General features: G+C 39.9%; 5 protein-coding genes across 10 annotated transcripts; 2 read left to right on the top strand and 3 right to left on the bottom strand.

The window, feature by feature from the left end:
• Window positions 1-11,550: 11,550 nt before the first annotated feature.
• Window positions 11,551-121,758, bottom strand: gpc5c (glypican 5c). Of its 3 annotated transcripts, XM_086271417.1 has the most exons (11): window positions 121,724-121,758; window positions 119,773-119,912; window positions 118,457-118,684; window positions 109,485-109,646; window positions 92,898-93,601; window positions 80,634-80,797; window positions 79,514-79,570; window positions 77,698-77,814; window positions 44,467-44,587; window positions 33,960-34,101; window positions 11,551-14,647 (listed from the first exon to the last, which is right to left on the bottom strand). In XM_086271417.1, exons 3-11 carry the CDS (start codon window positions 118,626-118,628, stop codon window positions 14,463-14,465), a joined length of 1,824 nt encoding a protein of 607 aa, XP_086127543.1. In that variant the 5' UTR covers window positions 118,629-118,684; window positions 119,773-119,912; window positions 121,724-121,758; the 3' UTR covers window positions 11,551-14,462. The 3 variants fall into 3 exon arrangements, with proteins under 3 accessions (XP_086127543.1, XP_086127542.1, XP_086127544.1); XM_086271416.1 differs by lacking the exons at window positions 119,773-119,912; window positions 121,724-121,758 and having other exon boundaries at window positions 118,457-118,886; XM_086271418.1 differs by lacking the exons at window positions 79,514-79,570; window positions 119,773-119,912; window positions 121,724-121,758 and having other exon boundaries at window positions 118,457-118,886.
• A 5,411-nt stretch (window positions 121,759-127,169) lies between these two features.
• nyap2b (neuronal tyrosine-phosphorylated phosphoinositide-3-kinase adaptor 2b) lies at window positions 127,170-148,176 on the top strand. The gene is made up of 8 exons (XM_086271447.1): window positions 127,170-128,052; window positions 130,274-130,475; window positions 134,009-134,325; window positions 137,166-138,239; window positions 143,333-144,622; window positions 144,719-144,822; window positions 145,653-145,922; window positions 146,015-148,176. The coding sequence occupies exons 2-8, from the start codon at window positions 130,297-130,299 to the stop codon at window positions 146,048-146,050; spliced, it is 3,270 nt and encodes a 1,089-aa protein (XP_086127573.1). The 5' UTR covers window positions 127,170-128,052; window positions 130,274-130,296; the 3' UTR covers window positions 146,051-148,176.
• On the bottom strand, window positions 148,006-177,282 carry LOC147308469 (uncharacterized). Its single transcript, XM_086271466.1, has 47 exons — window positions 177,146-177,282; window positions 176,869-176,955; window positions 176,301-176,343; window positions 171,000-171,071; window positions 170,503-170,637; window positions 170,224-170,268; window positions 166,544-166,660; window positions 166,114-166,179; window positions 165,957-165,992; window positions 165,728-165,790; window positions 165,598-165,633; window positions 165,451-165,492; window positions 162,941-163,024; window positions 162,685-162,729; window positions 162,530-162,601; window positions 162,393-162,437; window positions 162,260-162,313; window positions 161,876-161,939; window positions 160,762-160,860; window positions 160,341-160,503; window positions 159,967-160,055; window positions 159,605-159,756; window positions 159,446-159,518; window positions 159,168-159,274; window positions 158,844-159,027; window positions 158,683-158,754; window positions 158,348-158,455; window positions 157,975-158,193; window positions 157,654-157,818; window positions 156,761-156,928; window positions 156,416-156,559; window positions 155,375-155,485; window positions 155,061-155,239; window positions 153,780-153,843; window positions 153,477-153,551; window positions 153,210-153,317; window positions 152,651-152,758; window positions 152,307-152,378; window positions 151,958-152,086; window positions 151,649-151,756; window positions 151,217-151,372; window positions 151,016-151,123; window positions 150,751-150,888; window positions 149,548-149,664; window positions 149,175-149,363; window positions 148,741-149,024; window positions 148,006-148,651 (listed from the first exon to the last, which is right to left on the bottom strand). The coding sequence occupies exons 2-47, from the start codon at window positions 176,907-176,909 to the stop codon at window positions 148,391-148,393; spliced, it is 5,010 nt and encodes a 1,669-aa protein (XP_086127592.1). The 5' UTR covers window positions 176,910-176,955; window positions 177,146-177,282; the 3' UTR covers window positions 148,006-148,390.
• A 140-nt stretch (window positions 177,283-177,422) lies between these two features.
• On the top strand, window positions 177,423-199,875 carry LOC147308468 (uncharacterized). Its single transcript, XM_086271467.1, has 52 exons — window positions 177,423-177,659; window positions 179,048-179,101; window positions 179,750-179,839; window positions 180,531-180,575; window positions 180,666-180,710; window positions 180,806-180,868; window positions 181,030-181,083; window positions 181,230-181,256; window positions 181,891-181,959; window positions 182,076-182,138; window positions 182,225-182,260; window positions 182,464-182,508; window positions 182,623-182,700; window positions 183,355-183,408; window positions 183,502-183,567; window positions 184,882-184,926; window positions 185,180-185,233; window positions 185,406-185,447; window positions 185,603-185,681; window positions 185,848-185,883; window positions 185,990-186,160; window positions 186,587-186,676; window positions 186,881-186,964; window positions 187,092-187,162; window positions 187,252-187,440; window positions 187,605-187,776; window positions 187,861-187,950; window positions 188,072-188,179; window positions 188,333-188,427; window positions 188,800-188,950; window positions 189,077-189,187; window positions 189,933-190,097; window positions 190,260-190,349; window positions 190,526-190,660; window positions 190,847-190,945; window positions 191,041-191,139; window positions 192,842-192,981; window positions 193,114-193,240; window positions 193,324-193,404; window positions 193,577-193,675; window positions 193,874-193,921; window positions 194,305-194,487; window positions 194,643-194,773; window positions 195,015-195,087; window positions 195,217-195,291; window positions 195,371-195,496; window positions 195,599-195,694; window positions 196,679-196,888; window positions 197,008-197,185; window positions 197,291-197,405; window positions 197,504-197,676; window positions 197,893-199,875. The coding sequence occupies exons 1-52, from the start codon at window positions 177,588-177,590 to the stop codon at window positions 197,993-197,995; spliced, it is 4,995 nt and encodes a 1,664-aa protein (XP_086127593.1). The 5' UTR covers window positions 177,423-177,587; the 3' UTR covers window positions 197,996-199,875.
• Window positions 199,876-212,679: 12,804 nt separating this feature from the next.
• Window positions 212,680-237,049, bottom strand: fgf12a (fibroblast growth factor 12a). Of its 4 annotated transcripts, none has more exons than XM_086271462.1 (6): window positions 229,947-231,107; window positions 228,468-228,515; window positions 225,517-225,627; window positions 221,225-221,328; window positions 213,980-214,178; window positions 212,680-213,179 (listed from the first exon to the last, which is right to left on the bottom strand). In XM_086271462.1, the coding sequence occupies exons 1-6, from the start codon at window positions 230,140-230,142 to the stop codon at window positions 212,992-212,994; spliced, it is 846 nt and encodes a 281-aa protein (XP_086127588.1). In that variant the 5' UTR covers window positions 230,143-231,107; the 3' UTR covers window positions 212,680-212,991. The 4 variants fall into 4 exon arrangements, with proteins under 4 accessions (XP_086127588.1, XP_086127589.1, XP_086127591.1 ...); XM_086271463.1 differs by having other exon boundaries at window positions 212,680-213,022; window positions 229,947-231,104; XM_086271465.1 differs by lacking the exons at window positions 228,468-228,515; window positions 229,947-231,107 and adding an exon at window positions 236,630-237,049 and having other exon boundaries at window positions 212,680-213,022.
• Window positions 237,050-247,551: the final 10,502 nt, after the last annotated feature.

Below are 247,551 nucleotides of genomic sequence, written 5' to 3'. Positions count from 1 at the left end.
TAAATTGCTTTTAGGCCTCATGTGACCTTTTGGGCATCAAACACGCTTTTATTATATGTCAAGTAATGACCCTTCACGTCCTATTGGTTTATTGTAGCATAGATGTCAAAATAACAAAAAGTTGAAAAGATAATCTACATTTTTAGTTTATTCATTAGATTTAATAGGATCAGTGACTTCAAACACTGCAGGCAGTGTTTCTTTTTTCCTTCCTTCCTTCCTTCCTTCCTTCCTTCCTTCCTTCCTTCCTTCCTTCCTTCCTTCCTTCGGATAGCCAGGAATAGAAAGGGCTGTTAGAAGAGTGCAAGCCTCATACCACACCTACCACATAACCACGCACGTGGGCATAAGATTAAAAAAAAAAAAAAAAAAAAGATTATGGGGTTGTTTTAATGCAATACACAACTTTTTCAAAAAGCCTTCAACTGAGTCAAGGATATGGATGTCTGGGTTTACATTGTGTCACATAAATTAAGAGACATATGCAGTTACTTTACTTAAAATAATATCCCATTAGTCATTTCAGTGCGTGAAACTGAATCAGACAGTATTTAATGGTGTCACTCCCGTGGGAGATGCTTTTTAAAGGCTTGTTTGCACAAGAAGATGCCTCTGCAAATCATCTCACCGACACATGGAAAAAAAAAACTCCCGTGCAGTCCGTGCAGTAAGTGGGCATCGTCTGACAGATAGAAAAACCGAACTGAAAGGCAGAGAGAGAGAGAGAATAGGAGAGATCCACATGGCATGCACAGTCATTTCCTGCCTCTAAATCATTCTATTTATGTAGACTGACTATGTTTATGAATCCATTAGGAAATGTGACTCTATAATTAGTCTGTTCCTCATCACTGGATGAGTCCAAACAAAAAGGACAGAATCTCGGATATCACCAAATGACAAATGGCTGCGCTCACTGCCCATTATTGCAGCTCTAAAGTGAGTGGGCATGAATTACACCTTCGCTCTGCAATGTCAAGTGTCTTCCTCATATTTGCTCATGTGTGGAGTTTTTTTTTTTTTTTTGGAAAATCACCATTGCAGTTAGTCTGCTAGAAGTTCAGGAATGTGCAGCTCTGTGCCACACAGCAGACCGAACCCACTCGCTAATTACGTGTAATAATGTTGCTTCACTTTTCTTGTTGCGCCAAGGGGAAAAGCAGGCAGCGCTAAGCACATGTGGCCAGAGGTTAAGTCTGGTGGGCTCAAAGTGTGTCAGCAATAATATGTCAGCCAGTATTATATATGGGTTTGTGTATGCCTGACCTTTATGTGTATATGTGTCTGTGTCAAAGGCGGTTGGTGTGTGTAATGTGAGTTTATGTGTCTGACTGGGACCCACATGTGGCCATAGGTCGGCAGAGCTGTCGGAGAACTGATTGGCCCTCTACTGTCTGGCATCAAGATTATGTAATTAATGCTCAGTAAAGCCACAGAACAGCCATGTTTTCTTCAGGCTGCCTCTCATTGAAGTTTTATTGGCTCTGACCATGAAAGGCCCCCTAATGAAGGGCAGGATGCTGGGGGAAGTTGAGGAGACAGGGGAGAGCAGATGAGGGGAGGCAGAATGGTAGCAAAGAAAGAAGAGAGCATGGGGTGAGAGGCCACTCATTTTAGCCTACTTGTGCAGTAATTATGTGGTGAGCATCTCTACAGAAATACTATAGATGTTAGACTAAATCTTCCTAGAAAAAAACCCTCGCGCTTGGTTCGAAACTGGATAGTTGTAAAGGGAAATTCTTACGCTTTCCTTCAGAAAAAAATTGCAGCAAATTAAACGTCTTTTCGTGTAAAAGACACAGCATAGTATAAATAAACTATGAAGAGAAAAGTATTGGGCCAAATATCTTAATCTTTGAATTCAGGTGTTTTTGGTCTTGTTGTCACATGATTATAAAGTCAAGCACCTAGCCGTGCAGTCTGTCTTTGCAAGCACATGTGCAAGAATGAGTCACCCTAAGAAAGCTTACCGAATTCAAGCACGGTGTGTTAATAGGATTGTGGCATCCATTGTGGCAACAAGACAGTTTGGGAAGTTTCTTCCTTTCTAGACATTCCACCATCAGCTGTAAGTGCAACGGGAAGGATTTAGGAACCACAGCCACAAAACTTTAGACCACATAAAGTTACAAAGGGGGGGTTGCCAGCTGCTGAAACGCGTAGTGCATAAACGTTGCCAATGCTCTTCTGGTTCAGTAACTGCATAGTTCCAAGCCTCATTTCACTTTAACATCAGCATGAACACTGAGTACCAGGAGCTGCATGGTGTGGATTTCCACAGCAAGCAGCTCCTGTAGTACTTTTGTTCATATACTGTGTAATAAACTGTTAATAGTTATCAGTAAATTGCCCATTTAAAAGGTTACTGCAGGTTACAAGAGTATGAAGAAATCACAGTAGTTTGTATTTTTAAGACAGTTGATCCATAACAGAGTTCATTGGGACCCCACTATTCCATTTTTTGTCCACCCAGTTGCAGCAACAGTAACCCTGAACCACAACTCAAGGGTTATCTTATCAGAGCTGTTGCTGTCTGTTGTCAGTACTTCCTCTCCTCCTTTGTCATTGCAACAGATTTACAGTTGGACCATTTTGTTTTTCGTTAGGGATAGCCATGTTGAAATGTGATACTAAGCATTATTAGGCTCACCTCTGGGGCTTTAACAAGTCATTCTCCCACTGCATTGCCTAATAAAAGATCAATAAACAGAACTGTAATTTGAAGGGAAACACTGGGTAATAAATCACTTTGAAACTGACTCATTTATAGTAATTAAAGAAAATGGCTTTGCCTTGTATAAATATTCATATTTAGGAAAGGAATTTTATATAAAATGGTTTGGAATAAACTTAAATTGTAATTTTATTTCCCCACAGCAGCCTTTAGATTACTGTACAAGGTTCTACTTTCTGCCTCTTAATAACTGGACTGAAATGCGCGTGCTAGAATTCATTGCTGTCAAATGCAAGACCTCTGTGTTTTCCAATTTAGTTTCATTGTTTGTATAAGAAAAGTAATTGTGAAACCTGCACATGTTAATGTCAGCTTTTCTGGGAAATTCCCCATTGACTGTAATGCCTCCATTGCGTGGCACCTTCTGAAAATGAAAACTAAAGGAGTGGAAAGTTGTTCTTGAAACCACATCTAGATTTCAACAGTGTGAGTGCACTCGGGTCTCAAAGGGGTTAAAACATTGCTTGAGAGTTTTTATGTAAATATAAGTGTGCTGTTTCAACAGATGTAATCGGCCTTTAGAGCGAGATCATTGTGTCCTCTCCCTAAAACCAGTCTCATCCTGGGCTCTTGCAGATAGCATCGATTCTGCATCCTCTCTGGGTTTTTATGTCAACCATTAGCCAGAGTTCAGCACATTCACTGGAGTGCTCAAGTGTGTATGCATCACTCACTTGATCTGTCTCCCTCCTTTCTTGTTTCTCAGTCAATGCCTCTTTGCATCAGTCAGTTTCATTTACATTTTCTCTCTGTTTTGCCATTTTGTTCCTTCCTTGTACGAGCGTGGCGAGTCCAAACGATCATACCTACATCCTTACACGTTTAAACACTTTAAAAAACAAAAGTTTGAGTTGTTTTAAAGCTTGTTTTTTTCTTCTTGCTAGCCATTTTGCATTGCCATTTTTGATCTACTTTATTGTCCCCTTGATCACATTTACCCAGCATCTGTCTGTGCACACGCAGCTTCCAGAAAAACCTAGATTTGCCCATCTCCAAACACGGAGCCCTCCACAGTTGCCAAAGACAGATGATGACAGAAAAAGGAGAAATGTTGATGGTTAGTGCAAAGGGTAGACAGATTATATTGTAGAGAAAAATGAGAAATAGCGAAGGAAACTGTGGAGGGGGGTGGGTGAGCTTATGAGGCAAGATAAGGAGGGGAGAGAATATGATGATGGATGACTTAGGGAAAATGACAGAGAAGTGAGCTGAGGGGAGAAAGCGGCAGGGAGGGATTTGCATTCAGAATGGTGAGGATAAAGTGCAGGAAATAGAAGAAATAGAGAACTTTCAGTGAACAGGAGCGGGGAAAAAATAATTGGAATTAAGTGAAAATGGCAAATGGTCCTTTGATTCTTTGGGTTAATCTCGCAAACAGGCACTGTCGTGGATGAGAAATGTCCCCTGTGGTGTGTTGCGTTGTGCTTTTGTATGTCTCTGTGGGCATCCTGGCACTGTTGCTGCTCAGTAATCTGAGCACATTCCAGTCTTTTCCATGCATGGAGAAAATCTTAGGTACACCCACAAAATGCTTTCCCAGAAATTACCACCAGACAGAGCGGTGTCCATGAAGTCTAATTGAAACACCACTTTCAATACCTTTCAATAATGATCACTGAACACATTTTTGATTTTGTTTTTTGTTGACAGTATATTTTGCAGTGATATGTGACTTTATTCAAAAAAGGCAAAAAAATCTCTAATGCATACACAATGACAGACTCTACGAATGTGGCAGTGGTGTAACCTCATTCTTCCAACTTCATTCAATTACCTGCACACTATTTTTAGACGATCAGTTCTCCTTTTCTATTTCTCATATGTCTTTTCGAATGAATGAACTGCTCCTCTCATCTGTCTCTTGCTGTGAAAACTCATAAGCTTATGTGAAGAGATAACAAAATCTAAAATTTATGATAACCTCTTATGAATAACTCTCACACAAGTAATGATATATACTTTTAACCGGTGTGTTGGTAAAAGTCCATCTGGTCCTTTTTGGTTCCGATCCCTTTCATGTATCTAATTTAGGCTATTCTATGTTGTGTAAAGCTAAAAAGCATGACGCAGATTTTCCAATCTTATGTTGCTTCTGTCCTAAACTAACATAGTGGCTAACATAGTAACATTTTTCTTTGTGTGTTGATTTCAACCAAATGCAGTATTAGGAAACAAAATAGCAAGTTTGGTGGTTAATATTTTCCTGGGAATATTTTTTTTTTTTACAGTGACCTTGATATCATAACAGAAGTTGAAACAGTGATTCTGGCTGCAAAACTTCAATTTTGATACATGCAAAAGGCTCAGAGTCAGCTAAGCACGCATATCTTTTAGTCTGCTTCAGATCTTTGTTCAGATTGGCAGCATCTCCCTCTGTGGCCTCGGAAACTGTGGGAGGCCACATCTCTGTGGTTCTCAGCCCCCCTATGAGAAGTCCTACATTAATTTCCCACTAGAACAACTTCTATCCTGACATTCCTTCAACATTCCTCAGGCCTCCCCTGTAATGAAAGCATTTTATCACATGGCTTTGCCTTCATTTCTCCAATTTGTTTATAAAAAGATAGATTGCATGAAAAGTGGGATGCATAAAGCGTTGCCTGGGTTTGATGAACAGACACATGTACACTAATAGACATTAAGTGCTTTTTCTTACCACAAATATAAATTGTCAGTATTCTCTCTGTTTAAAACAAAACGCTTTTGAGAGTGCCCGAGCTTTGGTCGTGGTTTGTCTTAAGCCTTTTCTCTCGCCCACACTGATCAGAGTGAAGCTGCTAATGGGGAATTGCCATTTAGATGGATTGTTCACTTAGCGTTCCCCCATATGGCTATGTAAACTGGACTCTAAAACAAATCTAGTCTGTAAATCTGTCAAGTGAGACACAGTCTTTCTTTTGTTGGATTTTAAATGAAGCTGTATTGATGTGTGTATACACTCCAGAAGTGGAAAAATGCTGGGTGCGTCACCACTGATGAGTTTTTCATCATTTACAGCAGCAAATGTGACTAACATATGGCTACACAGCATGTAATGTTGTCACCATCAGTGATGCATGTGTGCCCATAGTGTATTTCTTTGGGGCCATCTGATGGAAAAGAGGCACTTTTTATGTATGTCACTTCTAACTGCAAGACTATCTATAAGTACAGTTTGACAAGGAGAGTAACACGTCAAGTAAACTCTCCAATAGTTTGATTAATAGGAGGTTTTGGCAAACTTCTTCCATCTTAGCGGTTATGTATAGACCAGAGCTGGTATGTACCCAGTGCTGTTTTCTCCAATTGGGACATCAAAACTCAACTAAGTAAAAACATACAGTTCAAGTTAAAACTTTTTCAACAGGTAATCAGTGAAGAAATCAGCTATAGCACAGTTTTTCTTTAGCTACTTTTATATTTTAGAGAAAAATGTTGTTACATGTTTAGTTTACATTTTCAGGTCACAAATGACAAATAAATATTCAATGTGACCACCTTTGTTCTTCAGTGTATCCTGAACTCTCTTAGGCAAGCTTCCTTGTCATTTCCTTAAGTACTCTTCAGGAATAGTTCTCCAAGCTTCTCTGAAGGACATTCAAAGTTCTCTGTTGGATGTTGACTGCCTTTTGTTTCTCCGTCAAGATGATCCCTCACTACTTGAATAATGTTTAGGTCTGTGCTCTGGGGAGACCAATCCATGACTGATAGTGTGTTACATTGCACTGGCAGTGTGTTTGAGGGTCATTGTCATGCTGAAAAATGAAGCCAGTTTAGTGGATTAAAAGCTACCTGTTTTTCTTCCTTATTTGTCGATTGACAGCCACCTTTCCATTTCTGACGAGGAATCACCTCTTTAGGAATCACCTTGATGGTGTCAACATATCATTTCATGCCTGTGTGTTGTGTTATTGTTGTCATTGTTTTAATTTCAACTAAAGAAACATGATAAATTTATGTGTTTTAAGCTTTTTGCTTTGTGTAGACAAAACACTGGTTCATCGTGGTTTTTATGCTTGAATGATTCATAGATCAATGTTGAGTGGCTGAAAAAAAGAAGAAAATCTTCAGAAAGTCCAGAGTAACAGAAAGTATTGCTCACGATCAGTCCAACAAAATACTTGAAATTGCACGATAATTGCTGTCTCTCTCTTTTGTTCCATGGGATGTTAAGTCAACCTGAAACTTATGCAAGCCAAACTCCATCTGGTATGAAGAAGCGAAGAGAGGATATGTTATAAGTATGAAGGTGAAGCCCTAGTGGCTCTACAACATTGATTTTCTGTCTCACATCTCCTGAAGAGTCACATAGCAACAGAGACCTCTGAATCTGTAATCAGATCCAATCAATGGTGCTCCTGTCCTGGGCCACACACATGTGAACCACCATATAAGTAAATTAACCTGCACACACAAAGCATAACATCTATTCTACCATAATACGACACGCTGACGTTAGATATACAGAAGACAAATGAATGAGGAAAGTCCAAACAAACTGATACAATAGTCAGCTACAATTTTCACCTCCACCCTGACAGGGACAGAAAGATGGGGATAGTGAATTGGAAAGGTGGAATGGCACCCAAGGGAGCAATGGAACATTCACACTGGTGCTCATCCATCTCCAGGACATGAGCAAGCTGGCTGCCTGTAGCATGCCAAACAGAGGACGCCTTATAGAGAATTCAACATGAGCTGTAGGCCAGCCTCGTATATGTGTGGCAGACGTCCTTTTGTACACACATACTAACACACACAGCTGCTTCTTAAACTCCTCGATCTTACATTGCACACCAATGGTGACCCCAGCGATCTAACTGGAATGGGTCTGATGCTGGTGGAGCCACATTTCTCTAGCTGGCCATTGTCACATGAAGACAAAGTTACACTGTTTTGCTAACGGCCAGACTTTCCTGTTGACAAATGTTCAAGCTTCTCTTCACCGCCTTACTAAGGCACACTACATTCTAATCATGCCCTCACCTTACACATCAGCTTAAAAACACTGATTTGAAACCTAGATTAGACAATAAGCAACCTTAAAATTAGGCTACAGCTTTTGTTTTGTTAGCTTGCTAAAATGGCACTATTATATCTAGCACCACTGCTCTAAATTGTGAGTAAAATTAACAAAAAACTTAAAACCGCCATGCTTTTATTTTAATATTATTTATTTCATTTATAAATTCACCATCATTAAGTAAAATCCAACTGAAATATATAAAATAAAATGTTTATTTATTCAAATAATGAATCATTAAGGAAAATGGGCTAGGTGTAAACTAGCTGTAGATCAATCAATTGCCTTTCATTTGACCAGATTCCATTAAATTAAACATTTTGCATTATGCTTAGTTAAGAAACAAAATTAAGGATTTGTTTTTTAAGGAGTTTATTTCAAATCAAAACCTATAAAATGCAACCACAAAGTTGAAACATTTACAGATAGCAAAGCATTTTAAGACTGGTTTAAACAAAGATGCCATGGCAGTTACAGCATCTTGTTTACTCAAGCCCAGAATTTGCATTGTAATTCGCATAAAAAGTCAGCAAATGATAATGCACGACGCTTTCAGAGCATGCTCAGTTTGTTGCTTTTGTTTGTTGCCTTTCTTAATGTTGTAACACCAGCTGCAATGAGATTCAACAGCTCTTGCTCTAGTCACAGTTCTTTCTTTTGCCTCTTCCCATCTTTCCTTGTATGATACTGAAAAAGTGTGACAGGGAGCAAGGTCTGAAAAATCTCTTCCCCTGTGGGTCTTAAGTAAGTAAGTAAGTAAGTAAAATTTTATTTATATAGCACATTTCTAGATAAAAGATCACAAAGTGCTTCACAAGGTATAAAACAAAAACAGTCAAAAGTTGACAAAATGCAATTTTAAAAAGATATGTTTTAAGCTGTTTTTTAAAAGTAATCACTGAGTCTGCAGATCTTAAGTTCTGAGGAAGAGAATTCCACAGTCTGGCGGCCACAGTAGCTTTTGCTACTGTGGCCGCCAGACTGTCTTATTAGTGAGTGTTTAAAAAGAGCGAGCTGTCCACTGCAAGTGTGGTGATTCAAGTCTGTCTCTATTTTTCTTTCATAACGGAGAGAATAATTTGGGATTCTTATGGGATAGGAAAATATTGCAAAGCTAAATGCCTGTTCATATTTGATGCTCTTCATACACAGAATGGCTGAGCAGAGGGAGTGATCTGATAAGTACAATGTTGAAAACTTTTACAGCTCTTGACATGCACAAAAGCTTTGTCAATGCGTGCTGGCTTTTATTCTGTTTTATGTTTCAGAAATAAATTGTCTATCACTTCACAATAGCATTTTCCCACTATTGGACACAAAATGACAACATCGTCATGCTCAGTGTCAAGAAAAATACACAATTTAATGCTGTCTTCTTGCCCACTGCCAGCAGAACTGTACATGATGTGAAACACAACTGACAAGTGAGGCCAATCAGTGGTTTGGAGACAAAAACAAAAAAAATCCATTATATCCTATTGCAGATTTGATCCCTGTCAGCATGTCCGAGGCTCTTCTTGATGCAATGTTGTGTTGAAAATGATTTAATTGGACTCAATTAGTCAGCTCAAAAACTCACTGATCATAATGCTAATTGGCCTGCGGAGCAGGGTGAAAGATCAGCATCCTGCAACGATGGCATGTGTTACTTTGTTGTAAGCACTGACAAACCTCTGAAGAGAGCGAAATTGATACATTGACGAGTGAAAGTCAAGAAGGAGAGCTGTGGTTAATGGCAGCCGCAGGTCCTCCTTCGTTTCTCCTCTGCCTCACCCAACTGCCCATTTTTGAAAAGCTATTTCCAGCGCTTTCCTTCTTCCTTTGCTCATCACTGTAATCCCCTTGCTGAAAAGGTAAGACAATCTGGGGGTGGTGGTTGGGGGTACTGTCACTGCCACCCTAGTATTGCACAATCAGCTTGAATTCAGAGAACATCTGAGGAGAAAAGGCAGGTACGAATCTTAAAGCTCAGTTTGCAGTCTGTGACGTGACTGTTCTTCGTCTCTGATTGTGTGAATTAGTGTTAGATCTACTCTTTACTATGCAGTAAAGATTTCTGCATGCATGTGTGCAGTGTGTGTGTGCAAGGATGTTTAAGTGTGTTCTGGCAAAGCCAGTCAGACAGAAGCGCTGATGTGTGCCATAGTTTAAAATAGCCCCGCCAGACAGACAGCTGAGCAGCTGTGACCTCAGGTCCCCTGCCCTGAACTTTCAGTTGCACTCAGTGACCACACTGTTTCTTTCAACGTGCGTAAATACGCAATGAATCATCTATAGTCTTTATCAAAACTGCTTAATGAATAAAAGGAGTGAAATAAAAGTTCCAAGCAATTATCAGACTAACTCTATTTTAGTTTCAGACTCATATTTTAGAGTCTTTCATGGCTTTGTTCATCCAATGGCAGGCTTTGGTTTTGTCAGGCAGGAACAATCCATCCCAATTACAGCTTGGGCAAAGAGAAGGCACGCTATGCACAGACAGACTGGGCACCCTCCTCTCTCTCCTCTGCAGCCAAGCAGACACTCAGTTTTATAGCAACAAGCATGAAATAGACTCCAAGGATCAAATACAGCGTGCGTGCAGTTGGAAGTGTGCATTTGCGAGACAGGGTGTGTGAATGAGATCATTGGTGTGTGTGTGCGTGTGTGCGTGACAGATGATTTTTGTGCACGTTGTGTGCTTTAGTAAGGAAAGTGCTATTAGTTATATGTTCCTGGGCTGATGGCTAAAACAGTGGGAGGTGCGGTAAGGCTTGAAGCGCTGCTGTCACCTGATGCATTGCCATTTTGCATTTTTTTAAAATAACTAAAGATCATTGTTACACTGGAGACCAGTTATACCATCAATTCTAAATCCTTCTGACACTATGTAATTATTCTGGCTACATGCAGTGATGCTAAAATAACTCCCAAAACAGCCTCAGCCTGACATACAGTTGATTTAAACCATAGCCTCACACTATCTCGTTGGCGATTACCGTACTCTCAGCGTCATAGCACAAAAGAAACATGGGCTTCTGCACTCCTTGTGCGTGCTTTGTGTTTGACTAAAAACGATATCAAGACTTCAGGGACAAATTAAGGGTAATTAAACTCGACGAGTAGGCAAAGTTCCCCCTCAGGAGTGGTCAACAGGTCAGTCTCACATGAGTGCAGTGAGCTGACGTCCTCCCTGTCATCATGACTGACGGTGCCAAACTTATTCATGTCTTCTGCACACCGCCTTTGCCTCTATTCCTGGCACAAACACAGACTGATATGTTTAGCAAAAGGCTTCCTAGATGCAAATAGAGAAGGTCAGACTGAGACAGCTTGCCCTGCCCATGCCCTCATAATTCAATCCTTGTCACTGCTGACCAGCTGCAAGCATGAACACACACTTTATCCTAAAAGCTAAGCCCTCCTGGCTCTAGCTGGTGCACCGAGATGATAGCTAGATGATATGGGTCAAACCATTGGAAAACAAATTACATCAACCTTTTACAGGTTCAGAAAGTATCTAAAGTATTGTAACCACCCCCCAAGTTTAAAATTTGTTTTTAAGGAACCAGGGCAACAGAAGTTGAGGCAATACAAAAAAATAAAGCTCCTGATCATACACACTGGCCTTTGTATTTATAATGCAAATTGGGTTGAAGATGGATGTAGGTATGCTGAAAAGTGCATAGGACCAACAACAGGAAAGTCGGGGAAATGACCCAAGAGTATTAAATAAAAACACCTGTGTCGATGTGTAATGTGTGTTAGTCTCTAGTAGGAAGATCTGCTTTGTTCGTGACTGGTATTCTTTAAGGACAGGCTAGAGAAGCAAACGAAAGAGCAGAGCACTTTTAATAGAGCTCAACAACACTATATCATTCCCATACAAAAGAGACGAAATGAGACAAAAAACAAATGACACGTGATGCAAAATATGTACATTTATACACATGCGAGGGTATATGACTGTAAGGAACCAGTGAGTGCAAAGAACATTGGCCTGGAACAGAACATACAAGTAGGAAAACAACCAAATAAGATTACCTGACCCAAAATGTGAAACGTTTGAACTGTTGTAACCCACATAGGTGTGGTCATCTTTACTGTCCATTAACTACAATACTTTTATTGTATGTATGGCATGCCAGCACAATATAGACCTATTGAGTTTAGACACTGTGTCTGTGTAGCTTTTACATATGGCGTAGTCAGCATTTATACTGCATCTTCTTAACAGGGACCATTCATCATCCTCATTTACTGGTAATCTGCAGTGCTAGTACCAGTGGATACAACCAATCTACACAAGAAGGAAAAGATGTATAAAGAGCAAGCCACGTTACTTAGTTTTGGGAGTTTTTTGACACATTTTTCTTTTGCTCTCTTGTCATGCATGACCTTTGGAAACATCAATACTTCAACTTCATCAATAGTTTGAGACTCTCGGTTTGTTTTTGCTTTTGTATGTATATTTTAAGAAAAAAATGACAAAAGCAAAAGAAGATGGGCTCACAGGCTACTGCTGTAATGAATCAAGCACAAGTTGCCCATAACTTTGTAAAAAAAATGATTTTGTTAAATTAGAATTAAAGCAGTCATGTTTGCTCCTGTTTTCAAATTCCTATTATTTACCACCCCAATTCCAAAAAAAAGTTGTGACACTGTGTCGAATGTAAATAAAAACAGCATCCTATGATTTATGAAAATTAATGGATTTTTGTAAATCAACATATCTCATAAAAATATATTTTTCTTACAGTAGAACACAGAAAAACATTAGGTCAAGTTCAAGTTGATGGCAAGCAACATTTGTCAAAAATCTTGGGACACAAAAGGCTAGATAAGTAATTGCTACTAAAAAATAGCTGAAGGAAAATGTCACAGCTAAGTAGGTTAATTGGCATGAGGTCAGTAACATAATTGAGTGTACAAAGACCATCACAGTGTGGCAGAGTTTCACTATTTCACCATAAAATTGTAAAGACTTTGGATATCATACCATCCGCAGTGTGTAATATCAGGAAAAGAGAATCTGGAGAAATCTCTGTGCGCAAGGGAGAAATGCCAAAAAAAAATCACTGCTGGATTCCTGTGCTCTTCAGGTCATCAGGCAGCACTGCATTAATAACGGACATGATTCTGACATAAAAATAACAGCATGGGCTCACTAAAACTTCCACGAATCACTGTCTGTGGACACAAATACAGGTTAAAGCTCCATCAAGCCAAAAAGAAGTGATCCAGGAACATCACTTCTTTTTCTGGGCCTAATTTGACTTAAAATGGGAGAAATGGAAAACTGTTCTGGTCAGACAAATTAAAATTGAAAATTCTTTTCAGGAAATATGGATGCCACGTCCTCTGGACTCAAGAGGAAAAGTGTTGGTTTGTTATCAGCACTGAGTTCAAAGGTCTGCATTTTTGATAGCATGGAACTGGTGGCTTGTACATTTGGTGTCCTGCAACCAGCCTCCTCAGTTCCTAGACATTTACAGATTGGTGATTGCTACACAGTGGTAAACAGGACCCTGTCCCAACTTTTTTGAGAGATCTTCCTGCCATCAAAGAAAAGTATATATACCATTTTACTGGGTTCTATGGTGAATCGAATAAGGGTTTATGAGATTAGCAAATCATTCTGTTTTCAGTTATAGTTTACAAATTGTCCCAAATTTCTGAAATTAGGGTTATAGAAAGGCAAACCTTGATGTCATGTCACCAATGAGAAATGGTGGGAAAGACTTTGATAGCTCTGTAGGTTATACATGTATTAAAGTGTAATTCAATGAGTAGATACACAAACATGGATGCACAATAGACATGATCAAAATCAACAATGTACAGACTTTGTTCAAATGTCCAAAACCGTCCATTTATGTCATAGGTTTAAGGAGGAAAATTATGCATATTTCTGCATCATTCTTGATAATGCATTTTTAAAAATTTTTTGCACCCTTTCTTATTTTGTACTGAGCGACAAGCACAGCCCATTCACAGCTAACTCAAAAGAACAAAAAAAAAGAAAAGAAAAAATACGAAAACTCTATTCAGCTCAGTCAGTTAAGAGCTTTTTTTTTCCCCAATCAGAACCTCATAAACTCTAGCAAATCTGTCCACCTATGTACACTTACATACTATACACACCTAGTTTATCTGCACAATTCAGCCATGCATGTGTGCCTGTGCTGTACCTGTGTACTTGTTACATTCTTATCACTGCCAAGGCACGCAGTCATTAGAGAATATCAAATCTGCTGTATGAGGCCACATACCTGGGATTGATCTAGCAGTCAATGCATTCCTTAATCCCCAAATATGAATGAGTTGAGTTTTCAAATGAGACGCAGTGCTGTGACGAGGTTTTTAGCATCAAAGGGTAAGTAAACACCAGCAGCAGAAAAAGAACAAAGCGTTTTTGGCAGGTGTTTGTAAGTAAAATCAGAATGATGGCCTTTCATTTTGGATCACAAAGGTGTGTTTGTTTAAGTGAAACAAGGACGTGCATGTTTGCATACACACGTCCAGCCTCGTAGCCTTGTAGATAAGCGTGCATAATATCAGCTTGTCCAAACACCCACAATTGTGATGCTGCAGGACACCAGTCTGCATCTGCCCTGTTCTCCTTTGTATCTATGTAGGTTGAGGATAGCAGTAAGGATTATATCTGTGATATGTATATGAGTTTTTCTGTGCATGTAGGTTCCTAAAGGGACAGAGGTGAAGGTTGATCCGCAGCCTGTGCTGGCATCAGAACAGGATCCACTGCAGGCAAAGTCCAGCAAAAAGCAGTGCAAGGCTGCAGCACTGTGTCCAGCTGGCAGATGAAGAACCCCCTATCATCTTCACTAAGGGGGGCTTAGAGGGGTTTTCTTGTGGGCTGTCACCTTCAGGATGTTTCCCTAATGGTTTACCAGCACTGGATGGTTCGGGTACTGTGGGAGACGAAAACAGAGAGAGACAACGGGAAAGAGAAACAGGAAATAACAAGTTTAGCCTCCATTGAATTCAGGCATATGTGCTTAAATGTTCTTTGGGTTTGTATATTATATTCAATAATCACTTAGTCAAGATTCCCATTACTTCAACTCTAATACCTTTCAAAGACTAGTGGCAGTGGCTGTTTCAGTTCAAAGTGCCCATAATTTGCTTTCAAAAATGCTTTCTTTTTTATTTATTTAGTTTAATTTAGTTTTTTTTTGCCAGTGCATTTATAATGCTGCTAAGTTGCTTAATAGCTAAAAGTATTTTTTTTAATTACACACATAAAATAAAAACTGAACATTTTAATCCTTGACTTGTGAGAGAGGTGCTCTTTCCAGAGGCGGAGGCCTGCTTGTAGCGCTCATCTTAATGATTTACCCACAGAACTTCCAACTGTGGTAATGCAAAGGCCTGCTGAAGATTCAAAGGTTTCGTTAGAGAAGGCAGCTGACTTTACAAGCAGCACAACAGCAGGTTAGTGCAGAATGTCAAATCTCCAAAGAGAGCAAAGAGGAGTCATGTTTTTCTTTGGATGTTGACCTCAAAAAGGACAGCTGGACTACAAGGAAATCCTGCTCAAGATACAAGCTATTAACCAGAAACCTACAGTTAGTGGTGGGAACAGTCATACGGTTATTGTTCATGTGTCCAACAGCAGAGGGGAAGAAACTGTTCTTATGGCGAGAGGTTCTGGTGCGGATGGACCGGAGCCTCCTGCCTGAGGGGAGCAGGTCAAACAGACTGTGTCCAGGGTGAGAAGGGTCAGCTGAGATCCGAGCTGCACGCCCCAGTGTCCTGGAGGTGTACAGGTCCTGCAGAGATGGGAGTCTGCAGCCAATCACCTTCTCAGCAGAGCGCACAACACGCTGCAGTCTCTGTTTGTCCCTGATAGTGGCTCCAGCGTACCACACGGTGATGGAGGAGGTGAGGATGGACTTGATGATTGCAGTGTAGAATTGCATCATCGTCCGTGTTGGCAGGTTGAATTTCTTCAGCTGCCTCAGGAAGTACATCCTCTGCTGGGCTTTCTTAATGACGGAGGTGATGGTGGGCTCCCACTTCAGGTCCTGGGTGATGGTGGTACCCAGGAAGCGGAATGAGTCCACAGAGGTGATGGGGGTGTCAGTCAGGATGATGGGGGGGAGTGGAGCTGTGTGCTTCCTGAAGTCCACAATAATCTCCACTGTCTTCTGGGCATTCAGCACCAGGTTGTTGTGGCTGCACCAGGACACCAAACGTTCAACCCCCCTCCTGTAGGCAGACTCATCCCCGTCCGAGATGAGTCCAATAACGGTGGTGTCATCTGCAAACTTGATTAGCTTGACAGACTGGTGGGTGGAGGTGCAGCAGTTGGTGTACAGGGAGAAGAGCAGAGGAGAAAGAACAAAGCCCTGAGGGGAGCCGGTGCTGATGGTCCGGGAGTCCGAGACATTCTTTCCCAGCCTCACGTGCTGCTTCCTGTCCGTCAGGAAGTCAGTGATCCACCGGCAGATGGGATCAGGCACATTCATCTGGGAAAGCTTGCCTCGGAGATGGTCTGGAAGGATGGTATTGAAGGCAGAGCTGAAGTCCACAAACAGGATCCTGGCATAGGTTCCTGGGGAGTCCAGATGCTGCAGGATGAAGTGTAGGGCCATGTTGATGGCGTCGTCTACAGACCTGTTGGCTCTGTATGCAAACTGCAGGGGGTCCAGGAGGGGGGCCGTGAGGGTCTTGAGATGGGAGAGAACTAGGCGCTCAAATGACTTCATGACCACAGATGTCAGAGCCACGGGTCTGTAGTCATTTAGTCCAGTGATCCTAGGTTTCTTGGAGACAGGGATTATGGTAGAGGACTTGAAGCAGGCAGGCACATGACATGCCTGCAGTGAGGAGTTGAAAATTAACTGAAAGATTTGATAATTTTGATTTGACAAGGTTGACAACAACATTATTTGTTTTTGCTGTATAAGAAACACTAATAATGACAGTAAGTCATAAGAAAGTAATTGCACTTTTTGTAACAGACACCCCACATAATTTACATCTATTTAGACAAAAAATTCCCAGCTGACATGAAAACTGACTGAAATCTCAGTTGTCTTTAATTTATCAGTGTCATCGCACTGCTTCTGCCATCATATCTCCTTCTCTCTGGGTGGTGACAAAATGTTGGTGTGTGAGAAATCCAAATTACCCACCCTCCCTGACTGACCCAACCCAATAAGCACATCAGTGAATTACTGGGAGCTTAACAGCCTCAGTGCAACAAGTGCACACCCAGTCTCAGTTACATTCCAATTAACCGTCATTACAAGTATTAGATGTCTAGATTTATCTGCTAGTAGGGCTGCTCGATTATGGCAAAAATGATAATCACGATTATTTTCACTGAAATTGAGATCACGATTATTTGACGATATTTATTTAACCCTTTAAGACCTACTATAGAACCAAGTCCACCAGAGCTTATATTATTTTTATTTATTTTTTTTACATGCTGTAGTGCCATTTGTGGGAGCATTTCAAGTTGCTATACATCAATACAACTGTTATAGCCCATATTTTAATAATATGTATGCATTAAGTGCATAGTAATTACATAAATTGCAAAAAAGTGCAATAAACTACAAAAAAAATTGAAAATCGCTTTTGTTTTGTTTACATATATTTCTACTTGGAGAAGTTTAAGAGGTTTATCCCTCAAAACTTTAAATACAATAAAGTTGCAAAAAATAGTTTCCCACCACAGGAAATTTATTTTGAGTGTCTTCATAGTTTTATTTTGGAGATACAGCAATTTTTATATACTGCAGAAAAAACAAAAAACAATCCTATGATGCAAATTTGCAAAGAAAACAGCAGGTGCATCATTTCACTGTGGGAAGTGTTACGAACAGCTGATGGATCGGCAAAGCCTGTTTCTGGAATATTATGTTTTTGTTCCTGCAAGCGCTTTTTATGCAATTTTTGCAAAGCTATATGTGGAACGAAACCGTGACCGAGGACAAGCTGATGGCATAAGATGTAAGTACAACTCCTCCGGTTTCATATGCAAAACAAATTATTGCGCTAGCTTACACGGTTCAGGTTCTACAGGGATTTAAAAATAGTTACGCAAAACGGAGCATGCTACTCTGACCGGCTTTAAAGGGTTAACAATGACTTTAAAAAAATTATATAAAATAGTGTGCAACACCACTGAAGTTTTTTTTTTTTAAACTCTTTTCAACCAACAGCAGTCACTCTCCTCTCCAAATAACTTCTGCTTAGCTTTCCGAGCTTCCCTCGGGTCCTCTTAATCAGCGGTCTCCACCCTTTTTTGCGCCACGGACCGGTTTATGCCCGACAATATTTTCACGGACCGGCCTTTAAGGTGTCGCGGATAAATGAGGGAGGGGCTAATAATCGGCTCAGTCATTTTTAATGATCGTTGAAAGCCCAGATCGTAATCGTGATTAAAATTCGATTAATTGAGCAGCCCTATCTGCTAGCAGCACTTAGTGATCCAGAAAGGCTTCTGTGGGCGCTAAGGGAGGAATACAACAGCATCCCATCGACATAAACAGAAGCAAACAGGCACAGAGGTTAAGGGGGATTGACTTTGGCATTGGCATCAGTTTATTTTTATAGAGAAACAGGCAGTGGCGGTCCTAGCCTGTTTGGCGCCCTGGGCGAACACTCCCTCTGCCCCCCCCCCCCCCCCCCCCCCACACACACACACACACAAAAAATATTAAGGATTGTACATTGATATAAAAATCTTCAATTCAATTCAATTTTATTTAGATATTTACATAGATACAGAGAAAAACCCAACAATCATATGACTCCCTATGAGCAAGCACTTTGGCGACAGTGGGAGGGAAAAACTCCCTTTTAACAGGAAGAAACCTCCGGCAGAACCAGGCTTCAGCAGCGAGCAGGCGCACCGAGGGCTCTCGCGCTCACTTTATAGAATTTCGAAAAAACATCGGTGCATATATAAGTCTGTATCATAATGTCTGGTGTTTTTGTGTTTGTTGGTTTTTTTAATTTTGTTTTATTTTGGAAGTTGGTTATTAGATGCTGCTCCAGCCAGCCAGAGAATCCCCTGCCGCCCCGGCCGCAAGCAGCAGGCGCATCTCGCAAACGGAGGGCGCTCTTACTCCCAGCAAATGGGCGATAGAAAACCGATCGGTGCCTATGCCATTCCCAATATGCGCTGGCATGATGTCGGAGCGGCACGAGTACGAGTAATTTTTTATTTTTATTTTTTTCCCATGCCCGTGATGCCGCCCCCCACCACAGTGCCGCCCCGGGCAACCGCCCGTGTCGCCCGTATCAAAAACCGCTATTGGAAACAGGTAAGAGGCAATAAAGCAGAAGAGTGTTGGATAGACTGTAGTGATTTCTTTGGGTTTAATCAGATATTTATATGTTTACACCATTTTCACTGAAAGCGATTGTTATTTGGTCATGCCAGACTCAGACTGCGTACAAAAATCTCCATACATTTAGCGAGCAAACAAGAGATGACAAGATAACATGTGATGACAAGATCATAAGATAAAACAGAACCTGAGAGAATACTGCCAAATAACACAGCTGGTAAGTTGGAAACGATCCAAAGCCTGAAGGTGTTGCACTCAAGATTACCCCAGAAGTTTAGCTGACCCCTTTTGACTGAGATGTGCCAAAAAAGGTGTCGCTGGATAGCAAAATGGTACAAATAAACAGAGTGAATAGAATAATTTTTGTAGCAACCCCTTTATATAAGTTAACAAGTTAACAATTACTTCTGGAACTGATTTAGGCGAGGCCCTAGCACTGGTTGTGATGGGGATTATGCTCAATATCAGAGTCCCCACACTGAGGCAAAGCCTAATGCCAAGTGGTTTCTTTAAACTGTATCTGTGTAAATAGGGCTAGGCGGGGCTCTTGAGACAAAAGTGTTTTGTGTGCCAATGGTTTTTGTTGTTCCAGTAGACAATAGACAAAGACATCATTTATCCCAAATCAGATTGCTGTTATTGTTTCAGTGGAAATGGGCTGCATCTCATCAGGGGGGTGTAAAAAAACAGCATTTGAATAAGCCAACACAACACTAATACTGCTCTGCTGTTGGCTAACCAACTGGCTAATTAATGGAGAAAGTCCTCGCCAGGACAACCAATTATGACACATTCTGCAGTACTGCCAACCAGTTAATGTCTCCTGTGATCATTTAAATCAAAGAAAATTAGATGCAATCAGTTTTAAAAGGAGAGTCAATACTCAGTAAACTAATAATGTAACCAGGCCTATTTTTGTCAAAGTATTTAAGTGGTGCTCTGAGCTTATTTGACAGCAACTCAACCTGAGCATATTCCATTACCTTTTATAGTGAGGAGGGGGTTTTGCAGTAGAAGCTGAGGTGTTCAGGATGTTGTCTGATACATTTTGAAACTAGGATGGTGCTTTTCTGTGTGGAGTTTGCACGTTCTGCCAGTGTCATGCAAGACTCCGGCAGACCAAAGACATTCACAGGCTTAGGCTATTTGGTCATTCTAAATTGGCAAGTTCAATGTGAGTATGAATGGCTATCTGTCTGCAATAGATCTGTGACCTGTCTAGGGTGTACATTGTCTCTCACTATATGACAGCTGGGATAGGCTCCTGCTCCACTGTAACCCTGAATTGGACAAGAGGAAGAAGATGGATAGATATTGAATATGGAGCTGCAAAGCAGGAGGAAAAAGAGGAAGACCACCACAGAAAAGAATCATGGATGTAGTAGGGAGGATTGGTGTGACAGAACAGGATGCTAGAGATAGGGTGAAGTAGGCAATCCCTAAAGGGACCACGTGAAAGAACGAAGAAAAAACTATGAAATCCCCTCAACATGTCGAGGAAGCACCGAAAATTTTTCAAACTGAAAAAAACAAACAAAATAAATACGGACAATGGATATAATTAATAACGCATGGCATTTTTAGAAGTTTAGATAAAACAAAAGAAGCACTATACAGTAAAAACGGGCATCACATTGAGTGGAAATGTTATGCAATAATACGATATGATAATATACGAGTGCCTAAGTTACATAGCAACAGGAGAAAAAAAATGTAATTACAATGGGAGAGAAAAATAAGCAGAAATTTAAAGGGAGAAAAAAGAGAAGAGTACTTGTTCCTTAAAGCCTCCAACAACTTGAGGCACAAAGAAACAGAAAACTGGGGGGCAGAAGACTAATGGAATGTTATGTTGTTGTTGTCATAATGAGACAATGTTAACAGATAAGCCATGCTTCATAAGCTGAGTCATGTGTAAATCCCCGAACAGTGGGGAAAAAGAAGGGAGAACAAGCAAGATAGAAAAAAAAAACACAGAGTGGGAGGGAGTGAAGGATGACATAGAGGGTTAGAAGAGGAAAACATTTAGTTCAGCTTTTCAGTATGAGGATGAATATCCATCGCCACTTGTATCAAGACAGATGGAATCAATCACCTCAGGCGACTTCAAGGCGATGCAATGGCACATCAACATACTTCTCCCATCACAACAGCAGTCAGTGACATATGTTCTTCATCAGTATATGACAAATGGGATTTGATTTTATAGATGTTTTTGTAATAGTCAACAAACAGGGACAGAGAAAATCAAATCAAATAAAAAAAAACAGAACCTAAGACCTTCGTGTCTGGGCAGTTTCTGGATATCGATGCATGGGTCTGTGGGGCCTGTAAACACTTCCATAATACTATAAATAATGTGCTGTAACTTTCAAACTTGCTGTTTAGGGATGCGGTAAACTGTGTCATTGAGATGAAGAGAAAATGGTTTGTGCCATTTTATACAACTGACCACCCAACTTTCACTCTGATATGTACTGCGGTTACTGTGTTACCTAACTACACATACAGTTTAACAACCTCATTGACCTCTGTGTTGGCTATGTGTGTGAGAAACAGTTCACAGTGTCCTCTGCCACTAATGCCTCTCCAGATGGGTAGCTTGTGTGTTTGGAGGAGCCTTTATTTCCCACTGGCCAAAGAGGAACAACAGCTGCTTCTAACAACCCAGGCCAAAGCTCCGAAGAAGAGGTGGACCTCAGGCTCTAGCCAAGAGGGAGGAGGGATGGGAGGGTAGCAAGAAAGAAATAGAGGAATAAAGGCAGGAAGGTGAATAATAAGAATAACAAATGTCTCGGCCATCAAAATTCTGAACGACCGAAAATTGCATGATAATTCTCCGGGCAACCGTGTTAGTTTTCTTCTTTCCCCTGCCTCCTCTTGGTTCCTTTTGGTTTGCCAGCACACAGTGGCTGCTGTCTCACAGATTAAATCCTTAAACATAGGTATGCAAAAGGAAGAACCAGACTGTTGTCAAACAGTTCTCTTTCTGTCTTCAGCTGATAAGATTTAGTCTCTCTCTTTTTTCCTCCTTTGTGTCATGTATAAACTACAGTTGGCTAGAATACTCACACCGACAGCATATAGGGTTGCAGAAACACACACACACACACATTAAATAAGTTAACCCTGAAAAATTATGTCTACATTTGTGTTTTGCCTGCCTCTGTATGTGTGTATCATGAGGCGTGCATGTCTGCATAAAACTCTTGGCTCAACCCTAGCTGCAGAGCTGTAATCCAGCGAGGAATGGTGCTACTGTTTATTGGGGCTTAGAAAGTTGTCACACTACTTGATATCAAGATGACAAGACAGCTTTTCTAGACTGAGTACAGACTTTATAGCTACGACAAACATTGATAGATCTCGCTAAAGTTCATTTTATTATTTCACCATACTAAATATCCACCTAGAATTACGTTACAGCAAATCTATTTACAGTGTAACCTACTGTTGTACGTTGCAACTTGATCCCACACTGAACTTACATGAGTAATGAGAAGACTTTGACCTGTTTGTCATGAACTTTAAAACACCTGGTGTCAGTTCACACCTCTGCCCGCTGTGTAGATTTCTAAAGACATTTATAAGGTGAACTTATGACTTACAGTGCATTGATGGGGTGTGGTGAAGGAGAATTGAGGTCAGTATCTTGCTAACCATTTTCTTGACCTTGCAGCTCTTTGGCAACTGCATAGCAGTTAATTGGAGGTGGATGTTGGGGGTGAAGGTTGTAAAGAAGCTCATGGGCCTAGGTTTGGCAAGGCCTCTGGATCTGCCTTGTATTCATGTTTCCCTAACATAGGTGACTCCTTGTCTTTATCAGTTTTTGACTCCAGCTTAAATACAACACTTGTGAGCATGCATCAAAACTAACAGAGGCGCAGTTTATTCGGCTGCTCCTGTATTTCTACATAATGACACTGTCGATTTTCTAGATCAATCCTTATTTACCGTAAGACAAGATCTTTATGCAGTTGCCAAATATGCATTAGTGCATGGGTGCCAGCTGTCTGTTTCAATAATACACTGAACTACTGTAAGTAAAAATGATTTTTACCATTAGTCTGTCATAAATAGGAAGGAAAAACTCACACTAGATCCAGCCGGATTTGTAACGTTGTCAGATATTTGCTACGTGCAGTGTTTCCTTACTTGCGTTCTGCTTTGTTCATTTTTTTATATATGCTTTTCATATAGCACTAATTTCAAGTAAGTTCTGTTGCAGATAAACAGTGTGAAAGATGGACACTGTGACATCAACTGGTTCTGGACTCTGCAATTACACCATGAAGTGCTAACTCATTAGTCATGGCTAGCAAGTTTGGTTAGCAAGCTTCATCCGTAAACAAATAAGGGGAAGGACACAGAGGTATCTGGTAATTAGTGCTAATTACTAGATGAATTAAATACTACAGTTGTTTTTCTCACCGTCACTGGAACACAAACTTATTTGTGAGACCCTGTTACTGTGGGATCTTTAGGTTCCAAGACAACTGTTCCATCCACTTTGTACCAATGTACCAGTACCAATGACAGCAAAACAGGTCTAGAGCGTGATGCTACTTCTGGGTTTAAAAGCCTCACCTTTACACCAAATATGCCTCTTGTTATTGCGGCCTAACAACTAAATCTCTGTCTCATCTGACCATACAACTTTTCTTCAGAGGGCATTTGGCATTTCTTGGTCAGCACCCTCTCAAGCCAATGTAAAAGTTGCTTCACTGTGGAAAGTGACACTAGCAGCAGTTCCAGCAGTTTCTAGTTCGTGGAAGGCTTGAGCATTAGTTTGGTTCCTGGATTGTTTCGGACCAAATTCTTACAAATTTCCCCTCATCTTCTTCTTCTCAATAAGTTGTACTTACACACAAACTGACAGAACTAATGATTTTGGAATCTGCATTTTTTTTCTTAGAAATACTTTATGACTCTGGAACTGTCCCAATTTGTGTAAATATGCAAATCTCCTTCTTAGATCTTCACTGAGTTCCTTGCACTTCCTCATTGGTCTGCATATTGGTCAGTCCAATGAGTGTTTCATTTTTATGCTAGCAAAGAGAAACTACCAGTTGTGGTCAATCACGATCAGTTAACAGGCTCTGGCCTTGTCATGTTAAGACATTGCAGAACCTTCAGTACCACTTATAAAAAGATTTAAGTAAATGTTTGTATATATTTGTGCCCGTATATATAATTTTGAACCTGTGTGGATTAGGAAAAAAAGCTAAAAAGCATACAAACTTGTGCACCCAGTTCTTGTTTTTGAAAGTCATTAAAGATTTATGCTAAACAATTATTCCACCCTTGAAGAAGAAAAGTTCAAAGAAATCATTAAAGGCCTAAAATTACCATAACATTCATGCCCAAGATGAGCATAAGTAAATTTCTGACTGCAACTGTAGGTATAGCTTAAAAAATAAGAAATGGAGGGAATGACCTAGTTGAATCCCATTTTACCCCTTTAAAAAAAGATGGATACACACAGGACTGCACTTAAACATCTGGCAACTGAAGGAATGTAGCATATAACCACACTCAAAATGTTCAGAAAAAAAGTCACAGCTAATTTCCATTGTGGTATTGTTTAATTATACCACCTTAATCTTGAAGCACTAACTTTAAGAAGATCAAACGTTTTCTTGTTCAAATATACAAAATCCAGACCACACACCATTTAAGTGACCTCTTAAGGTTGCACGCTACATTGTTGTAGATGCAGCTTCACTGAATGTATTCCATGGCTGTTACACTTGCAGTCAAAGTTGTTGTTGTTTTCATGGTTGGGGAAAAACAACATTATTAACTAGCCATATCACTGTCTTCCAATCACAACTTTACACACAAAAAAAACCCAGCCATGCTGCTGTTACCAGCTACAAATCCTGGCTATCCCGACGCTGTTTGTTAGAACAGGGAAATGTTAAATTTCTTAAGGCCTCATTTTCCTTGTCTCACATTTACCGTTCCAAGAATTTAAACAAGTCTTTCTTATCTCTTTTCACACACACATTGTCTTACAATGAAAGGTAAGGGTAGAGAGTAAAAAGGAGGGGAGGATGAATTCACACAGTTCATTACTGGCCATCCATCTCTGTGCTGTTGTTGTCCGCAAATCACTCTTTATGTGCTGGCATGTCAGGCAGGGGCTCCTCACTCATTCAAACTAATCTCCCTATTCTGTTTTCTGAGAAACACAGTGAATTCATGCACATCTCTGAGAACTGCCTCCCTGGTTCACAGGCAACCTGTACAACAGGACTGGTACAAGGTCTCTGGCAGGCCACTCAGGGGGCTAAAAGGGCCAAAATACTGGGGCACCAGTGGGGTACGTGTCTTAGCCTAAAGCTAACCTAGCAACAGGCACAGCAGCCTGGCAACTAGCACAGGGATCAGTGGAGTGGAATCTGTCCAGTGTGATTCTTGGCTGTACTAGACTATTAAGCTCCTTGGCAAGATTAAAATTTACACCCTTTACATACACACACAAACACATATACACAGAAACAAATTGGCAAATGGGGCCCTGGGAGGACAGTGACCTCCAGCAGTCAATGTGACAGATTCTCAAGATGGAGTGGAAGATGAGGGAAGTTTAATGCCCAAGACAACTCCTCAATCTCACAAACAAATACACACACCCATCGCTACACACACCAGGGTACTCAGAACACACACCACACCTGTGTGCACTCAAACACCAGCTGCCTCATCACATTGCCAGGTGTCACGTTGTCCTTGTAGAGAGACAAGCATGAAGGATGCAGAAATAAACTGCCATTTATATCCTTTTGCTCTCTCTTTTTCAATTGCATATGCACACGCACGTACGGCCACACACACACGCACAGACAAACAACACATGTTGATAGTTTTTGGGGTTCTTTTTAGTTAGTTAGTTAGTTTTTTAAACCATCAAAATGAAATGAACATGAGGCACAACTCAGGGAAACAATGCCCTCACATGTACCTACTAACCTCACACTTCTCCCCATGGACTTAACTTACTGGTACAGAAGCCTTAAAGGTTGAATTATCCAAAACTTTTTGAGTGATATTAACAAGTCTTACATGTCCCCAACAATGTATATTTCAAGTTTCAGCCCAAAATACCACACCACCCGGAATGCCCTAGGTTTTAAGACCCATTATGGGCTGTTTTAAAGTTTCCACAAGTCATAGTTGTCCCCCTGCTAACACTTACTTTGGCCACATTAGCCGCACTAGGCTACAACCAGACTTTCCTATTCTGGAGGGGACATTTTGATCTGAAGAGTCTCACTTTTTTGCTTTGTTTTTGTTGTTTAGGTGATGGGAAAACATGGGAGAGTTATTTGGTTATTTATAGACTATATTTAGTTGTTTTTTTATCACTTCACTTGCTATCACACAGTACTTTTTAATATTTTACTGGAGCCATTATTTGTCTTGCATAGTACACAATAACTGGACAATAACTGGACAGGAAAAACACTAGCTTAATCTAAAAGAACACAGTGTTGCTGTGCGCTCTAGTTTTTAGCAGGTTTTTTGTTTATGGTTATACTCACAAACAAACTAACTAATCGATGCAGTGGTAAAGTAGCAGGTATGTGCTCTGAAAGGTCAAATTCCATTATTTTGTTGCTTGTTTTTCCGTCATGTAACTAATAAAGTTAGTTACAAAGCCTCGGTTCCTTGTCAAAAATAGCTGTCCGATAGCAGACCAAGCCCAGAAAACATATTTAATATTGGATACATTTGAACAGAAAGTGATTTTTAAGTTAGCATTTTGGATCAGTTAGCATCAGTGTTAGCAGCATGCTGTAATTCTCCCCTTAGCGCTGACACAGGAAGACAGATGCAACAAGGGAAAATTCTTATTGGCTTTTAAAGCTGGGAGATGGTCTTGTTGCCAAGGAGATGGGTCTTTTATTTTCTTTATAAAAGTCTCATAACACTATAAACCAAACCTTTAAGATTAATGCTTTCACATTTGTGATGTTACTATTGCAATTAAACAGGACTTTGTTTCATTTAAGCGTTCTGCTTTGCCTTGCTGCCTAGACAGAATGCATTACACATAACAATCTCTCCATAACCAAATAAATAGACTGAAATCATTATTTATATTATTTAGTCAATATCAAAAATATTGGCTGTCAAATATGTTTCATATTGTATTTGCTGTAATCCACAATCTTTCTGAAATTATCCAGACTAATTTATTCAGCACTTCAGTGCCTGCTTCAGTGTGTGTAAACTGTCACTGACACTATCTGCTTAGTGACACCAAGTAGCGGTGCACACATAAAAGTTAAGTGCACAGAATGGAATGCAGCCTTGTGTTGCTCCATGTGACGGGCCCCCTCTGAATTAAAGTGATTTAAGTGATACTTGCCTTCTCAACTTCAAAGTGTTTTCACATATCTGAGCGGGTAAGAGGGGAAAAAAACACATTGCGCTGTGATGTTATAAATGTTTGATTTTGTGTGGGCGAATCAAATACTTTGATGTAAACTCTTGGTTGCGTAACTGACTGCAGTTTTAGAATTAAATCACTTAGAACTGTGCACTGAGTACACTGGTCCTTTTAATCTGCAATCAGTTCAATCAGTCAGAGGTCAGCCCTCTCTCAGCCCTCTGGGCTGACAATCTGCACCAGGTTCACTTCTTATTGCCACATTACTTATGGATAAGGGAGAAGGACTTTGTTGCTCTCACCACAGATCAATGGGATTGGGCTCTAATGAAGTGACTTGTCTTCCAACGTGTGTCTCTCTGATGCTTACCTGTAAAGCCTGCACACAGACTTTGCACTCCAGGTAGTAAATAGACTGTTTGCTACCAGAATTCATTACCACTCATGCCATGCTAACATGCTTTTTGCCATCTAAAAACAAACAAACAAAAACAACATACTGTGATTGTCATTTAAAACAAAACTTTGCATTTTATACGTATTACAAAGGATTACCTTCCCACGTCATCAGTGGGAAAATCCCAGCCGATGTTTTTCCGTCTTTCTCCCCTTACCTACGTTGTATTTCCCCCTGTATACTAGGCTGAGATGAGACAGAGGAGGATCACACTCATCCCTGCTTATCCTTCTACTGCATTTTTCAATATCAGTGGAATGTCTGACTTTGTTTGCTCAGTGCTGTGTTACAGCAGGAATGTCATTTTCTGTGTTAGTAGCCAACAATAAGCTCTGGTCAAGGAAAGACAGTCAAGAGGGTCACTCACACCAGCAACGCTGGCCACTGACAACCCATTTCCATAAGTTCATTAAGGTTTACCAAATATTGTCTCAACAGCAACCTAAAAGTATAATCTAAAGCAGATTGGGGCTCGGGGGGAAGGGTGGTGTACCAGGTTTTTTTTCACACATTAAACATGAAGTTCTAGCCACTGCACCGCTTTCAATAAAGAACACTTTATGAGTCTGAGCCATCTTTTAAAGTCCATGTACTGCTTGGAAACATGTGCATGTAAGAATGTCTTGTAAGAATAAGAGTTCCTTCTGTGGTTCTGTTAAAGCTTTTATGTGGCTGTGGTATCAAAGCACTAGATCACTAGCACACCCTGTGTTCCTCTGATGATCTGAATTCTAGGTTTAATTTTCACTAATTTCTGTACATACTCACTCCCACCATTTCCTTTGGTTTATTACCTGTTGCCACACCAGAGATTCTTGGTGTTTCCCGACCAGGCTCCCAAAGGTGTGCTGCAAAAGCTCAATCATAAAGGCCTTACAGATACTGCTAAGAAAGGAAATGATGATGCTGGCTAATGAGAACCATTCTCCTCTGATGACCGTGCGCCTAGGGAGCCTTTCAAGCTAATATGCTTTCAAAGTGCTATAAAACCACAGGGTAGAATATGTCATGCAAGTGAGAAAAAGGAGCCCACTTAAAGGCAAGGTGAAATATGGTATAAAAGGGAATAGAGACAGCAGGAAATAGAAGACAGTTGTGACGATTGTAATAAAACTTAAGGACAAAAACTTTGCTTTGTAGTTTAAGTGATCAGGAAGGATGTATTTCATATGTCATTAACTAAACAGAAACTATGTTGACATTTCTCTAAATTATTGGCAAAAGAAGTATTTAGACAACTTTGCAACATTATCCGCAGTCTCGCACACAACAAATGGATGGCCCTGCATATCTGACCAAAAACATTTGACTCACTCCTCCTATATCTATCCGCAAACCAGACCATTCTGCTAATCCTCTCGTTCCTTCTTCAACAACCCTACTCTGCCCTGCGGAATTCTCTCTCAGCCCCTTGAGCTCCAGATGAAAGGCTGAGGGAAATGGCAGTCATACTGGTAATATCCGCACCGGGACACAGCCACTACATCTGCAGGCCAGCCAGCTCTCTATGCACGGCAGTCCTAAGGGACCTCATTCAGCCCAGGACCTAGAAAGAGAAGATCTAGGGTTGGATTGGCTCTATCTAGCTTGCCAGTGCATACAACCACCAAATCCCCAGTCCACCCTTCTAACCCTTTACTCTCACGGTAGATTGAATCATAGGTCTCTATGTTGATTTCGACTTGAAAGCACCTTTGAATCTTTTTATTTCTCCGTTACCTGCGCTACAACGTAAAAACGGACAGCCTTACGCCTTTTACACTCAAGTGCGTTTAGTTTCAGGCTTTTCTTCTTTCCGTTCTCCTTCACATTTGGCTATTACCCTGAATCATCCAACTTGCAACAATCCACCCTTAATCCTTAGCCTTTTCGCCTTCTTTCGTTGTATTTTTGAACAAGAAAGGCAAAGTGCGTGCTGGGTCCTGGACAACAGCAGGCTGTAGCGGGACTGTGGTCGATCCAGTGTAATCTTACTAACACTAGTGCAGGTTGGCTGTATCCTGCCCAGCTATTCATTTCAGAAATGTAGCTCCCTTGCCAGAATGAACAGCTGCTACACACCTTTTTGGCCTTATAGGCTTTGGAGGAAAGTTCTTTCTATGCCTTTGACATTCAGGTAAAAATACATCACCAACAACAAACCCATTACCTTAGTGTGCTGATACTATGTGGCTAAGTTGAACACTTTCACCAAGGTCAGATTCAGTGTGTGTTTGCCTGTGAGTTTGAGTATGTGAGCAAAGTGAGAAAGTGAAATATCCAGCATTGATAGACGTGAGTGCAGATTTTGCCCCTAGAGGTAAATTCAAAACCTGTTGATGGAGGCCTTCTTGTACCATACAGCCACACCTTTTTAACTATGCACCACTCTATTTTCTTAAGTAAAAAAGCCACCAAACTAGCTGCTGCTAATTTAAGTTAATTATCAGAATTTACAACCTAAGGGTCATATTTACACTCATGCACACACTTGTGGACACACTCACATCTCAAATAAGGGTATGCAAGGATAGACCAGATGCACAATAATCGACTCCTATAACTTTCAATCTAGTCAGATTTTGATAATTACATTCTTTGACAGGATGCCAAAGAGAAACAATCACTGCCTATGGCTTCATGTTAGACACGTTTACCCACTGAACTGTAAAGTTTGTGAAAAAAATGCCAGGGGGTGTTTTTGTTTTTTTGATGAGCTCACCAGCATTCCTGACAGATGGTGTTTGTTACCAAAAGAGAATTTTACTTTCATGGCTGTACGATTCACACTTTGTCACTGCACATCCCTCCGGCTCAATCACAGGAAATGTTTATCCATGCGATTACTCGTACTCCTCTGAGATGGATAACCTGCCTTCATCTCCTTTTTGTTTTCGTGACTTTTCACACAATACCTGGTAGACTGCCTCAACAACAGCTTTAACGCTATAATAACTTTTCTATTTGAAGTCAAATACAACAGATTTACCAGTGGGATGGAGGGTTTTTTCCCCGTTTTTTTTTTCTTCCCCAAGTTCAATCTTAAACTTAAGACTTCATTAGAAACTAAAATCCCATTCTTTTAAACTTGACATTTCTCTACTCTATCTTTTCTCTCTTTTTCTCTGTTTCTGTGTGGATCTTCACAGAAAGCAAGAGACGACTGCCTAATCTGCCAGACTCAGACTATGCTAGTGGACAGACAAATAAAGCACTGTTCCAGCTTCTGATGTACAGAAATTTGGTGTCTCGTCTATTTTCCTAATGGAGAGATAGTGGTTTAATGTGCAATTGTGGGCATTTTAGAGATTAATACGTTAATGAGCTATCTACAAATGAATAGCTCCTTTGGAAGAAGCAGTGCAAGTGTTTCGGGTAATACAGTTAATAAGCCACAGTCACGCCACAAAATGTACCACAGAAGGGGCTCTCATAGCTGCAGGGGCGATGGATAATATGGTTCATTAAAGAATCACAGATTTATTCCCCTGTTCATGGCTGTGGCTATGGCAGTCCGAACATGACCAGGCCTTCCTTATCTGGCGCACAAAGTACACTTGTGTGAAAATCTCCAGGCGAGAGGAGCAGGATCTGAGCCAAGATCAAACCAGGCATTACATCATGCAATCACACTGCACAATGGTATGTCTGATAAGAAATTTTCTTTACCAAATCTTGCCTTGACTATTTGTAATGCTTTCTTTTTAGCCAGACAGTGTAAAGTAGAAACATTGTACTACCAGTTTATAGCTCAGTTTTTTAAAAAGCTGCCTAGTACAGTCCTTTAGTTTTTTTACAGTCATAAATCATAGAAACATCTGTATTAGCAATCTTAAACAAACTGCATTTTCAATATGCAGGAATTGTATCGTCTCAGTAAGACTTGCAGCAGTTTCGTGCCATCTGTGCGATGGCACAGACTGAGAATCTGTTCTCCACAGATTAGCGCTGTTCATTTGCTTCGTAATGAAGTCTCTCTTAGCAGAACAGTAGGCGGTCATGCCCCCTTTTAACATGGACCTTGGGAGCTCTGGCACTGTTATACAGTGGCAAACAACTGCAAAAACAGATGGAAATAAAATAATCTATGCCTACAATGTCCTTTATCTTGACCCAGCTGGGAAATTACTTTAATGGTTGCCAAAGTTGATGTTCGGATGAATGTTTAGTCAATATATGAAACGCCATAAAGGCAGTATCTACCAGTCCCACTTTGTTAATTCACAAAGATCACAGTAAGAAGTGAAGAAGAAGAAGTAACTTCGTAACAGTTAAAGAAAACTGAACTCTTAGGAGAATTTGAAAGCGAAGAATGTGAAAGAATGCCCGTTAGCATAGTTGATATACACCAGACAGCTTCAGCCAAATAGTTGAGCAGACTCACAAATGAGTTCAGCCTTGTGTGGTGTGATGTGCGTCTCTGATAATGTTTGCTATCTCTTGGCATTAGACTTCAGAGAAGCAAAAAATTCTGTCTTACAATCAATTAATTAATTAATTCTGTCTTCTTGTATTTGTCTAATACAAGGGCCAAATGTGTAATATTACTTTATAGCCCATTACCTTGCCAAAAGGTGTGATTTGATGGAAAACACACTTATAAAGCTAAAAGACAGTAAACAATGGGTCATTTTTTGAAAAATTACTGGAGGTAGTTTAGGAAATCCCAGACAGCATTTTGCATTGATTATCTGGAATACTGGTGGTAGAACTCTGACCAACACTGGATTTTTTCATCCGCACTGTAACAAGGAGCTGGGCTGAGAGGATCTTTCCAGAACTGCGTGTAACTGGACTTTTTCAGTGATATTTAACTGTACCGTATTGTTTTATTTTCCTCTTTTCTTCTAAGTACAAACAGTATTACGCTGTTCTGATTAAATATTCCCTTACTTTGGGATTGTGCCTTCAGTGCAATCTTCAGGACCTCAGTTAAATAGAATTACTTTGTCTTGTCTTAAAAACAGGTAGAGAAGAAATTGCTAGCAGTGTCGACCTTGAGGTTACAGGGCTGAACTGAACAATATGGGTTGTGTTTGTTTCAATAAACAGCAGTTAAATGTCATTTAAACAACCTGTTAAAATGACAAAGCTTTGACTGCTGCAATCTAGAAGAAAAAGGCCATGCAAAAAAACTGCTGGGTGTCTAAAAAAAAGTGTGGCCATGTTGTGATAGTGTTAAGGGGTAAGTGAAAATGTAATGAAAGGAAACGGAGAAAGACTGACAAGCAGTATGTAAATTTGCAATTATAGTCACAATCGTAAATACACTTCAGTCTGTGTTGTACTTAATTGCTCGTCATTAAAATATATATTTTAATGTGCATGCAGTCATCCAAATGTACGACATGTGCTTGTCTGGGTTTGTGGTGGACAGAGTAAACATGGTACATGCTACATATTGAGAGACTGCTGAATCAGCAGCTGAAACGCTGGCAGTCTGAGCCGAAGAGGCTCAGCTTACTCAGCTGGGATTTTATTACTTTCCCTCTTTATATTGCCCGTCCACTTCCTTCTAGCTCTCACTGTATGGTATCTCCAAATGGTCTATTTACCAGGTGCATTGAAAAAAAAAATCAGTTTTAAAGTACAACAAGGCTGACACTAACACTGGTTGCAGTTGTCTCTTTTTTCACTACATTGCTTGGGAAAAACAAAACACCATGGTAATATGGTGTTAAAAATGTAAAATCTCTGCAGGAGATAAAATATTCATTAAAATGAAAATGTCCAATAGAGTGTGTCTGTAAGTAAGCAAGCCATCTTTTTGATTTGGCATCTGGTATATAAGGTACTTATATGCCACCACCTTTGCTGGAGCCTCAGCAGAGTGTGAAAATGTGATTTGAGGTGAATATCCTTTGCCAGGTAGGAGATGAATAAAAGAGAGAGTTTGTGACAGTTCTTAGAAAACAATAACAGGGTCACTTAGCTGAAAAAAAGAAAGCACACTGTCTCTCCAGAGGCAGGCACTTCCTTAGTTATATAACGCAATTGATATTCTAAATAAACACGCAGACTTCGTGTGGAATTGTGCTTGTATAGTGAGTGTTTTTGCATGGAAAGGTGTGACTTACAGTGTTTGTCTTGACCGTCTCCTGAGGCTTGACAACCATCTTCATCATCACACTCTGTGGTGCTGCCCTCCTCCCTTTTCCCACTGCCCAGCTCTTCCCAGTCTTCCATTTCTGCCAATTCTGGAAACATTTCCTCTGTGTCCTGCATATGCACAGAAATATGGTTAATGCATAAGATTCCAATATCCTGCATGTGAAACACTGTGAGCAACTTTTAATATAGATAACATATGATATACTTTAACATAAGTTTCTTTTTGATACTGCAAGCTGCAGATCCTTCAAAAATCTGTCATTTGTTGGACTGTTGGATCATAGTGGAAGATCCCATTACTCCTGTATAAATCTCAGGACACTTTCTGAGAGCAGAAAGGTTCTGAAATGTAGAAAGATTTGGCAGAAAACAAACCAATTATACAGTGGCAGTTGTTAATTCTTTTGGTGAATTATTCTAATTTATATTAGGTATTAGTCTATATACAGCTGAAATAAGACTTTATCAGCCTGGCCCATCAGGACCATATCCTTCCCTCCTGCTGTGTGGCCACCTAATTGGCTTTGTTGGCCCTTCATGCTGTCCATCATCATCAGGGTGGTCTCTGCTCCATAACACCATGTCTGACAAACTCTCATGACACAATAAGAAAACTGTACTTTGCACATTAAGTTCAAAATAAGGGCATAGATATCAGAACTTTGGAATATGTGAAATTATAGATGGATGCATTTGCACACATGTGTGAATACACTGTTAAACCTGCTTTACAAAGTTTACAAGATCATTCCTGGGACTAACTGACCTTAAAGGGAAGGCACAACCAGCGAAGACATGTTGAGAGGTGAATGAGAGGCATGGAGTTGGCCCCATTCCTCTCATTCACCTCTCGACATGTCTTCAGGTGTTGTGGGATTACAGATGTCTTTGCTATTGACACCACCCCAGTGACTCACTCATACACCTGACAACAGAAGAACAAGTTCTCTCCTAAGCCTTCAGTGCCCCAAAAGAAACATTTCACAAAACCAGACAAGTTTATTTATAAGAATTAGAGTGCAAAGCTTAAGAGAAACAAGACAGAGAATCAGACATGCTAATGGTCCAGTGATAACACACTCATCCCACGTGATGTTTCAAACTACAGTAAACGTTAACATGCTATCTTCAACAAGCTTAATGTGCTTCTACAAAGGGTGGCTGTCAGTCTGCAACATGTTCCAAGTGTGTGGATTCAGGAAAAAAAAAGTTTCCTGAAAAGCTTGTTGTTCATATAAGTAACACAAAGAAAAACCAATGTTAAGTGGGCTCACCATGTAGGTCCAAAAAAGTGTCTGCACAGACTATCATGGAATTTACATTCTGCAAATTCCCACAGACCCTTACAGACTAACATAAAGGAATCTCAACTGTTAAAGGTATGTGTCTTAAAATGTATATTTTGACTTGATGATAGCACAATAAGAAAAGTCTCATGGTCCCAAAAAAGATGCATAAGGATAATCTAATAACCTCAACTAGCAGGAAAAAAAAGCAAGGAAACAGATTAATCGCGCTCATGGCAACTAATTTATTTGCTAATGGCAAAGAAAGGTTTAATTTTCAATTAATAAGATGTTTCATAAGAGGTTTACTTAAAACAAAAACTAGATGTCAAGATAGTCAAAGCCCCAAACTGACAAACAGAGAAACTGAAGCACAAACCAAGGAAGCTACACGGAACTGAATTTAACTTAAGATAATAAATAAATGCTTGTTTGGGTACCAGAGTTATTCAAACAGACATATTAGTATTCTTTTTTCCTTTTTCTTCTTCTATCACATTAGTGATTGCAGATGCTAGAGAAAGACATTTAGAATGGTTTTGACTCAAGCTGGTACTTTTACATGATAATCGGTATACTCATTACTTCCATCATGTTTCACATTCAACCACATTCAACCAATGTGAAAGTACATCTTCTCACTGTGGCCTGAGAGAGTAAAATGAGATGATACAGCTATAACCACTTAAGTACAGGCTGATAAACCAGATCTTGTACATTTCAGGTAAAAGTGAAAGTCATTGGTAAAACTGGATGTCTTAATTTTCACAAGTGTGAATAAATTACAATAGGAGGGGAACAGGGTGAACAATATTTGACAGTTGTTAGAGTTCCATATTTTATAGTATGAGTTAATTCATATTACAGTTTGCTGACAGACTAATGACTGATAACTGAGACAATCTGGGAAAAAAGAGAAAGCAATGTTCTTGAATAAGATAAACCCATTATGATTTTTCTATCATGTAAAGCAACTAAATAAATTCAGTGTGCATTACAGCAGTTCACACCCAAATGCTCTGCTAAGCAGCATAATGTTCGCCATCACTTGATGCCAGCGTGATATTAAGCTTATAACTATGGCACTGAGTGGATGTTTGACACAGTGTTGCTTGGCCCAGCTGTCCTTAAAGCATGTTAATTAGGGAGTGAATCAATTAAGGTGTTGTTGCTGTGGAAACCACGGTTAGTATAATTGTTGGTTTGTTGCTGTCTACTGAGTGCAGGGTGTTGGGTTATTTTTGTTAAGTCATGATTGCTAAATGGTCAAACTAAAGTCCTTCCTTTACAATTGTAACATAGCGAGGAAGCAAATTTATAATTTGTCTGTGGAGCTAGAGACAGATATGAATAACATGAATGTATAATGTGATAGAAAAAGACTGCTTCTGCTCTGGATTTCAATGAGCATCTTAAGCACTTTCTTAAAATGGCTTGTATTTATTTAATTTTCCTTCTCGCTTTAGAGCAGAAGCCATCAACACATCAAGGGAGCGTTTGTTCACAGGCAGCCTGCTAAGCTGTGTCAGTTTTTTTCAAATATAAAATATGCTACAAAAAGAAAACAACAAAGAAAACCGTAACAATATGTTCAACAACACAAAGGTTGATCTGTTTATGAGAAATAACAACAACAACTCAAAGGGTCATCCTCCTGATCTGTCTCCAATGAGGTACAATGAGTAGACAAGTGGGAACAATATCTCAATAGCAGCAGACTTTACATTATGGATAAGTCAGAGATTTACTGTGCCTTTGAGATGCAGACAGATGGTTTTGTTCTAACATGACTCGTCACTCTCTCTGACATGTCTGTGTACCGTTGGGTTAGAACGACCTATTAGAATTGAGAACATGTATATGCATTTACATTTCATTTCAATTTAAACTTTCAATAGAAGACTGACAAGCTATAATTTGCGAGCGCAATTAACTTTACAATGTTTTATGATAATCAGAAGTTATTATCGTTAATGCCATCATCTATATATACTGAATGCCAACAGTTTCCGAGAAACAACAAAGACAAATGAAAGATTTTCAAGTCTGGGAAAGAAAACTGAAACATTTTGTTGTTTTTCTTTTTAAAAAAGGAGCACAGACAGGCGCTTGAACAACTTGCAGTTGTGTAAGCTGATGGGTACGGCGAGGGCACAGATACAAGATACAAACCTTTTCCTTTAAGGCTTACCTTGAAATTACCCTGGCATCCAAGGGCAAATCAGGTATTCCAAAAAGGCTTTGAATAAAATCCCAAATCATGAAATATTTTCTAGTTCCCCTCTCACAGTGCCAACTAATGCACCTCTCTCTTTCTTTTCAAAAGCATTCTTTAGTTAGAGGATGATGCGGCAGGTTTGAGAGAATCAAGGGCTGAATTCCTGCATTTTTTAATGCTTCCTAGTCACGCTAAAATCTGTACTGCCAGGAGTAACCAATCACCTTGGAGTCTAGAAGAAAGACTGAGCTGTATAGATTCTGCTGTAATGTAGACATAAATGGGACATCTAATCATGAAATGTAAAAATGTGAAATGTGACCACTTGGCATATGATGAAACCTACTGCAACAGTTACAGTAAGCATTTTCATATGGCTATGCATACATTTAGGGTATGATTGGCAACCTTGCGGACAAGGATCATAAGTCCTATCCTCCATGTGCCCACATCTGCTCTTTATCAGCCCTGTCTGAAACAGTATCACCTCATCGAGGGCAGTGGTGATAAAACTGCATATGCGGGCAGAAAAAAAAGGAAAGCAAAGGAAATTCTGGAGGATACTGAAGGAAAAACTGACAGCGGTGAATGTCTGCATAACATAAGTACTCTCAACTTGTTGAATGAAATTGGCTACATTTTCTCACATACTGTTACGGCCAACAATGCTTTTAAGTAAAAACAAACATCAGCTGGGAGACAAAATATGAGTGTTTAAATATCCGTTATGTCTGTGTGTCTGTGGATGTCCCCAATTAAAGAGGAACTGGATGCAATTATCTCTATTTCTCACACTGCCTGACAAAGAAAAGGCGGCTGGGAGAGAGACGGAGCGAGGGAGAAGCTTCTTCTAAAAGTATAGGAATGAAAAGATGAAAACGGTGCATCCTAAGAAGAGTGACAGGTTCAAAACAAACTCTGGACAGCCGCAGTGCTCTGCCATCCATACCTGCAGTAGCTGTACTGTGCTGCTTGTGTATATTAATTATACCTGTTATGGTCAACAAGACTGTTCATAACTATAAAAGAGCCTTATCCATGTGTATGTAGAGCAATTGTTATTTTCTGATGGCAGCAGTGGTTTCATTATAATATAGTTTATCATAGCTTCGTTTTTATAATTTAAATTACTCCGTCTGTCTACAGCAGCCTTCATATTCCCCACATGTTAAGAGAGAAAAAATCATGTTTGGATGCAATTGCAAAATACAATTTGGGCAAATTTATAGGGGAAACACAGAGAAAAGCTATAGAAGGATCTGTCTTGGTGAACCAAATCTTGAATATAATGAGCCAGAGGTGTTCACATGGACTAATTTTGCATGACATTTTATTAAATCAGTATGAAATCTGAAAACAGATGCTGTTTGTGGAAAAAAAAAAGTCCACCTAAGTTTCTTAGAACTCTGAGCAATGTTTTCAACATTTTTCAACAACTGCCGAGCCACACCTCCACTACAAGCTAGCACAAGCTGATTGAGTTTGTCGCTGTTAGTGACACTCTGTTGGACATGCCCTCATGTAACCCCCATTACCTAATCGCTGCATTGGATTGTCACACCCTGCTCCTGTAAGGTACTGACTGAAACAGCTCGTGTGTGGAATATATGCGCACGGGAACAAACTTTGACTTCTAACAGCTAAGTGATGGAGATGTTATTGAAAAATGCGTGGCAGTTTCGGTGACATCAGCATTTTTCTGAGTGCATGTTCCGACAGCTTCCTGCGAGAGGTGTGCGGGTCGAAAGACAGCGAATGGTGCTCATTTGCTGCTGGGAAGCAGATTTTTTAGACATGAAAATCGGCTTCAGATGTCCTTATAAAGGAGCAAAAGGTTTGAAGAGCTGACTTCAAGGCACCAATCCAGTTTACACACCATGAATACCAAACATTATCAGGATAATCAACCCACTTACTGGGTCAAATCAGTGTAGCTTCTACACTACTTGTGCTTTTACTAAGGCCAATATGCTGGGAAAATTAAATTAGATTGTGGCTTACTTTTTCTCTGAGATATCCATTTCTCTTCTTTTTCTATTTCAAGATTTCTCTTCTTACCTGAAGCCTTTGAAAATATGTTTATTTATCTAATGTAAAGTAAATTAAATCAGTGTGTCTCGAAATGAGATATTCAGAATCCCAACTGAAACAGATCAGGAATTTAGTGCCAATTTGCAGCGATATGATCAATTTCACTTTTATGCCCCATCATCCCAAATGGAAAAGTGAATAATTTCACATAAAAACCCAGCATCTCCTTGATTCAATAACATTTACTAAAAAGGAGAAGCCACATGAGTCTGTAATCCATCTTGGTGATAACCTTAAGAAAACAGTCTTTAATATGGTTTTACAAATGCATACCATAGCAGATTGAAAAAGATTAAAAAGGGGGATTTGGAAAAGGGATTTTTGAAACCGTGTCCCAAAAACACAACCAGCCACATATTTTCTTAACAGGACAAGAATCACTGTATTAAAATTATAACCCAAAAGGCAAGCAAATACAGTATTACCCAGTGAAGAAAAACATCCACAGTTCACTGAATTTTTATGAGCTTTGCATCTAATTATGGCATTTAAAAAAAAGTTGTATTTAAATTACAGTCTGGGTTCATGAAGTCTGGTTGCCAAGTGAACGGAGAGCTCTGGGCAGTGAGACTTGTTGCTGTATCGTTGCCACAGCAGCAGTAAAGAGCAGCAGAGCTCCTGTGAAGACCAACTCCATCATCTTCTTCAAGTGGAAAGAATTTGTCCCCTCCCTGTGACAGGCTGCCAGCTCAGCCCGAGCTCTTTCTTCATCCCTGGACTCCACTAACTCTTGAGAGCTCAAACCCTTTCACACTGCTGCAGGCATTGCTAAATCATAAAAGAGATGTATACTGAAGTCAGAAAGTCCGCTGAGAGCTGTATATCTATAAAACCGATATACTTTAAAGAATCAGCTGTTTATCTGTTTATTTTAACCGTTTCTAAAAAGCAAGCACAATTAAGTCTATCTAACAAAGGCACATAGAACTCTGAGTCTCTGAGTCTGTGCAGCAGCTGATAGGGCCATGGACTGACTGGACCCACAAAGAGGATATGCACAGTGTGGGTCTAAAACAAGCGTGGCTTCTCTGATGTGGAACCTATCTGGGCCACTGGCCAAACAAGACAGCAAAGCTGCAGTCAGTCCCATCAATCACATGTCAGCCTCACTATATTGCATCTTTATGCTTTCCAACTCTCTATCCTGCAACCGCTTTCAAAATTGTTAATGCTATTGCCCCTTTATAGGCGTGAGTCTGAGTGAAATAAAGATAGAAATAAAGCATGAGAATCAGCGTCTGAGTGTTTTGGGGTTTTTTTCCTACCCTGAATGTTGCCGCTGACTTTTCATTTACAAAAGTGCAAAGTGACAAACTGACAAATGATCTGGACTTAATAATCACATGGAAACAGATAGACCGTTGTGAAATGATCCCCACCCAAAAACAGCTGGACTGATGGCTAAGAATCAGAAATCTACTTTGAAGCATTTATTGTCCGGATTAGCAACCTTTACAGGCAAAAAGAAAGAAAAGGAGAAAGAGGAGAGTTAGAGGAGGTACACAGGGGAGGACAGGGGAGTTGGCCTACTCATTTAATGGACTATTTTATAGAAGGTCAAGATTTAGCCTTGTCCCGTGTGTGTGTGTGTATTTTAGTTTTATTTCTAGATGTTATGTCCTTGATTTAACGTGGAAATGTTGTGTGCATGTCCTCTAGCTCTATCCCCGTGTGTACTGTATGTGTAGGGTTGTGTGGGTGAAACTCACACACATACTCATTTTGTAAAGGGATCTGAGTGCTTAAACAGAAGGGTGCCATGGTTAGATGATGGGTCATAGTCTGCGATATATCAAGAGTAGTTTTCCAATCCTCTTAGTGCCACAGTGCTCAGAGTGTAACTGCTCTTCAGTAGGTAAAAATATACACGTCTTTAAGCCCACTAATCCCGGAAATTGAAGTTATTCAAATCTGGAAAAAGCTGAGATTAGACCTTCTCTGAAAAACCTGCAATATCTTTTAAGCTAAAAAAAAAAGAAAATATGGATATGATTTAAAAGCAGTCGGTGTGCATTTGTTATTTGTCAGCATCTAATTTCCATTTAAAATGAAATAAATATCCACAGTAGTTCAAAGGATGAAAGAAGACAAACGCACGGCCTAATTATCCTCCTAACATCGACACACAATCGAAATCTTAACCCTAAACAGTCGTTTGAAGAAGTGAGGACTTAAAAGTGTTGCGAGCATCTGAAAATCAAAGGAGTTTTTGAAAAGATGAAAGTGGGGGTACAAGCATGCACGGAGGACCAACACTGTGCAGGCTATGCTTTGAATCATCTAGTCCATGAGAGTAAACCAGGCAGACTTTTTTTTAACCTTTTGTTACTGTCACAGTCACACATTATACTATCAAACTATTTTTTTGTTGTTTAATATGAAATCAGATTTAACATAAAATCAATCAAACTCATTATTTATTTATTCAAAGATAAAAATTGATAGTTTGCCTGCACTTTTAGTAAGATAACCTTTACTTTTATGTGCTTGCAGCTCTTCCAAGAACAATGACAATCACATGCCTGGCTGGTTTTTGGTTATTTATAGGTTTGCTCCATGCTCCCAGGCCCCCTCAGCAGCCCACTGTATACAAAGCAGTGTGCGTCTTTCCAATAGCACACCTGAATCTCAGAGCAATGAAAAACTTCCTTTTCCAGTCCTTGTTTATGAATGCAGATAGATTTTAAAAAGCAAATTAATTTTCAGGTATTTCAGGTAAATTGCATGTTGCATGTTTTGTGCCTTTACTTATCAACTGTTTGCCAGCATCCAGCAAAAGTATGCTCAAAGGTTATTGATGAATTGAAGCTTCTGGTTCCAAAAATGTTCAGAACATTCAGAACAAAACCACTTTTATCTGGCCTACAGTATTTGTCTAAATAGTGACCATCTTTGCTGTCAGGCATAGATGAACTTTAAAAGTTAATATGCAGCATTTCAGAAAACATACAGTTTTATTTTCTCTTTTTTAGTGTTCCTATGTCTGCAAATCTGCATCTTAGCAAGCAATCTGTTCACACAGGTATGAGCACATGTGATGACTTGTGCTGTAATCTCTAGTTCGACTGGTTGATAGCTTGGTTGATATTTGTTTATTCAGCCAAATTCTCACTGATCAGCCAATCTTGTCACCTCCTGCGTGTTTTAATAGCTTTTAATTTTCCCAAATGAATGTATCCTGTTCAATTAACATTTACATTTTGTCGGTGTTATTATGTTCAAACAACTTCCCCGTTTAGGCTCAAGGCTTTGAGTGCAAATACATCAGAACTCGTCGATTTCCGTGTTTGCCCTAATAATTCATTTATAACAGCATTCACACCAAACCACAGATTCACTAGCTCCTCGGTCTCGCAGGAGCACACACCTACACCGAGACCAAGCTGAACGTTTCTTCTCTTATCACCCCCCACCCAGTGCCGCCAATCGATTGGTTTGAGAGTAGTAACGATTCCAGTCGACCAAGACTTTCTTTGGTTGACTGTCACTTCATGCAGGCTAACACTCTGTGATACTCTCTCTTATCTGGCACAAACATAAAGCTCAGTCAAGCTCTGGCACCTAGTGTAGATGCAAGGTAGGCTTTTCAAGTCTGTAAATGTCAACAGGACACCCGCTCAACTCTGCATAGTTTCCATGACAACGAGGCACTTGACAGCCACCAGCACAATGGGATGTTGTGGTCTAACAGGAATGATCTTGAACTGCCAGTTAACAGGTTGAGTGATATATAGTGTGGCTGCTGTACAGATGAAAGAGTAACGAGTGACACTATCGACTCAAATAAGACTAAAACAAAAATACAGTTAATACAGAGAAAAAGGGAAATCCATAAGATGGAAGCATGGGAAACCACACAGGTATAAAAGTGGTCAAACGGAAAAAGCAAAGTGAGATATAGAGATAGAGCTCTAGTCATCGCTGCACTTTCTATCTGTGGCCATAATTTTTTCAGGGCAACAAAAGGGCAGGCGGGCAGAGGGGAACCAAATCCTGGCCCGTTTGTCTCCTCAAATGGCCTCTAGGGACTGTCTGAAATGGCCCTTTTCTTCTTGGTTCTTTTCAGCCCTAAACCCCATCTACATGACAAACAGTGTCACTTTGAAGCTGCCTGTGTCATCTATGCTATCTGTCACTCATTCATGACCTTTTGCTCCTGCCTCTCATCTTTCTTTTTTTTTTCTTTCCACAGTAATTCCCTTTTTTGTCACTGTCTCCCTTTCACACACTATCCTTTTCATTTATCTTTGATATCTGCCTCTGAGCTCAAAACAAGTCTTTGGATCAAAAGAAAATGGCAAGGACATTTCAGTAGTTCTTTTGACAATGTGTCATAGCATTTGAGTCCTTATAAGACTTTGAGTTGCATTTGTCCACAACCAACAATCATCAAGTCTGTATTATTAGCATTATTATTATCTTCTTAATTCCTCTTGTTATTAATTACAAAACACAACAATTAGACCATGTGCATCCATCACAGTTAAGCTCTTTACTCAAAATCAGAGTTTTAATGCTAAAATATAAATATTGTTGTTATTCATAAATTTTCAAACAACTATTTGACAAGAAAGCTGAAAAATTGACAAAAAGAAGAGAAAAAAATTATTAGATTCTGAATTACAGCTATTTACTTGCATTACTGAACAGACCAAAATGGGTTTAGTGGTTGAATGTTATTAATATGTCCAGTGTGCTGGCTCACATTTTAGTGTTAAAACATGAATTCAGTTTGTTATTCTACTAATGAATAAGCACACATTTTATAGTTGTAAACACATTTTTGACAGATTTCTATTAATATTTTCTTGTTTTTATGATAGCTGGTTTAATAAAAGAATTAAGCTATGCATATGATAACTGAAAAATCCATCCTACCGTGTTGAAGTTCTCCAGCCTCTCCTTAGCTTCAGCGACTGTGCACTCCACATTGCGAACTTTGACCTCTGGGTTATTCCTCTGGGCATACAGACCATTTCCTACAACTCTGCCTGTATAACTGTGACAAAAAAGAAAGCCGGAATCAATTTAGTCGCCAACATCATCTTTATGCTGTTAACATGCAATGCTGAATGTATTTGTTAATATCAAAATACTTATTGCTAATGTGTTATTGCTGTGAGTTGCACAATTTAATATGACTCTGTGATTTATCACTATGGAAATATACCTCGGACGCTACAACCAATCAGAAACACACACTATGCCAGGCTCCTGGTTAGACTCCAGCGTCTTTATAATTTGCCTCATTTGTCAACAACATATCGTTAAAAAGCTCCATTATGCATCCTCTCCTGCATCAACACTGAAATCTAATCCAGATCATTTAATGATGCTTTTCATGGTCTTGTGTGAGGAAATATTTTAATGATAGCTGAGCTCTGCCTTGTAAAAATTGTGATTGAGACAAATGCATGCTGGGCCTTTTAAACTCTGGCATGCTCTGTGGCCCTGAAGCTTGGCAGGAACTATAGCTGTTAATTTCTTCAGAGCTGTTGTTGAGCTGATGTCAGAGAGGCTAAACTTTTCTAGCGGCCAACCTGAATTAAATAGGAAGCGTTTTTGATGTCTAATAATAGATTGGAAATTTGTCCGTAAAGAATCGGTGATTTAACGTTTTACAGTTTTGATGGTTTAAATGCTGAACAGTTGGAGCTGATACTGAGCACTGCAGTGTCTCGCACAGGCGTTCAAAAACAACAAAAAACAACATCAGTGTGTGCCCATTTCCTGTAACCTCCACCAGCACTGGCTCGCTCTTTGTGTCATTAATCTTATTTTAGTCTAGTATTATTGTGGCCAATACCGTAAGCAGTTGACCTCACGGGTGAGGGTGAGATATACAAATTGACTTTCGATGATGCGATGCACTTATCCCTCATTTTCCTCCAAATTAATTTTAGAATTATATATTGATGCTAATCTTCCATACTTGGGAGATTTAACGGCACTGGAGAGGAGTGACATGTACTGGCAACAAATCAATTGATGCTTCAGCAGGCAGCGCGAGGCTGATAAAGTGATTATGGATGGTTTAAGCGAGCGTGTTTGTAAGGATGTCTTTATGGGTATGTGAGTGCTTTTGTCGTCGTGCTTGCATATACTTGTACTTGTGAATATGAGTCGAGGCAATCATAAAAGTGCTGACCCTTAAAAAATCTCTGGCCTGTGATATAAGAAGTGTCTTGATAAGGTCGGTGCTCCTTCATCTTGCTGAAACAGCAAAATGATGCAAAAAAAAAAAAAATCCTGTGTAATCCTCTGACATTGCAGATTAACTTTACATCTCGTTGTTTGTGTATTTGATTTTATGCTTCATTTTCTTCCTTCAAGTGCTTATTTTACTTTAGGATATTTACCAACCAGATTTTCTGTGTGCCACACACACACACACACACACACACAAAACAAACTGCTTGGACAACAACTGAAAATTCTTATTTGCTGCCAACTCTCAGTCTTCCGAACATGGACGCTATCAATAGCTTTTGGACTTACAGCTTCTCCCCTCTGACACAAGAGATTAATTGAAGAATCAAACAGCCCTCTAAGCAGTGGTTTAAAGTGGGGGGCTGTGTCTTAGGGGTCTGACTGTCTCCAGGCTTGGCTTGTGATAAGAGTGTTGGTGCGGAAATGAGCTCATCAAATTGGATGCTAATAAAAGGGAAGTGTCATGGTGAGTCTGGCAGTGCGTTTGGCCTGGAACATTTCATTGCAGGGCTTGTTTGATACTACATAGGGGATGTAACCACTGACACAGCAGGATATCCCAGAACTGATTACGCGATAGACATACAATTAATGCAGCAAATTTCAAGGCAGAATTCAGATGTTATAAGTTTGCTCTGAATGGCAACAGTGAACTGTTTTGGAATAAATTTCACTCGAGCGCTATAACTCAGGGGATTAAACACTGAGCACACAGTACAGCACAAATGCTACAGCACCCAAATGATGACTCCTTCTTTTTTAGAATTAGCTCTTCTGCCCTTCTGGTGGCCTCAAATGCAGAACCTCACCAAGCATTTGAAAACTCTTTCTACACATTTATGGCTTCTGACTCAGAGCCCTTTTTCTATGGAAGTGACTCACTCCCCCGTGAATGCACAATTGATGCGCACTCTTGAAGGCAGCTTTGTCTGTTCGCGTCCTTTCCCTCTGCCTGAAGCACAGACTAGCAGTGACCTGTACTCCCTGATGCTGACCCCAAAATGAAATGTTTTGCTCTTTTCAAAGCCTGAAGGAATGCTCGTGGGCTTTGGGGCGAAGCATGAAAAATCATTATTCATTTTTAAGGTGTATTGGGGGGGGGGGGGGGGGGGGGGGGTCATCTTGAGAATACCCAAGGTAAAGGATATTTTCATGTATATTGCATTAATTGAATTACAAGGATGCGTATTTGATCTGGAATTTGAATTGCCTTTTGCTACTGCGAGGGATTGATAGCAAAGTGACCCATGGTGAATCTGATTCTATTTTATCTGTTAAACCCAACTGCCTAAGCTTGTAACATTCACACATTCACAAAGGACTTAATTACTCTTCTTTTTGTTTTAATTTATTTATTTTTGAGAGCACTTGTGGCTGCTCTTGCTCGTCACATGAAAAGAAACATAAAACAACTAAAAACTACAGATCCCATCTTTCAGAGTTTTCAATGATTTATGACCCCAAAAGACTACTGTATAAACATAAAGCATCACTGGCAAAAGAGATTACACATCTGTATTTGCCAGGCAAATAAATGATTGTAGATCATTTCTTAAACGATGGGAGCTTTATTACTTCTTTTGCCAAGGACTCCTCTGGGATTGACATTAGGAATGAAGACATTCAAATGAATGGATAATCTAGATCTTTTCTTGATTCATTAGAATCATCTTATTTAATTTATGTACATGTTCATCAGCAGGACGCTTTGTGACATTCTCCTGAAGTTTATTAGATGCATGCCTTGTATCAGCAGGATCCTATTATTCAATTGTGAAAAGACAAACACTGTGCAAGCTAAAACAGTCTCAGTGTGGATGTAAAGACTAAACAATACGTCTCCTACTGGAGAACAATCTTAGCACACATTACTGGTACTGAAATCAACATTAGTTTTTACTGGAGTAGACAGTCACTCAAGAATTATGACTACTACATCAAAGTAATCTGTCTGGTCTAGTAATCTGTAACTGAAACAAATCTTCAAACTGAAAAGAGACTCTCACAGTTCATGGCTTACTTTGAGGTAAAGTTTCACTACAATATGTCTCACTAATTATAACAGTGTGCAGCACAGTGCACTGATTAACAGAATGTATGTTTAAACTGGTGTAGAAATCTCAACAAATTCAGTGCTTAGCATTCTGACCTGTTTTAGTGACATAAAGTCACAGTAAGCATTATTGCAGATTTAGCAACAATGTGGAACCCAGTACACAATCACTTAGATCACCTAGAATGAAGTGTTTTTTGGAGACAAGAAAAAAAAGTAAATGGCTTTATGCACACAAAATTAAGTCTATAGGTAACAGACACACATCTTCTCTTTGGTAATGTCAATATTTAACTCCAGTAAGTACGTGAGTGATTTAAACCAGAATTTCTAGGTAAATGGGCTTGACTAATATCTATGTAGACAATCAATACAGTGCAATACAAACTGCAGCAGTCTCTTTTCTCAGTCCTATCTTTGTTCTTTTTTGTAATGTGGAAAAATGCTATAAATATTCTCATGCTTAGCTACTTAAATACCAAAATTACTGCTGCAAAGCTTTATTTTTGTAAGGCAAATGGAGCATTTCTTTGATAAAAATGTGAATTTGTGATACTTGGCTATCTCTCCTCTCAATGCATCAGTGGAGCAGAATCTGCTACTGAGGCTCTGTTTGGGGTGCAGAATTCATGATAGACTAAGAGTGCAGAATCTGCTATCACACCAAAGCATTAGTGGGTCTGTTGCACACTTTAGCTTGATATTGCTTCATGTAGTAAGAAGACACACTGATAAAATTACAAAAACAAACATTTAAGGTAAAAAATATGATAGAAACATTTTAGCAAACATGGACTGCATTAAAAAAATAAAGGGCTGCTTAATAATACTGTTTGTGTGCATTATTAATGTTCTATTTCCATGCTTTCACGCTGAATTCCTTCCAGAACAATCCACCGTGAACTTACTTCTACAAAACATAATGTTAAAAAAATACAGAGCATTAGTGACTAGTTTGTGATTATTTCATTAATTGGTCTATACTAAATAGACTGGACATATAACTAAGCCCTTTAGTGCTCACATTAGTGCATGTTAATTTCCCTAGCTATAATCATTTCTGTGAAACAAACATCAGACTGAATTAGAGCAAGGCGAGGAGGGGAATAATGTCAGTGATTAATAACTGAGAGGAGAGGAGGCTGTTTACTATGACTGAGAGTGTGTATTTTTGTGGCTGTGGGTGGCACCATTTCAGCTGAAGAGGGTACTGCACTTGGGATGATGGCACTGCTATCAAGATAACCAGCAAATTGTCGGTTCTGCATGATTAATAAAGCTTTTCCCCACCCCCAGCTGTTGTGGGAATTGAACATGTGTTGAGTTACTCATGGGGAAGTCCTGTGATTAGTACACAGTGGGTTATATCAGCTGCTTTTTTTAAAGTTCTCCTGTTTGATGATTTATGTTTGTTATTTTTTTAAGACAATCATGCAAATTTTGCTACTTAACATTCAAAAAATGTCAACAATCCAATCTTAATAATTTTTTTTGTTTAAATAAAACTATTGCCATATATATTTAAATTTCCTAAATCACAGATTGAAAAAATAGTTAATGTCCAAGGTATTTAAAAGTTTTTCTTTGGAGACTCGCTTCTTTTCCCCCTCATGTTTAGTTCAATCCTGGTACCTGACCAAACGAGTCACTTAACAATAACATATTAATCTATGAAAAATGTCAAAGAAGGTGATTCTCAAATACATTAGGCAGAAATTTGGATATCTGAGCATGGGGTGCAGTGAAAAATCTGAGGAAACTGGACAAATGGAGGAAAAATGTCTTAAAAACCCATGTACAGCAGCTGGAGTATCTGAAAGTCAAGACACTTTCAGATACTTACTTTCACAAAGATCTGACACAGGATCTGAGAGATACACCTGGTCCTTCAGCTGCAATGGTCTCAAGGGAAGGGTGGCTGTCTAGAAGCCTGTCATTTTTAAGGAAGGGAAACAGGAAGAAAAGCTGAGGTATGCCAAATTACACAAGAACTGGACTGAAATAAGTGGCAAACAATCTTCTCAAAATTCATTTCATTCATTTCATTTATTTATTCATTTTCAGGCACAACAAATACCTATATTGAACATAAAATACACAAAACAAAAAACAAAACTTGCCTGAAAAAGGAGTGGGATGAAGAAAACTTATTAAATCCCACCCCTATACTCACTCATCAACAAAAAAAAACAATAAACTTCCCGCAGCTACGCCCATCATTGCATACAGACCCATCAACAGCCCCGGGCAGATACAAGCATCTAAGCGGCAGCTCGCAACCAACAATTAGAGCCTTCATAACTGAATACAGAATATATAAATTATAAATTGCATTACCACAGGTAACAGGCAGTAATAACTACAAGTAACAGACACACATACATATACATACATATATATCTACACACACAAGTACATATATGTACATACATACGCACACTTTATTTTTTATTTTTTATTTTGGAATCCATACCAGCAATGGTAAGAGGACAGACATTACAGAGCACACTAAAACCCATCATTGAGTATACTGTGACCAGACCAACTGTTTGTAGAGAAATTTAAATCTATGAATATTTTTGCATTGTTTCAATTGTAAACTCAGACTGTTCCAGATTTTCACACCACATACAGACACACAAAAGCCTTTACGGGTTGTTCGAGTTCTGGGTAATTTGAATTCTCCAAAGCCTCTCACATTATAAACCTTTTCTCGAATTTCAAATCTAGTTTGTAAATTTGCCGGTAAAAGTTTAGTAAAAGCTTTATACAAAATTATGGATGTATTGTAATTAACCAGATCCTGGAATTTAAGTAACTTTGCCTGAAGAAAGAATTTGTGAGTATGATCTAGATAACCAGCCTTGTGAATAATACGCAGTGCTCGTTTCTGTACTGTGACTAATGGATTAGTTGTATTTTTATATGTATTTCCCCACACTTCCACACAATATGTAAGATATGGAAGAACCAGGGTACAGTACAGAGTACGAAGTGCATCTTTATCAAGGAATTGTTTCACTTTGTTCAAAACTGCGAGGCTTCTAGAAATTTTGGTTTTTATGTGTCTGACGTGGGGTTTCCATGAAATTTTGTTATCAATTATAACTCCCAAAAATTTGTGCCTTTTTGAGGTCAACAAAAATACCAACTGCATATTTATTTTTATCCAGTGTATCAGTAATTTCTTCTACTGCCTCAATTATCGCCATTGAAGTGGTTCTTTGCGTTCTGAAACCATACTGACCAACATTTATTATTTGATGTTTTTCAAGGAATTTTTCTAATCTTGAATTAAAAAGTTTTTCTAGAATTTTTGAGAATTGAGGCAGTAGAGAAATAGGCCTATAATTGGTAAAACTGTGTTTGTCATTACTTTTATATAGTGGTATTACTTTCGCAATTTTCATTTTTTTTGGAAAACAACCGGACTGAAATGATAAATTACAGATATATGTTAAGGGACTAGCAATATTCAGAATAACCTGTTTAACTACAGACATATTTATGTCATGATAATCCATTGAAGACTTACTTTTACATTTTAATGTGATATTTATTACTTCTTGCTCATTTGTAGCTGAGAGGAACAGTGAAAAGGGATTTGATTTTATATTACTGATATTTTCATTTTTATGACACGGGATGTCCGCTGCTAGTTCAGGGCCAACATTTATGAAGAATTTATTGAACCCATCGACAATATTACTCATGTTGTGATTTTCACCATTTGCATCAGTAAAATATTCAGGATATGATGTTCCAGAAGATCCTTGTTTAATTAAGTTGTTTAACACATCCCAAGTTCCTTTTATATTGTTTTTATTTTCATATAATCTTCTTCTATAATAAAGTTGTTTGCTCGTTCTTATAATATCAGTCAATTTATTTCTATATGCTTTATATCTTTGTTCCACTTCTTTTGTTTTTACTTTGATAAACTGTTTATACAGATTGTTTTTCTTTTTGCAAGCATTAATAATTCCTTTTGTGAGCCAAGGACTTTTTATCTTTTTTTTCTTTGTCATGTGTTCGTTTACAGGACAATGTTTATTGTACCACATAGTAAAAATATCTAGAAAATTATCATAAGCCTTGTCCACATCTGACTCTTCATACACCGAACTCCAATCTTGTTGTGCTAAATCGAAATTGAAGGCATGAATTGCTTCTTCATTTATTGTTCGCTTTGCTATCATGATCTTGGTATCTATTTTTTTTTAAATCACAGTCACACAAAGTAAAAACTGGTAAGTGGTCAGTTATATCACAGACAAGCAGACCACTATTAATTTGGAAATCCATGACATTAGTAAAAATGTTGTCAATAATAGTGGCGCTATGTGATGTTATTCTGCTTGGCTTTGTTATTGTTGGATATAGTGATAAGCTGTACATTGTGTCAGTAAAGTCATCAATGGCTTTTAACCTTGTTGGATTTAGCAAATCAATGTTAAAATCACCACAGATAAATAGTAATTTTTGGTTCACCGAAGCAAACGTTTTTTCTATCCATTCATTGATGGAATTATGAATGCAGAGAAGTATCATCAGATTTGGATTCAACGGGCAACATCTGCTGTTTATATATTGCATTTCTGTGTATGTTTGCAGATGGTTCAATAAATTACTGCACCTATTCCAATTCAATTCAATTCAAATCAATCATATATATATATATATATATATATATATATATATATATATATATATATATATATATATATATATATATATATAAATTTTACATTTATTTTATCAACTTTTCTTCTGACGATGCTGTCTGTGTTGAGAGCTCAGTGGATCTGCGTTCGACTACTCCGCCTAGGCTGCACTGCCGAGCGCAGATCCACTAGCAAGACTGAAGCTAAGCTCGTTGCAACATGGCAAATTGAACCTCCCCCACCCTTATTCAGATCTGGCCTTTGGAACTATTTTGGTCTTCATGTGAAGTTTGACCCTGAAGGTAAGCGCATCATGGACAAAAGTAAAACAGTATGTCGGATGTGCCACGCAATGCTCAATTACATTGGTGGGAACTAGTGCGTTAGCGCAGTTAGCTCGTTAACGTGTTGACGCCGTCCAGCCCCACGCACGGGGCGATCCGCGGTAGCTCGTTAACGGAGATTTGCCGTGTTGTGGCGTTAACGTAATTTCAACAAGATTAACGCTGACAGCACTAGTGGGAACACAATAAATATGACTGCACATTTACATCATCCTAGTGCAAAGACAAGTGAAAGCAGACAAAAACAACAAGCACGCATGGTACAAACTTTACCCGAGTCATTTATACAACCGTTAGCACATGATTCTCCTTATGGGGACCTGATAAGTTTAATATGCTGCTGACAATATAGCCCAGAAGAAGCGTATAGTATAGCTTTTATTTTGGAAAGGGCCATTTCTCTGTAATAAACTCTTTTCCAAAGATGAGTGATTTCTCGATCAGATTGATTTATTTTTTTTATTACTTTGTTGTTTCAGCAACATTAAATTTAAAAACGGTACTTTTGAGTTAAAATATATATTTACAATTTTAATAAATGACAAATTAAAAAAGCATGAACATTTTTTTGTATCGAAAAAATATCGAACCGTGACACCAAAGTATCGAACCGAACCGAACTGTGAATTTTGTGTATCGTTGCACCTCTAATATATATATATGTACCAAATTAAAACAGTTCCCCCGAGGTGCTTTATACTGTAATGTAAAGACCCTACAATAATACAGAGAAAAAATAGAAAACCCCAACAATCATATGACCCCCTATGAGCAAGCACTTTGGCATCAGTGGGAGAGAGAAACTCCCTGTTAACAGGAAGAAACCTCTGGCAGAAGCAGTTTCGGAGAGGTGTGGCCATCAGCCATAACCAGTTGGTCCCATTTTCCAAGCAAAATATAAAGGAAGGAGAATTATCTACAGATATACACTAAAAAAACGAGTTCTTGTCTGATGTTAATTTATTTTACATGTTTTTAATCAGTCTGCACAGTATATGCTGTTCACATAACATTAGACCCATACCGCTGAAAAAGAAATCTAGACCTTTCTCTTATGCCCTTTCAAACAAGTGTGTGTGTGGGGAGGGGGCGCTGAGCAGATGCTTGTAGCCAGTGAACTTTACATGCAAGGCTTGGGCATATTGAAATACTCTGAACAGGAGGTTTTGTTCTGAAAGGCCAGACTGTTCTCACATGCTGTGAACTTAGTAGCCATTTACTGTATGGCAAACAGCCTCAAGCCCATGAACAGGCAACTTGTCAGGAGCCACTTGACAAACATTTACTCGCCAACCCACATAAGGTCATCCATAGGCAATAAACATAGACATGAGCAAACACATACAAATGCTCTAAAAATCTATGGCGTGTAAGGCAATTTGAGCCTATACAAATGGCAGTCTCGGGCTTGCCACAGTCCCTGAAACCCAACAGTTATTCCCAAAGATAACCGCACGCTAAAAATAAATGCTTTAAACGTCAAGCATTTAAAAAACTAAGCACTGATAAATTCTTTGGTTGATATCTTGTCCAATCTCTTCATAGTAGTTAGTGTAGTCAGCTGTACTCTAAGGACAACTGCACTAGACATCAGAAAATGCACAAGGGGAAACAGCACGCAAATCAGGAGAGGTCGTTTGCAGGGCAGACAAGCTTAAAGAGTGTGGTTTCTATTCAATGCTTGATTACTCTTATCCACCATGCACCCCCACCTATTATTCTTTGTTTTTAAATGATCTCTCCAAGTCTACAACAAGACTTTTGTTGAAGTCATCTTTTTTTTTTCTTTCTGTTCATTTCCCTCCCGGCAAATACAGACACTGCAGAATCTTGCTTTTTCTTGTCGCTGTCATTTGTAAGCCAGCTGGTGACAACATGAACATGTCATCAGCAGCTCCAGTCACTTGGAGTTCTCAGAAACACCTGGGCAAGCGGCCTTGGATGTTTTTGTTTTGCTTCTGTTACTTTTTATCAGTCTCCTCCAACCTCCTCCTTGTTCCAACTATCAGTTGGGTATTTAAAAACAAAAAAATTCCAGTTTTCCCTAATGATACACAAACCTGTGAAAAAGTTATCCCCAGTTCGATTAGAAATATGACTAAAATCCTGAAACATGACAATTGTACCTTAGTTGCCTGTAATACCCAATAAAGACAGACAATAGGATGGGTCTTGTACTGGGATTCTCCTCCTCCCTCAGACATGCTATGTGAACCTGAGCTCAGTTAAGTTCTACTCTGTTACTCATATGAATATATTCCAATGCCTCCTGCGCGATATTCGACTGCTTCCTTCGAGGGGTCACCACAGCAGATCATCTGTCTCCATCTCACCCTATACCTATCATCCTCTTCTCTTACACCAGCCCTCTGTAAGTTCTCCTTCACTACATCCGCGAATCTTCTCTGAGGTTTTTCTCTTTTTCCTCCTGCCTGGCAGCTCCATTTTCAACATCTTTTGTCAAATATATCCACTGCCTCTCCACATGTCCAAACCATCTCAGCCTTGGCTCTCTAACTTTAGCTTATCATACTTATAAGATTTATTTAAATATTTTTAAATCCAGCTCTTTTTGCACAGAGCTGGGTAATAATACAGCACACTTATACCACTCTATTCTGTTATAAATGATGCTGCAGAAAACAAAGTGAGTTGAGCTCAGTGGGACAAAAGCATTGAGTTCAGAAAAAACAGCTACCCATACTTGTGCTGCTTTGTTGCATATTCGACACCTTAAATTGACCGTTTTTTGTTTGTTGGACTACTGTGAAAATAGTCTTCATCACAATCTTGATTCAACAAGTATGCATCAGGAAAGACAAAAGGTTAGAGGATTCCAGTTTAACCACCCTAGTCTAATTCAAGCCTTTGATTCATTCGGTCACATGAGTCAAGGCAGTTGTTCTTCTGAAGCTGAAGCTGATCAAGTGTGGAGAAAGGTACTGGTTAAGATGAATCATCTGCATATGATCGAACAGCCACATCACCTTCTGCCATTAACCATTATACCCGAAGCAAACCTATTTGGCTGTTTTCTGTCAGAAGACGTTCTTTTACTAATGCCTCTTTCGAACATGTGCTATCTTCCATTAATCTGACGACATCTGAACAGATTGGCTTCAAGTCAGCATCCTGTTGACTGTTTTTGTAAAACTGGGGGTGGCAGTCTAACAAGGTATTTACATCTATTCATCACATGTTGCCCACTACATCTGAATTGCTCATCTCACTAAAAATATGGCCTGAACAGCAATAACATCCTGGACCACACTTGTGTTTATCTGTTATGCTATAGTAAGAAACCTCTAGCATTATGCATTTAATATCACACAGTGTGTATGTATGCCAGCTATTGTTGTACTGTAGCCTCCTTTGTCACTTTCATGGACTTGTCTGGACCATGTCTGGATCACAGAATGCACCAGAATGTGAAAGACTCTACAGCTGAGAAGGGTTAAAAGGTTTGTTAAGGGGTACATGCTTTTACCGAATATCCCTTGTCCCAGAATGTCAGTGTCATATGCTCTTTGTATTTATAAAAAGTTCCTATTTCTTAAGAAGAGAGTGATTCCATTGAAAATTGCACCAAGTGTGCTTTGTAAGTGATCAATCCAAAGTAACATGGGCCAACATGTTTCCAAATATGCAGACCTATACCAAATACACAGCAGTGGTCAAATAAAGGATGGTATCATTACACATTCACGGTCATTCCAGCCAAGATGAAAGATTTTTCTCCTTCTCCTTCTTTAAAGTTTCGGAGTTTACCGGAGGCACATCACCTGTGCTGAACTGGTGGCATGTCTTTGTGGCACTTTAAGCCAATGAATTATGGCTGTTTAGGGCTGTGGGTTAGGTTGGAATTACACACCACTACGTAGGGCTCAACTGCTTTACCACTTCTTAAGAGGTCCCAGGGTGATTTTACCAAGACCGAGTTAGCTTATTGAGTGGCTGCACTGTCACAGCTACATGGCTGGAGGTCCTATGGCTCAAATTACTCGTGGCAATCGTGCACTAAAAGCCTGTCCTCTGCTGTGCAATGAAAGGTGTTACTGCACATGCGAATGCTCCTCTTCGTACTGTTTTTTTTTGTATCTTTTTTTAATGCTATTGAACACCTGTAAATGGCCTTTCTTGACTCACATTAAGCATCCCATCAGTATTTATTCTGAGTCCTATTTTCAGTTTGCTTAATTGCTGCCAACACTCTCTGAATACTTCTCTTAGAAGCTTTCACACCCAATCACTTGGGTCAGATTTGCTTTCTCGCTTTTTGTGGTGACCAGAACACCAGGTCTTGTCTCCATATTTTCTGTAGTCAATTATTGAGTGGACATGTCTAATAAGACTGTTGGGTGGATAAAGATAAAAGTCGACCCTACTCACAGCAGACCATGATCTTATGATATAGGCAGGCTGGGATGCTTCTTAGCATTGAGATAGCCGAGATGGTCCAAGATGGATTTTTTCTTTTTATTTTAAAAAAACTAAAAAACATTTTTTTACCTGGAAGAAATCCCAACTAATCCAACATTGAGATTACTGGTAGGAATTGCAGTTTGGGATCAAATTGGCTAATGCTAATATGTTGTCAAACAAGCTAAAGAGATACTTGATAACCAAAATATATTTTCAGAAAGAAGAGCTACTTCAAAAGAGTGCTGCATCTGAAAAGGCAGCTCCCTTTGCTCCACTGTCTAGATGAAGGAAGCCAAAAATTGAACTTTGGGTCCAGAAAGTTTGAAATCACTCCTCTATAACATCTAGCTTTAGGCTAATCCCGAGGATAGTCAAGGAGCTGAAGACACTAAGCAAGAGGAATAGAATTCAGTTTTAGGGTAGAAAGAAAGATGGGGAAATGAGATATGGCAAGCTATTGTGAATCACTTAGAATGTGCATATACGTACTGGTAATCACATACTGTGATTATCTTGTAGCTTGGAGGTGTTTGATGTCATTAGGGTTATTCTACCCATTTATTTCTATTTCCTACTTCGGGCTAGGTGAGACACTATCTCGTTTGGCTCATCATCGGCCCATTACTATCCTCCAACCAGCCAAGCATATTTCATTTCAGCGCTACTCCAGGCTAATGAACATGTATCGATTTATCTAACAATCGCAGTAACTGCAAAGAGCTGAATTAATTTGGTGTAATTGACCTACTCCAAGCAACTGACTGCTCTTGGTCTTGGTTTCTTTCTCATATTCCCCCACATACGCTCTATCTCTGTCATCCCGATGGCCGTGTAAGCAATTCCTGACATTAGCAAATCACAGCTTGTAGCACAGTGTAATATAAGCACTCTTGCTCAATAAGTGAAGGAAACAGATCTAACATGTACTCTGTAAACTTGTTTCCTCCTCCAAACCCTGATATACCCATGAGTGATTAATCTACTTTGTCATTTGGGGGGAAAATACATGGTGTATATTTATGAAGCTGGACTGCATGTGTAATATCTTCAGACTTAGCAGATTGTCTGGTAGAATATGCTTTCACACTGCACCCATGTGGCCACTATTATGTACTGAAAGCATCCAGCATCCAATGAAGCATCAATATTCTGAGCTTTAAGAATAAGCTGAGGGTATGACAGAACTGATACTGTTATTCCATTGACGTATATCAGCATAATTTCCTTTGAAGCTTATATTCCAGTCTGTCATTCATGAGCCTTACAGACGGACATTATAATAATAATAATAAAAAAAAATTCTAACTTCTTTCTCTGTGCTTGTATAACTGGAACCAGCTGTGGAGCAGAGACTTTCAGGTCTCTGTCAAACAAATTTTAAACAAACGATATTTAATCTTTTAAATGCAATTCACAAGTCAAATAAGCTTATTACAGCCTGTGTTTGCAGAACAGTTTATGATTCATAATTTTTAAAGCTGTTTATAGAGACCATGTTTCCAGGAAAATATGCAAAAGCTCCTTTTTAAGAAATCATACAATAAATTCTCATTAAGTTCAATTGTTTAAAAAAAAAATACAATTTCTATGACAAAAAAAAAAAGAAACCTGCAAAATGCGATTTTGTTATTGTTTATTTTCCACTTGTACTAAACCAAATAATTAACATTAAAGCAACGAAATTTAAATTGACGTTTTTATTTTCCTCTAAGTGGAAGGGCCACTATGTTCTCATTCAATAACTACAAATTTATGTCATTTCTTGGTTACATGAAAGTTAAACAAATTACAAAATAAATGGTGGCCATTTGTCAAAGTCTGTCTCTAGTTTTAGAGACAGACAAATGGAAACATACAGTACAGCTATGGAGTTTAAAGCTTTAATAGCCTCTGGTGGCAATTATATAGATTACAGCTATAATTGGCCCGTGGTTTGCTTTGAGGACATTCCCAGGCCTGAGTGTGTCTGTCACTGGGTGTAACTGTTCTCCACCTCAGTGTGTCGCCTGCCTCGATGTACCAACAGACATACTGTAGGCTGACTCAATAGACCACACAGACTTCTGGGAAAACATTATGCAGCCCCATTAGATTGGAGGAACACGAATGTCATGTCCAGGATGCCCACACACGAAAATCACAAGCAGGCAAGCATCACTTCCTGACAGAGAAAACTATTTTTTGCACATTTGAAAAGTCACATACACTTTTCTTTGTATTTCTTACAAACTACAAATAAAAAGCAATAGAAAAGCAATAGAATCACAATACTGTGTAAAAGTCCTGAATCACAGTCATTGCTTTGAATTTTGTTAGGAAGATGGGAAACAGGTGCAGTGGTTTATAAGACAAAAACAGAGTATTGAAAGTCAATATTTGGTATGACCACCTTTATTCTTCAACACAGTTTGAATTTTCTTGGGCTAGCTTTCTTGTCATTTCTTTAAGGAGCCTTAAGGAATAGTTCTCCAGGCTTCATGAAGAACACCCAAAGCTCTTCGTTGGTTTTTGACTGCCGTTTGTTCTGTTCTATGTCAAGATGCTTCAGTAGCGTTGAGGTCGTGGCTCTGGGGAGGCCAATCCATGACTGATGCTCCATTGTGTGTTTGGCTATCCAGGCATGTTTTCACTGCAGTGTGCTCGGCAACATTTTCATGCTTAAAAATGAACCTGTTGCCAATCGGATGTTTTCCAGGATGTATTCCATGGTGTATCAAATTTTAGCATTTTTTTCACAATTAAAATTAAGATCCCCAAGACCACAGCCCCAAATCGTGGCAGTGCTGTGTTTTACAGCCAGCTATAGACACTAACGGTCATACCTCTCTCCTAACCTCCTCTGTACAGACTGATGATGATTTAGGTTTCACATTTGGATTCATCACTCCATCAGACCTGTTGTCACAGATTTTTAGTCGATTTCTTGTGTGATTTGGCATATTCATGCCTTTTCTCCCTGTTTTCCTTCTTTACAAATGGTTTCTTGGCACTGACACCACTAATGAAGGTTTGGCAGACAGTAGGTCAATCAACTGATGGGCAGGATGCATCTCCCAGGTCTTTTCTTCCCCATCTCATAAAGACATAACCTTCAGATACTGGTCATCTAATGCAGATTTTTTTAGGCTTGTCACTTATTCTTTTGTCCTCGAGTTTCCCTATTTTGTTTTTTTATGGACATAATTTATGTGTTTTTGTGACAGGTTGCTTGTAACAATGATGCAGCCTAAAATGTTTCTTGGCTAAGTTGCCTGTTATGTGTTGACATAACACTGGTTCATCAGTTGAGATTTTTGTGTGTGTGTTTGAATGACTCACATGTCACTGTTAAGTGGTTTATCGAACAAAACAAACAATTGGTCAGGACTGGACAAAAAATTAGTAAAAAAGGAGCCAATGCTGACAAATCTAGAGACTAGAGACTAGAGAACCTCTGCCCAAGACCATTTTAAAGAAATTACAGGAAAGTCTGGCTCCTTGGAAACAAAATATTAAGAAGGTGGTTCAAGACTTTTTCACAGTACCGTAATCACTAAGATCTTAAAGTTTAATGAAGGATATAGAAGTTCTGAATCAATAGAACCTATTACAAGAAGTATAAGCCAAGTGACTTATAGTACAAATGCCTAATACAAACATTGTCCACCAGGTAGGGAAAGCACAACTAATGCTGTACTTTCTCAGGAAACTACATCAGGCCCAGTTACCCCAGAGACTGTAGTAAACTTCTACCGCTCCACCATCGAGAGTCTTCTGACTTACTGCTGCACACTCTGGTTTAACTGCTGCACCGCGGAGGACAAGAGGAAATTGCAGCGGGTGGTGAGGGCAGCAGAGTGGGCAATTGGCACCTCACTAAGCCCCCTCAGAGACATTTATAAAGGCAGACTTCAGCAGAAAGCCAACATCATCATCAAAGACCCCTCGCACCCTGGACACTCACTTTTTTCCCCACTTCCCTCTGGTAAATGGTACAGGTCCATCAGGACGAAGACAAACAGACTCAACAGAAGTCTTTACCCACAGGCTGGCAGACATTGGCAGACACCCTGATTGGAGGATAACTGCACTGCCAACACTCATGGCCATTACATCTTATTTATAATCCATATTTCTATGTATACTTTAATGCAACCAACATTCCTACCTCTTTAAACTGTAGTTATTATAACACTATTTATTATAGTTGCAACAGCACCCCCCCCCCCCCCCCCCCCAACGCCAAACTGCCATTGTTTTTGTAACAATGACAATAAAGAGCTATTCTATTCTATTCTATTCTATTCTACCAGTAGGTGGTAGCATTGCCCAATACACATTTCACATGGTCGCGTAGATAAGTCACTGGTCACAGTTCAAGAATAATAATGTATGTGCATTAGCAACAATGGGATGAAGGATGAACAAAAGAGGAAGTGACAGAGAACTGAAAACATGAGTAGGATCCAACTCAGGCGTAAATGCACATAATATAATACAGAAAGAAAGAAAGAAAGAAAGAAAGAAAGAAAGAAAGAAAGAAAGAAAGAAAGAAAGAAAGAAAGAAAGAAAGAAGAGTGAATGTGTGAAAAAAGAAACTGTTGCCAGACCTAATTTGATGAATGTAACCCCTCCTTCCAGTCACATGCCTACATGCCGAGGAGAGCATGGATAACTGAGGCCAGAGGTCTGGGGGGAAGCTAGTGGGGCAGTTGGTGTTTGGAAGGCAGACAAGGGCAGGCAGGAGCAGAGCCAGGAGGGTAAACTATGCCACAGAGGACAGACGGGTGGAGTGGACCATGATTCTCTGGGGTGGTTCGACCACCTGTTTGTCTGTCTGTCTGTCTAATCCGGGTCAGAATGGCGTGATCTAATGCTTAAGGTTGACAGCTCCAGGGTAAACTAAAACCCAGTCATGGGGTCCACCACTCGTAAGCTGAATCTGCACAATCCACATTTTATATTTTTCATATGTATGTAAAAGCTGGCTTTGTGTTCACATAAAGGTTCAGTGACCAAAATATATAAGACACAGGGACAAAAAAAAGAGGAATGGATAATGTCACATACTGTACTGTAGGCCTCCATATTCCCTGTATATGTAAAGGGCATTAAGTGGTAATGTTCAAGGCATTAAAAAAAAACACATCTTCATATGCAGACATACCCACGTACAAAGTAGAGGGGATTTGTGGGAGTGCTGACGGAGGAGGTCGTGGTTCAGATTCTCTGCTGCCGCAAAGGGCACATGGGAGTCAAACCCATCGTCTGTCATGAACCTATGCACACCCACTCAGAGCATGCACAGACGGCCACAAAGTACATTCACTGTGTCTATATGCAATCAATATACAGATAGATAACCCACAAGCACTCATATATCAATAGCGATTGACCAATAGAAGGAGTCAGCTCTAAGTGCAGCTTACTGACACCAGAATAACATATATATATCACAATGTTGTGCAAACTCTTGTAAAAGTCAAGAAGTAAAACAGAGTGACTGTACTGCAGGCAAAAAGAAGAAGGGCAAAGTTCAGGGAGGTGTTATCCAAATGAAGTCACGCAGATGGTAGCACTGACAAACACATTGACAAAATGGCTTTCTTGGCAGAATTCCCAGCCATAGCTATCATGTTTGTCATGAGCAGGCATATGTGAATAGCTTTAATAAGGAATTAATCTTCTTAGGTGTCTGTGATTTCATTATCATTCGTCAAGCTGGTGGTCTTTTGGGACTTTAGTAATGTCAAAATCTTGATTTTACACAGATATGCAAATAGATGTTATTGTATTCTGACTTATAGTTCATTACAGGAGATATTTTAAAAGCACTGCTGCATGTGTTGCAAATCACTTAATTATCTGGGCCAAAGCACATTTCTAATCTTCATGAAGTAAGTAAGTAGCACTGTGAAAATCCTAAGGCACTCAGGCTTTAAGGTTCTATGTGCTGTGCTCCAGCTTACAGGAAGTGACTAGAGGCACTGCACTGCATTGGCCTTTGAAACTTCAATCCTTCTGCAGTCTGACTCTGGCACTCTCAGGGGAGATTCCTCTCAACCAGGCTTGTCTGCATGTGTTCTGTTTTGTTCCGCTCTCTCTATGCTAAGTTATTTGTGTCTTTGGTGAAGTAAGCTGCTTTTTCTACTCTTACAAACTTGTGCTGTCTCTCTCCTTGTTGCAGTGTGTGATAGTACCTTTACTCATGTCCTTGAGCCAGATCCTAACCTGAAATTAGCCCCACTTTAAAACCTAAAGGGAACCACGACTGCACCATCACCGCTGATGAAGCTGAACGCCACGGGGAGCTGGAGGATATATGAGCTGTTACTGGGCAAGAGGCAGGGCACACCCTGGACAGGTCAACAGTCTATCGCAGGGCTAACACGGAAAGACAGACAACAAATCACACTCACATCCATACCTACTGCTGATTTGGAAACACCAGTTAACCTAACAAGCATGTTCTCACACTGTGATACGAAGCCTGAGTACCTAGAGAGAACCAATAGAAGCACAGCGAGGACACACAGAATGCCCCAGCCAGCAGGTTTAACCCAAAACTCCTGATGCGTGGCAACAGTCCCAACAACTGCAGGCCAACTGTGAGCTAAAAATGCTAATTTTTATCTTTTATCTTTTTAAATTTTTGTTATCATATCATTAGGGAAATTGGTCAAACCACATAATTTCACATGTTACTGGGATTAATAAATGAGCTCTGTGTGTCCCTCCCCCACATACAGTCAGCTACTGGACTCTTATCTGATGCCTACTGCACTCTGTTAGCTCACCTAGGCACAGCACACCCATCAATTAAGTGTTGTATTGAGGTTCGCTTGCTTAAATACATTGTAAGTCTATGATTGTATGCCGTTTGACCTAGTACCTGAATTACAAGCTACTATTATTATTTAACAGTTATGGCCAAAGGGTTGATTGTGTTAATCTTTTGTTTCTGGCTAACAGAAGAAAATAAATTAGCTAACTGGAGCTCTGTTAAACTGAGTGCTGTTGATTCTCCTCAGCAGGGGGCCATTTGTGAAGCAGCCAAGTCAACACCTTATATCACTGATCAAATCTGGCAGTTATATTATGAACCAGATCCAATTTTCATTTATCACTTGAATCCAAAATCATAATTGTGAGTTCCTGTTTCTCTTTATTCTTCTACCTTATTATTCTAGTTGCTCAGACCTTTTCTGGTTAACTACTCCCTCAGTTTTCAGCCGATTTTCACCATTCAAACTTTAAACTGTTCTGCTCCTTCTGCTAATTCCTGCTGTATCTTTTGGTGCTCATAACTTTTATACTTTTTGAGATATTAAGCTTTTCATGCCATTTTTTGGCCCATTTTGCTGAATGGGACCACATTATCAGTTTTGCCTGCTGGGCTGATTCATGTTTTAGCTCAGTGAGATGAGCAGCCGTTCTCAGAGCAGGAGGGCGGGGTTCGAGTCCCGCTTATAGCAACATTTTTTTCAGTTAAAAGTTAAATCTTTTCAACTCTTTTCAATGCAAATGTCAGCTTCTTCAACACTTTTCAGCAAAATTTTCAGTGTTTTCACCTCTTTTCAGCACAAATTCCAGATTCTTCAGCTAATTTCAGCACAAATTTCAGCTTCTTTACCTCTTTTTTTCGAAGAAATTCTGCTAATTCACCTGTTTTCAGCACAAAGTTCCGCTTCTTAACCTCTTTTCAGCAAAACATTCTGCTGATTCACCTCGTTTCAGCACAATTTTCAGCCTCTTCTGCTCTTTTCAGCACAAATTTCAGGTTCCTTATCTCTTTTTTGCTGACCATTCAGCATTTTCACCTCTTTTCAGCACAAATTTCAGCCTCTTCAACTCTATTCTGCACAAATTTCTTTTTCTTCACCTCTTTTCAGCCCAATTTTTTTGTTTCTTCATCTCTTTTCAGAAAAAAATTCAAAAAGTACACATCTTTTCAACAGAATTTTCAGCTTTTTCACCTTTTTTTCCAGTTACTTGAGATCCAGTTTGGCTCAGTGAGATGAGTAGCCTAAAAAATTTCAGCCTCTTCTGTTCTTTCTGTTCTTTTTCTCCTATTTTCAGCACAATTTCAGCTTTTTCACCTGTTTTTAGCATACAGTTCTGTTTCTTCACCTCTTTTAATCACAATTCAGCTTCTTCAGCACCCTGCATATTTTTTTCTCTCACCATATCTCTCGTTGGGACAAGAACTAGTTTGGTTTGATTAGGTCAAGACATAGAAACTAGTCAAATATATTTTGAATATATAGTTCATGAATTTGTTTTCAGAAGTGTTCTCCTTTACCTTTATTTCATGTATATATTCCTTAATTGGTGTGTGTGCGTGCATGCATTTACATGGCAGCAAGTGTATATGAATGTATGAAAATAGGGCGGGACTTTCCCTTTATTCTGTTGCTCTTCCGTGGCGAGGCCACATTCCCAGCACCACTCAGGGGGTTCCAGTGAGCGAGCCATGACACCAAACCCACCAGGAATTCTAGGAACGTTTTCCCTGTGGTTTCAGGTTACCACATACACACACTGAACACAGATCACAGGCACACATAACAGCCTCCACAGTAGTGGACTGTACTTTTGTTGTTTGTACAGAGCTGGTTTTGTTAGCTTTCCTTCTCTCCTCCCGTGCCGGTCATTCTTTTTCATTTTAAATTCATATACCTTTACAGTGGGTTTCAGTAAAAGCTTGGCATAACTCTTAAACTTGTAACTAGACTCAAAGCAGACATCTTGCTCACATTCTCACTTTGATTATAAAAAACACTCACTGGAAACTGAAACTTGTACTCACATTTACACAAAAACTCTACAGGGAATGTTGCCAATACTCACTGTATGCCCTAAATTTAGGCCTACAGGTAAACATTACCTCATACAGCAGGAAGATATATGTGTACATATATATCAATGTCTTGCCTAGGTCAGGTCTGTATTTTATGTGCAAGGTCTGATGAATCTGTTGGGAAAAATGATAAAAGTGTTTCTATAAATAGTTATGACAGAGGTGCTTAGCTCTGAAAGTCAAATTTGATCACACTGTGTGATGCAGTTGTGTGTTGGATGTATTACAGTACTTAAGCTACCCCTCATGTCTTCAAATAGCTGCAGTGATTTATTGAAACGTGCAAATATAAAATAAAATACACAATACAAGGCGATAACAGAGCTTGTTATTGCAAATGAGCTTGAAAGTCAGTATTTGGTATGACCACTTGTATTCTTCTACACAGCCAGAACTTTATTAGTAAGCTTCCTTGATATTTCTTGAAGTAGCCTTCAGGAGTTGTTCTCCAGGCTACTTGAAGGATGTTGGCTGCCTTTTGTTCTGACCTCTATCTTTATAGATATCACACTGCTTCAATAAAGTTGAGGTCCTGGCTCTAGAGAGGTTAATCCATGACTGATAGAGTTCCACTCTAACCATGCATGCCTTTACTTCATTAGTGGTGCCTTTGAGATCATCTGTATGGTGAAAAATGTAGTTGCTGCCACTCTGATGCTTTCCAGATAGTACTGATGGTGGATCAAAATCTGACAGTACTTTTCTGTGTAAAGTATCCCCAAATCATGACAGAACCTCCACCTTGTTTTACATAAAGTTGTAGACACTCATTGTTGTACATCTCTTCTGACCTCTTCTGTCCATATTGACAACAATTTAAACCAAAAATTGGTCACTTTGATTCATCACTCCAATTCACTGTTGCCAGTGAATTTCAGCTCAGATCCTTTTCTCCTTATTTTTCCTGCTTTATGAATGGCATTTTGTCAACTACCCTTCCACTGAGACCAATTCTAACGAGTGAGTGGTCCGCAGGTGCGCATTTCCTGTCAAAATAAAAGACGCGCCACAGATAAGAAGTTGCAATGCGCGTTTGCGTACATACGATTTTCTGGAGGAGGACAGACATTTGTTTAGAACTCTTAAAGATGTCGAAGAAGCAAACTCCTTTAAGCAATTGCTTTGGTGTTCCTCCACCTCCAAAGAAATGTCAGAAGGAGTCCGAACCGCAAAAGTAGTGTATTCTCGGAAAAGTGGCTGCGGGAGGTGAGCTGGCTTCAAACAAATGATGAACGCACAGAGATGTGGTGCAGAATATGCCGTGAAAATCCCACTCTAGTGGACAAAAACAGTGCCTTTTATATGTACACAAATGTGCGTTGCAACTTCTTATCTTGTGCGCGTTTTTTATTTTGACAATGAATGCACACCTGCGGACCACTTATGTGCACCCATAACTATAGGTCTTTGTTGGATTTTTAGCCTATTTCTTAAAGACACAACTTTCAGATACTCTAGCTCCTCACCTTCTTGGTGTAAAATTACTATTTCATGCCTGTCACAATGCGTTGTCTTTGGCATTTATTGCTGATTTAACCAGAGAAATATGAATGATGTGTGCAGGGGGGTCATATATAGACAGAGAACTGGAAGAGGACTGTATGAGGTGTGGTCTCGAACCTGAAATACAGATAAATGATTTCGAATTTAAAATTGATTCTTCGTTAAGTTGCCTGTTATGTGCAGACACAACAATATTGCACTCCTTGAGTTATTTGTCTCTTTTACGCTTGAATAATTTATAGGTCAGTGTTAAGTGGATTAATAAATGAAGAAAAAAGCATTCATCTGAAAATGCACAGGTAAAAAAAATAAAAAGACAGAAAAGAAAGAAAAATCACTTCAGAAAGAACGAAGAACTATTGCTCAAGATCACGTTAAAAAATTTTTTTTTTTTTTTTAAATGACATCAGAAACAGCAGTATGCGACATTACGTGATGGCAGAGCTTCAGTTCATCCTTTGTCTTTTTTTTTTTTTTTTTTTAATAAATAGGACAGGGGGAATGAATGAGAGAAAGAGGGGGAGAGAAAGAAAGAAAACCAAAGGGGAGAAGAGACGGTGAGAAGGGGGGGGAAGAGAGAGAGAAAAAAAAAAGAACTCCTGGGTCACCTGTATGGAGAAAAACAAACAAACAAACAAACAAAAAAAACAAACAGAGGAGACAGCAAACAACAAAGAGCAACATAATAATAGAGAAAACAAAGCACCATCACAATAAACTAGCTAGTCATAGATATCAATATTTACTAAATAATAAACGATATTGTGCAGCACGCAAGATAGACAGCGCACAGTGTGCTTTGAGGCAGCAGCCAAGAAAGCTTTAGTCCGCGTCTGTGAATACCCATGTGTGCATACCTGTGTGGATCAGCATGCTTGCATTCCAAAGGTTTCTCCATGTAATGATCTGCTAGGGAGTGTGGGGGGGCCACAGCCCCGTCCTCCAGGGTGTGAAGTGGGTATGGAGGAGATCAAAACTCCAGACATCCAGAGGCCCCCAGAACACAAGAGACCATGGAAGACCAACAGAGGGGCAGCCGCGCCACTGTTCCAGTAAGAGCTGAGGAGAGTCCCAGATGAGGGCTCGCCCAGCAGCCGCGGAGCAGAAGTCAGGGGGAGTTGCAGTGACGCGCCCGTGAGCTCCGCCGGCCCCCAGCTGTGCCTGAGTGACCGAGCCCCAGGCCGAGAGGCCGGGGGCACCCCACCTCCAAAGGGGCCCGAGCGAGCCCCAGGCCCCAGGCCCCGACAAGCGGCCGCCAAGGAGTGAGCCGGTGTGTACCCGGACGCCCACCCCCAGACACACAAGATCACGTTAAAAAATTACAAGAACGCCTGGCTCCTTGGAAGCAAAATATGAGGAAAGAATGAAAGTTGGCTCAAGACTTTTCTACAGTACTGTATGTGTGCTGTCAGCAGACAACAAAAATTGTGAAATCCATATAGCCACCATCATCATGTGGCCACATAGATATGATATGTCTGCCTGGAGTAGATTTTCTATAACGCTGATTAGTGCAAACTTTACATTGAACATGAGAATATGAGTGTGTAGTTCTGATATAACTGTCTCTTACTGTGGACTGTATTACTTGAGATAAAGTTTTGTCTTTGTTTTCTCTGCAATATGTCCCTTTCATAACAACATGTCGCAGTCGCACATGTGTAGCACTGAATGGCAAAACAACTGTTTGGTGTGGTAAAACTCTATAAATATAACTGTGACACATGCTGTGACCTTGGATTTTATTATATTAAAGCAAAAAGTAAGTGAATTCTCATTATAAGTTCTTTAACAATAGATATGCACAGAGTTGTGACACTGTAACATGATAATCATGGAGTGTATGCTAAGTGAGTGAATGTAAATAAGAGCTTCACTGAGTAACTGTAAAGTCGTTCAAGACACTCCGATACCGTACAATAAAACTTTGTTTCAAATGCATCCCCTTTGGTCCATTTAACTGCATATTGCAGCGGTGTTGACATCATGGAGATTTAAGCTTTCTTTGTCCTTTCTTCACTAGTTCTTTACACTTAAATGTCAAACAGAATTTCTTGAATGCACAGTACTCTCAAACACACACAGAAGACAGTGACACACTGACCACTATTGGCTGCCAACCAGAGAAACAGTGCAAACTTCAAACAGGCTCATAGAGTGAATTAAGCCACAAAGACAGAGGGTTCTCCTTAAGCTGCTGCTTCCTGCTGCCACTGACCTATATCTTCCTTTTCCCCCTCAACTATCCATGAGTTCATCTGCCATTCCATCCACTGTTTTCTCTTTCATACTTCCTTAACCCTCTCCCCACCACACATATCCTCTCCTTCTCATCCTTTCTCTTCTGCTATGAGTTTGATGCCTTGCCAGTGGGCAAGCACTGAGGTTAGTGAGTGCACAGTGTCTACCTCGCCCAGTAGGAATTGCTCCAGTAAAACATGCCAATCTATTGTGGAAATTTAATTATATTAGCTCAACCGAGTGCACTGACTGACTCTAAGGGAGAAGTTGCATCTCCTCTATAAAAACAATCAGAATAAGACTGAAAGAAGTTGGAAAGAAACTTTATAAATATACAGTGTGCTCAAGGCACACCATAAAACCAAAACTTGAAGAGACTGAAACTCATAAACACTTTTCATGCAGGAACCACATTGGCAAATAGCTGTATATGCCAACAGAATTACATCTGCTGACATCTAAACTTGTCCCCATTTTTAGAAAATCCATGAATCCAAACTCAGAATCCAAGCATTTCTTCAGAGAGTATAAATACCTCACAAATACTGAAATATGATCACTGTTGTTTTCTCTTTCTCTCGAGTGTGCACACATATACACACCCACACCACAAAGACGCAGGCCCAAAGAGAAAAGAGTCAAAGCAATGCAGCGTGGGTCATACTAAGGTCCCAGGAAGTAGACCAGGGTTATGGGAAAGGAAGGGGCTGCTGAATAAGAGCTTAGGAAGTAGAATAGGGGAATTGAGGTAGTAAAAAGGGAAGCTGTTGCACACAATGGCAAAGGGTTAAAGGGTAGGTGTAGAGGCAGAAAATGTAAACATATGTAGGCAATTTCCAAAATGCTCCACTTTTTCTCTGCAAACAAATCATGACTCTCACAATTCCACCATGTCTGCTTTATCATATTATTGCAACTTTACATTTTAAATACAACGAACTTCTATCGTCCTGCTTGTCACCAAAACACAGGTCTTGAGGCACATATGTGAAGCACACAGACTGCACACAAAGCGGGGAATGTCTTCCCTCTGCATATGGTCATTAATTTATAGTTCCCTCTTTCATTATCCAATTCGCTCGCATTTTTTGGAACTGAACTCTCCTAACCCGAGAGACAGACACAGAGAAGGCTATAACTGGATGGGACCAGAAGGCGTGAAGAAAAACGAGTGAGAGCATGAGGGGTGAACGTTTTGCCCAGCGCAGCGCTCTCTCTGTTACTCTCTGCAATAACAGAATGGATTCCAGATGTCAAAATGATAAACAAATGGATTGTCATAACCTTATAAAAATGCAAGGCATTCAGAAAGACTCACACTGCTGTATTGTACGTGGACCATCTCTTGAGCTACTCCCAATACAGTGGAATCGTTTGTATTGGGTCATATAATATAGGTGATAGAATTATCTATTCTTAAAAAACTTTTATAATAATTAGAATAATACACTAAAAAGCACCTACACCTCTCTCTGCAGAATTCCATAGCAATGAGGATGCACTTATAGTATAAATATGAATAAGTTAGGTATACATGAATATTGCATTTAAAAAAAAAACCAATGGGGGTTTGTGGGATTTACTGTTACTGTTGCAATGATTATTGCTCCTCATAAAGGCCAATGCAGAGAGAGTGGGCTATGCAATAAACACAATGATTTCTGACTGCAGGGAACGTGGTCGTGTGATGGTTAGCACTGTTGCCTCACAGGAAGAGAGTTTAAGGTTTGTACCCGCTGGCGACTGGGGTTTTTTCTGTGTGGTATTTGTATGTTTTTGCTGTACCTCCGTGGGTTCTCTCTAAAGTCCAAAGACATGCCTGTTAGGTTAGCTAACTATAGATGCGAACTCTTATCCTTGAATTGTGAGACAGATGATTTGCTGTAGCGACCCCTAAAGGGAGCAGCTGAGTCTGAATTATTGTTTCTCTGTGTTAGACTTGTGATAGACTGGGAACTTTCCAGGAAGTACCCCACTTCTTACCGTATGACAACTGGAATAGGCTTCAGCACACCTGCAACCCTAAGTTGGATAAGGGATCATGTTAGCATTGCTGTCATGCTAACATGTTTAGCATGTTTAGATGCCATGGTAACATGTGTAGCATGGTAGCATCCTCCTTAACATGAGGACGCTAGGATCCATGAAGGGACAGCTAGTATGAAACAGTTTGTTTTTCTCACAGAAGTATTGTATGCAAGTATCTCCATCTCTTTTCTGAAACAGTCTAATTACCAGCTGGAGCTGTTTTTTTCAGACATGTGTGCCTTTCAGCCTCCTTCAGATTAAAGAAGCCACGCTGTTCGGCAGGGGTTGCCATAATAAATAACAGACAGACCAAAAATCGCTTGGAAGAGTTCAACACTAGGTGGCTAAGATTTGTGTCAGGTTAACTTCTTAAAATATTTGTAGAAGCATACTCACAGAGCAAATGATTCCCTTATGTTTTGAAATATATCCAGTTTATGTGTCAAATATAGTAAACCCCCCAACTACAATTAGATAAGTGAAGAAAATTAATAAAGCATCGTGTGAAAACATGCACACAGTATCTCTAAGCATACCTGTAATTATGTAATTAAAGTGAGTTATTTCACTTTGTAATAACACCACCATAGCTATCGAGTGAGTGGCTAACCTAAAAAAATAGTAAATAAAAAAAGAAAACTGTGATCATTTTGATTGAGCTTATTTTTCCGGAAAAGTTGAAGCAAAGTATTCGCACCTGTGTCGGTGTAAATATTCTGAGATTTTGAACATTTGCCAAAACACATTTTTAGTTGTTAAGTACAACTGCTTGCCCCCCGCTTGCCACTCTGTTATCAGTTGCTGAATAAAGAGAGGAAGGGAATTTCAATCCCAAATGCCTTTGATGTACTTTGAAGTATTATAGCTTGGAAGTGTGTCTGTATGTGTGTGTGAGTTTCCACATTTAGATGTGTGTCTCGTTGCCTGAGCACATTATGATTGTGTCTGAATGAATGACTCCCCTGCAGTTGACTAGCATATGGATCCCATGTGGACTGATATGTGAGAGCGTCTGCATCTGTGTCCTGTCCACTGGGAAAACCCGCTGAGCCCCGAGTGGCTTTGTGTCCACCATACAGGAAAGAAGACTATCATGTGGACAAACACAACAGCACATGTCCATAAAGGATAATACTTTTTTTTCATCTTCTTGTATTTTTAAAACAAATCGTTTCTCTTCTTTGTTTCTCACTGTCTTCATTTCTCTCTACTTCATTGCCATTTTCATACAACTTTCCCAGGCATGGTCAGTAGTGGCAGTAAGTAATGGCAGTGATGTCCAAGCCTTTCCCATGCAGCTTCATAGGAGGGTCTTTGTTCACCCTCCGGGCTTTGGGGGTCCCCACAGCAGGGCTGTGCCCCTCTCCACTGACTTCACAATGGATCTTTATGCTGCCAAGGCTTCCCTCGCCATGATCACTACACCATGCTTCCCTCATCAGGGGCACTCCAAGGCACAGGGGGCACCACGGCACCAAAATGGCAACCCTTTTCATGCCCTGTCCTGCCCTCCTTTCACTGTAATACATGCCAACTGCGTCAGATACAGTGAAAGAGGCTAGCTGAATAGCCACTGGCCAAGCTGAACAGTTTATGAGTTGTGCCAAATGTCTCAGTAGGGTACTGTTTTCTTATTCAAACCAAGAACACTTGACACCATAAGGAAAGACCTGGCACCCACCAGGGAGTGTGTGACAACAAACTATTATAACCCATTACCGTTGCTGAAAAATCTATAGTCTTCATAGTAGTAGTAGTAAAATGACACGCACACACTGTCAGTAAATACAAACAAGGATCACAACCACATTAGTTAGACTCTCTTGTACAGGGAGTGCAGAATTATTAGGCAAGTTGTATTTTTGAGGAATAATTTTATTATTGAACAACAACCATGTTCTCAATGAACCCAAAAAACTCATTAATATCAAAGCTGAATGTTTTTGGAAGTAGTTTTTAGTAGAGATGGCACGATACCACTTTTTTATGTCCGATACCGATACCGATATCATAAATTTGGATATCTGCCGATACCGATATGAATCCGATATAGTGTTTTTTAATCAACAAAGCTGTTTTTTAAATATCTTGCTGCATTTTGTATAAGTTCATACTCAAGTTTAAAACAACAACTACACTAAAGCTATTCTGTTATACCTGTATGCAAAAAAAAATATTTCATAGTTCAGCAATACTGATCAATCTAATAAACTTAAACCTACACCATCCTCCCTATTCTGGTATTTTAAAGAGTACTTAGCGTAAATATTAAGCAATCTAACTAATAGGGTTCCAACTCCCAGCAACAACAAAAATAAATAAATAAAAAATAGGGAACCACCCCTCACGCTCCACCTCATGATGCTTAATCGACGTAATCAACCTTAATTTGATGCAGTGTGAAAAAAAATGCACAGAAATCAATTATTTTTCAAGAAATATTAAATAGATTCAACATCTTTCTTCAACAAAATTGCAGACTGCACAGATGGTACCTTCCCAAAGGAAAAAGTACTATAGCTTACTAGGGTATATACAGTATATATATATTAGACTTAATAGTCACTATATACAGTAATGGACTTCTATTCATTTTGCATCAAATTAAAACTTTGGGTGTCAGATAATTATTTATTAAAAGCTCGACATTTTAAATGAGAATAAGAAAGAAAAGTATGTCTTTGTGCCCCCTTTTCCCTGTTAATGCCCTATCGGCCCCCCTGGCTAAACTTTGCTAGATCCGCCCCAGCACAGTTACCAGCGTCAGCTACGTAGAAAAAAATCCTCGAGTAGAAAGTAATATTAAATAAATTCTAACAACAGCTGATCAAGCTTAAACGTGCTGCTGTTGTTTATCCGCTGGTTTCCTCTTTCTGGTGCAAAGTGGGCCAAAAGCAAACTAGAGACACGGACTCGCGGCAGAAAAGCCGATCAGCTGATCATTAAGCAGTTTCATGATTGAAGTAGCAGCAAGAAGAGGCAGTCGCTTGTTAAGCTTAACGTGGGAATGCTTTACAAACATTCAGAGGTGGACTTACACACTTGCTTTACTTCTCTCGGGATAACTTTGTCGGAGATGAAATGCCGGGTTGCTAGCGAAGCTCCACATGCTATCCAGACCACCACAGGTCCCGCATGCCACAGCCGCTCTATCACGTGATGCATACTGCTCCGACGTGCTAACGTTCTGAGGCGAGTTACGGCGTGTCGCAAGTTTTGTGAGCTGCTTTCGTGATATTTAATGGATCGGATTACATTTTTTATTTTTCTCCGATATCCGATCCAGTAATTTAGGTCAGTATCGGACCGATACCGATACGTAATATCGGATCGGTCCATCTCTAGTTTTTAGTTTGTTTCTAGTTTTAGCTATTTTAGGGGGATATCTGTGTGTGCAGGTGACTATTACTGTGCATAATTATTAGGCAACTTAACAAAAAACAAATATATACCCATTTCAATTATTTATTTTTACCAGTGAAACCAATATAACACCTCCACATCCACAAATATACATTTCTGACATTCAAAAACAAAACCAAAACAAATCAGCGACCAATATAGCCACCTTTCTTTGCAAGGACACTCTAAAGCCTGCCATCCATGGATTCTGTCAGTGTTTTGATCTGTTCACCATCAACATTGCGTGCAGCAGCAACCACAGCCTCCCAGACACTGTTCAGAGAGGTGTACTGTTTTCCCTCCTTGTAAATCTCACATTTGATGATGGACCACAGGTTCTCAATGGGGTTCAGATCAGGTGAACAAGGAGGCCATGTCATTAGTTTTTCTTCTTTTATACCCTTTCTTGCCAGCCACGCTGTGGAGTACTTGGACGCGTGTGATGGAGCATTGTCCTGCATGAAAATCATGTTTTTCTTGAAGGATGCAGACTTCTTCCTGTACCACTGCTTGAAGAAGGTGTCTTCCAGAAACTGGCAGTAGGACTGGGAGTTGAGCTTGACTCCATCCTCAACCCGAAAAGGCCCCACAAGCTCATCTTTGATGATACCAGCCCAAACCAGTACTCCACCTCCACCTTGCTGGCGTCTGAGTCGGACTGGAGCTCTCTGCCCTTTACCAGTCCAGCCATGGGCCCATCCATCTGGCCCATCAAGACTCACTCTCATTTCATCAGTCCATAAAACCTTAGAAAAACCAGTCTTGAGATATTTCTTGGCCCAGTCTTGACGTTTCAGCTTGTGTGTCTTGTTCAGTGGTGGTCGTCTTTCAGCCTTTCTTACCTTGGCCATGTCTCTGAGTATTGCACACCTTGTGCTTTTGGGCACTCCAGTGATGTTGCAGCTCTGAAATATGGCCAAACTGGTGGCAAGTGGCATCTTGGCAGCTGCACGCTTGACTTTTCTCAGTTCATGGGCAGTTATTTTGCGCCTTGGTTTTTCCACACGCTTCTAGCGACTCTGTTGACTATTTTGAATGAAACACTTGATTGGTTGATGATCACGCTTCAGAAGCTTTGCAATTTTGAGACTGCTGCATCCCTCTGCAAGATATCTCACTATTTTTGACTTTTCTGAGCCTGTCAAGTCCTTCTTTTGACCCATTTTGCCAAAGGAAAGGAAGTTGCCTAATAATTATGCACACCTGATATAGGGTGTTGATTTCATTAGACCACACCCCTTCTCATTACAGAGATGCACATCACCTAATATGCTTAATTGGTAGTAGGCTTTCGAGCCTACAGCTTGGAGTAAGACAACATGCATGAAGAGGAAGATGTGGACAAAATGCTCATTTGCCTAATAATTCTGCACTCCCTGTATAGGAGTTGAATTATGGATGGCGTGCACAGTTTTTGCTTTCTCGTGTATATCTGATCACAAGCATGTGGCACACACTTTGGCTTCTTAGAGAAGAGAAGAGAAGAGAAGAAGAGATCCAAATAAAAACAAATAAGATTTGAAAGTACAGCTAACTTCAATGAAGAGTTTTATCAAAATACTGCTATCCAACGAGGATAATAAAAAGGTTCTTCTTAGAATGTGAGTCATCTATTCCTGCACAAGATGTTATTCCATGTACTCGTGTCCATGTTCCATGTACTAGAAAATAATGCATACCTCAATCTGGGCCAAAAGATCTGATAAGCACTCATGGGGGAAGCCATCATTTGGTCCTCTGTTTTTCACTGTCAAAGCTAATACTCCCATAACAGAGCACTAAGTTGAAATGCCAAGGGGGGCCAGTTTAAGGCCACCACAGTAGAAGCAGCACATAATCTTGTCATAATTGTGGACCAAGCTTTCACAGCTTTTAAGAATCAGATCCAGCAGGGGGAATCATTTACAGACTCGCATTGGCTCTGTTATCTGTATCATTTGTCTGTTCTTCTTATGCTGATGGAGTAATGCATAACCACACACAGTACTTAACCATGAACAGGAAAAGGGTTTTAGGGCCACACCTATAAATCAGCAAAAAATAAATATCTCTTAAACTATTGGAAAGAGAGAAAGGCATAGTTAACAACTCATAAAATGACTCCAGCACAAAGGAAAGGAGCGCCTTCCAACCATTTGTGCTGCCTGCATTTATTCAGTGCAGAGACTGATTTAATGACTTACTTATTTCCACAGTGATTAGCGAGAGCCAGCCACGCTGACTCATAACATTATTCCACACAAGCGCACAAACTTAAACACAGAGGTCACTTTCTGTCAAATCTCAGGCAAGGTATTACATCTCTGTTTGAAATAACACCAACAAGCCTGCGTCCATGCAATACTGCAATGTCGTTTTGCAAAAAAGAAAGCTCTTATCTCTAACGCAACACATTTCTCTTACCTTTTCACCACTCCATCTCTGCTCCAGCAAGTGGACTCATCATTCGCCACTTCGCATAGAAGCTCTGGTAACATGCCAAAGAAGGACTTATAGCGATCTAGGGTATTCAAAAAATACCTGGGGAAAAAAACACAAGTATAATTTTTATACAGACGTATATCTTCCTCTTCACAATCAGTACACTTAAAATTGAAAGTTTAAAATTGAGAATTGCACCGTGCAATTGTACCATTAGTGGTCACATTTTTGGGGCAGCTGGTGGTGAGGCACTGTGTTTCCGTACAATGACACTAATAACCAGTGTTGGGTAGTAACGGAACACATGTACCGCCGTTACGTACTTAAAATACAAAATATGAGTAACTGTATTCCGTTACAGTTACCGTTTAAAAAGGTGGCATTCAGAATACAGTTACTTTGCTGAAATAAAGGGATTACACGGCGGTCTTCTCCTGTTTCATATGTTAGGCTATGCCATCTCTATTTTTGGTAATTCCACGCCGGTGGAAACCCAAACAAAACACGCATTAAGAGGCTCAAATGCCTGTGTCTCAATCTCGCCTCTCATAATGACGTAAAGAAATATTTTTATGCTATAGGCAGAGTGTTACAGGCATAGCCCTAAAGAATGTAGCCTCATGGGCAGTGTAGTCCGTGCTGTAGGGAGAATGGACTGCCATAACCGTTATGTGTCTGTGAGCGCGAGGGAGGGAGAAAAAGTGGAAAAGTACGAGCTGTCAACGAGCAGAAACGGGAGCTGGAAGCATGTAAATGTAATAATAACCACTGCAGCCAAGAAGAGTGCCTGACGAGCCCAGTTTTAAGTAATCTATTAAGACTCGACTGTACGCTGTGTTCGTGTTTTCCCCCGAAACAATAAGTTTCGCTGGAGCAGCCTTTCAACGCCTCTCTCTGTCTCTCACTAGCAAAGTTGACCCAGACAACAAAGTAAAGCTAGTTTTCGGCTACGAGCCCGACACAGAACCGACGCATTAGCCAGAGGTCACTTTACTACGGTTCGGAGCCGCGGACCTGTTTTATATACGCGCCGAATACTTTTCTATACGAGATGACTGCAAAAAGTGCAGCCTTACCTAATGTCCACCTACTGTTACTCATTTTATATTAAGATTTAAAAATCGAGTTGGTATTATGGCGAGTAACCTTCAGTAATAGTAATAAATCACACAGCAATAGTACATTCATGTAGTTGTAAAAAAGCATGATAATATATTAAGTAATCCAAAGTATTCAGAATACGTTACTCTCATTGAGTAACGTAACGGAATATGTTACAAAATACATTTTGGGTCATGTATTCTGTAATCTGTAGTGGAATACATTTTAAAAGTAACCTTCCCAACACTGCTAATAACAAGCATGAAAGCATGACCTGCACCCATGTGATGATACTGATGGTGGCAGGAAATGAATGGCTTTGAATGTGACCACTTCACTGCATCAGCACATTTTTCTCAATGATGCTGTGTGGTAATTTCTTAGCTTCCCAGAAATGCTAACAGATGCTATCAATATAGACACTGTCATCATGAACAAAACAATGGCATGATATTTTGATTGGACACACATTGCCGCCACCCGTGAGAAAGAGGCTTAAAAACACATGGGGTCATATAGGGTAATGTGTTGAGTCCATTGATAAAACCGCTGTTTGTAAGACATGCAATATGCACCCATCTCCCAAAACACAAAGTTAATCACCTGTTAGCAGTATCTGAACAATCTATACTAGCACAATACTGTACCACCTTCCATTTCTAAAAGAAAAAAGTGTGTCTCTTGGGTTCATGCTTACCTAGAGAGGATTTCCAGATTTTGTTTATTTTTCTTGAAATGTTTCGGAGGGAATGAACTGGGAATGATGGGAGTTGGAGTCCCGGTGAGATTGTTGCAAGCAAGGAGGATGCAGGGAGGTGAAATGGGGATTGAGGGAAAGAAAAAAAGGGAAAAAAAGGGTGACATGACAGGAAACACGGGGAAGAGGGAGAAAAGACAGTCATTTGACCCTGGAAGAGAGTGATCAATCATGCACATGCAGACACTGAGTATACCACATATAAATCGAAACCTATTTTTCCCCACACCACATCAAAATTGAGACAGTAAATGGAATGAATTTGTCAAGTCAGTAAACAAATGCATGCAAACATATGCACATGTGCAAAGATTTAAATATATAATAAATATAAATGTTGTTTTACTCTATCATGTTTCATATTTTTCAGCTGTACACGAGTCTCCCTTTACTGCGCTTGGTGCTGCCGTGCCTCTGATGTGGTCAGCACTCACATGTGCGCTGGTCAGTGTTGGCAGCAAGCAGTGAGCTGGATTGTGTTGCCATGAATGGTGGTGCTAGTGCCAGGCCAGACCTGTCAGCTAGGCTGGCATCACTGCAGTGATTCATGGTAGACAACACTGCAAGAGGGTGTCTGTGTGTGTGTTTTTGTGAGTGCTGCTATGTAATCGAGGCCGGCTAGTGTGCAGAGTTGGTGGTATGGCTGTCTGGGTAAACAGGAAATTGTTGGTCCGTCAACATTAATCTTACCCACACTTCACCTCACTACCAGCTGCTGTGGGCACAGGATGGTTGCCTCAGACTGGGCCAGGTGGAGGGCATGGACTGTGCAAACCCCTTTCAAAAAAGCTGGACCAGGCACTACATTTACAGTGTGTGGTTGTGAATTGTATCCAACTAGCCATTTGAAGAAAGCAAAAAGTGACAGCTGTGAATAGACACTGGCCAACCCCTTAGGTCGTGTCATATAGGCCTAGTCAATTTTTATTTAAGTGGAGTTTACATTCCATCTAGTAGTGTAGCTAAGTAACAAGAAAAAACATTGACTGTAAAAAATGAAGAGCCAGTAGTAAAGTTTGGAATCTAACTAAAGGATTGAATGTTTGTAGCTTTGCCTTACCTTTTTAAGTGACCTAACTGCCCCTGCAACTCCTCTAATGAAGGATGGGAGGAAGGGGAAGATGGAAAAGGAGAAGATAAGGTCAGTGTCGAGGCTTTGACCTCAGGTCTAGTAGGATGCATGTGTGTGGCTTCCCCTGTAGACAGGTCACACACCTTGTCCACCTGTGGGGAGGACAGATAACAAACACCTGTTAAGAAAGAAATCTTATAAAACTATGGGAGGAACAGCAGTGAGGCTTCGAAACCACCCACTGACACCTATACAACTCTGAGAACTTACTTGCAATTAAGGTAATACCTTTCATCGCACTCATACAATCACCGCTTTAAATGAAGGACAGCTATATTAAAGTGAATGATAACAGAGGGAAGAAAGGTGAAAAGAACTATGGAACAGCCAAGTTCAGAGTAATGGAGAGCATGGGAAAGGAGTGGCCATGAAGTGAGGGATGCGATGAAAGAAACAGTTTGATGAGTGAGTTACTGCCAGGAGGTCTGACAGTAAATGCCGACTATTCCACTACTTCATGGAGGTGAATGCATGTGTGCAGACTTGGAAACATTGGCAAGTATTCCCAGCGGGCTATTAAAGCCAGCGGCAGAGAGGAGGAGACAGCAGGGTCATGAATAAAGGGGCGTGTGCCGCAAAAACGATAGATAAAATCAATGACATCTCATTGGCTTAAAAGCCTCTAGGCAGCGTTATTAAGTGAGCCTCAATTAGCCAGAGAGACCGACTGTAATGGTTGGTGCAAGCTGAACTAAACAATTCCTTACAGTGATCAGTGCGTATATTGCTTTGACTAGAAAGATGAGTCACTCTACCGTGTAAGGACATCCAAAAAGGACTACGTAATATTTAGCCTTACAGTATGAAACAGCGGAAGAGAGTCAGTGACCACCTCATTCTTGGTAAACAAGGTAATTTGAATTTACAGTAAAGAAGATTTAGACTTTAGAATCTTAGAGAAGCAAATCCATCCTGGCGACATGTGTGTTTAAATTTTTGCTTGGAGGGGTGTGTCCACATGCTGGGAAGAGTTTGGATTAGTTTTGAAGCAGCTGAAATATGTTAACAGTAACAAAATGTGTCTCGCAGTTGCACTAAAAATATTCTTTTCCCTCCACAGTGAGGCAGATGTGTCAGCTCATGTGCTGTTTAAATGAAAGCTTTCACATACCAACCATGCAATAGGCCCATCAGTAGCAGAGGACTCAACAATGACATCCCAATAAGTATCTGATTTTTTTTTTTCTTTTTCACTAAAAACCTTCTACTTTATCCATAGTTTATTTCTTTACTGCATTCTCGTGTCAAATCCTCTTTTAAGGCATACGCTGGGCACGCGGAAGGTGGTTTTACTGCATTAACCTTAACTCCCTTTGGACCCATAAAACACGCTCACATGTGGTGGACGGCCTCAACCACACAAGAGAATGGCCGCACATATGCATGCAAACACGACACACACATGCACTACATTGCGGCAGTGAGAAAAGATAGACCATAGCAACTGTTTTGACCATGTAGCCTGTCAGCACTCTGAGCTAAATGCTGTTTGCATGCGCAGCAATGCTTCTGTGGACAGTCATTGTTCATCTCGTGTGCACACGCTCACAGTGTGTTTAGAAATGTATTAGAACACAGATTTGAACATTTCAAAATAAAGCCTGACAAATGAGATTATTTGATTGCTCTGACCAAAAACACAGTTAATTCTAGGAATTACTACTGTTATAAATGTCACGACAGTTACTTGGCCAATGCAACAGCTCCTGCTGAATTAAACAATGTGCCTCTTTCTCATTTAGCAAAATAAATACAGAAATGAATAAAGGAATAATAATCTATAAATCCAATTCCAGAGATTCATTACAACATAAAATCTTATGACATCATGTCCAGACTGTAGAGTTTGGGAGGTCTACTGCACTGTGCATATGGAAGTGTGTGTGTGTCTGTGTGCGAAACTGGGGAAGCTGGCAAGCCTTTGCAACAGCCATGTAAGCAAATGGTGGAGCAGAATAGTCTGTAAAAAAGTTACAGGTTTTGCTTAAGAAAATAATGTAGTTATGATGCATTAGTTGGATGTTTAATGCTCATTTTTATTATTTGAATTTTTTGTTAGGTTAATGTAACCTTGTTATGACTGGCTAGGAAGAAAACTATTCTGGGTAAAAATAATAATAATACAGGGGAACAAACCACTACATACCATGAAGGAGTCGCCATAACAGAAATAATAAGCACAAAGTGAGTGATAAAAAAGAGACAAAAGGGGCCTTTCTGACTGCTCAGGACCTCAGAAAATACACTGCATATATATATATATATATACATATATATGTATATATATATATATATATGTATATATATATATATATATATATATATATATATGTATATATATATACATATATATATACATATATATGTATATATATATGTATATATATATGTATATATATATACATATATATATGTATATATATATGTATATATATATATATATATGTATATATATATATATATATACATATATATATATATAAATGAGCTGAAACTTATTAACAGGACATTTTTTTATTAATACTTCTATTAGGAAACTCTCTCAAAAGTTTTTTTCTTTAATCGCATGAGACCAAATGTGCTAAATAAAGTTCAGTGTGTGACAAATGAGGGCAGTGCTACAGGTTATCACAACTCTGCAGTGGTGAGAAATTAAGATAGGGTGTAATCCTGTCATTGTGAACTTTTCAAAGTGCCATTTCTCATCTGCGTTTCTCAACATTGCGCTATTCTTTCAGACAAAAATGTAAACATCTGAGTAAAATATGAACATCAAGAGGGGGTCACTCTCAGTTTTGTTTGCATTACCCCATTTTTTTGCATTACCAAACCACAGAGAAGAGGTTCAAATGTTATACTTTTTGAAGAGGTCCAAAAGAAAGACCTACATTTCAAAACAATAACACTAACACAAATCATTTTTATGCCTAACTAAACATACAGTGTAAACTGAACACAAAGTGACTGTCAGGAAAAATAAACAGGATCCTCTTAAGGATACTCTTGAGAAATACAGACATGCTCTTATAGATTGGCTCTGATAACCACATAATCCTGAAAGCCAATCAGATGACAGGCTGAATAATGACATGAGCTAAAACACGGCCATAAATCAATTATCTCATGACCTGATGATGGCGTGAGAATGGAAATCCCATTTGGGCCCAGCGTGAGTTTTTGGTTTTGAGTGTGTATGTGTGTGTGACCACCTGCTTGCCCTTGTTATACCTTCACAATTTCAGCTATTTTACAGAGCATTCCTTATATGATTGCCTGAGGACAGAGACTGATGGAGGGGGCAGATTGATGGGATGGATCTTCTCCACGTGGAAGACTTTAGGGAAATACAAGGCATGTATTCTATGTGCATTTGAGCTACCCAGTGAAATTTGATTTCTACTGCTGCAGGGAGGGTGGATTAGTGTTTTTACAACTACACTGCATGTGTACAGTATGTTTTACAGGTGTGGATTTACAGTTTTGCATATCAACACAGTTGCACATAACCCCTTTCCAAAGTGGATAAATTTATTTTATTTTTTTTTTAAATCTCACAAAGGTCTAAGATATGATCTATTTTCATGTTTTCTATGTTGTTCCAACTTTATGAAGAACTGTGCATTACGTAAAAATATCTTCCTAAAGTAAGTGAGTGAAAAACAGAGAACAGCAAGATAATCGCTTCCAAGCTAGCCAAGCCCATTGCCATCACTTCTCTAGGGGAGTATTAGCTTACAGATAGCAGTGGTGGTCTTTCCTCCCAGTTTATTTATCAAGGGATTATCCAGTAAAGCCTGGAGAACTTTCTCAGCCCCCCTGACCCCAAGCACAACACATTGTGAGATGAGCATTAGCTTGTCTGTTCAGTGAAGACCCTCTTCTTCCGATGGGGTATGTGCTAAATGTGCATATAAACAATCACATGTCATTGCCTAATGCTACCAACTGTTTCTCTAGGAATCATACCATATTTGTAAGCGGCGCCAAAGTCATCGTCAGTTAAATGCCCTTTCTAGGTGAGCTCAGAACTTCATATAAAATATTTCCTTTTCATGGCTCTGATGGTAGATGAGAGAATTGAAAAAAATAAAAATAAAGAAATTTTAAAAAAGGAGCCAAGATTGGATTATATCATCAGTTCCTGACCTAAGATCAAACAATGTCCACTTTTGAACCATCTGACAGAATTATAAACTATCATGTACACTAATCTCCATTATGCACACTCTTGGCCTCTACTGGAATACTTTGACATCACAGTTCTGATTAATCCTTGTTTATCTTACACTGGGCCTTAGTGCAGCCTTTTGTTCATCAACTATCCGAAACTAAGCTATTTCAGCAATTCTCCCTGAAAGCCAAATTTCTTGTGAGTGCCTGTCTTTTGATTGGGAATTTGGAAGTTTGTATTCGTAATCAAAGCATCCTGTGTGAGATCAAGAATATTCCCTCTGTTTTATAATACTTATATAAAAGTAATGAACTGCCTGATCCTAAGCATTTAGTGCAGCCTGAAGCCTGACTTTTTGGGGTATAGAAGTTTTCAATACTGAAATATTAGCTACCTTTGACGTGTTTATCCAACATTGTAACAGAATATATATGAAAACAAATAAGGAAACTTCCACTTCAGTGATTATAGCAAGGAACTTAAACTTCAAATTTCTTTCGTTTTTGGTGATATCATTAAAAACTGCTCATAGGATCAAACCATCATCCAATCCTTTCATTGAAGTTTAGAAATGGCACACCAACGTGTAGTAGGAGAAGAGACATTGCCTTTGGAACAAGAATTTAATTTAATTTCATATGAATGTTTCAATGAGCATTATGTAACAAGCTACCAGGCTGGAAAAAGCACTTGCAAGATCAAAAGTAAAGAAGTTGTTAAATTAATTGACTTGATTCACTGTGGTTTCAGACTAAAGGAAAACAAAAAAGAAAATACTCACAGTAGTACAGTCCTATCATAACAGTGGGAAAGCAACCAGCCACTGGTTAAAATATTGGTAACATGGCTGTATATTATATTTATTATGTTTTCCCCAAAGAGACCGCAAAGAATTTGTGCCGTTGAGCAGCATGGTAACTATGTAGAAGAAAAAAAAAAAACTGCACCGCTAATTGCTACACACATGAAAACAGAAAAGGAAGGCTCATTATGTGCGCACAAGTGTTTACATTTCTTTTTTTGCTGATTAAACGTTAATGTAAAAACAGAAGAAATACATAGACTCTAAGGTATCTTTTGTTCTCCCCCGAAATGACTTGGTGAGGAACAACACTGGGCACAATGTGTGAAAGTCTGTAATAACAATATAACATTATCCAAAAATAACACATAAACATGTATGTATAATACGGACTTTGTCTTTATTTTGCCAGACTAGCGGTACTGTGGCAGAGGCCTCGTGGTTAATGAAGCAGGGTTGCAACTGGATACTTGCCAGTTCAAACCCTGACCCCTCTGGGAACATGTGGGTGGGTTAGGGGAATAAGAAAGCCTCTCTCTTCCCTCAGCAGCACTGCCAGGCTGTGTTATATGGTTAACCACACACTGACACAGATCTAGGCTATAAGGTGTTACTGTGGCATCAGACAGTCTATACAGATTGATAAATATTGCATTATTATTATTATTATTGTTATTATTATTATTACAAGATCCCAGGTTCAGTCCAGGAAAGAGATACAATTCCCTTTTGGGTTGTGTGGAGCTACCCCCTACCCCTGTTGTGACCCCTTGTTAATAAAAGCTTTCTATTCTTGTTGTTGTTAATAATAACAGCAGCATAGCTGGGTCAAGGCATGTATGTCAAAAGCTGATTATCCACAATGATTATCTATGGTTTCTTTTGTGGATGAAGGAGATTGCTTTGTAAATAATGTGTTGTTTCCATAAACTGGAATGTACAAATTATATACATCTGCATACCTCAAGATGAGCTCTTTGCTGGTCAGGGTTAAATATTGTGATTAGATCTGCTTATGATGGTAAGCTACCAAGTTTTGAATGATAAACAGAAAGCAGCATTTATAGTTTGTTTACAACATATTTAAGCTGAATTTAAGTTTAAATATTATTTATTAGCACCATTTCTTTTATTTTTAAATTGGTTTTAATTTTAGTGGGTTTTCTTTTCCATATTAATTGTGTGAGCTTAATAAAGCACCTCTATGTAAAAACATTGTGTAAAAGCTGACCATGAAACATTAAGCCACGTATACACAGGAAGTGATTTGAAGCTTGCTTGCAGACATCCCAGGCTCTGGTTACTGTTGTGACCTTATAATATATTTATTACCTGGTCATATATCAATAAACGGTGTTCTGCACTTTCATTGGCAGTACCTTCAGTTTCTAACCTTGAAGTTAAAGAGAGTTTTTTCCACTCCCGCATATCTTTCTGTGGTCTCTCACAGCAAATTGTTTCCAGTGTGTAACTGGCTTTATGCCGCTATAGGTGTAGGCTGCTGGAGGACTTCCCATGATGCACTGAGTATTTGTCCTCCGCTCACCTCTTTTCAATCCCCACATCTTTATATGGCACGTCATTAACTTTTTAACCGACCATTCGCCGCAGATAGCCACACCTCCCTGAGTCTGGGTTTGTCAGCGGTCTCTTCCTGTTAAAAGGAGATCTTCTTTTCCACCATTGCCAAGTGCTGCTCATAGTGAATGCTCTGTTTGGTTGACTTTTCTGGCATCTTTAGCAGTTTGTGATGTTTTTTTTTCAGTATACAAATAAAACTGAATTTAACTGAAGTGAGTATGATTATGTGTAGTAGCTAAAAACAAAATGTTGAATAACCTACTTTTCTTTCTATAGCAATCCTCCCACTCATACAGGAAGATCTCCGACAACCCTGACTAAAAGAGTGTAGACAATTTACACTGTTACACGTCTCCCCCTGTGTGCCCTTTGCCTCTCTAACAGTTCTTCATTGCAGTCTTTGTGGGGCTCCATTCATTTTGTCTAAATCATTTTGTCTATTCTTTCTCAGTCTCTGTTGATCTGTCCTCCCCTCTCTCCTTTTTCCGTTGTCCAAACGATGTCAGTGCTAATTAAAGAGAGTTGCAGTCACTCATATATCACAGGAAAAAGTCCTTCAGATTGCAGTCTGTAAGGAGCACACTGAGTTCCTCTCTCCACACTGAGGCTTGTTTACCCTGATTAAATCACTCGCAGATGATCTAAAAATGAGAGCCTCTTGTTTTTTTGTTTTTTGTTTTTTTTTCTTCTTGTGAATATGGGTGTTACTGTGGAGTTTGTTGACAACGTTTATGCAAAACTGTAAATACATTTCTGAGAATTACAGATACCGAATGTGCCAAGACGTCTCAGTGGATTCAAGTAGTGTTATATATAGAGAAAAAGAAAAGAAAGCAAGAGAAAGAGACTGGGAAAGTCAAGTGAGTTCATCTTGTCTGTCTCTACAATATATTGTGGAACATACGGCCACAGGGAGAGAAAATAAGCATCTAAAGAGAAACTGGGAGCCCATGTGTTCATGAAGGCTTCTAATGGGCCAGCGTTTACCATGAAAATCATAACACAGATGCAGCAGGCACTTGTGTTAACATTGCAGCAGCTGCTGCCTGATATTATTATGGTAGCTAGTTCAAAATACAGGATTCAGGAAGCACTATAAATAAGAATCACTGAAGTGTGATTTTTGTGCATTCAGCATCAGAAAATGTGTTTATGTTTATTTAATTAGGAGAGACGTCTAACTTTTGGCTTAAGCCATGAGAAGGTATCAGGAATTTGTGTGTTGTAAAGAACAAAAAGTCTCATCAGGAATCCGACTTTTTTTGGATCAATATGAGAGGTAATATGACTTGATGAGGTATTCTGATTTACTATGTAATAGACAAAAAAAATAAATAAATAAACAAACATGATTTTATTACATTGGATGGCACTATTGAAGTTTATTACACAAATCTGGACTTTGATTGGAGAAGCTTACAGACTATGATCAATATACCAAAGTGTTGGAAACATTCTTTCATTTATTATACTGATAAAGTTTCTTTTTGTTGCCTGTTTTCTGTCTGTACAAACAATCCATCCAGTAGCCGACCACGAGCTCTGAAGAAAAACCACACACTAGATTCCACTAGATTGATCCAAGATGGTGTGCCTTCTGAAACAATATGATTCTGTCAATCCATCACTCCAAAGTAAAGATTACTAGAGAAAGATATTAAACTGAGTGCAACTGCTTTGTGTTCAGAGGCAAAGGCATTCCACTCTCAATCACATTTATGGCTGTTATAACAACATTTATTTATTCATTTGTTTGTTTTTATATTTCTTGTTTGTTTGTATATTTGTTGTGGTGTGGCTGCATATGATCAGCATACAGTATTACAGTGAGAGAAGTTGAGAGTGGCAGAAATGTGTGAGGGCGACTGAGGATAAGATGGGCTGCATCAACCATCATTAGCTAATGGACTGCTGACTAAGTCAGTCACTCCGCCTGATGTTTAGAGGCGTGCCAAAGGCACACGCAATTTAGAAAGATGGTTTAAGCATATAGATTTGCCATCTGCATTATTTGGCAGCAAACATTAAGCTAACAGTCTGAAATATCAGATACAGAAAGTATATATAAAAGCCTGAGCATGTGTGTCATATAAGATGATTAAAAAAAAGACCTTCTGAACTGTTTTCATCAGCATATCTGAAACAAATGATGAAAATGGTCTGAAAGTACATATTTTACATATAAAGTAAACATATTTTTTGGCATCACCTCCTTTTTAATCACCTTTCTAATTGTTTGGGAACTAAAGATTTCAGTTCCTTCGTGTATTACTATTAAAAAGGGTTTGATCTTTGTACTCTCTTGGTCACAGAACCATGTGCTGTTGCAACATGTGCAGAATGTAGTTTGCTACTGTCCTGCTAAAATAAGTAAGACATCTGAACGACAGCACATGGTGCTCCTAAACCGGTTTACATTTTTTCAGCAAGTGGAACTTTCACAGATGTGTGGGTTACCCATGCCACGTGCACTATAAAGTACCTAAGACGCTGTCTTTTGAACCACACACTGATACAGAACAATGTCTTTAGACCAGATATTCTATTTAACTTTTAAGAACAACAGTTCTCCACTTTGCCTAACTCCAAATTAAATGAGCACAAACCCAGATAAGATGGTGGATTTTGTGGATCTTCTTTATATCTGACTTTATCTTTGCATAATAGTTTTAAATTGCATTTGTGGATGCAGCAACACAATAAATTTACTGACCTTTTTCACATGTATTCCTAAACCAGTGAAGCCACATCCACCCCAGAACTGTGTCTATTTTTAATGCAGCACTGCCTGAAGATTTATCTCGATTCTCTATTTTAACAATACTATAATAAAACTATCATATAAAACATTTTTAAAGCTAACTAAAAAGACATAAAGATTATTTTTAAATAGCTTAACTATTTGATGAGACAACCTTTTACAGCTGGGTGAATCCCTCTTCATCTTTACTTCTAAAACACTCAGCCTCTTTGGTTTGATCATTTGTGTTACTACTTGTTGACAATTAACCTAAGTAGTTGTAGGATGGATCCATGTGTGTTTTAGTTGCAATCAAATTTGTAATTAGCATACTTTTTAATTTAAAAAACAGTCCAATTTCTCAGTCGCAGCATTCAGTTCTTAGTCTTTGTTCTATTTACAATGAAATATAGGCTTCAAATCATTTGCAACTCGATAAATTCAGTTTTATTTATATTCTGCCTACTATCCCAACTTTTGAAAGTGAGGTTGTATTTTCAAACCAATGATAATCCTTAATTTTATTGTTGCCAAGTGTAAAAGAAAAAGTGCTTGCTATGTAAACTTCTGCAGTCTACTGAGGTGCCGCGATGGTAAATGGAAAGCTTCCAATCAACCCACGAGCCCTTGTTTCCATTATCTAAAGGCCCAGTCTGCTATTATCATTCCTCCGTAAGACCGTAATGAGAAGGTGTGGTAAAACCAACAAGCGGATAAGGTAGACCTGCATATAAACTGTTCTAATATGGACCACTGTTGCTATTTTCTCATATACATACCATAAAGAGCTTAGTAAGCAACTGAGTCACTGAATGAATGTGTGAGAAAAAAAACATGCTTTTATGTGTTAAGAGTTATCCTAGTCTGGCCATCATAACCACACATGAAGATATAAGGTTTCCCTGTAGGTCAAATGAGCCATATCATTTTTGTAATGATCTCAACAAATGGCCTCAGAAGCACAGCTGAATCTGGAGAAACTTTAAGATGAATTAAACACAGCTGTATTCTGAGAAAGCCTCACTGAACATTGGTGCTGCTCTTTGCATCAATAAGAGTAACTGTTTTACTGCATATTTGTTCATATTTTCCCTAATGGTGTCTACTTCTCATAATCCAACTCTAGGATCTACCAAAATCTATAATCACTTCCCTTCAACCCACCCACAGTTAGGCTCTATATCAATAAAAGCAGGAATGTGTTAGACCTAGGTTGCTAGGTTGGGCTAAAAATGTCATCCTTGGGCAATCCTCTGTGTATGCGTTTGTGTGAGTTTGTATGTACAATGTGTTGTATGGCAACGTATATTGGAGACCATGTAGTCTGCAGCTAACAGAGTAAATGAAAGCGCAACCACAAATGGCTTGGGACAGCATCCCAGAATTAAACCGCACAGTCAGAATAATTCCTTTAATAACAACTCCATATAATACTCTGACTGGGCAAAAAAGAAGCAGAGTTCGTTTTTTTCAACTCGACTTTAGTTAAGCACATTTTTGCACTTGTACCACAGTTTAACATTTTTTAGTGGGTTCGATGGGTATTTCGTAGAACTCGTAGGCCTTTTAGTGTGCGGGTGCGTGTCTGATGACTTTTTACACATGGGTGCTCATGTTTATGCTCCAACCTTGGTGAGTGTTTACTCAAACATATGAAAGCCACTAGTATCCAGATCCTTTTTTTGTCAGCTTACTAGGTGTAGATTGTATGGCCTAGCTGGAACTCTTTCAATTCTGTACCACTTGTCCTCATGCTGCTGAGTCCCCTGCTCTGGGCTTGCCTGCCACCCTATGAATACCAAGCAGGCACACGTACGCACACATGAAATACAAGCTTGGTCTCTCTCCCCGCATATTTTTATTAGGTCAGTCTTTAAGCCTGGCACCTAACTCTCCTCTGTTACACACAAACAGAGAAAGTTATAAGCATCTGTGCAGGTTATAACTGTCTATGCATTAATATGGATCCATTTATGTTTTGTAGTATTCCTCCACAACTAAAGAGCCACACTGCTGGTTTCACATGTTGAAGCACATAAGTTACTTACTTAATATGCTGCTGGCCATTTGTCACCAGAATTGCTACAAGTATGAAATATGTTTTTCTTACCTTCTAGATAAATATTATTTGAAGTTTAGGCAAAGAAAAATTATTTACACAGATGTTGCTAGGCAATTACAATCTGGTGCTTTGAACTTGTGATAATAATGGCCTGATTCAAAAGCTATTTTGTCTGAAACCAATAATCAAAGAAGACTACTCAATATGTATTATAACCTCTGTACTACTTGCTAAGTTGCCTAACTAGGTACAGCTTAACTGTAATGCTTGCTGTCATAAAAGAACAGGTTTAGCTTCAGGTTTCTCTGGCAGCAGTTTATAAAACTCTGTATATGCTGTTGACAATATTAACTTGTGCACACATATTGCTTAAACCATATGGTAGCATTTATAGCATGCAAGTGCACTCACTTGCATACGCTTTATCCACTTTTTGTCTCAGGTTCACCATAGTCAATGAGCAATATTTCCACAGTCAGAATGTAAACAATGGAGATTTTTAGCTGCCTTACCATTTTGAAAAATTATTCCTCTAGCCTCAGTTAACTTGGTGGGGGCTAAAGTTCTTTTCAGTATAAACATTATTTTTCTCTGAAAAGTTTCAACGTAGCAGAAACATTAATGTAGTGTGTAGGGTTCTTTGTTGCACTGCTGGAAAAAAATAAGTCATAACTGACAAGCAAGCTGCAAAAGCTTTCCAATCAATATATTAAACTTTGCCAAGGTACATGTTTAAAACAAAGATATTAAACAAACAAACAAAAAAAAGAAAAGTTTTGGAGGCCTTTTCTTGTGCATTAAAACCTATGATCGATGTTTCACCAGTGTGTACTCACCGTGGCAGTAATGAGTGGACCATGAAGCTCTGTATAAAGCAAGGCGTCATTAACGTGCCCTCTGACGCCCAGCATGGCCAGTTCCAAACTGTGCTGCTCGGCCATGGCATGGGTAAGTTTCTCCACCAACCTAGTGTATCTCCTCCAAGGCTGATCCAATTCTGACACGCAAGCCAAGCAGCCTCGCATTACATTCAGACAGTAGCCCCCACAGGGCTTGATCAACGTCAGACCTCTGCAGTGGGAGCAGTACATCATCTTCACCAGGGACTTTACGCACTCCTTGCTCAGTCTGGCATATTCGGTTGCGTTCATGACCTCCAGACCTTCTTCCAGGGCCAGACCGAGTTGCCGCCCAACCCCCAAAGCCCCAGCCAGCTTCTGGGCCATGACGACAGAGTGATTACCAAACGGGTTGATATCTGGCCGGATCATACGGAGACAGTCACCCATTTTACTGCCCACCATTATGCTGCCTTCAACGCCTGGATTTATAAGGCGCGTGTATGCAAGTGGGAAGAGGTTGTTAAAAAAATGGTGGACTTCTCCCTCCACAGAGACATTACCTCCACGGAGGTAGAGGGAGAGGGAGGAAAAAAGCTGATTTACATGGGGTAGTGCTTGCTGGGACAGAGATGGGAAGCTTCCCTCCAACAGCGAACTCAGGTGGCCTTGAGAGAAGGATAATAGGGACTGGAACATGTCTGAAAGGAGAGAGACACAGAAATAAGACAGAGGGAAAGTAAATAACATTTCATTACTATCATCAATAAATCTTAAATTACATGATCTACAAGCTCACCAGGAATTGCATAAGGCATTTCAACTGCAAACACATATCAAAACCCTGGAAGCTAAACAGTTAGGCTTGGTTTATGTTTATCAAGTTGAGGTGAGAATTGCAGTTGGATAAAGTTATGGAAAATATTCGCAAAGTATGCATGTCTTAGAAAAGATGCCTCTGCTTTTCTACAGAGAGAGAAATAAAGATTTAATAATATGCTGACCATTGTAATCTGCTACGTTATTAAGTACATACTTAATAGCAGGTCTACGGCTGAGCTGCAACCAAATTAATTTTCTTTCTTTTCATTTTACTAAAATGTTGAACTTTTTCTCTGCTAATTGATATGATTTCCCATTGAATGCAACTTTAAAAAATGTTAACATCAATTATTTCATATTGCAATCTGAAATCTGAAGGTTATTCAACCTATTTCACCTACATGACTCAAAACTCTACACTGCGCCCATGATCTTACTTCCACCATCTTTCCATATATTTTTTTTCCATGTAAGTGTGTGGGTTCCTGTGGGTTTCTGTCTGTATGTCGCGGACTCAACCCTCCTCTCTTGGTGTGTGATGTCACCTTGAAAGCATGACCAAACATAAAGGCACAGTAGCAACTGTACAGACACTGAGAAAAGAGAAAGAGGGGGCCGACACACATATTCTCACTCCAACAACCATGCACACACGTGTATGTAGGTACAAACACATATACATGTACAGTAGTCACTGAAAAGAACATTAGTCTCCAGTACCTGTTCAGTACTGTATGTGGGACCGAAAACAGACGAATAACAGATGAAGAATTAATGAGGCATTTTGGACTTTTAATTTTATTTATTTATTTATTGATAAACATCCGGAATAATGTTAACTTAACAAGGATGTTGATTCATCAGACTTCATTCACCAAAGCAAATCTATGTGTGTGTGTGTGTGTGTGTGTGTGTGTGTGTGTGTGTGTGTGTGTGTGTGCGTGTGTGTATGCGTGGGTGTGTGTCCAGCCCCTCCCATCTCACAGACAGAAGGATAACAACAGCCATGTCCTCCTCAACAGCTGCACTAATATGACCGCCGTCTGTGACACACTGGGACTCCCCACAAGCCAGTAAAAAGCACAACTCATTTGTAACACACCCGATAACAACATCACTGTGATCGGGGCTGCTCCCGCTAACATTTAACGTTGCTGCCTGTAAAATTGGCCTAGAAAACAAAAGAATGTGTGATTGAACTAAGGGCGAGAGACATGGGGAAAAAATCCTCTGTTAGGTAATATGACTGGAAAGCTAAAGGGTGACAAGTTATAGCCGGATTGCTTGCTGAAAGCTGTCAGAAAAGCCTTCAAAGAGGTCCTGCTAAAAAGAGATGTAGAAGAGAAGAAAAATAGGAAGCCAAGAGAGGGAGTGGGCAAAGAAAAAAATCGCAAGACTGCCAAAGAAGTTGTAAAGACAGCATTTTAGTGCCATTTCACTGTCTTCTAAGCCTCCGGTCCTGGTCTACAAAGTTGTTATCAATGTGAGGTCTGCCTGCTTGCCTGCCAGTCAAGGCCGCAATGCTTAATGGCCGCAGGACATTTATACCACAAGATGCAACCACGGGTTTAGATTACACGGCATTACATAGTGTTATTATAACATTATCATGCTCCGAAATACCGTGGTTTAATCTTTCTCTCTGCGAGACAGAGCGTCTTTTCTACATAAGAAAACAGAAGTTTTCTCAAGACAAGAGGTGAACAAAAAATGTCTTCTAGCTCTCAGCAGCCCCATAAGTGGATGCAAATCATTCAGTGGGTTTATGACAGGATCACTGAATCCTTAAGACATTCCATACTTGTTAAAAGAGCTTTTCATATTTGCCAAGAGAGTGACACGGAGAAAGAACACGAAAGAAGAAAAAGGGAAGAGAGTGGGAAACTGCCAGGAAAAATGGAATAAAGAAACGACTGAACTTTTAAACAAGGAAAAACAACTACCGTACAACCCGACTCCACCTTACGAACATGCTCTGACATCTGGATTCATTTGGCCCCTGGGCTCATTGGACTTCCCTGTCTCTCTGCGGCTCTTACTTCAAACGTGTCCATGTCCGAATATATAGAATTGGAACAAAAACCCACCTTTCTTCCTTTCCACACTCCCCGTGACAAACAATAAGTGATAAGTTATGACTGCTATGTTATGTTATGATTCTACTCAAACCTCTCTGGGTGACAGCTTGCAGTGAGGTGCGGTTTAAATTATTCAAACATTCCAGCAGTTCAGATTTTAAGCAAAGCTACGAGGCAGGGAACACAGTGTTTTACCTCATTCTTATCCTTCTGGGGGCAGAGGTTATAGTTATAACCTATCATTGCCTTTTGCTCGATTAACTTGGTAGAACAACCCACACATATATTCATGCAGCCACAAAAATCTGGAGGCGAGTCATATAAACATAAGCTCCCAGGGAGTATTGTAGATTCACAATACATAATTGAAGGTACAATTTATAAGTTATACCTAGAATGCAACTTCAGTATAAGCTGTAATTTAACCTTCAAACGTTACTGTTCACCTACTCATTACTAAGATGCAAATCTTCCATCTTGTCACTCAGCATATACCAGATAAGAGAAGGGCTGCAGACTTGTATAAAGGAAGTTTATATAACAGAAGCCACAAAAGACCTAATGCACTAACAGCAAGAACCATGAAGGAACCTGCCTCCATAGAAAGGTACAGTGATGACCAGGCACAGTCTGGTTTAGGCATAAGCTGCCTTATACCATACTCCACAAGCATTTGATTTTTCATATACAGTGTGAACTGGATCTCATGACTCATTTTTAAATTTTTATTCATCTGTGATTTTCGAAAAAGTTGTCTCCTATGGTTAGACAGATCTAGATTCTCATTCTGTGATTAGTCAAGCATGACTGTTGTGGGCTTCTCTGCATTTTCCAGTTCTGGGAAATATACTAAGAACAAAAAACAGGCCACTTTTTAAGCCACAACTAGCATTGCGTGGAACTCAGTGGGGTTTGATTGTTCTGTCTAACCACTGTACCTAATTCTGGATTTGACCACATTCAGTTCAGACACACACTCGTGGGTGGCTATCATTACTATGTCACAGCCTCCCATCTGTGATCCTGTTGGGAAATGAAGCCTTACTGGATTATTTTGGAGGATATTTTTTTACGAGGCAATTATCTTTAATTTGCTAGGAAGTCCTAAAACACTGAAATTCAAAACACATAATTGTCACGCTAACTCTATGGAAACAAATGAACAGACCTTGTTTGTCTGTGGCCGTGTGGTGCAATCTGACATCTTCTCCGTTTGGAATAAACAATGTATTAAATGTGTAAAATAGCAGCCAGCGGCAATGAGGAAGACGCCTTTGCCCTACAGTGGCTTAAACTGAGAATGTATTTATGACTCTATAATAAGGTATTGCACCACATCCAAATGCTATGCCAAGGTCATTCTCTAAAATACTGGATTTAAGTCATAGGAGGTTATTTCCACTTTACATTCTGCATGCCAACCCTTTGTTTAACTGTCTCAATTAAAGCTAAAGTGTCACTATGAAACTGCCACAATCACCAAGTCAAAAATAAGCACAGCACTATGGTTTTGTCACAACTGGCGTTTCTTGCTTTTGCTACACAGTTGTTACTGTATGGATGGATTCCTCAGTCTAAATCACAATGCACGCATGCAGAAGATGTGCATATGTTAATTATTAAAGGTTAATTATTCTGTCTGACCAGTAGATTGACTGCTGTTGCATTATAGAGGCTATTGTTAATTATTTAAAGACTCTGTGAGCAGTCTTTGAAAATTCCAGACTTTCTTTCATCCATTGGTTTATAGATTATAGACAATGGTTTGCTGGTGGACATTCCAGGATACATCTGAATACCTTGGGTGACTCTCTAATAAATAACTGTTAGAGCAACTATCTGTTGCTCGTTAAGGTAGCATTTCAAATGTTTGCCTACTGTTTGAAATAGTTTAATTCATAAGTGCTCACTTCACTAACAGTTCTTTTGCCTGTTCACTTCACATCACTGAAACTCAGGTTGCTGCACCGCTGATAGTATCCTCTTGAAAATTATGAATTCGTAAAATAACAGGCAAAATTCCACCAAATCTGCTACACAAATACTACGTCCAGTTCAGTTATAAACAGGAGAGAAACAGAATAAAAGGAAACATATTAAGTTCAAGGTTTAACCCAACTCCCAACCTAAAAGCTGGGATAGATTCCAGCCCCCGGGTGTGCCTAAATTGGGCAAGTGGACAAAACAATGGATGGATGGAATTATATATGTTTGCATTAGGTAAAAATACTCCAAAAAATGTATTTTGTCCCCTGAGGGTATATCTAATAATGGAAGTGGCATGCTTGTAGAGGTGTTGCATTGCAATCTAACTTTGTTCTGTTATCCTGGCAAATTGAGTTTCTGCCAGAGGTTTCTTCCTCCTAAAATGGAGTTTTTCCATTGTCACCAAGTGCTTTGATTGTTGGGTTTGCTTTGTATTATTATAGTGTCTGTACCTTATATAAAGCGACTTGAGGTGAGTGCTGTTGTGATGTGGCGCTATATAATTATAATTCAATTAAAATTAATTACTGTGGGATAGCTGGTGGATAAACAGTAATAAAAACAAGTGTTGCATGATGCACTTGAGGGCTCAAGTTCTTGCGTGTGTGTGTGCATAAAAAACTTTGTAACCCTACAACCATTATTGGACTTTACATCCAAATCCCATTATGAAAACCTGAGATACAGGGTATCACAGATGACACTGATTTCAATTTTTGCGCGAGCACAAGCAGAGAGAATCTACATATTTGCTTCTATGTATGTCTATTTTCAAGCATCTATATGTGACCCTGTAGATGTGTGTGTGCTTCCGTGTGCTTGGAGATGTGGTAATACCGTGATAATGAGACCGGAGACACTGTTCTCATACCATGGAGTTGTGGGTCATTCCTATCTTGGCAATCAGTCCTGACTGAACCTGACCAACCATGTTCTCAGGCAAAGCATTTTAATCCTACACGCTTGGGTTTCAGACAGGTCACCACACAGTTATGTGACATAGTGACATATGTGTAGATTACATATTCTTGTTTTAATTAGCAGAAATACTGTATATAGGTCCATCATCGCCCACTCACTGCTGGTCATCTTAGGTTACATGGAAGAGCTGCAGTGTCACACAATCTCCCCGTTTAATGGTAATAAACTATTAATAAGTCTTTGAATTAATCTGTTGATTCATCATACTTGTGCAGCGAAATCATACATCTAAAATCTAAAGTGGTAGCATGACTCATCTGTCAGACACCAGGCGCAAACATGCTGCTCACATAAGTTTGACCTAAAAGAATCGGAAAACTGCCCCTTGCCAAGAACACTTTGAGTTGAAAAACCTCTTTGAAAGCCCATATACAATCAAAATGTATGTGCACATAATGTAGCTGACCTTTGGCTCCAAGTCCCAATTTGCCTGTCTTGTCCTATCAGGAGGTGAACGTTTGGAATAATGAGGGAGGGGTGTGGGGGCTTTATATTTCACTGTAAGCATTCCGGGAATCTAAATGGCAACCCTGCTGTGTCAATAGGTAAGGAAAGAAAAATTTAAAAAATGAAAAATTCATATCCTGCAGTGTCCACAGTGCACTGCCCTATAATGTGGCAGGGAGGCAGACTGAACATGGAGACTGAATGGTGGTGGAGGGGGGGCAATGCTTTCTGCTTTGGCAAAAGAGGGGAAACATGATCGACTGCAGGGAAATGAGCAGATGAGCAGATGAGAGAACGACAGGGACAGAGGAGACAGAGCTCAGGAGCTGTGGGTGAAGGGGGTGAGGGGAGAGTGGTGGGGTGGTTGCTAAAGTGGCTAATACCATAAAGGGGAAATGTAGACAGTCAGCACTGGTAGACACTGTTGACAGATTGATGGACAGAACCTCTGGTACTTATCATTAAGAGGGCCATAGGAGTTTAGTCATGTCCCATTTTCTCTTTAATTTATTGGTATATAGATTACAAGTATGCGCATCTAAATGCAGCAAGTGTTACTAGAAGTGTGACCATAGCAACAAAATATATTTTACCCAGTCAACACCATGGGAAAAGTGATTAGACAGCATCCATTCTGAGTAACTGTATGACGAAAGAAAAGAGAAGGACCAGCGAGTGACATACTTTTTCTAACTCTGGCTTAGATTGTGAAAAATGTAGCATTGCTCCATGCAGTAAGAACATTAGTTCATACAAAAGTTTCAGATTGTGAAACTTTCTAAAGATGTGAAAGGAAATGAAAAGGCTAGGGAACACAGTGGTTGGGATGCTGATAGGGGGCTGCATGAGTGCAGAAGGTGTAGGGATGGTCATATACGCAAATATTCAATAGAAAGACTGATTTTTCTTTCCCAGGATTCATGCCACCAAATTATTGCCTTTAACTCTAAAAGATTAAAATTCTCTGTTTATTGTAGTTCACTAGCAAAAACCTGCTCTATGTGCAGTTTTTGCCAAACCTCCGGCGCTTTTTCAAAGTCTTCACTTTGTATTTAGTGGTGACTCAAACAAAATTCCATGGCGTATGCCAGTGGTTCCCAAACTTTTTTTGCTAGCCCCCCCCCCTTATTTTACAAGAAAAATCTTTTTTTTTTTGCGTTTACTTGTGGACGAGGAATACAGAGTTTGTCATGCAACGTCAAAGGTACAAGAGATGAATTACAGAATGGCAGATAGAGACAAAATACTGTTACTGTTAATCTGACTATCTTCAGGTTTTACACGCTTACATATACACACGCAGTTACTGTCCCTCCATTTAGAAAGGTGTAATTAATTTATGTGTAGTTGTTTTTTTCCTGTGTAATAATATTCAACATTGCTATCAATACATTTTTCAAAAAAATGCCTCTCTGTACAAAATGGGTTCAAAAACAGTACAGTAACTTTACTGTATAAAGAGCTAACATCTCCAAACTGTCAGGAGTAGTTAGTCATTACAAGAAGTGTTTGTGAACTAAAAATCAAGAATGTTTGATACTGTTTGTCTGTGATTTGGAGAGCCCAGCGCGTGCTCCTGACACAGGGAAAACCAGTTCTGCAGGGGAGACCTACCTTGGCACTTGTGCAGGTGAAGCCAAAGGGAAGATATGCTTCACCATATTTTCTAGTCTTTGGCTTGGAAGAAAGTTGGTTTGGAAACATATTTGGCCATGCTTCATCTCCTGCTTTGCGTTTGTGTCAGGTTGTGTTAAAAACATGTCCATTGTGTTAGCAGTGTCCAAGTGTCACTTTGTTTTTTCTTTTCACCCCCCCACCACAATGGCCGCACCCAGGGGGCGGGCCCCACACTTTGGGAACCTCTGACATATGCTAATTTTGGTTCAAGTTTGTAAAAATGCTGCAACTTCAGTGGTGTGGAACTGGTTTGGCAGATACACACCAAAGCACATTTTTTGGTAGAGCATGCAAGTGGGCTGTCGTTATTACCGTTATTACCGTTATTACCGTTATTACCGAACCGATTTTATGTCGCACACGGCGCTTAAAAATCTGTCAAAAATTGTTTTAGTACGACTTTGCTAAGCTATGAACCCGCACCGCTTGATGGATTGTCAGAGCATTGCAGCTACCGTAGTCAGGAGCCTCGTAATACCTACGGTGCTTCAACATAATATTACCGTATTGTTTGTGTATAAGGTCTTTTTAAGTTTTGTGGATATTATACATGGTTATGCTGAGGATATGTTGGCCAATTTCCACTGGAAATGCCTTTTGATTAAACTGTCAGCAAGGAATTTGCATTTGCACTGTTACATTTTTATATAACTTTAATGCACATAAAAAAACAGCTGCTTGTTTAAGTGAAAATACATTGATGGTTTTTTTTTTTTTGCACTAATAAAGTTGTGGAGTTGTAAAGTAATTTGTCCTGCGTCAAATATATTGTCAGTTATATCGTTATGGCAAATTTTCAAATATATATCATGATGAGTATTTTTGGCCATATTGCCCTGCCCTACTTGGCAGTATGCCTTGAGCAATCACAATACACAGAAACAGTTTGCATTGACAATCAAAAATTTGCATAACCGTATTGCACTTACAATATTATGGAACTTAATGTTTTATTGGCAAAAATTAAGTAGTGAAATGATTCCATTTGCAAAAGAATATAGGTCCGGTGCAACCTCAAATTAGCCGGCGATGCCTTTTTACATACACAGGTAAATTGAACAAAAGTGCCTAGCTAAACCTAACTAAATGCATGACTCTCTGTAGTTTGCGACAAATTTTAAATATGTCCAGGTAATAAACCATTACTTAAGTGGAAACTGATGAAGACTAAACTAGAGACAGCCAGGGAAAGAGACTGGACTCCAGATATTCATAAAAAAATGAAAGGAAACATTTAGGCTAACATATGATTAACATGAAACAGACCCTTAAACGGACTGAGGTGTTAAACAAATCCAAGATGAAAGGGACTCTAATAAAGAATTTTCCACTTTTCTAAGCAGGTGTGGCCTCTGTTTTCATTTATCAGCTTTATCATAAATCAGGCATACAGGAAGGTGCAAGCGTATTGTTTAAATTAGGGGCCAAAACTGGTCTGTATAAATGTCTAAGTCCAGTACGCTATGAAAACAAAATAAAATGCTTGTATTTTCTGACTACAATAAACAAAAGGATGATACTAAATAATCAAGACCTACGCAAAACAATATTTCTTAAGATAAGATACCTTTATTAGTCCCACGAGTGGGAAATTTCATGTTAAAGGGCAAATTCCCATCACAATCCCAAAACCCAAAGTGGTGACAGTTTACCAATGATAGACTGCACTGTGCTTGACTTAAAGGCTTAAACCTGTGTTCATCTTGGCTTACAATGCAGCAGATACAATCTATCACTGATCATATAAAGAGGACACAGCTGGAGAGAGTCAGAAGACCATTTTCATCATTTACTGCAACTCCTCCCCTAATACAATGGATGAATGACCTGGGAATTTGTGACTAAATCCCACTGTGGGGACTCGTTAATGGTACAAAGAAGCCACAGAGGCAAAAAGGAAACAGAAGAAGCAGAGTGTCTATGACAGGGTGTAATGAGCAAAATGACTTGACTTGAATGTGGAAGTGATCTGCTAAATCATTCCCACACCCAGCTGGAAAAGAGGCACAAGAGAAAGACAGCTAAGTCCAACCAAATTTGGGCTGAAGCAAACATGTGAGTCATACTACAGAGGCATATGCTGATCACAATGTTGATCCACTTATGCATTAAAAGCATACATTCTCCCACAGGTACTGGCTGAAAACAGCTCTCCTTCACAGGAAGTCTGGCCAATTTGCAAAGTACAACACGCCATTCCCCCAAGCTCACCAATATCCCCTTATGTGCCTCAGCATGACCTTATTATGGTCGAATCCACATTATTAATCTCCCTCAAAAATATCTCCTCGTCCTCAGAGATATTAAACTGCTGTGGTAAGGGTTCTGGTTATTAGGCATTTTCTCAAAAACATTTTGACTGACAGCTGCTGTGTAAGGACACATGTACTCACATCTACATCTAAGCTTTGTGTAAGCAACCTTACTAGGTCAGATCTAGAAACATTTAGCAATCACTGTACAAGCAGTTGGATTAACAGATGCATTCAAAAAATGATTCTTGGCCGTTATAAACATGAAGCAATAATTCTCGATAAAATGTAGCTGAAATATATAAAATCAAAGGTCTATTTATTCAAATAATTAATCATTGAGTGAAATATGCTGAGTATACACTGAATATATACTAATCCCGCACATTTCATTTAACCTATCCCATTAAATTTAACATATTGTACTGTATTAATGTTGCAAAATTACATGGAAAATTTACAATCAAATTACTTAAAGTACACATTTTGGGCATAAATATTGTTTTTAGTGTAGACATGTGGGGTCGTGCAAGATTATGACCCCACACCCAAAATTCCTCAATAGCTCAACAGTTTCTTAGGAACTCTGGAGGCTTTTGGCTGAGACGGACAGTGACTTGAAAAGAGAGGGGGTATGCATTAATGTGAAGAGAGTTTATGAAGACAGCATTTATGAAAAAGCAAGCAGGCTACACAGATGGCAATGTGGAAGGTAACTCGTGGGTCTCAGACTCTGAGCATGAATCTTGACGTCTCAGACTAAGGTCTTCAGAAAATCCTAAGCAGGATGTCTCTTCTTTTCTTGACAACCTTGACCCTCACAGCATCAGATGCCACAGTACGGTCCACTCTGTCACTTTGATTATGTCTGAATGAAGTCATGTGAAACGTAACATAGAAGTGACCTATGCCTCAGCAATGTGAGTTATCCCATGTCTGAAAAAAACTACATCTCTCTCTCTCTCACACACACACACACACACACACACACACACACACACACACACACACACACACACACACACACACACACACACACACACACACACACACACACATCAGCCAGTGAAGCATGAGTGCAGCTGAGTGAGACATAAGAAAATAACATAAGAAAAAGCCAGGCTGAACCTATCAGCAGCAGAGTATGAATCCTATCAGCCAGACAGACAGAATCTGTTCCAGAAAAGCCAAACTGTCTTGGACTGGTAACAAGCACTGGGAAATATGACTTTGTCTTATTATCAAGTAATTTCCTGAGTGTGATGCTTATTGTGCTCTTAGTCTTACCAATAGCCTCACAACTATTTCTAACAGGAATGTAGGAAACAGTATTTATTAAGCAGCCTCAGAAAATAATTTGTGAGAAGGGGAAAAAATTGGATATTTATCCAAGGTTCCTTCTAATCATTGCAATAGAACTTGGCACAAGGCTGGACAGATATCTAGACCGCTATGGTATTTGCTTAGGCATTCAATCTAATATTGTGATGCATGCGTGCTTGCTGAGGAAGATGGTGGCTAATGAAGAAAAACAAAAGAAGACTTTTGGATTAAATATGACAGCGGAGAACAGAGATGTGTTTATGGTTATGGTTCTATTTTGCAGAGTGCACTGTTGGCAGCCATGTTATCTTTAAGACATGAGAGCGCTCTGCAGCACACATGCCAGCCAGCAAGTTCAAGATACTGGCACGCTGCCCACTTGGGCCCAGCATGCTCTTGTTAAGCAACCAATGCTGACAAAGCACGGTTCACAGAAAGCGAGAGAGAAGGAGAGAGAGACACCCGGGACGATAAAAAAGGAAAGTTGTCAAGAGGGTAGCAGCACGTAGTGACTCTACAGAGAAAAAGCCTGTTCACTCAGTGGTTTTAAAGGTATACATATGCATTAAAAGCATGCATTCTCCCACAGGTAGACACCTGACAGAAGCACATTCAAACACACCTGTGCACACTTCACTGTGCTCCTTCCTTTAGCAACAAGCCCTCCCTTCATCTTATTTCTCTCTGCTCACTTTCAAGGCCCCAGTCCCTGCTCTCTGGGTTCTCACACATTCATGAGGTGAGAAGGGCAAATGAAAAGCAGAGGTAATTAGGACAGATTTGAGCCCAACTTCAAGACTTTATGGCACGTTGAGCTTCTCCCTTGCTCCTCCCTCTTTTCCTTTTGTTATTTCCCACTTTTCCCCAGTGAGGCCGAGTTCTCCAAACTCTGAAAGCATCCTTCTTGCATCCTGTCCTCATGTGTCATGTTTACTCAGGAGACTAGAAAGGCATTGCAATAGAAACACGCTTAGTACACACGCACTTCGAAAGACACAGTGCATTTGCTCCAATGTTAAGTCTATAAACACAGTCTCCCTCCACCCTGTAGACTAAATGAGACATGTAGGGACCGATTCCGGATATCCTCCCTAATTTGAGCATGAGCTCATAGCGCCGAGCAATGTCATTCTGTGTCCAAACGTCAGCCTCTAGAGCAATAACCCTGTCGTTTAAAACATCTGCAGAGAAATATACACGCAGACGTGAAGTGAGAGAACAAAAATGATGATGTGAGAGAGGACGGGATAAAATTAGTGAAAGACATTGCAGACAAATCCAGAGATTGCAATAAAGATAGAGGGACCTGAATCTGATGGATAAACGATGCTTGAAAACAGGATGTAGCAGTCAAGTGACTCACTCTTCCAATCATATGCAAAAGCAATAAATCAAATCAAATACATGCAATAAATGAACCTGTTGGCTCAACAAAGGCTGCGTTGTGTGGGCCACCCAGGATGATTCTGACAGTTAAAATAAAGAAAGCATTAAGCAAACTTTTTAATTAAACTAAAACGCTTCAGGCTAGGTATTCTTGTTTGCCTGTCAGTGCTGAGAGAGAGGAAATGAGAGGCATGGGGTTGTGAGTGCAAAGAGCAACTAACATGGAAACTACTGTCTAAAAAGGCAATTAGAAGAGCTGTAAATTCCCAAAAGGCAGGGGGACAATTACTGTAGGCAGAACTAAGCCACCTGGGAAGACAAACAATCTCACAGTGACTCACTTATTATTGTGCATTCCCATTATCTATTCCCCCCATTAGTTCGTCTTCTTATTCTGCATTATGCCTTTAAAAGCCGAGGCCTTCAAGTATCTTCAAGTCTTCGATTGTGGTTTTCGATCACATTGGGTCTGAAATTCATGTGCTGAAATACACGCGCACACACACGCACACAGAAGCACACGCATAGCCTGCCAGGCGTCTGGAGAGTTCCTGGATGATGAAACAAGGATCAGCTAATTATGCCACCTCAGTGAGAAAAGTAATCGTTCTTTATATGGCGTGGTTTTCAGTCCCTGTCACTCTTTCTCAAATTAACTCCTTGTCCTCAAAGGGCACGTACTGCAAAGTTTCAAATGTAGTGCACTCACTTTGTATGATATTTAAGCCAAGAGAGTACATTTCTCTGAAAAAGTATTTGTCAAGTCTTGTGAGGACAACTTGAGCCTCAAGGTGGCCACAGTGTCTAGTGAAGGTGGTAAATATTGTACATGCTTACATGTCTTTGGTGCATATGTATATGCTCACACACAGACACACAATATCCTGCACATGTAATATACACATGTTCAAAATTTCTATATTACACAAACATTAATGGCCTTTAGCTGTGAGTCAGGCCCCCCCCCTCTCATATCGGTGTCACTAGTGATCAAAAGTGTCAGCATTTTCCTGACATCTGCCATCCCAGCCTCGTGACTATATACCCAGATACCTACTCTCTTGCTCATCATTCCCACCTGTCGTTCACACTCTCACACACACGCAGACACCACACACACAGACAAACAAACACATGAAATTCATTTTCCTTTTCAACAGCTTGCAAACAAGAGTTCCCTGAACAAGAATCTACTAAAATCCTAGTAAGAATCCTTTTACAACGAGCAAGAAAACATTAGGCCACAGAAAAGTTTCCAAGCGAGATCACGCCAGATCTGATTGGCTATGGCAGGGTGACAGCCGAAAGCCCTTGATGGCAATTTTAAGCTGACCGAGCTTAGAGCGGGCTCTGTGGTTCACACCTACCAACCATCAGTGCCCAATGACCATTCCTTATCAGCTATGACATGGATTAGACTATGACTGTTTGTGCTATGGTTGAGAGAGGGAGAGTAGTGAGCTGACCTAGGTGTATCTGTGAGGATCCTGTGGGAGGTTTAATGTTAGGAAGAATGAATGATAAGGAAGAGAGGGGCTGATGCCTGAAAATTAATAACCTGGCTGTGGGTTTTAGGGCTGTGGGTTTTACTGGTATGATGAGGTGGAAGGACTATAGCTAAGGTTAATTGTATATTTTCAAGATTTTGAAGCTAGCAGGCAAACCTGTTTATTCACATTATTACAGGAACACAAGCGCACATGTGGTCTGCATTTAGGGGGTCATACTCATGACATGGCAACTCCCACATAAGACAAAGCACAGTAGGAAATTTAAGGCTGTCAAAACAAACGATGTCCAACGAAAGCACATATACATGCAGACACACTCCTCACACACCCCCATGTAACTTCCAGTGTGCATATCCTTTTGGCTAACCTTACCAATCAGCATGAGAGCTTTGAGTTCAAATAATATGAACAACAGTGTAAAAAAACACTCAGACACTGCACCCGTCGTGAGATTTGCTGCACACACCTGAATATAAGCTGAGAGCAAACAAAAAGAAATAGGAGGAAAAGGTGATCCACAGACAATTTCCTATCATTTAGAGTTTAAATAACAGCACCAATGTTATCAGACAAATTCATATTCTTGTTACTTCAGTATATGAGGCACCGGCTACTTCACATTCCACTACAGGCTCTCAGACAGCTCAGAGACTGTCCTTAGAAGGCCTTGAAAATTAAAGCCTAGTGACATCATCATTTTCGGCACCATCCAGTTTCTATTGTTATTCCATTGTTATTTTCCATCTTGGCCTTTTCAGGATATGTTGAACATCTGATCTTCATTCACGAGGAAGGCTCAGACATGAGGTAAGGAGGGAGGAATAATAATAACCCTGAAAAGGACAAACACAGCTATTTCACTTAATTGGTTTATGAGCATGCTGTAAGAGGAGCTTATCTCTAGAAACGTTTAAACACTTATAAAAATGCTTTGTGTTCAAGCAGTGGAATTTCACATAGCTTTCATTTTAGTTCAAGAAACATTATGGGGATGAGTATACACTTTCCAGATGACATACATGAGTTAAACGTGAGCAGTAATTTCCATGGCATCGATGTACAGGACCGTTCCCTTACCCGTTATTACTCCATTATTTCATATTAGACACCAAGACCAGCAGTGTTTCTTGCTTCCTTTGTATCAAAAATCTGGCCAATGCTGCATCAAAGCAGTTTGTGGCCATATAAAACTAATTGCATGGTACTAAAATTCCTGTAGCACTAAAACATCCGAGGCATGTTTCCTACCGAGTGGCATTGTACTGGAGGAAAAACCTGGTCTGTTTTAGATTTGTTTTTTTTATTTAAATGACACTGCAATTAGTGGAGGAGGGAGGGCAAACTTGGGAAGCTGGTGCACTGCTTGATTTAGTTGTGTGTAGCACAAAGACCTTTAACTTCCAAGATAGGCTTTTATCTACAGCAAAGATTTTTTATATCAAAGAGGCATCACAAACAAAAACTATATAAATAAATAAAGAACAAAAGCAAAAAGAACTATTACTTTCAAGGATTGTTACACCCTACTTCAAAACTACTATAATTTATTTTTCCAAGGACTGCAGTCATTGTTTTACTGTCCCAGGAGCAGGACTGGACCGTTCTGAAGCAGACCATCTTCCACAAAACACTAGAGGCTAAGAAAAAGACCTCCATACTCTCTTTTCCCGTCTACCCTCAGTGATCCTGCTTCATATTTCTGTTGCTGCCAAACCCAGAGAAGAAGTGGGACCATGCCCATTTCCTCAGTTACACTTGCCTGCACGCCAGTTACCAAGGTCCTGGGAATCTGAGTGAAAACTTACAAATAAATATTCTTGCCTGGAAACAAGCAAATAAACTTAGATATTTGCTTATTTTATTGTTTAATCTGGATTCTAGTAGAGGAAATAAAGTTCAGTTACAGGTCAACAAACGCTGGGTTTTCTAGCTTGATTCTTTGCAGAAGCCAGCCTCTCTGGGCTATCAGTCCCATGCAGTGGCAGGTACAGTGTGCTGCAGGTATGTCATACGTAGGTGAAGCATAACAACTTACCAACACGCTGAATAATTATACTATACATAAAAAACAGTTTCAGGTCAATTCAGCCCTAGCTTGACCCCCATTGTATATGAACTTACCCTGGAAGGCATCGACATGGAAAGCGATCACATGCTTAATCTCATGGGTGTAGGCCTGAATGTTATGGAGAGTTTCCCGTTTTACAGCAAACTGGTAGCTCTCCTCCATCTTCCGGGTGCAGCAGGATGGGCCTTGGTGCTTACAAAACAACAGATCTGCATCTAAGAAAGTAAAAAAGCAGGTTTAGTTTATTTGCTGTTCTCTTTTTTTGGTCAATCCAAATTTAGACAAGCTATAACGTTAACAGACAGAAGAGCCAGAGGACAGGAAGTGAAAGTCATCATCCATGTTTCCAGCCATAATATTTTCCTGGTAAATATATTGTTGTCTCAATTTGATGTGACTGAGCACATCGGTCATATCAGGATGTACACTGGTGCAATGCAAACACACAAAGGTTTACACACAAGCACAAACACAAATACAAGCAACAAGGGTGGGAAATCACATCTATAAAAAAACCTCCTGTTAATCACAATACTCCAGTTCATCAGCTAATACAATAAAAAAAGAACAGTTTAATTACAATTTAATTACAAGCACATAGTTTAGTTCAACTAGAAATTTGTACAGTAGTACTCTACCAGTGTTACCTACTTCTCACCAGTGCTTTTAATACTTTATAAATACAATTACAATGTCACTGAAACGGCCCTTTCCCACATTTATTTGCACAAATGCACATGCTCATTTTCCATTTTCATAATGTATAAGTCTGGTATGATAACTCATTTTACTGGGGGAAGGGCTGAACAGGAGTGGCTGGAGGCAGGTGTTGTAACCAGAGCCTAAAGCATGGCCTAAGGACAGACCACAAGACCAGTGCCTCACTGTCCAAATCCCACCATGAAACACAATAGGGTTTCATTCTGAATCCCTCTTTCCCTTCTCCTCCCTCCCTCCCTCATCCCCATTTGCCTGGCATATCCTTGTGAGGCCTGGGTGTCTCTTAATTACCCAGTGAGGCTCCATTTGTTCCCATCTCAGAGCCAGATGAGTGAAGTCATAACTGGCTGTCCTGCCCCTTACAGCTCATTATCTCTATCTCTGTAGCAGTCCAGCCCTTCTGTATTGGCCCTGGCTATTATTACATGGAGCCTAATATTGAGATTCTAATCACTTTAAAAGCCCAAATCAAATCAAAACGCTCATATAAAGCTCAAATTGGGTAAACAGACCCAAATTGATCTAACATTTATTTGTTTGCAGAGGGGTAATTTAAACATACACATCCCATCTTCCAACAATGATTGACTTAAAGCTGACATCCTCCACTGCACAAAAGTCATGAACTTTCTGAGAATGAAAAAGTTAAGAACCATCCAGCAACTACTACAGTAAACAACCTTTAAGAAGCAGAGCAAGCATGTGCTTAGAGTTAACTCGTTTGTTCATTTCATACACTTTGGATTAAATAGGTCAGTCACTGTATAGATTTTAAAATCTCCACCCAGTTCGGACCTCTTTAGCGTGGACAAACAGTTGAGTTATAGAACAAATGACATGCAAAAAAAAGCTCAAACTGTTAGTTTTAGAAGTGCTTCACAAACATTTGTAGCGTTTGATCCTGTAATAAAACATCCAATAACAATTTTAGTGTCATTTATTACTCTGGGAAATACTTGAATTAAGCTTAATTTATGCTTATTTGACATTAAAAATACATCAAGTTTTTCTTTAAAGATTTCTGAAAGGACAAAGTATTGTTTTTGCTCCATTTTTAGGCTAAGATTTTCCTATATGTGGTGCATGTCCTCTCTCCGTTTCTGTCCCTGACCCTGCTCAATTCACTGGCTGGCTCCTTCTCTCTTTTGTGTTTGCGTGTTATCTGTGATATGAAAGTAATATCCAGGGACTCATAGTGGAATTCAGCCTGGCTTCTTCGTCCACTGAGCGTAACTGTGTGGAGTAAGTGATACTCAGGAAAACTTTGACTCTTAAAGCCACCGCAGCAGACAGGACAGGCTGACTGTGTACCAAATATACTGAGCCATTTCCTGCAATCAGCCCATGCCACTGCTTTCCCCCCCTGTCGTAGCGAACAACTCCTGAATTTGTTCTTTTTTATCTTTTTGAATATTTATTTGGTGCTTTCTACATGAAGGAGAAGCATGGAACCTGTGAACGCAGGCCCACGACTCACTGAAGTCTACAATACAGGACATATTGTACTGTATGTATCAATTTTCATCTTTGTGAAAATGTTTTAACCATAATGCCTTTGTAATTGCAGTATAGCCAACATACAAATCTTTAAAACCCATCCTATTTCTGTCTTTCATTGCTGCGTGACTGGTTAACATTAAGTCACTTGAATGTAGCATGGGTCTTAAAAGGCTGCTCAGTTACAACATGAATGAAAACTTCTGCAAAGTCAAAAAACAAAAGGACACATTCGGAAAAAGCAACAGTTGATAGCAACAATAGCAAATTTCCCCCATTATACTTGGCAAACTACCCAGCTCTGTCAAAGTGCTTGAGGATGTTGACTTAACAGCAGTTTCCCAATCATGCCTCAAACCTTCAGGTGGAAGGATTCATATGTTGCACAGTGTCAACGCTGTTGCCTTTAAGGCATTCCTGCATAAAATCACATCTATATATAATTTTTTTGTCATTTGGCTCTACGTCGTCACAGTGCATTTTGAATCAGATAACCCAAATTTGAGCTTAACAAACTCAAGCAAAAACTTTGTAGGATTTACAGCCGTTTTATTTTATTATTTATTTTATTGCTGGGAAATAAGTAAGTGTCCAGATTTTGTTTCTCTTTTCCTCTATGATATAAAACAGCAATTGTCTCTGCAATCTCAGCCACGGCTCGCAGCTTTACACAAGTATCGTGGTGGTCACTCAGTACTGACCCTTCATTATGTAATTGTTAATTTTTTGTAACCTTGTTATGAGTTTGCAATCTTTGTTCATCTTCATGATGCTGTTTCTGTCTAATTAAGTGCTACTTTTTTAAATTCCTTACACAAACTTTTGCAAATCAGTGACTCCAATTCTTGATTACTTACCAGTGATCCCTTTTCAACTGCTATGCCCTTGTAAGTACAAATACATTTTTTATTAATGAATGAATGAATAATGAATACTTATGTACTGATGATTTTCTTTGTACCATCAAAAACACATTGCAAGGGTGCTGGAAAAACTTCTTTCACAGCGCATCTGCCTCCACCTCACCCTATCCCTATCATCTTCCTCTGTCAACCTCTGCATGTTTGACTTCCATGAACCTCCTACCTGGCGACTCTGGGGTTTTTTTTGCCTTATATACTGTATTTCCACATATGTTTGCACATGTTTCAATAAAGCACTCTGCCCATTCCAGCTTAGCTTCCTGTCTTTTTATTAGTGCCAGCCTCTCCAAACTATACACCACTCTACTACCTCCACTCCACCCAAAAATGAATTAATTCATTGATTAACTGCATATTTAGTATATCTTGAAAATCTACAAGAACTGATAAACTCTCATACCAGCCTTTCCAGGCAATCAGAATGTTATATAAGAAACATGCAGAGAATACTGCGGTGCAGAAATACAGCAAGATTTTCTTTGTACACGGTCTACAAGTTGAAGGTATGTATTTTTTATGTGATTCTACACGCAATCCAATTGGCCATTATACTGAGCTCTGTAATTAGTGCCTAATCTACATACTGCTCATTCTGCCTGGCTGAACTTTAACACACCCCTCTAGACGTCAACTTTGATTTCTAATCCCCTTAATTGTCCTCAGATGACAAATACCTCTGGGGTAATTTACCATTAATGACATGGCTCAGGGGTCTTGATTTGTTAGCCATGATCCCTTCAGCAACATCTCAGCACCCTTCATTGAACAAGCCAAAACATCTGAGTGAAGAAACTCTACTGCTGTTTACCACTGTTCACATGCCACGCCTATGTAGTACTAAAGTATCACATTTGAGTTTTCTACAGTATAATGCTTAGAAGAAGAAGATATGTTGCACCAACTCTGGTACTAATTTATTCATAGGTAGCTCACATCGCCTCAGTATGGTATGGAAATGTTGTTTGGATTTGGTATGCACTAATGAGCAGGTGGTTTGTGGTTTCCTGATACTGCTGTTTTTTTTCTAATATTTTTCTGAGAACAAGAATAACTTTGTTAGAAAGTGAGAAAGTGAGTAATTAATGCAGTTACCCTTCTCCTGCCTCAGGAAGTTAGTTCCCTTTGAAATCCAAAGATCCACTGAACTTTCAGGATATTTGCTCTATATGAACCCAAACACATTTCAAAAGGGTCTCTGCCACATACCTGCATTTTTGGACTACTTTGAAACTCAAATGAAATGTTTAACTTTCCCATACCCCAATCTGGAACAGCCTACAGTGAGAGTCTAAAGAGTCTAAAACCACACTAAAGGGCACAGACAGAGCAGAAAGAGAGATGTTAGGCTGGCAGGCAAACAGATGCAACCTGATGAAGCAGCATAATATCAGATGGGCATGCTTGTTTATTTTTCTGTTGATCATAATCAAGTAGTTGATACATACTAAATACTGATATTCAAGCTTGTTGCAATTGCAAAAACTTTCTTGTTGCCTTATATACTATATTTCCATGCATGTCCTAACATGTTTTAATAAATCACTCTACTTATTTTCCATTTTCCTAGGAAAATATAAAGAAATGTGAGGTGGCTTGAGACTTTGCACAGTACTGTACATGGTTATATTTGAGAGGTAGATAAAATGACATCATAAAATCACATTTTCTCCCACCACATAAGTGAGCCAGGAGGGTAACGTAGACCACAATCATCTGAAACACAAGACTGGGTCAGACTGAAATCCAATAAGATGGGAAAACCTACTCAGACAGGGTAATCTCACCTTCAGTCTGGACAGCACTGGCTGGAGTATCTAAGTAAAGAGATCAAAGACCATGCAAGATTTTTATTTTATTTTTACGATTTTACATCCTCAGTTTTAAGAAACTGGAGATTTTGGGTTTTTTATGTTGTTATTTGTTTGATTTTCATTCCAACTTGGGGGAAAAAATGGTTGAGAAACTGCCAGACAGAAAATGGACTAGTGCTCAATAAAGTCTGTATGGAGTAGGTGTGCTCCATGTGTGCACAGCTTCAGTAAGAGAAGCCAAGTTAAAAAAGTAATCAACATAGCCAGAGCCAATCAAAGAGTGTGCTGCACTTTGAGAGCTTGCCAAAGCCTTTAACACTGTAAACGGTTAAGGATGTGGCGACATGTGATAACACACTGAGTTCCCGTTCGCCTTTCTATTAACACGGCCTCACCCCTTTTGCATTAAACACACAAGACACTTTCTCTTTCTCTCTAAAACAGTTGTTAATGACTCAGTGAATTAGCGTGGCGATACGAAAATGGGAGGGAAACGTGAGTGTGGTGCGCATACAATCCTGATCAAATAGCTTGCTTAAAAGGTTTTAACTGAGCTGTAAAATACTTTGATCATATCTAAAGAATTTATCCAGGAACCCAATTCATCAAGTTATGTGTCTGCGAGCAGCACTTCTTGCTGTCTACTTTCCAAATGATCTATCTCCAAAAGGGTTATATCAGCATGCCGTAGTAATCACAGTATGGAGTGTTTGGCTCTCCACCACTGCACCTAAGAGGCCATAAATCAGAGGATAAGCAACTTCATGTCACTGATTATCAAAGTTCCTTTGATGATGAATCCAGCATTGAGACAGTCTCTCCTTACACTATAAATTGTAGCCAGGGGAATAAATATTGTCTAAAAAGCAAATTGTTTGGTAATGAAACATCATATTGGTGTTAATATAAATTTGAAAACATCAAAGTTCTTTTAAAGTCTCCTCAATTAATTCAGCCAGTCCTTACATCTTATATTACTCACTTGGGTTTTACACAGAATTATTGCTTCATCAATGCAGTTTTAATTTCATAATTAAAGAATATGAGTCCTTCTTACGCCACAACTTAATTCACTTGTGCTGTCCTTGAAAACAAGAAATACAGACTAAACAAATCTGCAGAAAACATCTCTACTGTAAAGTACATCTATCTGAAACGGGATCATTCAATTGGACGGACCTCTGGCTGCCACACTCCTGCCACTTTGTGAGAAATCAGTTCACCACACATGAAATGCAGCACTGTATCCTAAAGCAAATATCAGACTGTGAAAAGCACTGAAGTCTTGCCACTTCAAATTTCAAGCGTTGCTTTTGTTGGCGTTTCATCTGAGAACTGAAGCAGAGTAGCATAATTGTGTACACATACACACATATACACCAGATCTTACACTCTGACAACCCCATCCATTGGTGAGCACTTTGAAGACAAGACTGCATCTAACCCAAAACACCCACTCAAAGAAAAAAAGAAAAGAAAAACAAGCTGTAAGCCCAAAATGCAACAGTGAAACTAAAGCAATGTTTTATTAACTTATGGTCCAGACTAAGGAGTTACAACTGCCTCATTCTGCAAAATTAAAACTGTTACAGTTAAGAAGAAAGACCATTTCATACCATCGCATCGCTCTGTGTAACATCTTTTATTCTCAGGTGGCAGAATGAGATATTTATGTAGCTTCTTTGAGAAGCTGAGCGTGCAAAAGTTTGTGACAGAAGTCTTGTCTCAGACTGCTGACGTGCTTGGAAGGTCCTTTCGTTGTCATTAAGCGCTAACTACTGCTTGCAAAGGAATATTCTCTGTTGCTAATAGTGACACCCTACTAAACAAACATATCGAGTGGTTTGGATGCACCTCTTGGTATGTTTACCACTCAGCTATCAGTTGCACTTCTCCCAGTTACAGCATGCAGACTCTAACTGGTTGATACTTAAGCTGCCACCAACCTGCATGTGACTACTGCACTGAGCATTCTGGCCTGCAGCAATATACAGACATTGAATGCCAAATAATGATCACCTCTGGTCAAATAACATACCGGTAACTGATTTTTGCAGTGACAAGATAAAAATGCCTCATGCAGCAGACATACATCAAATGTTTTAGTAATAATAACAGTACCAATAACATAACACACACACACAAAAAGAGTAGAATAGGGTGAAAAGGACATACTGATGACTGTTAAACGTAGGAGATTGCTTTGTTGAATTAAAATATATGCATTTAGCAGCCACATTCTTCTGCAACTCTGTGTATTTAAGCATGGTCAAGACAAACTGAGCATCAGAAAGGAGAAAGAAAGGTGATTTAAGTGACTTGAACGTGGCATGGCTGTTGGTGCCAGATGGGCTGGAGTGAGTATTTCAGAAATTGCTGATCTACTGGGATTTTCCCACACAACCATCTCTGGGGTTTACAGAGAAAGGTCTGAAAAAGAGAAAGGATCCAGTGTGTGGCAGCTATCTGGATTAGAATGGCCCTACTTCTTCAAAATGATAGGAAGGCAATGGCAACTCAAATAACCACTGTTTACAACCAAGATAAAGAGAAGAGCATATCTGAAAGCATAGCACAGAAGCAGAAGATCACACCAGGTGCCACTCCTGCCAGCTAAGTAAAGAAAACTGAGCCTATAATTCACCCACGCCCACCAAAATTAAAAAATAGAAGTCTGTCAGAATTGGTCAAATCAAATCTGCCTTATATTAGGCTGGTGTTGGTGTAATGATGTGGGTCTAATAGTAAAATGCAACATGTCACAAAGCTGAGATCACCTCAACCTGGTTTCTGGAGCATGCCAGTGAGTTCACTGCACTCAACTGGCCTCCACAGTTACCAGATCTCAGCCCTTAGAGCGCCTTTGAGCTGTGGCACAACAGGAAATTCTCATCATGGATGGGTCGCAACTGTGTGATGCTATCATATCAGCATTAAACCAATTTTAAAAATCCCTGAGGAACGTTTCAGCAACTTGCTGAATCTGTGTTATGCATAATTAAGGCATTGTGAAGGCAAAGTGTAACTAATATAGTGGCCAGTGACTGCATATAGTCACTGGCCACTAATTTGCTCCATCTTAAAACTGACACCATCCTTATTTAATAGTGACAACATATCACAGTATTACTACCAAAAAAGCAAAATTACCACAGCAGGACTAATGTCTAAACTGGTTTATAAACGTCTCCAAGAAAAGATTGAACTGATGTTTATCCTCATAAATTAACTCTTTTTGTTTTTCTATTATTCTTTTTCGGTGTGCAGGAGGAAAGCACAGACCCCAAAACCTTTAAGGCTTTTAAAACAGTTTCCAAGCACTGCTGTAGCTATGTAGAGAAATTATTCATATAAAACGCTCTAAGTTTGTGTGAGTCAATCTTTAATAATTGCAAAGAAACCAGGAGATTTCAAATCAATCACTATTTTCACTGTCCTCATCATATGATACTATTTGCGTCACACTCGATCTGTTGTAGCTCACAAACCCTGTCTCAGCTGGATGGCACGTGAACCTGCAAATTTTATAATATTAGACCAATTAATATCAGACAAGACTCACACATATATGAATAGCATATATGAATCACTCACTTTAAGATCATGTCAGATTTGTCGGTATGTTACACTGTTTAGAACAGAAATCATCCTAGGAAAGTGGACACGCAATCCATCGTATTATTATATACACATGCTCTGGTCGAAACTATTTCAAAATTCTCCATCTAATATGACCAATATGGTAAAAACAAGATAGATGCAATATCTTCTTTCACCTCAGTGAACTTTTAACTCTTATAAGGCCATTCACAGTGATCCACATTCGCAAGAGCAATGTAATCGATATCAGGAGCCCATTCATTAAAGGACTTTTATTTATTTATTTTTTAAATTAAAGTCAAATCCTGGGCTGATTTAACATGACATCATCTACACCTTTTAAGTATGGCGTTTGCTTTAGTGTTATGACTTCACTCATTTTAAGACTAAAATGCTTCTGGAAAGCTATCAGACGCACATAGTGCGCTTTAGCCAAAGTGCTCCACGCCATGGGTGCCAAACCCACTCGCTCACCTGTGACAGGTGTCTCCGGTACCCGGTTCAGCGGCCCGACCTGCTGGAAAGCGGTCCTCACTTCATAACAGCTGTACGTGTCCACGTCGATCACTTTCACCGCAAACGTGAGCAGCGAGAAAATCCAAAAGCATCCGACAGAGTTTACGCGTGGGCATATTCCTCGCGACATTGCCGCATCTCACACCAGGTATCCTCGTGGATAGCGTACTGTAACCTGACTGTAAACTGTGTGACAAGGTTGGGAAGAAGAAGAAAAAAAGACGGTACGTGTGTCTAATGAAGCGACGATTAGTTTAAACATCTGACAAACTTCTCCGTCTGGTTTTCACATTATTGGTGAGTGTGACCGCCTCACAGCAGAGATTCGGGGTCTTCTCCTGGACAGAGGAAGAGTGGTGTGGGCTAAACCCTCTCTGTCCCGCGCTTAACACTTTGCATTGGTCTACTGCCTGCATGCCTATTTCCAAAGCCTTGCGCACTTTCCCCTCCCTTGCATTTTACTTCAGCTAAGTGCCCTTACTTAAACTCACTTCAACACTGCTACAGCAGATCGAAGCGTCTCTATCCCTTATGACATTCTAAATCCTTAATAGTAAAATATTTAAGATGCCACTTGCTATCAGTGCTCTAGCACACTAGACTTAGGGTAATATTTAGGCTAAATGGACCTCTCACCAGCATAATATCTTTAAGACACACAGAAAATTAAATGAATGTGGGGTTAAAGATGACCAGACATTCTGTTCAATTTGAAAGTATCACAACTGGCTCCCAGTAGATTCTACCTGCATTAAGGAGCGCTGGGATAGAGCTTTACTTGTTTAATTTACATTGGCGCCATCTTCTGGCGAAATGTTTAGTAGATGTGGTGGTGGCATCAAGTGTTCCAAAAAAACTGTTACAAAAGATGTCGATTATTAATAAATAGCAAATTAAAATTAGATGGAATGAAAACAATGCAATATGAAGTGTTGGCTTGTTAGAGCTACTTTTTTATTGCATATATTTTAACATGCGACTGTGTGGGGACATGTATTGGTTTACACATCGGCCTAAAAGACAAAAGCTCCCTGATTTAAACCTGGCAGGAGACACATTGGATTAGGGTTGTGTAAAAATGTGCAAAAAATCATACAACTGCTGTAGTGAGCAATTATGAAGAAGGGTAAAGCTGCAAGGAGTTCATTTTAATCTGAAAACTTTTCTGTAATAATTACATCTGCTAATATTTTTGTGGCACAAATGATTGAAAAGAAAATCTTCTTAGGGAGTTGAATCCATTGTTTTCTTGACCAAAGAGGGGATGTACTTACTTTTTCCGATGACTGCATATAGTCACAGTGTAAATGTCACCCAATGAAACCATCTTCAAAGCTTGATGTAAGAAAAGCAAATGGCGTGCAGCGCAGGGGGTGATGACTATGACACCTCAGAAACAGTTCAATGGGAGCACCTGTAAAGAATTTGGTCACTATGGTTTCTGAGCATCAATAACAGCTCACTCACAAAAAAAATTCCCAATAGTATATTAAAAAATGTTTTAACAAGTGCACATCAACAGAATGTCAGCTCTTTAAATGATGGTATGTTTTAGGTCAATACCTAAAATTATATTTGTGACTTTATACTTTACTTTTTTTGTAAGATCTGACCACACCATGTCAGCATAGATAATGTTGTATATAAACAGAGAATTCCCTTGTTTTTTCCCTCAGTTTATTGATGTTTTGGGGCTTTTTTTTCTTTTCTTTTTTTTTTTTACCCCTGCCGCTTTATTAGTTACACTTTTTCATTTCCAGCACCTTGATGAATCTACGCCATGAATAATTAAGCCAGCTCTAAAAGCAAAAAGGGGTCCAACCTGGTTCCAGCAAGGGGTACCTAATAGACTGATCAGTAATTGTATTTATTTATCATTTTATTGTTATCTGAATGTTGGCCTGAATAAAGGTACGATTCTGAGTTCCACAATAAGATTGCACTTCAGTCCAGTTCACTTGTTCTGAACTAAACAACTGTGTAGGGGAGTTATATGAACCCTAGTAATGAGAAGATTCAGACTATATAGCATATGGTCCTGGTACCATACCCTTCCTGTCTAGTTTATAGATACTAACAGCACTGGCTCATTGCTATGTAAAGTAGAGCAAAAGACTGCTTGGCAATTAGGTATACTGTTAGGGAAATACTGGAGAATTATTGATTCAGAGGTCATGTTCTGCCCCCAGTAGCGTTGTAGAGTCTAGTAACACAAATACACATTACTAGAATGCCCTACCTTCCTACATAAATACATTTTTTAACTGGAAGCTGTAGCTGTATGTCTTGGCCATACTCTCCAGCTCAAAGGTATTTGCTTCAGGTCTCAATATGGATTATGTACATGGTCAATAAACATACTAACAATACTACTACAAGTAATAATAGCAGTAATAATATTAAAATCAGATCCATGTCTACAAGAAAATAATCTGTCACTAAGAAATTGCTTGAAGTGAAAGGCAGTTGCTGGTATGAAAAACATTACATTTTATAAACAAGTTTAGCAGTTTTGGGTCTGTCTTTGTTCTCAGATGTATGAGTATTGCTCAAAGTAACCTGGGGTAATTTGAGACAACTACTGGAGATAACATTAAAATTCTGCATTCTGAAATTCTTTGGTGGAGGTAATGGCATATTTTCTTAATTGTGCAAAAGTATGTTCACAAGAAGATGAATTATGAAGTTTCTCACCAGGTAGTTATATACTCCTGCGCCCCTTATGTATAAAGCTTGTGAAAGTTTAACACAGACAAAAAAAAAATACCCCCAAAAATCAGCTGAGTCTCAGAATTAATGCTACTAAACTGCTCAAACACCTGTTCAAGCTAGCTAATAAACACGACTAGCTGTGTTTTTGCAAGGATGCTAGCAGGTAGCGCAGTCTTACAATAAAACAAGCGAGGTAGAAGATTTGGGGGGCTTGAAAATCTGCCATTATTTACAAAAATTGACAGCTATGACTGCTATGATTATAAGCAAACTAGGGCTTGGACCATACACTACTCTACACAGGTGTTGCTAAGCTAGCGTAATGAACGCTGAACAACAAGAAAGGTGAGAGATGAATATTTCCCCACCTATGCACTCACACACGCACGCACACACATTTGGCCACTGATGTTTACACACAGATAGACAAAGATATGCAGAGTGCAAAGGTTGTTGGGAAAAGGTAAGAAATAATGAGTTTCTGCTATTTTTACAGCAGATGGCGCCAGTCACCTAACTTGTCCTCTTTCAGATGACATTCAGTCCCCATTTACCCGCAGGTTTTCTCTACAAACATGTATCACAGTATAACAAAAAGCTCAACTGGAGGCACGAGAATACCATGTTTTGTTCTTTTTTTTTTTTAATTTTCGATCGTGTGTTTTCAAAAAACAAACAAACATCTGAACTGAAATAATCTCCTGTATTCTAACACAGCTGTGAGCAGTGAGTCATCTGTCACCTCTGGTATTCTCACAGTCATTTTAGGATGAGACAGACATGATAAATAACATCAGCTGGTGATTACAGAAGAACAATATGTTCTAGTATGTACAGTGCACCGTAACTAGAAACCAAACCTCAACCAAATCATGTCGTGTTAAAAACTGATGTATCTGATCCCGTTGAACTCAGTTCTGTCTTATGACTTATGTGAAACGACCAGGAAGCTGCAGCAATTATGTTTGTCATTTGTCCTCATGCTGTGTCTGAGACCAGCAGCTAGTACACCGTCTGTGGGGGCTTTAGCCCATCAGTCCTGGCCCTCTAAACTGGGGATTTAAGGGGCTTACAGGGGGCTAAACCCCCAAGATTGGAGCCCTCAACCGCCTGTTTGAGAGATTACAGTCTTCAGTCTCTTATTTTCACCTCTCTGTCTTGGTGGAACAGCGGGAAGTGCGGAGGGTGGTCGTTAGAGACATGCCTCAGCTTGACATCTCCAGAGAGAGGAAGTGCAGATAATTGTTGTGTTAGTGTTAAGAAGGTTGATGAAGACTTTTAAAAACAAAACAAAAAAAAACAACAACTTTCAAACTAAAAAGCTTTTTAACATTTCTAAATATATTGAGTTTGGAGATGGGAAGAGGTGTATATTATTGTATGCACATATGGATCAAGGCCGTATGTAAAAAAATATATATATATAATTTCTACTCCTATAATAAACAATTAGGTTAAAACATTTACAGTGGGGCAAAAAAGTATTTAGTCAGCCACCGATTGTGCAAGTTCCCCCACTTAAAATGATGACAGAGGTCAGTAATTTGCACCAGAGGTACACTTCAACTGTGAGAGACCGAATGTGAAAAAAAAATCCATGAATTCACATGGTAGGATTTGTAAAGAATTTATTCGTAAATCAGGGTGGAAAATAAGTATTTGGTCACCTCAAACAAGGAAAATCTCTGGCTCTCACAGACCTGTAACGTCTTCTGTAAGAAGCTTTTCTGTCCCCCACTCGTTACCTGTATGAATGGCACCTGTTTGAACTCATCATCTGTATAAAAGACACCTGTCCACAGCCTCAAACAGTCAGACTCCAAACTCCGCCATGGCCAAGACCAAAGAGCTTTCGAAGGACACCAGGAAAAGTATTGTAGACCTGCACCAGACTGGGAAGAGTGAATCTACAATAGGCAAGCAGCTTGGTGTGAAAAAATCAACTGTGGGAGCAATCATCAGAAAATGGAAGACATACAAGACCACTGATAATCTCCCTCGATCTGGGGCTCCACGCAAGATCTCATCCCGTGGGGTCAAAATGATCATGAGAACGGTGAGCAAAGATCCCAGAACCACACGGGGGGACCTGGTGAATGACCTGCAGAGAGCTGGGACCAAAGTAACAAAGGTCACCATCAGTAACACACTACAACGGCAGGGAATCAAATCCCGCAGTGCCAGACGTGTTCCGCTGCTGAAGCCAGTGCATGTCCAGGCCCGTCTGAAGTTTGCCAGAGAGCACATGGATGATACAGCAGAGGATTGGGAGAATGTCATGTGGTCAGATGAAACCAAAGTAGAACTTTTTGGTATAAACTCAACTCGTCGTGTTTGGAGGAAGAAGAATACTGAGTTGCATCCCAAGAACACCATACCTACTGTGAAGCATGGGGGTGGAAACATCATGCTATGGGGCTGTTTTTCTGCCAAGGGGACAGGACGACTGATCCGTGTTAAGGACAGAATGAATGGGGCCATGTATCGTGAGATTTTGAGCCAAAACCTCCTTCTCATCAGTGAGAACTTTGAAGATGAAACGAGGCTGGGTCTTCCAACATGACAATGATCCAAAACACACCGCCCGGGCAACAAAGGAGTGGCTCCGTAAGAAGCATTTGAAAGTCCTGGAGTGGCCTAGCCAGTCTCCAGACCTCAACCCCATAGAAAATCTGTGGCGGGAGTTGAAAGTCCGTGTTGCTCGGCGACAGCCCCAAAACATCGCTGCTCTCGAGAAGATCTGCATGGAGGAATGGGTCAAAATACCAGCTACTGTGTGTGCAAACCTGGTAAAGACCTATAGTAAACGTTTGACCTCTGTTATTGCCAACAAAGGTTATGTTGCAAAGTATTGAGTTGTATTTTTGTTATTGACCAAATACTTATTTTCCACCCTGATTTACGAATAAATTCTTTACAAATCCTACCATGTGAATTCATGGATTTTTTTTTCACATTCTGTCTCTCACAGTTGAAGTGTACCTCTGGTGCAAATTACTGACCTCTGTCATCATTTTAGGTGGGGGAACTTGCACAATCGGTGGCTGACTAAATACTTTTTTGCCCCACTGTATATAAAAAAACACTTTTACTTATGGAAGTCGCCTCTTTTCCTTTTTCCTCAAATGCAAGTTTATTATAATAATTAAGTAAGAATCAAGTTCACACTATTAAATCATAGTATAAGACATGCAAGTCTTTAAGACTATATGAAACACTGACATTTACTCTGTTATTTTCTGCTTCTCCTCCATTTGGGAGTGGTCAGATGTCTGCAGATTGCTGGTCAGAGCATGAAGCTTATGCTCTATTTCTCTCTTAGAGATGTGAGGAATGGAAGTAAGCCATGCTGCATCTTTAATGGGAGTCTGACATCTTTAGTGCCGCTGTCTCACTATCTGTCTTGCCAGTGCCTTCTTCAGCATCACCTTCATGGCACTTCCAGAGCGGACAGAATACAGAGAATGCCACAAAGCATCACAGGCCCTTTTAGGCATATGAATACCGCCTCACGCACTGTTGAGAAGTAGAAATCATTTTCTAGTTTTAGATAGCAAGAAACAGCACCTAATAAATCACGGGAAAGAATTGAAATGATTCTGTCTCCTCAGTGACATTTAATTGATTGGCATAATGGTTTTTATAGACTCTTCATTAGCCTGTTACAGCACTGAATCAATGCAACATCATTACAAGCATGATTGAACTGAGTACCAGGCATCTGCTGCAGGGCACATTGGTCTCTGTTTGTACAGTCATTAATGTCTCACTACACACATGAACTGGCAAGGTTATATACTTTACAAGTGACTTGAATCTGAATGACTGAGTGCCTTTTATTGGCTTGATACTAAATGAGGAGGATGTAGTCTAAGCGCTAAATTGACAACAACAACAAACAAAGGACATCTATTGTTCACTAAATAGGGGTAAAAATGCATCGTGTCCACTGGAAATATTTATTGACTTTGTTATTGTCACATTTAAAATTCTGTTTTCGTTTAATTAGCTTTTTTCCCCCTCAAAATTTAGCATACAACAACTGCCACTGAACCTAAGCAACTTTAAGCTCATGCAAATGTAACCTTATATTTAGTCTTGCAATGATTGAAAAAAATAAGGTGTTAAGAGACGATTAAATTAAATTAAGAGAAATGATTATGGAATCTAGACATCAGCATAACCACACCAAAAGCTTTAAATTGTGTTCTTTATTTCCACAGTGCAAAAATGATATATTCATTATCACAATCTAACCACCTTACTTCATTTCAATTCAGTAAAACTTGCTTTTAAGCATCTATTTAGGCATTCTTAATGCATTTTTATGCAAGTCATTGTGTGTCTGTAAGCGTGCGTGAACTGAAAAGTTAGAGGAATTGTATCCTATTTCACCCTCCATTCTGTCCCAGAGGGAGTGTCCTCCACTGTTCACAAAACAAAGTACTCCTGCGCACGTGGTGGAAAAATTAGTTTAACCCATTCACCCCTGAGATTTCCATACAGTCTGTGTTCATTGAGCTCCGATAGGATCTAAATACTTCTTTTGAGAAGTACACAAAAACCATGCACTAAGGTCAGAGTGACCTTTTTGTATATGTGCATGTTTATGTGTGCGTATGCTGGATAGAGCGACTTGCTTTGTGCATGATCAGTCGACCACATCCCTCTCAATAGTCAGGAAAAAGGGGTGTCTACCTTTCGACAGCTGATTTTTATCTAAGCGAGGGCATAGCAGTTGTCTATTTGGGACATGCAGCATGATTTATCTAAAAGTGTGTTTTAAGTGAATGCTTTTTGCCCTGATTTTCTTTTCCTGTATTAACTTAAAAACAAATGCCTAATTTGATAATCAAATGCAGGTCAGCACAGCACAGCGTGGTGGACTCACTAGTTCCATTGCTGGCCTTTTTTTAAGCCTTCCCTTCCTCCCTAACCTGACCATCACATGTTTGTGAAAAAATCATTTTGTTGCCTCCAACCCCCCTTTTTTTATACCCCCAACAAAATATAAAACACAACCTGGCCAAGCTTGTGGTGGTGGTGGGGTTAAGAGAAATGGAGGGAAGGTTTGACGAAAACAACAGATCTCTGCTCGCTAATCCTTTTGTGTCGATGGTGTTAATCCATCCAAGCAAACCCCCCCCCCCCCCCCACCATCAACCTACCCACCAACTCGAACAGCTCACCCTCCCTTAACCCCTGATTCATGCACCATAGACCAGGCTTTCTCACCACTGAAACAACTGACAGCGCTACTGAAACCAATACTTATCCCCCAGACAGTCAAGCGGGGGTGCACAACAGTCACAGTAGCAGCACCCCCCACCTCCACCCACCAACAAACATGCAACTCGGGCTCAACTCTGTCCTTGTTTTCATCCCGTTCATCTTTTGTGGCCACTGGGAACAAGTCTCTGCACTGCATTGCTTGTTTTGTTCTTCTATGCAAAACATATTTTAAATTTGCATCAGCAGGTCAATGTGTGTGCGCATTAGAAAGGGAAAAGTATTGTTGTTTTCTCTCTTTTTTTTGTTTCTTGCCTGCGTGCATTTATTACTCTTTGTTTTGACTACTGTACATGTAATGAATGAACTTGAAAGCAACACAGCAACACCGCAAGTGGTTTTTTTTTATATGTGTGTGTGTATGTCCTGGTGTTGTTTACGAGCTGTGAGAGAGAGAGGGAGGGAGGAAGGGGGTAGCAGGGAGGGGAATCGCATCGGTTGCCAGGGGGAGAGGAGGTTGTGTCTAATGAGGTCACACCCTGGCAACCTGGTGACTCCTCCCACTCAGGCCCCCCCTCCATCCCTCCTCCCTTCTTTCCACTTGGCCCCCTTTGAATGTGCCCACCCACTCAACCCTCCACCCCCCGCCTTCGCCCCCTGACAGAGAGAGCTCTCCGTGGTGCTGAAAGCAGAAAAACACGATTCAGTTACAGCCCAGTTGCTAAGGGAAGGCAGGCGAGGCACACAGGACGAGAGCATAAAAATGACTAACTGCAAAAAGAGGCTGGGGTATGAGTGCTTTTGAAGATGAGTTGAAAAGCACACAAGAGAAATAAAAGAAGAGGGACAGAGGATGACGCTCTAGTGGAAGGTGGCTACAGTAGGCAGTGGGCGTGTTCTTCTTGTTGTGATCTATAGTTGGGAAGCCCAGTGTCATCTGCTTAAGCACAGTGTGAGCGTGCAGACCTATCTGTCTAAGCGGGACGGAGGGAGCAGGCAGGGAATGCCTTACCTGGAAATGCACATCACTTTGCTCTACCTCGGTCTGAACCTTGAGGGCACTGTGGATAAGGATTCCTTTTACCCGGGCAGCACTTTGACATGTTAAAGCAGAAGGAAAGACATTCTGGAAATTAGAAAGACTTTGAGTGCCTGGTCTGTAACTGCAAGTGGGAGCTTCATGTCAGAGCGTGTGAGTGTGTTAGTGTGCATTTGCGAGATGTATGCGGGTGCGGTCAGCTGCTATGCTGCATCTTCCTTCCATCTTTAGCATGTGCAGATGTTTGAAGAAGTGAAGCTGACATCTGGCTTGAACTGTGGAAATATCTGGATTGGAGCGGACGCGTCTCCCTTTTTTGCCCAGGGAAGGGAGCACTGGGCCAGGTACCCAATGGCCCGGCTCCCTTCTGGCACCAGCCTTATCCTGGGTCACAGGCAGTCTTTCTAGCTGGCCAATCAGTTGGACCATACAATGGATGGAAGTCTATGTGGCTTTAAGTGGAATAGTGCACTGGTGCTGCAGCATAGCTCAGAGTTCATTAGTGTACAGTGGACTTGTCAGGGGAAGACAGACCTCACATTGGTCCACAAACCAGTAAGGACACAACCCTATTGTAAGTATGCATCAGAACTTTTTTTTTATTCACAGCACTGACCTACAAACCCACAAAGCACTGACAAAAAATGCCTGCTTGTCTAATGCTACTGTGCACCCTTCTCAAGTGCCTATAAAAATAAATCAAGTGTAAAGACATGCCAAGTGTTGCATCAAGTAAACATTAGCTTTAACTTGGTCCTAGAATGATTGTGTGTGTCTGTGTGTGTGCGTGTGTGTATATGCATACGCAAGTACCCATGCATGTTGTCACCAGATTCTTGCCCTTGCAATCTTTCTTGACAGTGTGTCTCTAGAATATCCATGCTGGCCTTCTCCTGTGACATGGTTGCTTAGAAACAGAAATGGTGTGCCACTATCATTTAAAGCAAAGTGCACCTCTGTGTTCCAACTGTTGCACCCAATGTCAACTAGGGCAAATGGAGGTATAAGGGGCAAGACAGAAAAGAGAGAGAATGCATCATGTCACTGAGCAAGGCACTGAGCAAAACAAGCTTTGCTTAAAAAAAAGAGAATGAAAATGTTCACTGAACTGACAGGTTTTATGGAGATGAAAAATTAATAATAGCTTTTTGTATCATTGAGTTGAGGGAGGACAATCCAGTGAGAAAGGTTTGGTTGGTAAAAACACTGTGATAAACAAGTTGATTCCAGTGCAGAGTGCTGCTGCAGGCTTACAGGGATTAGGCAGGCAGGCTTAATTCAGCTCAAACACTGTTTGAACTGTGCCTTCCCATTGCCGTACCTCTAACTGGTGTGCTTCGTTTTCCCTCAGAAACTGTGATTTGAAAAAAAATTGGTATTTGTGCAGCTGTAGGTGTTACACTGTGCCTGTGCATTAGTGATAAAACCTGATTATCAGGAGAAAACATCTCTGCACCACTTGACACCAGGCATCCTTGCCCTAGTTTGAACTTTGCTCTTGAGATCCTGTGTTTTGGCTCTTATCAGTCCTCTCATCTTGCCTGTAAAAGCCTATGCAAAACAGTTTTGAGATGCATCATGGATGCTGAGGGATGGCCAGACAATGGCTAGCCTCTGAGTTGGCCATGCAATCTCCATTTGGCTGCCCTCCAAGACCCCCCTTGCTCCCCTTGCCTCTCTACACACACACACATGCACATGCAAACATATATCGAGATATCACAAGCTCCCTCCCCCTCCCCACGCGAGCTCACACTCAGTGCTTGTCTCACACGTAAACAAGCATGAGTCTTAGGTTGATCTGAAAACACTGACCTACATAAAAGCATGCTCTGTCTTCTCCTCTTCCACCACTGCCCTCTCGAAATTCACATTTGGCCGTTGCACATTGTATGTACTGCGTTACATGCGGTTGCACTTGTTTTCAGCCAAGTGAACATACATGCAGACTGAATCGCATCATTATCTGCTTCGTTCTGTGCCTCGACTTTAAGTGGCTGCAAACGATTGCTTTTATAAACTAATTACCGTCTAGGAGTGAATCACTGAGTAACTGCACAAGTGTCGACATTTCACAGAGAAGGCTTCTTCTCACTTTTTTCATTAAGAACATTAATGTTATCACCGACTCAAAAGGCAGGACTCGAGAAGAGAGTATTTGAGGATTTAAGAGACAAGATTGATGATATTTATAAATGTAAAAGCATGCTTCATAGTTTTGTTTCATTTGTGCTGATCTGATTGCTTCCAGGAGTTTTATGCTTTCCGAGTCCAGGCTATATTATGACTGCAGAAGATGAAAGCCCTTTTTCAGTCTCATTCACACACTCGCTTGGTTAAAGCCAGTAATTTCAGCCAGAAAATGTGCAAACACAACTGAGAAAATTAGCAGCCGCTACTGTTCCACACTGAAGCAGAAGGTTATGAGTAATTGTTGCTAAATAGTGAGTTTTAGCTCTTTCCATGTGCACATGAGCTTTTGTATATGTTTGCATGTGCGTGTGTTTTTTTGTGTGTGCGTGTGTGCATCTGTGTGCAGAGTGAACGGTAGAAAAGGATGTTGCAAACCTCCAGGGAAAATACTCTTCTGGATCCAGACATGATGCAAGGCCCACCACCTACTCTACAGCAACATTCAGACATATTCAAAATCAACAGCAATGTCACATATACTCAACATGTGGCACTAACGTGTGGCCTGTGAAATCCAGCTTTTCTCATGACTGGCCCACTCTTGTATTTTGTGACCCTTCTCGAAGAATAATTATGACTGATATGTCTTATATGCCCCCCAGAATGCAGTGGAAATACTTGAAGAATGATGAGCTCCAAAGAGGAGGAAACTCTCAGCTTTTTCCAATATGTTGAAGAGAATGGCCTGAGAGCCTACAACGGCCTGGTAGCTCAGAACTTGGACCACGCCAGGAATGAGAGAAACAAGATATTCCTGAAGGAAAAAAACGAGAAGAAGAGAAAACAGGAGGAAGCCATAAGGAGGTAGGATGAAAAAAAGTGCTTGCAAATATGAAAACCTCAATAGTATGTTTTGAATACATTTAAAGCAGGGAATATGGGAAAAGAGAGGGGGGGGGGGGGGGTGACATGCAACAAATGGTCCAGCCAGCTGGATATTGAAACAGGGGACTTGATGCTCAAGGGCATTTGGACCCGTGTGGTATGAGCCCAAACCACTTTGCCTTTGGGTATCCCGTGCTTAAGGATGAGGAAATTGGGACAAGTAGCCAGAGGGTTTGTTAATTTGCTATGTTATGGAGTTTACAAGTGTGGATCAGTGCACTCTGTGATCTATGGAGGATAATTAATTTTTCACTTTTAGACTTATTTGGGACTTGTCCTTGTATGGAGGTCATCACTGCTCTATTTTTGAGATGGCAAGCTTTTACAATTAAGAAGGAATGAGGTGGGCCAGGACAGTAAAACACCCAGGAAGTTAGGAAGTGAGGGTGGGAATTAGGCTGATGATGTAAGTGTTTCGAAACACCTTTATTTAAAAACCATCTGGAAACATGGAAATGTGTGTGTCTGGGTGTGTGTGAGAGGAGGGTTCTAACCAGCTTTATGAACACTCGCATGTCTGACTGCACTGTTTTTTAGAGCAGTGCCACTGAGCATGGTGAAACTGTAACTTCACTAAATAAAAGGCACACGCTGTAAACATGTGCCTAGCGCGTGGAAAAATCCTGCTTGCTGGGTGTTAGAGAACCACTGGGTGTTAGATTATCAGGAGATGATACCAGGGTATTTGGAGGGATTTTGAAAGTTGTTGGTGACAACATGGACATTTGCAATCCACAAAAACAGAGAGCAGATCTTTACAATCATGGCATAAAAAGAAACTATATCCATCAGGCATCATACTGAGTAATATGATTTTTTATTAGGTCTTAGAATGATGTCTAATCTATTAATTTAATCTAAAATTTGTCGTAATATAGGACGGAAAGAAGCATGAGTGTACACTGGGTACTTGTAATTTATGCTTTCCAGTGTTCTCAAACATTCTAAAAATAATTTTACTTGCTTTAAGTCTTTCTGGCTCAAAGTATTTTAGCAGCTGATGGCAATTTTAGCAGCTCATCAAATAATTAAGGTGCTTTTGGGGAGTTGAGCATTTATATCTGACCAGATGTGGCTTTTTAACCTATTTATCCAGGAACACTTTGATCCCTGTCATGCTTCTCTCAATGGTCCATGCATCTCCAAAGAGCTCTGTCTCTTTTTTTGGCTCCCAGTATGACTGGATATGCAAATGGCACGTCACTTGCATGATCAAAGCTCAACTTTACACTGCTGGCATTAGAAAAACAAAGTGGCATTTTTAGAGAAAATTCAGAAATCTTTCTTTGCCTCTATTTTTAACTTACCAGCAAGATCTCAATGTCCTCATTGTTATGCAGTCCTGTACTGTAACTTTGGTGAATGGGACAGGGTGACACCTGAGGAAAGTGTCATCTGCTGTTCACTTTCTTTTAGGTGTTGCCAAACCTAAAACATTAATTCACAGTCACTGGAGAAAGAGACAAAAAAATAGTTGGATTTTTTATGAGACCTATAAGTAGGTCAATGAGACGACCCATTTTTTTACAGTAAGTGAAAGACTATGAGAGTGTAAGAATTTGTGTGTGCATCCTGCGTACTATGTGCGTGCATGGGCATGAACAACTGGAAAAGGGAATATATTATTATTTATATTATTATTATTTACGAGAAAGGGTTGGAAAGAGCAAACTGACAGTGTGATCGTGTAAAGGAAAAAAGAGCTTGTTAGAACAAGTGTGTTTTAGAGTTAGGGGGAAAATGGGGGGAAAAATGTTAAAGAGAGATTAAGTGTGAGCTCAGTTGCAGGAGTTGGGTTCTGCCTGGTAACAGCTGGAGCAGCCATAGGCCAATCAAATCAGCACGTTTGGTTTGAGTGAGGCGGGCCTTCCTGCCTAGCACACTCTCACTCTGGTTTTCTTTTATTGTATTTCATCAGAGGGAAAAAAGTTATCCACACAGTCACAGACATACAAATCCATTTAAATCTCTAAGAGTCTTCAAAACGACCCTTATCCAACGTTCATGCACACACACGCACACACACAGATGCACACGCATTTACTTATGTTTGCATATGCATGCAAATTCCCAACGACTGCCCTGCCCTTTGTGCACACGTGCATGCAGACACAAACAGAAGTTTTTCCTTCCTTATTTCTCAGTATGTCATTTAGTAAGTGTTTGTTTTTTTGTTTTTGTTTTGTTTTGTTTTTTTTGGGGGGGGGGGTTGTTTGTTTGTTTGTTTTTTTGGGGGGGTGCCTTGTTTTGCCATCCCATGGTGTCACAGTGAGACAACCAGAGCTGCTCAAAAACAAATCAACCCCAACTGCGCCTGCTGCACCTGTGGTCTGTCCTCTAGCCAATCACTGGGCAAATATCCTATAAATAACCCAGGCACCAGTACTCCAGTCACACCCAGCCACCCCCACACTACCAACCAATGTATATAAAAGTGCACGTCACACCAGATGCATGCCCAAAACACCTGTGGCTGAATCTTGTTGATAAAGAATTTATAATTTCTTCATTGATGTTTTTTTTTCCATATATATATATATTATAGTTATTTACATAAACTTGTGATTTTTAACTTCTGGGTTTGTTCATTCTGTGCCTCTACATGTTTCTGCAGGTCCCTTTTTTAAACTTATATCAGCAGTATACTATTAAAACAAACCCTGCTGCGGTTATCATGTGCTTATGGTGTGCACGTGTGCTTTATTATTGTTGTGCAGTGGCAGCTGGTTTTGTGTCTGGTTTCTATGGGTACCCTGTTGCTAGGCAAAGTTAAGCCCCTGACCAATGAACCCAACCCACTGAGCACCTTCTGTTCAGCAGCTGGCCAGAGAGGGAGTCATAGTCAGCAAAGTAACAGGCTGAGAGGTCACCCCCACATACATCCATACCAACATGCATGGTTGACAATGTCACAGATGCAAATGTGAGATTTTTCAAATAGATGAATCTCTGAAATGAAGTTTAGTTCTGCTGTCTCTTTAATATGATGCTAAAACACAGTCAGAGCTTGAACTCATTTACTCACCCATTTACACTCAAGCACACACTTCCCTTCACGCCATTATTGCACAACACTCAGACATCATTAACACTCCATTCAGCCCAATCATCCGTTTAAAGGGATTGATTGTGTGTGCTTGTGTGAGGGTTATCAGTCATATCCAGGGTTAAACTCAAATCAATGCTTTGCCCTGAAAGAAGCCATCCTGTCAATGGCACTAACACATCTGTTATTGTTAACTTAGTGCTCTTGTCATTTTGACCACCTGCACACAATGAAATGCACATACCTACGTGCGCATACGATCAAATGAAAGACGTTTGATTGTAATGTGTTGGATTGTGGAATGTCTGTATTTCTGTGTCTTTATCTTTTTTATTCTTTGCATTCCACATTTATTCATTCTGATCTCTTAACCCTTCTCTTTGTCCTTCCTCTTTCGCTGTTTCAGATCGGGTGAGGAGATAGCAACTGAGGGCAAGCACTTGCGTATGGGCTTAAATACCATGCCAGACCCCCAGGAACGCATGCCCGTGCCCCACCTGCACCCTATCGCCTGTGGGCAGGGCTTCTCAGTACGCTCCCAGTCCCTTCACTCAGTCGGTGGTGGGAACACTGGGGGTGGAGGAGAGGAGGAAGTGGGAAGTCCAACTTCTAGGAAGCAGCCCCCGCCTAAGCCCAGGAGAGACCCAGCCACCAAGCTGAGCATGTCGTCTGAGGCAGTGGACCATAGTCCCATGTCCACCTGCCGCGGGGAGCGATGTGACGGTGAGTGGTGGTGGCACTTCACACAAGACTGATGCACTATATATAGCTGAACTGCAGGGACCTCTTCAACATTGCTTCTCTCACAATGACATGAAATTTAACTATTCAGTGTATGCTTTTCACTGACCTACCATAGGTGTAAACTGATATAAGATGAAGGGTGTAAATACAATATGGGATTGAACTGTGATTAAAGTATTATATATCATATATATCCATATTTTGGCTATGCTAAACAACATTGCAAACATGACAGCCTGAAGCACATGTATAATAATAAATGAATATTTAAAGACATCTGTGCTGCAATATGTTCTGATGGTCATGGTTTTCCATTTCGTGAGGGCTGACCTACTCTAGCATGCATTTAATAACATACCGCAAAATGAACAGGCCATATAAACTGAGAATACCATTATAATACCAAAGAAAAATTAAGAAGTTTGGGATAGGTTGTAGCTTTGTTTGAGTTTTCATTCTCACAGTCCTTTTTTTCTCTTGTTATCAAATTAGCAAATGGTAGTTTGCATATTTCTGCTTCCCAACAGATAAATCAGGTTGCATGTGGTTACTACCATGTAGAGACAGAGATGGAAGTAGTCACTTATAATGCATGTGATTGTGTGTGTATGATAAGATCTTTGGAGCACGTTGAGATTATTTATCCTTGTGCATGTAATCATCAGGTGTTGCTCTATATACAAACTCCATCTCTTGCTCAGCATAGTAGGTTTCAGCTCAGCAGAGTAATAATAGTGCTGCTTATAGAAGGTTATTGCCACATTGTTAGTAATTTAAGCTGTTTCCGTGCATCAACTGCTTTGACAGTTCTAACCTTGCTTAAAACTCCTCTTCAAATATGCCTTGTGTCAATGTAAGACCAGTTTAGAGTAATTTAACTGAACATTATTATCCCAAGACAATTTTTCTTGCAACAAATGCAAGCTGCACAGTACTGTCTCAGGGGGGGGGGGGCATCACAATACATGCATTTTGCAAAGTTAAACTGATAGAGTTTTCAGGTTGCATTAATAACAAAAAGATTTAGAGTTTGCAGGGAGCATTGACTCCATTCCAGTTTGGAAGCTTTGCTGCCAACGTGATGTTTAGGGAGTCACCCTGCCTGGCTCAGATTGGTGGGGATCACTATGTGCGCACAGATCTTCCTGGGCACCACGGCAACCATCTCACAGAAACAAGACCCCCTGCAGCCCAGCCAATCCCAGCATTACTGAGCAGCTTGGGCCAATGAGGTTCCAGAGATGCTGAAAACTAAGGCTTCTGAGCCAATCAAATTGAGAGTGTGGGGGTGTCCCTGGCTGAGGGGAGGGTTGCGTGCTCTGTAGCTGGCGCTTTAGTGGTAAGGGGAGGAGCTTGTCAGAGTAGAATTCATTCAGGAGGAGCGATTGACCTAGATTCGTTTTCCCCAGGAGGAGCGGGAGGGGGGGAGGGTGCTGCGGGTAAACACATCCGCTGCAAGGGGGAGGTGGGGTAGAGGGAGCAGTGGAGAGAGGAGAAGAGAAAGGAGAGCGATGTTTTGAAGGGGTGGATTCATCATCCATGCTGAAACAGATCTCAGCATTAACCATGGAAACCTGCTAGTGTAGTAATGTAATTTGCTGCTGTGGAAACGAGGAAGAGGAGCACCATTATGTGCCCATTACTGCCCGCACATATATACACATGCATGCCCACACAAAGACAGGAGAGGAGCATATGCAGGAATCTCAGTATCATAGTCCAAAGAAGCACATGCCAAAACACATTTGGGCTTAACCAAATCTTGTATTAGCACATTATTAGCAAGTGTTAATTAGGAGAGAACACCAGCCCAAAAGACCCAAGCATCCTCTGTTCAAATTAGTTTATATATATGATCGTGACTAAATGTATAGCATGCAAAAAGCAGAACAAAATTGGATGTTTTGTTTTAATTTGTAGTCTTTACTTTTGGTTCTCGCACTGGATAATAAACCTAACATTGAATTCATTTTTTTCTCAAATAATATTATAAACAAGAGACATTTTTATAAACGTGCAATACACTGTATCCAATTTTTTGCAAAAAAAAAAGGTAAAAAAAAAAAATAGAAAAACAAAACAAAAACAACCTAAACTATGAACTGTACATATCAGTCCTAATTCCTCTCTCTTAAGGTGTCGGCATCTTTAGTGTGTGTTTGTGCGCCTGTATGCATGGAGTAAGGGTGGTGAGTCATACAGTTACTGGAACTAGGAGTGTGTCTCGGCCATCTGCCACATGAATTATTTAAGGTATAAAATTTGCAGTTTTAAAAATTTTAGACATACTCCAGCTCTTAACCACATTCATCTCCCACTACCTGCCAGTGTGAGGGACACTTCTATCCAAACATCTCAGTATTTGACCTAGAAATAGACTCAGAGCAAGTTGGGAGCATAGAGCTATGGCTACTCTCTGTAAGCTACTGTAGTGGTACCGCAGTGTATTTTACAGTACTAGCTGTATAAATGCCTCTCCGCACCACATCTAAAGAGATTCGCATTGCAAAGCTACGTCACCACTATCAGAAAGAAGCTCAACAGTGTGTGTGACCCAGATAGTATACTCGCATGCTGCCATATATGTGACCTAGAAACATGTATATGCCTCAACTATTCCCACATATCTGACTCAAGATATTGCGCTGAGTAGCACATATAGACCTACAACTGACCCACATTAATAATTAATGACAAATAGATTATAAAAACTTGAATTTCACCCAATTCAGTAATCTATTATATATGACTCAATAATTATTTGACTCATACCTCAACAAATTAGATCTTAGACTTTTTTTCTCTCTCCTTTTGAGCAGTTCAGGGATGCAGTGAGGACTGCAGGAGGGTGCCACCACCCAAACCCAAGAGGAACCCCAACACACAACTGAGTGTTTCCTTTGATGAGTCCTACATTAAGAGCCATGGAGGCAGTGGGGTTTGCCCCTCCAAACCCCTCCACCATGTCACTTCCCCTAACGAATGCAACCCATCACCTCCTCAAAGTGATGACAGCCCTACGGATGACTGTGAAGACGAACCTGTCTATATAGAGATGGGTGGGATTGATGTTGGAATGCGAGAACCCTTGAAGAGTGAGGATGAGGAGCCAGATGAGTCTGTGTACGAGGAGATGAAGTACCCAGCTCTGGATGACATGGAGTACCGCACCGACCCTGTAGGATGTCGTTCTGCGTGCCCTACCCCGGCACCCTATGAACCTGAGCCTCTCAGCCGCTGCTCCACACCTCGAAACATTCCACTGTGTGACATTCCTGCACCCTTCCCCAATTTACTCACTCATCGACCTCCACTGTTGGTGTTCCCACCAGCGCCTGCCCAGTGCTCGCCTAACTCAGATGAGTCTCCCCTCACCCCTTTAGATGTAGCCAAATTGCCCATGCTGGAGAACCAGTCATACAGCAAATCTCCCACCTCTTCCACCGAGCCACCCTCCTCCGCACACATCCGTAGGGAGCTCACAGCCACCCCAACTCTCACTGTCTCTGGACGCTCCTCTGCGCCTCCTCTGCCCTGTACCCTTTATAAATCCTCATCATCATCTTCCTATCAGCGTAGCCACTCTGCTTGTCCGTCGCCAGTCAGCATGGGTCGCTGTCTCACCCCTCTCAGCCTCATGCGTACACCTCCCTTTGATGCTCCGATGCCATTCCCTGGGGGTCTGCCCCGAAGTGCTTCTGCTACACCGCATGGAAAAGGCTCGCCACCTCAAGATGGTGTCGGACGACTTCATGGGTCTATGCAAAATGTATCAACAGGCCGCTCAAGGACACCCACCAGCCCTCTGGATGAACTAACCAACCTGTTTACGACAGGCAGGAATATGCTAAAGAAAAATTCCAGTGGAAGAAAATCCAAGGAGCCAGGAGAAAGTAAGTCTTGTGATTATGAAATGTAGTTACAAAAAGATACTAATTCAAAGTATTGCAAACTTTCTGGTTTCCATATGAGTGTAGATAGTTTGCAAACCAAGGGCGTAGATTTGGATTTGGCATTGGTGGGGACGGATGATTCAACCACCGAACTCTGCCCTGTTTCTTTTTTTTCCTTTTCGTCTTTGCTTCTTGATTAAAAAAAAGGAGAAATATACTTGCCTACATATGTTATTCTACATGCTTTTAAACCATTTAAAATTACAATTCATAGTTTTATATGTGAATTGTATAATGTTAAATTACTATTAAGCAAATGACTAAAGTATTTTAGGCTTTAGTTTACTTCAGCCATATTCCATATAAATCAGGTATCATACAAAAATAAAAATAGCTTCAAATACAGTCATGACAATAAAAGAATATGACTTTAAGGACTTAACAACATTACTTCAGTTATAGTACACCAACATCTCTTATACATTAGCACTAAGGGAACACTGAATGACCTGGTGGGTTTTGTCCATAAAACTACTCATTTCAGATTACCACAAAGTAAAAGATCTCTCAGCAAAATGATGCAACATTTTAGGCACTATTGCCCCGATCAAATCAGTGAGCTGGGATGTTTTATTCTAAACATGAACTACTGTTACAGCAACACACATGCACTACTGGTGCCCCACACAATAACTCAATGTCCACTATGTGAAGCAGCCAAACACATGCCTTCTTCTCTCGTTAATCTATAGCACCAAATCATCAGTCAGTCACCTGTGACCTCGCCTCTTCACCTCTGTCCGAGCGACAACATGGCAGAGCTGCCTCTGTCACCTGATAAATAAAAGTGAGACATTCCAAATACATGCAGTCACACATGTGCTTCAAATACAGTAATGAACCATCAAGTCATGATCCAATTTCACCTTTGATCTTGTATCACCATTGCTCTGTGAGCTTTGTGTTGGTTCTTCTGTCACCTGACAAATAGGACATACATGACAATAAGAATAAAATGTGCAGCTGCTTCAGTGCTTCTGTCAATTTGTGCAGATCTTGACTCATCAGTGATGTTTGTAGGGTGAGTGCATTTTTAAAACAATTTGTGCAAACTGCACTACAAGGTGGAATATTTGCAAAATCATGACTATTCATGATATTTTGTCTCAAAAATTAACCCTATGAATATGTCAGTGCCATTAGGATGAAATTATTGTGTCACCAACATTTTAACGTTAGACATATAATTTTAACAGCCTCTGTAAACTAATATCCTGGCTTGCTCGAGGCTGCCGTTTTCTCTGACAGTTTCAATCAAAATTAGAAATGCTGCTCTGAGACTGAGAGAATGTGCTGCCTGTTGTGTAGTTAGTTTTGAAAACTCCCTGAAAAGCACAGCCAATCACATTGGCCATATTTGTCACATGAGGTAGGACTCCAGTAGAGAACGTAATTTAACTCTTTCTGCACCGCTGGGTGAATGAGACGTTGACAGATCGTTTTTTTTTTCTTACTATCGGGTTTGTTTTTCTTTACTCAAAGAGATCAAATTATTGGTGGGGACAATTCAATAATCGCTGGATATTGGTGGGGACACGTCCCTTCCGTCCATGCCAAATCTACATCCTTGTTGCAAACACATGCCCATTAAACAGCTTTTCCGCCCTGTCTACTGTACACACATTTGTTTCATGAGAATGACAGATTTAGTTAGAAAGCAGCACTAGAAAGTAGGATAACAAACTGAAGAGCAGAGGTAACACAGAAGTGTGTCACTGGGCAGTGTGCACTGTGTTAGTGTAAAGAGATTTAGCGACAGTAAACCTGGCAGCAAACATAAATAAACACTTTTTAATTCCTTAATCAGTCCACATTTAGGGTTAACAAGTTTGATCCTGCAAAATCACGAGTTTGTGCATTTAATGCATCGCTTTCACAGCATGATGTTTGCAGGGCACTTTGCAGTTTGCGTTTGTTTAATCTAGACCTGCCAAGCCAAGTCTGATACAGATCGTATGATTTAATCTGAGAGGATTAAAGACTAAAGCGGGCCGTAGGTCTCTCAAACCAACCCATGGCATTAGGCCATCAGGCAGCATTACTTTTAAATATGTAAACATCAACATTTAAATACAGATATTATGGCACACTCAGGAAGACGGTGCCAAAATATGTGCGGTCGGGTAGGAAAACAAACCCCTTGCTGCACAAATTGATTTACGAAAGAAGAAAGATATAAAAGCAGGATCTATTTCTGAGTCTGGTGCCAGCAGCATTATCAGTCAGTCACAAATTGGCCTTCTCATTCTCAAGCATATTGCAACCTTTATTTTTCTGCTTAGATTCATTTTGTAGAGGCGTGTCATACTTTACTGGAGTCAGTAACAAAGTCAGATGGAGTATGTAATCATATACAGTGAAGATGACATGCTGTTTAACCCTCAACTTCACATAACTCTCCTCATACCTGAGTTTCACAATCTGAAAGAATTTAACAACAATTTAACAGCTTAACAGTTTTCTTTAATGTAAATACCACTAAACACAGCATTTATGCGTACATCATAAATCATGAAAAAAAACAAAAAACTACAAAGAATCCACACATCCATCCTTACTCAGTGCTCTTAGCAACTACAACATAGCAACAGTGGAAGGAGGAGAAATCCCTGTTTCTTATTTGCAGATTCCCTCCCCGTGGGTAATGCAGCCAATCACAGCTCAGGGCACGTCAGACTACAATGCATGCTCCTGATAGAGATGTTATGCCTCTGAACTCTATTCTACACCTGATCACAGGATTTCAGATTCCCTTTTCTGTCCAATCATCACACACATATGTAAGCCAATCGGGCAGCAGGAGCAGCTGTGCAGATGGGGACGGTGGACGCTGAGAGAATTTATGATTTCTTGCCATTTTGACTGTAATGAGATATACATGTTCATGCATGTACCAAACTGGTATACATTTTTTGCTTTTTCCAGAGATTGTCATTATTAGCTGCTGAATAATGTGCTTTTAGTTAGAGACTGCATTTAGGTGCGAGGATTACCCTTTGATTTCTCATCAGTGAGATTTTTGGTTTAGTTGGTGCAAATGTCACATATGTTGTGTGTTGTGAACATGAAGGTTATGAAGGAATGGAGGATCATTTTGTTCTTTCCCTTTCTAAGGCAACAGGGGCAGCAACAGCTACCCTGACCCACTTACCAACTGGTTAATCACCACACTTGCTCTCTTTTACTCCCCCCCCCCAATACACACATCAGCATAAAACTACACATATGACGCATGCAGGCATGACAGGGGATGCTTCCACAATGTATTGTAGGTTACAGCTTGTACGGAAACCATCCAGAGACAGGCTCAGGCCAGTGATGCATATGTATATCTATCTATCGATCTATAGATCGATAGATAGATCAGAATCAGAATGGGGTTTATTGCCAAATGTTGAGCAGGTTTACAACATTAGGAAATTGCTGCGGTGCTTCAGTGCAAACATAGTGTCATAAATAGCACTTAAATAGACATGGAAAAAAATAAAAGTAGGGATAAGAATTAAAAGTGCTACGTGGGAAGATATGTGCATGAGATATACATGAGAATAAGAATTAAGAGTGCTACGTTCAGATAGATAGATAGATAGATAGATAGATAGATAGATAGATAGATAGATAGATAGATAGATAGATAGATAGATAGATAGATAGATAGATAGATAGATAGATAGATAGATAGATAGATAGATAGATATCTCCATACGGTGGTGGGATAACGTTTTTTAAATGTTTAAGATCATCAAAAAAAATGATAAAATGAAGTTTCTAAATGAAGTTATTTATTTTTAAGAGGTCAAAAACCTACATGGCCCTGCTTGAAAAAGTGATTTTCCCCTAAACCTACAATCAAGTATTTGTGATAGCTGGCAATGAGTCTTTTAAAGCGCTGCAGAGGAATTTTAGCCCACTCATTTTTCCAGAATTGTTATAATTCAGCCACACTGGAGGGTTTGGGAGCATGAACCACCTTTTTAGGGTCATGCCATAGCATCTCAATTGGATTCAGGTTTCAGGACTTTGACTAGGCCACTCCAAAGTTTTCATTTTGTTTTTCTTAAGCCATTCATAAGTGGACAGGCTATCTGCCAGATGTAATAAGATATACACCTTGCAAAAAGTTCAACTTTTGTTTTGTGGATCCACAGAGTATTTTCCCAAAAGACTTGGGGTTCATTAAGATGTTTTCTGGCAAAACTGAGAGCAGCCTTTATGTTCCTTTTGCTCAGCAGTTGCTTTTGTCATAGAACTCTGCCATGCAGGGCATTTTTACCCAGTCTCTTTCTTATGGTGGATTCATGAACACTGACCCTAAGTCAGTTACATTGTCTTTTATTTGTTCCTGAATTTCCTTGGACCGCAGCATGATGTCTGACTTTTGAGGATGTTTTGGTCTACTCCACTTTGTCAGGCAGGTTTTATGCAAGCGATTTCTTGATTGAGAACAGGCACAGTAGTAATCAGGCCTAGAGAAACTGGCTAGAGAAATTGAGCTCATCTTTCCAAAGATGTGATACACAACAGTTAATTTATCTTATAACAGGGAGGGGCAATCTTTTTTTATCAAGCAGGGGCATGTAGGTTTGGATTTTTCTCCCCTAAATAATAAACATCTTCATTTAAAAACTTTGCTTGTGTTATCTTTGTCTAATATTTAAATTTGTTTGGTGATCTGAAACGTTTAAGTGTGACAAATGTTAAAATAATAGGAAATCAGGAAGGTGGCAAACAATTTTCACACCACTGTATATGTATATGGCATTCAATCATTTTGTTTCAACTCCAGAGGTTTACAACTCCTACCACAGCTTCTTAAATGGGTAGTAAGGGACACCTAGTGGATAATTGTTTGCATTGCAGTAACAAGTCGGATTCTGATGATAATCACAGTTTGTCCCACTGTTTAATTATTTATTTATTTATTTTGTGTGTTTTTTTTATCCAGTTTATTTTGATAGGTACATCAAAAACTGAATGTCTATTGATTTGCCTAATTATGTGTTTTTTATTTTTACCCCCCCTTTCTTTGGCAGCTGAGTCCAAAAGTAAGTCTCACAGTGAGTCAAAGCGAGAAGGCAAGGAACGTCACAGTCACAGCAAGGAGTCCAAGCGTGAATCCAAGGAGCGTCACAGTAAAGAGTCTTCACATAGAAAAGACAGAGACAAAGACAGAGAAAAAGACAAAGAGAGAGGAAGCAGCAATGCAGAGCCTCTGCCCCACAGACGAAATAGTAAAGACCGTACTTGTAGCAATGTAGATGCACAGCTGGTTCGCAGGGATAGCAGGGACCAGGCCTGCAGCAATGCAGAGCCCATCCCTGTGAGGCGGGACTCCAAAGATAGGGGCAGCAGCTCCATAGAAACAATCCCTTTGATAAGAAAAGACTCCAAGGACAGAGGGATTAGCAATGGTGACCTATTACCAAGGAGAGACAGTAAAGATCGAAGTGGGGGACATGGAATGGAGTCTTTGCTGAGACAGGAGAGCAAAGACAGAGACAGACTGCTTGATCAGCCACCTGAGCTGTTGCCAAGGCAAGACAGCAAGGAAAGGGCAAGAAATCCTGTAGACTACAGACATGAAAGCAGAGAGAGACTGGATCAGCCACCTGAACTCTTACCCCGACAGGATAGCAAAGAGCGAGCCAGAAATGGTGTGGACTCAAAGCACGAAAGCAGAGATAGGCCCCCTGAGCTTCTTTCCCGACAAGAGAGCAAAGACAGGGTTAGAACCGGACCAGAATACAGGCATGATAGCAAAGACCATCGTCCCGATTTGTTACCCCAACAGGAGAGCAAAGAGAGAGAAAGGAATGACACGGAGCACAAATATGAAGGTAGAATAGATCAGCCACCAGAGATCCTTCCCCGACAAGAAGCATCCAGAAGCAGCAACAGCAGGGACAGAGTTGGTTCCAACTCCGAATCCAGGTATGAGGGGAGAGATCGAAGCTGCCACAATAGTGGAGATCTTCCTCCTCCTCCTTTATCCAGGCAGGACAGCAAAGATCTGAGCAGAACTGGCCTTGAAGTGAGGCGGGACAGCAAAGACAGAAGTTTGAATGGCTCAGAGCATCATCATTTTGACATCAAGAGCACCAAGAGCCCTTCATCAATGGAATACAGGTGTGATAATAAGGAGCGAGGATACAGATCAGATGGCACCCCCCGACGAGATAACAGAGCAAATTACAACACAGACCAGTCAAAAGCACAAGAGAGGAATGGCAGCACAATATCAGGACAGCATTCATCAACAACAACACCCACTCATCACGGAAGGTCATCAGGTAGCCCTCCGATGACCATGGGAACAGGAAATGGTGAGTGTTAGGACCTAAATTTTAAGGCGGCATTAGACAATGCATATAACTATTCAAATGGCATACTACTAAATGTGATTTTTTATTCCTTTGTAGATCTGAAAGCAGCATCTAAGTATGCCCGCTCACCGTCTAAACCTGCTAATCCTTCCCCAGTGGGAACTCCACAAAGGAGGGCAACAGAGACACATCAAAGTCAGGTATGCATATCTGGTTTGTTCTTTCTTTTGTTTTGTTTTGTCTTGTCTGTCTCTTTACCTGAAGTGTCAGTTTCTTATAGGTCCTGAAAACTTATTTCTTAGTCTGGTATGGAACAGTTTGGACTGTTTAAAGATATTTTGTTCTAGTTGGTCAAACTGGTGTGGGGATTCGAAATCTAACTCTTTTATCTCAACAATTTAAATTAACTGACTATTCAATTGATTGACTAGTTAACTATTTAACAAAACACTAATTAATAACACTGATTAATTAGGCATTTTTCATTAGTAATGTGAAAAATCTTCAGTTTATTAAAACATAGTGGTTACAACTGAAGATTTATTTAAAAAAAAAAAAAAAAGTAAATTGTTTGCAAAGACAGTGAAGAGAAATCCACAGCAGGTTTCAGAACTTTCAGAGAGATCTACATTGTGTTTAACTCTTCATCTTCTGCCAGATATATCAATTGTATTTTTTTAAAACTGATTTATTAAGTCATAGTGTAGGGTGAAGTTCATGAGTAAGGGTGCTCCTAGCACAGCAATTTGGTGAACATGATTTTTGTCAAAATCATTTTTCTATTTTTTTTTCTTTTATTACCTAAAGCCGGGAACACATAAATGGGTTTACCATTCTCTCCATTAAAAATGATCAGTACTGGTGAGACGCTGGGTTACACCAAATCAAATCAAAAACCACACCCATCCGCCCCTGAATTCATTTTTTGTGTTATATGATCACTTAGTCAATTGTGAATGACATCAAAAAGAAATTCTAGAAAGAGTTAATTTGTATTTATTTCACGTGGTATGTTAAATGTGTTGCTCAGATGCCCCAGATGCCATGGATATGTGGAGACACCACTATGCTAGAGCAAATCGAGAGGAAACGCACCCTATGCATGGAAATCCGTTCCAGACAGCATCCGCACTTGCAGAGATCTCTGGAGAGGCCTCCTCCTCCTCTGCCAGACAGGAATGAGGACAGGCACCAGGAACGAAGTCAGTGCAAGCAGGAAAATACATCTGTCCTTCCAAGCTGGGGAAAAAACGGCGGGACCAAGAAGATCCGTCCTCCTCCATACCCCACCCAGACAACGGTATTCTGGGATACCGCCATCTGACATTTACAAGGCATTTCGAACACATAACCCACAGTTAACCACTCCCTCTCCTCCCTAAAACATCACAGGCTTCAGGGCGGCCGCTGAGAGGACAAGAGGGATGATGCTCACTGATGTCAAAGGACAATGGTGGTTACCACAGCAATATTTCTGCTTGTTCAGGTTGTCATGTTTCTTATCATCACTGGTGATATTTGATATTTTTCTATTTCCTGTGACTGGACTCCTGTATTAGTAGAGTAGATATTTGATGATGAATAGATATTTTCTAAATGAGATGATGGGGATCAAAAGGAAACTTAAATTATGTATAGTAGATGTAGATGCAATCTAATATTTGTTTTTATGTTATTTTTGTTCAGGTTATTTTACATTTCAAAACATAATCTATCGATACTTGTACTGTAGTTGCATAATTTTCTTATGCCAAGCGCTTTTTTTTGTTTGTGCTTAAAAGCACTAAAATGAATGGACTATTTAATTCTGTCTATATATACTTTACATTTTCACTGTTGTATTGTAAGTTGAGGAGTTTACGTCGCCGTGCTTTAGATTCCAGGTCTGTCCATGCCTGGTCCAGGATGTTCTAGAATGTACAACAGCTGGTCCTAGAACAGAAACAGGATACTACTTGTGCTTCAGTTTGTATTTAACAGTGAGAAACTGTGTGGTCACTACGTCAAAGCCTTTTAAAGCTGTTTCGCAGGAAAGCCTGTTGGCATTTGTAGAGGACAGAGATAGTGTGTAATGTTTTTTGCTGTATTCTAAAATACACTATGAGGGCGGGGTGGGGAGGTAGCAAATTAGAACATACATTATAAACAGGATCATTTTCCAAGACCAGCCAAAGCCTGTAAAAGCGAGATATGGGTGTGGTTGCACTTTGGATGCTTGGTTATTTAAAATGGGATTAGTGGCAATAGCTGGCGAGTACCAGCATCTTTACATTGCCATGCACACTGCAAAGCACCGTGACAGTGTAAATACTTGACGCCAACGACCAGCCCGTACAATCAACACCTGAGCTTTTAGATTTCTTAATTTCACTGCAGATTATAATAGCCATATGCACTTGCTTAAGAAGTAACTTTCAAGTTTATGCTTATATATATTTTTTGAAATTGTAAGGAATAGTGAGTTGTGCCATGTAAGTTTTCATTTATTGGCTGAAAGGTAAAGCCTCAGGAGAATGGCTGGGTGTGTGACATACACTCATCTATATTTGGGTGTCTCTGACAATGTTTCCAATCCAATTCAATGGCTGGCAACCATTTTAGAGATCAAATTATCGAAGGACCTATCACATGACAACAGCTTTAAGCTGTCAAAAATGACGGGGAGGGGTTGCACAAGGGCCTGCAATTCTGTCAGGCTACAAAAAAATAAGTGAACTGCACTAACTCTCATCTTCCTTCACATTAAATCAGGCTGGTTGCATACACATTCATCTCCCCCTGCTCTCTCCCTCTACCTCAACCTCTTATTTGCATGAATTCAGTTGGTTCTCTTTTGCACATTAAAAGGCAATGTCAACATTGCCAAAATAGTATGGGTTTAACAACAGCCCCTAAAGTGCAAGTGCAGTAGCCCCTCTCTATGAGAATCAACGAATCAGAAACCTTTGTTGGTACCAGTATGCGTGTGAGGGAGAGAGCTGTGCGCGTGTGTGTGCGTGTGTGTGTGTTTATGAGTGTGTGTACCTGGCTACACTGTATGCAAGTTGCTAGTTTAAAAAAATGATTGTCTTAAGACATTCACTTTGCCCTCATGATGTTGGTGGGTGAAGGTTGGAAATGTAACAATGATGATGATGTACAATCTTTTTGTGTGTATAAACGTGCACTGTGAAAAGGTAGAGAGAGCACCGCACCGTCAGTCCTCTGTCTTATTGCACTGAGTGTTCTCTTGTTTTGCGTAATAAAAAATAAAAAAAAAAAAGGAATAAACATGTTTGAGGAATAAAGTACTGTATTCTGATTGTCACTTGGGTTCTGTTGAGAGAAATAAATAAATATGGACTTGAAACCTGCTATGGAAAATGTGCATCCTGTCAAAATGCTTCTTTTTCTTAAAATTGTATTTATTTATTTAGTTTTTTACATGACGTGTCAAATTAAAGTCTTATTTTAAAATGACAAAATGAAAAACAACTTAAACACAATAAAATAATAATAAACACAAGAAAAGGTCATTTCAGAGAGGATTACAGTGCTAGTCTGACAGATTATAGCACAATTATAGAACATAAGGAGCTTTTTTAGAACTATAAATGGTACCTAAGTGAAAATAATGTTAAATGTTGAGGTGTGCAAAACATTTATTTTAATACATTTTTATTATCAACGAACATAATCAAATTCATCTTTAACCCTGAGTGGTATGAGTAAGGTTTGGGTAATTGGGTAAAAAAAAAAATCATAATCTTAGGTAAAATGCCACAATGCTTATCCTTCTCTGTGGCAGACATTACACTGGCTGGTCCTGTGTCGCTGTTGGTCGCTTGCTTTGATGGTGCCAGGACTTGCGGTTATGAACTGCTCTGCTGGGCTTACAGTAGTCAGCCAATAACTATAGAGATTGGCAAAGTAGTGACAGGAACCCCGTGCCCCTTGGCACTCAATGAAGGGATGAGTTCGGAAATCCTTAAGGCAGCTACCAGTAGAAGCCAGTGACTGGCCACCACCATTATTTCCTGATCCTGTGTGCTAAAGACAGCAAGCCAGCAGGTACACAGTGAGGGGAGTTAACAGAAGTTTTCCTTTGAAACACTTTAACATTTTTTTAATGTACTTACCAAGAGGAAAGAGTATCCCACCCACAAACTCCTCCATCCAGGTGGGCATGAAGGGAATGTATGATTCTGGCTGTGAAAAGTCACCACAGGTGAAATGGTCTCACACACCACACAACGGCTGATATGGGACACAATATCCTGGCCAAATAGCGGCATCATGGGTATGGGAGCAGTTGTGGAGAGCCAATAGGATTTGTCATTGCGACTAGAATAAGAACAGGCAGCTTGGTTACAATAGGAGAACGGCATGGTGGAGAAAACAGGGAGGCAGGAGCCAGGCTGGCCTGCAAGGAAAACAGATTGAAAAAAACAAAAATAGATGTTATAAAATATAGACAAGGAAGGGTTTTTAAATTTTTCTTCAAATTTCTATATACCAGGGATGAATACATTTCAAGAAATCAGCAAAATGACCATTTTATGCGGATGCTTACCCAGATCTTGTGTTTGAGCCTTTTCTTGTGCCTCCAGGTAAATGAGACTGTGTCCCACCCAAAGCTGAGTGGTATCTGCTGGGCACTGTGGGACCTCAACTGATTGACTATGTATAACTAACAGAAATCCAGCATTCAATATCCTCCTGTAGCTTGGCTGACCCTGGTCACCAGGAGGACCTGGGATACCTTGAAGTTGTTGTGGTTGAACAAAGAGCGTGTGTATTAGGTGAAGAAAGCATCAAAGTGAGGATCAAAAAAAAGCATATCAGAGCTATATTATTCATATTAGTACACCAGAGTGAATTTCCAAATTTTATCAGGAAATTTCCACACTAATTTAGTGAGCTATCTAGAAAATATGAATATTTACCTTGAGGTCCAGGAAATCCAGGCAAACCAACATCTCCTGGATCTCCAGCTGGACCATTACGACCAGGAGGACCTGTTATACCAGGAAGGCCCACAGACCCCACCGGACCCTTCTCCCCTGAAACATGCAGATAAAAGCAAATGAGTAAATACAGCCATGTATACAGGAGTATGGATTTTTTTGTTTGGCTGTTAAGCCGCTTTACACTGACCTATAAAACATTAAAGCATAAAAATGCTTCAAACACATAGCAGACTTGTCAACACATAGCAGACAACTTAGAACCAAAGACCCAAATTTCAATTGTAATTTTAAAACACTATGTTACTAGCAACCTGTTACAAAATCATGCTATTTGTTACAATTTCATTATCTGAATCTATGAGAAATGCCAAAGATAACACAATTTAACTGGGGATATATTTTAACACCAACAAGGTGATTCCCAACGAACTTGTAGCCAAAAACTGTCATATCTCAACATGATGTGCAGTATGCCTTAAAAAAATTTGAGGTAAGTAGAAAAGTAGAGGACAAAGGAGGAACTGGCAGGGCTAAAAACACTACATCAGATGAAGAGTATTTGAAAGTAATGGTAAATGGACTGGTTCTTATACAGCGCTTTTCTAATCTATCCGAGCACTCAAAGCGCTTTATACAACTCATATCCTTAAGAAATTAAAAAAATACAGTAAAGACCTGACAGAGGCCCTGAAACAGGCTCTCTCGTGGTTTGGGGCTGCATAAACGGAACTATGAACACAGAGAAGCACCATCAGAGTTTTACAATACCCTCTGAAAAGCATCTGTTGTATAGGCATACCTGCTTATAAAAACACATAATTGAACACTATCAGTCATGGACTGGACTCCTCAGAGCCTGGACCTCAATATAATCTTGACAGAGAACAAAAAAAAAAGAACAAAATAAGACCTTTGACTGTCCTTTAAGAAGCCTGGAAAACTATTCCTGAAGATTTCAAGGAATTAGAAATTAGAAATCTAATTTGAAGAAATAAGAAGTTTACCTAAGACAAATCAAACTATGGTTTTTCCTCTTGGACTGTACTTTCACACCTATTTCATATTTCCTTGTAAAATATAAAGAAATAAAGAGTGGATGAAGACATGTACAATACTCAAGTTGGACAGACAGAAACGAAATATACACTTATAACTGTCCAAAGACTACATTAGGTTTACCTTTACGACCTGGAATACCAGGGGAACCCATGACACCTTGGAATCCTACACATCCCGGGCTACCAGGAGGACCTGGAGGTCCAGGGGGAGCAGTAGCTGTTAATATACTGACAGAGTCACCAAGAGCACCTTTGACACCTAGAAAAAAAAATTGATTAGTACATCTACTATAGGAACAATTACAACTTTTAAAAAAAATCAATTTATTTTGCTTTGAACTGTGAAGTCTTGTATATTTTAGTTTCTTGTCTACAGTACAACTTACCCTTATTTCCAGGGTGGCCAATTTCTCCGCTGGGGCCCTGGGGCCCAGGGGCACCTAGCTGACCTTTGGGTCCAGGTAGGCCCATTAGACCAACAGGACCTTGCTCACCTGTCAAAGTGTGGTAACATTTGGAGTATAATCAGTTGGATAGCTGCACTGTAAGTTACTGATGATGTCTATTGACCATTGTTTTGTTTGTACCTTTAGGTCCTCTAGGGCCTTGGTGGATAGAAAGTCCAGGTGGTCCTGGTAGGCCCCTTCTTCCTCGAACACCTGGTAAGCCGTGGGGGCCAGTTGGTCCTGGGTCTCCTTTGAACAAAAGGCTGGAGCCTGGTATCCCAGGTTCTCCAGGAGGACCTAAAAAAATTAAAAATTTGAAATATGTATAAATATATTTAGTGGCAAACATACACACAGTTACATAGGCACAAAGCACCATCCAATTCAAAAGGGTCATTTGTTGACAGTTGCATTTACTTATTTCTCCTTTTGTGATAGTGATGATGTGTATTGAATAACCCTCTGCTTTGTTTGTTCATTGTATATTTTCCCTTTTACCCCAGGAGGGGGTTTAATAAGAATGAAATAAAGTAGAGAAAAGTAAATTAAATATGACCCAGCATACACACATACCTGGGGGTCCTGTAGGTCCTTCAAATCCTTGACCTCCAGCAGGTCCCTGCAAAGGTGTTTGGCAGATTATACCAGGGTAACCAGGTTCACCTGGGAGTCCTGGGAGGCCTAAAAGAAAAAACAATCTACCCTTAGCAACATAAAAAGTTACTTTCAGTTGCTCCCTTATTCAATAGGGGTCACCATAGTAGCATAGTCGCTCTGCATGTTTGATTTGACAGTTTTTGTGCCAGATGCTCTTCCTGGCACAACCTGACACAAAATTGTATCTAGTGCAGACAGAACTGTTACAAATAAAAGTCATGATACCTGGATTCCCTGGTGGGCCCCTTTGGCCTTTAGTCCCAGGAATAGTAGTTCCTGGAGGTCCTTGGTAGCCCCTGGCCCCTTTGACTCCTGGAAAACCATCTGGTCCTCGAGGGCCAGGGATATCTATGCCTGTATTATAAGTGAGTACATATAAAACATAGCATCACATTGTAATGTGCTCACATTTGATTGTGTATCAAGAAAAACAATTTAAAAATTAGCAACTACACATATTATTACTAATTGTAACAATAAATAATGTGCTATACGACTGGCACCCAACGGCGACAAAATTCCTACAGTCCTAAAAGACATAGAAAAGAAATAATATTATATAATGCTCTCTTACCACTTGCCCCCTTCATCCCTTTTGGACCTGTAAGCCCATACAGTCCATCTAGACCTGGTGGTCCAGGGGGCCCTAACATAACAAGCACAGTGTGATGATGTGTAAACTGTCTTGTTTGGTCCTATGATTGCAAAATCATGCTTCTTGTTTCAGTTTTTTTTCCATCTTGTATTCTATTATTACATATAATTAATTATTATATGATATATTATGCTATATGATCAAACAAATAAATGAAGAAAGCAAATCTGTTCATAATGTTCATAACCCTTTTAATGTTTTACTTCATTATTAAACAATATGAACACATCTAAACTCTTGGATTGAGACAATTATGTTTGTACCTGGGGGCCCATATCGGCCAGGGGGGCCTGGTAGTCCCACACTTCCTTCATCACCGGGAAAACCTGGAAGACCTGGATGGCCTTGTGGACCACGGGGTCCAGGGGAACCTGTACGTATACATAGGTATACACAAAAGAGCTCAAACAAGCATTCATATATAGGAAACAAATCAATGTTAATTGAGGGAATAAAATCAAGTGTTAAATTGCAGAAACTGATTATTATTGTAGATTAAATTAATGTTAAAGGAGCTAAATTTAAATCCAGATTAAATTATTTTAAATTAAATACACTCAAAGATTTTATACAACTGAATCCAGTTTCTGGCTGACACATTACATATTTACAATATTTTATGTGAGAACAAAATTGAAATGGTTACTTGCACAGAATTATTTCTTCCCTTTAATGATGGAGAAAAAAAAGCTAACGACAAGGGGAAATTTATTTTTCTCCTGAATCAAACTATGAATAAGGTAAACATTGGAAACATCAGTTTATTAATTGTGCTGCTGAAGTACATCCAGAAAGTTCTAAAATCAAACCTATAGGGATCACCTGGTCTTCCTTGTATTCCTCGTTCTCCTGGAATGCCTGATGGTCCTGGTCGTCCTGGGTTTCCTCTGGGTCCCAGATCACCTGGGTCTCCTGGTATCCCTCGAGGTGCTAAAGAAATTATCAGCTTTTTCTGGTTTTGTATGCAAACTTTATTTAGCCAATGAAACTACCATATATCTTGTAGGATAAGTTTTTTGTTTTGTTTTTTTAAGATTTGGTATAAATTGTTTTTTTGGCAGGGGGGCTTGAAAAATAACTTTAATTTACCACTGAAGCCATTCTCTCCTGGGATGCCTCTGGGTCCAGGTGGACCTGGTTGTCCATAAGATGGTCCTGGATCACCTGGAAGAGATTTGGATAACTGAATAAATACATAACAAAATGAGACTGTACTGAGAGACTGGGCTACATTCTTGACCATATTTGCAGTGACAATGTACTTAAATCTTTTTTTTTTTTTTATTGCACTGATTCTGCGTTTTTTACCGAGGTTTCTACATAAAATTCCCACTGTTTGTAGCTAAATTAAATCAGCTATTTAGTATGTTTTAATAAAAAATGCATAATTACCCTTGGCACCAGGAAAGCCTTGTCTCCCTGGAATACCTGAATATCCCACAAGCCCTGGATCTCCCTATAACATACATCAATACAATCCAATAATTTAACACCAGCATTTGTAAGTCTGAATAATTCCACTTAAAAACGCACAATATTTAAATCCTTCAAGCTCGGGTCCTCTACCAGAGGCCTGGGAGCTTGAGGGTCCTTCGCAGTATCTTAGCCGTTCCTAGGACTGCGCTCTTCTGGACAGAGATCTCCGATGTTGTTCCTGAGATCTGCTGGAGCCACTCGCCATACTAAGCACAGATGTTTCTGTACACTATGCCGGCCACTTGATAATGGCGTTCCATGTATGCCCTGCCAGCTAGCATTTCGCACCTTGCTGTTATGTGCTGGATTGTCTCAGGGGCATCTTTACAAAGACTGCAACTGGGGTCTTGCCTGGTGTGATAGACCCCAGCCTCTTTGGATCTTGTGCTCAGAGCTTGTTCCTGTGCTGCCATGATTAGTGCCTCTATGCTGTCTTTCAGTCCAGCTTTGTCCAGCCAATGGTACAGGAGGTGGCTGACAGCTGCTCCATTCCGTAGTCAGTATGCGTAGCCAGTCATCTCACTGAGGGGGTCCAGGCCTATGCAGAACAGCAGTGGGGACAGAGCATCTCCTTGGTAGATCCCGCACTTGATGGTGACTTCTGCTATTGGCTTTGGCCTCTAGTGTTGTCCGCCACATCCCCATCGAGTTCCTGATGAAGGCTCTCTCTCTCTCGCTATACATCAGTGCTATAATACTAGAATATAGTATTATATTATAATAATATACATTAGTGTAAGTATACACTAATATATTATATATTAGCGTATACTTACCTATTAGTAATTTTTTTAAGTTGTATTTCACAGGAGAGAGCCTGTGTTAAAAGATTGAAGAAAACTATTCAAATTCTCTTTAAATTTAAGCATACATTCTTTGTGTTTATTCTGCATTTACTTCATTATATTCATTATATTGCATAAATGTCTGTTACAAACTTGTAATTGCAACCAGGCTATTGATCAAGTAATTGCAATTAATCGCAATTAATTACAGAAAATTGTGAGATTGAGTTAATTTTTTGAATCTATTGGCAGCACTAATACATACATATATATATTTACACTGCTGTGATCAAAATATGCAGACAATAACTTCACAGTATTGGTGCAGGGTCTCTACCTTACTGTACAAAATGCCTAGAGGTCACTGCTATGATTTGACGCTACATAAATTAAATTGAATTGACTTGAGTACCCGATCTCCATCATTCCCAGGATATCCTCTGGGACCAATGAAACCTTTATTCCCAGGGTCTCCATGAGGTCCTGCTCTTCCTGACCTGCCTGGAACTCCAGGGATACCCTTAATTCCTGGTGGACCAGGCCATCCATCAGGTCCAGAGTCACCTGGCATTCCCCATGTGCCCTTTGGACCTATAAATTACATCACAAATTGCTAATTGTTTAGTTTTGCACCGTCTATCACTGTCCATCTATACAGTCTTTCTACCAAAGAAGAATAAAGCTGTTTTCTAAAGACTTATGCAGGTTAAATTAAAACTCCATTACCTTGAAGTCCAGGCGCGCCAGGTAGCCCCATCCTTCCTGGATGACCCAGTGGACCTTTCCTTATATTCACTGGACTTGTCACTCCTGGATCTCCAGGGTCTCCCCGTAAACCTGAATAGACAACAGAAATGAAATGCTTGCCATTTTCTTCCATAAAGTACACAAGAAGTGAGAGAAAATAACTTAAAGAAAAAGACTACATTTGGTACTTCCAAGTGTCTTTACCTTACAATAAAAAGGACCTTGAGGCAACTACTGTTGTGATTTGGCACTATATAGATAAAAGTGAATTAAATTATTTGATCATTGTTGTGAACAGGAGCCACAAGCACATCAGAGTAGATTAAACATACAAAAATAGGTATTTTGATATTAGCCATAACTCTCAACTCACAAACCTCTGACCATCACATTTGAATCTCAGAAAACAAAAAAACAGAAGAGAAATCAAGCTTCTCCAGACTAATAAAACAACAATAATAGTAAGTAAAAAAAGTTGAGCATAATTATTTGAACCCAACAGAGAAGACAGCTTCCCATTATTACACTCCACTCCATCTTAAAAGTTTGCCTAGTGCCTGATTTCTGTGTTTTCCTTTACATACAGTCAGATATTTCCACCATTTGTCAGAAATGGTACAATACAACCTGGTCAAGGCTCCAACAGGAAACTGTGCTATATTTAGTATATATTTATTTCTAATGGCTGCATTTTTAAATTTACTAAACAGAAAAATTTCCTGCAAACCAAATTCCTTTAGAGGATCTTCACTCGTAAGAATACGTGTGTTTTGCTTGTCGTAGACTTGTCTAGAGTTTGAATAGTACAGGTACATAGTTCAATATATTTGATTGTTTCAACTAATAATAATAATAATATTCTGCTTTTTGATCAAATATTTAATAATAATAATAATAATAATAATAATAATAATAATAATAATAATAATAAATATTATTATAAATAAAGAACAAAAGGCTAAGATACCCACAAGTTTAGGTTAGGAAAATAAGAGAGACACAACACATTTACAGACTTACCTTTATTACCATCTGGTCCTGGATACCCTGGGGAACCTGGGCGGCCATTAAGGCCCCTTTCACCCTGTTTACCTCTCGGTCCAGGAGGTCCAGGGCGACCTGGAAAAACTCTGGCTCCAGCCCTGCCAGGATACCCCCTTTCACCTGTAGAAATTGAACAGAAAACCTTGCTTTAATCAGCACACTGAGGTTCACAGATTTAATTAAGCATGCTGCTTACCAGCTAGCTGTTGAATGTATAAGTAAACAAACTGGATTTTGGAAACTGAATGGAATTACTTGTTGAATTTTATAAAATGCTTATAAGGTTTTAAATAATTATCCAATAAGATACCATCGGCTGACCTTTCTGTCCTGGCCACCCATCGGTTCCAGGATCTCCTGGGAGGCCAGTGGAGCCTGTTGGTCCAGCTGGTCCTGGTAAACCAGGAGGACCCTGAACACCTTTTGATCCTTTCCATCCATGTCCAGGTGGACCAATATCGCCTCTCAGACCTATCTGCCCAGTGTTTCCTATTCAACGTCATAAAATTCAGTGACAAAATATATGGTTAGATGACATGGATAAATGAGCATGAATATACTCATATATTGACACAGAAGTTGATTGACTGTTCCTCCTTATGTATGGACATACTGGCCACCAGAGGTCAGTGTTGTTAGATTAGCAACTTATGAACATCTGAAAATTAAAAGATGAAACAAGTATTAAAATTAGTGTTACTCCATGTTTCTTTATATATTACAGTCCACAAACTGCAGCTATTTGTCTTTGACGTGTCGATATAAAATATATGATCAGTTTTATATCACACAGAGAATATATTTTGTATTTATATTTTTTGTTGTTATTGAAATTTATATCAATAAGGAAACTAGATAAATAATCATTATTAACATATGGAGCAGAAATGGGATTTGTACTTCATCCAACTTCTTTTCTAGTGAAACTAAACAGATGCGAAGCAATTTTGCATTGCCCTGTATTTTGCTTTACGTTTCTACTTTTACTAAATAAGTTTTTGCAAACTGTTTATATGCTAAAAACAAAACAAATATACTATTTATCGTGACAATAGTGTGGGATATTCATGTTGATATGAAAATTGAAGTACTCAGTGTAAACAAATGTAAAGTTTTAAATTGTACTTGTATTTGTAAAGCTGTGGAAGATAAGGTAGATATGAATAAAAAGACGTGACTATCCATGATTTGGGGTATAGCTGCAGTTTGCTCACCTGGTATTCCCCTCACTCCAGGATTTCCTGGAGGTCCTGGGGGTCCGGGTAGGCCGATGAGTTCGCACTGTGAGCACGGTGGGCCTATTGGTCCAGGGACTCCGGGGTCACCATCGACCCCTGGCTCTCCTTTATAGCCTGGTTGTCCAGGTTGGCCTTGTGGGCCTGTAATTGCAAAAGACCAACAGTCAACTAATCTAAATGTACAGAACTAATGCAAAGCACATTGTTTTTGTTCTGTTCTTTTGAATATTATTGTAATACAGGCCATGAATCCCATTTGTTAGAGATTTGTTTGAGTTCAGATTAAGTTAATCTTACCTGGTATTCCTGGGTTTCCAGGAATTCCACGGAGTCCTTTATAGCCTATACTCCCAGGAGGGCCAGGTATGCCAGTTGCACCTGGCCTGGTTGGGAGGACATCTCCTGGAGGCCCTTTCCTACCTGGTGGTCCAGGAAAACCAGGAAGGCCAGGAAGGCCTTCTAGACTAATTCCCCTGGAACCTGGTTCACCTGGTTCACCAATTAAACCTGGAGGTCCTTTTATAATTAAGAAAGATTTATAAGCATAAAAAAAACCTCTTTTTTTTTTATTTTTTATTTTAGAATTAATAGATTTAAGGAATAGTCCCTACTATATGAATAACTGATGGTCCACAAGCTTCAACAAATGCTCTGTTTTTACAGCCATTACCTGGTGGTCCAGTCCCCTGAACTCCACCATCATCTCCCTTCATGCCCTTAGTGCCTGGGTATCCTGGCTCTCCGGGAGGACCATTGCTCCCTGGCTGACCTGGAATCCCTATAAGAGGCCAAAAAAAATAAAACAAAACAAATCACTTGTAGTAGTAACTGTAGGGTCCATTCTGTGTAACTTTGAAAATAATGAAGTAACAAGCTTTATAAATAGAAAGCACTAAACAATTTATTAATGACATTTTTTTTAATCTAGATTTCTGATTAAATTTAGTGTTCCAGATGAAACATGTGAACATTTTTAAATAAATAATTAGCACCTGCAAGACTTACCTGGTGAACCTGGCTCACCCTTTGGACCAGGGGGACCAATCTCACCTTCAGGACAGCATCTCTGTGTTTCTCCTGTATTCAAATACAGCTTTTTGTGGTTTGTTTGTTTGTTTTTAAATCCCATGACACTTTTCTTAATGACAAATCGTGAGAAACCTGACCTGGAGGTCCTGGTCGTCCAGGAATTCCTGGTATGCCAGTAAGTCCCTGATTTCCGTTAGGTCCTTGTTCTCCCTTGGGGCCTTGTAAACCATCACCCGGGGGACCTGCTTGTCCAGGAAATCCTTTAGGTCCAGGAAGACCTGGGTAACCTTTAGGACCAGGTAATCCTGTATAACCATCGCCCTGAAAAAACACAACATGATCAAAAGTGTAGAAAAGAGTATCAAAGTGGATCATTTTTACATATGCAGTGTCTTTGAGCGGAGACCTTTAAAAGATTTGTCACATGATGCACAATACTGGACTTTAATATATAGACTCACTGGTGGCCCGGGTTCTCCCACAATGCCATCTCGTCCATCCTGTCCTGGCCCACCTGTTCCTCCATGAGGACCACCATATCCTGGGTCACCTATGTCACCCTTGGCACCTTCAAGTAACAAAAGCAACCAATAGAGATTTGGCTTTAAACACTCCAGAAAAACAAATACAGTCTGTATCTAATTTAAAGGTATAGTACTATTAAACAGTCTTTACCTAATCCAATGTGCAGTGGTTGCCATCGTAACTGAACCAATTTAAATTTTTGAGAGGCGCTCACCTTTTACACCTACTGCAAAAGCATCACCCTTTTCTCCTTTTTGTCCCTTTAACCCAGAAAATCCTTGAAAGCCCTGCAAGCACACATAATTGTGGGAATAACAAAAATAACACAAAAGACATTTATTTGCACATGCAGTTTTAGTCCCACTGTTCTTACTTGTGGTCCTTGAGAACCCTCATTTCCTTTCAGACCTGGGTCCCCTCTTGGTCCTTGATGTCCAGGTAATCCTGGCGGGCCTGGATAACCAGGTGGACCATGAGACCCTGGGCTCCCCCTGCCAGAGATACATTCACAAATCCCTGGACAACCTATAGAAGACAAAAATAACAACATTTGGTTGAATTTAAATTTAGTCCCCAGACCTGCTTATACAGACTCACACAGATGTTTATATTGAGAAATGAATCACTGACGCTCGTCTTCCACCACATGTTGCTTGTGAATTCAACATCAGTATTCACAAAGAAGAACAGAGTCTTGGCTTATATGATTAATGCAAACAAACAGCCACAGTTCACCTTTAATTCCCTTGAGCCCTTTGTTTCCAGTAGATCCACTGGGTCCAGGATCACCAGGGTCCCCAGGGTCACCGCGCTCACAGTAGTAGTCTTTGAGATTAGTTGAAAATAAGTTATTCATAAATTAAAAATTATATTAAATTTAAAAAAGGTTTTAATATTTTAGATAAAATATAATTTAAAAAAATTACCTCCACAGCCTAATCCAATCCAATAAGGCACGTACAGAGACATACAAACCAGAAGTTAAGTCATCATTAAAGTGATCACATATAAAAAGTGATGACAATCCAAGTAATAAAATAAATACATCAGTGAGATTAACTTCTGCACATATGAAAGTCTTGTCCTGTGTATTATATACGAAGAGCAGAGAGAGCATACCTGGGGGGCCTGGAGGGCCTGTGGCCCCTTTAGGTCCCGGGAGTCCTTTAGCTCCCTTGGGTACGGCAATGGAATAGTAATCATACTTTCCCGGCTCTCCTTTGTAGCCTTTAGGACCAGGGGGCCCTCGTGGACCAGGCAAACCCTGGCCCTCTATAAGGGTGTGAGATGAAAATGTAAAATTTAAAATGATGTAGGATCAGTTTTCTAACTGTGAAAACACAGACCATCAGTAGCAGAGAGAATCTTTGATTACTGACATAGTAATTTCCACAGCAACAGAGTATTTTAACAACTGTCAGGTTGCAAGAATTATCATAATTATTACGAGTGATATATACGGCACAAGTACTAAATCAAAATACACAAGGCTTCGCCATCAAAGAAAGGAAGCAAAGTCTGAAGTCTGACCTGATAACCCTGGTGGGCCAGAGGGCCCAGGAATGCCCATGGACCCAGTGTCCCCCTGGAGTCCAGGTTGTCCTGGAAATCCACGGTCACCTTTAGCACCTGAAACATAAAGTCATAAAGTAATTATTGTTTTACTATACATTAAGGTGAATCGGACTACAAACTAAGTTGCAATTTTGTACATCACCATGTTGGATTTTAAGTCCAGATGTGAGGAAAATGCAGATTTGCATTTAGACATGTTCAGGGGCTCAGAAGTAATTGGAGACATGCAGTTTCATGGCCAGGTGAGGCCTGTTTACTGATTACTTTGTGATCAAGGACGCAGAAAACAGACTTTGAGTTCATTCCAAGTCATTTCCTTTTCAGAAAGGCTCAAGTATTTAAAATATCATTAACTTGTCCAATTACCTTTGAGCATCTGAAGATGGAGAACTATATATATGAAAATGGTTAATGCTAATTTATTTGTCAAATCCCTTGAATAAAAGTACGAACTTTAATTCCATCTTAACCATCTGTTTTAAAGTCAGTGCCTCCGGTGTTGGATTTATGGACCTATTTGTATTTGAACCATAAATCTACAAGCAAAACAGTGACTTAAAGGTGTTTATTTAAAGTGATACTCTACATATATTGCTGTGTTATTTTATTATTTTAGTAAATATATAGTCACAGTGTAGTGTAGTTGTGACTGACATAATTCAAACTGAAAACAAGCTGAAAGAAGCCCTTTCACAACCACCAGTATTCCCCCAGTGTGTAAGTGTAAATATCACACTGTACAGCTCCAGTGAACCACTTTATTTAAATCTGTATTTTGACAGTGATAAATAAAAGAATAGCAGAATAGCAGCTGTTGCAAACTATCAAAATATTGGTAGCTGCCTGTGCTACCCCTCACCCTCCTAGCAGATGCACCTATGCTATCAACTAAAAAATTCCTACATCACTTTGTTGTTGAGTTATCACATTCGCAAAACTTGAGTGCTCCACCCAGCAGAGTGACAGAATTTTTTTTATTTATGAAACTAATATATTGTTACATTTTACATGTAAACAAAAACGGGAAAAAAATGTAGTAATAAGAGTACAGATGGAGCTGTGGTCTCACCTCTCACATGACTTCCATTAAGAAGGACTGTATCACCAGGGAGACCTGGATCTCCTGGGTAACCCTGTGTAAGATGGAAAGAATGGTTAGGAAAAGAAATGGCACCGATGCGCATTTTTTCTACAGGTGAGAAGACGGACCAAGGAATTTCATTGGAGTTTTACAGTTAGCAACCCTTTCCACTAAGTAACCACCAGATGTCAGTAATTCATTTACAGTCCTTCTCTAAATGTATAGCAAATATGCTAACCACGTGTCTCCTGAAGAACCAACAACAGTGTCTATATCTATATCAAACCAAGCCTTTTAACTTTTTCTCCCAGTGGCATTCTGTTTTTCTTAAAATTGTAATACTGATTTCACTGATGTATAAACAAAAGTCACCTTTAGTCCAGTTCTTCCACTGATGCCTGGAAGTCCCCTCTGTCCTCGAGAACCCTGAAAATGTATTAATGTATTTAATATGAAAGAATGCCAAAGTATAGTAAGACATAATAACATCATATGTAAGCTGCACCTCAGGTCCTGCTAGTCCCTCCCTGCCAGGTAATCCTGGAGGACCCTACAGATGGAAAGAAGGAGCTGAAAACGTTTTTATGTATATTCACTTGTCTTTGTCTAAGTGTATTGTCCAGTGTCATTTAAATCATTTACCCGAAATCCGACAAATCCGAGGACTCCTTGCTCTCCCTTCAATTCATGAGGGTAGTAGTCACCACTACCACCCTGGATAGGAAAAAACAATAATTGAGTTATTTGTTTTTCCTCTGACACATGACTTCTAGGTACACAGGCATATCAAAACCCACCTTTAAGCCCTTTAGTCCACATGGGCCAGGAAAACCTTTGTCACCCTGGGAGAAAGACCAAAAAAAAAGATGAAATTATAAAACAAAAATCCAGATGGAAGAGTAGAGTTTGAACTGCAACTTGTAAATTAAAATAAAAAGCTGTATGGATGGGTAGACACGAAATGATCAAAAACATGGATTAATATTGTTGCATCTGCATAAAAAATATGAAGAAGTTAAAAATCAAATGCTTTAAGAAAAAAAAAGGCTTCACCTTGCCTCCTTTTGGTGAAAGAAATTGTGGAGGATATTCTACAACTTCTTCTGGTCCTGGTGGGCCAGGCGGGCCCTGTTCGCCCTGTAACATGACATTTTTGAGGCATTTGACTGTCCATATACATCAAAATATACAGCATCATGAAAAAGCATTTTCCCTTTTCCTGATTTCTTAGTTTTTCGCATCATTTATAAAAGGAGAATATATATTGCCAAATACTTGACCGTGCCAGCCTTGGCAGGAAGAAATACAACCAAGTGTTCACAATAACTGGTAATGAGTCTTTCACATCAATGTGGAGAAATTTTGGCCCATTCTCATTTGCCAAATTGATTTGATTCAGCAACATTGGAGGGTTTTTGAGCATGAATGGATTGTTCAAAGTCATACCAAAAGCCCTACATGTTGTGTTTTTTTATTGAACCATTCATAGTGGTGTTTTGCTGTATTTAATTGTCCTGTTGCATAACCTGACCATGCTTGACCTTTAGGGCACAAACTATGGCTGGACATTCTCCTTCAGGATTATCTGGTAGAATTCGTGGTTACATCAGTTACGGGAAGTAAACAAAGGTTCATAAGCAGCAAAGAAGACCCACACCATCACACCATCACCACCATTTTTGGCCATGTCTCAGCAAGTGAAGCCTGCAGGTCTTTAGATGCTGTTCTGCAGTTGTTTGTGATCTCCTGGATGAGTCATTGATTCACTCATGGAGTAATTGTGGTACCCTGTCCACTCCTGGGAAGGTTCACCACTGTACAGGTTAATCTCTGGCTCTCTTCCACAGCATGTCTTTTATCCTGCCTTCCTTCTCTCACCCCAACGGGTTGCAGCAGATGGTCGCCCCTCCCTGAGCCTGGTTTTGCCGGAGGTTTCTTCCCGTTAAAAGGGAGTTTGTACTTCCCACTGTCGCCAAAGTGCTTGCTCATAGAGGGTCATATGATTGCTGGGTTTGACTTTGTTTCTTAGTTGTTCTTGAATTTCTTGGGGTTTTTTTTTTAGACCTTTTAGCCTACTTCACTTCATCAGGCAGGTTTAAGTAATTTCTTTATTCAGCAGGTCTGGCAGCAATCGTGTCTGGGTGTGGCTAGCAGAGATGGGCAGTAACCCGTTAATCCGATTACTTTTTTCGAGTAAAGTAAGGGATTGCTATTGCAAAAAAGGCAATTAGATTACTGTTACTTTCACATAAGCACACTGCATTACTAAAACCTTGATTTTTTGGGGGGGAGTGTCTCATGACAATGACGTAAGCGAGTGAGACATTCTGGCAACAGCTGTGTGCAGATCAACAATGGATAATGTAACGAGTGCAGCGTTTAAAGCCTGGAAGTACTGACCTTACTTTGAGTTTGATTCCGTAAAAAGTGACAAAAACATTAGCATTCGCTGTTCACTGCATGGGAAGAAAACTTCTTTTTACATCGAAAAAAAACCCTAAACATCTGAGCAAGCACCAAATATGCTGCCGCTGGAATGTGAAATTCACAGAGAAACTGCCGTATCCTTCCACTGACCGCTGCGGCACACCTGCACCAGGGCAAACCTGCCCCACTCCTGCTATACAGGTGAAAATAGAGCAACCGGACCGCTGAGTCTTTGATTTTATTTATTTTCTGCTGTGTTTTACATGAAAGAGTGAGCGTAAACACAGAAAACTGTTTTATTTTATATGCTGGAATATGCAGAAAATAGGTTTAAATGTTAAACAAATTTCTTCCAGTCAGAGAATGTGGCATATAATTTAATGTTTGCTTGATGCATAAAGTTAAAAGATTAAAACTAATAAAACAAGTTTTAAAAAGAGACTTTTTCATTTGATTACATTTTATATGATGGATTATGCAGAAAAAGTAGAATTGGGCTGAAAGAGCTATTGCTTTATTACCTATTTAGGAGATAAATCATGTTTTTAAAAGTAACTAAGTTACTAATTACTTTTCAAAATAAGTAATCAGTAAAGGTGGTTAGCACTGTTGCCACACAGCAAGAAGGTCCTGAGTTCAATTCCACCAGCAGGCCAGGGTCTTTCTATGTGGAGTTTGCATGTTCTCCCATGTTTGCGTGGGTTCTCCCCGGGTACTCCGGCTTCCTCTCACAGTCCAAAAATATGCAGTTAGGGGGGATAGGTTAATTGGTCAATCTAAATTGCCCATAGGTGTGAATCTGTGAGTGAATGTGAGTGCGAATGGTTGTCTGTGTCTCTATGTGTTAGCCCTGCGACAGACTGGCGACCTGCCCAGGGTGTACCCCGCCTCTCGCCCTGTGACAGCTGGGATAGGCTCCAGCGCCCCCCGTGACCCTGGAAAGGATAAGCGGAAGCGAATGGATGGATAATCAGTAAAGTAATGGGATTACATTTTTCGGGAAATAATCAGTAATTAGTTACCGATTACTTTTTCCAAGTAACTTGACCAACACTGGTGGCTAGTGAAACCAAATTCACATTCCAAAAAACGTGGCTAATGATAGATAATTCATGATTACCAAAAAGGTTTCTTACCTCATCACCTGCGTCACCTGTCAGTGATCTTCCAGCATCACCCTGCCCAATAACCAAAAGTGTAGTAAGTGTTGGCTTTGCATATGTGTATCTCCGTATAATAGTTTTCAACAAGCACTGTCAAATACTGTGAAGCTTATGACTCACTGTTTGTCCTCTCACGCCTGCAGCTCCCTCTAAACCCTAAATGCACACAGATGCACAAGTGACACTCAGTGATATATGATACTGAAATAAAAGATGCATAAATATTTATCTATTTTTATGCATTTATTACCTGAGGGCCAGGAGGGCCAGGGGGACCACTGTAACCTTTAGGACCAATAAATCCGTGTCTTCCCTGTTTTAGGAAACCATGCAGTCATGTTAAAAATGCAGTGTTCGGGTAGCAGTTGGTATGAAGAGCACAATACGGAGAGAAAGTTTTAAGATATTTATTGCCTGCTTTAATTTTTGAAAGTGTTTCGCAGAGAATTGTTCAATTGTTCAAATTTAAAAAAACATACAGGAGGGCCAGGCTGTCCATCTCGCCCACGCTCACCCTGCAAATTAAAATAGAAAAGACAGAAAAAGAGGATAGCATTTTTACAGACAGGGTACATATATATTACAAATGATTCTGGAATGCACACAAAGAGGGGTGTTAACTGTAGGAGAACTTACAGGAACTCCCGGAAGTGCATCTAAATATGAAGCTTCTCCTTTATCTCCTTTAGGCCCAGGTAATCCCTGACAAAAACACAGTTAAAGCTCATGATATATTTAATATTGTTACAATGGTCACCATTTTTACAAAGGAAACTGCCACAAAGGGTCTTTTAGGCAGTTTAAAAAGAAGCAAGAAGAAAAGAAGAAGAAGCAGCAACAAGATTCTGCATATGTGTCATTGATAGATATTGTTCTGTTTAAGTATCATACTACCACTTGTATTGTACTGAAAGGTAGTTGAGTGTAGAGATACCTAAAACATGTCCACTATGAGTAATGTAACTCTTTTTTTAAACCACTAATGAAATGTCTTCAAAGAGGATGGTGGAACATCTGAAGGTCTCGCCATTGAATGAATAATTTAAAACATGAGTATTCTACTTACCGGTGAGCCATGGAGGCCATCCAAACCAGGCAAACCGGGGATTCCCGGCCTACCTTGTGTCCCGTTACAACCATCTAATCCTGGCAACCCAGGCTCACCACCTGCTCCGGGGTGACCCTGAGAAAAACAGCACAGTTGTGGTCACGTACAAACACAGAGTGTTGGAAATGACAGTTGTTGTCTTCCTTGTTAATTTAAAATGATATGTACATATCCTTTACAGGAGTGATATCTAAAGGCCACTATAACTATAATTATATAGTGGTGGATGACTAAGTAAACCAGCATACTGAAGATACAGCTTCAAGTTGTAGTGAAGAGAACCACACTGGCACCAGCAGTGTGTATTATATTTGTCCACTAGAGGGCATAACACATGAGCCTCCAATATTTTAACTGCAAGAATTGGGCAGTTACACAACTGCGGACACCATATTTTCACTGACAGACTGCCTGATATTGATTACTTCTTTGACACTGTAGAAAAATAAATGATCAGCACATAAGAGAAGTCCATCTATCCATTTTGTCAGCTGCCAATTCAATTCAGTGTCGAGGAGAGCTGGAGCCTATTCCAGCTGTTATCGGGAGAGAGGCCAGCTACATCAATCAATCAATCAATCAATCTTTATTTATAAAGCACTTTTCATACAGAAAAAATGTAGCACAAAGTGCTTTACATAGTTAAAAGCAGCCCACCCCACCCTCCAACTCACTCCCCACACTCTCAATACACATATATCCCCCCACCCCCACCCACACACACATACACACACGCGCACACTTAAAGAGTAAAAATTGGGCTGGGCTCGCATGAGCCAAGTGAGGAAACATTATAACAGAGAGCCGTCTGCACCGGGAGCCGGTCACAGACCGCAGCCTCCGGGCTGGGCACACAGCAGGAGGGAGGCCAAGGAGCCCCCCAACCAGGCTGAGAGGACCCCAGAGACCCAGCAGCCACGGTCAATAACAGCCCCGGTGCAGAGAGCGCCCTCCGAGGAAACACTGGAGATATGACGCAATACGATATATACAGGGTAAAATGATAAAATAAATAAGAACAGGATACAATATAAATATAAATAGAGTAAGAAGATTAAAAAATGAATAAGAATAAAATCAAAAAATATTCGGTAAATCCTAAATTAATAATAGAGTAACAGGATAGAATAAATAAGCATAAAAAATAAATAAACGCTAAGTAAAAGCTAAATTTAAAAGGTGGGTCTTGAGCCTGTTCTTAAAAACATGTACGTTCTCTGCGGCCCTGAGCTCCTCCGGCAGGCTGTTCCACAGACGAGGACCATACCACTGAAAAGCTGCCTCTCCGTGAGTATGTGTCCTGACTTTAGGGACAATTAAAAGGCCAGCACCAGAGGACCTCAGGGTCCGCGAGGGTTCATATGGTAAAAGCAGATCTGAGAGATAAGAAGGCCCAAGACCATTAAGACATTTAAAAACCAATAAAAGAACTTTAAAATCGATCCTGAAACACACGGGGAGCCAGTGCAGCGATTCTAAAACCGGTGTAATGTGGGCCCGCCCTCTGGTCTTCGTCAGCACACGAGCTGCCGAGTTTTGCAAGAGTTGTAAAGTTGAAATATTCTTCTTAGGAAGACCAGAGAGCAGGGCATTACAGTAATCAGTGCGACTGGTAATAAAAGCATGCATCAGCATCTCCGTGTTGGCCCGAGAGAGAATAGGGCGGACTCTGGCTATATTTTTTAGATGATAAAATCCAATTTTGGTTACATGTTTAACATGTGGGATAAAACCAAGCTCAGAGTCAAAAATAACACCCAGGTTTTTCACTTGTAGCGAAGGACATAGTGAAAATGCCTCTAATTTAGACAAGAGTTTCTCTCTCTGAGCCTCAGGACCGACAATTAAAACTTCAGTCTTGTCCTGGTTAAGCTGTAAAAAGTTTTCTGCCATCCAAGATCTTATATCCAAGATACAGTTAAAAAGGGCATCCATTGGTCTGGTGTCATCAGGAGACACGGAGATGTACAGCTGCGTGTCATCAGCGTAACTGTGGAAGTTCACTCCATGCCTCCTGATGACACTGCCGAGAGGCAACATATACAAATTAAAAAGTACAGGGCCTAGAACCGACCCTTGAGGCACACCACATGTCATTTTATGGATCTTAGAGGAGCATGTATCCATACTCACCATAAAAGATCTGTCAGAGAGATAGGAAGTGAACCAGTTGTGTACAGCACCAGAGAGGCCCACCATGTGTTTTAGTCTGTTTAAAAGAATAGCGTGGTCTACTGTATCAAAGGCTGCGCTTAGATCCAGTAGCACCAGGACTGAGAGCTTTTGGGCGTCCCAGTTACATCTAAGATCATTTAAAACCTTTAGGAGAGCCGTCTCTGTGCTGTGGTTCACCCTAAATCCAGACTGGAATATCTCCAGGATCTGTCTATCATTGAGAAAATCAGTAATCTGAGTAAAAACAAGTTTTTCTAAGACTTTACTTAAAAATGGTAAGTTGGATACAGGTCTGTAGTTATTAAAATCATTACAATTCAAATTGCTCTTCTTCAGAAGGGGCCTCACCACCGCCGTTTTAAAGGCAGCAGGGAAGACACCCAACTGAAGAGAGCAATTCATCATGTATAAAAGCTCAGCCTCAAAAAATCCATAAAGTGTTTTAAAGAGTGAAGAAGGAATTGGATCTAAAAGACATGTGGTGGGTCTCACTGTGGAGAAAACCTTCTGAAAGTTCTCAGCATTAACCAGGACAAAGCTGTCCAGTGTCTCCTCAGGTACAATCGAGCCCTCAGATGTGTTTACAATCATATCGCGATTAGATAAAATATCAGATCTGATGGCGCTGATCTTTCCCCTGAAGTGGTCTGCAAACTGCTCACAGAGTGAGTCTGTGGGGGTTCTTTTGGAGCTTTTAAAATCAGGGTTAAATAAATGATCTATGGTGGAAAAGAGGACCTTGGGATTATTTTTGTTAATACTGATTATTTTGGCGAAGTATGAATTTCTTGACTTCCTTAATGTATTATTGTACATTTTAAGTTGTTCGGAAAATATTTGATGGTTGATATTATTTTTATTTTTCCTCCATCTCCTTTCTGCTGCCCTGCAATTTCTTTTGAGTTTTTTGACTTCTTCGTTTCTCCAGGGTGATGCATGTTTTACGTTAATCTTTTTGGTGGTGAGTGGAGCAACGGAGTCAAGGCTTTTCTTCAGTTTGCTGTTAAAATAACTAAAAATCAAATCGCAGGGTGCAGGTAAAATCACAGGGGGGCATTTGACTAAAACCCTGGTAAAATTTGCAGCCACTTCAGAGGTTAGATAGCGCCTCCTCACAGTTCGCACTGAGGTCTTCCGCTGAATAAAACCGGTGATGTTAAAAAACACACAGTAGTGGTCAGAGACAGCCAAGTCAACAACAGAGGACACGCTGGTGGACAGCCCATGGGTGATGACCAGGTCCAGAGTGTGTCCTCTGTATAGCTCACATTCACCCTTACAGCCAATTTAGAATCACAAGTTAACCTAACAAGCATTTCTTCTGTACCAAAAGAGGAAGCCAGGGTACCCTGAGGGTAAAAAGACACTTGCCTACTCACATGAAATTAGTTATTGCTGTCAGTATGAGATGTTTATTTTTTGACATTTGGAATTAAATCTATAAAAAACAGTAGTTTACTTACTGGTAAACCACTTCTACCAGGAAAACCAGGAGCACCAGTCTTTCCCTGTAATATAAAGACATTTATTGCAATAGCTATTCATTCATCCTTAGTCTCAAAAAATAAAGAGGAAATTCATCATTTAACATTTTTGGCATTATTTTGAACCCATATATATATATATATATATATATATATATATATATATATATATATATATATATATATATATATATATATATATATATATATATATATATATATATATATATTCACACCAACATGGAAATGAACACTAACTTGACTTCCTTTAGGCCCCTCTGGGCCATGTGATCCAGCTGCTCCCTTCCTGCCTTTCTCTCCAGGAAGCCCTTCACGTCCCTGCAGTCCCATTAGTCCCCGTGGACCTTCCTGGCCTAGTCTACCAGGAGCGCCCTACAAAGCAAAAACACTGTTAAAATAACACTTTTTCCAGTGAAGATATTCATGGCTTGTATTTAGAATAACAACAATGCAGATCTCTGTGTGACTTAATTAAGTTTCACTCAACTGTTTTCTTTTTTGCCTGTTCTAGAGATATAATCATCATCATCATCATCATCATCATCATTATTATTATTATTATTATTATTATTATTATTATTAGAGAAACTAATGATTTGCTAAATCCACCCCAACAGTAAAGCATCCTGCATAACAGTCCTGACAGACTAATGAAGACAAAAACCCTTTCAGTTTAAAAACCAAGTTAAGTTTCTGTTCCATTTCATAACGTTGTGAAGAGAAACAGTCCATACCCGTGCACCTTTGGCAGGAAGACACCGACATACAGAGCAGTCTCTACCTTGACACGGGCCTTCAGTGTTTCCCTGAAAAAAGAAAAGTAAAACAAACAAAACACAGGTGCTCGTAAGCATTAGAAGAGAACAGCAGGCTGATTATATTTGCTGATTCTCAGTCTTGAGAAAAAATATAGTTTCCTATAGAGACTGAACAGTGCAGATTAGAAAGCTTTGCACATATCAGTGTTCTCACACTGATGGCTAAATAGACCTGACCTTGATAAGAATTATTTTGTCTTGACATTCTACTGAAAACCTGTACTGAGTTCAAACATCAGTGTGTGTGTGTCTTCTGGGAGTGTTGCACCGCAGAAATATCTGTGTTGAAAACATTAGTAATGTTTTCTCTAAGGCCACTAAATATTTACACTGGTGAAAATTAGTGAGACCCTTCTGCACATCTGTTGATAAACCTGTCTGCTTTAGATCTAAACTTCATGGGATGCGCCCCAACTTTCAGAAAATGAAGTGCAACGGTCAGTTATACTTTTAATAGGACAGTGGGGTTCAGTGTAATAACCAAATGCACTTTGTGGGAATAGAAAACGCTGGAATTTTTCTATTGCTACAGAAAATATTTAAACAAGTAGTATAATAATAATAATAATAATAATAATAATAATAATACATTTTATTTGAGGGCGCCTTTCAGAAACCCAAGGTCACCTTACAAAAAACACAATTAATAAAAGGAACAATAGTCATAAAATACATAAAATAAGTCAAAATTACAAAACAGAGCGTGACAACAGATAAAATCAGCATTAAAGCGAATAAGCCAGTTTAAACAGATGTGTTTTGAGCTGTGTCTTAAATAAATATTACATGCATAATATTTAATGTATTTTTGATTTTGTCTAACTAACACAGGGTCAGAATTATATAGAGAGAGTCAATTACAGGGAGTGCAGAATTATTAGGCAAATGAGTATTTTGTCCACATCATCCTCTTCATGCATGTTGTCTTACTCCAAGCTGTATAGGCTCGAAAGCCTACTACCAATTAAGCATATTAGGTGATGTGCATCTCTGTAATGAGAAGGGGTGTGGTCTAATGACATCAACACCCTATATTAGGTGTGCATAATTATTAGGCAACTTTCTTTCCTTTGGCAAAATGGGTCAAAAGAAGGACTTGACAGGCTCAGAAAAGTCAAAAACAGTGAGATATCTTGCAGAGGGATGCAGCAGTCTCAAAATTGCAAAGCTTCTGAAGCGTGATCATCGAACAATCAAGCGTTTCGTTCAAAATAGTCAACAGGGTCGCAAGAAGCGTGTGGAAAAACCAAGGCGCAAAATAACTGCCCATGAACTGAGAAAAGTCAAGCGTGCAGCTGCCAAGATGCCACTTGCCACCAGTTTGGCCATATTTCAGAGCTGCAACATCACTGGAGTGCCCAAAAGCACAAGGTGTGCAATACTCAGAGACATGGCCAAGGTAAGAAAGGCTGAAAGACGACCACCACTGAACAAGACACACAAGCTGAAACGTCAAGACTGGGCCAAGAAATATCTCAAGACTGGTTTTTCTAAGGTTTTATGGACTGATAAAATGAGAGTGAGTCTTGATGGGCCAGATGGATGGGCCCGTGGCTGGATTGGTAAAGGGCAGAGAGCTCCAGTCCGACTCAGACCCCAGCAAGGTGGAGGTGGAGTACTGGTTTGGGCTGGTATCATCAAAGATGAGCTTGTGGGGCCTTTTCAGGTTGAGGATGGAGTCAAGCTCAACTCCCAGTCCTACTGCCAGTTTCTGGAAGACACCTTCTTCAAGCAGTGGTACAGGAAGAAATCTGCATCCTTCAAGAAAAACATGATTTTCATGCAGGACAATGCTCCATCACACGCGTCCAAGTACTCCACAGCGTGGCTGGCAAGAAAGGGTATAAAAGAAGAAAAACTAATGACATGGCCACCTTGTTCACCTGATCTGAACCCCATTGAGAACCTGTGGTCCATCATCAAATGTGAGATTTACAAGGAGGGAAAACAGTACACCTCTCTGAACAGTGTCTGGGAGGCTGTGGTTGCTGCTGCACGCAATGTTGATGGTGAACAGATCAAAACACTGACAGAATCCATGGATGGCAGGCTTTTGAGTGTCCTTGCAAAGAAAGGTGGCTATATTGGTCGCTGATTTGTTTTTGTTTTGTTTTTGAATGTCAGAAATGTATATTTGTGGATGTGGAGATGTTATATTGGTTTCACTGGTAAAAATAAATAATTGAAATTGGTATATATTTGTTTTCTTTGTTAAGTTGCCTAATAATTATGCACAGTAATAGTCACCTGCACACACAGATATCCCCCTAAAATAGCTAAAACTAAAAACAAACTAAAAACTACTTCCAAAAACATTCAGCTTTGATATTAATGAGTTTTTTGGGTTCATTGAGAACATGGTTGTTGTTCAATAATAAAATTATTCCTCAAAAATACAACTTGCCTAATAATTCTGCACTCCCTGTATATACACATACCCCATTTAATATTTGGTATAAATGTCCTTTGGTGAGTTATACCTTGACATGACACTTTTCATAGCCATCAACAAGTTTCTACCATAATTCTGTCCAAATATTTCACCACGCTTCATGGAAGAATTGGTGGAGTCCATTTAAAATGGCTGGTTTCCTGGCACAGACTGAGCATTAAGGCTCCATCCAGCCTCTGAAGTGGAGGTGGTAACTGTCATTCTCACCACGTTACACTTAGGTGTAAACTGCTCTAGTGCAAAAGGGACCCTCAGGTTCCCGTTGAGTGGATTCGAACCCCCGACCTTCTAATCATGGGGCAACCATGCTACCTACTGAGCTATCCCTGCCCCTGCCACCTCTAGCCAACAAACACCACCAAAGTTAAAGTTTTCCATCACCTGTCTACTCTTAGAATTTCTGTCCAGTAAAATTATGAACAGAATCGGTGACAAAGGGCAGCTTTGGCAGAGTCCAACACCCACCAGAAATAAGTCTAACATTGTCAGCAATCTGAACCATGCTCCTGTTGCAGTTGTACAGGGATTGAACGGTCTATAGCAACAAGCCAGACAGCTAATACTCCCGCAGCACCCCCCACAGTGGGCGCTACTCAAGGAGCATTGTCGAATACCTTCTCCAAGTCTTCAAAACACATGTAGACATGTGTAGAGTGGTTTGGCAAACACCTACGCACACTCGAATATCATCAAGAGGATAAAGAGCTGGTTCTAGAAGCTTTTTGTTAGCCTTTCGATATGTCTAGGATCATTTTCTTGTTGGACGACCTATTTGTGTTCAAATTCATTTCAAGTAGTAGTCCTCTTGTTTCATTGTTCCATCCACTTTGCGCAATGTGAAAGAAATCATTAAAATGACATCCATGTATGTCCATGATGAGTATATGTAAACTTCTGACCACAGCTATAACTGTTTGCTTGCCAATGGTGTCATATGTGAATAATGCTAAGTATTAAAACTCTGTGAATATTAAAGTTAAATTCTTTGTGCAAGAAAACACAAAGTGAGACATTTGAGAATATCAAATGTGAAAGTTATTATTAGTAATTTTTTAGTATTAAACACAAACTATTGGATAACAACATGGTCTTTTTACCACTCGCACACTTTTTTGGCAACAAAACCACCTGCCCTGTTCTGCTTGCTACAATAGTTGAGCCATGATTATTAATTAAAATAAAAGGCTTTGACTTTGGTCAGTGAGTTAAAAGTATAGGAAAGCCCAATGCTCAGCTTGGCTGCCTGGTTCAGAAAAATATTGTGATACTTGGAAGTTGATCAGTTTATTTGTTTATTTTAAATTTGTTTATATATATATATATATATATATATATATATATATATATATATATATTAGTGCCTCTGTGCTGTCTTTCAGTCCAGCTTTGTCCAGGGTGCAAGATGCTAGCAGGCAAGGCATACATGGAACGCCATAACCAAGTGGCCGGCATAGTGTACAGGAACATCTGTGCGGAGTATAACCTGGAAGTCCCGAGGTCAAAATGGGAGATGCCCCCAAGGGTGGTGGAGAATGACCGAGCTAAGATCCTGTGGGACTTCCAGATACAGACGGACAAAATGGTGGTGGCTAACCAACCGGACATAGTGGTGGTAGACAAACAGAAGAAGACGGCCGTAGTGATCGATGTAGCGGTTCCGAATGACAGCAATATCAGGAAGAAGGAACACGAGAAGCTGGAGAAATACCAAGGGCTCAGAGAAGAGCTCGAGAGGATGTGGAGGGTGAAGGTAACGGTGGTCCCCGTGGTAATCGGAGCACTAGGTGCGGTGACTCCCAAGATAGGCGAGTGGCTCCAGCAGATCCCGGGAACAACATCGGAGATCTCTGTCCAGAAGAGCGCAGTCCTGGGAACAGCTAAGATACTGCGCAGGACCCTCAAGCTCCCAGGCCTCTGGTAGAGGACCCGAGCTTGAAGGATAAACCGCCCGCAGGGGCGTGCTGGGTGTTTTTTTTATATTTATATATATATTTATTTATCATTTGCATTTTCTCTATTTTATTATGATGTATTCTCTAAGTAGCTACTATAAACATACTGTGTATAGACAAAAAATAGGCAAAACAGGAACTCAACCAATACATTTGTCACGTCCAGTTTAGCATTTTGAAGTATTTGTGTGCAAAAGCCCATAGTATGCGGCTTAACATAAAGTACCAGGGATAAACAACATCAACAGATAAGGAGCTAAACAGTCTTCCAGGTGCAGTGAGATTCCCCTGGGAAATACTTAGCAAATCCTAACTTAAGAGTCTATCTGTTTGGTATGTTTGTTTGCATAGCGACATACAGATTGTGATAAGCAATAACATGTTGAGTTCACTGAACAGCAGAGTCGGGGCTATGCTTATGTTACACTGATAAACGGAACATAAAACTACAGTCCTGGCTGCTCTAACAGTAGCAGTAGCACCGGCTGCATTAAGGAAAATGTAATTCAAGTGTGTTTAGCAAATTACATGAAAGAATTCATTCAAACCTGAGCCACTGTAGTTGGACTAAGCTCTGCAATGGATGGGGATAGCTATCTAAAGCTAATGCTAATATATTTAAAGTAAAATTAACATGTTTAAAAATGTGGCAACAAAAATTAATGAAATGTGATTTTCTTAAATTAAAATTCATTACTATTCATTACTCAATGTATAATTTATTCGCAATATAGTACAAGAACTCGGAGTAGATATGCTATGTATAATAGTTATGTTAAGTATGAATATAAATGTCTATAAAATAATTCTTACTGCCTTGAGCTGCTGCACAAAGAAGATGAGGGAAAGCATCCACCTGTGAAAACAAGAGTGTTAAAAGGTTAGCGCTTTTCTTTTTGAGCACCTACTGGATGCTATTACACAACTGTAAATGACCAAGAGAGAGACCCTTGTATGGAGTTTGATCTATTAGTCTGATATGTTCTGAGCAAATCTTTCCCACTCACTGTTATCACCTTGGTGTCCACTTAGTATTTGAAAGTGAAAGTATGTGCCTCTGTGCCTGCCTCAGAGCAGATCTTCTTTTTACTTCTAGTATACAAGCATACAGATGTTTGCATATTTGAATAAACAGGCCAGAAGAATGCCTGTCTTCAGGTAAACACACTTACAGAGTTATTAATGTGAGTGTCATAGCTTACGTTCAGTCAAAGAGGTCTGAGTGGAATCTAAAGATAGCAAGGGTTAAGGACTATTTTTTTGATTCAGTCATAAAAATTTGCATTATTATCTGAATACTCTTACCAAAAAGCTAACATGTGCCTCATATTGAGTTCTGCAAAAATATTGTAGTTATTAAAAATATTGGAGTGAGACGTACCAAAGAGCAAACAAAGTCGCAGGAGTAACCGAGGATTTCATCTCTCAAGTCCACTTCACAGCTGCTTGCTGGCCTCAGTGCTGCCACCTGTGGATTAAAACAAAAGAATGAAACAGCAAAAACACCTGTTAGGCAAAGGGCACTTTGTATGAAAGTGAGAGATAAGGTAGAAGATACAGAACATGCAGTTATGACATTTAAAAAGTGGGAGCATGCAACTGATTAAGGATTTTTAAAAGACTAGTTCCACTATGCACAACAAGTATTTGCTACTCACCCAAATTCAGAGCCCAAAATGATTTTCATGAAGTTCATTTAGCTCTAGCCAAGTAGCTTAATCCCTAACTTGAGATTCCATCTTATCTCCTGTCCTCATGCCAGTAAAAAACCAAAGTGAGAAACGTCCGCTGCAGGGACCAGCGAGAGTGAGATGAGAAGAAGCGTTTTGACTGGGAATAAACACAACAGAAAATTCAGACCGCCTCTCTATTCAAGGTCAAGTTAAACAACTTCTCCGGGCTGTACTGTCTAAAGTCATAAAGTCAGATGGGGAAACCTTGATTGAGGACTGCCGTCACGTAACATCACCCAAAGCACTGCGGTAGATGAGTGAAATTTGAAAGCTGGTTACAGAGGAGAGCACTCAAGGAGACACCTATCCCCCCTGGAGTGCCTGTGGTTATTCCCAAACTACTGATGTAAATGCAGAAAGAAAAGCCATGGGAACTCCAACATTCATAACTCCAATAATCTTGTTGGCTGCAATGCTGGTGATGACTGATGGAAAAAAGGTAAGATCCTTCTTATTTCTCCTTATTAGTTTTATTGACTGTTTTAAATTAAGCTTTGCATGCACTGATAATCCATCACTGCACTGACTGTCTTTTTTTAAATATAAACACATGGGACATGGTCTCTTTTGTGGCTGACTCTGGATTAAAAAAATTGTGTTGCTTTCCTTCATGTCACCCTGCATGGACTGGGCTTGTTGTTGAGCTGTACTGACTTATTAATCGACATTGCTCGAGAGAAAACCACATAACAACTCAATTCTGTATCTAAATACAGTGTTTTTCTTTTCCTCTAAAAAAATATAGGTTCAAGAATGACATTGAATATTTTTCTCAAAGCTGTAGATCAGTAACTTCTTAAATAGTAATGCCGTATAGGACTCTCTTTTTCTCTTTTTGGTAACTCTGTGAGGACCTTAATGACTGTTTACTGGAAAAAAGCATCCTGAAACCATTTTTTAAACATCTTCCAAAGAAATGGGATGCTTTTTTTTTCAGCCTGTTTGCTGATGCACTCCATTAGGTAATGTGTACAGCACTCTTCAGTGTGCTATGTTGGTGGGCCTTTTTATGGTAGGTCATGGAAAAGTTTGATGTTGTTTCATGTGCAAAAGAAAAAAAAAGCTGAAAAACTGAATTAATTATAGCTTAATGACCAATGTAATAAATTTCCAGTAATTAGGTATAACGGTTTTATCATTGTAGCTGTTCTTGCTAAGCTGCTTTTGTCTCAAGGGTGGCCTAATATTTAGACTACAAACAACACTGTGCAGATTACTCTTTTTCTATACTTTATTACCCCACTTTTTAAAGTCTGTTAGCTTCACTAAACCTTTTTCACTGCTGACAAGCAAATATGTGTGCAGCTTTCTAATTAAAGGCCACCGTGTTCAATAGAGACTCAGGAGGGTATTAACACAGCAGAGTGTCAAGTTTATATAGTGGATTGTCATTTATGCTTAGAAATATCTACTCATATATGCTTAGAGTTTTATAATCAATGTCATGTTGGTAGAGGTTTGATCTTTAGTAGTCTGTGGAGACTCTGTGTGCCTCCCAGAGTGTTCTGGCATTCACACGGTCGTACCTTCTCTTATTGTTTTGTGGTAGGATAAACGTAAAAATCAACAAAAAAGGAAAAAGATTTTACACCAAAGCTACGGTGAAAAAACTGAGAAATCACCTATTTATGCTTTTTTTTTTTAAATGCAGTATATGCAGGATTATGCAAAATGAAAATACTTTACAGTCAGTAGGACAACTGACTTTGAGGAAGCAGCATTACATTACAAATATTTGACAATTTGTCAAAAACACAATTGTTTTTATTCTATTTTGCTTTTTTTATTTTGTGCATTAGAAATTAAAAAATGTAAACTTTCTTCTAGTGTGTGTGCAACGGAAGATCAAGGTGCCGCTGTGATGGAGTGAAAGGCAGCAGGGTAAGTGTCTAATTCACTGTCTGTGTCAAAGACTCAGTTCATCCTCCTGCAGTTTACAGCTACTTATTTCTTCTTTTCACAAAACTTTCATTCTTTTTTTTTTTCTCAAAGCAAGATTTGTACTTCCCGTGACTACGGTGTACACCCCACTAATTAAATAATTTTTCAAAGTAACAAATAATTTAATTATGAAACACATCTTAGAATATATGCAAATAGACACATTCGTCATAGAAATATAAAATTCTCTAGTCATTCATTACCCCCTAAATGTAATGATGAAGTAAATTGTTTTCATTTTTACTGTTATGTAGACTGTACAGTTTTATCAATAAACAAAAGAAAATGGATGTATGGCTAAATATATCCTTTACGAAGGATATGGATAAATATTTCAGTGTGTTTACACACTAGGTTTGTTGCAGTTATAAATATAACAATTTCTCTCATTTTAACCACATACAGCTGATAAATGTACCAATACCAGTTATAGTTGGCAATATTTCCATAAGCATTCACAAAACAGCATCTATGTATTTACTTATAAAGTGACAATACCAATGAAGCTGCTGTTTGTTTACTGGTTGCCACCTTATGTCCTTTCTTTCTGTGTGCTATTACTTTTCATTCATACATTTACACACACAGGGAGACAAAGGATTTCCAGCAAATCCAGGTTCCCCTGGGCCACCAGGACGTCCTGGACCAGATGGTCCCACTGGCCCGATGGGACTAAAGGTAAAACTTAAACTCTCATTAAGTTTTCTCATATTAACACAGTTTGTAGTGTCAATCTAAATTAGATCTTATATTATTATATGTGATATATAATTCAAAATTTCTTATATGCCTACACATTTTTAATTGAACTTGTTAAATGAAAGGAAAAATCAACATGAAATGGTGTAGTATAACCTCGGGTAGGTTCCTCCGGGAAATTCAGTAAATAAATAACGAAGTAACCAAGGACACCACATGATTTAACAGCCTGAAGAAAGAAGAAATCATTTTCAGTGTGACTTCATCAGTTGCTCACATTGCTTTGAAGGAATTTTGGCCCACTCACCAACTAACATGTTGCTTTAGCTCACTGAGGTTTGCACATAGAAATGTTCTCTGAGCACTGTGCAGTGGGATTCGGGGGTAAATTCAGTTGGAGCACTGTGTTAATATGCACTTAAATGCTCCAGACCAGCAAACTGCAGAATCGCTGCTTTTTAGAGGTGCTTTTTGTTAATTTAATTTTTAAGTTTTAATTTAAGTTAATTTGATTTAGCAGCACTTGTGTACTTACCCTGATAAATACTATGGAGTCAGTAAGGGTGTGCTTGTACTTCATAGTCGAATGAAACTTTTCTTTTTTTACATGACTGTATGTGTTGCTATACCATGCCATAGGGATTAATTAAAAGTTTGCCTACTATGACAGGGAAACACTGGGCATGATGGACCAGCAGGACCAAAAGGCGATCCGGTAAAAGAAAAAAATGTCTGTTTGTCTTTCAGTCAGTAACACCTACATGTATGTTAAAAATGAAAGCTATTTTTGCTTCTGTCATTACAGGGACTCGAAGGCAAAGAGGGTTTTGCTGGGAGTCATGGCTTACCAGTGAGTTGTCTTGTTGTGTATACAAGTCTAATGTATGAATCACAGACATGCATATTCCTGCAGATCCTCATACATGGCTGTTGTGTTTTATATAGGGTGTCCCAGGCTTACAGGGGCCTCCGGGCCCACCGGGAGCCCCAGGCTGCAATGGAACAGATGTATGAAAATATTGCATATTAGCTGTGGACCTATAATGCTTTGAACTTTTTTCAGGGTTAGGATTGGGGCTTCTAATTTGAAAGAGCACATTTTTAAATGTATTATAGGTTAAAGAGTTTGTAATTTCAATGCATGTTCTCAACGCATTACTTTCCAAAAGGGGGAAGACGGACCTCCCAGTATACATGGGACCTCTGGTCTTGATGGACTGCCAGTAAGAACAAAACAAAACATTTTTTTTATTCTGTGTTGCTACACTTCTCAGTGACTCTGGTATCATATTTCATTGCATCATCATTTAAAATTACCCAAATGAACAATTGATAAATAAATGTTTGAATATTTGTTTTTCATCCACAGGGTCCACCGGGTCAGCCTGGACCTAAGGTAATGATAAGCTGCTTCATGGCGTTGTGCTAAATTCTTTTTGTACCAGTGAAAGATGTGTCTGCAGAATTGCTCAGCAATGGCTGTCATTCAAGAAGCTTAGCTAGTTAAAGTTATCCTTACCAATGTAAATATTACAATTAGAAAGCTAATTGTTTGGGCAAGAACTACTGGGAACTGTTCATGTTTATTTGAATGCACAAGAATGCTAGAAAATGTGATTCTAGTGTTTAAAAGAACTGACCCTCTAAAAGCTTCAGAAAATACAATGTATGTATATGTGTACCCCTATATGTGTTCCTGTGTTGTGATATTCAACATTTACCAGTCTTCAAATCACATTTCCTTTGATGGTGGCTGAGCAAAAAGCATGCATCCATGCCATCAGGGGAAAAAGGGGGATTCTCAAAGCTCTGACACAAATTCTGAGTTGAGGGATTTCAGAGGAAGCACTGACTTTTAACCAGTTCGAAATATGTGCGGTTATGTCTGGGTTAGGGTACACAACACATTACCAAGGTTGATAAAAACCTTTTAAAAGTGACAGTCAAAGTCTACAGATGCCAGTTACTAACAAGATTTATTAACTGCAACTATAAAGTATTATTACATTTTTGAAGCGTCATTTTCATAGGGTGAATCTTGGATACAAGGCAGTTCACAACCAGGGCCCCGTGGACCACCTGGGAGGGATGGACAGCCGGTAACATTTTAGACTGCTCTCTTAATAAATAAATCCTGTCAGTCAGACACACATATATTTATTTTTGAACAGTTATGTTTATTTTATATTGAAAGCAAAGTTTCCTTGAATTTTAGGGAGATCCAGGTTTACCTGGATACAAAGGACAACCTGGTGAACCTGGACCAAGGGGATCTGTTGTAAGCAAAGCTTTTTCTGAGATTTTTGTGGATGACATGTTTTTGTGTGATGTTTAACCTTAAGTGTGTAAGTTCTTTATGAACAGGGCTTTCCTGGACGTCGAGGGCCTCCAGGACCAAAGGTAATGCTGTTAGAATTAAATTTGCGTATGTGTGTACAGGTTTGAAAGCTTGTATTGTGATAATGAGTCCGTCAAAAAAGTAAAACCACAGCTGCTGTGAGTCTTGAGTTATTCACACCCTAAAACTATTCACGTGAACTGCCTGATAAAAGCAAATATGAATAAAATTTTCTGGTTTATGAAAAACAAAACTTTTATTTTAGGGTCAGGAAGGTATTAGTGGTGCCCCAGGACCTCAAGGACCTAAGGTAGTTTCTTTTTCACTATTATTGTGGCAGCATTGTATCATAATTCATGCCGACAGTTGTGTATATTATGTCTTGTTTTTTTCAGTGAGGGTAATTTAAATTTTTATGTTGTAGGGGAGACAAGGCCCACCAGGTCCACCTGGACCAAAAGGTCGGATCACGGAGCTTGTCTCAGGGGGTCTCGTGTTAGAGGTACAGGAACAATTTCATGTAATACTCTTCGACAAAATCATCATTGCCTTTCTAGTTTTGGAACATGACCCAAGGATTTCTCACGTCACACTGTTCACTCTTCGGTGACTGGGCTGCATATTTTCCTACTTTTGCAGTGGCTGATTGAACAGTAACCTGCACTAACCTGCTAATTTCAATCGACAGAACAAAAAAAACAACATTTGTTTACTAATGGGAAGAGATGAAAGAAGGCAAAGAAAAAAAATTACTTAAAAATAATCTTGAAGGGCATATGTTTCCAATGTGTGAATAGTGACACTATGAGAAAAAATCACAGGCGCATTACCAGAACTGTTTTGCCCAAAGCATTTCAAAGCAACTGGGTAAGTAGTCAAAACATGCTGCCGTGTTTGGGACCAAAGAGATGAGATTTCCAATTCCTTTCTAAAATGATTAACTAGCAAACTTACAAAAAGGATGAGGCAAAATTAAAAGCAAATGAAGCATAGTAAATACAGATATAATATTTATAAATACAATTTAAAAATACAATTCTAAACATTTGGTCCCTGAACTGCTCTTTCCACATCCTGCCACTCTAATACAGAAATATTGTCATTGAAATTATCAGAACATAACTTCAGTTGTTTTTATTTTTTCATTCTTATTTAGGGGTTAAAAGGAAACAAGGGAGATATAGGAGAAAAGGGCTGCAAAGGTTCAACGGTAAGTACAGAATTAAAATTCAAGACGACTGAATACATTCACTAATTTTAAAGAAACTTTCTGATTCTTGTCCTTATTTTAATCTGTTTCCAGGGAGAACCTGGTTATGGACAATATAGTAAAGGCGCAAAAGGAGGCAGAGGATTACCAGGTCCAGAGGTAAGACACAGCATCCCATTACCACTCAGTTTTTCCATTTGACTGTGTACAAACATATGGCATTTGGTTAATCAATTTATTGTGCCTGATATTCCACAATTCTCACACATCCCCCTATTTTTTCATTCCTTCCCTTTGCACCAAAGGGTTACCCGCACCAGTATGAATAGCACGAAAAAGAGGATGAGCAGCAGAGGGCAGTGATGCAACATCAAACTCAATGCGATTTGCCATTTAAGACGAGAGAAAAGACTGTCATTGGTTATCTACATTATAGTAATCACTTCATCAAAATTATTTTTGCTAAGACAGCAGCAACCAACAACAAACATAATTATGTTGCATAGTTTTATTATTAGCCCATTGAAGCTCTCTGTTTAGGCCATCCCAGTTCAGGGACAACAGCAGCGTCTCTAAATCAAAGAAACTGATCATTCTACATATTTTTAGTGTGTCTTCAGACTGAGGGGGGCACAGCATTGCTTAAAAGGGTCCTCAAAAAGCTCCAACCCTGATATGGTCACATTCTCATTTCATATATATTAGAAGTCACTGCTTCAAAGACCACATATGTGTCTTTGAATAAGAATTTTTAATTTGAATTGAATTTCTGTTTGAAATTTTTTTATTTTTATATATTTATTTGAAGGCCTATTTTACCTATTTTTATTTTAGAATAGAATAGCTCTTTATTATCATTGTACAATGAAATTATGGGTGCTCCACGGCAACTGTGCAGGGTGAAAAATATATAAATAGTAAAGACTTCAGGAATAAATAGCAAACAAAAGACAGTCGAGAGGAATATATACAAAACAAGAGAAAGGCACACATTGGAGGGCAAAGTGCTTGGAAGCAGTGCAAAAGGATTTGTTCTGAGTATAGAGTCCATATGTGAGTGGCCTGAGTGATGCGGGTTACTCAGGCCATGATTGGTGAGGTGGGTAGGAAGGGATGGGGTGTGGGGGGATAGTGTTTGTTAAAAGTCTGAAAGCCCTACAGAAAGAAGCTGTTAGTGAGTCTGGAGGTGTGGGACCTGATTAACCTGAGGCGCCAATCACAGGTCAGCAGGTCAAACAAGTTGTGGGCGGGGTGCAAGGGGTCGCCCTCCAGAGGTGGCAGAGGGCAAACGATTTTTTGAGGAACATGAAGATTTACATGAAGATCACAAACATTTGGCATTTTACAGTCTAAAAACTGTATTTTTGAGACCTAAGTAAAAAATCTATGAGAAGATAAATAAAAACATGTACTTCATCCTGAAAAACTCAACCTTATATGAATCTTCATGCTTATGCTTATTTGTCCTTACAGGGTAAGCCAGGCAAGGATGGTGATCCTGGACCACATGGATTTGTGGTACTGTTTTGTTATGCTTAAAAACAGTACGATAGATAGATAGATAGATAGATAGATAGATAGATAGATAGATAGATAGATAGATAGATAGATAGATAGATAGATAGATAGATAGATAGATAGATAGATAGATAGATAGATAGATAGATAGATAGATAGATAGATAGATAGATAGATAGATAGATAGATAGATATTGAATATATATATTGAATACAACAATACAACTGTTGAATACAACATATTTCTGTTTAGGGAAGACCTGGCCCCAGAGGGGATCCAGGATATCCAGGAGTGCCAGGAGTGCCGGTCAGTTGTCCTTTCTTCTTACTAATTATTCAGATTCTTTAAATTCTTTAAAATGTGCATTTATACATTAAAGTACTAAATCAAATCAGTAAAGGTGGTATAGTACCAAAGAAAAATCTCTTGAAGGGCTAATAATATTTTGCATGACACTTTGTTTGTATCCTCTAAATAGGGTGAAAAGGGAAATAGGGGTCTGCCTGGCCCAAGTGGAGATGTGAGTTTATGACAGTTTTCTACTTTACAGTCCTTATATGGTCAGAAAAATGCTACATTAGTCTTTGTTATGGATACAGAATGAATTTCTGTGGATTTTATTTGAATCCATCACTTCCTGTTGTTCTAAAACGTCCAATACAATTTTGTTTACAGACATATGTGACTGAGCCAATCAAAGGATACAAGGGAGATCCTGGTCATCAGGGCCCACCTGGACTTCCTGGGCCTCGGGGTGCATAATACTCTATAGTATACAAACTAATGAAGAAGATATACAACAGAATAGCAAATCCTAAAGTCAAAGCCTGCACCAGTCATGAGCCGATGAAAAAAAACCTTGCTTTATTGTAGCTGACTTGCCCATACAATAATAACACATGTGGCTATTCTTTTCTCAGGTATTGTGGGCTTTCCTGGACCACGAGGACCTCCAGGTGTGAAGAAAGAATTTGAAAGAGAATAACATCCTTTGTACCTTCATCCACATGTTAAGCTTATTTTGTAAAGCTTGCTCATGGCCTCTCACTTTACCCTGCACAGGATTAGGTATTGATGTGCCTGGCCTACGTGGTCCCAATGGCCTTCCAGGCCTAAAAGGTGATTCTGGGGAGCCTGGGGCTGATTATATCGGACCTCCGGGTCTAGATGGAGAGCCTGGTGACCAAGGACCTCCTGGAGATCAGGGCCCACCTGGAATCCCTGAAGACAGAAGTATGCAAAAATGTTCTCCCCTAAATCCTCCAAATACTATAACTTCAAATGCTAACAATAAACCTACTGCAAGATGTCATGTCACAATCGGTTGGGGGTGAGTGGATGAAGACAGGACAAAGACATGCTGTGGAAGAGACAAAACAACAACTAATTAAATGTTCAATATCTATCATGCTTAACAAAACAAATAAATAAACAAATAACTTTGAAAGTTTAGCTTTTTATTTATAGAATTGTAGCATGTATGTTGTGGACCACTGATAGTCATTGAACAGAGTGGATATGGATTTTTAAACTCTTAGATATAGGCTAAATGACTATAGTGAAGGATATTAATGACATACTACTGCAATAATTATACAGATATTTAGAGGAAATGTTTTGAAAGTGTAATTAGGACACTAAGTTTGTTGTCGTTTGTAGCTAACAGAGTTACCAAGGGTCTGCCAGGAATTAAAGGAGTGAATGGATTGCCTGGACTCATGGGATACGATGGGGTGTTTGGAATGAAAGGTTGGATTGTTTTTAAAGCCTTCTTTTTTAATTTTTTAAACCATTGTAGTTAGTATTTATTATTTATTTCAAACTTGTTATGACTTATTTTTACTAGCAGACTACTGTGTTGTGTGCAGTTGTCATCAAGGCCTTTGAATCTCATATATAAAATAATATTGTGCAATAATTGAGATTTTAAAAAATGTTTGTTTCTTTGTACAGGACAAAAGGGGGATCCCTGTTATGAGTGTACTGGATCAGGATTCCCAGGACCTCCAGGTCCCCAGGGTGAAACTGGCCCGCCTGGTAACAAGCACTGCATAACAGATGAATTTTATTCTATCTGAGTTGCGCATTCAAATTCACTTTTACTGGTAGTGATGGAAAGCAAATAAGATTTAAAACTAGAATGTGCACTATTTCTGCCGCTCAGGCTTCAATCAGCCTCGAGGTGATAAAGGTGATCCTGGTTTCCCAGGACCTAAAGGCTTACCAGGAAGACCTGTAAGAAAACATGTGTTGAAATTTTTGCTTTGTTGTAAGTTTGTTTTTCTTTACCTATGTAAACACTTAATATTAATTCTTTTCCAAAGGGTCCAATTGGTGAAGCAGGTTTTCCAGGTCGAAAAGGAGAGAAGGGAGAGTCGTATTCCTTTGGTGCTCCTGGGCCAAAGGGAGAAAAAGGGGACCAGGGACAGCTTGGGAGGCCTGGGGATCCGGGTTTACCTGGACTTCCAGGATTGCCAGGTCGCAAAGGCAATCCAGGGCTTCCAGGGGATCCGGTGAGAAATTGCTGACAAATCTGAGTTTTACATGACATTTTTTGCCTTCTGCAATTCCACATCTCAGGTGTCACATTTGATGCTTCAGAGGTTTTAACATGTACAGGAGCAAAACAAATTTTTTTTTTAGTCATAGCTAGAACAAGTATTCTGCCACTCTATAGTATTTCTTCTCTGGTGAAACGGGAGACCGTGGAGTCCAAGGCCCACCAGGCCCTTTAGGCAGACCAGGACCAGACGGCTACTCTGGGCCAGTGGGTTATGGACCTGCTGGGCCTCCAGGAATGAAAGGAGATAATGGGGTATCTGGCTTTCCAGGGCAGCCAGGAATTCCAGGTTATATTATATACTGATTAATGTAAAATTTAATAAAAACTTAAATATAGTAAAATACTAACATACATCTCTCCTTTATTGCAGGAGAAAAGGGGGAACCTGGAGTCATATACAGTAAAGGACTTCCTGGCCCACCTGGATTGAAGGGTTGGCCAGGTTCACCTGGAAGCCCAGGTAAGTACTGCATGTGGATATGCTGTATGGATGCATAACTCAATAGGTGGATGAATAATTGGATGGATGGAAAACAATGGCAGAAGAGAAACATATTTTATATCACCAAAACAAATGTCAGGTCATCCAGGGGCTCCAGGTCATCTAGGACCACCAGGTATACCAGGCCAGAAAGGAGAACGTGGCCCGTTGTCATTTCCTGGAATGCCAGGGAAACAAGGACAGAAAGGTAGGTTCTGTGAATTTATGCAGAAAACATTTGCATATTTGCAAACACATAAAATATTTCCTAGATATGAGATTACTTTGATTGTCTCAAAAGGAAATGAGGACTAGTCACATAGATGATTTATGTGTTTACTGATAAGTATGTATTTTTCAGGTGACAAGGGCCAACCAGGTGTCCCAGGCCCTCCAGGTAGAGGTTCCCCAGGTCAGCCAGGCCAAGAAGGCCCTCCTGGTCCTCCAGGACCAAAGGTTAGAAACAAAGTTGATACAACATACATCTTCATATAGCAAACACTCTATTGCACTTTACTGGTCTTTACAGGAAGGCATAAAAGCAAAAAATAAATAAATAAAAATTATTTTTTACATTATTGTCTAGGTATTTGATTTTAAAAACTGGCCAATCAAATGATTGCTTCCTTCATGTTATGTCAGTTCTTTGTGAAGGGAGATCAGGGAATGACAAAGAAATGAGAAAATGCAGCATTCTTTTTTTCATAATCAAAGGCTTGGAACATTACCAAACACTACCAAACATTATACCTTGCAATATAATTCTGGAAGCAGATTAAGTAGTGAATGCTAACATATACATTATGTCCTCTATTTTTCTAATAACAGGGTGATAGCAACCTTGGACACTCTGGGCCTCCAGGCTTCCCAGGGCTTCCAGGTGAAGATGGAGATCCCGGGCCTGCAGGTGATCCTGGGAATCCTGGCTTACCTGGATATCCAGGGCTAACTGGCAGTCCTGGTTTTCCAGGAGAAAAGGGTACTGATGACTAAACTGACTATTGACTAAAATCAAAACTGTACTCTTCATAAGCACATAATAAAGCACAAACTTGCAACAATATTGATCTGTTTGCTACATTGATTGTGTTATTGATTTGTGCAGGAGTAAAGGGTTCTGAAGGGCTTCCAGGGCTACCTGGTAGCAAAGAATCATGTAAAGGCTTGCCTGGGCCAAGTGGAGAACCAGGACCAAGTGGTTCTGAAGGACCTCAAGGTTAGTCTATGCTAGACTTGTGTGGTGTATTTGGTGTTAGCCCTGAAAGAACATTACAGACAGATAAAAAAACAGGTAAAAGCTTAGTAATACCAATCTGGATATAAAATTAGTGCAGTTATGGCGTTAACGTCATTTTAACGAGATTAACGCTGACAGCACTAATATTTTTATATATTAAATTTCCTTTGCTCCTCACCTTTATACACACACACACACACACACACAGGTTGCCGGTTCGAGCCCCGGCTTGGACAGTCTCGGTCGCTGTGTCCTTGGGCAAGACACTTCACCCGTTGCCTACTGGTGGTGGTCAGAGGGCCCGGTGGCGCCAGTGTCTGGCAGCCTCGCCTCTGTCAGTGCGCCCCAGGGTGGCTGTGGCTACAATGTAGCTTGCCATCACCAGTGTGTGAATGTGTGTGTGAATGGGTGGATGACTGGATATGTAAAGCGCTTTGGGGTCCTTAGGGACTAGTAAAAGCGCTATATAAATACAGGCCAGGCCATTACACACACACACACACACACACACACACATATATAAAACAAAAAAAAAAACACCCAGCACGCCCTGCGGGCGGTTTATCCTTCAAGCTCGGGTCCTCTACCAGAGGCCTGGGAGCATGAGGGTCCTGCGCAGTATCTTAGCTGTATGTATATGTGTATATATATATATATATATATATATATATATATATATATATATATATTTTTTTTTTTTTTTTTTTTTTTTTTTTTTTTTTAGGACTTAATGGCTTTCCTGGTGAGAAGGGAAATCAAGGTTTGCCTGGGTTTGGTCTTCCTGGCCCTGCTGGTGAACCTGGGTTCCCTGGGCCATCAAGACCAGGTTCACAAGGACATCATGGACAAAAAGGAATCAAAGGACAAAATGGCCTACCTGGTCAACCAGGTACAGTATTCCTTATCTGATAGACCATTCATATTTAAATTCATCAATATGGAATAGTTAAAAAATCTGGGTTTTTCATGTATGTGAGTACTTAATGTGATGTTGAAAATACCAAAATTACTTTATGAGTTTTTACAATGTATTGAACTTCACTTTTGTTAGGACCCAGAGGAGACCCTGGACCAGATGGATTGCCATCAGGATATGGACCAGATGGGTTGCCTGGAATTGTAGGTCCACCTGGTCAAAGAGGTAAACACAAATGCAACACAAACACACGTGCGCGTGCACACAAACACAATGCATATAATATACACAAACATGTCAGATCTGAAACAGTATAATAGTTTTTGCCTCTGTGACAGTAATTTATGAAAAACTGATTTATATAAAACTGATGAAGTTAGAGCTACCTTGGCTATTTGCAGGTGACTCTGGCCCAGATGGGCCTAGAGGTCCTCCAGGCCCCCCAGGTATGAATGGAGACCAAGGTCCCAAAGGTGCCCCAGGAGCTCCATCACCACAAAATTATACTGCGAACTCAGGGGACCCTGGTCCACCAGGTACACTTTCCAGTAAAGTCTTGTTCAAAAATGTCCTTTTACAGTCTTTAATGTTTCTGAGATTTTTTATTTATTAATTTATTAATTATTATTATTATTTTTTTTACAAATGATCCACATTATATTAGGACAGGGCATTGAGTAGGACATGGTAATAATATTTTAACACTAACTGTATTGCACAAGGTAACCCTGGTCTGGCTGGTCCAAGTGGAGATCCTGGCAGGAATGGATCAAAAGGGTGGAGAGGAAAAGTGGGAGCACCAGGGGATCCTGGACCAAGAGGTCTGAAATAAGCTAAACATTCACAGTGACTAGTTATTATTTCCGTTTGTAAATCTGCCAAACTGTATTTATGCTGTGTGCCTGTATGTCCCCAGGCTCACCAGGTGATCCAGGGTTGGATGGATTATTAACATCACCAGGGTTTAAAGGACATCCCGGAGCTCCAGGAGATGCAGGGCTGAGGGGGCCTCCAGGTAAGTACTGCATTTTACTTCAAGCTGAAGTTAAATAAAGAAAAATTAAGAATATTTTGGTTATCATGCTCATGAATGCTCAGTGATCACTGTGCAGAATAATTTATTGTATTGTGTTTTCAGAACTCCATTGTATTGTTATTGTACGATTTCTACTACTGAAAAAAAATAAAACCTTAAACTTAAAAATTTAACATGTACAAAACTTCATGTTTTAAAATCCTTTTAATAAAAAAAGATTAATAAATGACCTTTTCAGTGTGCAGTTTTTATGTAGTGAGAAAACTACAAGCATCTTCCAAGTTGCATGCCCGTTACAATAATAATAATAATGATAATAATATTGTTACATCTTTTTTGCACACACTCTTTTCTACTCTGTAATATCCTTGTCAATGTTCTTGATATTTATTTATAATCACCTCTTTTAACTCTTGATATTTATAATTGAGTGATTTGTATATACTAGTGCTATTTCTTAAATTTGTAAAATCTGTAACATATTTTATTGTTTAATTAGTCTGTTACTGTTACTGTCTTGGAGCAGCTGTAACCCACATAATTTCCGGCGAGAACAGCGGACTCCCGGCACATTGTTTTTTAAACCCCCCGCTACTCAGGTTAAACATGATATATAAGTCACTTAGGTAACTTAAAAAATTGTATTGTTTGGCTGTTTCAGTGTTTTATTTGTTCCTGAGTAAATCGGTTTGGCTGAGATTAAAGACATTAGATTAGATTAGATTAGATTAGATAAAACTTTTCCTCTGGGGTTTTCACCCAGCTGAATAAACGTCAAACAGAAAACTGATTAAACACAAGTGTGAGATGGTCGAGAATTTACTCCAGTGTACTGTTATATTTTAGATAGCAAGGAGCAGACGGCTGAGTTTATCAAACTCCACCGAGACAGCGGTGACGCAAATCTGAAGGCTAGACCGTCCCATTTCACAGCTGCTCACTTCCAGCCTTCTCAGTTTTCGAAGGACCCGGCCCACGTAGATCGCAAAGGCCAGGTCCTCCGAAAAATGCAGCCTAGGTTTTGAGATACAGCTTTTGAATTGGTACTTGTTCTCTGACTGATGACTTATCACGAGTCCACAAGAACCCGGGTATGCACAAGTACTCGTATTGAGACAGGCAACTGTTAGCATCTGGTCACAGCAGACATCACTTAGCAAATAAATTAACAATTATTTCTCAATAAAAACATGTAAGCTTAAAAAAAAAAACTTTTTTAATATTTTAACAAATTAAAAATGTTTTAACATATTTTAATAAAAAAACAAAACAAAAAATGTATAAGCTTTAATATGTACTAATAGTACATTAATAGTAATAGTAATTAATAGTAATTAAGAAGTACGGAAACACATCTGCGGATAATGAATACAGAAAATCCGTTCACATCTATACAGAACAATGCATTGTATTTTTACTGATTTTTTTTTTTTTTTTTTTACAGTTTAGGGCCCCCTTCAGATTGTGAATCGAATGTTGACACTAACAATAAGAACTGAATCATTGTGCTTTAGAATATTACTGCATGCACCTTAAACTATTGTGAATTAAAACCTTGAGCTCTAAGAGACATCTCAATAATAGTATAACATTTGATTTGAATTATTTGTTAACGTCATTATTATAAATATGATGGTAGTATAGTTATTAGAAAGTGTTACTAGTGATTTAATTCTGCCAGGGCCAAAGGGAATAAAAGGAGATCGAGGAATACTGGGAAAACCAGGGCGAGATGGTGATCAGGGTAAAACTGGTTTCAAAGGAGCTACTGGGGAACCAAAGTACAATGGATATGGGCCACCTGGACCAGCAGGCCAAAAGGTAGAATTTAAATGTCACTGATGCAGTAGAGAAGATTCCAGTAAATAAATACAAATGTGTATATTATTTGAAACAAATGTGTTCATCAATAGGTTCTTTATCCCTCTTTCATTATTTCCTTCGTGTCCTCAGGGTGAACCGGGATTGACTAATACTAATTTGATGAAGGGTCAAAAAGGACAACCTGGAATTGCAGGAACAGAGGGTTTACCAGGAATTTTTGGACTCAAGGGAGACCCAGGACCTACTGGACTAAATGGTTTGTACAACTGATAAAATATTAGACAGCTTTAACACTCTACCTCTCTACCCAACTCTCTCTGTTCACTCCTTCTGTCTCAGGTCCCTCAGGGTCTCAAGGGCCAGAAGGGTCAGATGGCCCTCCAGGTAGCAAAGGGCAACGCGGACCTAATGGACCACAAGGCAAAGTCCTTTTAATTGCAACTATATGAAGAAACTTTTTTCACCACATATTTTTGAAGTGCAACCCATTGTCTCATTCCAGGATCAATTCGAAATGATCAAATAGTACTTTCGCTTTTTATTTATACTTTAAGTTTAATCGAGTGTACTTTTTAAAATGTGTTTGCCTCAGGTAATGTGGGTCCAACAGGAAATAGAGGACTTCCAGGTCCGAAAGGCAGCCAGGGCTTGGATGGGATTCCTGGCCCACCCGGGCAGAAAGGAGAGACTAGTAAGCCAAATACTGCATAAAAAATGTTTGTATGGTTCTTTGAGGTCATGTATAATCCTATGTAATTATGTATTTATGTATGTTTTTTTCTTTTGTCTAAAATTAAAAAGGCCTGTAGAATAGCTATCTCTTTCATAGCTAATGGTACCCCTGAATGGCGCAGGCAAATTCATCTGTTCTTATATCGCTCTTCTGCAGTCTTGATAGAAGGGAGTCCTGGGAAGCGTGGTGACCCTGGTCAGCCAGGTGAGTCACATACCAGTCACATTACCCTCTAAAGGAGCTGGGGAGTGGGGGTTATGCAGGAGGGCGAGGGTCCAGTGTTTCGTTTTGGGATTTGTTTGGTTTTTTTCTTTTCTTTTCTTTCTTATTTTAGATAATCTTGGAAAAACATTGAATACATTCAACCACACCCAGAGACCTGATGTACTTACAGTATAATCCGCATGCTGGAAGTTAAATAATGAGCGATACATATAGCAACAAACAAAGCACTCATCAGTTGATGTATTTATATGTAATATCAAACAATAAAATATACTAAAGGCCTGTTCCATTACATTAAATTATGCATCACTACTAAAATAATTCCTTACTGATTTAGACTAATTGTTCTTTCCACTCTGTAGGTCCTCCTGGAAATCCTGGCCTCCCTGGGTTGTCTGTTACAGGGATTCATGGACTAACAGGAGACAAAGGAATTCCAGGTCCACAAGGCATCCTTGGCCCAAGAGGGTCACCTGGAAGAGAAGGCACATGTCTTCCTGGGTATAGAGGAGACCCTGGCGAACCTGGATATCCTGGGAGGAAAGGTTAGAATCTACTCGATAAGTTGTAGGTCCAGATGATGATTTCAGTTTGTGTAATTTGGTCACTGTATGGAAGTTCTTGCATGCCTATTTCACTAGGCCACTCATCCTCAATTACTTTTATCTCCATAATCAGTGCCTTTCTAATCTCAATGTAGGCTACCCTGGCCCACCTGGTCCTCCAGGTACAGCAGTGCCTGGGTTAAAAGGAGACAGAGGGGACCCAGGTCTTCCAGGAAGCCAGGGTAATCTAGGGGAACCAGGAGATCCAGGCCCACAAGGACCACCTGTACGTTTTTACAGTAATTTACCTCTGACAAATGCCTAGAGAAAGTAGACATGAGTTTTTGATTAAAATGGAGAGTTCATAGCAAAAGATGTATTTTACAGTTGAGGTAATCTTTCATCAAGCCTTTCTGTAGCATTCTTCACACCGTACTAAAACTAATGTTTTGTATAGAATGGCAGGTCTTCAAACTCTAACTGCAATAATTAGAGTCTGATCTTTCTATTTCCATTTGCCCCCTCAGGGTGCAATAGGCAGACCTGGAGGCCCAGGGGTAAGAGGTGACCCAGGTCTTCCAGGATTCCCAGGACCTGCTGGTAATCTATGTTGAAGAGTAACAAAGTCTTCAGCAAGTTTCTCACAATACATTTGAAACGCACATCATCATCATGCTGGAATCCATGCAGCAATACAAAGAGATAATCCCATTAATTTTTTTTCTTTAGGTAAAATTGGAGAGCCTGGGTACATCCCTGGCCCTCCTGGTCAGCCAGGGGTCCAAGGTATTCCTGGACCACCAGGTGAGTCAATACTTGATAAGCTAAGCATTACATATATCTGGGGAATAGCTTTCTAATTGCTCCTTCTGTGTACCTAAAGGGCGTAAAGGTGAGGCAACATTTAGAAAAGTAATACATGAACCAGGAGCTCAAGGCTCTCCTGGTGCCCGTGGCACATGCGGACCTCCAGGAAGAACTGGTCCACCAGGACCTCCAGGCCCACCAGGTTAATACTTTTAGAGTTAATCCTTGTTGCATGTATTACCTTTCCCTGTGTAATATGTGATATTCGAATGATAAATTTTGCTATTGAACACTTCTTTTCCAGGCCAGCATGGTATCAAAGGAATGCAGGGTTTCAGCCCACCTGGTCTGCCTGGATTTACAGGCTACAAAGGAGATAAAGGAAGAGCAGGGCTGCCAGGTGTGTTTAAGACTACGTCCACACGTATACGGGTATTTCTGAAAACACAGCTTTTTCTATGCGTTTTGACCTTTCATCCACACATAAACAGTGTTTTGGATCACTATGGTGGAGATTTTTGAAAACTCCAGTTTTTGCGTATACATGTGGACAAGGAAAATTGAGATTTAGTCGTGCAACATCAAAGGTGTGCGCCTTTTTTGACGTCACGCTGTGCGCCATGTTATTGTTTACATGAGATGAATCTCTACAATGGCAGATATAGACAAAATACTGTTGCTGTTAATCTTACTATCTGCAGTTATTATCCGACCATTTAGAAAGACTGCTTTTATGCGCCATTCATCTTTATTTACTCTTTTCCTCCCAGGCTTCTAGACTTCTGATTGGCCAAGACTTCTATGCAGTTAGGATTATATTGCCACCTGTTGCTCTGGCACGTGCTTGACAGCATTTGACTTTGTTTTTTGCGTTTACATATGGATAGGATTTTTTTTTTAAACAAAAATGGAAAATCTCCATTTACAAAAATACGTGTGTACATGTGGCAAAATGTTTGGGTTAAAATGTGTTTTTGTGTATATTCCAATTACACATTAGAATATAAAAAAACACTTGAAAATGTCATTTTCCAAGTATTTCAGTAGAATGTGAAGTGTTAAATGTGTTCAAATGATTGGAATTGCCTTTCAAATAGCTGGACACATCACACCTGAAAAACAATAAAAGTTCAGGTATTGGCAGCGCTCCTGCTTCACAGTTGTGCATTACATTGTGTGAATAAGAAAAAAGAAAAAATAAGGAAAAAATAATAATGCCCTCTGAATGAAGTTATCTGCCAGTGCACATTAAAACAGGTCCTCAGTGCATTAGTGGCAGGTAGTAGTGACTATAGAACATCCCCCAACAGATTCCAAAAATATCCTTGAACAAAACTGCCCACGTGATATTATTTCATTGCATATTATGTTCTTCAATCTGCAGGTCCCAATGGCAGACCTGGAACTCCAGGTCATAAGGGTCCTGCAGGTTTGCCCGGCAGAACCGGTCCAAGTTATGCTGACAGTTTCCTGATAGTCAGGCACAGTCAGAGCATCCACCCCCCTGAATGTCCTCATGGCACTAGCTTCATCTACAGTGGTTACTCTTTCCTCTTTATCAATGGATATAAAAGAGCTCATGGGCAGGACCTTGGTAAGAGCATGGAAAACACCACACCCAGAAGTTGTATGTGCATATATAAGATGCATCTTTGCATCATTAAAAAATAAATAAAATCTGCATATTTACCAGTGTTTTAAACTGTCTCTCAGGCACCACGGGGAGCTGTCTGCCTCGTTTCTCTACAATGCCTTTTCTGTTCTGTGACACTGAAAATGCCTGCCGCTATGCTTCTCGTAATGACTATTCATACTGGTTGTCCACTGAAACTCCCATGCCTATGAACATGGTTTCCATATCAGGAGAAATGCTGAAATCCTACATTAGCAGGTGGGATAAGATTGTGTATTTAGTGTGATTACCATTAACTAAAATTGCCACCTACATCTACCCTCTAACCTTATGTGGAATAAAATAATATGGATACCTGTTTAGGTGCTCAGTGTGTGAAACCACCTCCAATGTCATAGCCATCCACAGTCAGAGGACTCTCATACCAGAATGTCCTAGAGGTTGGGAATCACTGTGGACTGGGTACTCTTTCATCATGGTAAAGAAATCAGTGTTTTGTTCATTTTTACTATTTTTAAAATTTGAATTCAGAGATCTTGTTTCTCTAAGTGATTCTGTTCTTACTGTCTGTTACAGCAAACAGGTGCTGGAGCAGAGGGATCCTCGCAGCCCCTGATTTCTCCTGGCTCATGTCTGGAAAATTTCCGCCAAGTGCCCTTTATAGAGTGTCACGGCAGGGGGACGTGTAACTACTATCCTGATTCCTATAGCTACTGGCTGGCCTCCCTCGACCCCAACAACATGTTCGGGTGAACTGTTCACTTCTCTGTTTAAGGAGACATAGTTCTGTAGTTTTCAGTTAAATATTCAAGGAATCGTTCATCTTTCATTACTCTTTTGTCCAATGCTGTTTAGAGGCTTCCCAACTCAGAACAGTGCTGTCTTGTGATTTGGCAACTTGTATCAAATTTAATTTGTTAAGTTATCTGTAATTATTATTGTCTCTGTATGTTGTTCTCCTACAGTAAACCCATACCTCAGACAGTGAAGGGACCTTTCCTAGAAAGTATCATCAGCCGCTGCCGAGTCTGCAGAAAACCAGGGCATCAAGGTGAAGGGTCAAGGTGAAGAGATAAATAGTCTGTTTCTCACTTCATTATGTTCATATTGGGCTTATAAGCAGAGGCTAAACTAAGATTTGTCTGGTGGAGGGCCCTATGATTTGTCAAAGAATTACTTTGCAGTAAGTTGTATAATCATTTGTATTTTTAATGCTCATAGTCTGTGATCACCCAAGCCTGAAATCTGAGGTTTACTGAGCTGTCATTGTTGTTTCCCAACCTGTAGATAATATAAATCTGGTATAATAGGTGAAGCATCCTCAGCTTCAATTAAATATACCCTTGATATAACTTATAAGTGACCCTGGACACCACAGCCTGCTGTGCACCAGCCTAACATAGTCCTTTAATGTCAACCGTACCACGGTACTGCAGATTAACCAGTTTAGTCTGCAGTAGGGCTGGGCGATATGACCCAAAATTCATATCTCGATATTTTTTAGCTGGATGGCGATATAAGATATATATCTCGATTTTTCTTTTTAAAGCCATAAGTTAAGAACAAAAAGAGAGTTCTTAGTCACACTGTGTCCCAGATGTCACACGGGCACTTTTATTTACATACAGCGTAGATATTACTCAAAAATAAATTATCAGCATATATTAAATAATCATGGTCCATAAATAAAAGAAAATAATGTTGTTTTTGTGCATAACAAAAAGCTCACAATTGTGCAGTCAAAATGTAAACTAAAAGACGCTGAGCATAATAACAAAGAGACAGATTTCACAGCTGCTCCACGTCTCTGAACAGGTGCCATTTGTGGTCCTTATACACACACTGTACGTATCACTCCGCGAGGCTCCTCCTCTGTAGCCGTAATTCTCCGACAATCCATCAAGCGGTGCAGCTCCGTAGCTTAGCAAAGTCATATTAAAACATTTTTTGACAGATTGCTGAGCGCTGTGTACCACATAAAATCGGTTCGCGGTCAGTAAGCACAACCAGAATTCATACATAAGGCGGACTGTCGATTTTTGAGAAAAGGAAAGGATTTTAGGCCGTGCAGCCCCTCTGGGCTGCATGTCGTTAGCGTGGTTAGCTCGCTAACACGTTGACGCCATCCAGCCCCACGCACGGTAACTCGCTAACGGAGATTTTCCGCTTTCATCTTGTCATTGCCTGCAGGTGAAGCTATGGGGGAGGCGGAGTTGTGTTCAGTGAAGGAGAGGCGAGGCCGAGTAACGTTGCGTAGAGACAAAAGTGGACGAAAGAGAGGCAAACCTGCGGCTCCACAAGTATAATTATAACGTAACATAGATTATATCGATATAAACGATATTGTCACATCTTATATCTCGTATGAAAATATATCGATATTTTTAAAAAACTCGATATATCGCCCAGCCCTAGTCTGCAGTACACTACAATAAACTGCCTAGGACTGTCATAGAACACACACATGTAAAAGAGTACATGACATGTTTAAATTAAATTGGTTTTTGCTACGTCCATTTCTGTGTGAAGTTATTACGTTAAGGCTTTTTTTGTCCTGGAAAATACACCAACTTTACATTCAGCTAGCAAACAGATTCAGATTTACACTGCAAAGAAACGGTTTGTTTGTTTTCCTGCTATTTGTTGAGCTGTTTGAAAAATTGACTCTGATTGGCTGTAATCTCCTGATTTAAAAAAAACACGTGACAAAGTGCCCAAACCAAAACTTAGCCGGCGGGACAAGGAAAAAGCAATATGTTCAGGATGTTGTGGCTTGTTGAAAATGTGGTATTACTTACAGTTGTAAAAACATAGTAAAACCTGCTTAAGTCATTTGAATATGCAGTATTTTTAATGACAACAGATATTTTTTTCCCATAGAGATATACAAATGTTATATCTCTATATCACTTTCTTGTGTGCGTGTGTGTGTGTGAAATATTTCAGATCATTTCTGAAGATCCTGTCAGTAAATAAATAACTGCAAACAAACAAAGTCACAATAACCAGCTGTAGTATGTATGCTGTAAATCTGGAGTTTTCAATTTGTTTATTCATACACACAAATATGGAGTTATTTGAACAGTAACTCCTCAAAGCAGTTCTTTGAATACCAACACGTTGAATGGTGCATGGAGAGATTAAGCATTATGACTCACATCCATTTATAAATATACTGTTGGGAGGCAGAAGAGAAATCAAACTGGTGTCTTCAGAAAAAGATATAAGTGAAATCAGACATTTAGATCTTGAACTGAAGTATCGAAGTATTGTCAAATATTTTTTGCTATTCTCAATATTTAAAATTGCAACTTGAATGAGCTAATATTAGGATAAAATACAAATGAAATAAGAAGTAGTTGACAGTTATAAGAGAGGCCTCGTGCAAAATCGTACTAAATGTGTTAATAACATCTTTCTTCTCTGAGCTATTCACTGAAAATTATCACTACAGCGATGTCCCCAAAGGAGCAGTCATTCAAGCTCACTCACGCATATCTATCACCATAATTAAAAGTTCCAAAATCTGGATACGAAACAGATCAGCGATTCCCCTAAATGCTACTGTATTCAAAATCCTGTGGTTTTTCTGGCACACATATATTCCAAGATATTGATTGCTGAGAGTCATAAATAAATATGGTGGTTGCATAAGAAACCCAGCCAGCACAAGTAAGAGACAAAGAAGAGCTGTGACCTTTTATGTAAAGCAAATATTTGATTAAAACAAAACAAAACAAATATGTTACATATTTGTGGATATTTTGGAACCAAATCTGAGCTTAAAGGTTTCAAAACATCTGAAACTCCTAATATATTATGCAGAACTCCTTGAATGCCACCTTGAATTATACAAATCTTCTGGTACAGACAGTTGTCAGTGAGGATAGAAACGCTTGTGCTGCTCTGTAGCCTTCTTAACAGGATTATTCTGCTTCTGACAGTGCACTTTCTAATTGTTTAGCCAGCTATATCAAGCTTTTACACCTCTATAATTGGGTTAGGATTGCGACTTGTTGAAAGGTTGATGCACTTCAAGGTTATCGCCCATTTTAGAAGGACACATCCTTGCACTTTTCTCTGCGCAACTCACATAGGCTAAAAAGACATCTGCCCATATTTTAAAAGGTTAGATCTTGATGGGAGAATAGTTACGCAAACGTATAACAGATTTAGGTTGCAAAGAGTATTCCAGTTTGGACTGTATACTTGCAAAGAAGATAGATGGGATAATCCTGTGAGTGATGACTTTACTTAGAAGACATCCTTACATTTTCTATCCACACAATACAGCTGTAAATTTGAATCATGTGCCAGTGCAAAATCATTATAACCCATGACAAACACATCTTCAGATGCAATACAGTTAAATAGAGCAGAAATCTCATTAAAGACAGCTTGAGCTTATAAGTGTCCAACAGTTGTTTTCTTCTGGTATGTGCTAGTTTTTACCTCCATGAAATTAGATTGGATTAAAGATCATAGTTTTGTTTAAATTTAGATTTAATATTTTCTCTCCCTTAACCTAGGTGATCAACAATAGTTTGGACCATTTCAAAATGTTTCGTTCCACAGAAATCAAGTAAGAAACAGGCTATAACAGGCTTGATTTGTGAGTTTTCTTCCGGAAATCCTGGGTGTCCTGCTAATTACCATCTCAGTCAAGTGCAAGACATATTAAAACAGATGAATCAGGGCATGCTAAATGAGGCTAAGATCAGTTGTAATATTGTGTAACACTACTGTGGTATTTCATTATATATTTGCAGTCTATATACAGCTGAATGAATCTAGCACTGGCTTGTTAGTACCCTGCAAACATCAGTGACTTTTAAGTGAGACTATATGGGTGGCTACGTTTATTACTTCAGGCATTTCATGCAACAGTTTTACTTAAGTCATTCTGTCAAACAGCTAAATAAACCCTTTGAAATGGTATTGCTGTGACAAGCATTACTGAGTCACATTGCTGACATTTTGACTCTTCTCCTTCAAGCTGAAGTTATACTTATCACATAAATTTCAACTGTGGCCACAGTGGCTGGTGTACGAGAGTTACACAGTCTTCCTTGTGGTAGAATTAATTTCATTATTCGAGGTAACCTGTGCACACTGTAATGCAGTAAATGCCTCGGCTATTTTTGAGATGTGGACACTTCAGCCTCTCATTCGTGCTTTAGAAATGATTGACCTTGATCCTTTATACCTGTACTGTTTAATGTACCACAGACAGTCTGGCACTGAATATTTAATGATCAGTAAATGAGCAGTCAAGGTGTGAGTGCTGCTCCAAAGCCCTGTTTGTTCTGACTGTGGAAAGAGGCATCTAAATGAGCTCTGAAGACAACTGGAAAACTGGGCAAGCTTCCTCAATGATGCTGCACCACCGACCTGTAGACTTGTAGTGTTTTGATTGATTATGCATGTGCTATATGTCCTCTTTTCTGCAACATTGTTTCCACTCAAGCAGAAGAGGCTGTTCTTCTCATTGTTAGAGTCATTAAAATTCAGAATGTAATAAAGGTCAGCACCACATTTGATGTTTCCCAGTGATATTCATGGTAGTCCAGCAAAGCAATAAACCAGACACCCATTCATCTTCTATTTCCTACCACTTTAACACCATTGTCACCATTGATGTATACCAGTACTTTTCTCTTAAGTAGTGCATAATTTGAATGTGAAATTGCAACGACTTTGAATATCTCATCATTTACAGTGCATAATACCATCAAAATCTTCAGAGAATTTGGATAAATCACTGTGCATAAGGGACTAGAGTGAAAACAGTTTACTGTGTTATCCACAAATGCTGACTAAAGCTCTCTGTGAACAAAACTCATTTAAAATGGACTGAGGCTCAATGAAAAACTGTTCTGTGGTCAAAAAAATTTACATTTCAAATTATTTTCTGAAAATATGAACACCGTGTCCCCCTGACTAAAGAGGAGAGGGTTCATCCAGCTTGTTTTCAGCTCTCAGTTTAAAAGCCTGCATCTGTGATGGGACAGAGGTGCACCAGTGACTAAGAAATTGGCAGCTTGCACATCTGGAATGGCACCATCAGTGCTGAAAGCTATATACAGGTTTATAGGAACATATGCTCCCACCCAGATAAGGTTGTTTTTTAGGGAATGCTTTGCATGTTTCACCAAGACAAGTTGAAACCGGATACTGCATCCATTACAACAGCATGGCTTCATAATAGAAGATTCGAGATGCGCATTGTCCTTCCTACAGTCCAGACATTTCACTAACTGAAAACATTTGGTACATGGTGAAATGAAATGTGTGACAAAGTATGTGACTGTTATGCAGCTATACAGCAGGGCAAACATGACCATGTCCCCACTTGTTAGCAAAATTTTACCAAAATTCAAAATCACCTAGTATATTTGCATGAAATGGTACATTTTTTCATGTTTTTTGATCTTCTACTGTCAATAAAAATGAAGATTAGTGAGGGATTCAGTTCTTATTTACGGTTTTACGCTTTTATAGAATTAGGGTTGTAAAGTGGAGCCTACTTGATGAGAATTACCTGAACTCATAAATCACAAACAGGTAAATACTGCATAGGGAACACAAAGAGAAAAGAGATAAAGAGAATCGATGCAGCGTTCTGAGAAGGAAGGCCTGATTGAGGAAACTTATCAAACAGGATAGAGGGGTAGACAGGGAATAGAGCTTAAGAAAGTGAGAAAGCAGAGGAAAAGAGGAAGCTAGAGTGCAAAGTGGATGAGCATAGGGATGAGAGAGAAAATTATTAAAATAACAGCGTTGAAGCATAACTGCAGTCAAAGCTTGGCTTGGTATCCTTTCTGTCCCCGGGCAATTGGGATTCAGCAGAACAGCTCTCCTCTGTAACAGGATCCACTGTCAGCACATTAACATGCTCATGCGGCAGAGCTCCTTCAGTAAAGTTTTTTTTTAAAGTAGTCAAGTAAGAGTATGCGAGAGAGCAAAAAAAAAAAAAAGATACGTGGGCAGCTGTGGGTGGGCAGCTGGGTGAGTGAATTTATAATGCGTGTAGGAGTATGTGTACAATGTGCATGAACTTTTATGTGTATTCTGCCTTTTATGAGCATGCCTGCCTGTGGTAATCCCTCTGGTCTTCATCCAGCATACTGAGAAGCCAAAAGCAGAGCATCCCAGAAACAGTGAGACGTGGAAAAGTAAAGTTAAAGTGACTTTAAATCTCTTTTTAATCATCTTGTTAAAGTGGACTGCCTAACAAGGTGCAGAAGTAGAGACCTGAAGAGTTGAATTCAGTCTTTTTAACCATCAGGGCTCCTTTCATTCAAATGAAAAACAGTACAAAACTAGCCGAGTTCCTTATTTGATGCTTAGTTTTATGGCAATGTACAAAGTCCAAACAACAGTTGTGAGCAGAACCTAATTACACATCAAATGTAAATTGTGGAATTTTGAATAGTTTGAAATGTTGTGAAAACGTCTGAAGCTCCACCAATAAAACGATTTGTCTGCTATGATGCTGAAGATCATCTCGCTGTAACTGGTTGTCATTACATGTATGTCTACACGGTGGATCTCCGTTTTCTCATCGCCATGATGACAGTGCAACCTGTGTTAAAAATCTGTCAAGTAAGGCTTTAAAGTGAGTGGAAAATGGTTAAGAGTTAGGGTAAGTGTGAGGGTAAGTCTTCTACTTCAGATCGCATTACAGTAGAGGTCCTCACCAGTGTTGGGGTCATTTTTCAAGAAAATGTATGTATTACACATTACTTATTACTTTTTTTTTTTTAAGTAGTGCATTAATTAATTTGTTACACTACTTGATACACTACTTGCTACATTATTTTCACCTTACTCTATGAAATACTTATACAATCTTTCTTTTACTTTTTACTTATGAACACAAAAGCGAAGGTAAAATAAAAAAGAAAAGACACTTTCAAATCAAATCAAATCAAATCACTTTTATTGTCACATCACATGTGCAGGCACACTGGCACAGCACATGCGAGTGAAATTCTTGTGTGCGAGCCCCACAAGCAACAGAGATGTGCAAACACAACAACACAGACAAGTACAACAAGTACAAGTACCTCGGGCTGTGGGTGGCTGTGGGTGGACAATAAACTGGACTGGTCATGCAACACAGAGCACCTGTATAAAAAAGCCCAAAGCCGACTGTACTTCCTCAGGAGGCTGAGGTCTTTTAACATCTGCAGGAAGCTCCTGAGGATGTTTTACCAGTCGGTGGTTGCTGGAGTACTTTTCTATGCTGTGGTGTGCTGGGGGAGCAGCACAGCAAAGAGGGACTCATCCAGGCTGGAGAAACTGATCAGGAAGGCTAGCTCTGTGGTCGGCATGAAGCTGGACACTCTGGTGACAGTGGCAGAGAAAAGGACATTAAAGAAACTGATGGACATTATGAACAATGCTGGGCATCCTCTGCACACGGCCATAAACAATCAGAAGAGTCTGTTCAGTGACAGGTTGCTTCTCCCCAAGACAAGAACTAACAGACTTAAAAACTCCTTTGTCCCACACGCCATCAAACTGTTTAACTCCTCTCTGGAGGGGAGAGGGAGGGGAAACAGGAGGACAAAGGAGGGGGGAACAACTAAGCTGTAGTGCCTCTTCACCTCACTGTACAATACCTTGTGCAATACTTTTTGTAAATAGTCAACAGTGCAATAGACTCAATACTTGAAATGTGCAATTCACTTGTATTTTTATTTTTTATTCCTATTTATTCTATTTATCCCCTTTGTATATTTTATTTATATTTGTCTCTGTATTTATATATGTGTGTGTGTGTGTGTGTGTGTATATATATATATATATATATATAACAATTCTGTAACTGTAACTTCGGTCGTTGCTGTGCTTTTTGGAAGTCAAATTTCCCAGAGGAACCCACCCGAGGGATTAATAAAGTTCTATCTTATCTTATCTTATCTTACACAAACGAGCAAAATACAAGAATGGCCAACCTGAAACTAATAAATATATGTACAATATATAATAGTGTATGCATTTCTGGATGTGTATACTAAATATTTTCCTACGTGTGTGTGTGTGTGTGTGTGTGTGTGTGTGTGTGTGTGTGTGTGTGTGTGTGTGTGTGTATACACATTTTTACAAATTAAATAGTAAAAAAAATAATAATAAAAAAAAATAATAATAATAATAATAATAATAATAAAATATATAAAATATACAGAGTTGAATATGTGCAAAACAAGTGGCATTTATATACAGTGTGGAGTGCATAATGTTGAAATGTCTATACTTTTGTTGCTTATTGAGTCTGGCTGCTGGGGTGGGGTCAGCATGCACTCAGCTTTAACCTCACTCTGGGTTTTGGCTAGTTTTGTGTTAGCATGCTCTCTGTGCAGATGCTTGCAAAGAGTCTTAGTTATCTTAGCAGTATAAAGCTGTTGCTTCTGTCCTGGATGCAGTTTCTACTTTATCATCTCACTCTTGTCCTTCTGTGAAATAAAAATAAAAGTAATGTCAAGTTTGCCACTTATCAAAAAAGCAGTATCACTGTTCCGCAGGGTAATGCCTTACTTTGTAAGGCTTTAATGCCTGTAACACTTTGTAATGCACTGACAGTTAGACCATAGTGTACAAATTTATGATTCACGACCACACGAATGTCAAAAAACATAATGACCAAGCTTCTGCTGCATTTGACCAAATAGAGTATATTTTTACAAACTAGAGAACCAGCTCTTGTCATCAGCTCTTGACAGCGCCATGTGTATGATTTTTTGTTTGTTTGTTTATTCTCAAATCTTTGTTAATTTTCTAAAAAACATTCTAGGCATCTTATTTGTCCTTTTTTTTTAAAAATCCAGATATATGCAAGACTTTGAGTTTTTTTAGTTTTCTTTGAGTTTTTATTTTGTTATTGAAATGTGTTCATAATCTATAGATACCTTTAGGCACACCCTAGTCCTCATACATTATCCAGGTATCGTGTGTTCGTGCTTTTGTTTAGTTTTGGGGGGTTTTTTCTTGTTTTGAGTTTGCTTTTGTTATTCATTTATCCTTTTAGTGTGTAGCAGCCATCCAATCTAGATAAATAGCCAAAACAAGCCGGAGTGCTGTTTTATCCTGCCCCGAAGCAACCATCTTGGATGCTTTCCAGAAGAAAGAGTGAGTCCTGCTAATGTCATCCCTTATTGCTACCCAAGTAAAAATAGATTTTTAGCATGAATCGGTAGCCCAGTTCTAATAACGTCTTATCAGCTGTCACCATTTCACAAAACTCCAGCCTGCTTGGTTGTCCTTTGGCTTTAGTTCTAGCAAACATGAGCGTGCTAATCTGACAAACACAATATATCAGCTAACTAGCATATTAGCATTGTTACTGCGCAAATGTTAGCATGCTAACATCAAGCGCTTTTTCACAGCTGTGTATAAAAGTTTCAACATTGCCCTGCACTGGTGTTTCACAGAGCTTTAGACAATTTTATGATCTTTTTTTATATCATTTATTTCACTGTGGAATGAGACTGTTGGCTCTCCACTGCAGGTAATGTCTGTGCTTTTCTTCCACGGTTCTCCTTTCTTGTTGTTCCTCACTTGTCTGCTGTGGTATTACTTTTAGAGGTATTACTCCTGCTATTATGCCAGTATTTACTAACACATTCTTTTTTTTTTATTTGATTTTATTGATTAGCATTCAAATTCAAATCTCAGTGAAAACAGTGAAAAAAAAACAACAAAAAAAAAAACAGTGAAAACAGAACAAAAATCTACCATAAAGAAAGAAAGCATGAGACAAGGCTAATCAAAAGGTATTGGCTTAAGCATTTGCTTATTACGCCAACCCTTTTCACAAAATATCTTTTTGTATGCAGCTCCTGTACACAGGGCTTGAAGAAAATAATAAAACAAAGCAAAAACCAAACAAACAAACAAACAAACAAAAAATAAAAAACAAAGAAAAAAAAACTTTCCACCTCAATGAATCTAGTAAGAAAAGCTCCCAAGTGAAACTTAACCTCACAGTTTTCTTTTACCCCTTTGGGCAGACACTAAAATATTGTGGCTAAAATGCTCCATGGCTATGTAATGTGCCTTTGAAAGCAAGGTTATATTGATTTAGGCATATTTCATGTGAGAAAATCACAATGTGAGGCTTAACCTCCAAAATAATATTTGGGGGTTGCTAGATTTATTTTTAAAAAGGGTCAAAACTGATATTAATACAATACTGAGTCACTTGTAATTTTTGTTTTGAAGCTGCAAAGTTCCTAGTCTGTTCTGTAGGATATGTGTGAAGGTGGCCTCGCCCACACAAGAAAGGAGATAGGGTGGGAGAACACATGGCAGAGGTCAGTTTTAACAGAGATGTTTACAGCTCTTGGCTGTCCTATGTGTATCCAAACAGATGACTCTGTTTAGACTGCTAACACCCACAGATGTCTAAGTAGCTGACCTTGACTTGTTTCTACTCTTTGTGAACATTGATTACAAAGGTACAGTATGTACTGCTATGAGGATGTCGTATCTCTTGCCATGAAATGTGTGACTATTGACGTTTCTCTCTATTATTGTAGGGTCTTTACGTTACAATATAAAGCTTATTTTGGGGGGAGGGGATAGCCAGGTCATTAGCAATAAAATTATATTTTGTTCCAAAACACTTTTGACAACAAATTTGTTTCTCACACTATATGATTGTGAGAATGTCAGCCATTTATTCTGACTACGCCCTCCACCAGCTGGCTTTTTCTGTTGTTTTTGTTGTCAAACTTCAAACTTTGAAGATCCCCAGACTTTTTCTCTAGTGCCCCCATGAGGTATGGTCTTAACTTGTAATTCTGTTTAGAGATCTACTCCCCATTTAGTCAAAATTATAACTTTAAAGTTGCATTTTTGGTACATTAATTGGTTGGTACTATTTAACACATACTAGCAGGAAAAAGGCAGCACGGTGGCACAGTGGTTAGCACTGGACCTGAGTTTGATTCCACCAGCAGTGTCTTTCTGTGTGGAATTTGCATGTTCTCCCTGTGTTTGCGTGGGTTCTCCCCAGGTACTCCGGCTTCCTCCCACAGTCCAAAGACATGCACTTTGTGGGGATAGGTTAATTGAAAACATTTAAAATCGAAATTGCCCATATGTGAATGTGAGTGCGAATGGTTGTCTGTCCCTGTGTGTTAGACTGGTGACCTGTCCAGGGTGTGCCCCGCCTCTTGCCCTATGACAGCTGGGATAGCTGCGATCCTGAAAAGGATAAGCGGAAGCAAATGGATGGATAGCAGGAAAAAGCCCTAAGCATCAGTACGTTGCCATTAGGAACCTAATATTTGCATCAGCATTAACTTTATGTACTTCTGTACCTAAGCACAGCCTCACAGAGACTTTTTAAATTACTGCATTGGCTTTCTTTGAAATTAAGAAAACTCTGAAGTAAAGCTGCAACAGTGGTGCATTAAAAAATTACAACTAGAAGTCTATGAGATTTCATATTTGCAAAAGTGGATTTCTTAAATGCAAAAAACAGAATAATGCAGCATGTCTTTCCCTCAACTCCCTTCTCTCTTTTTGTTGCTTCTCATCTTTTTCCATGTCATTTTTGGTACATATTGTCCCTGAGGTTGCATGCCTGCACTCTTCTCAGCTGTGTACTGTAAGTGAAGGAAAAACCAAAATAGAAGAGAACAAAATACCCCCCATACCCTGTAGTCTTGTGCTGCAGCCATCATGCAGGAGAGAATACAAGCCACGTCCTGAAAGTCAGGGGAGCCTTCATCCTCCTCCTCCTCATTCTCCTTGCAGACATGGAAGGTCTGTTTCCATGACAACGTGAGAATTAAGGGCGAAAGAGCGCCATCCCAAAATGACATATCGGATTTAGAGGCTAGGTAGAGCATAAATCACTTCTGTGAACGATAGAGGAAACTGATTTGAATTGAATGTGAATCCCATTAAATAAAAAATGACACATTGATCGATTCAGTTTTGTCTGCTTATTATCCTAATTATGTTCCTGTTACAAAGAGTGACATAAGTTTAAAAAAAAGATAATTCAGTCATGATCAACAACACATTCAATGAATCAGTCACTGTATAGCTGAGAGTTTTTGATAACATAGTCTTTATTCTTAAACAATCACTAACTTCATTCTGTTTTTTATATAATCAATGCATATTTTTTGTCATCTCAGAATTCATAATGCATATATGAGCATGTTCCAATGCAGTGAATCATCTGCAAACATAAAAATATTAAAATAATAGTTATTATCTCATACAATCAAAGCCTTTATTAACCCCTTTCACACATCAAGAAACCCACAAAAAAGTGCTTTGCTTTACTGCTTTCTCACATTAGCTTTTTTGACTCCATGTATTCATTCCTGTCTCAGATCCTTTCATTCATCTGTCAAGAGTTGACCTTCAGTACACTTAACTTCATGCATTGCTTTAAGTCCACACATGTGTCATATGCACCAGTATAAACCTCTGTATAAAGATACTTGTATGCTGGTCTTGCCTGCTGACTTTCAGTGTCATGTCTAATATACTGTATGTATCACTGTTATTCAGTAGGTACTGTGGAAGTTGAACTAATCTACTGTTAGCTCTTACAGGTAACTTGCATCAGCTGCGGACCCGGGTCCAAGATGGAAGACTTTCCTAGATCCATAATGATGCCTATGCCACTGTAGTTTGCTGCGTGCAGCTGAATGTGTGCTATTTACTGTACATATCACCAAATTAGCAACCGGTTTCTAACCAGATGTAGGAGAGATGTATGAGCTCTCGCTAAAATACTGATCAAACTATTGCATAAAACATTTTGGACATATGCTCCCAAAAATCTAAAGACATTCCTCTTGGATCCCGCCTCAAACTTAAACCAAACTTACATCAACTTCTACAGTCATGCGATGGTCATGCTTGATCTTAACCGTTTCCCCTTTTCAGCTTTCCTAACTTGGCTAGGCTTAGCTGTACGTCATCTTTAATAATAGTAAAAAAGAAATAACACTATTAACCCCAATCCAAACACCACATTGGTGCCAGTCTTTGTGCAACTAGTGCTGGACAGTGGACATCCAGCCTCTACGTCTGGCCCATTCACTGCACAACTGTAGGACTTCCTGAGTTAGACAAACTAATTGGGGTTTAGAAATAAGCTCAGCAGCGTACACAGCGTATGTGGTGTCCCAGTCAACTCAACTCGTTTATACAGCCCTGTCAATCTGTTGATTTATGAAAGAGAGAGACTTTCCTCCACAATGCAGCAAGTGGCTCATTTCATTGGTCACAAAACCAGTGGGAATAGAGATGGCGTGCGTTACCATTTCAGAAAATCCCACTGAGACGGTAAGACATCCTCCTCGAATCTGGCCAAATCCATATGTACTGGTTCCTCAATGAAACATTTAGCTTCCATTGTGATGGCAAAGTTTGAATGATTGTGACCTTACAATTTTTGAACAAATTTTCAACATGTTAGGTCAGTGATTTATTAAACAGTCAGGCACCCTGTCCACCAGTGTTGAAAAAGTCTCTGGTCATTTCACAACAGAATAATAGAAATAGTAGAACTTTCTGGAAATTAGTCAACACAACCCTTCACGGCCGGGCTTGCCAAAAAAATTGCCACTTCTTTTCTTTCTGCGTAGAAAAACTGCAGAAGTCTTTAATCAAAGGTTATTTCATGTTTAGTCCATATAGTTCAAAAGCACGACTACTGTTACATAGTTATATTTTGAGTTGTTGTTATAGCTAACAGCAGAAAAAGGGGTCTGTGGTTCTCGAGGTGCAAATGCGAAGTGACCGTTTTTGGCCATGGCTCGTAGTGCTGATGTTGGTCATTGCCATCCTCTCAGCTTTTGGAGAGAATATTATTCTTTGTCATTTTTGACAAGTTTGGACATCTCTTTGTTTATAACCTAATGCTCATTTTAAGTGATGAGATAATACAGAAACTGTATCAAAACAGGTTTTCACTCGTTTCCAACTTTTAATGCCTCATACAACTTTCTTTGTCTTTTCTACTGACAAACACACCAACCGTGGAGATGTGTTGTCAGTGTTTTATTGTTTTTGTTTTTTTATTTAGAGACATACTAGACTGCACTCTGTTATATTGCTTGTATCGGTCCCGTCCTGCCACAGCAGGGCAACATATGGAAGTTTGTGTCCTATAGTCACATTAGTCTAACTTACAATACACACCTGAGTAAATTACATCCCACCCTAAGCACTCTGTTTCCATTGAAGTCCAGCAAAGAGAACTATCAATATATTTAGTCTTACCCTCACACCAGTGCAAGTGGTGTGACAGTGCATTCAAGATCAAACTGTGAGAGAAAAAAAACACATAAGGGTAATAAAAAAAGTATTTTGTCTCAAAAACAAAAAGCTAGTAAATAAGATGATCGAGCAACAGATTAGTAATGACGATTATAATGAAGATGGTATAGTTATTATTGACAACAACACAATAAAGCATATGAGAATGCAATAGCATGTAGGAAAAAAATCAATGTATGAAAAGTGAACATGTATTAAAGCTTGTTTTTCACAGCATAAATCGAAAATGACAGATACTTGTATTTACGTGAAGGGAGACCACCATTTCTTTGTTTATCACAGCGTTTTTATACTTTTTTGCATAAAATGGTTGGTCAAGTCCTGATTGAAAATGACTTCTCCATATACATATATATATATATATATATATATATATATATATATATATATATATATATATATATATATATATATATATATATATATATATAGTCTTTTTCATATTAATTCATCTAAAAGGTTTTCACAGGCAAGACATCAGTTTTTGTTTTCGTTGTCTTGGGTGTACAGTAATAGCTCCTCATTGTCATCATAAACCCCTCTGTTTGTCACGGGCCATGGTGGTGCATACATTGGGAGGGACGGGTGAAGTTTCCTTTGGCCCCTTCCCTTCATTCAGGATGAGGCCTCTCCCCCCTGCTGGAAGCCCCTCCCTCAGATGCTATGTGGAGTCCTGATTGACAGCTTTCCCTCCATTCATGGTGGGAGTCCCTGAGCTCTTCCTGGAGCGGTGCTTGTCCTCTATCTCATGCAGTGATGGCTCCCTGTACATACAAACTGTGGAAAAGATGGAAAGCCAAGGAAAGGGATGGAAACAAGAGGAGCGGAGAGGAGCGGAGAGGAGAGGAGAATGGGGACAGTAGAGAGTAGATTGAAGAGATGGATGTGCAGACAGAGACAAGGTCAGGTGTGAGGCTGGGACGATTATACCAGGCTGAGAGGGAGAAGACAGGGGAATTAGGCCATGTCTGCACTTTTTTATCACATTGCTTGACAAGTTATTACAACAATATCTATGTGATATTTTAACAAAGCTCCCACAAAAGATATGTAAACTACTGCGGCACTGAAAGTGAATCACTTGCCAAGTCCAAAGTCCTGCTTCACACTTGTGAGAAACTGTGCCTGAATGTGCAACAAAATTTTAAGGATTCCCCCTTTGCCCGTACACTGCTCTACTAAGCTTCATCGAAAATGAGATAGTTAATCTTGCTGACAAATAACAAAGCAAGAGCAAAATAAATGCTCAAAATGATAAATCCCTTTAGAAGCCAGGTTTGGAGAATGGGAATGCAATGCAAATGATTTCATTTTGCTCCCTCATAAAGCTTGAAGAATACCAAGGATTGTTTGAGCTAAAACAGCGGATGTCAATATATTTTACCTTTAGGTGTGTCAAAAGGATTTGCTAAGTTTAAAAAAAGAACATTGATTTTTTCATTTCCCATGATGCACCTATACTATGTTTCATCAGTTTCTCCCTCCTCCTTAATGCCAACGTATTAACAAACCGAACAGTTCCAGCTGGTAATGAAGGTCCTCCAAAGCCAGATAAGACATTATCTGGTTTCAAAGGCTAATTAGAGCTGGTGGATCGCTGCTTTAACCACCAGTGTTGCACGATAATACTAGTGTACGTGATGGGAAGTGCATGCATTACAAAAAAAAAATGAAATCAAAAAGAAATAACATTAAAGCTGTACCAAAAATGTGCTTCTACAAGTTTTATGATACCTTCAATTGGCCTGGGAACAAAGTGCGATGAGGGCTTAGTCTTCTTGACCCGGTTGCCCTTCATTACTTGTCCCTCCTTGGTGAGACCAAGGAACCAGGCCCGACCTGACTCCTGCTGTCGGTACACAGTGGACGAGTAGATCACATAGTAGTTCTCAAAAACTGACTCCTTGAACTTACACTCTGGGGTGAACACCTCCTGCAAAAAGATTGAGTGCAGGAAGGTAAAAATGTTATAGATATTTGTCAATGCAAACAGAAAATACATTTTCACCCACATGAAAGCTGAAAGCAGCAAAATAAAAAAAGAACTCATGACCAGTATGTGAAAGTTGCCAAGGTCGGTAAACATCCAGTAAAACACACACACACACACACACACACACACACACACACACAGGAGACTAATGAGAACGATAGTCTTATTAGAATAATGTGACAATGGAAGATTTCTATCTCTTGGTTTCATTATCAAAGTAAGTCAAGGAGAGAGGCAAGGGGACTCAGTAATGACTGGAAAACTGGAAAGAACCAGATACTGGATACACTGCCATGCCTGCGTGCGATGCCAGATTATTGCCATGACAGTGCAAGACAGGAAACAATGCTCTTGACTCTGTAACCCATTCCAGATGTACAGTAAAGATGCACAGTCATTTGTCACCTTTGGCAATCGTGTTAGAAAGGCTGGAAAATGCACAAATTTGCTTTTTCTGCACAAAATCTTTACTTATCACCACACATGTGCTGATTAATGTGTGCTGACAAGGAGGCTGCCAACCCCTCAGTCCTTGTCCCTGTTCACAACAATGTCCTCTTCGAGACTAAATTAAAATCTAATGCCAGTCAATTTGAAGGGCAGGGAAGTCGTGTGTGTGCCAAAAAAAAAAAAAAATGCAGGCAGAACAGCTGGTTTGGTAGATGTTGGGCCATCTCAGATCTCAGCTAAGCCAGACTTTGTACTATGGGTGTGTTTTTGTGTCACTGCTATATTTCATTTATTAATGTCTCCTGCAAGGTTCTGTGCCCTTTTAAGGTTGTCTGTTTGAGTGACAGCCCAATCCTGCTCCCTGCTGGAGGTGACAGTGTGTGTGTAGTCCAGGTATTACTCATGTAGAGGGGACCTAAATCTGTTTATACCATCACGTTATAGGGACGTGTCTTCCTTGTGGGGACAAAAAGAAAGTCCCCATAACATAAATCAATGCATTTTATGGTTAGTGACATGCTTTAAGGTTAGGATAAGGGTAAGGCTTTGACAAACAGCAGTTATACTTATACTCTACGTCTTCGGGAGATTAATGCATGTGTAAATGTCCTTTATGAAGTAATTGATACAAATCAGGAATAATTTAAAGCTGTTTCTGACCACATGTTTAATGTAAGTTTTATAGCTGCTTTACTTTTTAGTTCTGTTTTGCTTTACCAGCTCCCGAGGAAAGCATCTGGCATCTTTACTGTGCAGTCCAAACTGTGTTTATCAGCTAGTTGTTAACGTCATCTGGGTATCTTTTCAGCAGGTGGTATGGATTTAAAGAGTGCTAAAAATCTGTGTAGAGCTTTGTTGGTTAGTCATTTTAAGCAGCACCTGTATATTACACACAGTCATTTGGCTGATTCTTCATGCAAAAAATAAATAAATAAATAAATAAAATCTCTAGCTTTAAATTAGTTTATGTCATATTCAGTACAGTTTAAAGAGTGTGTGTGTGTGTGTGGTCTCTTTTTGGATGGCACGCCGCAGTTGAGAGTAATGAGTCCCAGTGTGTATGACCTCAGTGCATTGCAGGCTGAGTAAGGGACTGAGGGAAAGTGGAGGTCACATGGTCGACAGTGTGGAAACGTCTCACTGGTCAGCAGGAGAGAGGACAAGCTCTGGCGGCAGAGTGTATCTGAATGCCTGCTGAAACGCTGTCAAACGGCAAAGATCTGGCTCGCTGTCAGGGCACTGGGGTCACGTTGTGCCTGTCTGGCTCTGTGTGTGTTTATGTGTGAATGTATGTGTTTGAGTGGGTGGGGGGCAGACAGTGATACATTACACAGCAGAAGGCTTCATCGCTACTTCATCTGTTTGGTGCTCAAATTAGGCCAAGAGCACACACACACACCCACATACATACGCACCCAAGTACTAACCTACCATTCACCATTAGCCACTTGCTTTGCTGACACATTATAAAATTCCCTCCACATTCTCCACGGCAACAATGCCCTGTGCTGTCCATGAAAAGCTGGAGCGGTTTAGAAAGCACCCTGGATGCAGTTTGGGAATGACTGGGGTGAAATGTAAGTGACTTTGAAGTCTCTAACAGAGAACCTTGTTCACGGATGACTGAGTAGAAATGCGAGGTGAAGAGATGGGGTCAGACTCTATTGTGATTAATGAGATTTTATTAATGGACATAAACCACAGAACCGTAGGGACAAAGAAAAAGCACAAAAATACACATCAACACACATTCTCAATGCCCCAAATATATGGACAACAAGTTTGCCCTGTCACTTCCTCTGCCAGGAGCTCATAATTAATTGAAGTTGTTACTGCACTGAAACAAGTTTTTTAAAAAGAGCTAACAGGCTCTGCAAGCTGATATTAAAGTAATTGAAAGGATGCTTATTTATATTCCATAGCAATCTCATGGACAAAACCAGAAGACTTGTTAGCAAAACTGGACATGTGCTTACATTGCACCTTTAGTTGGACCTCAGTTTGGACCTACGGATTGATAAAAAAAAAAAAAGCTTCACCTGAGACGCTGTGAATAAACACAGCAAAACTGCTAACTGAATGCAAATATTTTGGCTGTTTCTGCATATTTTCACAACATTTTTTTTCTTTTTTTAATATAAAAGCTTATCATCTGTTTTGACAGAAACAAACATCAAACTGATTTTTGAAAGGACAATAACGCACCAATACCCTTTTGAGTTTGCAATTCCTGCTTTGCACAAGGTATAAATGTAGCACTACAGCATTGAATTACCACTCATTTCGCTATATTTTGCTTCCAAGGAGCCAGACTAGCAACTTTTTTAAAGCAGTCTTGAACAATGAATGTCATGTCCTTAAAAAATTGGGGGGAAATCCATGAAAGACCTGACACAGGAATTGAGATGCATCTGGCCTGTCAGTTGATCCATCTACTGTTTGTCAAAGTCTCATCAGAGGTGGTCTCGATGGAAAGGTGGCTGTCAAGAAGCTTCTCACAAAAAACAGTAACAAAAGGCTAAGGTATACCAAATCGGCATCAATATGCATGGAGAAGGTCAAAACACCAGTGATTGTCTACAGCCAATCTGTGATCTGTGGTTTTGGGTGGTGCTTGTTAAAATTGGTGGAATTATAAACACAGAAAAGAACTGTCAAATTTTGACCGACAATGCAACACCATCTGAAAAGAATCTGATTGGAAACTGCTTTAGTTTTAAACAATGATTCCAAACACACTGCCAATACAGTAAAAATGAATAGAAGGAGGCCCGGAAGCTGGACTTCAACATTCCTGAAGCAATGTGGGATCACCTTGACAGAGAATTGAGCAAAAGACAGCCAACAACCTTTGAAAAGTTTTTAAATGTGCGCTTGTGTGTTACCTCAAAATAACTAAATTGTGACCTTCTTATAGAAAATCATAGAAAAATAAAGAAATAAAAACCCCTCTATCGCTGAAGTCTTCAAAAACTCCACAGAGAACTTTAAAGACCAATGCTGCTATTTTCACATCATCCTTGATTTTTTGGACATGATAGTGTTACTCACATCATGTTTATCTAGATTTCGGGTTATCTTAACTTTAATACCAGCTGCAAAACCAGCAAAACAACCTCATACCCATCACCACCTCTGGTGGTTCTGCACCTCTGTCCAGATAAGTGTGAGGTAACGTGTGTGTTTGGGGCTTATGAAAGGTGTGAGTGCCAATGTATGGAATATAAAATGAAACTCGAAGAATGAGAACAAGATGTAATGGATTGCCAAACTGGGTTGCCAAAAGAACTGAGCTGAATGCATCCTGAATCTAAATCAGCTGCTGGCTCCATCACAGGAGGGAGGCAACTCTCTGGCTCTGCTTTGAGGAGCAGCTGCCGACAGACATCTTTTGAATTTGGATAAAGATGTGGAGGATACGGCGAGGACCTCAATTTAAACATGGGCTTGAGACACTGGTGTATCTGAGAGATCTGGGCCCTGTGACAGTCCCAGCGCTGCCATGGAACTCCCGGGGAGCTTATTATTATTCTTGGAGAGATTTAGGTCTGGGATCGTCTAGACGTTACTTAAACTGAAAACTCTCTTTCTCACTTTTTTCTAATTTTCCCTCCCTCCATGCTTATCTTTTTTCCCTCTGTCTGACTCTGGAGTCAGTCACTTTGAAGCAAGGTGTTATTTTTTGTCTTTTCTCAATTTTCTCCACAGATGATGTGTTTGATTGTCTGCAATTAAATCGCACCTACTTTTTTTTACCTTTGGGGGGAAGGGGGGGGGGGGGGGAGGTGGCTGTACATGGCATTAGCATAGATTCAACACCATGAGCAGCTACATTGTTTGCACACACAGAAGCACCAGTTTAGCTCATAAAGTAATCAAGTAGAATGACAAACTACCAAACCTTCGTCAATTTTCTATTGAGCCATTTATCTAAAAACAAAACAGTGTGCGATTTACAATTTTTTTGCAACATAAATTAACATATTTAGATAGATAGATACTGTAGACGGTAGCAGTGGTTACTGTTGTGCAGCAAAGTAGGTCATATTGAGTGTTATAAATAATGGAAGGGAACTCTTCATTGTAGATGTTCAGCCCCCACGCACTTTATCACTAAACACTCCACATAAGCACCATCACCCAGCTCACCCTCAGCTACATCAGCTTCCAATCCTCATCAGCAAGCTCTGCAAGCAAGAAAAACCAGGCAGCATATATGTAACGACTTAACTGATCAGCAGTGATAGTACTAAAAAAAATGATACCTGACACCCAGATAAAAGACTGACAGAAAAGGTCCTCAAGGGTGCAGTGCAATTTCTCAGAAGCAACAGAAGAAAGGGTTGTCGCGTTCTCTCACTAACAAGACAGCGCAAAGAAGCAGGAAGGAAAAAAGTAAAAGGGAGGCAGTGTTAGAGAAGTAGGAGGATATCCCTCAGTAATTATCTCCCAAGGGGGGGGGGGGGCACGGGAGAGAGCTATGTATCTCTGCTCTCAGATGTAAGGAAGGCAAAACAAGACGACAAAACAAGCAGTGACAAACTTTATAGTTGGTGGAGTCAAAATAGTAAAATGGAAGGCTCATCTTAGAGAGGACAGGAGGACGGGAGCAAGAGTGAATAAGCGAGGATGGCTCGGAAAAACAATGAAGACCCAGACAAATAATAATAAAAGTAAATGTGACTAAGAATGAGGAATGAATGAAGGACTTACTTTATGGCCGTGGTTGCACCAAGAAAGCTCTCATTAATGCATGAATAAAGAACAGAAATGCTCCCCATAATGCCATTCCTGCAACGCTTTATTATTTATCCGCATACATAACCTGTACTGGTAAACAACAGAGGCTATATTTGCTTTTACGTAGTTTGCATGTTAATTTAATCTTTTTATGAGCCCCTCCAAGGCTTATAGGCTTATAGGCATTGGTAAGGAAATAACCAATGCTAATCGTCCATGCTTCACATCTGAGGAACCGGACCCCTTCCACATGGCTAGAAAATTCATTTAGTTTGTGGCTTTGATTAAAACGGTCCTTCGACTGCTACAGCAGAAACATCCTAACCTCTAATTAAAAATTACTCTAGCTGTTTTAGAAGGCTCAAAGAGTTGATTCTGCATCCGAAAAAAATGTGGATAAAATGATGATAAGTAAAGACAAATGTTTGTTACACCAAAAGCTGCCTCTTGACACTGAAGTACTAAATGGTTTGTAATTAATAATAATAAAGTACTCTGACACAAATGATGATTTTATAAAGAGCGGGTTTGTGTGGGGGTCATTCAGCATCCCCAACTTGAGTCAATTTGATAAATTAAAAGATTGCTGTCTGGGCAGGATTAAACTTTAATTAGACATAGATAGGTGGGAGGAGAATTATTATAAGCTTCACAGTAGGACTGAGAGATGTGCACTTGTTTATGAGCCTTTGGTTATGAATGAATCTGTCTACTGGGTGAGTCATAAAACCATGCGCATTTACTGTATGTCCTTCTCTGAACTTGTGAGTGCCTCATACATCTGTCTAGGCACTGAGTTGTGTTCAAGTTGTACTGAGTAAAAACTGCTTGTCATTCTGAAATAACGATGGTAAATTGAGCTAATTTTTCAGTTATTCAAGAGCACATTTAAAAAAAACAAACAACCAAAAAAAAGACATCGCGTCCACCATTCATCTTCTCAACTCAAACTTTTCCCCTTGTCACCCTAACAGTAAAGCGGCGCCCTTATCAATAAATGTAAGCTGCAAGTTAGCAGACACAGGCTTCACTGTGTCCTTCAAGTATTTTATGAGTATTTTAAGAGAGAAAAAGTTTGATGGGCAGTCTGTGAATTCCAGCTCTCGCCAGTCATTTATCATGGCTGTCTGGCAATCACACAGCAATCACCAAGTCCCTCAGCAGAGGTTTGGGAGTGATGCAGCCCTCCCATCAGCTTCTTTCTTCAGTAGCACTATCCTCTGCTAAGACTAGAGGTTATATAACCATCCCAACTGGGATATGTATTGCAGTTCTTTCTCGCTGTCTTACAAACACGCTCCCTCTGCAGCTCATTTTCCTAAGACATGCATGTCTTGATCTTCAATGCAGCAGCCACATCTTTTGGCTGGAGACCCCCCAACTCCCGGTGCATATATTCTACACATTTACATTTGTAACGTTTACCCCAGAGTCTTTCTGTTAATATGTTAAGATTACGCTACACTTTTTTTCTCATACAAAACAAACTGAGAGCACTTCACTGAGCACTGAACTTAATATCAAATTAAATGCAAAGCATGTGAGGTGCAACAAAGGATGGGGAGGGGTTGGGAGAGATAAGTGCTGCACAGCAACACAAAGGCACATCTGAAGAGCTCTTAAATTTAGCAGAGATGAAAGGGATTGGCAGGGCTGAGTCTTTGCAGCAATGGGATATTAAAACAGACAACAAACAGAACAAAACACAACACGTGTTAATGAAGAAATACGCATGCTGGCACCGCTCAAACATGCGCGACATGGCGGCGTGACTGGAGCGAGGAGTCGCGTCTTACCGAGCTGTAGAGCATGCCCTCGCCATTCATGGCAATGTAAAAGCCACTCTTCACCCCCTGGATGGCCACCACTCTCAGACCCACGGGAATAAGATTAAACAGGGCTGCAGAGCAGACAGAGTGGAGGAGAAACAGTTACAAAGAGGCAGAGACGAAAGAGAGACATCAGACACAAAGGACAGAATAGGACAATTGAGTTTTCACTTAACTCTTGTAGACACAACACCCTCTGATCTCTGTTCTTTGGCTGTCTGTCAGCGGTAAAGTGAACAGTGCAGGACATAGACAAAGGGAACTCTGATGCACAGTGACGCATAACAGCAGGAATCCAAAACTTTTTTAATGACATCTAGCTGAGGTAACTGCACAAAGAATCACAAAGCATCCTGTGATTCTTTGTACATCTAGTTGAATTCAAGTCTCCTGGATGGCTTAGATTTTGCAAAATGAAAGCAACTATGTACTATTTATGCACACATATGTGACTCTGTTTGCAGCAGCTCCAATATGAGAAATTGTAACTGGCACTGCCAGTCAGAAAGGAATTGATAAGCTGCCATACCGGTAGAAATGAGGCTTACTATGAGTGCAGCTAGTATGTCCAGGCACAAATGTTCAGGTTTTAAGTCATCAGCGTTCATTTTGATCATATTCCACTGCAATCTGAAAACCTGCTTCTGACTCAGTGATTACTGAACGCTGATCCATACCTGAAAGTATGCAGCATAATCTTTAAAGCAGTGAGACGAGCGTCAATAAAACAGCGTAGACATAGATCTGTGATAGCAAACAACCGAAATTGTGTTTTGATTTAAGACCCCATCAATCACTAAACTGCTGCAGGCAAATGCTACTGAATCTCCTGAGCGGACTGAACCATCAAGGGCACTGGTTTGGTGAGGGCGTGCTTTGCGTACTGTGAACTCCCCATGATGTTGGAGTGATTGTTCTGCAAGTGTCAATGGGGACTACCAGAAAAGGCTGGCAGGGGGAAAAAAAGGCATCGGGCCAACACAGGTCTGTCCTCTGAACAGATTCTATTTCACTCAATAAATATCGACGTGCTGCCAATGGTTTAAACCTGACCTCGGGGCCAGTGGTGCGCGTGATACCTGCCGGCCGCTATGCAGGGACATATACCCTTGAGGCCAGACAGAATGGGTACTTCAGCCCCTTCAGTTTGATTTTCTAAGACTTCTCAGCTATTTTTCCATCTGTTCCCTGCTTCTTATTCCGTCATTTCTTTACCTCCTCTGTATGCTCCCTCACTCCTCTTTCCATTAGCCGCTGCTGCGTTTGTCTCGTCGATGTCTGGCAGTGTCTGTCAGAGGCACCATCAACAGTTCGGCCTTGCTTGAATAGTGGGAGGAAAAGAGACATAAAATATGGCCCACTACTACACTATTATGTTATAATTACGATCCACAATCCCTGCTCTCATTTGCCTGCCAAAAAATTTGAGAGCTGACAGAAGCTGTCATTCAGTTATCATCTAAATGCCAGCACCAGCATTTGATTGATTCCATAACTACCTGATGACTATTCTCACACTGATTCTTCCTCCTTAATCACCTCAATCCTATCTCTCACTGAAAAAAGAGAGGCCGGGCTGGCGCTGGAAGAGTTAAGCGATTCTCCAGGGATCTGTTATCGTCAAAGGGCCAGACAAAATAGGTTCAAACAACTCAATAAAGGAAAATCCTCAAAATGCCAAGTCTTCCAGAAGAGCAGTAATCGACTACAAAAAATCCTGCAGCGGCTAGACTCAGGCAAGTGAATTTCATGTGAGGAATACTAGCACAGCAGGAAATAAACCCTGCAGGAAAAGTTTCAGAAAGAAACTTAGCCAAATTTCAAATGCCAAGGGCATATCTCCAAATCCAGAGAGAAATCCAGGTATACACTGTCACATTTGCAATTATATAGAGCTTATTTTTTTTTTCCACACTCCAGCTGGAAACTGAAAGCACTTGAAATTAGCGTATGGGTCTTCAGGTAATAAGGAAGTCTATCCTTATTCCATCCATCAAACCCGGAGCATCAGAGATAGATGAAGCGTGACTGCCTGAAACCGCAGGTGTCTCATAACCAGCAGTATCTTTCTAGGGCTTCAGAGTGTGCAGATAATTACTGCAGGCGATCAACTGATGACAATCAAATTAATAACTGTTCAAATTTGAACATGGATGGTAATTAATGGAACGGTGTTCCTAAGCCCTCGCTGTTAGTTAAGCGTACAGCTTCCAGCCAGTCATGCTTACCACTAAAGCAATTTTCCATACTTGTAACTGTATATTGAGCCTGAAGGCAGCAACTTTGTGACTCAGTCGAGCACTTTGCACAATTTGCCAAACCCATAATAAAATCGAGCTATTTAAAAATGAGAGAGGCATGATTAAAGAAGAAATTCCATTATTTTCTCATTTTTCATCATCATTTTCCTCCTTTTTGTCACTAAAACTGTTTCCTGTTCAGCGGTGTCCTTGTTTCACCGCTTCCCGTTCCGCACTGAAATGAAGCAATTGATAAAAATGAAAATGGAAACCAAGTGCACTCTGGGTACAGGTCACTGCTATTATTCAGGCGCCATCATGCTCCTCACTACCATCGGTTCCACTGAAGCACCCCCTGAAAATAAATTGCTGTATTCTATCAGCTAAAGCTGTGGATGAGGCAGGTCAGAGGATGTCGTAGTTGAAGGGTGGAGGATAATCTATTATTCTAATAATCCAGCTAAGAGATCAATGGCTCAGTGCAAGACCTGAATACAAAATCTCCTTTCTCTTTTTCTGACAGCGATTATTCTTCCCCTTTCTCTTCCTCTTACTGTCTCCATCTTCTCCTCTATTCTACACTTTGAATTCCTCTAGTGGCACCTCCTGCTCGCCTCTTCCCTCTGTGTGTCTTACTTTAGACAGTCTGTATGCTTGAGGCATCTAATATAGAGAATTATTCATTGGGTACAAACGGAGAAGGTGGTATTTTTAGTTTGCTGTGGCTGAATTATTCACTGCATTCTTCCATCCCTGGGCCAGGGGGACTGCTTAACTAGAGGATTACCTAAAGGTGGGGAAATCCTCACATGCAGCTAAACCCTCAACCAGCTAAAACCTTTAGACACAATGGAAACCTTCAAAAGAAACAACAAAAAAAACCAGCTGTTTGCTCAAGCTAAACACATGAAATGCATTATATGTGAATGTTTCTCACTTTCCTTCCCATCCCCCTTATGCAGTAATCCGTTTTGTCCTGAAGACCCTCACTTTATGCCCTAAGTGGTTCTCATTAAAGATCTATCTCCTCTTAAAATATACAGCAACAACAATGGAGGAGTGAAGCATTCATTTCAGCACATAACTGCCCTGGTCCAGCAGCTGTGGCTGCGGTTTTCTGTAAGTAAGGCAGGAGAAGAAGAAGAAAAGTCATGGTTGGTTTCCTGTATTGGCCTCACTCCAGACTGGGAGTGTCATCATTATAGCTTTGACAGTTGTTCCCCCCTGACATATGTGCTGTCTATTCCTTGATCCTTTATAGGAAACTCTTAACAAAAAGCTGCAAGTTTTAATATAAGAGACTCTCTACAGACACGGCTGATTTTGCACTCCTTTCTGTTCTTGTGGAGGTGGATGGGGTATGCCCCAGAGACTATTTATTCACTGGTAGTTCACTATGGAAAGTCGATTGCAGTGAAATATTGCAGGGGAGGTTCTTGTGGCATGGAGTGAAGCTATGGGCCTACAACCACTTCTAGCAATGGCTTTTTCCAGGAAGGAAATTTTGATGTGATGGTCACACGTGCTTTGGAGCCGTATCAATCAAAACAATGTGACACTTTCAATCATGAAGTGTACACAGTAGAAATGGTTTACCTAGTAGGGACCTGGTGGGGATACCAGAATTGTTTTTACTATAGCAAATTAATTATAGTTACCAGATAAATATGATATTTAGAGACTACATCATTTTTGAGAAAACAGGCTTGGAGTACATAAAACATTTGAGCAGATTTTGGCACATTTATGTGCATATTATTACATAATCATATGCAGAAAAGAGAGCATTTGGCTCTGGGGTATTTCTTGCCTTTAAAATCTGTTTTTCAATCAAGATAATCCAATTTAGCGAGGGTGTCATAAATTAATTTTAGAGTGCTTTAGGTCACCCAAATAGCACGAGTTATATAAGAATTAAAAATGCTAAAGCGTATAAAGGCAGCAATCTATTATATAACCGACTCGTGGCCATTAAATGTTTTACGCTGGAAGCTGTGGCTTCCAAAATGCTCCACTCACTGTTGTCGCTGTTCTCGTCCTTGCTGCCGTCGATGGTTCCATCCGGCTGCATCTGCAGGTAGAAGCCCTGCTGGCTGAACAGTCGTGTCACGATGCCTTTCAGCTGTGGCTCTGGAACGTGCACACACACGTAACACGCACGCACACACACACACACACACCCGTCGGCCCCAGCCCCGTCCCCACCAAGAATATGTCAGAACAACAGTCTCATAATGGTGAGAAAAAAGCACAATTTAGCTGATACCTCCGCTTTCAGCTAACACTCAGAAAAAAAATCATCCAAAAGAAGTGTTTCACGATCATAAAATGTAGTGCATGATTAATTAAAAGCTGGCTGTGGAGGATGGAGCGTATCAGCAGAACAATTATAGACTTACTCTACTTAAAAACATTTACAGTTCATTTCTTTTGTCGTATTTAAAGTCTCTAAAAGGTTAACGATGGTTCACTGTTCACTTTATGACTTGTGTATCTATTCAATTGTGATAAGCCATTTTAAAGGAACTCTTATTATTCCTGTGGCACAATCCAGCTTCCACAATTGCCCACAAAAAGCACTACACATTTAACAATTTCAATAATATATATATTGCATCACTAATATCAATAACACTATAAAGGACAATTTGCTGTGAATCACCTGATGCAGCACATGAGCCCATAAAAGGTTAAGTAGCTGTTTGACAGGAAAACCTTTACAAGGACAACACGTTAACAGAAAACCAATAATAAGTAAACCACAGTGGTTTACCTTTCAACAGCCTTTTAAAATCACATTTAATGCACACTGACATGCCAGTACTTTCTTTGGTATGAAGCAACCATGCATTTTAGAAATAATATGACTGACATTTTTTATGAAATCAATCTTTTGAATAGGCATGTTTCTATGCTGCGCTCCAAATGATTTCCTTATTATTTATTTCCTGAAAGGAAACAGAAAGGAAGTTCTGGAGGAGGTTTCATTTTATTTAATTTTTTTTGTTTCCCAGTAAGATAACCCTGTTTCGACCTCCAACTTTGGAGGGTATGACTTCTGGCGCGTGGCCAAAGTGCTGCTCAAAATGCTCCTCTCTTCAGGTGGAGCAGGTGGAAGCGAGGATTAGCTGAGGGCAAAAAAAAGCCTCTCAGCTTCAGGCAATGCTGAGTAAAAGCTGATGTGTGGAAAGCAGTTTTTATCTGAGAAAAAAAACATGCTTCTCTTGTTTGATTTTGTGCAAAAGCAGGAAGTCCAAGTCAGATGACATCATTATATCCTGATGATTAAGAATAAAATAAAACTATTTTTAAAGCAGGTAAAATAAAAGATATGATCATGCAATGAGTATATATACATTCATGGTTTTCTTGAGGCTCATCGTGAGTAATACTACTCTACAGCGGCACAGTAATGCGCTGTTTTGTGTAAAGTCTGGGAAAAACAAATAGATACTAAAGATGACTAATCCTCAGTTCAGTCTGTCTCACAAAAGGAACAAATTATGCGTTTTGTCACAATTGAATTGGCACTTAGTTTCTCTTTGTGCACCTAAATAAACATTCATTTAATGAAATCCTTGCTTTGCAGGCACAAACATTCTGATAAATAGTGTATGCGACTGGAATAAAGAAGCTTGACTGTTCACCAAGGTCATACAAATTCTTGGAGGACGTGCAATTCATTTTAGTCCAACCAGGCCCAAAAAGTCCCAAATGAATTGGCAGAAGAAACGTTTTTTTCAAGCTTGCTATCAGGACAGAAGGATGGTTTTTGATCAGACTTCAAAAAGCACTGACAGATGTTAAGGTACTTACTTGAAAGCTGATCACTGCAATAATTACTGTTGCATAAACTCTAGTTATGTTTATTTTTCAGAAGACAAAATGTAGAGGAGAGGGCTCGAAGAAGGACTCCCCAGCGAGTGTGAGTTCCTCTGTACATCATCCTAACTGTCACTTCCCCATCTCACCTACCTGTGGGTTAGCGGCATCAATTCCTGGGACAGGCCCTTCATCATCCATCATGGGAGGGTAATGTAGAGAATGTAGCATATGCTTGTGTGTGTGTAAGCACTTGGGAGTGGCCACATCAGTAAATCACATGTGATAAAGACACTTCCATGAATTAAGGCCTCAGCACAGGCCTGAGCAACTGCCAACGCCTCATCGCGTCAATCATCAATCATTTACAGAATCAGCATGTGTGTGTGTGTGTGTGTGTGTGTGTGTGTGTGTGTGTGTGTGTGTGTGTGTGTGTGTGTGTAGGCATGAACAGACTTCCAGATAAACTCCAGTGTTTCCAACGTGTGTTTGTGCGTCTTTCAGCTGCAACAAGCTTAAGGCCACCCTGTGAGTGCACGGGCCACTAGAACATCAACAGATTTACTTCATACCAATACAGAAGGACAAAAACATTTAGGTACGTTGACAAATGGCGTCATGACCATGAAATGGTGAATGATCACCTGCTCTATAACGCTTCACAGGGAGGAACACATCATATCCATATACACCAATATACACTACAATTAAAAGAAAAAAAAACCTCTAGAACATTTACACAGTAGTACAGACACAAGACGGGGAGCGAGGATAGAGACTGATCCGACACTGACTGACAAAGAGAATGGGGCAGAAACGAAATGAGAAGAGGCAGGGAGAGGAGACAGAGGAGCAACAGACGGCTGGCTATAGGAGAGTTTTAGCTAGAAACAGGTCAGAAATGAAGCTTTAAAAGTCCAAGAAAGCCACACAGGAAGGAGAGATGAAGGGGGGGAGAAGAAGAAAGTCAGCAAGGGAGAGGGTCGCCGGCTGTCAGACAGGTGTTGAAGCCCCAGGTCCCTCCCACCCTCCCTCCCTCTCTGTCCCTCCCCACCCCTCCCTGGCCGAGGGGGAAGTCGACATGGGCGCGAGATGGGGTGGAGACGAAAAGAAACACAGCACACACGGATGGAGGCTGAGCTACTGACCTAGCCTGCAGCCCTTATGGGACACCTGTGGAGGTTTCGAGGGTGCATCTTACGAGGTGGGGGGGGTGGGGGTGGGGGAATAGAAGGAAAAACAACAGGCTTTTAAACAGGCAGAATTCATAAATTCTCCAGTGTATCGGTTGTTTATAAGCAAATATATGGCAACACATCAGTGGAAATATATGGATAATCAATTAGAGGACATACAGCATCCGTCTGCCTCCCTGTCTGTCTGTCTGCTTTGTGACTGGCCATGTGGAAGGAGTTACCTACCTGCCCGTTAGTGTTTGGAGGACTGACTGCTTTGGCTGAATGGTTATGTTTTTAATCAAGTAATTTGCTGCAGTTTTGACACTGAGGTTGGATTGTCTGTGGAAGCTGCAAGACTACAGGGTTTTAAAGCTGGCTGTCTGGCTGGCTGGGTGACTGTCTCCATTTTTCTCCCTTTCTGCCTTAAATATTGATGCCTGACTGCCCGTCTGTCTCACTCCTCATCTGTCTGTTGGGACACTGAATGGATCTTACTGTCGCTCATCACAAACCAGAACTATCTGGATAGTGAGGAGGGGGAGGTGACTTGCACTCTTGGCTTGTTATCTGTGCACCAGGACAGAAACATTTCGAATTGTTTAAAAAAAAAGAGAGAGATAGAGAGAAGGTTACGTGAATTTACGTGAATTGTAGTAGTACCTGAGTCTTTGTATATCAATACAGCCAGGGCAGCTCTTAATCACTAAAGCTATACCTCCCTTCACTGCAGTAAAGCTCCCTCTCTGCAATAAGCAATAAACATTTACCATTAAAACATTTAATCTGAAAAGAGCCTTGGTGCACTGCAGTGCAACTTATCTCCGCTCCTTACCCCCAACCTGCATTAATATTGAATTTGGGCCATTTTAAAGCAGGTTTCTTCTTTTTCTTCCATATAGCTATTCAAGTTGCAATTGTGTAATTGTGTAATTGGGGGGTCGGGCTGGGGATTATTATGTGTGGGGGGAAATAAAAAAATCAGAGGCTTAGATTTATTGTAATGCTTTTGAGTCAAATCCCGCTCGAGCTTTGGCTGGGGAAGAATTTTTTGCTCAGGGGTTAATTTATTATTCTGATCAGAGCACTATCACGATGCATAAACCGGTAACGTCACGGCATGTAGATCATCCACCGTGCATTCTGGCCGGTACCGCTCGGTATGTGGGGGAGGGTTGCGGTGGGATAGACAGACAACAAGAAGACCTCATGGAACAGGTGGATTCTTTTTTCTTTCTTTTTCGCACCGCGGAGAAAATCTACCTTCTCCTCCGGTTCAGATTGAAGCCCTTGACTGCAGTATAATGCCTCTGCTGCTTCAAAGAGGGGCGGGGTGGCGCGTGGTGGTGGTGGTGGGGGGAGGTTGGGGGAAACCGCTTCCATACACAGACGTAACACACATCAGTTTAAAGAAAAAAGCAACAAGAACAAAAAAAAATCTACGGCACTGACCTGGTCGCCGCCGAACGGGTCTTTTCTTGCCGCTGCAGAAACGGACTTTGCTGAAGACCCCCAAGAAATGCCTCTCGCAGAGAGAGCGGGGGTCTTTGCTGGGACTGGGGCGACGTTTCGAAGTCGAGACCCGGTCGCTGTTGGATTCCCTCGCCTGGCGTTTCTGCCGGATCAGGGAGCTGGCGATCGCGGCCATCTCCCCGAACCGAGTCTGAAAACGGAAAGTCTACTTCGGCAGATGTCGGATCTCACTGTAGGTAATTGGCGTGTGGCGGAAATAAAAATAAGAACGTTGATTCTGTCCTTAGGTCCACGAGTTTGTTGGGTTGTTGTTTTTTTAACTAAATGTCATACTGATCACGAAAATCCTTCGAGTCCAGGGTATCATTGCGCTTCGGGCAGCATCCTCTTGTGGGGACAGTAGAGTATATTTAGATATATATCTATAAATATGATCAGCTGCTGCGAGTTTTGCTTCGACACTCGGGCTTTTCAATCAACAGCAACCGATCTTATATAAAATATCTAAGGGTTAGGCCACAAGGACCCAGATATCAGACATGAAAACATGCAACAGTGTTTCTAAGTTGATGCTGCTGCGTGCCATAGACGAGAGCGCTTCAGGTATTCCAGGTGAACAGCGCCGCGGCTGACGAGCACGACATCGTTTTCCTCATCCGCACACCAGCCTACCCTCTGGGTTCCTGACGCCTTTCGATAAGCATTAAACCCAAACCCAGGGGCACTGCTCGTGCGTGGAGAAGACTACTAACTTTTTCTTTCCGTAATGATCTTTTTACTCCATGCTCAAAGAGAAGTCCGCTGCCGGTCCAGGATGCGGTGTAGGAGCCCGTGTATGTGAACCAGTCTCCGGTTCCGTCGATGGCACCGCTTAAATGCAGTCGGGGAAAAAATGGAATCGGCGAGCAGAGGCTACTCTGCAAGGATGCTGCAGAGATGTAATTTAAGCCTGCAGGCAGTGATTCCCGTCTGAAAAGCAACAATTAGTTGAGGCGAACACACACCGGAGTGCTTTTCATTGTAGCGCACAAATAATAAAGTGACCTAAGCATTATTTCCAGCGAGTCCCGAATGAATACTGTGTGTGTATGTGCGAGTGAATGGTGGCGGTCCACAGCTTCTCTCTCTCTCTCCCTGCCTCCCTCCCTCTCTCCCTCCCTCTCTCTCGATCTCCCTCTCTGTCTCTCTCACCCCTTGTCTCCCTCTCCAACTCTTTTAACGCAATCATACGTGATTGAGGTTAGTATTAGTAATTCCCAGGAGTTGCACGGGACAAATGAATGATCCCAATCTCGAAAATTTGCGAATATTGGAATTTGTATTGCAAAATGTAAACTTAAAAGGGGGGAGGGGCTGGGTGTTTTTTCTTCTTCTTCCCTTTGAGAAATGGATGCGCGTGCACGTGCGTCCTTTTGGATTATGTGCGCGTTCAAACTGGGGCGACTCATCTCACAACTGTCTCTTTTAATTACACTTCAAATCCGAAGTTGCAAAGCAGTTTGAAAATGCGAGAAGGCTGCATGAAACTGCAAACTGCATGCAAAGTTGATTCTTAATCAGCTTTGGCTTATACTACACGGCATTCTTGCCCTCACAGCTTATAGGCCTATCACAGAGATAGGAGCACACATTTTATTTTGTAAAGAAAACAGTGGCCACGCAAAGAGCATGTTAAGTCTGGCTTAAAGGATCAACCGCAACAGGGTCCAACACGCAGAGTATGAGCGGGAAACACACACATTCAGGCAAAACTCAAGATCCACACAGTGACACAACAGATGGATTCATGTGGTGGAAGTGAAAGTACAGCCCCAATGAACACAAATGACAACAATCAACAAATAACACTGTGACACTAAAGCTTTGAACTGCCTTCAAACACATCTTGGCCCCTCAGTTCGTGTGAAAGCATCGTGAGAGCACCCTGTAGGCCTATTCTGTGTTAGCTTCTCTGCGGCTGTCTTCAGCACAATTAAGAGGACGAGGATCACTGTAGCAGTAAAGGTAAATCAATGTAAAACGCACCAGCCAGAATAACCTGCAGGCATGATGGACATCATGTTTATGTGCCTCTGGTTTCATTCCTTTTGTTGCATGGCTAAGGAGAACACAACACAGCACAGCACAGATGCATTCTGTGTTAGGAAAAACACACGTGTCTTTAGCAGCATCCCCGTGATGAAAGGGCATGAAACATTTAGAGGCTTTTTCTAGGACTTGGTTTGACATTCTCTCACCAAACTGAATCTGTAGAGACAGCAAGACGAGGAAAGAGGAGAGACCGAGCGAAAGACGGAGAGAGATTTTCTTTTGCCGGCTATTGTCTGTCCCTTTTATGTAAGATTTGGATAAAATGGATGAAGGAATGTGAATGTGAAGTGCTGATACCCGCGTCAGTCATTTGCATTTTTCTAAAGTATCTGCGAGAGAGAGAGAGAGAGAGAGAAAAGACTGATAGAGAGAGAAAGGGAGATGGAGGGCAGATAAAATCTTACATACTAAGATAGGCAAGGAAAGAAAGTTAGGAACCGAGGCTTGGATTCAATCAGATTCTAAATCAAAAACCTTTTGTATTCCTATTGAGTTGCCAGTGAGTGATAGATATTAATTTGACACTGCAGTATAAAAAAAAAAAAATAATAGTCTCAATACAACATTCATCACTTTGGATGTGATATACTGCGCGCTTCTAAGAAAGAAAAAACAGAGCTTGTGGTTCCGAGTACAAAGTGAGTTTTCTCAGAAATGGGAGGGAGCTCGTGCGCACCACAGACATGGACATACGTCTTTGTCGGGGAAAGATAAAGTATTCCCTAATGAGGATCTGTTTGGCTTCCTCCTTCTACCAGAGACAATTAATGTTCCCTTCACTCCAGAAACGATACATCCAAAATCAGTGAAACACTGCTGTTATGAAACACACTGCAGATAGTACAGAGTAATAATTTAAATTGACATTTCAAGTGATTTTGACTCTGAAGATTGGCTGTCATGGTTACAGAGACTGTGTGAGTTTGTTATTATTGTCAAATGTTCTTCTTTTTTTTTCTTGGTTAAATAATATGAACATTAAGGGCAAAAATGGAAGCAAGTATGCTGAGGATGCATTTGGAGCATTTATCTTTTAAAAAGATGTTTTATGTGAGACTTTCTCATTAAATGTACAAATTTAACTGTGATGAATCAATTCAGTGAACAGAAATAAACCACAGCCAGAGTCTCTGGCCTTGCCAGAGGTGCAGCTTGTTCAGAGAACCATTTTTTTGTATATCTGCTGCCCCCTTGTGGAGAATAAATGAACCACAACCACTTTGGAGAGAAACTACTTTCACTGTTTCCTATCTCTGAAGTTTGTCACTTCTCTGTGTCCTTGAGATACCTCACAGATCTGTTGACTCACAATAGCTAGAACTGGTTGTCATAGCGTAATGTCATGCCAGCTCCTCGAGAAGCGCAGAGTAGAAACGTGAGAGAATATGAGACATTCTGTGACTCAAAATGCTGCTTAAAAACTTCTACTACATAAACAACATGAATCAACATGAAAAGGAGATAAAAGCCCGAGTCGTACGGCTGAACAAAACAATCAGATTCTAATTTTAACCACATCTAGTGCAGCAAAATATGAGACAAAGTCTAGATTCCTGCATCTCGCTCCGATAAATCGAGTCATGTCTGTATGTGTGATGTGCGTTTGTCCGCGTGTGTGTGTGTTCACATTTCTAGTCAAATCATCATCCAGTTGACTGCAAACATGGTGTGTATATTGCTGGGGAGGAAAGGAAATGCAGCACTAAGTTTAAGAGGGTTTCCTGTTTCTAAGCTGTTGGTCAGCAGAGCCTGTTGCACATGGAGCTAGGCATTACAGTAAGATGATGGTGTTAAGCTAACACACAGAGTCAGGCAACCACTCACATTCACGCATATGTCCAATTTAGAACCTCCAGTTCATCAACAAGCATGTATTTGGACTGTTTAGGAGGCGAGAGAGAATCCATAAAGGCACATGGGCAACCATGCAAAGTCAACACAAAAAAACAAAGCAGTGGATTCAAACCTAGAATGTTTTTCATTGTATTTATTTAGTGTTTTTGATTGATTTGCAATTTTGTTGTGCAACACTGTGCCGAAGATTAAAATTAATCTTGAATCTTTTAATAAACTTTCCACTGACCGTGACGTCTGCCTTGGAAACTAATACACGAAGGAATCTCTGTATGTGTGTGTGTGTCAGCTCTTTAGCCAATCGTGTTCTTGTACGTCCTCTACCATTACTGCTGCATTCAGGAGGTCACAATCCTCTGTGACCTTAGCAGTTCAAGTTCAAATTATATATATACATCGGCATTTGCTATGAGTGTTAAACCTAATGTTACAAAACATTATATACTGACATTAGAAAAAGAACTTTAACCTAAACCTGATGTTATATTCATCAGTTACTGAAAACTGACCAAGTGGCAAATATAAAGTGCTGCTGGGTCTGTTAGCGTTGCTAGTATGACACCCACCACACAGTATCCTGTACCTGCCACACATTAACCACAATACTGGGGCTCTAGGTGCTCCTGACATCTGGCATCCTTCTACTGTGCCGTGGAACCCTTACTGATATATTTTACCCACTGCTCCTATTTCAATATATCGGCTGCTGCGACATTATTATGGGACATTATAAACCGTTCATATTTAATGCAGTAGTTTGCAGTAGTTTACAACACCCGAGTGTGTTTGTTTTGTTCACACCATAGCCCTAAGCAGCACACTTCCAAGACTGGAGACAAAGAGGGAAAACTTTAACACCACAAAAGCCAGGTGCAAATCTGATACTACAAAGGAAAGCAGGTGCAAACATTTAAGCCTGCTCACACACACATAGTTCACCAGAAGTCCCTACGGGGTGAATTTTGCGCCTAAAAAATGAAGTGTTTAATACTTCACTTCCTGCTCCTTGTTGCTTCCATGATCTTATACTGTTCAGACTGTAGGAGAGAATGATGCAATGAGATTGCCATGCAAAATGCAGACTTTGGCAACTTTGTATAGAAAGTTAAATCAATTAAATGGCTTTGTTTCACTTTCTATGGACAATGTTTTTGAGTTATTCTGAAGTTATCAGAGAGAAAAATGGGGAAAAAATGCTGCCAGCATGGCAGCATCACTCAAAACTCATACTTCCCTTATATTTTAGCTGTAATTGGAAATGAAACTGTCTGAGCCATACCACCATAATAATATAAATACAGAAAATCAAACATTAACCTTCAAAATGATTGAAAAAGTCCAAGGTTTAAACAAACTATTTATCTGAAGCAATTTGATCTTATAACGATCCTTAACTCAATCCACACAGTCATGCTTCGCAGCACATGGGTGTCATTTCAACACCCATGTGCTGACTCATAAAGTTTTGATTGAGGTCAAAGGGTTCATCTAACAGTGAGCACAGATGCAGAATAAGGACTGATAGTGCTTCATATCCGAGTCCTACAGATCCCAGGGTGCATGCTGCTTTTGGTCCAACTACCTCAGAGGAATCAACTGTGCTTAATGGAGTTTCTAATTGTCTGCCCTGAATTTCCAAACTGCTCCAGCTGAGAGCCTACGTACTGCAAGTGACAAGAGGAGGTGTTGCATTTGTTTCCCAGTAACAAAAAAAAACTTCTGGTTTGCACTGGCAATACTGGGGAATTCTCCACGCCTATGGAGACAGTAGATCTGTGTTATGAATGAACAACAGCAGCATTGCAGTGAATTGCCTGAGACATGACTAGAGGACATGGCAGGGATCTTAGGCTTGTTGCCAAAGACTGATAAGTGGTGGCTGTGTGTGGGCTTGTGTGTGTGCTTATGCATGTCATTGCAGTTTTGTATCCTCAAGTGGTCTTTTTTATATATACAAATTCTAAGCTGCATAGGTTTCGTTAAAAAAAAAAAAGCTGTATACATATCTATTAAAGTAGTTAAAGCTACAGTGGTACTTTTGGGGACTTTCAGAGGGGTCTTCGAATTTAATTTAATTAGGCCTAACCTCATACCAAAAAACATGTACCAGTGAAGCGCAGAGGGAGTTGAGTAGTTTTAAACTGAGTTTGTACTGTATCTAATTGTACAAAATGCAATCAACCAACCAACCAATCAATCAATGTGGCTTGGCATATACAAAAAAAAGAAAGAAAAAAAACTCTGACTGGAACAGGAGCCTTTCTGTTGTGGCGCTATCCGTGGTGCTGGTCGTTTGGGGCCCTGAAGGAGCGCTGCTTCTCCAGGCCCCTGAACTTTAATGACTTGATCCCTGCATTATCCATTTTTGGCCCGCTTCACTTGCACCACTAGAAACAAATATAGCACGGGCTTGTACAGTATCAGGACCCCTCTCCTCTCCAGAGTAGTGCGACTTACAGCTGACTGCCAGCAGCTATCCGCGACGGCCGAAGACTGCACAGAAAACTCAGGACAGACGCGAGGAGCACAAGGAGAGCCTCCCTCCACTGCAGACTCGGAAGATGTTACTCACACACACTCTGGTGTTTAATAAAACCACTCATCCCCTCCTCCCCTTCTCTATAAATCCCCCCTTTCCTTTCCCTTTCCCCTTTTCTTTTATCACTCAAGAGAGAAAGCATGCAAAGCAAAGACAGCTATAATGCTATGTCTCTCACCGTTGGTGATTGTGGTCGACTTCGATCGTTGTCCACAGAAACACTGCAGCATATGCGCTCCTTTCTGAAGGAATGGCCTCAGAATCCTCATTGATTTGGGTTGATGGGAGCCTTCCTCAATCCAAACAATCGGACAACGCTATCACAACACAGCAGGGTCAGGCAGCATAGCGTAGCCAGCCAGCCAGCCTTTCTCTACTGGCTCTCACAGCAGCCCCTCAAAACGCCGGAAGGGCACAGTCTGCAGGACAAATTACGCTAAAACGAGGCATCTTGAGTGATTCCCCCCTCTCTCGCTCTCTCTAACCCTCTAACTCTCTCTGTCTTTCCTCTTCTTGTCCACCGACGGTCATTCGCGTTCACGGCACACTCCTCTTCCGCCACAGCAGGCAACGCAAGGACGTTACAATGTGCTCTTAATTGTACACCCCCCTCCTCCTCCTGCCTCCGCGTCTTTACCAGCAGCGGACGTAATAGCAGAAAAGGAGATGGGAAGGGGGAGAGAGAGAGTGAAGATTGAAAGAGAGAAAGAGAGAGAGAGCGCACGCCAAAGTTAAACTGCAGGGGTAAGTGGCAGGCCACGAGTGAGGTAATGCGGAGCTGACAGCTAAAAAGCGACAAAGGCTGCACGATCCGAAGCTTTGGCCGCACAGATGTTGGACTCCGAGAGCCAGTAGTTTTCCTCTTTCTTTTTTTTACCCCCTTCTACGTTTTCACAAATCACCGGGAAGAAGCGGACAACGTCAGCTGCAGGCCATCGCTTTGAAGTCAATGATGTTTTGCGATGCGTGAGAGTAGCAGAAAGTTTATGGCTCAGTCACTGCTTATGAAAGAGTGAGTAACGGTAAATGACTGGTTCGTAGATAGCGCCTTTCTACTCTTCTGAGCACTCAAAGCGCATTCACACCCATTAGCACAAGCACATTTTTCTAAGTGCTTTCTAGCTAACATTCACACACATTTATACACCGGAGAGCAATTTGGGGTTAGTATCTTGCTAGGGACTAGGGGAAGCCGGGAATCAAACCACCAACCTTGCGATCAGTAGATGACCTGCCTGAGCTACAGCCACCCCAACAATGGCCACCGAAGTGTCCTTCCAAGTGCGGCAGCAGTGCGTTTGTTATTTCGCTAAATTCCATATATGGATTTTATATAGATCAGCATATACGCTTTAAGCTGATCATGACTTTGTGAAAAGTGTAAATCTTTCTCCTGAATGCAACAGGAACAGTGTGCAGAAACAACGAGAGCAAGAACAATAGAAGTAACCAGTTTGGTTTCGCTACAGCACTTTGCGTGGAAGATCTCGGAGTCCCACTGCGTCTTTTGTTAATGCGTGAAAGTGAAAAGTCAGCTGCTAAATCAGGGAAAGTCAATTCCAGGATGAGGATTTGTTGGAACATCACAGTGTGGCGTAAATGCGGTCCCGAACTGAATTAGGTACTTGCAATACTGGACAGTGGAGTTGTGACTCTATAAAAAGCCTTTGCATATATTTTATATCACACTATATCTCCAGATGACACTCACCGTGTGCACTTCAAGCTCTAATGACCTTAAAATGTGTTTTCAGTTATGACTCACTATCCAAACGAGAAGGTTCACGATCTCATTACGCATTTTGACCCATGATGACTAGAGCGCTATGTGCCATTTTCAACACCAGGTGGTGCCATAGCATAAACCATTAAAATTAAAGCGAGCATATCCAAGTAGAAGAGAGTTGCCTATAGATACTCAAATTGCTAAAACATTAACACTAGATTTGCACAAGACAAAACAAATTAAAGAGGATGCTGGGTTTTATTTTATTTTTCCAAGTCACCAGTCAGCCAAACAAACACTATGCCAATCTCTGCCGTCTCATTCAGCACACTGCTAAAAAGTACTTTACAGTATATACTGCAACATTTTACTATATTTCAAAACCTAATTCTTGTGCTCATGTGACATTGCACCACAAGGACAATGAGATATATGATTACAGCTACCATGGGAACATTCCCTCGCTATGTAAAATCTACACAATGAACATAACAGGACGTTATAGGTCAGCAAAATGCCTCAACAACAGCATCCACATGCAAATAAGGAAAGGTCAGAGAGGAATAAAGAGAGAATGGGTAGAGGGTGCAGGGAGCTGGCATCAGACCCAGAGTTACAGACTTGGTGATGGTGCTGTACTGTACACTCAGCTTTCACTATACTGTACCACTGCAGAGTCAATCGCTAGTTGCTAAAGAGCCAAAGAAGGTATGAGGGGAGGAATAGAGATGAAACGGGGGCTATAGCGCAGAGGGAACGTGAAGTGACAAAAACGCACTGTAGTTGAGGCAACACTTTAGCATCCAAACAAAATCTATTATTAATTATGCTAATTAAAAATGTAGTTTTAGTTTTAATGTGTTTGTCCCAGGGACAAAATTGTGGAACATTTTCATTTATTAGCATCAATTTTATTTAAAAATGGACAAAACAATCACAATGACAGTCACTTAATGATGGGAGGACTTAGTGTGCCTGATTATTACTCACAAAGTAAATAAGCACTGATCTATTCCATTTCGTTAATATGACACAAGAGTTATAGCACCATGCTTCTGACACGGCATGAGATTTGTATGATAAGCTCTAATAAATATCTCATAAATGCTATGGTTTTATGGAATTCTGATATGTTTATTTACAGTCAGTTCCCTGCTACGGCTATGCTTAGTTGGTTATCATTCCATTCATTTATTGGCATTAATGTAAATATGTTCAAAGTTTTTGATACTTCACACCCTGAAATTTGCTGTCAGTTTTGATGTTTGCTTTACTTGTTTAAATCACCTGATCATCAATCTGACAGCAGTAAAACTGTCATTATCATAAGACCTGTTGTTTACAGACCTTTCAGTTTAATTTTAAAGCTTCAAAAAGAGAAAATGTGTACATTGTTTACATTTCACTTGTTCCCAATCCAACCCAGGCACTGACTGGAGAGCTCAAAGATAGAGTCGAGCCTTACAAACTTAAAAAATCCACATAAACTGGATTGTCCTACAACACATGTTGAAGTGTTTGCTTTAGTAGGATTCTTATAAAACAACAGAGCTTGTTTCTCCTCGTTTCTCCCCTAAAAAGCCCAGGAGATGTGCAAAAAAAGTGTCCTGGTTGAAGAAGACATGGAGGCAAAAAAAAGTTAAATAATCAAACTGAAAGAGATGGCAAGCTGATGGCAAGGAAAGAAACAAACAGCACAGCACAGACACTGGTCACTAAACAAAAGCATAAGTTAAAAAGTGTAAACTACCAAAAACATGCTCCTCTCCACAACATAGGAGTAAATATCCAGAACACACAGCTCACACGTGGCAAACCAAAGAGGATCTCTGACACTGCAGCGCTCCTCACTCTGGCCTTAAGTACAGCTGTGCAGAAGGGCAGTACCTATGGCAGGACAGGTGGTAGGACACACCCATGGAGGCAGACATCACAGCATGTCTAGCTGTGGCCATAACACTCCTTCCCTGAAACCACTGGATGAAGTCTTCCACCGAACCACTTAACAAATTTCTGCAGATATCACTGCAGTGGTGAAAATGAGCACAAGAATGCATCTGTGTGTGTTACTTCATAAGTTTTTGAGATATTTAGCATCTTAGTTGGGTTTAGCTTAGTAATAACCAAATCACATGGGCTTTACAGCTTTAGATCATCTTTATTTCTATTAAAAAATATGAATCCTTTAATAAAGACAGGGCCTAGCATTGAATGACCATTGATTATAACAGAACAAAGACATTAAAAAATAAATTAGTAAATACATTAACCAAAGGCTTAAACCCCTTTACATCTGAATATGAGCAAGAGGTGTCTATATTACATTTAAGTACAGAGTTTAGTGCAACAAATAAATCCCTGTTTAAAATTACTGCAAGGATGACTCAGTTGTTTATAAGTGTTTGCAGCAAAGCTGCCCACAGCGGGGCATGATGGATGATGGATGAGAAAAACATTTCAAAACATATGAAAAATCCACTTAGTTATTTAATACTTGGTGCACAAAGGTCATGTTAAGGCATCAAACGCTTATTGCATGTATCATTTTATAGGCCTATATAAACTGATAAAGTAGTTTGCAAGTCTGCTTGGTACAAAAGCACAGTTACAACTAGTACTACTACTAGAAGGCTAGCCTTATTAGCAGTGCTAACACTCATCTAAACGAAGAGAACAATCAAAAACCTTCCATCACAAATAGTGAAGTTCTTGACTTTCCTTAAAATTCATATGCCATAAATAAAGCTAATGTTGCCAGTTCTGTATTAACTGAAATTCAAATTTTACTTCCAGTGCATCATATGTGCTTTAGTTATTTGGAAATGTAATGGACGCTTCAAATCAAACTCGGTCTATCTGTATTTAATTTTCATTTTGAAGTAGAAATTAAGGCTTTTACTTGCTTTGAAAATATCATATAAATAGTCAGCAGTGATGCATAATATAGTGTAATATCGTACATCTTTGGCTGAGGGTAAATAATAATAGCATATATGTTGTTTTTGTAAGCTGCTTTGACAGCAACACAATAACTTTATTCTACCAGACAAAACTTTTGCATAAACTACAGATGCCAATAAATCATTTCTGTGTGGAAATCTATTGCCATCTCTATAGTTAAATATTACAACAATATTTATTAATGGGCAGTTAAAATAACCTATACAAAGATAAACAGTCACAGATTTGAGAAGATATTTAAATGCACAAAACCCCAGAGTCACTGCTGATGGTTATTACTGTTTGCTGAAATTCTAGTATTCTGCAAAGCTTAAAGAAACAGTGCTTTTTAAATCAACACTGTTTCAAAACTGTTTATGGTTGCAACAAGTAATGCTGCCAAACACCTTTCTGCTGAATGACAAGTGTGCAAACTTGAGGTTAGCGGCTCAATTTGACCGTAGGACAACAACAACACACTTGTGGCAGATTGCACAGAGATAACTGAGATTTTTGTATTTATTCATTATTATTTCTTTATTTAATTACAGGCATGTGGGTGGCAATCACTCAAAGCCGCCTATTGTTTTCAGCTTTGCGTTGATTGTTTTGGTCACATCTACAGCAAATTAACACCCACCAAAGCATCCATGTAAACGCAATCATCAGCATAAAACAACATTTTTATACAAGCACCATACTTAAGTTGAGGAACCGTGAGCTGATGTTCTACTTTATATGAGATCACACTTCAGGGAATCAACCCATGCCATGCACAGAGAGAAACGACAATAGCATCCAACACATGTCAGCATAAAAAACTACAACCAAACAATGCAATCACTTAATTTAGTAATAAACCAGTGATGAGAGGTGATGCATCTGAAAACAGTGACAGTTCAAACTACACTTCCACAGATTTAGTACATATGCACAGGAAAAACTTCAATTGAGAGGTTGGTGGTGGTTGTAACTGCTTCGTTAGGTGATAAACACTAGAGATCCCAGAGTGGGTTGAAAAAGGTTTATACCAGAATCGGTCTAGCAAAGACTCTAGTTCGACCCACTGGACAGCTTTGGAAAATATGAAGGAGAATATAAATTTTTGTCTTTAAACATTAAATATAATAGATTTTACAGACATTCATAATACACCAGTGTAATCAAGTGCTAGATAAACCATTACATGAGAGAAACAAGCCTGTATTTCCTGTATCTACTACAAAAAATAAATATTTTTTACGGTGTGTCACCAGTAAAATAAAGAAATAAAATAGGACATTTTCTACAAGTTAACAAATAACTTTCACTATCTTTCATTTATTTTAAAAATGTAAGCCCAAAGACTTGTGCTGACAGATTTCTTTCAATAATTACAGCAGCATATCTTTGCCAAGTAAAAGAACCTCACACTTCGTTTTCTTATATTGATTTTTACCGTTTTGGCCAACTTAAAAACAAAGTAGGCTGTTTGTGGCCCACGATGTAAGATTAGTTTAATATCCGTGCTCCAAATGATGTAAGTGGAATCTAAACTGTGCACTTGGCATGAAACCTGCTTTTCCCCACTACTTTTATAGGCTTTTTTGCTATGTTACCACACTTTGCTTTGGAACAACTCTGAGCGAAACAGGCCAATGTGACCCTGCCTGAAGGTTACCCTACTTAAACAAGGGCACTCTGTCCCTAATCCAAATATATTTTACACAGGGAACACCCCCCTTTGTGCTTTAACCCCCATGTGTCTTAAAAAAAACTAAAAAAAAAAAAAACCTCCACAACATAAAGACAATGAAGCACATCACTGTTTAGAGTGAAACGCCTTTAAGGACATCTAGCTTTTCAGGGAGCAGACTCAGCATCCAGCAGGTGTAAACTGCAGCCTCTCTACCCATTACTGGTAAAGTTGAAAAGCTTTGTCAACAACACGCATGCTAATCGTTCAGGGAACACTGCCGCCGCTGCACGGAGAACAGCAGAGCAGTCGTTTCACCGCAAAAAAAAGTGGAGAGGCAGCAGTTTTTGTCTAAATCAGCTGACAGCACTGACAGAGTAAAGACGCTATAGGAGAAGGGAGACCAAACCTTTTACCATGCGCAGCAGCCTGCTTGAAAACAACCAAAGCCTAATGTAATATTTACACTGGTTCTATAAATGTATATGTGCACTGCATATGTGATTTGCAGTCCTTATAATGTTAAATTATGACCAGTGCTGGGGAGTTTAGGGTGCACACTGGGGTTGCAGAGTGTATGCTTGGGGTGACAAAACTATAAGAGGCAGTAGACTGAGCGAGAGAGTCTGGATACAGCAGCAGTAGCAGCATCGCCCTGCAGCACTGAACCATGTGGTGAGGATGTGTGGTTGGTTATGGCGTGTGCAGGATATCTTGCGCATCCACTGGGTCAAATTCGTGCCCATATTCAAAAAGTGTATTTTTTTCCCTTTTTTTTAGAGTTTTTGTTTGGCTTTTTCTGACGTTGCGCAGTCCGTGCTTAAATAGTCAAATCCATTAAACACTGCGTCTGAACAACTACCCAAGCAAAATGTGCTAGTAAATTATTCATAAAGAAGCACGTGGAAGTTTCTTACCGGCGTTTTTGTCACCCATGTCCTCTTGTGGTGCCGAAGTTGGATACTGCCGATGCGGACTATGCGTTCGCCGCGTGCGCGCTCTCTTCTTCCGTCAGGACAGCTGAGAAGAGGGAGGCAAGTTGGTTGTTTCAAGTAAGCCTAATATTATTTTCAACTGTATTTTTTTTTCTTTTTCCCCCCAAATGAGATCCTTCTAGGACCCCTACTTGGCCGGAGACACACCGAGTGCAGAGCTCTCGAGTGAGCTCACACATTGGTGCTTCTGAGAGTTTCTGAGTAAGGTGGACTGGTGGCTCAGGTAAAGAGTGAGTGAGGGAGGGGGCGGGACTTTTCAGGAGGAGATGCAGAGTGTGCATTGTGCCTTGATGCAGAAATGATTTGGCATGCAGCAGAGAAATGGTTATAATGAATGAACTGTTTCATTGCGAGAGTTCTGCCTTCTCGTCTGTTCATCTGTCCTCAACTCCAAAGCAATCGACATAGCAACCAGGCTTCCCCCCTTTTTTCTTTCTGTTTTTTACTGTTTTTAGGGAGATTGTTTTATATACATATCAATTTTTTATACCTTTCTGCAAAAGAAAAATGGAAATTATGCAGGAATATTTTCACTGCAGCTGAATATTTCAGGGTTTTGTTTCGGTTTTTATATATTTATTTATTGGGACCATTTGAGGGCAAATGTACCCCATAAATTCAATTCTCTTTCATATTTTGAACGGATCTCTGCAAAATTAAGAGCCCCTCCCTCCCACAGTTGCTGACCACGTAATGTACATGTTGTATTACTTGTTGCAAAGGTATATGATATTTTTGCTGAGAGACATTAATATTTAATGAATGAATCAGATCAATAACTGTGTCCTGAGCATTTGACGCTTTATTGTGCCTGTTATTTGATTATACTGCAGCAGAATTATGATAGATACACAGAACAGTGAACACAAAGGCTGTGCATTCAGAGTGAGCTGTTTCAGTGTAAACTAGTGTTGTGTAATGAAATCACGTCATCATGAACTGCCAGGACAGATATGTGCACAAAGGCACAGTCTGTGAGTAAGAGTACGCTGCTTTCACCTTTATTCAAGTGCCGCTCTTGTTCTGTGATGAGTGTTTTTTTTCTATCCCTTGTGAAATAAAAAGGAAACACACACACAAACAGATTTGTTGTATTCCTATTAATCAGTAGGAGTACTGGAAGGTTGATGTTGTTGTGTTTTGTTGCTGTCCTCTGTTATTTTGTGCAAAACCAACATTAGCACTGAAATCCCAAGTCTTCAATTCACACAGCATGATTCTGTCTATCAACCGAACGAGAAGAATACCACAATCCTGCACTGAGTCTCAAAATGTATGCAGTGAAAAAAAACAGAAAACAACTAGTGTGGTATCATCTAACTGGTCCATTGATCAGTGTCTTGGAAAGGGCCCTGTCAGCACTCTGATGGGACGCTATGACAACAGCTAGAGTTTCCTATGATGGTATAAAAAGAATGAGCTGCTGGTATAAGATGTTTCTAGCCTTTGAGCTGTAATAGAAACCTGAAGGCCAAATGACGTTCCGCGTCATGCCTCCGCCTGTAGCTCCAAATCACAGTGCAAAGCCGGGAGGTTGAATGTCAGATTGGCTTTAATATTTTCTCCATGTGGTCACAGTTACAGTGGCACGAGAGGCCGTCATACGTGAATGAAAAGTTGCTCTGATTTCAGACGTTATGCTTCCTGTCACATGTGCCGGGGACTGGCTGCCCTGCTGCCGACACAGGTGAATCCTGGCGGGCGTCAGTTCACAGCAAATCAATGAGAGGACCTGAAAGAGAACACCTCTGCTGGGGGGGAAATGGACTGCATTGATCAGAAAGACACCTAAAGTCTTCTACAGATTCAGAGAGAGCTTTGTATGTGTGTTCATCTCTTTAATGAAAAACCAAATGAGCAACAGCTTTAAGTTTACTCTTTGACGCCTGAAATATTCATGCTTTTCACCCTCCTTTTTTGTCTACTCTCTTACCTCTCCCATCCGGTCTCTCTGCCTGTCTCCTATCCCTTCCTTCCTCTCCTTTCTTCATCTCTCCTCCCCTAACTCCTCTCTTGTGTATCTCTGTGTCCTCCCCTGCCCCAGACCTGCACCCATAGGATATCATCTAACTTGGCAGTGTGTCCTTGCCCCATACAGTGGCAAAGGCATGCTGCTGTCCCTGCCTTTGTACACAATATCTTTGTCCTGAAACACCTACACACCCTGTTCCCTCTGTATGACTATATAATTTTCTCGCAGAAGTCAGATTGTATTATAATGTACCCAGGAGATGCATTGTCTGCTTCACTTAAGATGAATCGCTTGTGTGCCCCATAACTCTTTCTCTGGCTTTCTCTGTGCAGTATTGTGTAGAGCTATAACAGCCCAGCAAGTGCAGATATTGCATCGGAGGAGAGCTCTCCTCTGCAGACACTGCAGTGCAGCCTTCCCGCTGCAAAATTCTCCCTTCTTCACCTATTTCTGGAGTCAGTGGCTGGCCTGGGAGAAGTTTGTGGAACTTGTCCAGATGCCAATAGCATTACCTAATGTCATCAATATTGCTCAGTTACTGTCCACGTTTTACAGTGTTTCTTGTTTTCATGAAGGCAAACTTTTGTGTATTTATAATTTAATTGGAAGAAATTGGATTTTTTTGGAAAGGAAGCGGTAAGGAAGTCTTTCATTCAATGTTTTGCTCATGTGAAAGCCTAACATGTTAATAGCTGTAGCAATCATTAGGGAAATTCTTTAAGCAGGCTCTGAAAATGTTAAATAAAAAGACAAATTCATAGAGTCATTGTCCCCCATTCTCTTAATTAGTTCAATACACGATAGGATTTTGAAAGACTGTTAGGTCCATAATGTTTTGGACAGTGACACAGCTTTTTTAATTTTACCTGTCACCACAGTGCATTTTAATTCAGACAATCAAGTTGTGGTTAAGGTGCAGACTTTCAGCTTTAATTTAAGGGGTTTAACAGAAGTAATGTATTAATTATTGGGAAAATACATCCACTTTTATACACAGTCCAGTGTTTTCAGGGGCTCAAAAGCAACTGGATAAAGTAAGGTCATTTTAAATATAAGGATACATTTTAGTACTTGGATAAAAATCCTTTGCTGTCAGTGACTGCCTGAAGTCTAGAACCCATGGACATCAGCAAAGACTGCTTCCTCCCTCGAGATGTTCAGTTGCTGCTTGTTTGTGAGTCTTTTTGTCTTTAGTTGTTTTGGAGGAAGGAAGGTTCAGGGTTTAAGTAGTCATCATCATGAGCTCATCCGATTAGAATGAGAATAAGCAGTCATCAATCATTTGCAGGTTTTGTCGTTTTATTGAATAACGGGTAAAGGAAAGAAAGACACACATGGACTGCTATCTCTCAGCTGCCGCCCCATGTGGGGGTGAAGAAAGAGTGAGGGATAGGTGAGTGCAGTCCTTATATAACGAGTGACAGGTGAGTGCAATTAAGGCCAAGCACCACACCCAATCAAAGGTGAGGAAAAGAAACAAGGTGCATCTGGTGAAGTGAATGTGCTGAAAGGTGAGCCTTTACAACAGCCGCCCCCATATTTCTACTGAGAAATATGTTCAAAGGATTAGAGATGCTCTTTTTCATAAAGCGGGGGCAGAGGAATCAGACATGCTACAGGTCTAATATAGGTTCAGGGGGTCGACCTAGAGGTCGACAATGCAGGCCAGACAGTTCAGGGGGCCGACCATGTAGCCAGCGGTGGCGGCAAAGCAGGTCCAAATGCCAACCGCGTGGGATGCAGCGGCAGGCCCAGACCTGTAGACCGTTGGGCAGTTTTGCAGGTGCTGGGG

Source organism: Aulonocara sp. 'chitande type north' Nkhata Bay, linkage group LG18 (assembly GCF_057382095.1).
Source record: "Aulonocara sp. 'chitande type north' Nkhata Bay isolate Kocher_YH1m ecotype deep benthic linkage group LG18, A_spYH_male_GT1.1, whole genome shotgun sequence".
NCBI lineage: Eukaryota > Metazoa > Chordata > Actinopteri > Cichliformes > Cichlidae > Aulonocara > Aulonocara sp. 'chitande type north' Nkhata Bay.
The sequence above is the reverse complement of the archived record's forward strand: the minus strand, read 5'-3'. Positions and strand labels throughout refer to the sequence as shown.

Excerpts from the sequence above, each read along its gene's own strand:
- gpc5c (XM_086271417.1), bottom strand. The coding sequence starts at position 118,628 with ATGTCGCGAGGAATATGCCCACGCGTAAACTCTGTCGGATGCTTTTGG. Across the intron at positions 93,602-109,484 it reads CCATGTCGATGCCTTCCAGG|ACATGTTCCAGTCCCTATTA; the intron begins GTAAGTTCATAT and ends CTCTCCTTTCAG. Across the intron at positions 34,102-44,466 it reads GGCTGGAGAACTTCAACACG|GACACAGAGGAAATGTTTCC; the intron begins GTAGGATGGATT and ends GTGCATATGCAG.
- nyap2b (XM_086271447.1), top strand. The coding sequence starts at position 130,297 with ATGATGAGCTCCAAAGAGGAGGAAACTCTCAGCTTTTTCCAATATGTT. Across the intron at positions 130,476-134,008 it reads CAGGAGGAAGCCATAAGGAG|ATCGGGTGAGGAGATAGCAA; the intron begins GTAGGATGAAAA and ends TCGCTGTTTCAG. Across the intron at positions 145,923-146,014 it reads CATACCCCACCCAGACAACG|GCTTCAGGGCGGCCGCTGAG; the intron begins GTATTCTGGGAT and ends AAAACATCACAG.
- LOC147308469 (XM_086271466.1), bottom strand. The coding sequence starts at position 176,909 with ATGAAATCCTCGGTTACTCCTGCGACTTTGTTTGCTCTTTG. Across the intron at positions 165,493-165,597 it reads CAGGCGTGAGAGGACAAACA|GGTGATGCTGGAAGATCACT; the intron begins GTGAGTCATAAG and ends GTTATTGGGCAG. Across the intron at positions 156,560-156,760 it reads TGGGTGGCCAGGACAGAAAG|GTGAAAGGGGGTATCCTGGC; the intron begins GTCAGCCGATGG and ends CAATTTCTACAG.
- LOC147308468 (XM_086271467.1), top strand. The coding sequence starts at position 177,588 with ATGGGAACTCCAACATTCATAACTCCAATAATCTTGTTGGCTGCAATG. Across the intron at positions 187,163-187,251 it reads AAGGCTTACCAGGAAGACCT|GGTCCAATTGGTGAAGCAGG; the intron begins GTAAGAAAACAT and ends TCTTTTCCAAAG. Across the intron at positions 193,405-193,576 it reads CGGACCTAATGGACCACAAG|GTAATGTGGGTCCAACAGGA; the intron begins GCAAAGTCCTTT and ends TGTTTGCCTCAG.
- fgf12a (XM_086271462.1), bottom strand. The coding sequence starts at position 230,142 with ATGGCCGCGATCGCCAGCTCCCTGATCCGGCAGAAACGCCAGGCGAGG. Across the intron at positions 221,329-225,516 it reads GGACGAGAACAGCGACAACA|CCCTGTTTAATCTTATTCCC; the intron begins GTGAGTGGAGCA and ends TCTGCTCTGCAG. Across the intron at positions 214,179-221,224 it reads AGGGCATGCTCTACAGCTCG|GAGGTGTTCACCCCAGAGTG; the intron begins GTAAGACGCGAC and ends ATCTTTTTGCAG.